At 37.0% G+C, this 288,358-nt stretch overlaps 1 protein-coding gene across 1 annotated transcript; it reads right to left on the bottom strand.

Moving 5' to 3' along the window:
• Positions 1 to 126,681: 126,681 nt before the first annotated feature.
• Positions 126,682 to 288,046, bottom strand: LOC107531617 (regulating synaptic membrane exocytosis protein 1). Its single transcript, XM_087817473.1, has 29 exons — positions 287,822 to 288,046; positions 268,638 to 268,705; positions 267,953 to 268,063; positions 266,270 to 266,369; positions 262,547 to 262,670; positions 258,443 to 258,489; positions 256,549 to 256,661; positions 254,480 to 254,610; positions 253,730 to 253,901; positions 253,448 to 253,601; positions 252,301 to 252,372; positions 247,479 to 247,632; positions 246,603 to 246,728; positions 244,869 to 244,931; positions 241,362 to 241,439; positions 240,927 to 241,040; positions 240,376 to 240,465; positions 233,126 to 233,209; positions 224,886 to 224,957; positions 216,985 to 217,097; positions 213,139 to 213,168; positions 202,292 to 202,404; positions 196,387 to 196,553; positions 180,783 to 181,018; positions 136,925 to 137,063; positions 134,514 to 134,626; positions 131,094 to 131,195; positions 130,389 to 130,528; positions 126,682 to 128,986 (listed from the first exon to the last, which is right to left on the bottom strand). The coding sequence occupies exons 1-29, from the start codon at positions 287,919 to 287,921 to the stop codon at positions 128,768 to 128,770; spliced, it is 3,345 nt and encodes a 1,114-aa protein (XP_087673599.1). The 5' UTR covers positions 287,922 to 288,046; the 3' UTR covers positions 126,682 to 128,767.
• Between the last annotated feature and the right edge of the window lie 312 nt (positions 288,047 to 288,358).

Genomic DNA, 288,358 nt, shown 5'->3' with positions numbered 1-288,358 from the left:
CATATTTAGGTAAAAAATTTGATTGCTAAGGATTAAATTATGTAATTTATCTCAGCAGAGCATGTTTCAGTGTGCTTGCTACAGCAAGTGTGAAAATCTATTTGAAATTTAGTACTTACTGAGCCCTTTGCAAGTGATCCAAAGAACGACCCACCAGGTGAGCTGAGATCTGGAAGAGCATCCATAAAATAATAGCCACTCTCGGCAGCATTCTTGCTTGAACTTTAAAGACATTCACAACTTTCAGAATTAGAACAAGACAACAAACTATAACCAGGATTGACACAAGAACTTGATCTTAACTGGTAGCCATCCTAACACTTACCAGGTCTTACAGTAATGAATTTTATATAAGAAAAAGACAACCTAAGTAAAAAAAAATAAAGTATCAAAGGAATATAGTTATATGATGTGCACCAGTCCTCGGAAGAGTCATAGACCATGTTTCCAAATGGTGTTGTTGGTTAAGGAGGCAGAGGGTTGAATACTTGGATGTAGCTTCATGTAATCACAAGCAGATTATTCTCTCCATTTAGGTAGTAGTTTAGCTACCAACATATATCTTTGGAATACTCTAAAATAATGGGCTTATCTAATTTTTAATGTCTTCCTATTTATTTTTCAGTCCAAAAACATAACCTTTATGAACAAAATGTGAATATCCCCCAATAAACATTATTAGCGTCATTAAATTATCTTTTGCTGTTTCCAGATACAATAGATTTGTTACTTTTCTCCAGAGCAGGTAGAAAGATAATGATAGTTTCACTTTAGAAGAGCTGAAGCTGATGCTACTGATAAGTGTCAGAGGGAATTATTACACATAGACTTTTTAAATAGAGGAAATAGAGTACACTAAGGAAACATTTTTAATGTAAGAATCACAAAGCTAATTTTTATTGTTAACTATTTCTAGGATAGTTTCCAAAGCATTTTTGATGTGAAAATGCTATTATAGGTTGTTTTCTTCCCACACATGGACTACACATCGATAAATAAGATGCCAGCTCTTTCTAGATTCATAACCTCAAATTAACTAGAGTAGTTCCCTTTACAGTAGCCGGAAGCATGCAGCAGATGGCACTAAGAACATTCAGCAGCGCAGCCAGGAAGAGGTCTTTATTAATTGCTTCTTCAGGGTCAGAAAATTCTCTGAAAAATGAGATACATTAACTAACTGAGCCCAGCCTTCTCAAGACAAGTTACACAATAGAAACTGCAAGTTCCATGTCCTCTTGAGTTACAAAGACTTACAATACTCAAAATAAACATAGAGATGATACTGTGTTGAGCCTCTTCAAGAATTAGAATATTGTGATATTTTCTGAAATGGGAGCCATCACAGTCATTACTTTTAAATTCTCAGATTAACACATTCATTTGTTCTAATTTTGGAAACATAAAATGCAATGCGTGTGATTTTTATATTACAGGAAAAGAGAAGATTTACACAATGGGTGGTAAAGTGTTTCCACAGTCTGCCGTGCATGCTTTGACTTTGCGCCTTCCTTCTCTGTGTTTCCACGGAAGCAGCCTTGAAGAATGGTTTTGTCCTAGTTCTGGTTACCCTCTACCGTGTGCTTTTCTTTAGCAAACTGATATTTGTTGCAGGATTGGATTGTTAAGTTACCAGATCTTTAGATATTCAATAATATATGACTAAGCCATAGATAAAAACTGAACTAGGCTAATGTCTATAATGGAAAATAAAAACCAAGCAAATTTTTGAGTCAATATTATGCTGTTTAAAATAACCTCAGTTGTAGATTAATTTCTTTTATATCCACAGTGCAAATTACATCAACATTTTTAGTCTACATTTTTTTGCATCAATTGCATATATTTCTATCAGAATTATAAGATACGATGAGTTTTGAATGCATTTATTATACAATGGGAAAGTAGCCTGTTATTCCTTCTCTTTCAATAATTGAACCTTTATTTAAAGATAATGAATTCATTAGGTGATATGGCTAGAACATTTTGGTGAACCTGCATCACACAATAATATTCTGTCTCCTTGAATGATTTGTGGTCACAATACTCTGTTATCCCACTTGGTCTCCATCACCTATACATTCTAAAACTAACAGTTATGGAATCTTTTTGTGATTTTTTTGCTGTTCCCGAGTTTTCTAATTAAATCAATTCTACATACACTACAGATGAAAATAAATAGTATGACACCTGCTGTAGAGATACAAAGTAGAGATATCAAGTATCATTCTTGTCTCATTTCTTTATGTGGAAAATATTCCCTCCAGGATAATAGTATAGAGGAAAAAGGGGAATCATGGGTTGATGATGTTAGGGATCCTGAGACCCCATATATCAAACTATAACACAAATAGAGTACTGACTTGTGAATTTAATGTTCATCATTTCTTGAAGGTTCTTCATCTTCAGCTTATAATAATTTCGGCCAACCCTAACATGCTCAGCATGCACATGTATATCAGGAGATCAGCAGCCTTTGAAAGGAATAAAGTATGTACGGTCTCCAGCAGTGTCTCTTAAAAGTAGAAATGACACTATGGCAAACTTCCATTGACATCCTGTCAGTGTTTGCCAGGGTGAAAGAGATAATAGCGGGTGATTTTGTTGTTGTTGTTGTTTTACTTAGGGTCTTACAACAGACTATTCTTCCTTTATTCTGAAGGGGCTTAGTCACCTAGTGCAGAATTTTCCAAATCCTGTTCTATAGAATACGAATGTTTCTAGAGATGTTAATGTGTTCTATAGAAATGCTAATATTTTTAGATGTATTTTTAAGTGTAAGAAAAACTTTAAGATATTTAAAGTTTTTTAAGATATTTGTTTTTACTATTATGCTGGAATCTACGTTTTAAGAAATTCCCAAGACTGTTAGGGAGTCAAAGAAAGAAGTCCCTGAGACAGGCTGTCTGATCAGCGTGCCTAAGCAGAGGCCCCGGTCGCCCACACTCAGGTGCGGGAAGACTGGCGCTGCCCATCTGCTCATGTTGCATCTTCTGGTTCTGTATCTTTAGCACACAATGGTGACATTTTCAATATTTAAGGTACATGAAACATTCATAGGTTAATGAGTTCTTACATACATCATAATTTAAAATACATCATAATTTAAAAATAATCTTGGGATCAAATTAAGTTTGAGATATGTCACTCTAGAGAGCAATTTTGTGGTTGTCAATAGTCCATGGATAATAATAAAGTCTGCTCATTATTTAGAGGAAGAGGAACAGAAAAAAATTTTCCGTCTTATATGGTAAGTAACTTTGTCTATGTATAGTAAAGTCATTATTTTCAATTTTGCCACAGTTGGTTTGATATTTCCAATTTTTAAGAACTAGTCTACAGAGACTAAATGACATGGTTACTTGAAGATTTTTTAAATTAATAAATTGTATTTTTTAGACCAGTTTTAGGGTATAGCAAAAAGTTCCCATAAACCTCTGTCCCCCCACCCCCCGCCCACACAGCCTCCCCACTTTTGACATTCTGAACCACAGTGGTACACTTGTTACAGTCAATGAACCTACATTAACACCTCATTATCACCCAAAGTCCACGGTATAGGTTAGGTTCACAGTTGGTGTGCATTCTGTGGGTTTTGACAAATGTGTAACAGCGTATGCTTGCCACTGTGGTATCATACAGAATTGTTTCACTGCCCTAAACTTCATCTGGGCTCTACCTATTCATTCCTCCTACCCCCTGTAACTCCTGGGAATCATTAATCTTTTTACTGTCTCAATAGTTTTCCCTTTTCCAGAGTGTCATATAGTTGGAATCATACAGTGTGTAGCCTATCTGGTTGACTTTTTTTACTTAGTTTCTTCCATGTCTTTTCATGGAGGTCTTGGTTTTTATTTGGCTTGAATTTTAATTAAGTCTACCTTATCAGTTCTTTTTCCCCTGGATTATGCTGTGGTGTTTTATCTAAATAGTCATCACCATACTCAAAGTCACTTAGATTTTCTCCTGTGGTATCTTCTAGGAGTTTTTTTTAATTTTTTGGTTTTTTTTAAATACATCTTTATTGATTTCAGAGATCGGAAAGGAGAGGGAGAGGGAGAGACAGAAACATCAATAATGAGAGAGTCATTGATCGAGCCCGCAACCCGGGCATGTGCCCTGACTGGGAATCGAACCCCGATTGCCTGGATCCTAGGTCGACGCTCAACCGCTGAGCCACGCCCGGCCGGGCCTTTTTTTTTTTTTTTTTTTTAATCTTCTAGGAGTTTTATTGCTTTGCATTTTACATTTAGATCTAGATTCATTCTGAGTTATTTTCTGTTCCATTGTTCTACTTATCTATTTTTTGCCATTTCACACTGTCTTGATTATTGTAGCTTTATAATAAATCTTCAAGTTGGGTATGTCAGTCCTCTGACTTTGTTCTTCAATTTTGAATTGGCTATTGTGTGTCTTTTGCCTCACCATATAAACTTTAGAACCAGTTTTTCAATATCTACAAAATAACTTGTTGGGACAAGTCACCCAATATAATACAATACTGCAAAACAACTGGCGATTTTTAGTGATCAAAATTGTGGATTTTGCATTTTGTATACTTTTCTCAATCAATAAAAAAGTTCTTTTAAAACGTTATATAATGTACATATAAAACAAGGTAGAAAAATACATTATAAACTTGTAAGAATGGCTGTAAATACATTATCTTACATCTTTCTCATAGGCAATAAGTTGGTTTTGGTACATACACAGCATGAAACTACTAAGATAATAAAGAATAGACAAAAATACATGTCAGCTGTACAGTAACATACAAGCAACACTCCCACCTACACACACTAAAACAGTACATAATACTGTCAAAAAATCTTAAAAATTACATATTTTTATAAGAAATAAATTCAGTAAAGAAAGATTATACCTAGAACCAAGGCACTCAGAGATTTCAAAAGTCATGCTTATTTTCGGTTAATCCAAAATTGTGTCAACTAAGTTTTCAAAAGTTTGTTTGGAGCCAACATTACTCATAAATGTCACATATTTATTTCATACATTTACTTTCTTCCCCAAAGAACACCTTTGATGAACATCTAAGATGAATGGTGAAGAACTTTTAGTTGCAAATTCCACTGTTTCACTGCTGGTATATAGGGAAGAGATTGACTTTTCTATGTTAACTTTATTTCCTTAAACCTTGCTGTAATTGCTTATGTGGTTCACGATTTTTGTTGTTGTTGGTTCAGATTTTCTACTGCATAATCATGTCATCTGAAAACACAAACAGTTTTATTTCTCCCTTCCCAATCTGTATACTTTTAATGTATTTTTCTTATTTTACTACACTAGATAAGACTTCAGGTATGATGTTGAAAAGCAATCATGAGAGAGGACATCCTTGCCTTAGTTCCTGATCTTAGTGGAAAAGCTATGATTTTCTTACTATTAACTATGATGTTAGCTGTAAGGCTTTTGTAGATAATCTTTATCAAGCTGAAAGACTTCCTCTCTATTCCTAATTTGCTGAGAGATTTTTTATTTTTTATTTTGAGTGGGTGTTGTTTTTGTCAATTTTTTTCCTGCACCTTTTAATATATAATATTTCTTCTTCAGCCTGTTGGCAATAGGTTACATTAATTGATTTTGAAATGTTGAATGAGACTTGAATACCTGGGATAGATCCCACTGGATTGTGGTGTATAATTATTTTTATATATGTTGGATTTGATTTTCTAATATTTTGTTGAAGATTTTTACATCTGTCATCATGAGAGAGATTGGTTGGTAGTTTTCCTTTTTTGTAATGTCTTTTCTGGTTTTGTTATTAAAGTAATGCTGGCCTTATGGAATGAGTTAAGAAGTATTCCCTCTAATTCTATCTTTTGGAAGACATTGTAGAAAATTGGTATAATTCCTTCCTGAAATGTTTGGTAGAATTTACCAGTGGAATTCAATCCATCTGGGTCAGGTGTTTTCTGTTTTGCAAGGTTATTATTCACTCAATTTATTTAACAGGTATGGGCTTATTCAGATTGCTTATTTTTTGGTGTGTGTTTTTAGAAGATTGTGTTATTTAAGGAATTGTTCCCCTAACTTTTACTTTTTCAACTATTAACCCGTTCTATTAGTCTGATTGTTTTGTTTATGTGTTGATAAGTAGCTGCATTTGAGAAAAGAGTGATATTTTCCTTCTAAATCTGAAGAGATGAGATATACCTTTTTTGTCATAGTTACTTGATTTGTTTTATTGGAACTTATTTTCTCAACATTCCTCCAAAAAAATCCCTTTTATGTAAACTAAGTGTTTATTTGATTAAGTGGCAAGATCACCACTAATTTTTAAATAACAAGTTTTACCAAAGGTAAAATTTGATGTTTTGACATGCTCAGTAAGTATAAATTAATACTGAAATTGCTACCACTAATGGCATTGACCTCACAAGACTATGATTACCATGAACTATTCAGTTTTCATCTTTCTTATATTTTAGAAATAAAAACTAAATTTTGAATTATATCTGTATCTTGAGAATTTTAGAAGTGAAACAAAACCACATTATCATTATTGTTGAAGTCTTGAGTAGTTAATAATCTTTAAAGACTAAAGATATGTTCTCTTTTTTTAGGGGATAAAAAAGAAAAATGCAAAGAATTAAAAGATCATTTACTGATATTTCATATTTTGCTGTGCATAGTCTTTGAATGACAAAATATCAAGAGTGGATATGGATCCTAAAACAGCACTCAAAGGCTTCTGTTTCAAAATGTGACACTCCAGGGGGCTCTCAAATGCCTAGTCACTTTTCACTGTGGCATTTACTATAGAAAATCGAACAGAATGTCTGGTTGTACTTTTCCATCCCTAGTGGCTCTCCAAATGCCAAATGACATTGCTGGCCGGAATGGTTCTCAGTATTTCTTTTTCTTAAGCATATATTTTAAAGCTGTTTTCACACCATTAAGTTCAATAAGGTCGAGTAAGTCATAGCCTCTGCCCTCAAGGAGCTTACATGCTATCAAGGAAGAGAGATACATAGAAAACTTACCAAAAAATACTCAAGTAAATATTATGCTCTTCGTGGGAACACAGGGGAGGAAGCTAGTAATTCTTCTAAAAAGATTAGAAAAAACTTTTACAGATGAGATGGGATTAGAGTTTGCCCTTGACCACTGAATTTATTCCACAGAAAACATGTCTGAGGAAAATCATAAGAGATTAAAGCAGCACACACTCACAAGTTTTTGAACATATAAGATTGTTTAATTGGCTATTAAAAATAACATCTAACATGGTTATTAGAAAATCAAGGAAGATGCTCAGCACTGGAAGAAATGGAACTATAATTTAGGACATTAAGGAAGGACCCATTTATTTTTTCTAGGCTTGATCACTTTCTAATGAATATAAAAAAATCAAAGAATATAAAAATGCTTGCAGTCTAGCTACCATTTGAGTATGTAGTATAGGCAAGGCATAGGGCTAATTTTTTTTTTTGCACAAGGTATCCCAATTGGTTCTGTTAATAACTCTCACAGGCATTATTATTTTGATTTTATAGCTGGCAAAAAATACAAAGGCTAGTAAAGGTTCAATAAACTTCCTGAGGTCACTTGCTACTAGGTGGTACAAGAGGTATTCAAATCCATGCTAATTCCAAAGTTCACTCATGTTCTTAGCCACTACACTGCACCATCTCCAGTGGGCAAGAGATATGCTGAGAAGAACATCAAGAAACTCAGATATATCTGGTCCCTAACTTCTGGAAGGAAGCACTCAGGTGGGGGCTTAGTCTGGAAGGTATCTGCAGAGACTGAGTTCAGGAGCACTCACCATGTCAGTTTTTAAATTGATGGGTGACTTTAGCAATCCAGGTATTTGGCTTCATAATTCAGGAGCATATCACTCCTTACATCTTATGGTTAGAGCAGAGGTTAGGTTGCTGACATTCTGTCTCCTTGGCACATGACTGCAAAATCCTAACTTATATGCATGGGAGCCAATACTTCTGGTCTCTACCCTTATAATTCCATTGACTTAGTTGGGATTTTTGTTTGTTTTTTCTGTTTCCTATAGAGCTAGGACTCTATATCAAACTAGGAATTCTCCATTGTTAATAAATTCGGATTGCACAGCTGGGGAAATGTGAGATGGGGAAGGGAGATGGGAGACTGTTAATTCTGGCTGAGTATTCCTAGATAGATGCCCAAAGAGAGAAGTTGTGCTGGTAGCATTTCTGTCTCAATTTGCATGTCTGTGGCCCACAGTCTGCAAGAAAATAAAGTGTCTGGCAGACTGCCTAGCAGTTGACGTAAATGTATGTGGGTCATAGAGGCCGGGTGGGTGTTGGTCAAATGCCTGACTTCTGAGATTAATCAAAGCTAGTCTATAACAGGCAATTCTTCCTAAAGTTACTAATAAGAAGTACATCAACCACTCACATTTCTCATCATGTTTTTTGTTTTACAGATTAGATAGTATTACCATGAAGTGAAAACCAACCTTAATTTCACCTACTTCATACCTAATTGAATACCATAAAGAACATTCCTGATGGTGAGTTACCCATGAAAATTGCTTGAGTTTCTCTTTCTACTAATTATCTATTAAAAATTTTGTATTGATAACAGCAATAGATTCCATCTCTTGATTCAAATTTTTCTATCACAAATAAGACTATAAACCATCTTAACTAAACTTTTCAGTTTAGAGATATGCTTGAAGTGGGAACTGAAAAATTAAAATGTCTTGGAGAATTTTTGTGTTCATAGGCAAGTTTCAGCAAGTTTTGGAGCACAGTGAAAATCATGTGTGTTTATGTGTGTTTTAAATATATTAAATTCATGAAGCAAAAAGGGAGAATCTTTTGAATGCTTTTGTATCCAGTATGCAGAGTATGCATATTATCTTGTAAGCAAAAAAGGAATTATTACAGAAATTGGTTTTAAGATTTAACACTGGGGAAATTATTTTAATATGACAAAGTAAATATATTCGGTAATGGAATTACTGTGTTTGCAAACCTCCTAATTGGATTTTTGTATTTATATAAATCACAAAGCACTTGTACCTTATTATAAATGAAATGGCACATCCAGCCAGATAATTATCATCTAATATTGAGCAAGCAGCTTTGAGCTTGCAACTCATATAAATTTGAACTTTGATTATTGAAACAGGTGCTTAATATATATCTTTAAGTTATTACTCATTTGTAACTCTAGTAAAATAATATTTTTCTGTTCTGATATATTAGAGATAAAAATTTAAGATGAACACTGTAATAGTAGCATTATAAATTATAAAAGATTTTTTTAGAGAAAATAACTTCCCTGTTATTATTACTAATATTGCCAGTATCATGACTGTTCAGGATAATGCTATAAAATTTAAAAATAACTAATAATAAAGTAATTTTTTTCAGAGTATTATTGCCTTACAGCAGGGAAATGTCCATCCCAAGGGCTGTATACGTCCTACAAAATCATTCAGACTGGCCTGCCAGGGCAACCGCAGGTGAGACTCGAAATTCAATAAATCTAGCTTTCTTCATAGCTAAATTTTAAGTTGATAATTTTGTATGGCCTGTGAATGGTGTTATAAATATCCAAATGGCCCTTGGCAGAATAAAAGGTTCCCCACCCCTGCTTTACAGGGTAAAATTAATGGACACTAATTTATCAAAAACTGATACATATAATTAACAATTCATTTTTATTGAGGGCAGCATGTTTTAACAAATGTGAGGTCAGAAATGAGAAAAAAGCAGGAAAATACATCAGCTGTATAGAATTAAATAAGTGGGAAATGAATTGTACTTCCTTACTTAAATATCTGAAGTGAAAAAAGGGATGAAAGCCTCAATATATTAGTTCTAGTTATAGAGAGAGTGGCACAAAGAGTGAGAGTAAAGAATCTGAGAAGCAGCCAAGCAGCCGTGAGCGAGCATTTTCTCCTGGCGTGCAGGTAGAATAACTGTATATAGGAGAACCTGGAAATGGGCAAAGGGCCTAGCAAAATAGGCTTCTCCTGAGTCCCGTTTCCTTAACACTGTATTAAAATACTGTTCTCAGTAAAGTTTGCCTTCCCATCATCCGTGCAATGCCCTCTGAGGCTAACGAGGTGGGCTTGGAAGGCCTGGTACGTGTCTTCCCCCTCAGGAGCTGCGGAGCGAGTGACCACCCTGCCCTCCACAATGGGGACAACAGCAGGCCCTGGGCCGGGACTCCCCAAGGTGCAGCGCCCTGTGTCTGCAAGAAACGGGTGGGGCATTCGGAATGCACAGGAGAGACTGGGCTAGAGGCAGAGACCGCTCGGTAGGATGGGCCATGGAGCTGCAGGGATGCCAACATGCTCACTGAGGAAGGTGGACAGTGAGGACGGAACCCGAGGAAATAACGGTATGGGGACGAGCCCCAGAAGAAAGCCCCCTGGGAACTGCAGAGCAGTTAGATGGATGGCATATTTTACAGCATGTGGGAGGGGCACAGTTTCAAGCATGGTGCTCTGAGCCTAGTGTCAAATGATGCTGGAAGATGGAGCGTTTAAAGGACTGTGGGTTTGTCGGGTAGAAGTTAATTGGGAGAGTTTGCGTGTGTAGACCGAGTGTGGGAGCCAGACTGCTGCTTTCGGAGGTGAGTTAGAGGTGAGGAGTGGTGGGAAGCCTGTCTGGGCTGGCATTGATTTATGCTATTATTTCTACTGCAGAAATGGTAGAAGAAGAAACAGAATAGCCTAGTGCCGCAAACTACAGTCACCTTGAGAAGAGTTTATTTAAGTTTATCTTTTTATACCAATTAAATCTGAATCTCTGGGGATTGCACCCAAATATTGAAATTTTAAAATAGCAATCCAGGGAATTCTGATGTTTAGCTAGAATTGAGGATCACTGGATTAATTAGATAAGAACATGGGTTCCAGAATCAGCCTTAGTTTAAATGTCAGCCTCATCATCTGCTGGCTGCACGACTTCTCCGAGCCTCAGTTTCTTTATCAAAGAAGTGGGAATAATAATAGTATCTTTGTCACTGGAAAGATGAAGTGACTTAAGTTATATCAAACACTTGGCATGGCACTGTTTGTTATTGGTTGTTGTTACGTATGTGTATGGAGAGAGAGAGAGAGCGAGAGAGAGAGAGAGCCCCTCATCCTCTTGATGACCATGTACTAATCAAGAGGGGAGGCAAGGTTTGTCAGTCTTTCCACCACTTATACCTCATGTCACCTGCTCAACAACTCTGCTCCTGCAAAGCCATAGTAATAGCTTGCCCAGAGTTTCTTGCTTTATTCTTGTTGTACAGTGTTGAACTTTAACAATTTCGTTTGTTGCCATGTCTTTCTCTTCTTTGGTTTAGATAGTCACTATTGCATAAATGATGTTAATTTAAAGCAACTCATTATCTTGGTTGTTTTCTTCAATTTTTTTAAGATGAGGTGCTCAGGAATAAGTGCAAATCTTCCTGAGTGGAGACGGACCTGTTCAGAATTGAGAGTGATCACCTCACTTCTTCTGTACAGTTTACCTCTATTAATGCAGACAGACATCAGATTCACCTGTAGCAACTTTTCTTTTCATATATACTGTCTTACTATATTTTAAAAAACTAAGTGTCAGACTTTACATATGCCCCTAATAAATATATTTGCTGAATTTGATCCACTATCCTAGCTTGTGAAGGATTTGGGGATATTGGTTATAGCCTACATTTTATTAGCTAACTTTCTCATTTTCATGTAATCTGCTACACAGATAAAGATGACTTCTACTTCACCACCTGAGGCTAAGAGCCTTGCCCACCACTCACCAATGAGTCAGCACTTTCAGGGCATGGTCACTTAACAGGTTGTAAATTTACCTCATTGTGCCCAATCTCCATTTATCTATATCCATATCCTCAGATACTCAAATGTACTGGTAAATCTTCTTTTTAACAAGTCTTTATTACTTTCTGATTGTTCTCATGAACTTAGCTTTTAAAAATCAAAAGATTTTTAAAAAATTATAGTAGATCCTTCAACCCTCTTGTGGCACATTTACTGAAACTAAAATATGTGTTACTCTAGCATTTAAGAAAACCATGTCATTTTGAAACCCATCCGGGCTTATCTGCAAATCTTATAATTTCTCTAGGAAACATTGGTTAGAATTATTTTTGGAAAAAAGCAAAGTTGTCATTCTTATCTTTATGAACAACCAAGAAACAGAAGGTCCAGGTACCCTTTGCTTCTCTGGCAGAGTGATATCTTCTCTGTTGCCAACTCAATTAGAAAATATCTCAAGGCGTAATCCTCCTTTAATCCCCACATAATTAGTCTTCAAAAATTAATTTTCATAATAACTCTTTTCCTTCTGAATTGGCATTCTGTGGTTTTGGCAGCATAATAATATTTTTAGATGATTTGCTTAATTTTTTTTTTCCCCCTTGACCTCTCCACCCTGCACCCACTCCCCACCCCAGGCCTGCACCACACTATTGTCTGTGTCCATGGGCTATGCATAAATGCATGTAAACCCTTTGGTTAATCTCTCCCCACCCACCCCCACCTTCCCTCTGAGATTTGTCAGTCTGAGCCATGCTTCTATGTCACTGAATCTATTTTGTTCACCAGTTTACTATGTTCTTTAGATTCCTCATATAAGTGAGATTATGTGATATTTGTCTTTCTCTGCCTGGCTTATTTCACTTAGCATAATATTCTCCAGGTCCATCCATACTGTCCCAAAGGGTACAAGATCCTTTTTTTTTAAGTTTCTTTATCTTTATTGTTGAAAATATTACAGATGTCCCTTTCTTATCCCCATTGATCCCCTCTACCCTGCATCCATCTCACACCCAGGCTTTCCCCATACCAATGTCTGTGTCCATGGGTTACACTTATAAACATATAAGTTCTGTGATTAATCTCTCCTCACCCACTCCCCCCTCCCTTCCTTCCCTCTGAGATCCATCAGTCTGCTCCATGCTACTATGTCTCTGGATCCATTTTGATCATCAGTTTATTTTGTTTATTATATTCCACATATGAGTGAGATCATGTGGTACTTGTCTTTCTCTGACTGGCTTATTTCACCTAGCATAATACTTTCTAGTTCCCTCCATACTGTGCCAAAGGATAAAAGATCCATCTTTTTTACAGCTGCATAGTATTCCACGGTGCAAAAATGCCATAGCTTTTTTATCCACTCATCTACTGATGGGCACTTGGGCTGTTTCCAGATCTTAGCTATTGTAAATTGTGCTGCTATGAATATAGGGGTGCATAAGTTCTTTGTGATTGGTGTTTCGGGTTCCTTAGGATATATTCCTAGAAGTGGGATCACTGGGTCAAATGGCAGGTCAATTTTTAATCTTTTGAGAAAATACCATACTGCTTTCCATAGTGGCTGCACTAGTCTGCATTCCCACCAGCATTGTATTAGGGTGCCCTTTTCTCCACACCCTCACCAGCACTTGTAGTTTGTTGATTTGTTGATGGTAGCCATTCTGACAGGTGTGAAGTGATAGCTCATTGTGGTTTCAATTTGCATCTCTCTGATGACTAGTGTCTTTGAGCATTTTTTCATATGTCTCTTAGCATTTGTATGTCCTCTTTGGAGAAGGATCTATTTAGGTCCTTTGCCCATTTTTTAATTGGATTGTTTGTCTTCCTTTTGTTAAGTTGTATGAGTTCCTTATATATTTTGGATATTAACCCTTTATCAGATGTGTCATTGGCAAATATGTGCTCCCATACAGTGGACTCACCTTTCATTATGTTGATGGTTTCTTTTGCTATACAGAAGCTTTTTATTTTGATGCATTTCCATTTGTTTATTTTCTCCTTAGTTTCCCTTGCCCCAGGAGATGTATCAGCAAACATATTGCTATGAGAGATGTCTGAGATTTTGCTGCCTATCTTTTCCTCTAGGATTTTTATGGTTTCATTCCTTACATTTAAGTTTTTTATCCATTTTGAATTTACTTTTTTTGTATGGTTTAAGTTGGTGGTATAGTTTCATTTTTTTGCATGTACCTGTCCAATTTTCCCAACACCATTTATTGAAGAGACTGTCTTTACTCCATTGTATGTTCTTGCCTCCTTTGTCAAATATGAATTGACCATAATGGCGTGGGTCAATTTCTGGGCTCTCTGTTCTGTTCCACTGATTTATATGTCTGTTCTTGTGCCAGTACCAGCCTGTTTTGATTACAGTGGCTTTGCAGTATAATTTGATATCCAGTACTGTGATCCATCCAACTTTGTTGTTCTTTCTCAAGATTGCTGTGGCTATTCAGGGTGTTTTTTGGTTCCATATAAATTTTCGAAGTGTTTGTTCTAGATCTGTGAAATATGCTATTGGTATTTTAATAGAGATTGCATTCAATTTATAGATTGCTTTGGGTAATATGGACATTTTAATGATGTTAATTCTTCTAATCCATGAACATGGGATATTTTTCCATTTGTTTATATCTTCCTCTATTTCTTTTATCAGTGTCCTGTAGTTTTCTGAGCAAAGGTATTTTACATCTTTGGTTAAGTTTATTCCTAGGTATCTTAGTGTTTTAGTTGAAGTGGTAAATGGAATTTTTTTTAAATTTTCTCTTTCTGAGAGTTCATTATTGGTGTATAAAAATGTCATCGATTTCTGGGTGTTAATTTAGTATCCTGCTACCTTGCTGAATTAATTTATTAAATCTAGTAGGTTTTTGGTGCAGTCTTTAGGATTCTCTTCATGTTATCTGCAAATAATGACAGTTTTGTCTCCTCCTTTCCAATTTGGATGTCTTTTATGTTTTCTTCTTGTCTGATCGCTGTGACTAAGACTTCCAGTACTATGTTGAATAAGAGTGGTGAAGTGGACACTCTTGTCTTGTTCCTGATCTTAAGGGAAATGCTTTTAGTTTTTGCCCATTGAGTATGATGGTGGCTGTAGGTCTGTCATATATGGCCTTTATTATGTTGAGGTATGATCCCTCTATTCCCACTTTGCTGAGAGTTTTTATCAAAAATTGGTATTGGATTTTATCAAATGCTTTTTCTGCACCTATTGATATGATCATGTGATTTTTGTCTTTCAACTTGTTTATGTAATGTATCACATTTATTGATTTGCAAATATTGTACCAGCCTTGCATCCCTAGAATAAATCCCACTTGGTCATGGTGTATGATCTTTTTAATATATTGCTGTATTCAATTTGCTAATATTTTGTTGAGGATTTTAGCATCTATGTTCATCAGGGATATTGGCCTGTAATTCTCTTTCTTTGTAGTGTCTATATCTGGTTTTGGAATTAGGCTAATGCTGGTCTAGTAAAAAGAGTTTGGAAGTGTTCCTTCCTCTTGGAATTTTTGAAATAGTTTGAGGAGGATAGATGTTAATTCTCCTTTGAATGTTTGGTAAATCTCCCCTGTAAAGCCATCCGGGCCAGGGCTTTTGTGTGCTGGGAGCCCTTTGATTACTGCTTCAACTTCATCAGCAGTTATCAGCCTATTTGGACTTTCTGACTCTTCCTGATTGAGTTTTGGCAGGTTGTATTTTTCTAGGAATTTATCCATTTCATTCAGATTGTCTAGCTTGGTGGCATATAGTTGTTCATAGTATTTTCTTACAATACTTTGTATTTCTGTTGGGTCAGTTATTTTATCTCTTTCATTTCTGATTTTGTTTATTTGGGTCCTCTCTCTTTGTTTCTTGATGAGTCTGGCTAAAGGTTCATCAATCTTGTTTAGCTTTTCAAAGAACCAGATCTTGGTTTCATTTATCTTTTGTATTGTTTTTTTTTTAGTCTCTGTTATTTATTTCTGTTGGGATCTTTATTATTTCTTTCCTTCTACTTACTCTGGGCTTTTCTTGTTGTTTTCTTTCTAAGTTTTCAGTTGTAGGGTTAGAGAGTCTATTAGAAGTTTTTCTTGTTTTTTGAGGTAGGCTTGTAGTGCTATGAACTTCCCTCTCAGGACTGCTTTCATTGTGTCCCGTAGATTTGGAGTTGTAGTGTGTTCATTTTCATTTGTTTCCAGGAAGCTTTTTATTTATTTCTTGATCTCTTTGTAACCTATTCATTGTTTAAAAACATGCTTTTCATCCTCCATGTGTTTAGATGTTTTTTAGTGTTTTTATTGTAGTTGATTTCTAATTTTATGCCACTGTGGTCCGAGAAGATGTTTGATATAATTTCAGTCTTCTTGAACTTGTAGAGACTTGTTTTGTCTCCTAAGATGTGGTCTATCTTTGAGAATACCCCATGTGCACTTGAGAAGAATGTATATTCTGCAGCTTTGGGGTAGAATGTTCTGTAAATGTCAATTAAATCCATCTGATCTAGTGTGTCATTTAGGGTCAGTGTTTCCTTGTTGATTTTTTGTCTGGAAGACCTATCCAGTGAAGTCAGTGGGGTGTTAAAGACCCCTAGTATGACTGTATTGCTGTCAATCTCTCCCTTAAAGTCCTCTAGAAGATTTTTTATAAATTTAGGTACTCCTATATTGGGTGCATATATGTTTATCAGGGTTATATCCTCTTGTTGGATTGATTCCTTTAGTATTATGTAATGACCTTTCTTGTCCCTTGTTATAGTCTTCATTTTGAAGTCTATTTTGTCCAATATGAGTATTGCTACCCCAGCTTTTTTTCATTTCCATTTGCATGGAAAATTTTTTTCCATCCCTTCACTCTCATCCTGTGTGAGTCTTTTGTTCTGAGGTGGGTCTCTTGTAGACAGCATATGTTTGGGTCATGTTTTCTTATCCATTCAGCCACCCTATATCTTTTCATTGGGTATTTAATCCATTTACATTTAAGGTTATTATTGAAAGATACTCATTTACTGCCATTTTGTTTCTTTATGCCTATGTTTCTCATTCTCTTTATTTCTACTTCTAATTATAGCAGTCCCTTTAACATTTCCTGTAATGCTGGTTTTGTAGTGATAAAGTCTTTTAGCCTTTTTTTGTCTGGGAAGCTCTTTATTTCACCATGTATCTTGACTGATAATCTGGCTGGACTGAGTAGTTTTGGTTTCAGATCTTTGTTTTGCATTACCTTGAATACTTCATGCCATTACCTTCTGGCCTATAGAGTTTCGGATGAGAAGTCAGCTAACAGCCTTATGGGGCCTCCTTTGTAGGTAAAAGGTTGCTTTTCTCTAGTGCCTTTAAGATTCTCTCTTTGTCTTGAGTTCTTGGCATTTTAATTATGATGTATCTGAGTGCGGGCCTCCTTGGATTCTTCTTGCTTGGGATTCTCTGTGCCTCCTGAACTTGTGTGACTTTTTCCTTGACCAGGTTAGGGAAGTTTTCTGCCATTATTTCATCAAACAGGTTCTCTGATCCCTGCATACGTTCAACCTCCTCTGGCACTCCTATAATATGAATATTGTTACATTTCATGCTGTCTCACAGCTCCCTTAGATTGTCCTCCTGTTTTTTAATTGTTTTTGTTTTTGGTCCTCTGATTGATTTTTTTTCTACCCTGTCTTCTAATTTGCTGATCCAATCCTTAGCTTCCTCTAATCTGCTGTTTATTCCTTCCAATGTATTCTTTATTTCTGCTATGTCATTCTTCATTTCTGACCGGTCAGTTTTCATAGTTTCCATATCTTTTTTCATGCTGTTGAGCATCCTTACAATCAGTATTCTGAACTCTGTATCTGAGAGATTGCTTATCTCCATTTCATTTGACTCTTTTTCTGGAGATTTCTCTTGTTCTTTCATTTGGAGCTTGGTTTTTGGTCTCCCCATTTTAGCAACTTTTTTGGGTTTGTTTTTAACTGTTAGGTAGATCTGTTAGGACTCTCAGTCTTTTTGGAGGGCCTCTGGTACAGGCCAATGTTAGACACAGTTTGTGACTGGCCCCAAGTATCCTATTTGGATCTATCAACAACCCTAGGCTTGAGGTCTCCACTGCTGGGGCTGGGTGCATTTGGATAGGACAAAGATGCACACCAAAAGCTGCTTTTATAAGGCTTGGGTCCCGAAGCAAATCAGGCAAAGACTCAAAGCACCCTGAGGTCTGCCTCTGCCTGCAGACTGATTAATCTGATTCTTTTAATGAGCCTCAGGCTGTAGAAGCCCCACAGTGTGGGGCGGCTGGTTGTTATCAGTCTCTTAACAAGCCTCAGGCTGCAGAAACTCCTCTGGGCAGGGTGAGAGGTTTTTCAGCAGGGTGGGGCAATTGCTTTCCCCTTAGGCAAAAGCCAAAAAATTGCCTCGGAGAAAGATGTCCTCCACAGTGCGGGGGGGAATGACTCGGCACAGGAATCCAGATGGGCGTCCCCTGATCTCACTCTTCAGAGCCCACAACCCTAGACTTCCCTCACACAGCTCCAGTCCACTCCACTCCCCCTCCGCTGGAGCCCAAGGTGAGTGACTGCACACAGAACGTTGTGCGTTGGCTAAGAGGGTGCCTGCATTTCCAGCCGCCTCTCCCTGGCAGACAGAAACCCTTTTCACAGCCAGATGTTATGTGGGTACCTTTCTCAGTCCTGGTGCTCTGGGCTGGGAGGCCCAGCCTGGGGTTTAGCCCCGGAGTCCTCAGTGGGAACCCCCCCAGCTGAGCTCTCCCTCTGGACCTTCAGCTGCTGCCTGTGGGAGCCCAGCCAGCCCTCTCGCATCTGCACTTCCTACCAGTCTCTGTGTGGCCTCCACTTTTCCTCCTTGGTTATGAGGGTGCTCCCCAGCTCATTTTCAGTTGGTTTTCAGGATGGTTTTTCTATGTTTTAGTTGTAAATACAGTTTGGTCCCGGGAGAGTGTCAGTGTGGCTTCCACTCAGTCTGCCACCATCTTGGATCTCCTTAATTTTTATTATGTAATATTTTATGCATATAAAGACATGTAACAAATAAAGTATGATGGCTAGTAATAAAATGAACATTCATTCCCCAATTTAAGAACTAGAAAAACAAGAATTAATTCATCACCAAACCATTGTTCTTTTCCTTATTGGATTTAACTGCCTTTCTTCTGGGAATTTTAAGAAATTCACGGCATTCCTTCTGAATTTTGTGCTTAGCATCTTTTTCCTTTAAAAACATTATCATGTAATCACTATATTTAGTTATGTTTGCCTGTATATTTTATTTTTTAAATATGAGGTAAACATCAAAATGTTTAGAACCATAAGGGCCAAAGTGGAGGTTTGCATGACGAGCTTTTCTTAGCAGACCAATTGGCTACACCCTTGAGAATCTGCTGCTGTTTGGATCCACCTTGATATTGGGAGATGCTTTGAAAATTATATTATAGACTATGTATCTTATACTGCTCACTTGCCAAAGTACGTCTTTACTTTTACTTTTTGAAAAGTTACATGCAGTACATGCAATAATTTTGCTGGTGTTAGTAGAATATTACAAAATAAAAACATTTTTAGCTCAAATTTTGATATATCAATGACTCTGCTTATTCCACCTGCAGGAATAGTCAAGTACATTGACAATTGAAGAGCAACTGTGCTATTTAATTTATATACTGGTTAATTTGGCTATAGATATAAGTACTAAATTTCAGATGCCCAAACAGTGATTATTCAAGAGTATTTCATCTAGACCTTGTGAAATCCTCTGGTCCTTTTTATAGGGTCTTTGTTCTCCTTGATTGGCTGTCTAGCTGCTTATGTATTTATTGATTCATTTCTTTTCTACTTGAATTTTGCCCCCCCCCAGACATTGGCCTTTTCTTTACCCTCTTGTTTGGCATCTGCCTTCATGGCATGTCTGTCTGTAGAAGTCTCTCATTTTTGCTTTGTCCAGGATGCAGAATGAGTTTAAATTTTGGGTTAAGAGTCCAGGTTGAAACCTTCTGAAGAAACTCTGGCCAGATCTAAAATAAGTTGTGTGATTATAAAGAGAGAGATGCAGAAAACTCAAAGATAGGGTAAGAGATACACAGATAAACAAGGAGGAAGTGAGATGTCGAGACAGGTGGGGGTAAATTTTAGCACAAGATGAAAAATAGGAAGAAAATTAATTTTAAAGTCAAAGGAAATCTACACAAACCGCTTTTGAAAACTGAGATTTTTAACTGATTTGCTTGCAATCTGCACTGAAGACCCCTGGTGCTAGAGGATTAAAATGCAAGTATAGTTTTCTTATTTACCATGGATGGTTTGCTGGGACTTGCTCATAAATAAGGCAATCCAGTTCTGTTTCAATAGAGGGTTCATCCAGCCGGTAACATAAATAATTGGTGATTTTGTTTGCAACTTCTTGTTGTGTTTGCTTTGTCCTTCTATAATTTATACACCCATGGCATCCCTTAGAGTAGACTATAAACCATTGTTTGGCATGATAAGACTGGCATTGGACACTTAATCAAAATTAATCTCTTGAATGTTAAATAAACACTGAGGGAAAGGTGGTTGCTGAGACAACCATCAATAAAGGGAAGGAATGGGAGGCGGGAGTGGTGTTTCTTTATCACAAATCTGTTCACTAAACTTTCACTGTTAGCTGCCATGATTTCCATCATCTTACATTGAACTGAATTCTATGTGGTTTTCAGTGTCAGTGTTGAGTGCTTCTATGTAGTGAAGCACAGCAAAGCCACGGAATCACTGAGAAATGTGACAGGGCTCACACCAAGGTGAAGCTTTTGTGCCACTGACTTCATTGGGAATCTGAGGAGAATTAGGGCTCCAAGAAAAACATGCAATTTACAGTTCTATGAAGAAGAGACACTTTCGAGTGTGGCTATAACTGTCATCAGCTATCTCCAACCAGGGAAATCTCTAGGCAGCTGAGAGTGGGTTAAGAGTCCAGGATGAAACCTTCTGAAGAAACTCTGGCCAGATCTAAAAATAAGTTGTGTGATCATAAGGAGAAAGATGCAGAAAATTCAAGGATAGGGTAACAGAGGCACAGATAGACAAGGAGGAAGTGAGATGTCGAGGGCTCCTAAAGACCCCCCTGATACACAGCCATGGATATTCTAAACATAAGGAAAAATGATGGCCGTAGGAAGTCCCCCAAGTTGATGTTTCTCCAACTTTAATGTGCTTCCAACTCACCTGGCGATCGTAATAAAATGCAGATTCCAAAGATACTGATATAGTATGTCTGGGGTGGGGCCTGAGAAGCTGCCTTTCTGGCAGGCTCCCAGGTGCTTCTGCTCTGCTATTTTAAGGACTGTACTTTGACAGGAACTGCCCTCAGCAGTCATTGCACTGTGGTTACTCCCATCAGGAATTTGGAAAGACCTCTATGAATATCCACAACCCAGGAATGGGCCTCTGGAGCGCTGTCCATAGACAGGAGAGGGAGAAGGGCACACCTGCCTAGCCACTTAGCTCAGCAGAGTCAACTCTAGAAGTCAGTGTCATGATACATGACACCATTGATCACCTTCCTAGCCAGGAACCACTACCATGAGTAAGAGGTGGGCCCTGGCTGTGACCCAGAACGGTGAACCTCCTCCACAACGCTAATTAATGGGGCCCACATTGGACGGTGCCTGCAGTGGTGAGTGACCATTTGTCTGGGCCTGCAGGAAACCCTGTGATATAGAGTAGTGATCAAGACCCAGGCTTTTGGGTGGGACAGTCTGCTGTAGAAACCTGCACTGTGCCTTACCTGTGTTTCTGACAGTTATTTAACCTTTCTGTGCTTCATTTTTTCCATATATAGAGATATTTAATATATTTTCTTCCAATGGTTGTGTAAGACATAAAAGCACTTACCACCATGTCTGATACTTTAAAAGTGCTCAGTAAAGATTAGTTACTGTGCTTCCACCAGCAAAATAAATTTTGCCTTTGATGTTATCTAATGATATCATCAAAATAAAGACTTTCTTATATATTTTAATGTGACAAATGCAAAATATTTACACAGGAGCTGGAGTTTGTTTTTTTTTTAAAGTTATTGGATCAGAGTATATAAATTTCCTTTTTAAGATTAGCTCAGTTACTGTTTTTGTGATAATAACTATGCCTGGCTAAAGGGTTCCCAGGCCATTTCCTCTAAATGTGAATTTTAACTTGGGGAAAATTTTATCTCACAAATTAGCAAATTCTAACAAAGAATGTCGGTTATTTCTGATATTGTGACAACTGGGTGTTTTTCTGGCACACCCCCTCAATCACCAGCCTAATCCTGAGTTCTTACTAAATATGTATTGTGCGTATTCATTATTCATTCATTTCTTTCCCCTCTTTATCACACACGGTCTATTCCTATTGCCATGGGGATAGCTTTAATGACAATCACTTTTTTAGTTCCTTTCAGTTATTTCCACGGTTACTGTTGAGTGAGGTTGATTCTGGCTTTGATGTTGATGAAAAGGAAAAAAGAAACTTATTTCATAAAGTGATTCTTTTCCACTTAATTTGCTTTTGCAACTCTTTATCTGTGCCTCAAATTTAGCAAGTGAAGCATTTGTTCCAAGGGATCTTTTGAAATACATTGTTGGCTGTCACGCGCATGATTGATTTTAAATGTACGCTTGAATCCTTCCCACCAGACTAAACCTCTAGGACAGCAAAACACACTGTAAAAAGGACTTTCCTGTCATTGTCAGGTACACCCGTCATCATCTTTGACTTAACCCTTGTATTGTAAACAAATAGTTGCTGGCAAGAGATAATAAATAAAACCCACCTCTGTATCTATTTTCCGCATGTCTCACCGGGAAGGGTATCTCTCTAAGACATCACCCGCTGCACCCCCCACCCCCCCGGCCCTTGACTCTAGCTGCGCCTCCCCTTGCATGCCATATTCACTTTCCCGGTGCCCATCTGAAATCAGTCTGCACGTCTCTGGTTTCTGTGGCTCAGCCGTGAGTCACGGAAACTACTCCAGACTTCTCTCTCTCTCCATTTATCCTACCAGCCGTATCCTGTTGTTTGTCTGCCTTTCAGCTGCCCTTGTGTGACAGATGCTTTTTCACTTGCCTTCTTCAGTGTTATTTCTCAGTTACGTTCTTTATCTTCTTTGAATTGCTAGCCCCATTTTCATTTTTAATTTTAAATATTTCTATTGATCTTTTTTTAAAAGTAGTAATTTGGTCAAATGATAGTGTCCGTCGCATTATGAACTAAGTAGTACTAGAATGTGCTGGTTTAATTCACTCTAATTAGTGTTCCAAACCCAAGGGGTCATTTTATTGTTCTTTCCTCCCTTAAATAGCAGAGGGATATAATACACATTTTCAGAGTATATGTCCAAAATTTGATTTGTTTCCCTTATAATCTTGCTATTTTTATGAATTTTTAGAGTATAGCTCTATCCAATTTTTATGATTTTTGAGATCCAGCTATATTCAATTGGACTGATTTCCCAATAAGTTAAATGTAATGTCACTGGAATACTGGCCATGTGCTAGTTCAATCGTGTGTTTTTTAAATTTAATTTTCTATTATTTACTCTGTGTAAGGTTTCACTGTACATTAAATGTTCCTCTACTCTTGCTTACACAGTAAACAAGTGTACACCAGCCCTTTGGCTCAGGTTCATAGGTCTTCCCTGGAGAAGGGTGTCAGGGCAGTTAAACTCTGGTGTCTTTCCCTGGTGCCTCCTCTAGGGAGCACTGGAAAGCTCCAGGCTCTAAGGGGCACAAGCCAGGTTAGCTGTATGGGTGCAAAGAACTCCATGCACAGAGCTCCTTGCCTTGGTGCTGAGCACCTATGCTCTCTGGGACAGCACAGAAGTTTGCCCAACTACTTAGGGCAAAATCATGCCCATGGGAAAGACTCATAGGCCTGAGACAGGACGTCTCAAAACACTAAGACTCCAGCTCCCAGGGTAGGACTGAAAAGTGATGTCACAGGGATGCTAGTTCAATTGTAACATGAGTTGGAAAACTACAGCCTGTGGGTCACATCTGGGCTGACACCTATTTTTGTAAATAAAGTTTTATTGGGATACACCCATACTCACTTATTTATGTAATACCTGTGTGTTTCACACTACAAAGGAAGAGTTGCAACAGAGATTGTATGGGCTGCAAAGCCTAAAATATTTGCTATCTGACCCTTTAAGGAAATGTTTGCCCACTTGTGAACTACCCAATACACCAAGTCTGGCAAATTTCTCTAGTTAGGACTTGAAGCAAATTTTATAAGATATTCACTCAGTAAATAGCTCTTTCTCCCAAATTTGTGAAAATAATATATTAACTTATAGGAAAGGGCAGGTTATCTTCAGAGATAGCTCAAAGGTATTTGCACACAAATAGGATTGCTAGATACAATATTACAAAACAGTTATATTTGAATTTCAGATGAGCTACAAAGAATTTTTTGCTATATGCATGTTCCAAATATTTCACAGGACATACTTATACTAAAAATCTATTTGTTTATCTGAAATCCAAATTTAATTGGACATACTGTGCTTTTATTTGCTAAATCTGGCAGCCCTCTGTGTAAATGGATGAAAAGGAGAAAAGCCAAAGAGACTTTGAAGCAACATCTACAGGGCACTGTGTGAAGTGTTTGGTTTATTAGCACCTTCTGGTATATTGTCTGGTAACATTCTAGAATTCTCCAATTTATATTCATGTTATGAATCAATAATGACAGGCTTCATTCTTTATGCTCAGGTGTTTGGTACACAGATGGTCTGCTTTCTGACCCAGGAATCCATGCTGTTTATTAGCAGTTTGGACATTTCAATTGTACATTAGATTGCAGGAGGAAGAGCACTTTCGAATATAAGATAAAGGGGAATTATGCAGCAGGACTTCATAGGTCTGATTTAGTCACAAAAGGAGAGCAAAAAATAGAAGGTTTATAAAATAAGTGATTGGGGAAATGGCAAGAGTCCGCTTGTTCTAATACTTCTCTCTCTGTGAGGAACAGTGTTAGGAATTTAGTTATAATTAGGAAGCACTGGGCAATGAAGGATATTAACTGAGAGAAAGCAAGGTTTGTTAGATAGAAAAATAATATATTTTAGAAATTCTTATTTGAGGCAAGCTTTTGCTTAGGCATACTTAGAATAGTGAATAAACTCCTGTGATGGCTTCCTTTCTCACACCCATTTTACTTTTCTAATTTGACTGCACATAAAAAAACACATTTATATATACTGATCAACACACTTGTCCCAACTTAAGTCATTGCTAATTTGCAGAGTGATTTTAAGTCAATAATTTCACCTTTGGTTCTTGATTTTTTCATCTGAAAGCAAGTGAATTACGAGATTTTGAAGGTTCTTACCAAGTCTAAAACTCTACTTCTATGACATGCCTACTATGCACATTATACTAGAATGTAATGTTATAATATGTCCAAAATATTAAAATGATCAAAATCTCAGTGTGAATGCTAGTCCCATATTTTGTAAACAGGACAGATTGAGAAGCCAGCCTCTATAGATGAGACTGATCCCACCATATAACAACAGACCTGTTTAAATTGGATGGAGCACTGGTTTAATATCTTAGGTTTGTCTATTTCTAGCGTGTTTTCATGAAATATTTGTATGTCTGAAATTCTATTTCTCTCTTTCTCTATAAGTATTTTGGCTACCTGGTAATTTGTATAATTTTCAGACCAAATTTTAATTGATAGTATCTTCTGTTACATGGTGGTTGGTTTGGTAGTAGGTACCATAGAAAGAAAATCTGTCTTTTGTGGGGTTTAAAATGCAATAGCATATCAATTAAATAGAAGAAATACACATTAGGTTATGGTAAAAATTTAAGGGGAAAGAGCTGACCCTTAAATAGATATTTGAAAAATTGCAACTAGAATTGGGGAGATGATAATATGTATCTCTGTCTTAAGCATTTTTAAAAATATGAATCTGAGCAAGCAAAAGAGTATGTAAATACACTAAGATTGACTTATATACTTACTAAAACACTAACTCTTTAGAAACACCATTTTTTAAATTGATTTTTTAATTTATACAAATAGTATATGAAGACATATACTGTTTGCCCCAAATTAAAACATTATAAATGAGGCTAAAATTGCCTTTGACCATCACACTAATTTTTGTTCCTTCGCCACTCCTTTGAGCTAAGTACTGTTGCTGGTTTTGATAACCTTCAGTGCATTTTCTCACAGAGATTTTACCCTTTGCTGTATTACATATATGCCAACAAGCTTAGCCTGCTGTGTCTGGTGATGTTAATGGGAAAAGCATAATGATGCTTCTGAAGGACCTTTTGCACTGGGATTGATTATCTAACTGTAAAATCTCCATTGATAGAGAACGAGTCACATCAGAGGCCAGGGGTGTGTGTGCGTGCGCACATATGTTATGTATATAAACACATACACAAAACTTGGTTCACAAGTCACTCTGTACCTCGATTTTCTTATCTGTAACCCAGAATACTGGGACCCAAAACATCACTAAGATGTTCAGCTCTTCGTTTCTTTTGGTCTGTTACTTGCAGTGCTAAGATAGCTGAAAAGATGGCTACGTGACAGGACTTCTGTTTTTGTATCCCCTTGCTATTCAGTTATAGTGTCTGTTTATGCACCTAATATTGTTTGCAAAAGCTGCATACATACTCCTTTGCTCAAGATAGATCCAACTCATTCCTGGTTCCTACAGACCAGAAGGGAAAATCCAGTAATGTTGGTCATCCTTCCACAGCATCTCAGGATCCTTCCTTAAGAGTTTTGTCCAACTCATTTGGAGTTGATCCCACTAAATGCACCTTCTCGCAATTATTCCAGGGATCATTGTCATCCCGCCATCACACCAAACTTGGTGGGCAATGCTGTTAAGTCATGCATGATCTTCTGCACCCTCTTATTTCAGAGCTGTAAATTCAGCTTAGCTTTAATACCCATTTCTCTGTCTTGCTTTCTCTTTTTCAAAATCACTGCTACCCATCCTAAAGCATCAAAAAGTAGGTTTTTCTTTGTTAAATCTTTTTTAAGTTTGTGAGTTCTACACATATGTGAAAGTGAATTTTAATTAGCTAACTTTCCTTCTCTATCAAATAGATGAATATGCTATGACCTGGGTGCCAGTGGTTATTATAGACTCTGTGTCCTGGCCCTGCGCTGACGGCATTAGGATTTTGTTAAAATGTTTTCTAACATCCTTTAAGTCTCCCTCATCAGCTAGATTCCCTATCACTCTCCACAGTAAATGAAGCCTGAGAAGGATGGGTGGTCAGGTGGAGTGAAGGATAGGATTCGAGTGCAGAGCTGAATGCAGGTGAGCAATGCGCCAAGAGTTCCTTGTTGTGTTGAAAGCTGTAGGACAAACGCAAAACCAACAAAAATTAACTTCATGAAGACATACACATCTGTAATTTCAGAGTCCATTGGAAAATACCTTTTGCGAATTTGTAACCTCTTTATAACTGGGTCTTCATTAACATTCCTGAGTAGTTCAATTGCCACTTACTCCGGGGTCTTCAAAATAGGCCCGAATAATACTCCACCATAAAAATAACATTCATATGTAACCACTGACAGTTTCCACTTGAAGGTATCTTGTTTCGGATTTTACAAGTGTCAGTATCTAGCTTGCTGCAGCCTGCTTCTTTGCCCGTCTTATCACCTGTGATTTCCAGTTAAAATTTGATCACACTTAGTGATTGAAAAGCAGTATAGACATGTGAGGAAGAGATTCGACTTCTGAGATACAAACCTCCTTTAATATTTATAGGCATGCCTTGTTTTATTGTACTTTGTTGTATCACACTTCACAGATATTGCGCATTTTACAAATGGAAGCTTTGTGGCAACCCTGTGTCATGCAAGTCTATTGGTGCTATTTTCCCAACAGCATTTGCTCACTTTATGTCTCCTTGTCACATTTTTGTAATTATTGCAATATTTCAGATGTTTCCATTATGATATTTGTCATGATGATCTGTGATCAGTGAGCTTAGATGTCATTAGTGTGATTGTAATGGGATGCCAAGAACCGTGCTCACTGTGTGTTGTGACTGCTCCATCGACCAGCAAAGCCTGGATGACAGCAAATCTGTTTATGACATGGTTTACCAAGGATTTTAAGCCCACTGGTGAGACTTCCTGATCAGAAAAAAGATTCCTTTCAAAATATCACTGCTCATTGACAATGTACCTGGTCAGCCAAGAGCTCTGATGGAGATGAACAATGAGGTTAATGTTGTTTTCATTTCTGCTAATAGAACATCCATTCTGCACGCCACTAATCACGGAGTAATTTTGACTCTGAAGTCTTATTATTTAAGAAATACATTTCATAAGGCCATGGCTGCCATAGACAGTGATTCCTCTAATGGGTCTGGGCAAAGTCCATTGAAAACTGTCTGGAAAGGATTCATCATTCTAGATGCCATAAGGACATTCATAATTCATGGGGAAAATGTCAAAATATCAGCATTAGTAGGAGTTTGGAAGAAACTGATTTCAAACCTCATGGATAACTGAGGGGTTCAAGATCTTTCAATAAGGGAAAGAATAGTATCTTTAACAAATGATTTTGTAAAAAATGGATATCCACGTGCAAAAGAATAAAGTTGATTCCCTTCTTCACATAACATAAAAATTAACTCAGAATGATTAAAAAAATATAACTGTAAGATTGAAAACTATAACGTTTAGAATAAGAAATAGAAGTAAATCGTGATGTTGGACTTGGCAATGGATGCTTAGATATGACACCAAAAGCATGAACAAAAAATGGATAAATTGGTCTTCATTAAAATTAAAACCTTTTGTGCATCAAAGAACACTATCAAAACAGTGAAAATCTAATTCACAGTGAGGGAGAAAATATTTTCAAGTCACCTATATGGTGTCTAGTACATACAAAAAGATAAACAACCCAATTTAAGAATGGCCAAGGACTCGAATACACATTCCTCCAAAGAGGATGTATCATTATGACCAACAAGCCTATGAAAAGATGTGCAACATTATTTGTCATTAGGGAAATGCAAATCCAAACCATAGTGGGATTTACATGTACTAAGTTTGCTATGATTAAAAAATGGAAATACAAAGTGTTGATGCATATATAGATTACTTAAAATCCTTGTGCACTGCTGGTAGGAATGTAAAATGGTGAAGCTACTGTGGAAAAAGTTTGGCAATTCCTCAATAACAAATATGGAATTCCTATATGACCTGGAACTTCCTAAAAGAATTTAAAACATGTGCATACATAGTCAAACAAACACGTGCTCAAGAACACTCATAGCAGCACTATTCACAATAGCCAAAAAGTAAAAACCCAAATCTTCATCAACTAATGAACTGATGAAAAATGAATTCTATCCATAGTATGGTATCTTAGTAAGTCATAAAAAGAATGAAATACTGGTACATTTTACAACATGGATGAAACTTGAAAACATTATGCTGGCAGAAAGAAGCCAAACATATCAGTCTACATATTGTGTACATATAATTTTATTCATATAAGACACTAAAAGAATTCATAAAGATAAAAAGCAGGTTAGTAGTAGCCAGTGGCTGGGGGAGGGGGGGAGAATGGGAAGTGACTCCTCAGTGGGGACCAGGTTTACTTTTGCGGTGACAAAAATATCTGGAACTATATAGTAGTAATGGTTGTACATTTTGAATGTACTAAATGTCATTGGATTGTACTTTTTAAAAATTTTTTTTATTTATTATTTTTATTTTTTAAATATATCTTTATTGATTTCAGAGAGAGGAAAGGAGAGGGAGAGAGAGAGATAGAAACATCAATAATGAGAGAGTCATTGATCGAGCCCGCAACCCGAGCATGTGCCCTGACCGGGAATCAAACCCCGATTGTCTGGATCCTAGGTCGATACTCAACCGCTGAGCCACACCCGGCCGGGCGGATTGTACTTTTAAAGTGGTTAAAATGGTAAATTTTATGTTATTTATATTTACTACCAAAAAGGATATGGTATAATTTAGAAAAATTATACACATATGCCTAGCAATTATAAAATTATATAATTCAACCTATGACTCTATTTCCACTTTAGTGCCATCTTAAACATCATGGTTTTGGGTGTCAGAAAACCTTTAGCTCATTGCTTTCAACATGAAGTAACATTACAAATGTATAAGTGAGCCTAGAATGAAAAGGTCTAACAACCTTAATCTATTTCAACTGGAATGTTTCCAGTCCAGGGCTGTGTGTGATGACTCGCTTTGAGATGAGTCTGAGGATCATAGTCTTGAAGAGATTTCAGAGAAAATCCACTGACATTATTAAAGGATCAGAAAATTACATTTGTGAGAAGAAATAAAAAGAATGGGGATTAACTTGACTAACAAAGAATAAACTCAAGTCTGATTTAATAGCTGGCATCAAGTGCTGTATTAAACAACTTAGGGAAATAAAAGAATGCTGTAGTATTTAAAAGCTAGAGAAAATGTTGGACTTTTATGAAAATGTCTAAAAGAGACAGTATAGTAAGCTTGCCTAAAATATGTGAAAGGCCAGGTGGGGCGGGTGTGGTGGATTTGCTGTAGTAACCTTTGTAAGAGTGGCAGATAGCAAAGGTATGTGCCTTATCTTGTGAAGTTACGGTGATTTTGATTGGTTAATGGTCAAATTTAGGAAAGGGAATTAATCTTACTTTTTCCTCAATATTTACAAATACCTTTTGCATTTATCTTCAGGCACATCTTAAGAAGACTTTGGAAACTAAGAGGTAATAGACAAGGGTAGGACAGATGGGACTGAGGCCATGATTGTAGAAGAAAGAAGCTTATTTAGAGTCAGATTAAAATACTACAACCACATTTTTAAAAGTGTGGTTTTCTTTGGATAATTTTAAATAAATTACATTCTACTCTATAAAAAGCTATTTCATTATCATTTTGCTTGAGTGGAATAAATGGATTAGAATTTCATTTAAGTGAAGTAGGAGAATCATGCTTTTAAAAAATATATATCTTTATTGATTTCAGAGAGAGGAAGGGAAAGGGAGAGAGAGAGATAGAAACATCAATGATGAGAGAGTCATTGACTGGCTGCCTCCTGCACGCCCCCCATTGGATCGAGCCCACAACCTGGGAATGTTCCCCCACCGGGAATTGAACCACCGTGTCCTGGATCATAGGTTGATGCTCAATTGCTGAGCCATGTCCAGCTAGGCTCATGCTTTTCCCGATCATAACTCTAAATTCATAAATTCTTAGAAACTGAAGTGCTCTTGAGACATAATTTAATTCTTTAACAATCTTACTTAATTTTATCCATTTTTGTAGGTAGGTAGTATTACTAACATAGTACCAACAAAGTCAATAGCATGACTATAGGTGCGATACGAACTTTATCAGATATAAACATAAAATCCAGCATCAGCCAGGGAAACTAGGGAGATATATCATTAATAGTGCAAAGTTTCTGCTATATGTAGTGTACAAACCACTAGACTGAAAAAAATGTCCCCAAAGGAACTTCCTGCTGAGCAGAATAAATTGTTCTTCCACAACCATGTCAACATTTGGATTAAATATAAAAGTAAGGGTGATGTCATCATCATGGAGTTGTTCCCTTAGTCTCTACCCTTTAAGTTACAACCAGTAGGACATCCATAGCCTGATAAAGGATCCCCTGCAGAACACACCAGGATGCTTGAGAGAGTCTTTCGTATCTGTACATCTGGGTATATTGGACCTCGTGGAGGAGGGGAATGAAGGAGCAGCAGAGCCAATGACCAGAGGCTCCAGGAACCACACCAACCCCTGAGACTGGAGGGTACAGGAACTGAAGCAGGGCCTGAAATCCAGCCCCACCCCACCCCCCCTTCTCCAGCAGTGATGATGGCTTCTGCAACCTAAACCTCCAGGAGCTGTGGCAGCAACCAAGACCAAAGATTCCAGGAACTGGCACTGAAGCCACGGCTGCTCTGAGTCTCTTTACTTTTCATTTAATATATTTTATTTTTTTGTGTATTTATTTATTATTGTTATTTGGGTGACACTGGTTAATAAAATTATATAAGTTTCAGGTGAACAATTCTATATACATCATTTGCATATTAATATTCAGTTACCTAAAAATAAACTCCACATATATGGTATTGGTGGTGGGAAAAGGGTGAATTCAAGAAATAATGTTTAGTGTCCATATTTAAAAATTGGATTAAAAATCCTATTATAGCGACAAAACCCTTAAAGTGAAACACCCATGTTTAAAGAGTGAACTACATAAATAAAGAAACTTGCTTCCCACAGGTCTGACTCTAGATGAATAGGCAGGAAAAATCCTCACGTGGGTTTGAAGCCAGAATTCTCACTACCTAGTTCTTCCCCCAAAAATAATTTAATTTGAAGTGATCCTGAATTGGAGGTTCCTTTTCCATGGCTAACAAAAATAAACAAACCAAAGCCCTAGCCGGTTGCTCAGTGGTTAGAGCGTCGGCCCACAGACTGAAGGGTCTCGAGTTCCATACCGATCAAGGGAATGTATCTCAGTTACAGGCAGGCTCTGTCCCCAGCCCCTGTGGAGGCAAGTGTGGGAGACAACCAGCCGATGTCTCTCTCTCTTTCTCTCTCTCTCTCTGCGTATCTCTCCCTTCCCCTCTCTTTAAAAAGCAATGGGAAAAATATCCTTGGGTGCAAATAAAAATAAATAAATAAACAAACAAACATAAACCAAAAACTGAAAGTGAAATAAAAGTAATGATACTTTTCAGGAAAGAAGAACATTAAATGCATACCTCACAGTATAAAAAGTACCAAGAAATATAAACCCATGATCTAAAAAAATTCACAAATAGATAAAGAACAAAAGTCAACATAAGAGAAAGAAGATACAATGGACCTGTAAAATACTCAAAAATTAGAATGATTAGATGCTAAATATAAAATGAGTTTGTTAAATATGTTTCAGGAAATAAAAAAGAAAAGGGTCCTTAAGAGATCATCAAAAATGCAGTCAGAAGTGCTGATTCCTGTAATGATGAGTTATCTTGATTTGAGCTGATCCTACTGCAGATCAGTTATAAACCCCATACAAATTACTACTTAAGCAATATTTGAAAGTATGCGAGTAGGATCAAATAGGATAAAAGCAGGCAGAAATTTAAGGAGAGTTATCTTTGAATAAAGAGAACTGAGAGATATTACCATTTATATGGATTTTTTTTTTTTCAGTCTACACTGAAGCAGAAAACTATCTGCTGACCGAAGGAGTGAACAGATGAAGTTACGTACTGCCATGATGACTGGAAGGTTAGTGAAACGTGCTGAAAAAGAGGGATCTATAGAGTGGAAGCACTAACATTCTATTAAAAAAACTATACCCAAACCCTAAATTATGCAAGCATTTAAGAGATTACAAGGAAACGAAAGACTTAGAGCTAAAAAGGTGAGAGAACTGAGTTGCAATTTTAGCTGCTGCCAAATGCAAGGGAACAGGTTGTAGTTTGTGTCCAGCTGAATGAACTCCCTCCTAAAACAAAGATCAACAGTCTTCAGAAGTTAGTGATATAATTCAGTCTCTACAATGGACTGTCCACAAAGTTCAGTATAAAATTTAAAAATTACTAAATATGTAAAGAAATAGTAAAAATGTGCCTGTAGTCAAGAGAGAAGGGAGTCAATAGAAACAGGCTCTAATATGATGCAGATGTTAGAATCAGCAGATGAGGACTTTAGTGAACTTATAAAAACATGTTAAAGAAACAAAGGGAAAATAAAGTCATAATGGATGAACAGATGGGGAATCTCTATAGGGAAGTGAAAAAACCCAAATGGAAATTTATTAACTTAAAAATTAATATCTGGAAAAAAAATTGGCTGTGGGCTTAACAACAAATTGGATATGGCAGAGGGTTAATAAATTTGGAAGTGAGAGCAATGGAAATGGTAATATGATCAATGGAGAGGAAATTATAGGGTGAAAAGTACCTTTGGAAAAATACCACGTAGTCTTAATGTACGCATAATTAGAGTCCCAAAAGAAGAGGGAGATAATAAAGCAGAAAATTTATTTGAGAAAAAAACAAAAATAGGGCTGCGAGCTCCAGGCTGTGTCCCTGACATGTCTTAGGTTTTCTCCTTGCCCGTTTCCCTGGTTCTCTCTCACTTGCCCATCTTCAGATATTTCAATGTGTGAATCTCTCAGATATGTTTGTGTGTTGAGCAGGGATCCCTCTGTTGAATTATAGCTGTTTAAATTATTGAAACCTCAAGGGGACACAGGCAACAGTGTGCTGATAGCCAGAGGGGAAAAGGGTGTGGGGGTAGGTGGAGGTGGGCAAAGGGGGGATAAATGGGTATGAAAAGGGACTTTGCTTTGGGTCATGGGCACACGATGCAGTGTGCAGATGATGTTTTGTTAAGTTGTACACTTGAAACAGGTATGGTTTTGTGAACCAATATCACCCCAATAAATTCAATAATAAAAAAATCTGTACATGCTGTTTTTGAGTGGAGTGTCCTGTAAATACGAATTGTATACTTTTGCTTCACAGATTTTTTGAAGCATCTAATTTATTCAGATTCCTTAGTTTGCCTAATGTCTTTTTGTTCCAGGATCCCACCCATGATGACATATTACATTTAGTCATTATGTTACCTTGCCTATGACAGTTTCTCAGACTTTCTTTGTTTTGGGTGACTTTGAAAGTTTTGAGGAATACTGATCAGGTATTTTGTAGAATATCCCTCAATTGGGAATTATCTGGTGTTTTCCTCATGATTAGACTGGATTTATTTTGATCATTAGATCCCACATATAAGTAAAATACTATTTCATCACATGATATCAAGGGTACATACTATCAACATGACTTCTTATTGTTGATGTTAAGCTTTATTGCTTGAAAATTTTTATCAAATTTTTCCCTCTTTGTTATCCTGTGCTCTTTGAAATAAAATTACTATGCATAGTTCTTATTTAAGAATTGGGAATGATGCTCCAGCTCTTTGAAAGTAGAGTACATTATTTGGAATTCTTCTGCGTGGGGTATTTGTCTCTTTTCTCCATATATTTATTTATTCAATCATTTATTTATGTCATTATAAACTTACGGGTATTTATTTTATATTTTGGGTTATAACCCAATGTTACTTTGTTTTGTTGTTAAATTCTTCCAGCTTTGGCAATTGAGACCACTTTCAGATATCTGTGCTTCTTTGACACACCTCCTGTGTTAGTTGCCTAGAGCTTCTGTAACAAAGTACCATGAACTTGGCAGCTGGAAACAACACAACAAAAACATAGTCTGGAAGCCAGAAGTTTGAAATTAAGGTGGCAGCATGGGCATTCTCCCTTTGAAGGCTTTTGGAAAAAAATCCTCTTTCCTCATTCAGCTTTTGATGGTTTCTGGCAATCCCTGGCATTCCTTGGCTTGTAGACTCATCAATACTGTCTTTGTTTTTGTCTTCACATGCACACACACATATACACAGCACACAATCAGTGGTATAGGTAATTGTATCACCATACAGATGCAAATCAGGGAAAAAATAGAGAAAAGTACCAAGATCATGCACTAGTCTGCACTCTAACCAACAACCCAAACAGTGAAAGTCCAATGCTGGATTTAGCTCACATAATGATGTCGAAAACCCATACAAGAAAATCTATCCATAGCTACAGTGAGAGAAATGTAATGGTTACTAAAGAAAGTATGCAAGCCCGTACTTTCAAAGACAGAGGTACTGTGGTGGGTTCCCATAGTTCTTAGTTCAGGGACCAAGAACCAAGGGGTCAGGATCCTTCTTTATACTCTCAGGTGGAAAGTGGAGAGCTAGGGGCTACACCTAGATCATCTATTAACATCATCCGCTCAGTTACATTAGCCCTCTGAGTAATCCTCAGTTTGTGTCTCTCTCTCACCACCTTTACCCATTCTGCACTATCTAACCTTGAAGAGACTTAAGGTAGGAAGATTGGTTGTCTTGTTAGAACAAAACCTTTGGATCCAGTCTTGCTTTTTCAATCCACCTACAAAAGGAAGTTTTGACTATGCCCATCAGTGACTCTCCATCCGCCAGTCTCTGAGAAATGCTTTTGGAAATGCCCAATGCCCTTAGGAATCATGTGATTTAAAAAAGGTGACAAGAAGAGGAAGGTAGAAGCAGAGATATAAGAAAGGCAGAGGGTTACAAAGATCAAGAGGTAGACCAGTCAGGGCTTGGAAAAGAGAAGTGAAGGAGAGGGATTTGGGGGGAATTTGGAGATACTGGGGCAATGAAGCAAGGTGTGAGGGAAGGGGGCAGGAGACCTGTGGGATCTAAATAAGCTATTTTTAACTCTGTGTATCTGGATCCTATTCATGGTTTTAGAATAATGCCAGCAAAAACTTTGAGTAAAAAAAGTAAAAAGTTAAATAAACATTTTGCTGGTTGTTTTGATTCTTCTTTGATCAAAACATTGCTCTGAGGTTGAACCATGTGGATCTCCATGTTCCTAAACTGGTACTGGAGACAGATAACAAAGACCTGAATTTAGTTAGTGGTTTGTGAAAGCAATTTAGTCCCACATCCAGATGTCTCATCAGTGTATCCCTATTTCCATTTCTGCTTTGTTTTCATCCTGCTTTGCTTAGTATAGTGCAAAGTCTTCCTTTAGTCTATCTTCTTGTCAGTCCATTTTCTTTATTATTCTATAGCATGGTCTTACTGACGACTGCAATTTAATATCCAGCTCTTCTTACTTAGTAAGAACTTCAATGGATGGACCTAAAGATAAGATGACAACACTATTTTAGCAGATCTCCTGGGTTATCTTTGGGTCTGCCCTTAGATCTGTTTTGGGAGACACTTTAGACTATGGTTTGGCTAAGTCATGAACAGCAGGGCTTTTAGGCTTTAGGCATGGGAATGTCAGCCTTCTCCTAAGAATGATCTTTAAATTTAAAAGGACATTTGGGGATTCTAACCAAAGAGGCAAAATAAAAAGTTGATAAAGTAGTAGAAAAAAATCAGTTAAAGTAGATAAAAACATTTTTATTGAAGTATTGTGTTGTTGAGTTCACGAAGGAGTATGAAGTTGCTTCTGCCAGAGCATAGGTAACTGAAAGCTGTGAAGGGCTACTCAGAGTCAAGAACCATCCTATCCAGGTCTGGTCCTGAGGAGAAGCTTCCCGGTGATTGTGCAGCTTTGCTCTGTCACCTGACAGAACCTCACATCTCACAGATCAGAAGCTGAACTCTTACCCCTGAGAGACAACCTATAGACTGGGAAGTGCAAGTTCACTTCCACTGCTGAAGCCAGTCTCATTTGCTCTCCCCTTCCACACACAAACATACATACTCAACTTCAGCGTTCATTTTAGAGTGGATACAAAGAATTTCAAACTACTAGAAAGGCAGACCTTTTCCCTCAAGTGTTTTTTTTTGGATGTGATTTTGACTGATCTCTCTTCATATAAAGGTCAAGAAAATAAAATGGGAGCTAAAACCCTGAAAGATTTTGAGTCAGTCATGCATCTGTTTAGTCACTCAACAAGTATTAATTGAGAGCCCACTAGGTGTCGGGGAGTTAGGCATTTTGCAGGGTGCTACAGATATGGCTCCGAATAGGACACAGGTAGGGATACCTGCCCTTACAGAGGATACATGCTAGTGAAGGGTAGGGTAATAGGTGAACACTGTAAAACCTTTACTTTAAGCCTTAGGTACTGAGGGAGCACAAATAAGAGACATGTGATGGAGCCAGGATGGGAGAACACAATGCTATTCAGGGACTGAGCAAACCAGGAGTGAAAGGTGACTCAGGAATGTGTTGGTGTTGGGGGAAGCATGACAATTTTATGTGTACTTTACTGTGTAATCAAACCTTAGTATAGTTCATTATGAAAGTATATTTTTATTATATTTTTACCTATCTTTCTTCACCTACACGCATTTTTTCATATAAATGTTTATATTCATTCATTTATTCATTCGATACTTATTAAGTGCCTCTTTTGTGCCAGGAACTATGGTAACATACTAGTGATTCTGCAGTGAAAAAGGCAACAGATTTCCATGGGACATTGTCCATGGGGGCCTAAAACTCAGATCATGCAAATAAGTGAAGCCAGCAAAGTGTATTGCAATAGGGAATAGTGAAGGCTTATTAAGCCTGACAAAACCTTCTGTCTATTGGCATTAAAATCTAGATTATTAAGCAACACTGAGTCACTCACAGGATGCCAGTTGGAGACTTCTGGAAGATCAAAAAAAATAGTTGCTTCCCAGTTAAAATACAGAGGGGGCTGTTCTGTAATACAGCTTCTGGAGGACATTTGAGTCATTAGAACACTATAGAGTAGAGGGAATACAGACATGGGATCTGGGGACCAAACAGATATGAGCCAGCACTTCTGTGGAAGGAAGTATCATTGTACCACCTCCTCATTTCTCACTCCTTTCTCCTTATTAGCTAATATTTATACCCAGAGAGTTGAATTAGCTTCATTTTTCTTTACAACTCTAGTTTAGGTTTTCAATAAAAGAAATACATGCATAAGAAAAACATAAAGAACAATTGGGATTATGATGCTGATGAGCTGCAGGAAGAAATCATATGGTAATGGGAAATAATCTCTAGATAAAAGCAAAAGGAGAACCAGTCACTTCCAATTTTAAGGTGATGTTGAAGGAGAGTTCCTAGCTCCTGTGAATAGAGGGGGCACGCCTCTAAGATGTGGGGGGAGAAATGATGTGTTACTCTCTGAAGGATCTGAATTCGCTTTGGAGCACTATCAGGGAGAAGCAGCCTCTTGGCGCAGCAGCCTCGGGGCAAGGCTCACGCTCTACCCCAGGGCAGTCACCCAACAGTGGGACACAAACAAGCTGGCAGTTACTTGAGGAAGAGAGCTTGGAAGCTATGTAGCCAGTTGTCAACACTGTGACATGTGGAGATGGGAGAGCCACAGGGGAGTGGCAGAGCCCTGGGCTAGGGGCATAGGATGGCTTTCCCAGTGCTACCCATCTTGGCCACTGTAAGAATTAGAGACAGTGCTGCTAGAGAGGAAAGAACCTGGGAGCAGATGCATGAGGCTTCCTAGCTGATGATTGTGCCAAGGGAGCCTAGCAGGGCCAACAGCAAGGTAGGGTACCACTAGGAGCCGCCGTGGGACTCTATAAGCGAGGGAGGGATGCCTGACAGTGATGTGTGCTGCTGTGTGGCACCACTGCCAGCCCTGTTTAAGGGCAGTAATATGGGCAGTATTGCTGACTTACATTCGCTGTCCTCTGTAAGATCAATATCAAAAAGATAAAACACATAGAGTGAGCATTTTTCTCCACTTTTAGAGAGTTTTCTGGAAACTTCTCTGATGTCAGTGTTACCCAGCCTGAGCATATATTCCCACTCCATCTGGTGGTGATATACTTCCAACTGCCTCGTACTTGTGAAGAGGAAAGAGCCAACAGAGGATTTAATGAGTAATTGGTTTAATAGAGCATCTTGAAATGTAGCCACACATTCTATTAGAATAATTACAATACATTTGCACAAGAGCAACATTTTGGGCGAACACATAAAGCTTAAAAGCAACTAAATAATCACTTCATACAGTGTTGGCAAAGGATGCCTTTTTTTCCTAAAAATATCTAGGCGTAAAATGAAACTTTCTATAGTAATGGTTTGGGAAGATGGGGTTGTTGCTGGTGTATGTTTATGTTTGTATTTGAAGACAAAATTCTTGGGTAGTTTTATAGTCCAAATTCAGACTTTCAAAGGAGGCACATTCCTCATGCCAGTTATAATATCAGCAGTCTGTTTAGTAATGTTGAAATTAAGTAAACACACGTCTACTTTTCCTTCCGCAAAAGCCTAAATGTCTCTTTAATTTGCTTCCATATCTCATTCATTCTGCCTCTAATGCACTTATGGTTCTTCCATTTCTTTGCAATAGTGATCACAGTGTAGGGGATATTTGGAGATTAGCATCAAAATTCATCAGGAAGCATTTTTCATAAGAAATGAGAACATCATCCATCCCTTAGGCTATTGTTGCAAATTCTTAAGTATTGACCGAAACAATTTATATCCATGATTTCTTCCAGGGTTGAACAAGGGCAACTGTAAACTGAGTTGGGAACATCTTTCTCTATACATTTTCATAGTTTCTATTATTGGTTCTAACTTGTTCTGTTTTACTGTACTCCTTCTCTTAGCAGATCCCTCAGATTTAACACTTACAAGTTGAGTAAATACCCAGCATATATATTGATAGATCAACAGTCTCAAGCAAGCAGTGAACAAACTTGCTACATATGTTCATCTCACCACAGATGCTTCCCCCTCCACTCTGGTTTTTTAAGTGCATCAAATATTAATAAATGCACTTGTGAACATTCTTACATATGTCTCTAAGATAATCTGATTTTGTACCAAAATCCATCTTTACTAGGCTTACAAAATCTTTATATAGGCAAATCTTTGGTAATCAAAATTTCCCTAAGGGTGTCATAGTACTGTAAACACAGATTGCTTAAGGCAGAGAAGAAAAAAGATTGATCAGTGTGGTTTAGACTCAACCAACTCTATTGAAAGGCACATGGCCAGAGTTACTATTTAGGAAATTCACATTTAGGCTCAAGATTGCTACTATGGGGTGCTCACTAAAATGACACTAGGACTGCATCTCTGGTAAATAATCAGCCAAATCCATTGTGATCAACAGTAAGGCCAATGTTAATAGAGTCAGTTTAGGACCTGCTAAAAACCCCATGGGTAGCATAAAAGTCAAAAGCCTCTCTCTCATTTGGAGTGGGGAAACGATTTCCAACCACTAGTGTTGTACAGTTGTGCCGGGGGCCTCTGAGGGACGTAATGAACCCGTTTCACCAAGTAGGGTCAACCCACTATGTGCACAATGATAAAAATAGTAAAGTGAGGCTTTAAACTAATAATTTATGGTAACAGGTAAGGATAATAAGTGGTTTTAGAAGTTCCAAGCTTGTAAGCCTGAAGCCTTACCTTGGGTCCCAGTTTCATATTTAGCAGCTCAGTGATCACAGCAAATGCTGATCTTCTCTGAACCTGCGCTCAGACATAGTGTTACCAGCCTGGTCTGATGCTCAGGTTATTGTGAAAGTCAGATATGAAGTCACATTATTAGAGATTTAAGGTTCTCCTATGTGGTTGACAAAATGATGGCTTGGAAACATTTGTACTAGAATCACTTATCTAGAGCATGCTGGACCTTGATACATGGCACTTTCCACTTACTAGTTCCTCAGCGATGCTTGATTTTTTTTATCTTCTGCCCTTTGCTTACGTACTTCAAGGTTATATGTAACGGAGACAGCACGGGACTTGGAAAATCTGGGGTTTAGTGTCAGTCTAGCTTAAACTTTTACAATACGATCCAGAGTAAGTTATTTAATTAAGCTACGAATATGATGATGATGATGAAGAATAAACCAACCTTTCTGAAGTGCTTACACAGGCTCAGGACTACGGCTCCTACATCTTGGTATTAATTCCTCACATCAACCTTATCATCACCCTCATTTTGTGAATGGGGAAACAGAAACTAAAAAAGTTAATATGACTTGCCAAATTAACCAGAATGGTAAACAGCTAATAATTTGAGCCCACACAATCTGATTCTATAATCCTGGCTATTTTACCTGCCATCCTCCCACAAAGAGGGATAGCAACCAACTTGCAGTGTGGAGAAAGTGAAGTCATCACTATCACTGTAAAACACAATCACTGGTTACCTTGAGACATACTGAGCCTCCACAAACAAAATTTAGGGAAGACAAAAGTTGTAAAAATGTCTTCTCTAACTTCCTCTGGGACCCCTACTTAATCTGAGCTTGAGAAAAAGACAGTTCAGGGTAACCTGAGAAGAGCTACATTATACATAATTCAAGTACATTGTGTATTAGGATAGAAAGAGTTATTCTTTCCCACTCTAGGAGGCTAGGGTGGCCACAAAGAAAAGGTTCAGAAAGGAAGGGTTGTTATGCCATCGGTCAGTGACCAGGATGTTATTTTAACAGGAATGATGACACACTAAGGACGATGCTCTTGGTTGTGAAACCTTTTTATAAGTTTCCATTAAAAACAAAACAAAACAAAAACTATGAGTTTAGCTTTGACTTAAATCTATAGAGTTAAATGTTTAAGATGACTTTTTAAAATCCCTTCTAAATCCTTGTGAAACTGTTATTTGTACATTTCAGTGATATATTTTTTAAACAAACCACTTAATGCAAACCTTTGAAAATAAGTCCTTTTGTTGGTAAGCTTGCTAGGATTGCCAGAGATAAGAGACTAATAAAGTTTTGACTGAAATTCCTTTTAAACAATCCAAACATGTGCATTTATGTTTCCATACATATGAACTAGTTTAATTTCAATTAAATCGAGTGGGTGATAAAAAAAGATCATAAAACACTCAAGATCTGGTAAATTGTTTTTTGGGGAACAGATGTTGTTATGACAGTTTTAAAATTTTGATTACATTTTAATGTGAAGATGGGATGCAGCTTTAGGGGTGGTGTCTGAGAGGTTTTATAATGAAAGCTGACATTCCAGGGCTGGTAGCTACAACGCCTTGGTGATATTGGTATTATGACTATTGTTTTTGTGGGTAATTGCCTTTTGAAATCTTTCTGACATTTTGTTCTCATTTAAGATGAGATTAAATATTAAAAACAATAATTAATATGTTGAATAAAGAAACAGGAGTCAAATATAGCTCTAAAAAGCTAGAATGTTCAGGTAAATATAATAAAGACATCCAAGGGGTCTAAATGTGAAGTAATATGTTTGGATTTAGAAGTTAAGTTGCATAATTCTAGGGATAGAGGATATTTGGGTTAGCCAGCTGTCAACTCAATGAACAAGGAGCAGATGTGTTCCCTAAGAAAGCTCCTGTGGTTTAGGCTGGGTTTGTAGAAAGTGTCTAAGTGGTCGTGCTGGGTTGTGTGCTGATTAGACCTCACCAGGAATCATCTGTTCAAGGGTAAAGAGATTCCTGGAGGCCATCCAGAGGGAGGTGTTTGGAATAGCTAGTGGTCTAGAAACCATATCCCATGGTTGTAGGAGAATGGCGTGTTTAATTTATAGGAATGAAAACTTGAGGAAGGGCACATGATGGGTGGTCTTTGAGTACAATGTTTTTACATAGAAGGTGGATTAGATTTCTTCTGTGTGGTATAAGAAGACAAAGCTAAAACCAATGGGTCCAACGTTTAGGAGTAAAAATATTGTCTTGCTCCGGGGAATGATTATAGATCATGAGGAAGCAGCTTCCTGGGTGGGGGCAGTAGCTATTTGACGTACTTGTACTTAAAGGCATGGAGTTATCCCAGGAAAGCCAGAAATCCAAGGAAAAAAGCAGTCTTTGGAAATGGTGATTTCCATTGCTAGTGGTGGTTAGAAATAGGCCCAAAGATCATTTTTCAGAGCTGTGGTTATATCAGGGGGCCATTAGAGCCCTCCTGTCCTGAACTTCTGTGAAGAGATCTTCTATAAAGAGATCCTTCAAGGGGAAATACTGAAAAAAAGTAATTGCTAAACTTCATTATAGGAGAAAGTGTAAATGTCCCTTCTGTGTCATTTGTTCATGTGATTATTCTTCTAATTTTGATCTAGTTAGTGACCATGATCCTTCTGTGTAAATAAACTTTCCTTGACATTTGCAATGCACACTTATATTTCTCTAAATACTTAGATATTTTAGCATTTGAAAACCTCCTGCAGTTTTCTGTGCCAGCATGTTGAGCACAGAAACTATCCAAACTATCCCCCCACTATCCAAATGTAATCTGCCTCTTTGCAGCTACGCCCAGATTGGAGCAGTTTTGAAAGGTGCATCATAAGAATAAAGTTGACTTTACAAATGAGGAGTCTGTAAACTATGTGCTTTGTGATGGTGGCTTAAGGTCTGTCAACAGCATTCATTAGAGGGTGAAAATACCTCACCACCTGGCACAAAAGCAATTTTAGAACTCTACTCTCGCAGAAAGAAAACACAACTGTGGGAGTGATGTTTCTTTCTGACGAGGGAAAAACACCCAAAGGAGGAAGAAGAAATAAAATGCTTCTTGGGAATTAACAGAACCAAATAAGTGAGAACTACTCAGTGAGGCACAAAATGAAATAATAGGAAATTGTTCCAGGAGCTGAGAAGCACTTAAGCCAGGAGACAAAGCTTTCTCGGCATATAGCCTTTCAGGGCTCCCTTCCAAGAGGGATATACTTTGAGTCCAAAGTTTGTCTGGTTTTTGTGCAGTATGACTTCTTAGGTGAATGAAGTGATCATAAGATCCCATATATGTATTTATATATAAAAATAGAATGGAAGAGAAGCATTGGTTTTAGGAATCTTTTCTGAAATGTACTGGACTTAAATGCTGTTAGGAAGCAATTCTTCTGAGAAGCTGTAATTCAGAATGTTCTTCTCTCAAATATCCTGGTTACTAATAGCTTCTTCTTAATAATTGACTTGATAACTTTTTCAAGAAGTTAAAGAAAGTGCAAGGCAAAGTATGTGGGAACTCTAGATTCTTCTTCTAAGAACAATATTTTCTAGCTGCTATTAATCATAGTCACGTCTTTCTAAATGCATAGCACCTCGTTCCAGGCTCAGCGTGTGCCAACACTCACAAAACGTTTTTGTTGACCAAGTCCTAGGAAGATAAAAGCCAATTGTTGGGACAACTTGTTCACATTCACAGTTTTGCCTCAAAATAAAGTCTTTGATTAAATTTACTGGAAAAAAACGTATGTAACAGACAGTCTAGCCAAAGGTAAAAGTAACTTATTACCTGCTATAGATTGAACATGGATTTTGTTTTTCACTGTGAGGGGAACCAGAGTTTGCCACCCCCAAATATAGTGTTTTGGATATTGACTTTAAGTTGCTTATTAAGAAACAAAAGACTCAGAAAGAACCTTTGACTCTCCTCTTTACCTGCCTGAAAGAACTCATCCTGCTTAAAGAAAGTGAGCTATTCACATTAGCTATTCACCTTTGCATGTATGAATGAAATGTGACAGAGTGAATTCTATCCAGCCCTTTTTATTGGACTCTGTCTTGTGTCCCATGGTTCTGGGCAGCCCAGCAAGAATGTGCTGACCACACATTCACTCTTTCTCATCTACCTGTGAATTCCCTACTTCCCCAATGAGATTCCAGACCCCTGCTTTCTTCTCCTTGGTCCAGAAGCATATAAACTTTACCTTGAGTGTTTCAAACCTTATGGTCACACAAAAGCTTGGAACCAAATGTTTATAGCAGCTTTATTTCTAATAGCCAAAAACTTAAAATAATTCATATTTTGTAACAAATGTTAAAATAGCTGTGACAACTCTATATTAAGGAAAACTACTATTCATTAATAAAAAAAGCAGCAAACTATTGATCTACACAATGACTTAGATGTATCTCAGGGAATTATGGTGAATATAAAAAGCCAATCTTAAAAGATTACATACTGTGTGTTTCCATTTATACAGCATCCTTGAAATGATAAAAGTATAGAGATAGAGTGCAGATTATTTGCTTGTCAGAGGTTAGGCCAGGCTAGTGAAGCGAGCAGGTGAGGTGACTACGAGGTAGTAAAATGGAATGTGGTGACAAGTCTGTATCTTGATTGCTGTGATTACACAAATCCATATATATGATAAAATTACATAGGACTACATATACAAACACATATATGCATACACACAAACACATGCATACAAACTAAGTGAAAACTGAATAAACTGTGGATTGAACCAGTATCAGTTTTCTGGATTGTATATTGCATTATAGTTAGGCAAGATAATATCATTTGGGGGATCTTGTTGATAGATACACAAACAAGCCCACCAAAATTAGAGTATAGAATATCTACTTCTGATTTGAAATGGTAAGCTACACATTATCTATTTAGGGGTAGATAATGCCAATTGGTGACAGTTATCAGGCACTCACTACATGCCAGATACTCTGTTATGATCTATATATGCAGTTTTTTATATAATCCTCAAATTTTTGAGATAGGTAGTATTTCAATTAATTTTCAGGTGACAAAAATGAAGATTAGAGATGTTAAATTAATTTTTCATGTTTTTACAATTAACATAGTGCCATATTCCACAGAGAAAGATGGAACCTGAAATGCTTTCAGGGGTAGTGGGAAAGCCTGTCTCTATAATCTCTTGCTCTTGTCACTGAAGCTTACACTTCCTATGTTAGGAGAAAGATCTTTCAATTTCTGATTAGAAGTGTGTCTGGTCCCATGAGTGAAAGAAAAGAGACATGATATAAAGAGAAAATGTGGAAGACACAGTTATGAGCTATCTGGGACATACTGGATCCACCTCATGACATTGGTCAAGAAAAGTTTTAGTCTTGCCTGGACGTTAGGAATTTCCTGAAGACTAACTTTGCACACTAGAAGAGTTCTCCTAAGATTGCCTTTGATCTTGATACTTGAAATTGAAGTGTGGCAAATTTGATCATAATCAGTGAACCCATTTGAAAGTTAGTGGGGAAAAAACATATGTAAAACACTAAAAGGTCCAACTGACTTCACTATGTTCAATCAATATTATTTTCATTTCCAATTCAGCAGGTAGCCTTCTTTTAAACACCCATGTAAGCCAAGAATGACTGAAAAAGTGTTTGATTTTTACCAAATACTGTTAACTGAAAATTAACCACAGGGAAGCAGAGGGCAGAATATTCAATAACCAATCTGTTTCTCTCTTCTACATGAAAAAAAATCTCTTCATGTAAAAAGACAAAAACGTAACTCTGCAATTTATATATCAAGAGCTTAACTACATTTTGTTTGCTTTTTACTGTCCCCTATTCCAATTAATTGTTCCTTTCTTGGGTTAGAGAGATTTTGTGATAGACTTTAAAACAATAGTATAGCTGCAATCATTAATTTAAACTTTAAAAAATTATTGATTTTTAGAGAGGAGAGAGAGTGAGAGAGACAGAGAGAAACATCAGTGTGAGAGAGAAACATTGCTTGGTTGCCTTCCCCACACACCTGACTGGGGATCGAAGCCACAACTTTTTGGTGTATGGGATAATACTCCAACCAACTGAGCCTCATAGGCCAGGGCTGGAATAATTAATTTAACATACTTTTCTGACTTAAATGATGACAGTTTAATTTCTAGTTTAAAAATACTAAATATTTGACCTTATTCTATAACAATGAAGGTTTTATTGTTTGATTCCTAAACTGTGCAGATAAATCTCAAACCCAGATGTCAAGTATAATTCCTCCCCCACCCAATATTGGAAAACCTATTCATTCTTTTAACAAAACATTATCTAACATTCATTAAATGCTAGATAGTATGGTAAGTGCTGGGATATATCAATATAAATTGCATGAAGTTGTTAATATATGACCTAAAACAATTTTATACTGTTCAATCTAATAAAAATGAAAAATGAAGTTTCTTCCATTAACACTTCACAATTTAATACAAAATAATTTAAAACAAGAATAAAAATTTTGAATTGGGGAGACTCTGGGATGCTTCCTTGAGGAATGGCTCAGGCTCATTGCAGAAGGATGAATAAGAGGATCCAGGTGAAGAAGGCATGAGGGAAAGAAGGCCGTTCCTGAGAGAGGTGTTCACCGAGCGCTCTAGAAGCTAGAAGGCAATGGGAAATACCATGAGTCTTTACTGGAGAGAAAAAAATCAAACTGAAAAAGCCTCTTATGTGATAAGATTTTTACTGAGAGTAACTGGGAAACGTTTAATAATTATAAGCAGGAGGATGGAAGGGGAGTTTTGCATTTTAGGAAGATCACTCCAACAGCAGTGTGCGCATTGTGGGGGGAGGCATAGAAGATGTTGGGTAGTGCTTGGGGCTGGGAGATGACTTAGAAGTTATTGCATCACCTTAGAGGAGATTTTAGCCATGAAAGGATCTATACAAGAGCAATCGGAGCAGAAGTGGTGTGGTAGGGCCAGCCCCAGGGAAGGGAGGAGTGCTAGGCTGACCTCACATAGAATGAATCAGAGAGAAATCAAGATAGTGATTTCTGGAGTGTGAAAATAATATGTAAAAACTTAGATGGAAAATACAGAAGAATCGGGTTTGCAGGGAGTCGAGGAGGAAGATAAGGCCAATCTTACACACCCAAGTGGATGCATTTGGTTGACAGCTTGGCATTAGGGTTTTGAGGCACTGAGAGAAATATGAACTGGAAATATAGATGGCAGAGCCAAGAGCATGGAGATAGTCATTGAACTCATGGGAATCTATAGGGTTGTCTCGACAAAGAATGGTGAGAACAACTGAAGGCCAAAGGCAGGGTGCTGGCAACACTGACACGGAAGGGGTGGGACAGGGGAGGAAGGCTCAGAAAGGAGATGGGCAAGGGCGCTGAGTGGCAGGAAGGGAGCTAGGAGCATGTGGAGGTAAGAAAGGCAAAAGAAGCGAGAATTTAAAGAGGAGAGTGATTAAGAACATTAAGACACATGGAAAGATTGAATAATAATGACAAAGGCATCCCCGGACCTTTGTTATGAGGAAGCCATTTGTTATCTTGGTGCAGAGTAACTTTTGTGAAGACTTGGGATAGAAGCCAGATGGCAGAGGGTTTAAGAGTGAATGACAAAAATAAGAAAGTAGAGACAGCGTGCTTATTTCCTTAAAGAATAACATAACAACGACCAAATGCTGTTTTATATTTTATCTTAAAAATAATATATATTCATTTAGGGGGGGAGTAAAATTTAGATGTTAAAAAAAAACCTGTAACTCCAGAGAAAAACACTATTAAAACTCATCTCTCAAAAAAGATACAACATCAGAAGTGAATCCTTTTGTATCTCTGGACTTTAGTTAATAATACTGATAATGTTGGCTCACTAGTTATAACAAGTGTATCACACTAATGCATGTAAATAATAAGGAAATTGAGGGGAGAAAGGAAAGAAGGTGTATGGGATCTCTGTAATTTCAACTAAATTTTTCTGTAAACCTAAAGCTGCCTTAAAACAATTTTAGAATAAAATTATTTTAAATTAAAAAATAATTTCTCTCATATATGTATTCATATGGGGTGGACAAAAGGAGTTTTACGGTTGTGAATACACAAAACAGAGTTTATTCTTAGATTATTTGTTAATTGTATTATTTTCCACAGTAACAACTGTAAACGTCCTTTCGCCAACCCCTGATATATATGTTTTCATATGGATGGCATATGTATGTCTACATCATTAGTAAGCTGCTCCCCAGCGACCTGCTTGTATTGCTTAGCATATAAGGAGCATGCCAAGAGCCTTGTGTGACGTGTACCTGATCAGGCTCTGGATGGCCCACGACAATTGCCCGGCTCCCTATGGCTGGACGTCTCACTGGCCTCCCTCCTGCCCCTGTTCGCACCGGTTCTTTCCTAAGCCTGAGCACAGCTGGTGCCCAGAGGCTTCCCTTCACCTGCCCGTTTGGGAAGGCGGTTCTTCTGATTCCTCACGTCTGAAATGTTTTTAAAGACATTCTGTTGACCCCTTTGGTAGGGTTCTAGGTTGGAATGATTCCCTCGAGGAGCTCCCATGACATGGCCTTATCACCTTGCGGGGCCCGCTGTGGCTGAGAAAACAGGGAATGACAGGAACCAAAACGCTCACGCTATGAGCCTCTCCCCCCGGCTGTTCCTCTCCGAGAGGTTCCAACACCTTGCCCGCGTATCTGATGCTCCAGCATTTCAGGCCTGAGGAACCCAGATGAGGCCTGTTAGAATTCACTGGTCCGGCTCGTCCGTGGCCGCCTTCAGTTTGGAGGCTTTGAATCTTTTCACTTGAGAGATTCATCTGCAACTTTTATTTCATCATTTTTCTTTTCTATTTTTATCTGCTCTTTATCTCTAGAGATTCTGTTGTATTAATCAGATGTTCTAACCTTCTGAAATGCTTCTATTTTCTCGAATCTTCAGACATCCTTTCCCGTCTGCTTGTTTTGGGGTTTTGCGCTGGGCCTACGTGTTCAGGGGGAGTCCCTCGTCTTCGTCAGCCCGCCCGCCTGTGGCACTTTGGCAGCGCTGTGCCCCACGCACAGGAGCTCTTTCTGATGCCCTGGCTGTTCCTTCCGTAGCTTCTTATTCCTGTTTCGGGAATGCAATGCTTCCCAAGTCTCTAGACTATGACTAGAAGGATGTTGTTATTGTGATAGTTGTGTGTTTGTTTGTTTGTTTTTGTCTTTTTATATTAGTTTATTTTGGTGACTCTTTCATATTGAAAGGTTTATTCAGGCTTCTGGTGCATTTGGGGCCTTTTAAAAAAATTTTAACATACGAACTTATAAAAAAGCAGCTTGGTAGCTCTATATAATATGTGGACAGCAAGAATTGACAGGTAAGCACTCTTTAGAGTAATGGCAGTGGGGGCAGGGGAGGTCCTGCTAAAGGAACCCTACATTTAAGTTTCCTGTGCTGGTGACACTTTAAATAAGTTATTTTGTCTAGGACTGCTCAACTTCTTTTTTTAAAATACATTTTGTTGGTTTCAGAGAGAGGAAGAAAGAGAGAGAGAGAAAGAAACATCAATGATGAGTCATTGATCGGCTGCCTCTTGCAAGCCCCCTGCTGGGGGATCGAGCCCACAACCTGGGCATGTGCCCTGATATGGAATCGATCCAGATCTCCTGGATCATAGGTCGATGCTCAACCGCTGAGCCATGCTGGCCGGGCTGCTCAACTTTTTTAGAAAAATACCCTGTTGCCTGGTAAATAGAAGCCTGCTTTTAAGCGTGCTTCACTTGGAGGTTGGGAAGATATATTTGTGTGGGGTAGTCTACTGTTCCACATACACACCTTTTATTATTGCTCCTGCTCTTAGCCTCGTACCTAACTTTGCCCTCAATTGAATGTAGCATTTTTCAGGCCCCAGCGTTGCCTGGATTCTGCGTTAGAGGTGAGTTCAGACTATAAGCCTCTCTGTGTATTCTACGTTGGAGATTTCCCCTGACCTACTTTACAGGTGATCACTTCTCCACCTCTTTAATGTATTCCATAATTTTTCTAAAATCTCTCATCTGTTTATAACTCTTCTTATCCTAATTAGTGAGTTTATAAAATTTTAATGGTGGTGCTTGATTGGAGATAAGTAAATCTTTAACCAAATATTTCCTTAAGTACTAGTTAATTCTCTCTGTTGCTCTAGTTAATAACCTCTGTGCAGGTAGAGATTATGAATGTTTTCGCTGCTGTATTCTTAGTGCTTCTTGTCATGTCTGATGCCTTAAAATATCATTGCTGAAAGAGCAAGTAGGACTTGTGAAAACATCATAAGAGAAAGTGCAAATACAAAAATAAAGCCATTAAATTTTAATCCAGTTGGATCAAATTTTAAAATGCTAAGGAGGGATACAATCTGTCTTACATAAAGTTAGCATAATAAATTATCTTATATTCATTGAGAACCTCCACCTTAGCTACTTGTTTTTGAAAATAGAAAGGGTGATTCTGGAGCAAGCAAACATGTCAAAGAATTTGGCTAATTCTGGGACTGGCTGCCCTTTAGAGTTTATATCTATGTGTGTGTGTGCATGCGCACACATGCATGATACGATTTTTATTATTTTTTCTCAGAATCCAATCCCCTTTACTCACTAGGCTTTGAATTTGTCAATTTTAATTTTGCAGCTTGAGTACTGAAGTAAAGCAACGCTTATAGTTGGTGAGGAGTAGCCCTGTTGAAGACACTCAGATATCATAGTTGTCTGCCTGGCTCCCAAGTATCCACCCCCTGTAAGGCAGATTAACAACTCAGTTAATTTAATAATAGCTTCCTGAGTGTTGGACATCTGCTTCCTAAAAGTGCATTCCCATTAGTTCATTCATCCATTAATCAAATAACTATGAAATACTTACTATTTAAAAAGCAAAAGAATTAGGATTTGTCTGTATTCAACCAGGTTTACAGTATGGCAAAGGGGCACACATAAGTTTTTAGCAGAGAACACAACCTCCACAGGCACCCAGTAATGCTGGTATAATAGAGATAAGCGTGAGGAAAGAGGAAGGGAGAAGTACTGTAGCTACACGATCACTTACACAGCATGTCAGGGGACCAGGGTTTGGACACGGACCAGCAATACAGACCTCCAGAAAAAGTGGCAGGTCTGGACAGAGTGAGTTAGTTGCATGCACCAATAAAGGGTACCAAGAGGATCCCAATACATTTTCTAACTAAGCCAGAATTAATTTTGAACTTGGCTTTCCCAGAAGTGACAGTATTGGTTTACCAAACTTCAAAAAATAAAAAAATAGGGAGACGAAAACAGAAAATAATATAGTGGCTGGCGGAGAAGGTTGCAAAATGTATTGAATAACAAAACTGGCCTTTTTGGTCTCTGTTCTAAGTAAAAAGGTTGTTTAAGCCTATTTTTTATTATTTCTGATACCTGGAACTCTCCCTCAGTAATGATGGGTTTTTGGATCTCTAGTGAAATGAACTGAAGACAAGTTCAAGCATGGCTTGAGGATTGCAGGATTATTAACTGTGGGGTTTCAGCTGCAATGGCAATGTGACCACTCAAGCTCAGGCTGAAAGGCTCAATTCGGACAAAGAAGCCTTCTGTAAGTTAAATGGTCTCTTCATTATGGGACCTAATGTAATCAAGTAGGATTACAAATGGGAAGCTCAGGTGCAAAATTTAAGGGGACGCTCACTCCTAAAGTCATGCAAATACTTTTGCAAGACCCTGAAAGTGAGTGCTTTCTTACATTTTCTGTCTTTGCCTCTCATCTGCCTTATACTAACCCTGGCTCTGCCACATAAAAATATATTTTATGGCATGTACCCGTTACAGGCCCCATTCCCTCGCCAGAGCAACCCATATCTCACAGTAAGCAGCGATTGGATTAGCAAGAGAAATAGGACACACGTGCCTGAACATGAGAACTTCACTCCCTATCTAAAGATATTTGGCTTTAGATGTCTCATTTGGTAATTTTTTTTTTTTAGCTCTTGGAATCCTGTAACAAAACAGCACATGTTATTAGCCATTTTTGGTGGCTTATGTGAAGATAGAGAACACACTTTAGCAAGTTACGTTTGACATGAAGTTGGCAGGGACAGTGACTATATTGCATGCCAAAACCAAGATGCTAAAAGATCCTGACAGGTTGAAATGATGGGCCAAATATAATAAGATGAAATTTAACAGGGATAAAAGTCTACATTTTGTCTTGCTGTCTTCAAATCAAGTCACTCTTTCATTGAGAGGAATGAGTAGCTCTTTTGTTTAAGAAAATCTATTAGTGGTCCTGTTGTGAATACAATACGTGGACTCATTGAGGAGAGAAAGTATGATACAGGGAAGCTAAAATTTCTGGCTAATAAAGTAATGAGAATTTTCTGGGAGAAAGATCTCTGTAGGTGAAGGTAGGTTGTAGCAATATAGTGGTAGAATGGAGATTAAGGAGAAAAAAACTAGTGAGAGCTTTCTTGTTTGGGAAAAGTCTGTGAGCTTTTGGAACTGCTATTTAATAGTAATAGATTGTCTTCTGTTTTGAATTATAATTTCCTCCTAAATCCCTAAATCTTCCTTACAAGTCAGTTACATACAACAGTTTCATCTTTGGTGGAATAAAGGATGGATGTTCTTTTGTGGGGGTATAATAGGCAACAGCCATAGGAAGAAAGACTGAGCATGAAGACATCACGGAGCTTGGGGAATGCATTTGGAGCAGAAGGTGACAGGTGGCCTCTGAAACTAACCAAACCCCAGTCATTCCCTGATGAATTCTTAGCAATATCAATAAGGGTTCTCAATTTCACTTGGATGGGTTCTTGAATTATTTTATATTACATGATTAAACTAGAGGATGATTCTGGATGTTTGGAGAATTTGGGAAAATTGAATCATATTTGCATACTTGGGGTCTTTCCTGGTGGATTATGAGTTTTTACTACTGAACTGTGTTTTTCTCACTTGGATCCATCACCCAGTGCCTTGGATATACAAATAACAAATATCTATTGAAGAATTAGTGAGTTTACTGCCTTTGATATACCAAGAATAATGTCACATAAATAGAGATTATTAAGGTAGAGTCTGTTCTCAAGGAGCCTGTAGTTTTATGGGGAGTCATTTATTCAACTAATTGTTTATTGAAGTGTTTTTCTGGGCATAGATATATGTAAAGAAAAAAGCAGACAAGGTCTGTGGTCTCATGGAGTTTGTCTTCTAGCTAGGGACACACCACTAAGGAATAAATGAATTAATAATTAAGAAAATAGTCAGCAGTGATGAGTGCTATGCAGAGAGCTGAAATGGTGTGAAGTGACAGAAATAAGCAAAGCTGTTGAAGGGTTTTAAGCTTGATTGTAGTTATGAGAGCGAAGACAGAAAACCATAATATAGTATAACAAATGCCCTGATAGATATAAGAAATAATGACAGGATTCTGAGGGAAATGCTGCTTACTGAGGGGCTGTCAGGGAAGGCTCCTTGGAAGACATGGTGCCTCTGAATTATGCCCAACAGTTAACCAGAGGAAGGAAGAGAAAGGAAATGGGGCATGAAGTTTGTTTCAGTTTGGAAGTTGGATAAAATATGACTTTGTCATAGAACTGTAAGTTCTAATAAAAGACAATAAAAGACAATGAGAAAAGAGGGAGCTGGAGAGGTGAGTGGTGACAGGGTTGAAAAGGATCTCACACATCTTACTAAGAAGTTTGCATTTGTGTCCAAGGGCAAAAGGAAGGCAACACAGAACTTCCATCAGAGGGTTTTTACCGTGAGATTTGTGCTTTAGTGTGCATGCCCTGGCATCACCATGAAAACGGATCAGAGAGGGGCAAAGCTTCTGTCCAGGACACTAACTATGAAGACATAATCCAGAGAAGAGAGCTGTGGCCTTAACTAAGACAGTGGAAGGGGAGAGAAAGAAATGTATGAATTTGATAGATAATAAGGAAGTTAAGTAATATCTTGTTGGCTGATTAGCCACTAGGTATTGTTGATATGATTTACTCAGGGAGGAATTAAAAAAAAAGTGCCAAGCCTCGTGGAGGTAATTTAAGGGCGAATGGGGTATGTATGGTGTTGAATTCCATTTGCACTTACTGACTTTGAGATACTCAAGGAATAGAAATGTGGATGTACTTTGTAGGCAGGACTATTCAGGTCCACACTCAGGAGTAATATCTGCCTACAGTAAAGATTTGGGCCCATCAATAAGCATATGGGCCCAAAGCATATCAACACTTTGAAGAAATGGCTAAGGGATTAGGGAATGAGATGTACATTAGGGGATAAGATTAGACATAAGAACAGAACCTGGAGGAGCATCAGTCTTTTAGGAACTAGGAGAGGGAAAAGAGTCTATGAATGCCACCATGAAAAAATTCCTGGGGAGGCAGGAGGAGTGTGAGGGACCTTGTCACAGAGTCAGGTGACTGGAGAGTTTCAAGGAAAGAGAGGCCAAGAGTATCAAATGTTTCAGAGACTTCAAGAAAGGATGGAAGAGTTCCTCAGAGTTTAATAGTGAAAAAAGACACAGGCGATAACAGTTATTAAAGCAGTTTCATTGAAGAGGCAAGGGGAGTTTACCTTATAGGGAAAATCTCTTTAAAAAAGAGAGAGATCCAAGGAGGAAATATGAGAATGTCCTCCTTATGACTAGATGTATCCAAGCACCACGACTTCATAAGGTTTTTGCATAATGAAAATCCAAACCCAAGGATTTGTTTAAGATTTAAAAAGCTATATTAGTAATTTATAAGATGAACGGTATAGTAATTACTGCCTTTACACACTCAAATACTGACACAATAGTTAAGGGACTATACCAAAAGAGCTGAATTCTTAAAAAAGCCAAGTGATATTTCAGATTGCTAATACAATACAATGTGTATAGATACATAAACACTTTCAAACATAGAGGAAAGTTGAAAGAGCAGAAAAGAAAACATTTTACCCTGAACTTGAGAGTTAGTTGATGCCATGATGTTCCATGACCCCCAAGAACTTAAAAGAATATTTCTTATAAATGAAGACATTACCTTTTATCACTACAAATCATCAGCATCAGAAAATTGACATAAACATATCACTCCTATATAATCTCAGACCCCATTTACATTTTATCAATTATTAAAATAATGCCTTTTATGGCAGAAGGATCCAGTTCAGCATCACACGATGCATTTCATTGCCACATCTCTTTATTCTCCAATTTGAAACAGATCCTCAGTCTTTTCTGACTGCATGACCTTGTCACTTCTGAAGATAAAGTTCAGCTCTTGTGGAATGTCCCTCAATTTGAGTTTGTCTCCTGTTTCCTCATAATTAGATTCAGAAGATGCATTTTGTTTCTTGCAGGAATACCACAAAAGTGATATTGCATTTGTCGCATTGCATCCTATCAGTCAGTACGTGATTTGATTTGATTTGCCCTGTTACTGTTAATGTCGAGCATTTGTTTAAAGTAGTATCTGTCAGGATTCCGCACTGAAATATTACTATTTTGCCTTTTGTAATTAATATTGAGTGGGTATGTACTTTGTGATTATGTACATATGGGAGATGGTTTCATCAAACTTTCAATTAATTAATATGAGTACGGGCTCATGGATTTTTATTTTATTTGTTGTTGTAGTTTGTTGCTATTATTATTAACTTTGATGCTCTTTGCCTGTTTTGGCAATGGGGGCCTTTTCAAGCTGGTTCCTGTGTCCTTTGACATGTCCTCCTCATACTTTTTGCACTCTTTTATGTCACAACAAGATGCCCTAGGATCACCTTGTATGTTTCCTGCTCAGTCTTGGATTTAGCCATTTCTCCAAGGAGCCCTTTTAAGGGAGAGTAGTCTTTAGCAACCAAGATCTGGGTACTAGGTATTTTAAACACAGACACACAAGCACTCATATTGTGATGGTTAATGTGTCAACCATATTGTGATGGTTAATTTTATGTGTCAACTTGACCGGGGTGCCTGGACATTTGGTCAAACATTATTCTGGGGGTGTGTGAGGGTGTGGGTGTTTCTGGATGAGATTAGCGTTTGGAACAGTAGGCTGGGCAAAGTGAGTAAAGGCTCACCCCAATGCTGGTGAACCTCATCCCATCTATTGAAGCCTGAATGAGATAACAGGGCTGATCTTCCCACAAGTAAGGGGAAACTCTTCCTGTGTGTGAATTAGGACATTAACTTTTTAAAAAATATGTTTTTATTGATTTCAGAGAGAGGAAGGGAGAAGGAGAGAGAGAAACATCAATGATGAGAGAAAGTCATTGATCAGCTGCCTCCTGCACGCCCCCAACTGGGGATCGAGCCAGAAACCTGGGCATGTGCCCTGATCGGGAATCAAACCTCATTCTCCTGGATCATAGGCAGGTGCTCAACCACTGAACTGTGCCAGCCAGGCATGGGACATTAATTTTTTCTTTCTGGCTTTGGACTTGGACCTAAACATTGATTCTTCCTGGGTCTTGAGCCTGCTGGCCTTTGGCTTTGTCCTAGAACTTGACTGTCAGCTCTCATGGGTCTCTAGCTTGCCAACTGCAGATCTTGAGACTTGTCAGTCTCCATAATCATGTGAACCAGTTCCTTCTTCTCTGAAGAACTCTAACATACACACAATTTCCTCTACATTTAATTCTCTGTCACCTAAACACAATGAAAAACATTTGTTCATACCGATACCTCTAATTTGGATGCAGCATTCACCCTAATGTTCTCCCTTTCCATAATTTGTACCCCCCTTTTCTGACCCTGAGAAACCTGACTCCCACCGTCCTTAATACACTTTCTTTTTTGACCTTATCCCCTCTATGTAAGCAATTATCAGTCGCTGTTTTCACTCCATGTCTCAATGCACTGATGCCTTCCTTCCTCTGTTTGGGCTCTGACACTATGCCAGGCCATTGTCACTACTGTCCTCTGAACAATCCCTTACATATCCCACTGTAGCTGTAACACAGCATGTCACCGTCATTTCAGATGTGCTCTCACCCCACTCAGGCACTGACACCTGCTCTGCAGATTCCTGCCTCCCCTCCCCTCCCCTGTGGTTGCCTTGCTCACCTGCTTGTTCCCTCACACCCTGTGTAGGGCTGTCCTATGCAAAAATACATCATCACCTGTTTTGTTTTTTTAGTCCACAAAAAATATGAAAATTTTTCAATAAATTGTTTTAATATTTCCTGGTGTCAACAATTTTTCATGCATCAAATACATTTAGAGAAATATATATAGCCTCTCTCCTCTGTACGCTACTCTCGCGTCGTCAATGTTAGTATCACCACCAAGAGCAGTAAGGAAACTCATGTTCCTGAAACATATCCAGAAAACCCCAAATTACATTTGAGAAATGGAATTCTATATCCCAGTTATAAAAATTGTGTATTCAAATTTAGGGTTCGTGGTAGTTGTGCTACTATATTTAGGAGGAAGGTAGGGATAAAAATTTAATTTTGACAAATTTCACAACAATGTTTAAATCTTGCTTTGAAATGCAAATTATTTAAAAGCAAAACACATTTATACGTGAACTTTTCAAAGTCTCAATTTAAAATATTCACAGCTTTAGTCATGAAAGCATATATATTGCATAATAAATAACTCCATTTTTGGTATAATTCCTGTAACAGAAATTTTTTTAAGAGAAGAATATTTACATAGTGAAATACTGGCAAAATCTCTTTATCTTTCTGAATATGTTTGCTCTTTCATTTAGAAAAACAATGAGTGCTCTCTCCTTTATTGGGCACTGAAGTGCTGACATCTGAAGTATAATATTCGTTACTTTTCACAAGGCAGCATAAAAATTGGCAGATATGTTCTCCTTAAGATTACAGAAGAAGCATTGCAAATTTCCTAGCCAAACACCATGGTGATAGAACTTATATGCAATGTATTCACAGTAATAGAATTGTCTAGAAATAGGAAAGAAAAGAAATAACATTCTGGAATGATTCTCCATATGTATGTTGAATCGATTCCTATCACTCTTTATTTCAAGAAAACTATCCCATAATTGTATTTAATACAAAATATTTTATTAAGAAAGAAAGAAAGAACACCTAATAGAAATGGAGCACCATCAGAGAGCTTTAACTGTCACAGCAGGAAATATGGATTCAATGTTTAGACTCAACATAAAGAACTGAAAATGGGAACTGGCCAATTCAGTGATTATAATTCCTGCTTCAGGTCACTCAGTTTGCTTCCAATGATTTCAGTGTATGAAATGAAAATGTACAAAAAATTCTCATAAGCTATTTGTTGTCATTAGAAAATAGTGGTGACATTGGCAGTGAGGATCACATATTTAGGAAAAATTGATGACTTTTGAATAACTCTAAAAATGAGAGAAATTATTTACATTTTACATACAGCCTTAATTATTTACAGAAGTTATGTGAATGAAAACCTAAATAAATGAAATATGGTAAAAACACTAAAGCAGTATTTTCCAAAATAAGTCATGAGATAAATTTAGTGATTTATAGGTGACAATTTAAAAAATAAAATAGTTACAGAAAAAACATCACATGTAGTAAAGGTATTGTTTTTGTAAAATTTTTGTTTCTATTATATATTATTGGATTTGTGAAATAAAATGCATTTTCACTCCCTGGTTCGTTGCGTAAAAAAATACTTGAAAGTCATTCTGTATGAGGAATCCCATAGTGAGGTTTTGTATTTACTTTTTCTCTCACTCAAGCTTTAATTTGGTTTCCTTAATGTGTGTGTGTGTGTGTGTGTGTGTGTGTGTGTGTGTGTGCGTGCGCGCATTTCTCCCAAACTTGCTAAAATGTTTAGCACATACTAAGCACTTAATTATTTTTAAGTATCGTTATAATTATCAGTACTAGTTCAGCAAATGTTTGTGGGTCACATTACATTTCATGTACTGTGGTAAATCCTATCTAAAAAGGTAATCTGTGCTCCAGAAGGTTGGGTTGAGTGGGAGAGAGTGCAACATGAAACAGATGATTAGAGTAAGCTGTGATCTGAGTGTCACGGTAAATAGTTGCACAAAGTAGAAGGCAAGGGCACATGTGGGCCTGATGCTGAAAATCCTGTGCAGAGAAGTATTATTAGAACTGAATCTTGAAGGGTAAGAGTGATAGTAGAGGAAGGCAGAAAGAAGAGCAAATACATAGACATGAAGATGTGTAAAACTACAGAACAAGAAATTGTTTGTGACCAGTGTTGTCTGCTTGGGGGGAGGAGTTGTTAGGATATAGCTAAAGGGTGAAAGAGCACATTCCTAATGGTTCTATTTGCTATACTACTGAGATGCTCGCATTTTGTCCTAAAGACAATGAGGAACTTCACCCCTGATATTTCCAGGCACAAAAGTGATCTGATTAGGTCAGTCTTTTTAAAAAAATTTTTAAATTTATCTTTATTGTTGAAAAGTTTTACAAATGTCTCCCTTTTCCTCCCATTGACTCCCTCCACCCTGCTCCAAACCCCTCCTCAGGCCTTCACTGCACTATTGTCTGTGTCCATGGGTTATGCATATATGTATATATATTCCTTGGTTAATCTCTAGATCAGTCTTTGTAATAGATGGCTTGGACTGGAAAGATTGTCACGGGGGCCCCAATAGGATGAAGGAAAACTCAGTGAATAATAAAGAAGGGGTAGATTTGAGGAGGTCTATGATTAATTTAATTTCAGATGTGGATTAGAGTTGTTGGAGGATCACCCCATGGAGATGTGTAACAGGGGCTGGGATAGAATAGCTCTCAAAAGTTTGTTAGCTGAATAAATATATGTGCAGTTGGACATGAAGGTTGAAACCTCAGGAGCAGCATCAATGATTTGGGAATCTCTGGTTTGGAATAAGAGAAGATGACTTACATTGAGATTCTGGGGTATACCAATTACGGTAGGAGCCAGGGAGGGCAAATTAAAATAGAGGCAAAATGGAAGGTTCGCAAAGCCTGTAATCATGCCAAGATCATTTTGGTCTAAGTGTGAATTTTTAATTTTAGGACATAGCATTTGTTTAAGGAAAAATAGCCATCTAGTGTGTTATGTCAGATTTCCTAATCTTTACTGACTTGTAAAGGCCTCCAGATCATGTTAGTGTATGGATTTAAGAATGGATATCTATAAACTAGGAAATTTCCAGGCACACAGGCACCCATTATTATCATATGTTTTACATTTCCAAGGTGTCTATGAGTTAGTTCAGCCAGAAGCAAAGAGACTTGAATTGATGAGGTCAGAAATTCAGGTGACTGTCGAAAGGCGTTTGCACTGACCAGAAAGCTATGGGTGTGGGGATCATTGTTCCTAGAGGTATTTTTATATCATGTTAGGCTAGCAGAATGCAGCTGTCCTAGAATGGTAGTCTTTATTGAATCTCATTGGGAAAATTGAGACAGGTTATCGGACCTCTCAGAAAGTACGCTGAATAAAACAACGTGCTGGCAGTCATAACTTGGTGAGAACCAGTATGTCTTTTTTAACTTTTTAAAAATTTATCTTTATTGTTGAAAGTATTACAGATATCTCCCTTTTTCCCCCATTGATCCCCACCACCCTGCATTCACCGCACCCCCAGGCCTTCCCCATACCAATGTCTGTGTCCATGGGTTATGCATATAAGCATATAAGTTCTTTGATTAATCTCTCCCCACCCACTCCCCCACCCCACCTTCCCTCTGAGATCCCTCAGTCTGTTCCATGCTTCTTGCAGCAATGTGGAAGTGTTAGGAGGGAAAGATGAGTTTCATTGTCCTCTCAAAATAAGAAATAAAGTCGCTATACGGTAACTGCCTAATCTAAAGGAAATTGTATCTTTCTGAAAGATGAACTCCTCTGGAGTGGTTACTACTAAGATTCAGGTCCAGCCTTACCCAAGGTGTCTGACTTCATAAATATCTCGTTTATTAGCAGATAAGGCTTGGAAGACCCTCTAACACTTCCACAAAGGCCACCCTCGCTCCAAACAGGGAGCATCAAACATGAGCTCCCATTGGCCAGATCTTTGCATGGCAATATTTTGCTTCCATATGGGAAGAGAAAAGTTTCCACTGAAGGGCAAAAGCAAGGATCTTAACTGTGTTAAAAGAGTAACAGATTTAAATGTTCTCAAATGGCTGTTCATCTGTATGTCTGCTACGGTATCTATATTTTCACATCTGTAAACACAGCAGATGCAAAGGACAAACTGTCCTACACATAATCTTTTGTGTGTCAACTCACACCAAAGAACTGCTCAGCTTAGCAAGGCTGCCAGGACCTATTGCAGGAGTTAGTTCTAATCTTACCTTTCCCTGGTGCCAAGACACTGTTTACACGAACTCTCTCAAGCATGTTATTTATTGAATAACCCATGGGGAAAAAATAACAAACAAGAGTAGGGACTTCATGGATCATCTAATTAAGTACATTTCCTTCACTTGGCTTTTTACTTTAACTCTCTCGCTTAAGCATCACTGGGGGAGAAGATGTAACCACATGTAGGACATTAGATGTTGACTGCTTTATAAATTTATAAAATCTGTTTTAGTGATCAACACATGTTTTATTCAGTCAAGCTCTCATCTCACATTTTTCCAGAGTATAAATATTTAGACATCAATATTTTCATTATTAACAGTAATGAAAATACTGTCATTTATACTTTGTTTTATACATGAAAACACTGTCAGGAGCCAGTGATTTTCCATAACAGTTCTCTGAGGGGTGTTAGCAAGAGAAATCCCTATGCTGAGTCTTGGCCATGTGAGGGTTCATTATTGATATTTTTATTTTCTTTGAAGGGTTCAATTACAAAATTGAGTTGTAAAGAGGGGCTGTCATTTTATGCTATTTTTAAAAAGATCAGTCTCTTCCATTCAAGGAAATTTTGCTCAAATGAAGAGAAAATAAATGTACCCACTTATATACTCAAGGCTGCTAATAATTATTCTCTTGTCTGGAAGAAATTCTGTGCTTTTGAGACAAACTGAATTGGCAAAATGAAAAGAAAATGAACCTTAACTTTTCAAAACCTGGACAATAAATAAGATATTTACTACTATTTAATTTTTGCTTCATACTTATTTTCTGATTCATAATTTAATCAACTTGCTTTTGGATCCTCTCCCTATTAAATATTTAGTGATTTAAAAATAATGTTTACAATGATACAACTAAAAGGGACCTCATGTTCTTTTTGTAATGTGAGAAATCTTGTTGAATTATGATGCTGTTTACAAATAAGATGTCCAAGTACAAATGTTATATATTCTGTTTAATAATTTAAAATGCTGTCTCAGAGAGCTAGAAGGAACATCTCTACAGAATTTTTTCTTAATTGCTCCCATCCTTCTGGTGGTGTGAATTTTTATAAAATATATCTAGGGATATGTATGGCTCTCTCTCTCTCTCTCTCTCTCTCTCTTTATATATAATGTTAGAGGTATAGATGTTTATTATACCGGAGTTGTTCCCAAATGTTTTTATATCAAAAATTTCTTTTCACTTCCATGGCAATAGCTGAAATTTACACATCCATTGATTAAGAGCATAAAAATTATTCATAGAATTAAGCTATGGCATTAAATACACGTGCCCTTTACTCATCACAGTGTTATCTACACACACTTGAGTAGCAGTGCCCCTAGTGTGTGAGGTGCACTGTGCCCCCTATTTAGCTCACTGGCAGTGCTGCTGTGCACAGGGAGTCACTGTCGCTGAACAGCTCCCAGTGCCCACTGAGGTCCGCGGCGTGCAGCTTGGAAATGAACTACTGCAGAGGGACACTCAGGCAAGTCTTTTTGAGAGCCTTTTGGAATGACTTCCAAGTGATTTCATAATGGAAAAAAAGTATAAACTCATAAAGCAAACACGACCTCTGTATTGTTTTTTTATTTCTAAGAACATGCCCCTTAAACTGTCAATTACCTAGACAATTCTGAGCTCGTCTCCCACTGCACTGTGACTGCAATGGAGTTTCACCAAGAGCCTGAAGGGAGTCATTCTAGAATTCACAATGACTGGACTGGAATGGGTGGTAATGGTCGGGGCGGAGTGGGGAGGAGGAACCATGAGGCGTGGGCGAGAAGGATAGGTGAGGCAGATTCTAAAGTCAATACAGATTCTTTATTTGGTGTTCCCAGTTTGTAAGCTTACATTCATTGATACAGAATTCACAGGAAGCTGGCTGTCTTCAGGGGACTAAAATAACATAAATATCTAATTATGAGTAGAAAAGAAATAAGACCTGCCCATCTTCTAAATTTCTTTTCTAGGAACAGAATCATCTTCTGTAGTCTTCATTTCTCCATGCCTATGCTGATTTTCTTATAGTTCTATGAACTGACAATTTCTTCTTATTTCAGAAGCTCAACTGAGGGTAATGCTTTGCTTGCTGTTTTAGTGGGCTTTACCAACCTCTCAGTTAAAGCCATTTAAGAAAAAGCACAGTATTATTTTATTATGTTTAATGTACAGCCAAGAAGCCAGATTTTAAAATTCAATAGAATTATGACTTCTTTTATGCTTCAAAATGTTAAATATTTATAATAGAGTCATTAATTTTTAAAAAATGACACATTATACCATATTAGCTGATTCGAGCTGAAATGTGCATCCCTAAGATTCAGCAATGCCTCTCCCATGTCTAAATGCTAAAGAAACTGTTGCATGTATATAACAAGAAAGAGATAAATGGATGTTCATAGTTTGTGATAGCAAAACCAAACCAAACCAAAAAGCAGAAATAAACTACAGCTCCATTACCAGTAGAATGGATAGAGAAAATTGTGGTATATTTAACACCATCAAATACCAAATCAGTGGCAAAGAGAAGACCAGCAGCTATGTACTCTACCTAGCTGAACCATAAAGAAATAATGGAGAATGAAAACAGCAAGTCATAGAAGAATGCATATGCATATAGTATGATTATTCCATTTATATAAAGTTCAAAATCAGGCAAAACGAAGCATTACATTGTTTATATAGACACAAATGGCAAAATTATAAAGAAAAGTAAGGGAATGGTCAACACAAAATTCAGGTTAGATGTTGCCTCAGGAGGATGGTTGGGGAGTGTAACCTGAGAGAGGCACATGGGAATTCTAAGGTGCTCCTACTAATCTAGTTCTTAGGGTGGCTGTCGTGTACACATTGCACTGCTATGTACGATACTCCTATGTATGTATAGCACAATTTTTATAAAATGAACGTACAAGAGGAAACATGCAAAAGAACAGTTTGTGATTTCTACTGCCAAACAACAACCTTGATGACTAACATAGGTGGAGACTTCTCTCCTTATCTAAATTTTTATATATGAGAAAAATTCTATGGGTTTGATGTAGTTTCTGCTTTTTTTACTTTGCTTTTTAAGAAGTAATAATTTTAAAATGTCCCTCTTCTAAAAATCATGATACTCTTTTATACTAATTTCTAAATGTGCCCAGGAGGACAACTTGTATAGAGTGAGTCAGGAATTCTATCAGTATTTGTTTCGCAGGCAAGGTACAACCAATGGCACTTCCCAAATAAAAACTTGACATGGGGCAAGTTCATAGATTGCAGGCCAAGTCCCTCCCTTCCTTCCTTCCTTCCTTCCTTCCTTCCTTCCTTCCTTCCTTCCTTCCTTCCTTCCTTCCTTCCTTCCTTCCTTCCTTCCTTCCTTCCTCCCTCCCTCCCTCCCTCCCTCCCTCCCTCCCTCCCTCCCTCCCTCCCTCTCTCTCTCTCTCTCTCTCTCTCTCTCTCTCCCTCTCTCTCTTTCTTTCTTTCTAGTTAAAAATAAAGCCAGCTAGAAGAAGTCTGGAGAGAGTGAGTCTTATACATTTGAGAATTCCCTCAGGTCATGGAAACTCATAATACATTGAAAAGAGAAAGAAATCCTTAAAATGTTCTCATTCCACCTCTTAATTTTACAGAGGAGTCCACCAAGGCCAAGAGAAGTTAAATTACATATGAGTTGCTCAGTGAGTTAGCAGAAGGCCAGCATAGAACCCAGCTCTCCTTTTAATCTAGTTCCTGATATTATAGTATCAAGCTTGGGTCTTTGAGTCAGGGAGAGCTGGGTTCAGATTCCACCTCTTCCACTTACTAACTGTCCACTTTGGGCAAATTAAATTACTTAACCTATCAAAATCTTAAAATGTAAATCTATGAAGTGGTGATAATTATAGCTTTTATTGCACAGGGTTCATATAAGTATTAAATTAGGTTATACACATATAGTATTTTATAAAATGCTTGGTTATCACTAAGTGCTTGGTAGCTCTTTATTTCTAGGAGTGAAAAAACTGATTTGTCATCCATCTTGAAGATAATATTGGTTCTTAAATATTCTATAAAACAAATAACAAACTGTTTACACTTTCACAGTTACAAAAAAGGACCTTTTAACATTTCCTTCTAAAATCTTATTATATGTTACATTCAATAAAGTCAGACACACCTAGAGTTTGATTGTGGCTCTACCATTTAATAGCCTGATATCTTTTCTGAGCTTCAATTTCATTATATAATAATATGTATAAAAGATTGTGTGAAAATTACATGAGATGATTGATAAGAGAATGCCTAGGACATTACACATGCACAGATATTTCTTCTTTTCATTTATTTCTTCATAAATCATCCTTCAATCACAGTCAAAAGACAGATTCTGATTCCAGAGATGAGAGAAACTCTCAGGGCACAGTTGTAACATTAACAGTAGAGAGAGAAACTTGAAATCTACAAAGCACAATAAAAATATTCACAATATGATGATTTCTAGTCTGATGTGTGACCATTTTAACCTCTTACTTACCAAAAGTATTCTTATCAATTTACTGAATGATATTTTTCTTGAGGCCAAATTCTTTATGTTAAAATGGAGGCCTATAGGAAAAGGGGATTTCTTTTCTAATCAATACTGTTTTATTACAATGTACATAACAATTACTTCTATCCATTCAAACAGTAGTTTTAATTTCACCCCAAAATGAAAGGTAGACTATAACAGAGTATTTGATCTACATATAGATATATAATTTTATATCTGGAAATGTATCTATATTATAATATTTGAGATACACAGTGATGATCCTTCAGAGGTACAAGTTGACAGAGTGTATGCTATATATTTTAAGGTGAAATATTAATACCAGGTCATATCTGCAAATACAAGGAGTTCTGTAGTTCTATAATTGTCACACAACCAAATTCATTTTGATGAAACATCTTTGACTGCAAAGATTAATGAAGTCATAGCATGTCAGTGATGGGAGAAATACTAGATATCATCGATTAAAACCCTGATTTTTTTCAACTGAGGAAGTTGAAATCCCAAAAAAAGAAAAATGGTTTCTGCAAGTTGCACAATAAGCTGGTTGAAGAGTCTAAACTGTACCTGGAACCTGACACTCAGCCCCATGGCTTTCATAGCCTTTGAGACCTGTGGCGGCACTTATCTATGAAAAATCTTTCCAGAGGTTTCTCTCTGCACCAGAACATTCTTTATCTTTTTGGATTATGAGCAAGGGATGGATGGAAAGAAGAGTAGGATAGGTATCAAACATCAAGTAGGCAGCAAATCATGGACTGGCCCTAGATATATGATTTTTGTCCCCTAATTTAATATCAGTAAACTAATATAGTAGTGAATTTGGTAGATCTACCATCTTAGGCCACAATTCCAGTCATGACTCTAAACATTTGTGGTTTGGGAAGATAGGGGAAAATGAAAGAAATGGGTCAATTGTTGGGTGGTAGAGCTTTGAGCTAAGAAAGAGACACTTAGCTACAGAAGGAGCTGTAAAATTAACCATACTTATTGTATTTGAGTATCTGTTATGTGCAGGCCAGGCACTACACCCAGTACTTAGAATAGAATAATGAATAAGAAAATAGTGTAGTAAATTATCATAATACTATATTTAAATAAAGGAATTTAATAGCTGTTGTGATGTAAGAAAAGAAGGGGAGCTGGCTTTAGGCATTAATCTCTTTCTCTGGAAACTTAGATGATGCATTTGATACTTCCCAGACGCTTTCTTTTTCCCTCCATCTCTTATCTCAGCTTCTCTTGGTAAGCTTGCCTCATTACCTCAGGATTTTCTAGATACAGGGACCATCAAAGTCACATCCTTATAACATCTGACCCAAGACTCTTATAGAAAAGTCTCAGCAAAGTATTTTGATTGGCTCTGATTGGGTCACACAGCCAATTTGTACCAATACAGAAGCCAAGAGAACAAGGTATTATGATCTCTGCATATCCAACAGCTGGCCCATGGACTGAAGGGCCCGGGTCCAATTCCAGTCAAGGGCATAACCCTCGATTGCAGGCTCGATCCCCCGCCATGGTCAGGGTGCATGGGGGAGGAAACCAACTGATGTGTCTCTCTCACATTGATGTCTCTCTCTTTCTCACTACCATTCTCTCTGAAAAGCAACAGAATAAAATATCCTCAGTTGAGGATTAAAAAACAAACAAACCAAGGAAACAAACAAAACCCCAAGAAGACCAGCCCTGTCAAGGCATCTAAATAGTACAACTAATAAGCAGATTTAAAAGATCTATCTTGAACTTATAAAGAGAATGCATATTATTTTCCTGTGTCTTCAGATCTTTAAAAATTCTTAATCCAGAAAGAAAGCTTAGTAAATTTCAAAACAGAATATGTACAGGTTGTATTTTTAGCAAGCTGAAGTAAAAATGAATTTTTTTAAGATTTAACTATGACAAAAGCAATGTGATTTTTTTAAAAAAAATAAAACAAAAACAGCTTAATTTAAAAAAGAGGCCATTCTCATTTATGAGCATAGTTATAGAAATTCATCATTTACAAAGTAAATTATATCAGGACAGAGTTACCTACTATTCAGAACAGGCATAGCACCTAGGTTCCAGCATACTCTTGAGTCCATGAAAATGTTTTCATTTCTTTTAAGATCAGAAGAAAAAATGAACTTTTAGGCCAAATAAAATGTTTCAATATATAATACTAATATATTAATCTTTACACTAACAGAATTATAAAATACAATTTATGTACATAAATATGTATATATATCTCATTATTATTATTTTTTCTTTACTGAGAAAGGGGCCACAGAGGGAAAGTGACTGGACTGTGAATGCCGTAGTGAGCCCTGCTTACTTCAATAGTGGTTCAACAGCAGCTGCAGCAATACTTAGGCTTAGCAAAACTGTGGCAAAAATTTTTCCTGTGATTTATCAATGTGAGAATAAAAGTGCCTGTTTGGGGATTCTTCTTCTCATTCACAAGCTTACTATTTTCCCCATATATTCATCGTGTCTCTTTGAAGACTGACAATGTATTATTCTTTGGGGGGAAAAACTCACAAGGGTTTTTATCTAAAGCACAATATGCTCTGCTTGGTTCCATAACAAAGCAGGGAGCATGAGGGGGGACTCAGGTGGGACCCCCTGAGCCGGTATCAAATCAGAGCCTGTGCGCCAAGGAGGGCCTGGGAGCTGTGGCAACTCAGCTCTGGCAACACAACAGTAGACGTGTCACTGCCTCTCATTCATTCACTCTATCCCTCCACTGTCATTCATCAAGACGTCTTTTTCATTTAGAAAATTACAGAATTAAGTATGCAAAGCATCTACGGAAGCACTTGCTCTCACAATTCTAAAACAAATAAAAAATACAATGGAAGAGATAAAATTTTAAGGGACAGTTTGTTTCCTTTTAACAAACAGCATCATTAACATCTTTCAGTCCCAGACCCACAATTTTTAAACTTATCTTTGATCTCTTTCTCCCAAATCACTGTTTTTATGTCATATATGTAAAATCAGATTTCTTTTCTCCCAACCTTCCCCAAAGTCATGATACATCTTACATTGTTTACCTGTGATATTGTCTAAACTCCTACAGAAGGTAAGAATTGCCACCAAAGAAGCAAAGAAGTGTAGCATGCAGGTGCAAGTGAGGCTGAAGCCAGTTTTTAAAAATATATTTTTAAAATATTTTTATTGATTTTTTTTAGAGAGAGGAAGGCAGAGGGAAACATCAATGTGAGAGAGGAACATGGATTTGGCTGCCTCTTGCACGCCCCCTGCTGGGGATCGAGCCCACAACCCGGGCATGTGCCCTGACCAGGGAATCGAACCGTCAATCTCTTGGTACATGGGATGATGGAACCAACTTACCACACTGGCCAGGGTTGAAGCCAGACTTTAAAGGATGAGAAGAGATAGTTCAGTGCTGAGGCCTTTATCTACAGTACGGCAGGTAAAGAAACTGTGCATGTGTAACAAATAGCTAAGTTCCTGGAAAATTAGTCCTATAGTCAGAGAAATAATAACAATATCTAACTTCTCAGGGTTGGTACAAAGAGTAGGGGAAGTGTGCTATGAGCCCTTAGCAGAGGGCCTATTATATAGCAGATGCTCAAGAAATCAAAATTATTACCATTAGAAAAGTCTGCCAAACCAAAATTACTTATTGGAGTTGCTCCCAAATGTATGAATTGATTTTATATAAATATCTTGCACATATTAATCTCATTTTCCTCAAACTCTGTTGAGGAACCAGTATTTCTAACCATGCTTTTATTTATTTTTTAAAATTTATCTTTATTGTTGAAAGCATTACAGATGTCCCCTTTTTTCCCGCCATTGATCCCCTCTATCCTGCATCCGCCCCACCCCCAGGCCTTCCCCATTCTAACCATGCTTTTAAAGCCAAGAAAACTATGATTTGGGAAATTTAAGTCACTTGTGCAAAATCATACAGGCCCTTTTATTCCAAATCCAGTGTGTGTATGTCTTTTTTCTTTCAATTTTATTTCGTATTGTTTTTGGGTGTACAGCTTAGTGGTTAGACAATCATATACTTTACATAGTGTTCCCCTAGATATTTCCAGTACCCACCTGGCACCATACATAGTTATCGCAACATAATTGACTATATTCCCTTTGTTTTATTTACATCCCTGTGACTATTCTGTAACTACCAATTTGTACTTAATCCCTTACCTCTTTCACCCAGTCCCCAAAACTCTCTACCCTCTGGCAACCATCAGTTTGCTCTCTGTGTCTATGAGCCTGTTTCAATTTTGTTTGTTTGTTTATTTTGTTCTTTAGACTTCACATATAAGTGAAATCATGCCCTTGCTTACAACAAGTTGGCTGTCATAATTTTCAGACCTGCTTAACATGCATTATGTATTGCTTCTCTATTTGTTAGAACAATCACCCATGCACACTGTCTGCCACTTTCAAATGATTAGTTGAAGAGATTTGGTAATGACTCCGAATATCTTATATTTTCTTTATCCACAAAGAAATAATTTAATTCTTAGCCATCAACACAGAATTGAACATTTTGCTAAAATGGTAGATTCTAGATAATTTGGGAGTTTCTAAAATAAAATTGACACACTTTCTAACAGTCTGTACTTTTACATTTGATATAATGCCCCCAATAGATACAGAATCTTCCTCTCTATTCACAGGACTTACCCTTCTGCAAGTGTTAGATACAAATGGTGTTCTCAGTACTTTCCATTGATTGCCAACCTCTAGCACTTACTTCATCTCCCATCATTGCTTTCTTTCCCATCTTCATTGCATTTTAGGTAGCAATTGCCAATTTTCTAACATTGCTAAAAATGTTACTGGTTCACATAATAAAATTCTGACTTTAAGTGAAGGCCCTAAGTAAGCATATGAGTGAGAAATGAAGACTTTGAGGGATTACACGTGGAGAAAGCTAACCCGCAGCTAAAAACCAATTGCTAAATTATAGTCTGTTGCTTGTTCAATTATTGGAAACGGCCACAAGAACTAGAGCCAGACCTCAGAATAATGGTGGAATCAACCCAGGGAAAGTGCAGATGTGAAATCAGATCTATCAGACTAAACTCACCCAGTTAGTTAGGAACAATTTACTTGTCTTAGCAAAGGAAAACGCTTTTCCAATGCTTGGGAGCTGTACGCAGGACGGATGATAGGAGGAAAAGGCTGAGTGAATTTCGGAGAAGCTGCTCAAATTCAATGAACCGAGGAAACAAATTAGGGCAATCAAATCAAAACCAGATAAAGCCACAAAGCTAAGGTAGTGACAGCCCACGGCTATGCCAAGGATGCAATAATGTGCTGCTGGCCCCAAAGCAACAGTTGTCCCTGAAAGTGGCACATTCTGATTCTCTGCTGCACCGAGGCATTGTTTAGACATCTGGGGGCTGAGTCCTGATGCACAGAACCGTCCTTTGACTTAAAAGGAAAAGATGAATCCTAGTGACGTATATTAAAATACGCTCAAGTTGGTACATCCTCGGGGCTCTGGAAGCCCACGAGAGACTCTGTGTCACGTAAGACGACTGCACAGGGCCCCCTCGGAGCTCTGGGGCTCTTTTCACAACAGTAGCAGTTTGATTTGCTCATTTGACTGGAGCTGGGATGCCGGTAAATACTGCAGGCTGCCATGGAAGCCTAAACCATTTAGACTGCTTCTGTCTTCTTGATCTGTAGGGAGCAGAGAATAAAAACAGATGCCTCCCAAGACTATTTCTTTGTCTTCTGTTTTATGTTGGCGGGGACTGTTAACGGAGCTGTGGTTGTTAATTGATCACTGTCTGAATGGAGCAATCTCACTCTGTCAGGCCAATGCCTTGAGCAGGGCACTGGAAACGCTCGTATTATGTGTTGGAGTGGATTGAAAGGACCACATTAGAGGACTGGGCCTGGAAACATCCCACGGCTGTGCCAGATGCACTCGGGAGGGACAGCGAGCTCCTCAGGATTGGTTAAAAGTAGATTTTTCAAGTTGGGGTGTTAGCCATGCCCTCTCGTGTTTTCAAATATGCATCACATTCTTCTTTTCTTTGGCTTTTTCTCTTCTGGTTCATTTAAGGTAGCTTTTCCTCCCCTTTCCTCTGTCCCCCAAAGAACTGCTCTCCTTAGTTTCTAAGGTAGCTCTTTAGCTAACATGCATTTAGCTGTTGCCGGACTCACTATAAATAGTTCAGTTTTACATGCCTGCCAGAAAGAAATGCAAACAGGCACACGTTCTGTAACTCACTTTATTTTCTCAAGCCCAGCAGGGATTTCAAGCCTACACTATGTCCTTTCATGTATTATTTTACTGGCTCAGCCACATTTTCCCTCAGAGTTTAAAATCACATACTTGCAGCTACCCAAGTGAGCATGCTGGCATTGCTGTCACACAAACCAAAACCTTGTAAAGAAAACTTTCGCTCTCTTGTTAGATAGCTATGATTTTTAAAAAAGCTTATTTTGGCTTATTAAAAAAAGACTCTTTGCTTGTTGTTCTAAGAATGCTGTAAACCAGAGTTTGGCTAACATTTTCTGTAAAGAGACAGATAGTAAGTACTTTTGCCTCTGAGGGTCATAGGGTCTCTGTTCCAGCACCTCAACTCTGCCGTTGCAGCTTAAAAGCAGTCATGTAAATGAATGGGCATGATTATGTTCCTATAATACTTCATTTATGGACACTGTAATTTGAATTTCATATTATTTTTACATGCCATGAAATACTCTTCTTCTTTCCCTTTTTTTTTTTTTTTTTACACCAACCATTTAGAAAACATAGAATCCATTCTGAGCTTGTGAGCCTTACATAAACAGGCAGTGGAGCAAATCTGGTCCATGGACTACAGTTTGCTGACTTTTGCTACATATATTTTTTCCAGCTAGAGAAAACCTGCGTTATACAAATGCATTAGTGACACAGCATTGTAGCTGTATCTGATTTTATTTATATGTGGAATCTAAAAAAAAAAAATAAATGAACAAACAGAACAGGAACAGACTCATAGATACAGAGAACAAATTGATGGTTACCAGATGAGAAAGGTGTTGGGAGAGATGAGTGAAAAAGGGAAGGGATTTGAAAGTACAAATTCCCAGCTATAAAAACAGTCATGGGAATATAAAATACAGCATAGTCAATAATATTGTAAAAACTATGTAGGGTGTCAGATGGGTACTAGACTTATTGGGGTGATCACTTTGTAAGTTATATAAATGTCTAATCACTATGTTGTACACCTGAAACATAATATTGTATGTCAACTGTAACTGAAAAGGCACACCCACACCCACACTCACACCCCCCCCCCCACACACACACAAACAGGTATTCATTTCCTGTGAAAAAGCTGTAAGAACACCAGTAAAACCCTGAGGGCTAACAGCAAATTATCAAGAGACTACATTTAATACTTTCAGCCTCTTGACTTATATGAATGCGTAGTGTACATTGCTTGGATTAATCATTAGGCAACATTTGTGGGTTGTAACCAGTGACTATTATGGTGAAGGGGCTTTAGAATTAAACTTTCTGAAGTTATATAGACCCCTGATAATTTTTTAAGGCAGTGAAACTTTCCCTGTCCATAAATGAACTACTCTACCTTCCTGCATGCATCCCCACTCTCAGTGGTTCTGATTTTAGAGGAAGGGAGTCCTCATTCTACTGATGGTATCTTCCTTCTGAGTTAGTTGTATTGTGAAGCCATCAGGGAGAGCAAGTAGCTCAACATAAGATTGATAGCTTGATTATAGCATGATGAGTCTAATAATTCCTGAGAATAATGATATGCATTTCATTTGTCTTTTTTTTTTTCCAGCTGGTCTCATAGTTCATGGCCAACAGGCATATTTCTAGATTCCAAGATATAACAATTTTGAAAACATTTCCGGAGTGTCACAGTATGCTTCAAGATAATAGTATTGAAAGACAAGTCCATACTGAATCATGCAAGCACAATTTATGATTATCAGTATTATATAAACAATGAGACCATTTGGGGAAAACAGACTCTTTAAAACAAGGCAGTTTGTTACTGAGTGGGTTTCATTTAACCTTATGTAGTTCAACACAAAATTCATCTTTCCTTTCTTCCTAAGAAACAAAAAAATTGATATTTGATCTTGAACGAAGCAGAGACCAGTATACATTTCCTATTAACAGTCATTATTGTTGGGTATCATGTGGCAATCGCAACAGGCTGTGCATCTTTGGTATGTATCTCTTGCTTTTAATATTGGAATAGACGGTTATAAATGTCTCCTCTTCCATTGTCTCTACTTTAAGTTTATCAATTACTTTTTAAGCTCATAGATTTCATATATATCTTAAAACCCAAATCTGATTATATTAATCTTCTGCTTCAAAAATTCAACATCCAATCACTTAAGTGAGACTAAAATTCAAACATCCTAGCCAGTTGTTCAAGTGTCTCAATAATTTGATTATTCCAATTAACTACCTTTAATTTTTCACAATATTCTTTTCTCACCATCATTTCACACTTCACTGTATCCATGCCTTTGTTTACATAGTTATCTCAGGGCTGCATGCAATGCCCTTCCACATCATAACTGCCTGTTAATGCATCATTCATCTTTCAATGCCTAAGTCAAAACTTGACTTTTCTAAGAATTCTCCTTAAAAACTCAAATATATGCTCTTCTTCCCTTAGACAACCATGGTTATTCACACATTACCCTGCAATTGAATTATCTATCATCTCTATCTCTATCTCTATCTCTATCTCTATCTCTATCTCTATCTCTATCTCTATCTCTATCTGTCTCTCTGTCTCTGCCTCTATCTCTCTCTCTCTCTATCTCTATCTTTATCTCTATCATCTCTATCATCTCTATCTCTATCTATCTCTATCTCATCTTTATCTCTATATCTCTGTCTCTATGTCTGTCTCTGTCTCTGTGTCTATGTCTATGTCTATGTCTATGTCTGTCTATGTCTATGTCTATGTCTATGTCTATGTCTATGTCTATGTCTATGTCTATGTCTATGTCTATGTTTATGTCTATGTCTATCTCTATCTCTATCTCTATCTCTATCTCTATCATCTATCTCCCTTTCCTTCCAGGCAATAAATCCGTGGAGAATAGGTATCTTTGAATGTTCCAAAGCATCTGGTATGATGCTTTGCATACATAAGGACCATGATTCCTAGAGAAGGATTTCTAGAGTAGAAGGATCCATCACTTGATATTCCACTGTCATCATTGCAGAATTTAGGTTTTCATTTAAGACCATGTATTATCAGAGACCGCTAGAAGTACATGGTACCTTGTAAGTAGCTTTAAAGAAACCAAGAATCTTGCTGGGGGTTGGGGAAGGTGAGTACAAAATAATAATAATAATAATAATAATAAACACACACAAAAAAACCCACCCCAGAACCTTGTCATTTCAAAACTCCCAGTTATACTTTATGTATAAGAGCTAGACAACTGGAAACCTCTTGCTTCAGACATTTTATTTTAGATAAAATATTGCAATTAGAATGCTTTGTTGTGAAGGGGTTGTGTTGCTTTGTTTTGTTTAGGCATAGGTATGGGAAAGCCTACAGCTGAAATAGAGAGTTCAGCGATTTCTGTGGCTCTAGGAAGAAAAACATTTTCTTTAGAGGGAAAATAATGGCATTGGGAGAAATATTTTGAGGGAACTAAGTCTGAGCTGATGGAAATACAGACAGTGCAAGAGACCATCATTCTCTACACTCTTCATAGAACCCAGATCACTCTGCAGCCCAAGGACTGGCAGCTTCGGAAACTTTGAGAAGCGACTTTGCCCATAATATTTATAATGGTGTTCTCACAAGAGGCACAGTCAACAATGTCTTTGGGTTTCCATGGAGATTCATGGCCAAAGATAATGGACAAGCGGGAGCTGGGGATAAAGAATAAGATGGGGGAACACTTTGTACAGTATATGATCGCCTAGCAACTGTGCTGCACACTTGGAACTAATACAATAAGATTGAATGTAGCTAAAAGTGAAAAATAAAATTTAAATTTAAAAAAAAAAGATGGAAGATATTTAACATGACTGCAGCTGACAGACTAGTTTTGGTTTCATGACCAGCCTCCTTTTGGAGATTCTAAGAATTAACTGTTGGTCCCTCTGAAGTGGCTGATATACTTTTGGATCTTGAAAATTCATGTGACATCACTTTGTAGACATAGGCTAGAACATAGTTATTTAATACATTTTATTTAATTAAATTTTGTAAATTTCTGTTTAAATTCTGGGTGATCAGAATTGCCATTCTGGTTTGTAATCGCCTCTTATAAGAAACTAACTCTCCAACAACTATCCTAACATAGACTATTGAGACATCCACTAGCCAGTGTTTTTTAGCCAAGTAGAAATATGCAGACCCATTTCAGAACACAAACTCTGGCAATTTTGACATTTTAAAATATTATACCCTACTTAATCATTTAATCTTAAAGTTCACACAAAGTGTCCGTGCTAGAAAGAGAAGTACTGTAGTGACTACTTATGATTTGTGAATTAACACTGTGCCCTCATTCCAACCACCAGCGTAACTGCTTTGTGTGTGCTTGAGTCTGTGAGTGAGTGTGTTTGGCCATGAGCACAGCTGCCTCTCATCTGCTCCCTCAAGGCCAGACCTGCCGTTCTGAGGAACAAAGCACCCATTTAGTTCACAGCATAGGTTAGGCTGGGTGGGCAGCACAGTGAACTGTTCCACCACTGAAACGCCCCAGAGTTGCCAAGGAGGTGACGCCAAAGCCTAGTTCCCCACCTTTAATACCATATATTTTTTTGATATTTTGGTCACATTAGATACATTAGAATTTTAATTCAATTTCAATTGTCTTAAAATTCTACATATATATATTTATACACACACATACAGCCCCTCAGACAAATATGATGGCAATACAAGGTTTTGTTCTATATGAAAAGAGACAATGAAGAAATATAGCTAAATCTCAAAGCTCCTAACTGCCTTTATTTCCATTTCCCTGCTACTAGGCATCTAATGATAAGAGAGAAAAAAAATCTCTTAGCTAGACCCATCAGTCTATTCCAATATTCTTTGATTTTCATTTTAATTAGAGTCAATGTATATATTTTTCCTCATTTTTTTCCTGTTTTTATTTTAACCATGCTTCTTAGGGAAATCATGTATATTTCTTATATTTTCAACAGAATATTCTCACACTATAAGTATTCTCTTCACACTTTAAGAACACATTTTAAATTCAGTTACATTGGTGTATTCCTGTTGGCCATTAAATGAAAAGACTACTTTTGGGGAATGTCAGGAAAGAAGCATAAGAACTATGCTGATATGTATGAATTTTCAGACTCTTCTATATGTTAAAAATAGCATTTTGCTTTAAGGTATATTTCCCCTAATGGTCTGCTTAATAAGTACTTTCTTCCAGCAAAGGAAAAAGCAGTTTTAGGGCTGCAGAGGTGGATCGGGGTGTTTAAATTACCTTCCGCAGAGGGCCCTGCACTGTTGGCCTGCTCTGGGAGGGGTGGAAGGGTTGCCTCCCTAAACAGCACACGGCACATTGCTAGTATTAGAACGGCCACATTTCTCTTTTCTGTGGCCAGATATTTCTGCATGAGGTCATTAAGTAAACAGAACTCACTGATTTGGTGTTGGGTCCAACCACTTTCCAAACGCTAATTGGGATGACAGGCTGTGATGAGCACAGTGGCATTTTCAGCATGGGTCACTTTCGTCCCCTAAGTCTCAAGCTGCTGTTAGAAATGTGCTCCCATGGAGTGCTGACACATGAGGATGGAGAGAAATGCCAGTGATTCCTTCGACTGTCTCCCTCAGGAGCACGAGTCACGGTGGTTCAAGGAGGAAAGACTTCAGTCTGCATTGTCACCGTCTTCTTGCGGCACCCCTGCTGCGCTCCCGGCCTTGACCAGCAGCTTCCAGAGATCTGCGCGCCTCAGCCACTCTTGGCTTGGCTCCCACAAGTCAGTTTGAATGCACAGCCAAGGCTGATACTAGAACTAGCAAAGAACAATGAATAACGATCGGGAAGACAAGCGAGGTTTCCCCGATGTCTCGTTAGGTGTCAGCGCGTGTGCTCGGAAGCAGAGCCATGCATACAAGCCGAGGCTTTCGCAGAAGATTTCCATCTACGATGCTGATTTGTATTCAGACATAGGTGTAAGCAGAACAAATACCTTAGTGGGGATTAGTTTGCTGCATAAAAGATGGGAGAAGGGCATGCTGATTTCGAGGTCAAAATGGGAGAGAGAAAATTGCGGGAGCGGAGAAAAATCACCTTGTTAACAGTGAGACAGAGAAATTCACTTGGCTGAGAGGAGAGAGCACTACTCCTAGGAGATGCAGGAACGTGTGAATTAAACTCTGAAGGTTGTAATTGATGGAGAAAGAGAAGATCTTCTCCATACTTACCCAGATATTTTACTCAGAGTGGCCATACCAAGTAATAAAAGATTACTGATGAGTGCATTAAAGACCACCGTTAACCACTGCTGTGGCCATTGGTTTGGATAGTTTTAGTGGCTGTTTTGCAGATTTGAGTTTCATGTTCATTTGTAAATCCACAGGGTTATTGCTGTGTTGTGAAAGTCCCACAGCCTAATAACTAGTTTCCCAAATGAGTTCCATGCTTTTGATGGAATCCAGATTTTCCATTTCATCATGTTACTACAGATTCCTGTTTGATAGAGAAAGATGTTATCAACAAGCCTAGTAAGGACACGTTGTCAGAACAGTGTTATTATTTTCATGGGAAAACTTCTGAAGCTTGAAAGACTATTCTAGGATAAAAGGAGAGAAAAATAATATGTGTAATTTAGATAAACTCTACTCCAAGTGGAAACGTAATCCTTTTATCTTATTTGTGAAGAGGGGGCCTGTGATAGGAATTGATTTCACGGTTTTCCATGGGGTTCAAAATAGAAAAATAAACTTGCACATTTATTAGGATAATTATCTGGTGATACTGGTAATGATGTTTATTTAGCAGATGAAAATAGAGTTTCAGACTTGCAAATGTAAGAGTTAGAATTCTAGAGCATTAGAATTAGAAGAGAACTTGCAGACAATTTAACCACAATGAAGCCCGGGAAGTCAACTGGCAATCGAGGTCACCTAGCAAGTAGAGAAAGAGCTCAGACTCACTGATGATATGATTAGAGGCAATAGTTCAAAGATAAGGTGTACAGGTTATGAATTAGCAAGATCTTTTCCACTGATTTCATCTAACTTAAAGGGAGGGGTCAGGAAACATTCAGATCAAATAAGTAAAGAGCTGTGCACACGGCTAGCTCTATTAGTGGCACCTGTGTATGGTTTGGTGTGAACAGAATGGAAATTAGTACTTAAACTGAAATCTTTAATTCTCTATCCATTTGCAAAAAACAAGTAGTTGATTATATAACTTCTTGTGGAAGATTGTATTTTCCAAAGACGGCAGGAACAATATCTTTCAGTCCACATGTTCTTGCCAGAGGTGAGTCGATTTCCCCACCGGCTCTACTCCTCACTCTCAACTCCCCTTCACCCCCTCACCTTGCACCTGGATGTCCCTTTGTGGCTGTTTGGTGAAATGCTGCTGTGTAACCTCACAGCCTAGGTCAAGCTGCTAGATCTCTGTTGGGTTACTTGCCTTGGCATCAAGCCACCACACTGTGAGGAAAGCTAGGCTACCTAGAGAGGGCATTTATAGGTGTTCCTGCTGGAAGCCCCAGCTAAGGTTCCAGCCAACAGCCACGTGCATGAGAAAGCCTTTAAGATGACCCCGGGGACTGTGACCATCTGATTTCAGCTCTGTAAGGGACCGGGAACAAGAATCGCCCAGCTGAGACCAGTTTCTCTGTCAAACAGAGAGAAATAAAAACAAATGACTGCTGTTATTTTAAATTATTAAGTTTTTCTGAGGTGACTTGTTTCAATAGATAAGAAGAGTGCTACTCCTGAAAAGGGGGAATGGAGGGGGGGGGATAAAATAAAATTATTATTATCCTTTAAATGGAAAACAAATTTGTAATCAGACTTATGTTTTACCACAAAGTACAAATTGATTTCAAGAAAAATGTGAACTAATAGCAGAGCTTATATGGTTCTAGCAAAACCCATAGTTAAGAAAATACATAAGAAGGGGGTCAACATTTTTCCAAGTTTAAAATGCTAAGTTATATAGACTCAGACATTATTATGCCACATCTTTGTATTTGCTAAAATAAAAAAAAAAATAGGCAAGGTGACCTTATCCATCTTTTTCACTTCTAGCTTCTGCCATCCTGTCTTTACTGTGTGAGCACTCAGTTTGCTGAAAAAGCCGTATTTCAGAACAGCTTTCTTTCAGAAATTATGTTTTTAAAGTTAAGGGGAAAAGCTTGCCACATCGTAGATGTGGCAGCTATAAAAATAGATATGAAAATAAATGGAAAATTCATAACAATTGTGCTGCAAACTGAACTGAATTACAAGGTAAAAATAAAGTGGGCTTTTGATTAAATGAGTCAGTCTAGCTACTTACAATATGATAACATGTTGGACGTGGCTACAGATATTGCAAAGTAAGTGAAGAAAACACTCTGTGTGCAGTGCTAAGGTTGAGCTAGCGTAAAATAAGAATTTCAGAAAGTATGATCTTACAGTATAAGGCCAGGGTCAGAGAGATGGGCTAATTCCTAGCTCAAACAGAAAGAACACTCCAAATTGTGTTTAGGATCTGCAGAGAAACGGAAGACAGAATATTTCCAAAGAAGTTTTGTGCTGGCAGAAAGATACTAAAGGTAGAAAAACCAAGAGATTTGGACCGAGTTGTACAAGATGAAAGTATGTTCCCTCCTCTCCTAGCATCCCACGCCTGCTGTCTTCAGACACATATCAACACCATCCGTTTTTAAAAAGTGAAAGTGACTCCATGTTACTCACTTACATCTGCACAGATGGCTGCAGTAACTCATCGGTTTCCTAACAATTCATCATCCCTTTCTACACAAAAGTTGGAGACCTCATTGGCCTGAAGTTCTATTAAGGCTAAGTATTTCACTGAAGTTCCTCGATTAACAAGTATTTTTTGCTCACTTAGCCTCTATTCAGCATGATGTTAAACACTTTGGAAGGATACAGAGGTCTAAAGTCTATGAGCTGCTATCTGTTACCTAACTGAGGAGACAGAATTAAATTTAAAAAGAACAATGAGTTCTGAAAAAGTCCAAACAGTGTTAATGAGAAGAGTGAAACAAGCAGGGTCTGAAGTATGGGTGAGAAATGAACAGAGAGGGCGTCATTTCTGACAAGCTCCCTGCTCTATGTCTGGTACCTAGTAAGTGCTCAAGAAATATTTATTGAAAAAAAAATGAAGTCAGGGATTAAGATGTATAAATTGCCAGTTATAAAAATAGTCACAGGGATATAAATACAGCATGGGGAAAATAGTCAGTAATATTGTAATAACTATGTAAGGTGTCAGATGGGCACTAGACTTATTGGGGTGATCACTTCATAAGTTATATAAATGTCTAACCACTATGCTGTACACCTGAAACTAAAATAATATTGTATGTCAACTGTAAGTGAACATATTAAAAATCTGCAAAAATTAAAAATAAACAAGCAAGGCAAAACATCTGAAAAGGGGGCCTAAAACTGTTCAGCAATTCTATCCTGATTACAGATGTGAGGTCAAGGTTGGGCATCGGAGCACAACTCGATCAGGGAGGCCTGGGAAGGAAGGTGATACGTTCATTTTCTGTGGTAGTAAAATGGAAATCAATAAAGCTGCCTGATCTCAAGAGAGATTACTCTACAGCAGAACGTGAGAGGAACAGAAAGAGAAGCTCCAGTGAGGCAGCGTTAATGTCAGTTCTTCCCTTCTTGGCAGGCTCGTCTGTGCTATGGCTCAGCTGAAGTCAACCTCGAGCAAGACGTGCGCTTTGGGGAGGGGAGGTCGCGACAAGATTATGAAGCATGGCAGCGACTAGCTTTGCGGAGATCTGAAGCACGGGGACGGGGCATGCTGAGATGTGGGCAAGTCCATCTGAACTAAGACTTTCAGAAAAAGAAGGTCTATGAGAAAGTACGAGAAATAAAGCCTTAGAACTCAAAGGATGATCCTCACAATGGAGCTAATGTTGAATAATTGTAGGAAGTATACCCTGTGTGTGCTGTGATGTTTACAAAGAACCAGGTTTTCTTGTCCCAAAAGTCATCATACACCTGACTTTAGCTAACGCCTTACTGAAAACAAACAAACTATAGTAAAGCAATCCCAACCCTGGAAAGTTTGCATCTCTGCTGATGTGCTAGATATTTGGTGTTGGAGATAAGAACTTATATCTGTCGTTTCACTGAAAAAGCAGCGAGATTCTGTGGCTTTGGGCAAGTTGTTTAATCTCTCTGAGCCTCTGTTTTCTCATCTGAAAATTAGGACACAATTAGAAGTTTCTATATAGGGTTATATAACAAGGATAAACATTATTAATTACATGTGAAGTGCCTGAAGTAGTACTTGGTAGTGATGAAATAAATATCAGCTACTATTGTCTGTATTGTCTTTTTTGTATCTTTTTGCCCAAAGAAGAAACAAATTCCTAGTACCCATTTTTTTTTTTTTTCCATGGTGAAATGTCAGAGAGAGACAACTTGGTGGCTTATCCGAAGTAACTCCATGAATTATTTGATAGCAACCAGCAAGTACTCTCCTCTCAAATCCTTCTGGTAAAAAGAACCATGTTTTTATTTTTCTGGAACAAAGCTCAAAAAAGAAAAAAAATACACTACTGAGTTGAACAAAAGAGAGTCATAAATAAATTAGTTGCGTTCTGCTTTTCCTGTTCGAGAAAAGCTGAAAAATTATTTTCCCTTTTATCTGAAAGGACATCTAAAAGGAACCAGACCACACAGTGACGCCGAGATATCAGTACCTGAGGTAAAACGCATCACAATGGAAAAGTATGATGTCTGGCTGGAGGCTCTGAATATTGTTTTCATTACCCAGTTATTTTCTGTGTAAAAGCCACTTGTGTCTTGGAGGGGACCTTGTCATCTGAAAAGCACTTCATCTTGTTGTATTGCCAAAGATTTAAATGGAAATTGTTGCTTTTGGGAAACAGCCATAAGGAGAGACTTGGCTACATTTAAAAGCCTCGATCCATTTGCCTTCTAATACCAGTAAGTCCCTTCCCCTGAGTTACAGGTTCTGCTTTCTCCAGATGCTAATACTAATCTAATCATAGAAATAATCAAATCTCCAAAGCTTTGTGGACACACAACATGAGTGTATACTGTGTAGTCACACATAGGACTACTCACATGTAACTTTCAACAGCAATCTTACATTGTTTATATGATTTTTCTAATTTCACAGATGAGAAAACTGAGGCTACAAAGGTTAAATCCCTCATTTGAGAAAACTGAGGCTACAAAGGTTAAGTCCCTTGTTCGAGGTCACAGAGCCACCAAGGGAAGGGGTAGGAATAGTCATTTTCATTCAGCGTCTTTGTTTTCACCTTTTGAATATTATTACTATTCAAAATAATAAAAAACGTAATAAAAAATAGAGCCAAAGCCTTCAGGGACTCCTACCTGAACTTGGACAACTTAAAGCAAGATTCAAAAGAAGACTCATTCTATCACTATGCTTTGTGCTATCTGGCCATCAATCAGTGTCACGTGCATTGGTCTTAGGCATTTCTAGTTACATAAACTCACTAGAAATTCGATATTTGGGTACTGGTGTGTTATTTTCTTGGCTTTTCTTTGATCTGGCACCCTCACTGTTTTGACACTCCTGTGTTCTAGGTATGCTATTAATACAAATTAAATTACTTTTCCTGTAAAAGATTCTTTAGAATGTTCCATGGAACAGGTGCAAAGTAGAACTGACTCCAAATGCAACAGTGTTAGGTTCAAAATGAATGCCCAGGTTTAAAAAACAGTAAAATCAAATATTACCCTTTGAAATTCCTTTCTAAGAAACAATATTGAATTTATAGTTATTCATTATAGATTAGCGGGTGTGTGTTACTAAGAGCAAACTTTTCTTTCCCAGATGCATTATTTATTTACTGACATTTGAAAATCTAAAAATATGCTGTCTCTTAGCTTATGGGAAAAACATATAATAAAAATTGGACATAACCACACTGCTATGGGCCTCTCAGCTGAGCAAAGTTGAAAAGCTCATATGCAGACACAGCTGGCCCTTTCCTATCTTATGAAGAGCTGCTTTAAAAAAACTCTAGGGCCCTGGCCATTGTTACTCGGTTGGGCATCGTCTTGTGCACTGAAGGGTTGCTGGTTCAATTCCCAGTCAGGGCACATGCCCAGGTTGTGGGCTGATCCCCTGTGGGGGTGTGCAGGAGGCAGCTGATCAATGTTCTCTCACATTGATGTTTCTCTTTTTCTCTCCTTCTCCCTTCCTTTCTCTCTAGAAATCAATAATATATATATAAAACTCCAAGAACACATAAAGCATAGAAAGAACAAGAGAGATTTTTAATCTTGTTCAGATAACTCGATTTTTTTTGCTTAGATAGTATTACATGGCATCAGGATATATTTGTTCTTTTTTTATTATTCATATAACTAATTGTAGAATTCGGAGTCTTTTCAAGCACATACTTTATTTAGAAAAATTGACCATATATTGGCCATAAATCATGGGTCAACACATTTAAAGGATTGAAACATTACAGACTTTGCTTTCTGATCATAAGGCAATTATGTTAGAAATGCAAAACAACCACAAAACTAAGAAAACCCATGTTTGGAAATTTAACAAATAATTATGTAAATAACATATGGTTCAAAGAAGAAATCATAATAGATTACATAATATTTCACACTAAGTGAAAATTAAAATATAAGATTTCATGATTTGTGAGATGTGGCTAAATCATTACCTAGAGGATACTTTTATTTAAAGTACATTGATCAGAAAAGAAGAAATGCTGATAATAGGTGAAGTAAGCAACCATCTCAAGAAGTTATAGAAAGAAGGGGAAATTAAACCTAGGAAAACAAAAAGAAGAAAAAAGTAAATAAAGATAAGAGCAGAACTTTTTGAAACAGAAACAGACCACACAATAAAGAGAATCAAAAGAGCCAAAAGTTAGTCCTACTCAAAGACAATTAAATTGATATAATTTGCCAGAACTGTCACAAGAAGCCAAACAAAATTCAAACCCTAAATAATTCATCTACAACTCTTAAAGAAATAAGAATTTAAAAAATGACCATAAAATAACCAAGTTCAAATGACTCTAATATTATCAAAACTCTTCCAAGTAGGAGAACAACAGGGTAGACTCCTCAAGTCATTTTATGAGGATGGCATAACATTGATACTAAAACCAGGGAAGCAAAATTATATAAGCCAATCTCACCAATAAACATGGGTGCAATATTCTGTTGAAATTAATAAACAATTATAGCAAATTATAAAAGGAGTAATATGTATGACAAGCTTGAGTTGATCCCTGAAACTCAAGACTGCTCTGACATTCAAAAACCAATCAGTATAATTTTCCATATTCATATATTAGAGGAAGAAAATTACAGTATCATTTCAATAGTTGCAGGAAAAGCATTTGAAAGAATTTAGTATCTCTTCATGATTAAAAACTTTAAAAACAGAAAAAAAGAATAGCTCCACAAGTTGGAAAGAGTAGCTAAAAAACATCCACCGGAAGCACTGTACTTGCTGGTATACTTTGAGCGCGAAACAAAAGATACCACTATCACCAATTTTATTGATCTGGATACTGAGGGCCTTGGCAACTGCAATAGGCAAGAAAAATAAGACAGCTCTAAGAATCAATAAAGGAATAATATTTTTTGTAAGTTATATAATTTTGAAAGAAAAATTTGAATGAATCTATAGATAAAATTTTAGTTTAAGAGAATTTAGCAGAGTTACTAAATACACATCACTGTGTATTTCTATATCAGCCATGAATACCAGAAAATGAAATGTATTGTCAGAGGCAGATTTACTATGGAACTTGCACTATCCCTTTTCAGGACCCTTGGAGGTGCCCTAACACTGTGTTCACATGATTATGTTTCAGTAAAGTGTATTGAGTAAAAGTTTAATCATAGCCAGTTAAGCCTGTTGTGTCTTTCCTCTCTGAGTTCATGTATCTATAGCCATTGTTGGCTTTGGAATGGCTGTGGGTGTGTGTGGGATTTAAATGAGGAGATTTGAATTGGGGATATATTTAATATTAGTTTTAATATTAGCTTATTGTGACATGTTTATGTAGATCTAAGTCATTTCCATATTTAGTAACTTTATTGCTAGTCTTCACTTGTAAGAATGGCTTCCAGGAATATGCCTAAATCCCAGGTGTTAACTCTTCCAGTGTGTGACCTGAAGATATGAGGCCAGAGGCTACAACGATGCATGAGTTTGTCTTATGATACCTGGAGACCGAAGTGTGTGGATGATGGAAGAGGAAACAGAAGTGAAAAGTGGTGCCAGAAGGTACTCTCTAGAAAAGTTTTCCAATCAGCAGACCTGTAAAATATTAAGTGGAAAATTCATTTCTCATTGATGCTTAAATCAGAATGTAAGTTCTCTCATTTCAGAATGTAGCAGAAGAAAAACAATTTCCCTTCTATGTTTCTAAATTCTCCTGGCTGGACTAATAATCAAATTAAAGTGAAACAGATTAACAGGGGAAAATAACCAAATTTATTATATATGTAGCGTTCCCTAAGAATTTGAGACTCTAGAACACATTGGTCAGTTGAGGATTATATGCCATGTTGGACTAAGGAGAGGGAAGCAGGAGTTTGCGACTTCAAAGGGAATGAGAAAGAACAATCATATGGTAAACAAAATCTTGCTGGCCCACCCAGAACCGTGGGACACAGATGGGAGTCCAACAAACAACCTTTGCTTGGTTTTGCTCTGCATTAGTTTGTATTATGATACTAAGGCGATAGCTCCCTTCCTTTAAGCAGGTTTTTCTATCTGAATTTGTTTGGGCAGGTAAGAGGGTGGGTCAAAGGCTATTTCTTAGTCTTTTACTTCTTAAAAATAAACAACTTAAAAAAATCAATAATCCAAAAGGTGTATTTTTGGTGTGGCAAACTCTGCTTCCCCTCAGGCACATACTTGACAATGCAGGGTACACAATCATAATTTCATCATACATTTTTTATGAAAACCATGCAAAGTAAAAATTATCAGAATTTTTCTATTTGTAGTGCACAAACTTGTATATATATATATATATATATAGTATTTCTATAGCTGAGAGAGATATAAACAATTTTGGTGGATGTTTTTCTAAATTTGACAAAAACTGTAAAATATTTACATCTTTAAACAATGAACTGAAAAGCTGAACAAAACTTTTCTAAACTCACAAAAATGAGATGTAAATTTTGATTAGCTGTGCTAGAGGAAAGACTGATTTTTGTTTTCATTTTTAATAGAAAATGGTATTATAAAATCATCTTTCTAGGAAAGGGTAATCAAATAATATTTAGCTATAAAATACAGAGAAAAAATTCTAAGTGGTATATTAAGTAATTAATAAAGTATGTTATTTTTCTGAATTTCATAATGTTTATGGTACTCGTCAACTTTTTAAAATATATAATTTGTTGTGGTTTATTTTCTCGTTCACTTTTGTATCTAATTTTAAATTCATTAATTTTTTTTTCTTGTATAAAAGTGAAAAATTGTGTAAGCCTCAGGCTCCCTAATGCTTAGCCTTTCTCCCAGTTATAACAATTAAGAACTAAGCAACTTATAACAAGAAAGTCTGGGATTGGCATAAGGAAAGATAAAAGAGCAAGACAATATAAAGAGAGCTTAGAAACAGACCTATTAAATATGTGGTCACCTAATTTATGATAAATGTGGCACTTAAGAACAGTTGAAAACAAAAACATTTTCAATAAGTAGTGTTGGAACAATAGGTTTACAGTATATGGGGGGAAAGTGGAACCTCAACCTCACATTATTCATGAAAATAAATTATAGATACATCATAGCCATAAATGTGAAAATCTAAACAATAAGGCTTTCACAAAATATAGAACAATATCTTCATGACTTTATGTGGCAGGCAGTTAGACATGAGCAGAGCAAGGATGATAGGCTAGGTACTGAAGGTCACCATGGCAGAAAGCCCCAGGTGCCTAGCAATGAGCAAAACTGGGGAAATAAGAACCTCCCCTCAGGGTGATCTTTCCTCCCCTAGCATATAGCTGGTCATGCTGTTTGGACCCACTGACCTTTCCTCCACCTTCTTGTTGCTAGTCATGTGGTAGACCCCCTTAGAGGAGGAGCAAGGTGCCAGAGAGTGGCCTCCTGTGACTCCCATGAAGGCCCTTGCATGACCACTCCCTTAAGCATTAACCCCTGGGGATAACATCTAAGCCTCAGTTGTGTTTCAGCTCCAGGCCCAGAAAAGCAGAAAAAGAAGACAAGCAATGTCACAGCTGACCTCAGAACCAGCTGCATTGACTAATGAACCCCTGCCCTGGCGCCTACCAATCAGTGGAGATCACAGCCCTGAAAGGACACACATGGAAAGCTGATGAATATTCTATTGAGATCCTCCCCTGGGACCACCCCTAAAATCTTCATCTTTAAAAGCCCTTAGAATGAAGGACCTAGTGCACTCTCCTTCCCTGGAGCAAGCCCGAGCCTTTCCCTTCCCCTTCCCTGGACCAGGCTTATTTGCCTTGCCTCTCTCTCTTGTAAGTTCCAAGAGCCCTTCTTTTACCTCTGTAACTTGTTTCCTGAGTCCATTTCTTCTACAGCTCACTTCTACCTCTGTGACTTTCCAAATAAAGTTTCTCTTATAGTTTGAGTCTTGACTCTGAATTCTTTCCTAGCCAGAGCTCAGAACTCGAGTACCGAGTTCTGAACTAAGTACTGAGGTTGCTGAACCAAGATCCAGTCTGACCCCAGGGGTCTAACACCCGTGCTTCTGCCAGCATTAAGAATAATGTCTTAAATATTTGTCGACAAAAGAACATCCAGTCTAAGAAAAAGTCTTATAAGAGTTTATTTGAGCCAAACTGACTATTTCTAGGAAGCCAAATCTCAATAAATTGAGAAAATGCTCCCGAGAATGGGAGTTTTACAGTTGAGGTTTACAGGAAATTCATTGGTGGCAGATGAGAGGTGGGAGAAAGCAAATCGGGAAAATCTCTGAAATTGGGTAAAGAGTAAAATGAAGAGACAAATACTTCTTTTATATTGGTGGGCTTATGAGAGCTAACAATTAACATTTATAGCACATATAGATGGTGTTTGGGAAACAAGATAACAATGAGAGGTTCCTGGTTCCTCTGATGAGAGATTGTGCCCTGAAGGATCTGGAAAAAAAGAGAATTATTCTGACATTCCAAAGGTATGCAAAAAGACAATAGACAACCTCAGACAAAAGACTGACTTTTGTCAAGGAAGATACAGGCCTAGGACATAACTCACTTTTAGTTAAGAAATTTTAATTTCAGGCCATCCTATGTGGTTACTTTCAGTCTCTTGAGTTTGTAAGGTCTACCATACAAGCCCCTGAGCTTCTCCGGTTTAGTATATGGCCCCTTTTTTTCCATAGTAGGATAAAAAAACACTATCCCTAAAAAATAGATAAATTTAACCTTGAATGGGAGCAGAATTTGTCAACCCAAAATATGCCTCTTTGGCACAAGCATTATTTTAGACTGGTTAATTTTAAGAAACTGCAGACACAGGAAAAGCTCTGAAAACCTAGTAAAAGTTATCGTTTTGTAAGAGACATTTACATTTATAAGGGAAATTTTCATTTGTAAAGTTGTCTCTCTGTACCAGAAAGAAGGATGGCTCTAAATCTCAAGAAATGCTTATCAATTGAAAAGACAAAGACTTAAATCTGTATAATGACCATACCCTTGTTTGCTGTGGTTTTCCTGGTAACTTCCCATAACTGGTTCCTCCACCCCCAACATCTTCTTTTGTCTTTAGCTGGAGATATTATTTAAGGTGCTGGCTTGGGCCATTTGGAAGAGTTACTCAGTTTTCCTAGGTATCCCCTATGTATACAGGATGTATACACGTTATTAAATTTCTGTTTGTCTTTCTCCTGTTAATCTGTCTTTTATTATCTCAGCCAAGAACCTAGAAGGGTAGAGGGAAAATTACTTTTTTCTCCATTACAACTTTATTAAAATTAAGAGTGTCTTTTCATTAAAAGACACCAGTGAAAGGCAACCTAAAGAGATAGAATTTATATGCAAACACATATAATTTTCTACAGGTGCACATCTAGAATATATTGATCGCAAATCAATTAAAAGCAAAAAAGTAAATGGGGCAAAGTCACCTCACAAAAGAGGAAATTCTAGTGTTCAATAAACATATAAAAAGGTGATCAACCTCTGTAGACATAAGAAGCATACAAACCTGTAGAGATTTTTATGAGTTTATTTGAGTTAAGATACACCTGAAAGCAAGATCTCAACAGACTGAGAAAAATGCTTCCAAGAAATGACAGTTTGCAGTTTCTTTTATTCATTTGGAATTAAGGAGGAAGTGTAAGGAAGACTACCTGAGAGAAAGAGGGTCAGATTACAGGATAGTTTAATGAGATCATGTTTCCTCTTGAGGGTGGTCATTCTTTAGATAGAGGGGTCTGAAAAGAGGCATTTTAAAGAGGCATTAACCTAGATGCGCAAAAACAATAAACAGGGCTTGCTTAGGGCAAAGATAAGCCTTTTATTAAATAAGTCATATGCCTGCGGGGTGGCTACCCACCATGACCTGCCAATTTAGGAAATTACGATCAGATCATCCTGTGAGATTCCTTCTACAGAACCCCTTTTTTCATCCATACTCAGCCATCAGGGAAATGCAAATAAAGACCACAAAGAGATGTCACTACACATCTAGTATAATAGCAAAATTAAAGAAGTCTCTAATCCTGTGGAGCAAATGAGAATATTTTTCCATTGATGGTAGAAGTATAAATTGGTACAATTTTGGACAAATGTTTAAGGGCACCTGCTAAAACTGATTATATTAATGCTCTATAATCAGCAACTTTATTACTGAATATACACCTTATGGAAGTTCGTGCGTATGTAAACTATGATACCAGTTCAAGAATATCCACTGCAGCATATTTGGTTATAGACCAAACTGGAAACACTTCAAATATTCATCAACAGTAGAATGCTGTATATTTTCCATTGTATAAGTTACAGATTCAGTTATGTATTTACACAAAAATATTAATAAATCTTAAAGGCATAATGTTAAGCAAAGAACATAAAAGATTATGCACTGCATCATTCCATTTACAAATGTTTAAAAACAGGCAAATTAAACTATGTGTTTTAGGGATATACAATTTGGTAGTAAAACTTGAATAAAAGATCAACAAAGTGGTTATAATAAAATTTGGGACTGGTTCTCAGTGGGGAGTGAAGGATAGAGAAGGGACAGAGGAACTTCTGGGAGATGCTAGTAATAGTATGTGTGTGTGTGTGTGTGTGTGTGTGTGTGTGTATTTTTTTGTTTGTTTGTTTGTTTGTTTTGTTTTTGTTTTGTTTTTACCTGAGTGGGGTTTACAGCGATTTTTTTTTTTTTGCCTTATTTTTAAATAAGCTGCTAATTTATTTTTTATGTATTCTTAGGTATGTTTATGCTGTTTCACTATGTTGACCTATAACAAATAGACAGCGAGATATATTCCAGCAAAATGAGTTTATTCAGGAAAAACAAAGAATTGCAATTTTAGACAGCTGGTCTAATAGTGAACTATGTGAAAGTCCAGGAAACAATGGAAAGGAATGATTCTTTTACAGAGGAGAAGGGCGTTCAAAGGGCTGTATAAAGAATCCAGTGGAAGCCACTGAAACTCCTGATGTGTAGTGGCTTTTTATTGGCTGAGTTGCAATGGTCTTTTATAGGATGAGTGGTTCCTGGTGAGAGGTCCTCTTTCTTCCTGCTGGATCAGTAGTGTAGAAAAACATCTTCCTGTTGGAGATGGAAAGTAAGTCTCTCTGTCTGGGGAAATTGATGAGTGGTAGGGCTTGAGGGCTTCCCCCTACAGGCCCTCCCAAGCCCAATTTAAAAGAGGTTCCTGGGTATTAATTTTCACAACTGTAAAATCATTTTTTAAATAGAATGCTTGGTGAACAAACTTAAATAAAATTAAACTTGATCCCAAATAAATATTGATTAAGGAAAGGATGTTCGTTACACCTGTCAAAATGGGAGTCAGAGGTTCTATCTGGCTATTTTTAATAGAACTTTTCATTTTGAAAAAAAAAGTTTAGTGTCCTGTGGAAAAAATTTATTGAACACTCACAACCTAGCTTTGCTGAATGTCTCCTTTTTGCTGATGGATTGTCTATCTTCGCAAAACACCTGAGTGGAATAAAATATTTGATTTAGATGAACTTATATTTTGGTATTAAAAATTCAGATCTCTCAGTTAGTACCAACACATAATTAGGGGGAAAAATCAACCAAAAGCAAAGAACTATCAAACACTTAAGAAAACAGAAGATATTTTTCCTAAAAAAATAATTTAAGTGCTTACTGGCATTTACTTCATAACTCAGAGTGCCATAACACCTGAGCCCCTTCCGCTGGCATTCTAACTCTTCCATATGATAAAGGCAAATTGGGGACAGCTCGCCGGTGGAATTGGCCAAGTTTATTTATTTGTTTATTCAAAAAGTCTTCATTGAGTAACTTCCATGTGCCCTGTACTGTTCCAAGTGCTCAGGTCATAGCAATGGGAAAAACAGTAAAAAAACCCATGCTCTCCTAGAATTTGCATTCTAATTCGGAAGACAAGTGATAAAAGGTTAAAACCCTGGCACACCAGGACAGGAGAGATAAGGAGAGAGAAGGCCCTGGTGGGGCGGGAGGGGGCGCAGACTCCGGGTGCGGAGCCTGGGCGCTGGCCTTCGCGGGGTGAGCTCGCTGGGCCTGGGGCGGGCGCATTTCACGGTGCTGGGGACGTCTCCAGTGCAGAAGACGGGGTGGGGTGTGCTTCAGGTGTGGGAAAGCCACAAGATCTGCGTATGGGGAATTTGTGGGATTCTCAGACAAACCTCATGAAATAGTGGACAAGAAAACCCCCTGCGATGTTCTAAATTAAAATTACAGAGGCCAGGGAGTGAGAGGAACAAAACAGCCTGTTAACAACTGCGGACCAGCTCTGACAAAAGACTGCTTGAATTTCTGTATGCCTGTTGGAATTTAGAATTAATTTCCAGGTGGCTGTTTCCGCAATCATTCAAAAGAGAGAACAGCCAGGCACCGCAGTACCCAGGAGCCTCTGGTTCTTTTTTACACATGAATTTTCCGATCTGCTGCCCACAGCTAATCCACAGGAGTGGGCACCCTTCCTTGCCCGCTGCTGTGCCTATCCCGGGACTAGCCCCACTTCGCCTCCCCCATCCCCTTTGTCGACAGCTACTGTAAATCCTTTCTGAGCGGCCTACATCTTTCTCTCCACACTTGATGTATAAAAACGCTCGCCGGACCCTGCGATGATGTCCTTCCTGCCGAGCCATGCTGCTGCTGGTTTAGACCCCATGCCCAAGCCCGGTCTTCTTTTCCCCTTCCCGCTTGCCACTTTCCAGTTCCCCCTCCCCTCCCCTCCCCTCCCCTCCCCTCCCCTCCCCTCCCCTCCCCTCCCCTCCCCTCCCCTCCCCTCCCCCTCCCCTCCCCTCCCCTCCCCTCCCCTCCCTCTTCTTCTTCTTCTTCTTTCTTTCTTTCTTTCTTTCTTTCTTTCTTTCTTTCTTTCTTTCTTTCTTTCTTTCTTTCTTTCTTTCTTTCTTTCTTTCTTTCTTTCTTTCTTTCTTTCTTTCTCTCTTTCTCTCTTTCTCTCTCTTCTCTCTCTTTCTCTCTTTCTCTCTTTCTCTCTTTCTCTCTCTCTCTCTCTCTCTCTCTCTCTCTCTCTCTCTCTCTCTCTCTCTCTCTTCTCTCTCTCTCTCTCTCTCTCTCTCTCTCTCTCTCTCTCTCTCTTTCTTTCTTTCTTTCTTTCTTTCCTTCTTTTTGCTAGCAATAAGCTAACAAATCCTTTCTTTTAATACAGCTGTGGAAGTTAGGAAGTTAAAATAGTTTCTTTAGCATAATTTAGTAGTGCACCCACCACCTTTTCCAATTCAGGCTTTCCATGAACTAGTTTCAAATCCGACGTTGTGGGTCTCATTTCTATATTCACCTAACATCATGAGATTTTCATTTTCTAAGGAAAGTAACTTAGAAGTAATAACTCAGAAGTCAGCTAAAACTTTTTTTTCTCTTACTATTGAGATTTGTTCTAAATCATGCACTTTTCTTATTCCTGCTTGAAAAAGAATAGTTGGTTAAATGGAGACAATTAAATGGTGTGTGAATGTGCTGTGATGTCATTGTTTTCAACTGCATTCAATCATCTCTGTCTTTTGATGTGATCGGGAAATAAACTGAATGTGTATCAACCCCTGAACCTCTGAAAAGTGTCAATATGATCTATTTGATATTGTGCCCCTTTCTCCTAAAACTGGAACATGCCAAATATAAATCGATAGATGATGATAGATGATAGATAGATGATAGATAGATAGATAGATGATAGATAGATAGATAGGTAGATAGATAGATAGATAGATAGATAGATAGATAGATAGATAGATAGATGATAGTGTTTTTGAGATCTGACTGAGCAAAGATTATTTCTAACCCAAGAGTTTAGCCATTTATGTGCAATCAGGAGTAATGCACGTAAAAGTTTAAAGACTGTTTAGATCACATTTGGTTTTGAAGGAAGAGTCAGACTAATATCTCTATATCTTTCTTGCTGACGTTTTCACAGCTTCACTGGAAATCTAAGCTAAACTAAATTCCACTAGATGAAATTAAAACCCATGCCTACTTCTTTAGTACTGAATAAATAAGAGTTATTTTAGACAACTATTTAAAAAATAATATGAGTGACAGAGACCAGTCTTGAGTTTATGTAAGCTGACTCATCTCTTTTCTTAGTTGTTTCCCAGAAATCACCATCACTGTTTTTTCTTAATGTCCTGCTTATCTGCTGAGTTCATCCTGGACTCGGGAAAGTAGTAGTTCAAAAGGAAGTGGTAACTCTTTTCAGTGAATAGTATCTGTTGCGTGGTTTTAAAGGACATCAGGCCCTGGCTGGTGGGCTCAGTTGGTCGGGTGTTGTCCTGTGCACCAAAGGCTTACTGGTTCGATTCCCAGTCAGGACACATGCCCAGGTTGTGGGCTCGATCCCCGGTGGGGAGCTGGACTGATCAAAGCTACAAGTGGGAACCAAAAAGAGTTCTGAGCTGATTATGAGAAGCACTCCATACCACAGCTGTGTACAGTTGTAAAGGTTGTGACTGCACATCTTTAGGGGACTATTAACCTTGGATGTGGCTGCTATGACTTGAGAAATCACCATAGTCCTGAGTCCAAAAGAAGACTTTTGAATTAGAAAGGAAACAAGTAGTTCCAGTCCCCAGCTAGAAAACATGTGCAATTACCTGCACTGGCTATGTCCCCTGTGGTCTAGAAGACTGGAAACTGCAGGCTTGGGGAACCTACAGGATCTGCTTATGCAAAGCAGTTCCAGTAGAGCCCAGGTGAGCAGGCGATTCTTGCTAATCGCTACAGTCTCTGGGCAGCTTGTCTACTCTGGCCTCCTATGGATGCCTCTATGGCACCATTTTCTCTCACTCTGATCTTTCAAAAAAGGTCCTTAATCCTCTGACGACGATGTCTACAGGGGAGAACACATCTTTACTCTTGGCTTCTGCCACCAGAAGGGAGTGGATTCATTTGTAACCAAGAACCTGAAAATGTATCAGCATGGAATTGGAGATTGTACTGTGAATTGGATTTAAGTCTTGCATTCTGCTCACACCTACAAATTAAAACTCTCCAAGCAAGGCATTTGAGGATAATAGAGAACAAAATCCATTTGAAATGAAATAGATGCTTTCTTAGCTACAGCATTTGGCATATTATAATATTTGGACAATGATTTTGGCTTCAAACTCTCTTATAGCCAGGAAATGCACTAGGGTTCTGGAGTTTTGGGTTTCTGACAATAGGAAATATACAAATTGATTTGTAGCAAAAAAATAATCCTAAATTGAAATGGCAACAAGAATCTTTCACATTACAGCAGCATCATAGGTCTTAAAGGGGTCTAAAAAATGTCTCATTCTACCTACATAAAAACTGGGGCTTAGAGAAATTAGTTGATAATGAATCACAATCTTACCACATATTCTTTGCTAGTTCTCTGTGTGTGGGGATTCTAAAGATGTTTGTGTCAAACATAGAAATGATCCCTGAAAGTAGAATCATACACTTGAAACCTATATAATTTTATCAACCAAAGTCATCCCAATAAATCTAATTTAAAAAAAGAATTACAAAATCAGTATAGCTACTAATAATAAATCTTCTAAATAAAGTTTAAAAAATAAAGATTATAACAAGGAAAAACTGCTGATTTATTAACAAAGTTACAAAAATTTTGGAATTCAAAGGGACATGATGAATTCTAAGGAGTCAAATATCCTTGGTTTCCCAAATTAAGAAACTGAGACTCATAGAAGCTAAAAAACAGAGGAAAACAAATAAAAACCAAAACAATAGAAGTAACAAGAATAATGAGATTGTGAAAAAGAATTTCCCCTTTAGCACAGAATGTTGGGATAGTAGCTTTTAAAAATATATATATTTTTTATTGATTTCAGAGAGAGGAAGGAAGAGGGAGCTAGAGATAGAAACATCAGTGATGAGAAAGTTGTTGATCAGCTGCCCCCTGCATGCCTCCTACATGCCCCCTGCTGGGGATGGAGCCTGCGACCTGGGCATGTGCCCTGACCAGGAATCAAACTTGGATCCTAGGTTGATGCTCAACCGCTGAGCCACACCGGCGGGGCTGGCATAATAACTTTTAAACCCAAATCTCATTTGATACATACCCCCAAACCCCCTAAAACTACACAACTAAAAATGGCTAGAATTTTTTTTTTAAACATGTATATAAGAAAGCAATCAATTATTAAGCATATAACCACTGCATTTAAGTGGTCAATAAGAGATTTGGTATAAGATCTAAACCTATTAAAACAGGTCATGGTACAGAGTCAAACATGTAAAGGACTAGACATCTGGGAAGATCACCCTTTGTAGGAGGAAAAAGAAATTCAGAATCAGTGTAATTTGCAATGAGATTGAGAGAAAATGACAAGTCTCCAGTTCAGGATTTCAGTAGAACAAACAAGTTTGATTTGCACATATGATCCACTGTGGCTGCAGGCCTGCAGAGTACCACTCAAAACCGAGAGGGAAGAGGTGACTGAGTAAATTGATTTAAGATCAGGCAGAGGAAAGAGAGAAGAGAAAGGACAGAGGGAGAGCAAGAGATGGGAATAAGATGGGAACCATACGAACAGGCTAAATTTTAGGGATTCATATAAATTCCACTGTGAAAATAAGAATCTCTTCCTCCTTGGCTGATGAGTATTTCCTGCTGTTACCAAAAAAAAAAAAAAAAAGAGTCACCTAGTGTAAGAACACGGAACAACCATGAACTTCATGATCTTGTTACATCATGAAAACGAATGAGCTTTTGGCTAAAGTAGACTGATTTTTCTGGATCTTACCTTATCTAGAAGGCTCTGATTTTCTGCAGTTTTTTTTTTTTAAATATATCTTTATTGATTTCAGAGAGAGGAAGGGAGAGAGAGAGAGAGAGAGAGAGACATCAATGATGAGAGAGTCATTGATCGGCTGCCTCCTGCACACCCCCAACTGGGGATCGAGCTCACAACCAGGGCATATGCCCTGACCAGGGATTGAACCCTGATCCCCTGGATCCTAGGTCAATGCTCAACTGCTGAGCCATGCCTGTCTGGGCTTTTCTGCAGTTTTTACCCTCAACTGGAGTTCTCTAGCAAAAGACACTTAAACACCATAATTTCTATGAATGGGGAGAAATGGGAAAATCTCAGGAGGATTAATATGAACTGAGCTCATCTTTTTATAATGCTGATTAAGAACTCTTTTTCTGATGAGCCTCTTTCCCAAACTCATACGTGAACACCTTGATCTCAGGCTAGGAACCAACAGAGTGTCCCGTCAAACCTGATGGGGCACTATCCTCAGAATTAACTGAGGTTCTGAACTCAGCCTGGTCCCACAGCTGCCAGCTCTATTCTCAGGGCCACTTGGGCCACAGTACAGCCTGCTGAAATTTCACAGTAGGAAGGCATCAAGGAGCTCAGCTGAGTGAAATACAGAAGAAATATTTTCACTGAAGGACTTTGTCTGTACTATAAGGTCATGAGCCTGATGTTCTTTTCAATCACTGGATGCATCTTTAGAGCAAGTATAAATGTATTTCCTATGAAACGACTTAGAAGGACTGTACTCATTTGGATAAGCAAGTAGACTAAAGAAAAATATTCTCAGTTCTTTTATGAATTGGTTCTGGACAATGACCGAATTAAAATTACTGCTCTTCGCACAATTGTGTTCCTTTGCAAATGTGAGCCCAAGAAGGATAAATGTTTGATGTTATGGTTTCAGGATCGAAACCAGTAATTTGAGCTTGGCTACCATTCAAGCAAATGCTTTGAGAACTTTTTACTGTACATCCACAATTGGTGAAGAGCCACAAGATGAAAAATCCTGTGTGGGTTAGACAAGCTCATGCATTTTGAAGTACCGTGTGTCTTGGAGAAAGTCAGGGTACAAGGTACCAGATAAGTCTAATAGTGCTCTATGAGATGAAAACATAAGAAAGCCAAAAATCTACATTTTTAAATTATTTATTTATTTTTAAATATGTTTTGATTTCAGAGAGAGGAAAGGAGAGGGAGAGAGAGAGAAACATCAGTGATGAGAGTCATTGATTGCCTCCTGCACACCCCCTATTGGGGATTAAGCCTGAAACTTGGGCATGCGCCCTGACTAGGAATAGAAACAGTGACCCCCTGGTTCATAGGTTAATGCTCAACCACTAGACCAAGCTGGCTGGGCTGAAAATCTACTTTTAAAAACAAATTATCAGTTGTTTTATGCCTCACACCTATTCTTGCAAGAGATGTCTTCATGAGGAAAACATAGAAGCAGACTCCTCTGCACTTATTGCTCAAAAAGTAGATCTAGGGGCCTTGAGCCAGGTCTACTTAAAGAAGTTGTAGACATCAGAGTTCTATGAGCCTAAGGGAGATTTTCCTTTACCCACTGATTTGCAGAAGCAAGAAATTTGGAAGGAACAAATGATAAACAGCTGTCCTAAGGCTGTTTGCAAATATCAGAAACATATTCAAACTAACTTATTAAACAAACAAAAGCGAAGGGGCAATTAATCATAAGGATCTAGGAGTCCAAGGAGACCTCAGGGGGACTGGAGCTGAAAACAGTGAAGACATCAGGTTTAGACACTACTTTCTCAGTGAATCTTGCTCTCCGGGGCCACATGATTTCTCACCTCCATTTCTATCATGAGTTACCTTTATTCTCTCCTTTTTGCCGGTTGACTTTTTGTCTCCATGACTACATGGCCAACACAGTGGCCCAACCCATCTCTATCATTTCCTGGTTAAGAGCCCAGCAGAGACTAAGTAGATTTTAGGACTTTAATTGGCCCAGGTTGTTCAGGTTCACCCCAGGCAATTGGCAAGAGTCTGGATGATGGAATTTAAGCATGGTTTCCAGGGTTCCTCTCCTTGGGTGGGTAAGCTATTTGTAGAGTAGTGTGGGGAGGCAACCAAAAAAATATATCTACCATAGTAATAGGTTACGTCATTGTATCACATTAAATTGATAGCTAGCTCCCAGTTACCTTGTTTTCCCAGATTAGCTGTACTTTAGAAAGTGTCATAATATTGATTGCCATTCATAGTTTGTTATGGAACATATTTAACTTACGTACATAAAAAGGTGTATTCAAAGTTAGTGGTCAGAATTATAACCCTCATTATATCTTGTGTATATGAGAAAAGCATATTTGATTTCTATTAGTTTGCCTTTCTGTACTGGAGCGAATAATATAGACTGCTGTGACAGAATTAGCCAAAAGATTCACTCTCTCCTTCCATGGTGCACCATCGTTGTTAGGAGGGAGATGTTCATTGCGGGACCGCATACCCAGGGCCATTTCCTTTATTCCCTGTCCATCACCTTCTTCTACTTCATCTCTTGTTCAAACCTACAAATGCTCACTGCCTTGATCTAGAAAAAGTCTACATGACAACTGTGAATCAATTCAACCAGCATCTTTCTCTGCTTTACAACTGGACTTCTCAGCACTGACAGAAAAGGTCCCTGAAGCAAATGGATTGTTTGGAGCATTAAAATTTTTCAAAAGGCAGCAAGACATTCAGCACTGCTTGACCATCTTGCACGTTTCCCTTGTGAATGCCCCTTCCTCACGCCACACTCCCGGCCTCTGCTCAAGTCTCTCACTCCAGGAAACCTCTTTCTGGCTACAGGGAGATCTCTCTTAAACATATACCACCAGCTCATAGCATTTCCCTTCCTTAAAAGCATCCAAGGACTCATATCTACATTGATCCACAAGGTCAAGATTCCTCAACAAGAGCCTTTATATAGTGGCTCCTGCTGACCTGCCGTTACTTCCCACACTCCTTATGCCCCACATTCCAGCCAAATCAGTTACTGAGGGATCGCAGGCTGCACCAGGCTCTCACACCACTGTCTCTGCGCATTCCATTCCATTCCATTCCATTCCATTCCATTCCATTCCATTCCATTCCATTCCATTCCATTCCATTCCATTCCATTCCACTCCGTAGGTCTGTTTGATGAGCTCCTCTCGCCCTCTCTGTTCAGTTCCGTTGTTACCTGCTCTGAGAAGCTTGCCTGCTCCCCCCCCCCCCCCCCGCGCCCATGCCAAGGCTTACTCTATGAGAGTTAGCTTCTTGCTCCTGGTTTCATCCAGCCTAGAACTCTGCACCTCAGAACAGAGACTCTGTGTCTCAAAACCTGAGATCTGCAGCTTCCCCACAATAAACATGCAATAAGAGTTTCTAGAACGGATGGACAGATGGGTTTCTCCTATGAAGAACAGGACATTCTGTTTAGTAACTGGGGGACTGGAAGAGGAGTGGGGGTGCATGTTACTCACTCTGTGAGCTTCTGCTCTCCTGTTTGGTAATATCACTAAAAGCAGTAACCTAAAACCGGCAACAAAACAGTCTCACTCTGCTTAAAAGAGAGGAACGTCTTTTCCTCAAGTTGATTACCTTCAACAATATTTTGTGAAAAACATTGTTTTTCATTTTTAGAACCTGTAGATGTCGAATGGGGTTGAAACTGTGGTGTCCTTACCTCCTGCTATCCAATAAGGAAATAAGAAAGATAGGATGACATTCTGATTGACTGGCAATTAATACCCATATATTCAGCATCGCCTCCAGAGACAGAGTTTTCCAGGTTGGTAGGCTTTACTGCAAACTCTGGAGGTAACAGGCCTAGAGAAGACTGTTGACCAGAGCAGTACTGGTCAGAATGCTAGGGAAGCAGAGGCAAAAACCAGATACAAAGCTGACCAGTGTTTCACAAGCATCTGGGACGCTTGTTAAAAATGCTGGTGACCAGGCCCCATCTCAGTCCCCCTAAATCAGAATCTCTGGGACAAAAGCCCATGAATTTGAATTTTAACAAGGTTTTCTGATGCTTCTTTGGTCGTTAACCTGTGAGAGCACTAATTCAGACATGACTCTCCCCAGAGCTGCCCAGGGCAGAGGGAAGGGTCCCGATATGGAAATGGGCATAGCAGGCTAAGTAAATCCAGATCCCCTTGACCCTGGCAGATTACAAGTCTATTGCCCAGTTTTGAATTCCTTGCTCACTGAGCATCTTCCTGTAGCTGTTTCCGTTTAGTTAACCGACTCAGGGAGACTGCAGGTGCAGCCAATACAATATGGATGTCAGTTCTTGTCACAATGGTGTTTCTCACTGCAAATTAGCAAGTAGTTATGGTTGTTCTGTTTAATAATCTCTTGGGAGCTCTGTTCCAGTGAATTAGAACCTTGAGTCTAATCAATTCTTTAATAATTCTTTAAAGTATATCAGCATGTGGTTATCTAAGGCTGGAGAAAGACCCTGGATTACCACTGTGTGCAAAGTCTTCCTTAGGGAACATCTCTGCCCTCCCCCCATCCCTTCTCCCTCACCTCAACTGTCTTATCTTTGGCAAATATTTATAATGAGTTTGTAGTGGTTTTATCTGAAGAGATTAAATACTTATAACACATCTAGCCAGGTTCTTCTGTTTCAGTCAAGCAGAGTTCAAATGATGCCTTTTAAACTTGAAGACACAATCTAGCTTCTGCTTTTTTTCCTGTAGGCCAAATCCAAAAGAGTAGTTTTCAATCAAAGATAAATTTGTCCACCAGGATACATTTGACAATGTCTAGTGACATTTTTGTTTGTTACAACTGGGGGATGCTACTGGCATGTGGAGGATAGAGGCCTGGGAATGCTGCTAAACATTTTACAATGCTCCCTACAAAAAAGACTGATGGCCAGCAAGGGGTATATGAGAACAGTCTGTACTTTCTACTCACTTTTGCTATGAATCTAAAACTGCTCTAAAAAATAAAGTCTATATTTTAAAAAGGAGAATTATCTAGCCCCAAGTGTCAATAATATCAAGTTTGAGAAAACTTGCCCCGAAGGAAGCCAGGAAAGTTCTTTCCTACTTCTGAACAAACATCCAGCTTTTGTGACAAGGCAGTTCAGAAGAACAGCTCTATCTCTTCTTCTGTTTGAATCAGAAGATGTAATCATTGAGTAACATATGCTCCACAATACCACCATTAAGATGAGGCCATTTAGCTATGCCACAAATATGAACCACGCTGAAGCGAGAATTGAATTGACTTTTAAAAGATACATAAGTCAACAGAGGTGAGCTAAATTAGAAGTATGAGATGCTAATGCAATGGAAATTTGGTCTTGGAATCTGGTTATGATGACCTACTTTGTGAGGGATCTTAATCTTTTATTTCTAGAATCCGTGTGTTTCCCTCAGCACGGGAGCCTTTTGTACCCATACATCTTGTGGGCCATATGGTGCTCTTTTGGGATGTCTCTCATTTAATTCCCTTCCTTCTTTAGAAATATATATATACATTTCATTTTCACTCTGTCAGGAAGTGCTGAGGTCTTTGAGGAAGGGTCTTTTGCCCAAATGTTCTTCTTGCTAGCAGTGGCCTTTGATAATTTCACTAGGACTCCTACAGAACAATATATCTTCTGGAAAAAAACAGAAGTGTAATTCTGTTGGCAAAGTTTAGAAAAGCATTTATACATAATTTATTTGGATGTAGAGAGATAAAAGAATCCATTCTTCGTTTAGGGTCAGGACATCAATAATTTTTTTAGGTGAAAAATTCAGATTTCTTTTGTGTGGTGGGGAAAATGGATGAGAGGGAAGTTAGGAGTTAGGGGTGAGGGACCCTAAGTGCCACTTCCTGGGAAGTTACTGTACTGCATGGAGTCATGACCTCAGGGCCACGGAGGAAGGACCTTTGATGATGACAGTTGTGACTTGAGATGTTCACTGATAAAGATGAGAGAAGATGGCCAACTACTTTTTACAAGGACAAAGCCAAACGAATGGTGGAAATTAACTATCTGTTAGTATTCAAAGATGCCAACAGGACAGCAGGAGAGAATCAGATGAATTAAACAGAGTTAAGGAGTAGAACTCGCTGTACCAAAACAGAACCTGGTGACTTCCCAGAAAGCCTGCACCTCCCCCTGTTTTCCATCCATCAGTCTTCTGCTTTGGATGTAGTTATTCAGCGCCAGTGTAACACTGCTGGGAAGAAGCACTCTGCTCTGTTTCCTTCTGCTCAGATGCCTCCACCTCTGTGTCATCTGTTACATATGCTTAGGACATTTCCACCATTGCATCTGACCCAGAAATCCACACGTGGGGAAACTCCTAGTTGGAAAATTACTTCCCAGCATCTCTGTCCAATAATCTCATTAGCCATACAAGCTGCTGGGAAATTTCTCTTCTCTATCCCCACAACACTGTTTCCAAACTCAATTCACGTTTGGCTGAGAATCCCCTACTTCCTTTGTTCTCTTAAACTGTCCATTAGATGCTCTTCTTTATAATCTAGATTAATCTGGACTTTCTGAGTGTTTTTCAATTCTATTTTCTATCCATTACACAGGTCAATAAAACCAAATGCCAAGCACCTACCAAACAATGAGGATGTGCTACTTTTTTTTTTTTTATTGTTTTGTATTGATTTTTTGGAGAAAGGGGAGGGGAAAGAGATAGAGAGATAGAAACATCGATGAGAGAAACATCCCTGATTGACTGCCTCCTGCATCAAGCCCCCAGCCTGGGCATGTGCCCTGACTGGGAATCAAACCGTGACCTCCTGGTTCCTGGGTTGACACACAAACACTGCACTACACCAGCTGGGCAAGGACATGCTACTTCTAAAAGTGGTTTTAAAAACAAAAGTTTAATCAACCCCTGATTTGCCTTTATAAAACACACATGCCTACAATAATAAGGCATTCTGTTCTTCTTGAAGGAAAAAAGACTGTCAATTCTTATGTCAAATTGTTAAAAGTGTGTCTATACAGGATAAGTATGTTGGTGGCCCAGGGCAAGGAAAAGCATTTTAGCAACCCCCTTCCCCCCCAAAAAAGTGATTCCATCCTATTAACAAGCTACTCTCCAAGCAAACTCTTAAAAAGTTCTGATTGGTGCTGACTGTTAAAGCCACAGAGTTTTCTCTTTCTTCCTGTCTTCGTGGCACTAATATCTATGAAGTTAGAGTGAGTGGTATGTCTTCAGGCTTCCCTCAAACAGGATCCTTTTTCCAGTTGTTCGGTGAGTTAACTCTGGTTGGCTGGCTCCTGGGAGAGCAGTGGTGGTGGTCTTCATTCACGTCTTTGGAGGGATCCAGACTGCAGGCCCTTTTCAACTCAGAGAGAGTCCTCAGCTGGTTAGAGCTCTGAAGACAACGGGAGCGCCCAGGGTGCTGATGCGAGAGACACCGTCTTGCCAATTAGCAAGATTGGAGGGCCTTGTTAGTGGTGTGCATCTCTGTGTATTTTTTAAAGGCAAATGTAGGTTTGTTATCACTTTACCTTTCAAATCACAAAATTATTAAGTGCTAAATTAAGGAATGCATTCAGTGCTGCAGGAGTTCAGGCAGCTGGGAGATGAGAGCAAGTCAGTCCTGGAGAGAGAAGGAGAGACAAGCTGGGGATTGACTAAGAGTCGGTGGGGACTAAAAACCTAACCATGAGCTCTTTTCACATGGGCTTTTTTCCCAATCTGAAGAAAAACCAAAAAATTAAAATTGTTGTCATTTCTGCATTTTCCCCAATTTTCTACCTATCAATCCAGGAATAATTTTCCATATAATTCATCTTTTACTTTTATTACTTGTTTTAGTAGGATTTAAAGCTTTATTCTGATTACAAAACAAATACTGAACATGTAGCATCAGAGATTGTCAATGATCAAAGAAGGAAGAAATGGCTTCCGTAAACTATTTCTAGATATATTACAGAGAATTTGAAAGCTAAGGAAAAGAGCATCTCTAATCCCACTGCTCAGACATAATCTCTGTTAACATTTTGGTGTTATTTTCTTAAATTTTTTTTTTAACTGACTCAATATGTTGGTAATTTATCAAGAGGTTCACTAATATTTTGAACATTTTAATTATGAAATATGACCATCCATAATATAAGCTTTAGTTAGTCATTCTCTGCTTGAAACATTTGCCAAAAGGGCTTTTTTTGTGGGCTGTGGGCACTCAGCTGTGGCCCCTAGTAACCTGGCATTTTAGTGCTTCCCACAGCCTGAGCTGCATCTTTCAAACTCTTCAAAGGGACTAACAAGTGAACTGGTGACTGGCTGAAGTCAAAAGCCACCTGTTCTTATGAAAAGTTTCTGGAAGTCATTTTATTACTTTTTTTTTAACAACCTCCTTCCCCAAGTCATTTGGAAAAACACAGTATTCTTAGGTGGCAACCCTTCCAGAGTTTTAAGGATGTGTTTCTATTGCTGACATAAAATGTTAGCAATAAATGAATAGATGCCTTTTCTGTCAACAAACAAAACGATTCCTTGATTTGGCACCAAATAGGTCTGTTTCTTTAGAAGGTAGTAAGCCTTCCATTAGACTCATATTTAAATGGAGGAACTTGTTTTATTTACTTATCATTTTATTTTCCACATGTTGGATGTACCTTAAAAAATAAAACATCTGAGTTATAAAAACTAGTGTATTTGAAAGTGTTATATTTATTAATAGGCCATTTGGACCTAACAACATTTTACTTGCCTCACTCCTAAATAATTAAAGGTATGTTGAAGATATTTATGCTCTTCTCTTCTCCACTGTCACTTTGGAATCCTTGTTTTCCTACATTTTTCTAAAATTCAAAGAGTTATTTCTATACTCATATTATGCAGCTCTACCACCCTCTGGCCATAAACAATGTAATTTTAGGAAGTTCTTCATGTCACGGGTTCACATACTTTGGGGATTTTAACACCTGGCTCAGTCATGACCTTCTCCCCAACTCTTGCCGTAATCTTGGAAGAATTCAATTCCATTGAGTATCTGTTTGTGGGTGTGTCATACCAACATCTCAAATTTAAAAGGTCCAGGGTGGAACCAGTCACCTCCCCTTTCAAATATTCTCTTTCTCCTTTGTTTCCTATATTGATGACCAGTAATGCTATTATTCCATCTTCTAAGCCAGAAGAGCCATTTTAGTTTAATCTTTTGTTTCTCATATCAAATTACTTACCAAATCTGTGTATTTTTATAACAAATATATGTAGGATATGTTCTATAGTTTTTCCTTTTAATCTCTACTGTCCCATTTGAGTATAGAACAATTGCTTTCTAACCCTCTTTGGTAGGTGGCTATTCAAGTCACAGCAAGTCACCAACGGCTCCAATAGACTGTACTCAGGGGCCATATCTCTGTTAGTCAACTCCATCTCCTGAACATGAATGATTGGTCCAGGTTGGGCTAATTGAATTCTTTCCTCTAGAAATGTGAATTATCTGCTCTTGAATAGAGGGACAGAGTGACTAAGAGTTAGTGGAACTGACATATATTAATAATGTCCCTTTAGGTAGACTGCCCATGACTCCTGTGGCTCCCCTGGTTCTGTTCATAGTCTCAGTCATTTAATAATTTCTTCAGTGAAGTGAGCTAACTCAACATTTTGCAATAATTTTTTTTTTTTGGTTAATTGTGGCCTATTTATTACTTGAAACCAAAGCATCCTAAAATTGTTCCCTGAGGCTTCTTTGGAGTCCTCTTTTTGAAACACAAGGTTGATCTTATTTATCTCCTTAAATTATTTCAGAGATACTCTATTGCTTAGCATGTAAAACTCAAATATCATAGTTAAATATGAAAGAACCTTCAAAATCTGGGTTCTTCTCCCTTCCTCGTGTTACCTTCTTATACCTCCCTGTATATAGGAGGAATTCCAGCCCCACCCCCTGTGGTTCTGGGACCTCTGTCCTGCATGCTGATGAGCCCCGCCCTCATCTCCGCCTGTTTAGTAGTGTGTGCTCCTCACCCTTTGATGAGTCCCCTCACTCTCCTCTTCTGACACCCTTGGGTGAATCGGTGCCTTCCTCCCCACTCCCATAGCCTATTGTATTCACTTCTGTTAGTGCTTTCATTGCTGCAAAGTATCGGTTTACACACCTATTATCCTATTAGACTGCAAGCTCCTTGATGGCTGAAATGTCCAAGAAGCCCAAGTGTCTCTGGAGGCACCATCATGGGAGGGTGGATGACAAAACACTGGAGGCCCTTAAAAAGTTTGGAGAAACATGGTAATCTCATAAGCCTCTCAGCAGCTTCAAGGATGAGACACCGCCTGACAGAAAGGGAGCATGATATCATAAACTGAAATAAAGTAGAAGGAAGGAGTTACAACACTAGAGGTGTCAGTAACCAAAAGTAGTGCTTCTCTAATTTGGAGCTACAGGTTTAAGACCACGGACGGGACAAAACCTTTGTCTATGTCACTGTGGAGACGGCAAGAATGCCAGAGCCTATGGCATGAACCTGGGGGATGTGAGAAGGCCTGGGATGACAGTTTAGGGACATATGACAGACATACTAGTGATGGCTGAATAAAAATGGGAAGGCTCTAGGTGCTTGGGCCCACTCATTTAGCTCCCAGACACCAGAAGATCTTTATTGTTCTTGGTCCCACATTATAGCTGCCTTGTTTGTAACCATCACTGAGGTGACTAAAGAGCGGACCCAAATGTCCCACAAATGATTTCTGAAAACAATGAAAACAGTTGTTTGGACTCCTGCCGTCATTTAAGAGTTGTGAGAGACCGTTCAAGGATATTGAACAGAGATGTGTGAGTCATTCTGAGCACAAATGAGTGTGAGGGTGTGACTAAGAAGCCAAGGAATAAAGTATGTTGAACAGAGGTTAATTAAGAACAAATTTGGCAAGCACTAGAATTTTGGACAGCCTGAAAACTTTTAAAATGTTGCCACTTTATTATGCCCTTAGGTTTTTACTTATTTCCTTAATTACCATCTGTTAAGTGAACAGTGATGATGAAGTTAAATAAAGTTTTTCCAAGGCTTTTGGTATTAAATATGTTTTAAAAACTCAATCATGTGTGAAAACTTATTTTGTTTTTCCGGTTATTGTCTGTTCTGTCCAGGCCAACCATCCTTCATTCGGTCTTGACCTAAACCAATATTCTCGGCTTTACTACGGTCACTACAACCACCATTTTAATGTTCCCCGTGAAGTTCCAAATGAAAACCTGAATGAGTCTTGTCTTGTGAAAATCGTGTGCTAGAGTTGATGATGAAAAAGAACAGGGTTTTTAAGAGCCCAGTATGGATGCACTCCTGTATTTTAGCATTTTAATATCTAGCAACTGTGAATTGGGTTTGGGCAGAACACGCTGGCACCTCTACGGATACTTCAGTAGAGGCTGGTGGTTACATGATTTGACATTATCTTTTCTAATGTTACATTTATTAAAAGTAAGTACATTAAAATGAAACAATGGCAATGTTTACCACCACTGTGTTATATGAAAGGTAAAAGGAGAGCTCTGATTACGTGTTTTTCCATAATCTGGGTAGTAAACAGAGTAATATGGGTACGTTTTGAAAGAGCAAATTCGCCAGAATGGTTTTCCAGTTCATCCTTTACCTGAACCTGACGGAGGTTAAAATGTTTACAGCTGATATATTAAGTGCATAGATTGTATTACGTGCATAGAAATCACAAGAAATAGCAATACTTTGGGGTACCAGTATAAAGTGAAAGAGATCAGACAGCTGCTGAGGAAATAAGATGTTAACCCCCTCAAGGCATGAGACGGTTCTTTAGAATATTGTCTGCCCTAAGGACTAGATTTAGATCAATTAGCTTGTTCTTAGTGCCTTCCACCAATCCTGCTGGCGTGATTCACACTGGGCACACTCGGTTTCCGCCCCAATTCCAATCCTCCGTGTGCTCTGAATATCCAAACTCTACCTGCTCCTGATGGTCCAACTCAGCTCTATCCCAACTGTGAATCACTGAGCCTCAGTGATTTCTCTCCCATCTGAATTAGTTTAGTAATTGGTGAGTTGTGTGTAACTGTCATCTAAGTATACACAGTGAAATATTGTTCGGTATCGTGGCATGTATCCCCATCTTTATTCCCCGTGTAGATTGTAAACTTTAGGGGGCAAGCACCAGGCTTTACACTTTGGCAGTGTCCACCCCAAGAAAACCCTGAGCCTATGTCCGGCACATACTTATTAGCTGAGCAACAGTTTCCTGCAGGCCTGCTAAAGAGAAGGGCAGAACTCGATAAGGAGATCACCTGGATTAACTAAGTGAAATTTCCCTGCAGAATGGGCGTTAACTACTCATGCAATTTATCTGCTGACACTTAAATTTGTACAAATTCTTAGGGAATGGAGAAGAAACAAAGTGGAAGTGGTGGTGGTGGTGCGAGGGAGTACCGACAGGGACTAGATCTGTGTAGACCCCATTAATTCTGGTTACTTTTCCTTATGAAAGTTCTCTCTGTCATAAACATGATTTATAAGTTGCTATATATCACCAATAAATGAAAGCACAGCTTCTGCCGACAGCTCACTACCATTGCATTGCATTTGCAGTTTATTTCCATTTTTCCTTTTTTTAGCCAAAGCAAATCTTTGTCATTGTCTCTGCTTCCTGTAACAGTTATTGCTACCATTAATCTCTCCAATAAACTTTACAGAGGCATAAATCTACCCCTGATACCAGATAAGGCAGATACTCGAAGAAATACAGAGATATTTAAATTAAAAGTGATATAATTTTAAATTGGGTTGGTTGTTGTGGTGTTTTTTTTTTTTTAATTGTATCTCAATTTATGTGACCACACATGACTCCATTTACACACTACTATACAGTAAGAAATAATTAATGATCTGCTCCATAAGGTAAGTGAATGAAATCTAGGACTTTCCACTTAATCTAGCATTTCAGTTTCAAAAGATGAGGGCTGCCAAAATTTGAAAGTAACCAAGATGTCCTTCAATAGGTAATGGATAAATAACCTGGTACATTTATACAATGGAATATGATTTAGCTATGGTGGGGGGCTGAGAGAGGAGAGAGGAAGTCACGAAAAGACACGGAGGGATCTTAAATGCATATTGCTAAGTAAAAGAAACCAGTCTGAAAAGGCTGCGCCCTGTGTGATTTCAGCTACATGGAATTCTGGAAAAGGGAAAACTTCGGAGGCAGTAGAAAGTCTCTGATGGCCAGGGCTTCACAGGGAAGAAGGGTGGGAGAGACGAGGAGATGGAACACAGGGCATTTTTAGGGCAGTGAAACTATTCTGTATGATACTGTGATGGTGGATACGTGGCATTATACTTTTGCCCAAATCCATAGAACACAAAGTGAACTGAAATGTAAACTATGGACTTTACTTAATAATAATGTACGGTTATTGCCTCATCAATTATAACCAACATACCAGGCAAGGTGCTACTAATAGATGAAGCTGGGAGATTCGGAGCAGGTGGGGAGGAGACATATGAGAACGCTCTGTACTTTCTGTTCAATTTTTCTGTAAACCTAAATCTGCTTAAACAATAAAGTCTATTAAAAACTATGGGAGTATTTTTTATGTGCAATGGGTTATCCTTGAGCTAAAGCTTTTTTTCCCCTTCACTTTTTTAAATCTCTAAGATAACTGAATATTATAAGGGGATAAAGTTGTTAGTGACTTGCTCAGAAAAATTTTAAAATTTAAATATACAAATAAATGTTACAATGAACTTGTTCAAAGGTCATGTCGTCAAAATAGATAAAGCAGTTGGCAGAGGCTGGTTGATGAATATTATTTGAGAATATCCTATAGCATGCCCAGAATCCGCACTCTGTCCCGTGTGGGTGTACCCACCCTTGTCTGCCAGTCTTAATCTGGTCTCTCCTCCTCTAGGTTGTCTAAACCGTGAATGCACTTTGCTTGTTTGAGGGGGAATAAATGTCTATCATTTTACCTGAAAGTGACTAATCAAATTTTCAAAAATGGGGTCTGGCATAACCTTTTGAGAGACTGGTGAGAACATGGAGAGGATTAAGAAAACAAAAGGATTAATAATGAGGGTAATTCTAGGCCATTGAAATTAATTTTATATTATCTAGCATTTATAAAGCACCTGGTTTACGCCATACATTGACAAAATGCTTTTGTAAACATTATGCAGCATTTAATTAACAAATATCTATTGGGTTCCCACTGTATGCCATGCATTATCTTAGTTATTTCTCATTATAGCTTCATAAAATAAGAGCTCTTAGTATCCGATGAGGAAACTGAGATTTTCCAGCTTAATGAAATTTCCCGTGGTCAGATAAATAGAAAGTGGCAGAGCCGGAATCCTGACTTCAGAGCCCAAGTGCTTATACTCAGATATCACTTTGCCTCATGTAATGCATCAAACCTGGAATTATGAAGCTATGTTGCAATGTATAAACTTTGTTCTCCTATATGGAACAAGCAAGGAGGTCAGTCAAGTGAGAACTAGGGAAAGAGAGATGAGAAGTCATTCCACTTTAAAAGTTATACATTTTCCCCCACATTTTGGTAAAATCTTCAAAAGCAGTATGGGAGGAAATAGTTAACAACTGGCTCTCTAATATAAAAAGCCCTGATTTATAGCATTTGCCAATTTCTGTGGTGTAAATACTCCCACATGGATGATTTCAAGCTACCAAGGTGACATCACAGAACAGAGTTAGGAAGAGACAGGCACCACTGGTTCTTGTAACCTGGCTCCAACTCTTTATATCCTGTCAAAATGGGCATTTAGTAGATGAGAAGTGATTGATTCTGGAAGGAAACTCTTTTGAGGAGTGAGGTTTAGGGTCTATAATGCTTCTGTTACACTGGGCTAATTCCTGATCGAATCTAGAGAGAAGAAACCATTTTCCCCAGTAGATTTTATGGTATTTTATTCAAAACTTTAGAGGACCTTGAGTAATTTCTCAAGTGATGAGCTGATCCTAAAGTTCTGGAATTAAAAACAAGGAGTATATCCAGCTACAGAAACCAGAGGTAGATCTTTGAATAGTTGCTGGGTGATTTGCTCAATTAATTCTCCTATGGGCCAATTAGGGTCTCTGGCATCTATTGGTAGGGAGAGACAACTAATGAAAATAGAAAATAAAGATATGGTTTCAGCCCTAGCTGGTTTGGCTCAGTGGTTACCACCTCTGTCTGCAGACAGAAGGATCCTGGGTTTGATTCCTGCCAAGGGCAGGTACCTTGGTTGCAGGCTCCAGCCCCCTGGCTGCATGCGGGAGGCAGCCAATGGATGTGTTTCTCTCACATCGATCTTTTTCTCTCTCCCTTCCACTCTCTCTGAAAAGCAATGGAAAAAATATCCTCATATGAGGATTAAAAAAATATGTATATATATGACTTCACTTATATGTGGAATCTACAAAAAAGAAAACAAATGAACAAACAAAATAAAGCAAAAACAGACTCAAAGAAACAGAGAAAAACTGATAGTTGCCAGAGGAGGTGGGATGGGGGGATGGGGGGAAAAGGTGAAGGGGAATATAGTTAATAATGTGATCAGTTTGCAGGGTGACCGATGGTTACTAGACTTCGTGCAGTGATCACATTGTAATAAATGTCGAATCGTTATATTATATACCTGAAATGAATATAATACTGTATACCAACTATACTTAAAAAATATTCCTAGAAACCTATCTATAAAGAGTCTATTTATGACAGATACTCAGCGTTCCCAGGGAGAGCTGTGGCTGGGAAAAGTGCCACCCCACCGAGGGCCTCCGTGTTCTGGCACAGCGCTGCTCAGCTGGAAGGAACTGCTCTCTGCAGCAACATCTCTCTCTCTCGGTTCACGGGCTGCCTCGGGACCCAGCCAGCCAGGGGAGGCCCGAGCACAGGATAGAGGGTGTCTGAGGTGATGCCTGGGGTGGGGGTGCTCTGTGAGCTGAGGAAACTCACCCAGGCCCTTGCCCCTAACTACAATAAAACCCCAAACCGCTCGTTCCCCCTGGACTCACTCATTCCAGAACAGTTTGGTTGCTTGCCTTGTTTTCCTCAGAAAGTCGCATTATATAGGTAATAAATTTCGTCATATCCTCTGGGTTCGTGTGTGTCAATCAGTCTTGATACCTAAACCAATGCTGAACGCGGGGCTGATCCCTCCTTTAATGGGGCAACCACAGAACACTGAGGCTGAGGCTACTTATTAATACCCACGAGAGACCAGGAGATCTGTAGGATCTGTGCTCTCACGTGTTCGTGTGGTTTGGACCAAGAGAGGGAGCACTGCGGGCTTTCTTACCTTCTCTGAGTGGACTATAAAGGGGTTGAGTGGGAGTAGGGTCTGAAAGCAGCCAGTGTCAAATGTCAAAACGAAATCATTACATTAAAATAGTCAAGCGCAATTTCACCCCAGCTCCCTACGCAGGAGGTGCGGAGCGGGCTAACTCTTGATTGCCACGTGTGCTGGGAGATGAGTGTGGAGTATGTGGAAGTTCATTGTATTACTTTTCTATTTTGCTAAGTTTTAAATTTTTCATAATTAAAAAAAAAGTGTAGTCCAGTCTCATATTAAAACTTCAACCTCTCATCCAATGTAAGCTTTTCGCTTTTCACTGATGCGGGCTCAGGAACCTGAGTGCGGAAGGAGGCACCATCAGTGCTTCTCCATTTCCCGGTTTCTCAGCTCTTCTCTCTTTGTTGCTTCTGGCTCCTCCAGAGCCGGCCTGAGAGCTGGGAAGAGAAGGAGGGGCCTGACAAGGTTATGATCTAGCACCGGTGCGCTCCAGTGCGTGGAAGGTGCCCAGATGCTGAGTTTTGGGTCCTTTGCTTTTCTGGGTTCACGGAGGCTTTCTGAATCCTTGCACTCGGGGCCTCCTGCAGCCCTGATTCCTAGGTGAGCGTGCAGTCTCTGGTGGGCCCACCTCCATGCCCTCTAGCCGTAGGCCTCTGGCCTCTTCCTGCCAGAATGCCTCACCTCTGGGCAGAAGCCCTCCAGAGAAGGGTCCTTATCAACATGATTCAAGACCAGTTACTTTTTATGCATCCGTCTGGCTCAAGAGAGACCCATGAGGGGAGTGCTGCTCACACTACTAAGCACTATGATCTCCGCCTGGAGGGAGTCTGCAGTCTGCCTTCATCTTTCAGACTTGCACAGGCAAGAGTCCCATTCGAGTCTTCATGGACGCTCATTCCAGATCATCAAAACAGTACCTGTAAGGACTGGGAGGCAGCGGGGCCTGCAGGTTTCTGCAGTTTACAAACACCCCTGGGGAGTGGGTCATCAGCCTCCCTCCTTGGCCAGCCCCTTCCCTGCCCCCTGCCATGAGCGGCTCTCTGGAAGCTCTCCTTGCCTAGCTAGTAATGGAGCAAAACCAGCTCTCTTTTCTTATCCTCAAAGGGTAGTAATTCTCTGCAGTCTGGCAACTCTCCCCAGAGAAAATCTTCACTCCTCACCTTCTCGCAACCCACTTCCCTGCTGCTCTAGAAGGGGAGTGTTGGATTAACGGCAGCCAAACTCTGTTTTGAACTACGACTTAACACATTTTGCCTAAATGCACTGGCACCTCCTTTTGAACGTGCAGATAGCACCCTTCCTTATCAGCCCTGGAGGCTCAGCCAAAACTCTAAAACAACAGGGAATTCACACTTAGTTGTCCCTCTTGCATTTGTGATCATTTTAAGGCAATGTTATTCATGAATATTTCAGAAAAATAAATATATTACAAAGTGTGTTTGGTGGTTGTTTTGTAAAACCTCTTAGGAATGAGTGAAAATCATATTTTGGGTGATACACATGATCGGTGCATGGCACTGAGAAAGATGTGGACGTTTACAGAAAAGGCTCACAACTTGCTTCTACGAATTACTGGGCTCAGGTGAGTGTAAAGATTGAGAGCTGAAGAACTCAGTGGGAGTTGGGGCAAGTCTACCTACTACTGCTCCACTGATTATGACTTAGGAAGTTCTTGGTTGCATTAAATCCTGACATAGAACCACACTTTTTTTTCACACCAGATACAGAAAAGAAGACAAAAATAAAAGGACTGGAGGGGGAAATGCCAGTGCCCAGCACTGACCAATGTACTTGTCCAAACAGAAAACACGGAACCTAGCAAAAGCCCAAGAACTCTTAAGGACAGGAGATGAAACTGCGAAATGTGCCCATTTGACATCACCCTTATTTAAAAAGGGTCTATCATGTCAATTTGCATTTAGCTCTTATATTGTATTCATTAAAAGAAATGTCTTTTTATCAAATGGTTGTTTAGAAATTTCAAGGAATTTTATACGTAACAAAAAAAAAAAATCTTAAATTCTACGTTTCATCCATCTGACTTAAACCTTTCAGTTGTGGGGTTGGGTGGGGGTGGGGGCGGGGGTTCTTGTCAGTGCCATCTGTATGGCAATATGCTCTTGGACTCTGGGGATCAGAGAATGAAGTGAGCCATCTGGATTCCCTCGCCTTCCTGGAGATGTGTGAGAGGGTGCTTGACACAGAGGGCAGATTTACATGGAAGCAAAAATAATAAGGTGAGAAATGAGAGACCCTTAGAGACTGGCTCTGCTTTCAGACTTGGCTCCACGGAGTGTGCAGGGGCTGCTCCAGGGAGCTGGGCGGGAGGGCCTGCAGTGCGAGTGTTTCCACACACCCAACCACCAACGCCCCTCCATTAAAAAGATTTTTTTTACAGATTAAGCTTTTGCTTTCCTCTGAAGAAAGCCTACTGCTGCTGCAAATAGCAATAAATATAATAGTTACAATAATAAGTAGTTTAAAAAACAGTGACACAGTTCAACTCTCACATGTTCCAGGAGAGGGTTCAAAGGGAGTGAATGACTTGCCCAAGCTTGTGGCAGGGCCAGGCAGAAATCCAAACTTCCAGGCCAATCCCCCCCTCCCCCAACTAATCCTTTCTGAGCACACTCAGAAAGGATTATCACGGGCAGGCAATGCAGGGATCCACAGGAACTGCATGCTCTGAGGTGAGCAGGCTTCTGAGTTAGTAATTTTCCTTTTATTGTCTTAATTCCTCTGAATGTCAGCAAAAGCCAGGAATGAGCAACAGAGACTCTTCCAAAACAAGTCTCCGTCCTGTGCTGTCTTTTGTGTCTTTGTCTCCTTTGTGTGTCTATCACCGAACAATTCTTCCTGAGCCTGCTCAGATCACCCTGAACCTCTAAGCCTGTATCGAGGAGAAAGGAGAGAGCAAAGCTAGCTCCATGCACGTGGGTAGGTGTGACTGCTGGCATTTCAGCATTTCCCAAAGGGATCCAAACGGAGATCTTTCCAGTTGAAGAATAAACTTGAGAAGCAGAGGAGGAGAAACTGAGAATCAGTTCAGGAAGCTTCGATCTTCACTTAATAGTCATTTAAGGGAATCAATACAACATGCATGCCAATCAAATGAGATGAGGTCTGGGAGCAGACTGACCTAGTTTTTAACTCTGTTGCACACACAAAAACAAGAGCCCATGAGACACTAGGGGTGGTCCTGGCTCAATGACAACTGGTTCTAGCCTTGCTCTGCCACCAGCAGGAGTGTGAGAGGATCACTAGTTATGACCTTTATAAAATGAGTAGTTCCTGCCAGCTTCAGCAACTTAGGATTCAGTCACGTTTAGGGAGTCCAGTGGGATTTCTGGCACTGCTGCTTTGTGAAGTTGATTTCGACCTAAGCGTATGCAATGCTAAATATAATGCTTTAACTACATTTCTATCTCCATTTCTGCCTTCTTTTCTTAAGCCAACATGAGTCCATTTGCTTCAAAGCTAGACCACCAGGGTATTGAGCACATTCAAACTGTACTGTATGTAACTGCAGCCTCTCTGGAATTGTCTATGGAAAATCAGCAAGAATCTCAAGCAGGGCTACAGTCCTAATAACCAGATAAACTGTGGAGACAAAGCTTGTTATTAAGTGAGAAAAATGAATGACTATTTGGGCTGTAATATTTCTATTTCAAGTTCTATTAACTGAACAGCAGGAAATCTAAATCTGCTATCCTGAGGCAAGGCTACTTAGGAACTGAATAGCCCTCTTCGGTCTCCTCTGCGCACTCAGAAAGGATTACCACGGGCAGAGGCCAGGGCAGGCCTGGGAAGAGAAGCTCCCTCCAACAGGCTCAGTTGGTTTCCTTAAATCCCTCTGTGCGGATGCTCAGCGGTAACCACCAACACCAACTGCATGTCCCAGTTTTCTGTGACCCACACAGCTCCTCACCAACAGAACAGGACCTGGGAGCGAGCGTCCCCACTGGTCAGCACTGCAGGGGACGCTGCAGGTTGGTGATAACTGAAGGGCTCAGGAGACGGATCTCGGCAGGGCTAGGGTGCAGGGAGTGATCTCTAGCTTTTGGTGGTTTTATTTTTAATTGCAGGTAAAAAACCTGCCCTTATATGACTTGCCCAGAGGTTTTTCAGGAGACCCTGGGCCACAGGTAATGAAGAAATGATGGAAATTTATTTGTGGATTATAATAAGTGGAGGGTTAAAATGTACAGTTTTTTAAAAGTGGAGAATTCCTGTTCTTACATCTGTTTGTAAAGAAAACCATGTCCTTATGTCACTCTTCTATAAATAGGTTGCCTTTCTGCAGTGTTAAAAAAACAAAAACAAAAAGAAACACCTAGGAGCCAAACAAGCCCAACAGCGTAAACACTGTGGGACGAGAGTCAGCACCTCGGGAACCCAGGCTGCCAAGGAGCTCTCAGGAGGCCACCCCTGGGCTGGAGAAGGTGAGGTGCATTCTGTGGATGTTACATTGACTGTGACATCCCCGGCACTGTGGTCTCATGACAGTGGGAAGAACACCAGTAATGGAGAGCTGTGGGTCAGCCACGGACACTTGTTATCTACTAAGGACCTAAGGGCCTAGGACGGGAGCAGCTCACCTGAAGAGGAGGCGGAGCCTGGGTGAGCAAATACCACAAGTGGGCAGTTCGAAGGCCCTGCTGCTGATCGACGTCTGGTGGTTGTGGAGTAGCCAGCAAGATGTGCCTGGGGGTTGTCAAATCACTGGTAGCTTCTCCAGGCCACACAATCTTCTGCCTGAGGGAGGGCTGGGGTATGGATTAATGTGTGGCAGTGAATTTACAGAAATAGAAAAGCCACCCCAAATTATAAAGCAAAGAGTGTATCCTTTAAAAAAGCTGTTAATTGATGAACTTTATGGAAAGGAAACATGTCTTTCTCCTCTCCTGGCCCCTGACAAGCTGGTGGGGGCAGTGGAAAGGTGAAGTGATCCAGAAGTTTTCCAACTTGAAACCAAAAATGTTTTTGTGAATTTTAGCTGGGAGCAGGGAATATGAGATCTGTGTGGTACTTCGTAGGTTTTCAAAGCACGACCACAAGTCATTCTTCACTTTTGCTACCTCCTTTCACAAATGTGGGGAAGACGTTGAATGGCTTATGCAGATCCCACAATGATTTGTGGGCAGGTTGTGATGAGAATGCCAACTGACTAGACGGAGTCGTTTCTCGTCTCTGGGGTAGAACCTTTTCGGCTTTCTAAAAGCTTTCAAAATAGAGTTGTGCCGGGACAAGGCAAAGGTGTTATTTGAGGCTGCCCTTGTGGTTGCATTCCCAGGATGGCCCACAAAAGGAGCAGTAACACTTCTGTTCCCAGTAACACAGTGCTTCCCCATAGAGCACCTAAGTCCAGATTTAGTTTTCTACGTCCCGTCTGTTGCCTCGGGAAGGCCGCGTCCCTCACTGTCCAGCGTTTCCATCAGCTGAGCTCTGCTGGAAGAGGCCACGGGCAGGATCCCTTCATTGGCCGTCACTGGCCTTGCCCTGGCCACTCAAAACACACGCCTTCCGTGTAAAACCTGCTCTCAGCTCCACAGATCAACCGAGAACCTGGGCGTCCCAATCATTCTTGCAGCAGCTTCCTTGGCAACCGGGACCCACCCAGAGAGGTCACCAAGCCACAGGGGGACCAAGTGGAACCCCGAAGGAGTGTCCGCACACTCCCTGCTTTTAAAAAGTAAGAGGCCACACCGGGAGGCTCTCCTGCGCAGATGCAGACCCCCTGCCATTCCTTTGTATCTGCAGAGCACCTTCATCCGGGCACCTCCAAGCAGGGATGTTCCCACCGCATGGGCCTTACCCTACTGAGTTGAGCGGCATTATTATTCACATTGTTCCTATAAGGAGTCAGGAGTGAGGAAATCTAAGGATTCTCCAGTGTACTCTTTTGTTCTTATTTTTAATTTTTGTTTAAAGCAATGTCTTTGGCATTCCTTCGCAGTTAGTTTTTCAGTTATCGGTGAAAATGCTGTACTAGAATGCTGGGGTGAAGATCACAGAATATTGCACGGTCCCCCAATCAGTACAGCCCAGTTGATCTTCCACAGTCATCAAAGCTGAACCCAACTGATGCCTAAGCTGGATGTTGCGACTATAATTCGTAACTGGCTGGGGATTGTCAGTGAAGAGGGTCCACACTGGGGTAAGAGGGACTTCTCTGCTCTCCTCTCGCCAACACTGGCCATTCCTGGGGTGTTCTTAGGTGCTCCTAAAAATGAGAAAAATATTAAGGATCCCCATTTCAGTATATAAAACTTACCAAACAGGGATCATTTAGGGCAAGCCTTCTCAGACCCCAGTGTCTGTGTGAATCACCCGGAGAGCAGTCAAGCAGCTGGTCTGATGCCCTGAGTCTGGGGTGAAGCCTGAGGTCCTGTCTTCCCAACAAGTTCTGGTGACGCTGATGCTGAGGGTCAGAGGACTGGACTTGCAGTAGGCAGAGTTCAGGCTCTATGTCCGTATTCATGTGAGCACATGTGTCCCTGTACATGCTGTGAAAGTAGAAGAGAAAGAAAATTTTATTCTTGTAGGATTTTCAAAATTTTAAAGCATTTTCATATCTATTCCTCTTAAGCAAGCAGGGTAGTCAGTATTATCATCCCAACTTTTCTGCTCAGTGACACACAGCCAGTGAGATTCCAGATCCTTTTATTTCTGTACGTGTTCACAAAAAGACTAATCTAAATAGACTACTTTTTATCACTTAGACCAGTATTTTTGTCATTATTATAGTATTTGTACATGAATTAGAAAAGTATTATGACTGTATTAAACATACACAATATTGACATGCTCTGAACACAAGTGGGCTTAGGCTACTAGGAGATTATCTCGTAGATCACACAAGGGTTCACAGAGACAGCTCTGGGGAAGGGGGTTTCTTTACCAAGGATGCATCTCCAGAAAGTCCCACATCCTCAGTCGAGTGAGCTTCACTACTTTGGCTTGATATCTACTGGCTGATCTCCAGATTGACTGAAAGTCCATACTTCTGGTGAGAACAATCAGAGCGATGTCAGAGAACAACCTGTCTCCCAGCTATAGTGGGTTGAATGGTGTCCCCCTACCCCAAGACGGAAGTCCACCTGGAACCTCAGAATGTGATCTGATTTGGAAGAAGGGTCTTCATAGATTCATCTGAGGTAAGATCTGGAGATGAGATTGATCCTGATTTAGAATGTGCCCTAGATCCAATGAGTGTCCTTCTAAGAGACAGAGAAAGAGAAGACACAGAGAGACACAGGGAGGACAGACGCATAGGGATGGAGGTAGAGAATAGAGCGGCTCTGCTAGAAGCCAAGGGACGCCAGAAGCTGGAAGAGACAAGGAAGGATTCCCCCAATTAGGCTTTGGAGAGAGTGCAGCCCTGCTGACACTGATTTCAGGTTTCTGGCCTCTAGAACTATAAAACAATACATTTTTGCTATTTTAAGCCATTATTTGTGGCAATTTGTTGTGGCAGCCCTAGAAAGCTAATATGCACCTCCTTATTAATCTGTCACAGTTACAAATGGCCCAGCCTGGGGCGGTTCCTCTCAGTGATGCCAGCACTCGGCCTCCGTGTGGCAGCTGTCTGTGGTGGCCGTGGGTGAGTGTGGTGGCATCAGCCCTGAGGATTTACTATTAGATAAATAGAAACAATAGAGATTCTCGGGCCAGACACATCCGTGGACTGAAAATGAACTTGCTGAACCCTCAAGGAAGGTGAGTCGCAGCTCAGAACTCATTCAATAAAATAAGACCTCTTGAATCATCCTTGATGGAGGTAAACATAGAAAATTGTGTGTCCCTTTATAACTGCAAAATATTTATACTCTTGGATATTTTTATACTTTGAAAACGGCTCTTGCCCCACCAGCTCTGACCTGAGCCTTGAGGTTTGGTCAGTCCTAGTGCCTCTCACTTGAGACTTGCACAGCGGCATTGGCCCCTCAGTCCTTCTGCCTTTGGCGGCTTCGGGAGCTGCGTGAGGCTCTACTGCCATCTGGTGGTGGACATGCGCCACACACCCACTCGTTTGACGAAGTTCCTGTTCTCACCAGCAGAGGGCGGGGATTGAGGCCCCGCCTGCAGACCGAAGCCCTTGTTTATAATTGGAGTTTTGGCTTTTAGTCAGTAGGGCAGGGTGAGGTTTGAAAGTGAATATTGAGAAGAACCATATAATACGGCTTCTGTTTGCGTGTTATTAAATCAGTGGAAATTTCACAAATATTGCACAGCCTCCCTGGAGGTGAAGACAGACTATTTGAATTTCCAATTCGTTTCTTAGATCCCACCCAGCCTACGCTGCAGCGGGAGCCGAGAGGGGTGGGTGATGAGGGTTGGAATTTCAGGGGTCTCGCTAAGACCCATTGTGCTGTAGGCTTCCCGTTCCATTTGGAACTGAGAGCCCACCTACCCCTCTTCTGGTGGAATTTTGTTAAATTGCTTGTTTGTTTAACTCTCTAACAACTAGGGTTTTATGGCCTAATTTCCTAGGAAACAGAATTTACATAGCTCAGAGTCATAGTTGGTGTGTAAAATAATTAGACTAAAAGAACCATTCTTTCTTTGTCTCCATCTAACGTTTCACAAAGATGGAACTTTCCTGACTGACCTGGAAAAAGGCATAGAAAGAAAGAAGACCTTAGCCTTGAGCTCTACCATGGTTGATACGGGAGGTAACTGTTGAGCAGTGCTCTGAATAGCCAGGGTAGATGGAGACCGTATCGTGTGTTATGCTATTCCTGTCCTGGTCCCAGGAAGAAATTTAGGAGGTTCATGAACTTGAATGAGAAGAAAAAGAAATGTCCCTTTACTTTTTTTTTTTCTTACCTTTAATTGAAAGTTGGGCATTTCTTTACACTGTCACTGTAGACAACAAACCACAATAGCATCACAGCGCTTGTGACGTTGTCAATAAAATTACAGGTGTGTTTATATCACATTAGAGCTGCTGCAGATATCTTGAGCTATCATTTTCGCTCATCACTACTTCAAAAATATAGTAGTTATTGGATCTTCCATTATTTCATTTAGTACTTCAGTAAATAAGTCACATATATGAGTACATCACAAATTTGTTTTTAAAATGTTTTAAATTCTTTTAATTTTTTTAACCCTATGTACTTTTAAAATGAGTTTAACATTATTCTGAGAAGGAGTCCAAAGGCTTTACCAGACACCATAAGGGTCCAATGTGTATAAAAGGTTAAGAACCCTGTGGTGGAAGAAAGCACAAATCTACAGAAGAAAAAACTTTCCCAGGCACTAAATGATAAATCATTGAACACGCAAACAAAAACATCATGTGCATCTATTTGAAAAGAGAAAGTTATTGAGTGATATATTGGAAAATACCTGACAAAAATATGTAGCCAATGTAAGAAGATATTTTTTATTAACACTCGATAAAAAACAAAGGCAAAACATTAAAGGAACACTGGGTGAATTTATGGTTGGGTGAATGTGTCGTCAGGAGCAAGCCAGTGTGGCTGGGTGTGTACCTTCTGGTGATTTTACTTTGTGCTGGTAGAACTTAGAAAATCGAGAGGAATGAAGAGATAACAAAACAGATACTAGTCCAAAAATCCATGACAGATTTCCTGCTATCATGGGGCTTATATTCCTGTGTGTGTGTGTGTGTGTGTGTGTAAGAAGGGAAATGCCCCTGTTTACACATAGGATATACCCATTTTCCCTACTAAGGCTCAGGAATTTTCTGCATTTCTCCTTTTCAGTCTTTGTCTTGCCCATTGACTTGCCATTGTAGAACGTGTACATATACTAAAGGCAGGGACTTCATTTTTGGCCATTCTGAGTGCTGTTTAGTTTTTATTTATTATTTATTTATTTAATTATTTAATTATTTATTTATTTCTATGCTGTGCCTCCTTCTTAGATGTAGGTCCTTTATGAAGTCACTGTGGTGGAGCAACATGTCATTCATGCACACACATTGGCCAGACCTCACTTGAGGGGTAGGGGCAAGGCCCAAGGGTATATGACCAATGTGAGCCAAGACCTGTGATCAATGTTTACAAGGAGGGATATGGCAATAAAGCCAGAGTGGAACACCAAATTCTTATGAAAAATAATGAGGTTCATGGACTTTAAATCTAAATGATGAGGTGATGTTGGAAATTAGAGGAGAAACAGCTGAGAGGATCAGCAGTGAGGAGATTCACTCAGTTTTTCACTTATTCACCCATTCATTCATTCATCCATCATCCAACAAATATTCACTAAGCACCTACTATGGGTCACACACTGCTCTAAGAGCTAGAGATCTATTGAATGCCAAGTTTCTTGTACTCAGACTGGAAGTACTATCTAGGGTGTAAGAGCCGTGAAAAGGACTGATGATTCTGAGCTCCTCTGAGAAGGGGCTCTTCACACAGGCATAGAGTCAGGGAATCTGTTTTGGAAGCAAACAACTGAGAGGCATGTAGACTGACTCAGGGTAGAATGAGAAACTCCACGGGGCTGGGAGACAAGGTGTATCAGTTCAACCCCAAGAAGCAGATTTTTGGAGGAGCACTGTTGCATTGGGACTGGGGACAGGAGTAGGGTAAAATGATCATTTTACCTTGGAACCAAAGGATAAGTCTGGGCTTGGCTAAAGAAAGCTTTGTCCTGTCTCCTTTATTCATACTCTTCCTGAGAGCTGCACATGATGTACTTGAGAGGTTTGCTAGGGCCAATAGTGACTGCAGCAGAGGAAGACACAGGGGACACAGAGGAGAGAGTTAGCAGAGAACAGTCTTAGACATTTTAGTGGATGGAGAAGAAGTTCACCTGCCTCCTTTCCCTATTCCTGCGCCTCCACTCCCCTTCCCCGGTAATAGCCCAGGTGCTTGAGAGACCACACAGGCCAGGAGCAGCCTTAAGGTGGGGAACGGTTGGGTTAGAGGCCTTTCCCATCTGGGGGGCTCTGTCCTTGAAGATCTAGCTCATCTGTCAGCACTTACTGGAAGATGCAGAGTATTTCACGGGGCAGGCTCTGCATTGTGACCCTTGGCCTCTTGCTTAGCTTCTCCAAGCTGCAGATACAGAGGTCATAAGAGTACTTAACGCATAGGACTATCATGAGAAATGTAATCCTGTAGCCCTTCGTATACTAATCAAAGATATGTTATTGCAGTTCTTTGAAATGTAATGATCTCTCTTAATAGAGCGCTCCTTTAAGACAGGGTAAGGTGTTTTTTTTCTTTTTTTCTTTTCATTTTTATATCCCAAGTACTTAATATCTAGTGCCCAACAAAGCCCTTAGCAATGGCTAAGTCAGAATACAGTGGCCTCCTATTTTAGTGGCAGACTCGCCCCCCCCCCCCCCCGTCCACCACCTAGTTACGAGCTATCTCACTCCATATGCATTTAACAGCTCTGCTCTGACAGTTGGCTATAAATTGAATTCATCAGTTATTTTAGTCTCTTGCTGAACCAGCCTAACAGACAATTTTATGTCCTGAAGACCAAACAACTGGTTGATTCAATAGGGTAAAATTCAGTCAACTGTTTAAAAAACTTTAAACAACTGATATAGTGACATGTTTCAAGTTGCTTTATTACCTCCCATTTGATACTAAGTTAGCTTATGTTTATAGTGCTTCACAAAGTTAAAGCCAGTGTGGTCTATAAAAATGTAAGGGCTCTTAGAAGGTGAAAAGTAGATTTCAACAGTTATTTTACCACCAAGCAACATGAAACCAGTCCTTACCAACCATTTGTGGAAATTATGAAGTCTATGAACACTCCATTGGAGAAGAAAAGTATCATGGAATTAAATTAAGAAAGCTAATAATTTCTCTTTTAACATGTCACTTTTAGAGACTCTACTATATTTGGAAATATATTTCCTAAGGTTCTGTTGAAGATGATTTAATGTACTACTTGGTTTGTTAAGTAAGCCTACTCTAAAATGAGGTTTTAAGAAAGATGGACAGAGGACCCAGATGCTTTGACGAGAGACGCAGGAATTGGTATTTCAATATGTACAAAACTTGAAATGATTTGGCAATTGGATGACAGAGTTGTCTCTTTTATTAGCACACTCAAACAGCAGCAGAAACACAACCTTCTCCATTGGATTCTCATGAGATTTATTGTTTTTTAATAATGCCACTTTTCAGAAGTATAGTCATGTGCTCACTTAGACAGGCTGACAAAGTGAAAACTTGTACGTGATGCAAAGTACCCTTTGGGCCATAGATTAAGACATAGATAGTGCAGTGACAAGTCAAGTCAAACGCCCGCAGCAGACAACAATCCCAACCTCCCCTTCCCGTGATCTGGCTCCCATTTTGCACCATAGAACCCACAGTGGATATCTGAGCAAAACATAGAACACAGATGGCTACCGACTGACATGAAAAGTAAATTTTATTAAACATGTTTACATACATGAGTTGGAAGTTCATTTAAAAGCACAGGGGAGTGTTAAGACAAGTGGTCAAAATAGAAAGATACTACCCAATTATAATTGATTGTTGGCCACTAAGACAGAACGGAATCTAGTAGAAGTGCACCAGTGCTTCAGTTCTTCCTGCTCAGCATGGTGAGTAGTGGTCAATCTGTGCCCTGTGATGATGGGCAGGTAATTCTGGCGTGTGTAAATAATGATAAAGAATTCACTTGGTGCAGGCAGTATGTCTATGGATTAAAACCTAGTGTGTACACAGTGTCTACATGTGTTACAGCCCCACAGTAGGAATCTACACCAAAATATTGATTAGAAGTAATTTGGTCCATACTACATCACGTTTTCCAGAGGGTAAAAAATAAAGCCCATCTATAGACATTTCACCCCAGGCTCACAGATCGAGTCTGGCGATAACCTGCAAAATGTCTATAACAAAAATGGATGGCTTAGATTTCTTGGTTATTTCAGTATAGTAATTAACGAGCAAACTGTACAAGTACATGCAACATACAAGCGGGCCTATGTGGAACTAACATACATTATTAAATAACCTTTTGTTTCTTTTCTTTTTCGTTTTTTATTTATTTTTATGTATTTTTTTACAAAACGTGCATGCAGCGTTGAACAGTTCCAAGTCATGCTGCTCTATTTGTGTAATCACAAAAGTTGAAAGACTCATAAAAGGAGAACATATCGATGCACCTGCAGGGTCTGCAGTATGGGACACACACACAGAATGTCACAAGGGAAGTTCAAGGCCAAGAAAAACTCAGATGAAGAAAATGCAAATTGAAATTTAACTTTGTTTTATCTCCCCCCCAAAGTAAGATACTTTGCTTTAAAAAAGTCGAGCTTTGTGCTTGCATCGATCTCAAAGAAATGTAAACTAAAATCGGATAAAAACATTAATTTAGTGCAGAATAGTTCGACTGGAATTTCCAGTGGAATACTGAACAGCTCATACCATGCTCTTTCTGGGGCGGATGGGTGTGTCTACACTGGGACATGGTCGAGAAGCCTGGGCATAGCTGGAAGTGTCTTAGGCTCACATCCATTTCTAGTCACCATTTTGGGAAGTCAAAAGTGTAGTTTATACACATGAGCATATACTTTTTTTTTTTTGAAAGTCAGCAAGAAAAAGGCATGGCAAGGAGTGTTTCCGAAGTACGATTGTGCAGTTAGTTTTAGTTCCCAGCATGAGTTGTAGATTGACTTCTTTAAAAGTCTTCCATGCAAAACAATAGAAAATGTAAACTAATTTTTTAGAACATGAACAGATATGCTCTCCATTAAAAATGGTGATTCTGGGATTGTTTGTTTTGGAAGATAACTTTTTGTTTTCTGGGTTTCCACATGTAAGACTTTGAGGGATTTTACAATGAAAGCTAGTGGAGCCCTTCATGGGCCTCATCTTATCGAGCTGTTGAACACTTTGGGGAGATGCTACAGAGACTGCTTCGGCCCTTTTTGTGGTGCTTTTGGAAAAAGAAAAGAAGGGTCTCTGTAAGCATCATGAGGCCTGTCATGACACAGCCGAAAACTAGTGTAAGTAACAAACAGTGAAAAACGAAACAAAACAAATCCAAAAGCAACAAATAACACACACAGAAACAAAACACAAAAGAACAAAACTTCTCAAACACCAGGGAAATAACACTGCTCGTGGTCTGTGTAGAAACGTGTAAAATACAACTTTTCACAGAGTGAGAGTTTCCAGTTTGTTTAATTTTGGGTGCGTGTGTGTGTGTGTGTGTGTGTGTAAATTTGAAGTTTCCTTTTTTGTTGTTTGTTAGAAGCATCAGTGGCTCTCACTAGCATATTGGCTCTTACTGTAATCTGATAGACTGCCTTGTTCTGTCATATGAAGCCAGGTTTGAAACAACAGTTGGGACACATCATTGAAAAACTACCACAGCAAAACACAGGTTGATTGTCTGTCTCCAACAATGCTTTTGATCATGACATATCTGGTTCAGATTATTATCCTGAAAGGCAGAGTTTTGTTGGAATGACTCAGGTATAAGTTCACTATGATCGAATGCAGGGAGGCCCAGTTGAACTTTCCAGAGATGATTGGGAAGCCCGACGGGTTAGGGGAGTGAGTGTGGGATCCACCAATGATGACGGTGGGAACAATTTGTACCATCCGATTACCATACTGGACAGATCAAGTTCTTCCAACAAGATTTGAGCCACACCCATAAAGCATTTATGGTCCATTCTTCCATAGTCTCCCCAGACAATCACCTGCAGAGACAGAGAAATGCAATAAACTTGAACTTCTCCCTCTTTTACATTAGAAGAGTTGAAAGCAACTGTCTGTAGCGGTGGGCTAGTCAGTGGAGAGGAGATGAATATAACTACCACCACAGGAGAGGAACTGGGTAAGAACATACCAACATTAAGGTGCTCAAAAAGACACTTTTCAATAATTTTTAGATTTTATGGAATGCAAGTAATGGAATGCAAGTCAATGAAAAGTATTCCATACATAAACCATGTTAAAGAAATAAATACACAAGTTTATTTATATATAAATGCAACACCTTCTTCAGTAACCACTATCTAATAAGCAATGTGGAGGACAACAGAGATATAAAAATTAAAATTTGTATAAGCTAGGAGGGCAAAACAGCCCAACTCAGTGTACAACGGAGTGCATGTATGATGGAATATGTATAAAGAAGGAGACTATGAACTACATTTCTTTTATGTTATGGACTTGTTAGTGAAGGGCAGGTTGAAAATAATTGTAAGCTGATGCCTTTCAAGGGCCTGCCTGACAGTTTTGATTTGATCAGATGACTGGTCAGTGAGCGCGCTCACAATCTGGGTCAGCACCTGCTGGCGTCGGTTAAGCATTCCATTACACTTACTCCCGGCTCCTATTTTCCAGTCCTTCAGTTGTCTGTAAATGTTCTCAACTGAACTTATTTATCTGCTTTATACAGGCAGGGGTGGTGAAGCTGGCCTTTTCAATTTACTGAGTATCTTTGCCAAATTATTTAATCTCTGTGGTCCTCAGACATCATCTTTAAAATGGAGATAAAGATAGTTGCTGCAAAGGGTAGTTAAAATGTTGAAAAGAGGTAATCTGGGTGAGCACTTGACAATGCCCCTGACAGTCAACCAGTCCTGAATATTAGCTGGTCCCTGAACACTTGTTTTCCCTTTCCCTTCTCCCTTGTTGTATCCCATGTCTGCATATAGCGATGCTGACAAAACTATTATGAACATCATTTGCCTTGATATCGATCATCTATCATCTATCTATCTATCTATCTATCTATCTATCTATCTATCTATCTATCTACCTATCATCTATCTATCATCTATCTATCCATCTATCATCATCATCTAGCTATCAACATGAGGCAAGGGGTGGCAAATGGGGCACAAGTAGAGGAGCAGATAGAGAGATGAAAGGAGGGAGAGAAAAATAACAATTTTATCCACCATTAAATCTGTATGTATTTTTAATACTATGCATTATCTGTAGAGTAAACAGCAGTTTGTTGTTTGTCCTACTGGAGGATGCCAGACCGCATTTCTCCCTACTGAACTTGACTGTCTTCCTGGTTGACCGCCTCTTCGGTGTCTACGTGGATATGTGGACTTTCAAAGTAAAGTCACCCCCACTACTACTGACCTGAAGAACTTTACCCTGTGGACTTTCGTCAAACACCAGGGACTGTTGATACAAAGGATCAAGGGTTTTGCGTGCAATTCTTGTCTTCTTCTTGGCTATACAGGCCCCGTTTTCCAAAAGATAGACTTTGACGTATGGAGCTAGACGAAGGTGATAGTAACATATAAGAAGTTAATCCTTTAAGTTACATTGATTTTATTAGAGAGTGCCTGACTAGACACTTAGAGATGCTTTCTGAACGTTTTCCACTGACTATTTAAATCATTTATACTTTCCAGTGCTTCATAAATTCTACTCCCTAACTCCCATGTTACCACTACTGCCATTTTCATTTCAAAAGCATGTATACAAATTATCTCAAGACTTTGACTTACTTGGGGTTTACCTGGAATTACAATTCAGGTTTATATCTTAAAACTCTTTGTGTCCTCATATCAAAACCAAACATTTTTTCCTTTTGCATTTGTAAATGTATCAAAAAGAAAACACCCCTAACTGACACAAGCTAAGAAACAATTATAACTCAAGTTTCCTTAATATGACTATATTATTCTTAATACTTTCTGACAGAATAATTGTGCAAAGGTTCTTTTTCATAGACTCAAAGAACACAGAAGAGCTGCCTCTTTAATCAATCAGACGATAACCTCGGAGGTAGAAGGCTCCAGAGCAGCGAGGGTTTGGGTTGGCCCGAGCCCCCCTTACCAGGTGTGGATTTGGAGCCGGGTTTCTGCGTGAGGCTTCGCGCCCTGATCACCTCCACCTCCAGCTGGCCCTTCTTATCCTCCATCCCGATTTGTATGTCACCTGCAAGGGCCGGGGAAGCAAAGCGTTTCAGCTCCTTGGCGGTCACGTGTGGTTAAAAGGACAGACGTCCATGGAGGCTTCAAATGAGGATCTTTACGATCTCGATAAAAACTAAGATTTAGAAATTGCCAGCCCCGTTCTTCTCTCCCCGCCTCCAAATCCAGTCTTGAAATGTTTCTCTTTATCTTTCTGGTACTAATCCATCTTATGGGAGTACCGATTAGTTTATAAATTGCTTAATGACAACAATACTGAAGTATTTAAGTGATTTTTTAAAAAAATTTATCTTTATTGTTCAAAGTATTACAGATGTCCCCCTTTTTTCCCCGTTGATCCCCTCCACCCCGCACCTGCCCCGCCCCCCCCGCCCCCAGGCCTTCCCCACACTATGGTCTGTGTCCCTGGGTTGTGCATATGTGCATATAAGTTCTTCGATTAATCCCTCCCCACCCACTGACCCACCCCCGCCTTCCCATTGAGATTCATTAGTCTGTTCCGTGCTTCTGGATCGATTTTGTTCCTGTCTATTTTGCTTATTGGATTCCACATTGAGTGAGATCATGTAAAACTGAAGCAGGAAGAATCAGAAAACCTGAACAGGCCAATAACAACTGATGAAATCGAAGCAGCAATAAAAAAATCTCCCAGCAAACAGGAGCCCTGGTCTGGACAGCTTCACAGGGGCACTTAGTAATTCTTTAAGTTGTAGGGTTAGATAATTTATTAAAATTTTTTCTTGCTTTTTGAGGTAGGCCTGTAGTGCCATGAATTTTCCTCTCAGGACTGCTTTCGCTGTGCCCCATAGATTTTGGGTTGTTGTGTGCTCATTTTCATGATTCTTGTACTCTAATAAGATGTCCTATCCTTTATGTCATTTATTATATGATACTTCTTAATAAAAAGCATCACTTATCTATATTTCCATTATCTAGAGAAACCACTAGCTAGTGTTTTGGTGACTATCCTGACAATCTCGTAAGTACTTTCCTCCCTCCTTCCCATCCTTTCTTTTTTCCTTCTTACCTATCTATCCAGCTGTTATGACCACACATCCTTAACTTATTGACTGTACTGACCACTTAACAGGCATGCCATTACCTATTTAACCAAATATAGATTATCTATTATAAACAGCATTATAATGAATAGCTTTATAAATAATTTTTGCACACTTCATCAATGATTTCTTAAGCATAAATCCCCAGATTTTTAATTATTGGGTCTAATTGAATAGGCATTCAAAAACTCCATACTGTCAAACATCCTTCAGAGAGGATGTGCCAGTTTGCACTATCATCAGAAGTATTACAGCCCACTAATAGTGGTATTAACGAAATGTCTAATTTTTGCCAAACTCCTGGTTAAAAACTTGTAATTTGCATTTCCTTGATTATTAGGAAGGCTGGACATGGTGTTTTCAATTTGTGTTCCTTCTCAATTTGTCTTGCCTGTCATGTCCTTTACCCATTTTTAATAATATGTTCTTTTTCTGATGGAGATGATACTTTATCTCTGAAAATGTTAAATGTAATTATTTATAAGTTATTTTTAGTTTGTTGAGTCATCTCCATTTTTCAGTTGTGAACTCTATTTGCAGAGCCAGTTGATCGACTTTGTGGTTCTGGATTGCTCATTAGTTTTATAATTCTGTTTTAGATCTCAGCTCCTGGAGGTCTCATGGTCCTTTTTGTTTTGATCACATACACACCTTAAATGAGTCAAACTGTTCTATAAGACTTTTTTTTTTTATTAGTAGAAAAGATTCCCATTTTCTCTGTCAACTGCTTGCCTCCCAAGGGTCACTGCTTTCATAAGTTTCAATATTTTTATCTGATCTATTTTTTACTTTTTGGCATTTGCCTCCCTATCTCTAAATGCTATACTTATAAGATAGCATCCTATTTTTTTCAGTTTTAGATATTATTGACTTCTAATTTTGATCTCTCTGACTTCTTTCCTATTCTCACCACATACTAAACAATTTCTGTCATCCCATTCTCCCAGTATTAATGTTTGTATTATGATCACGTGACGTTATTTATAGCCGAGTGGACTGCAATACTATGGTTACTACTTCTCATTTCTTGGACAGCTCTTCCTTTTTCCCCACACTTAATAAGTGTCTTTTTAGAAAGCATTTGCTTACATTTTTACGTGCATATCACTAATTCAACTCCTTGCACTCCCCTGGTTGTTTACTTGTTCCATAAAATCAAATGCATGAGGTGTTCTATAGGTTTTAATCTTATGAAATCTGACATGCTACAGTTTGAACAGACTGCTTTGAAAGCTTGCTACGGCTGCTATCTTTCCATCTTCCGTCACTACCAACCATTTCTCTCTGTGTTGAAGCATCTGTTTACTGGATCTCATCTTCTCATTTTCTACTCACCAATAGCTTTCTGAGCGATGTTGGGTATGAGGCGAATATTTTGAGACCTTTCCTGTCTGAGTATTTATTTATTCTAGCCTTAAACTTACGTGAGAATCTCGCTGGCTATTGTACTCGATGCTGGAAATCAACTGTTACTCAGAATTTTGAAGGTAATGCTGAGTAGTCCTCTACCTTCCAGGGTCATTTTTAAAGAGTCAAATGGAAATCTGATTTTGATAGTTTTGTATAGAATTATCCTCTTAAGGAAACCTGGAGGATTTTCTATTAATTCCATGGTGATGTGCCTCTCTATTGCCCTATTTTCATGCATTTTACTGAGTACTACGTGGGTCCTTTCAAGCTGGAATCTGATGTCCTTCAGGAAACAGCTGTTGCACATGTTACACATAATTTTCTCCATTCATTATCTTTAACTTCATTTAGGGTGTATTCTGCTAGTAGACAATTTCTCTGGCTTTGGTTTGATCCTTTGGAAATTCTTCCCACACCAAGAATATAGAAACATTACCTTAATGTTTTTCAGTATTTTCTAGTACCTTTCTCCACCCCTTGTTTATCTTCACAATTGAGTCTAAAATATTGTTTTTTTTAAAGTTTTGAAGTAGGAAAGCAATTTCATTTTAAAAACAGAATTAAATATTTATGCCAAGATCCTTTACTGAATAATCCTTCGTTTTTCCCATGTGGTGAAATGCTACCCTTTACCCTACATTTGGATGAATTGTAGACTAACCTGACAGGGGTTTTCTGATAATTCAAAGATGTAGGACTAACTTTCTTCATTTTGCATAATGTCTCAAGTTGAAAAATGCATTAGAAATGAGAGTAGTCATTCGAAACCAGCAACACCGTGGCTGAAATGTTACTTTTCACTTGCAGTACTATTATGCTACTTTAAGTGACCTTAAAAAAATGATTCTTACCCATTGCAGGGGTGGCGAGGGTTTGGCGGCCAACAAGCTGGGCTGGTCCCAGCCCATCAAGAAAATCACTAAATTGACTGTCTGCTCCTAGTCGCACTCCAGGAAATATTAAGCTATTAGCAAAAGAACAAAAAATCAAAACATTAGCTCTGCTAGAATTCTTTTCATTGGTTTCCATTAGACTACTAATTCTGATCATGAATCATAACCACTGCTTAGACAATCGGTTTACTTATTCATTGCATTGCCTCTGTGCCAAACAAGTATATGAGTGCAGTTCTGCACTGATTGAGAAAAGATCTAAACTCTCGAAAGATCTAAATTAAGAGCTGATGTTCCATTCAGGAGAGCTCTGTTATAGTTTCTAATACGTTACAGTTTCTGGACACTTACAAATAAAATTCCCTACATAAATATATCACTGACATAAAATATAAGATGCCAATTTTTACATCATGAACTTTACATAAATAATTGCTCATAAACACTGAGTAACATTAATGCTACACTTAAAAAATGGTTAGTAATTGCTTAAATATTAGCACAGCACACATTCTTTCTTACAAATAAAAATGTTTAATTTATTCATTTGTGAAAGTATTAAGTTTTTATATTCTCTGAGATTTTTACTAAGTTCAAATGGCAATGAATTGATGAAAATATGTCTATGTCTTATTACAGAACGACTGCCTGCGTTCCCTGGGCTGTATGCTCCACCAGAGCACTGACTATGCCCTTCTTTATGGATGTGCCCTGGGCAACGAGAATCAGGCTTGTTAGGTCCCTGGATTACAATGAGCATTTTTGGAATAAACAGATGTCCATAGGAATTTACTGTTTCCAGTGTGCTTCTACACGTTATTTCTTCACAATCAAGGGAATTAGACAGGGTACATATTGTTATCCCATCCAGAGACTGTGAAAATCAATCTTTGAGAGGTTGAGGGGCTTATCCATGATGGAGGTAAACATTATTTGATGTTAGTTTTTATATAAAAAATGTCTCCAGTCTTGCATTTGCACATTGCTTTATAATACATCATCGCATATTGTTTTGTCAGCAAATTTATCTCCATAACGTTGACTCCTGCTGACTTTTGTTCTTAGCTATGTCTTGCTGGGAGCATGCATCCCAATCATTTGATCAAACAAATGAACTTACTAGTTTTAGGAATGGGAAAGCATATCATAAATATTCACTTGGCATAATTTTGTTTCATTTTCTGAACAAAATAGAAAAATTCCAGTAAAATAAAATATTAATATTAGATTGGTAAATGAGATATTTAAATGGCAATAAATAAGTAATTATAAAAATTTTGTACATGGTTGACTCCCAAGTAACCCACTGGAGAATAATAATTACTAATTTGTAAGATCTATCACCTCAGTAAAAACTCAGTTTTATCAGAAAAATTCTCAAGCACAAGAAAATGCAGGATTTCTGTAGGAATCTACATGAAATAGTAAAAAACAAACCAGGTAAGAAAAAAAAAAGTAGTTATGTTTTTTTCAAAATTAATTAATTTCAGAATTAACTAAAACTTTTTAATTAAAAAAAATGAGAAAAGTAGGTCCCGAGCTTTTATCTTAAGGGAAAAAATGAGTTAGTGATGTTTTGAAAACAAGAATATTTACGTTGCTATTATGAGTGTTAGACTTACAGCTTAGAACCCCAAATAGTTTGGAGAAATGTAGGAATATGAAAAATTAGTCCTTCACTTCTTTTTTATTTTTATTTCCTGATTTTTCTTTTTCTTTTTTATTGAATTTATTGAGGTGACATTGGTTAATAAAATTATATAGGCTTCGGGTGGACAGCTCTATCATCTGCATATTGTACTCTGTGTTCCCCACCCCAGGTCAGTCTCCTTCCATCACCGTTTCTGCGCCTTACTGCCTTCTGCCTCCCTGCCTCCCCTTCCCTCTGGTAATCACCATACCGTTGTGTCTATGTTTGTTTGTTTGTTTTTGTTCAATGCCCTCACCTTTTACACCCAGCCCCACAACCTCCCTCCTCTCCGACAGACGTCGGCCTGTTCCTCACGTCTACATTTCAATTCAGACTTTGGTAACCGTGCCAGACAATGAGTTTCCTATATGAAAGAATCCATTGAAGGGGACATTTCTACAATAAACATTCCTTCACGGACTATTCTGAACTTTTCAGGGCGCTAGAAATCGGTGTATTTATGTTAACCCAACGTTTCGCCATCCCTCGACGTTCTGAATGGCCAGGCGGTGCAGAGGTGTGTCCGGGTGCGTGCACACAGGCCAGGCTGTTTCCAGGTGGGCGAGTGGCCGGCTAGCTAGCGAAGGAGCCGCACAGCAACCCCAGGTGGCTGCGTTATTTTTCTTGTGACGGCACATCCACGGTTCTGCAGCCGTTCAGATGTGCCAGCACCACTTACTTCCCCTCGGAGCTGTAGCTGTTGATGCTGCCGTCGGTGGACTCCCGGCTTGGCTGCCGCACCATCTTCCTCATTTCGGCCGCCATCCCCGTTTCTGTGCTTCTCTGAATGGTGCTTTTTAACTTCTTGTGGCCCGACTCTGGCAGGAGAGAGGAAAGGAAACTCTTAAGTTCTGTGTAGGCAGTTCCCTGAATACTGACTCTACCAATACGATAGTTCATTATACACACAATTAAATGTTTATTCGGAAAAATAGCATCTAAGAGAATAATCTGATTAATTAAATCTCTTTGCCAAGGTGTGCTCTGGCCAAGAGGGGCCGCGGCAGGCGGCAGACCACCGCTCCAGTTCCAGAGGCTGCCTGCATCTCAGGGAGCCCAAATGAACTCACTGCATCAAGGCTGCTGACGTCGTGAGCTTCAGTGAAAAGTTGAATTTGGCACTGAACCGCTGTGTGGGAAGAGAATGCTGACCAGCCTCATCTGAAATGCTCCCGATGTGTGGGAACAGACCTAAATGAGTGGGCCACGTCCTTTAAAAGAGGAGGCGCTCGGGACCAGGCATGGGAAATGCCACAGTTCCAGAACTGCCACACATCTGCGGCCCTCATGAAGAGAAGCCTCAGTATTTCATTTAATAATTTCTGCAGCACTTTAATGTACATGATCTCATTTAGGATGGCTTGTTACCTATGTAGGTAGAATAGGTATTATCTTAATTCCAAGGCTTCAAAGTTATCTCAAGGCCTTTGGACTTCAGAGCAACTTCCTTGAGCGCCTTTGAAATGCATTAACCAGCATTCTATTCCCAGCATGGAAATGAAATTCTAAAACATTTGTCTGATTAGAGCAATATCAAAAGGTTAGACAAACTATTAGACTTTTAATATCTGCCATGGGGCTTGCCCCTACCCTTTTTTTTATCTATACACTCTATAAGCATTTCTGGTTTTATTTCAATTTTTCATAAAGTATTAATATCCTTTAATAATATATGAAAAATGGACTATGTACATAACTACATACATAAGCTACATATACATGAATATAAACGTAAACTTTTCAATTTTCATAAAACCTCTGTGAGGCAGGTGCCTAAAACACTGTTAAATAAACCATATGAAAGAATGCATGTTTTCCTCTGATTTTTGGTCATTGCGACCCTTTTGTAAATTGTCTAATAAAAGATATAATTGGTTATGTGATATGGACTCAATACTGAATATTCTCCACAGAAGAGCTATGGTGATTCCTTAAATACACAAGTCTGATTATGATATTTCCTTACTCAAGATCTTGTGATGGTTTATCATCAAAATTAAAAGAAAATCCAAAATTGTTATCATGGCCCATAAAATGCCATCTAAGACGGGGGCTGCCTCTCAGACCTCACCTCTACCCCGTCCCACATCCCACGTGACCACTGCCGTCCAGTCTCACTGTTTCCCTTGACTTTTCTGGTCCACTCCAAGCATGTGCTTCAGGCCCAGTTTCCTTACTGGCTGTCCCTGAGGATTTTCTTGCCTTCCTCCCTCATTTTATTTGGGTTTCTTTCAATCCCCACCAATCTCTCTCCCTTGCCATGCTTTGTATTTCTTCACAGCACTGCTCCTTGATTGTCTGTTGTCTGTTCCCCAATTAGAACTTATTTCTGAGGAGAGAGACGTGTGAATATTGCTGACTGCTATCTCTAGTATGCAGATCAGTGGTATAAACTCAGTAACAGGATCACATCACAACTACTAATGTGCAATTTTCTCATTCCACTTGATATAATTATTATATAATACAAATAAATTCATGCTTATTCTTTTTAGTGATTGTACTGTTCCATTGCATAGTTATGTGGTGTCATACGTAAACCATCTCCTTATTGATGAGCATCTGGGATGTCTTCCGTTGTTAGAGTTTTCATAGAATAAATTTCTAGAAGCTGAAATGCTAATAAAAGGGTAAGGATCTGTTTAACTTAATAGCTATTTCTAAACTGTCCTTTAGAAACATTATAGAAACTTGCACTCCTACCAACATTTATAAGGATGTATCCATTTACCCACTGAAGGCACAGGCATGTTCTACCTTTCCTCTTTCCAGTCTTTGTCTTGCCCATTGACTTGTCATTGTAGAATGGTTACACATACCAAAGGCAGGGTCTTCATTTACTGTTTAGTTTTGGTATATATATTTATATACTGTGCCTCCTTCTTAGACGTAGGTCCTTTATGAAGTCGCTGTGGTGGAGCAACATGTCATTCATGCACACACATTGGCCAAATCCCACTTGAGGGGTAGGGGCAAGCCCCACGGGTACATGACCAATGTGAGCCAAGAAGAATTGTGACAAATGTTTACAAGGCAGGATGAGGCAATCCAGCCAGGGTGGGATACCAAATTCTTTGAGGATCATGGCTAGAAGAAATGTGGGCAAACTTTAAATCTAAATGATGAGGTGATGTTGGAAACTGGAGGAGAAACAGTTGAATCAGCAGTGAGGAGATTCAGGTTAGAGTATACATTCCTTCAGTTTTTCACTTTTCCATCCATCCATCCATCCCACAAATATTTATTAAGTCCCTAATGCGCGCCACACACTGTTCCAGGTGATGGGGATATACTGATAAATGACAAATCTCCTGCAATCCTGGAGCTTGCATTCCAGCATGTGTGTATACAAGAAAGGCAGTGAACAAATAAACAAATAATACATGACTGGTAATACATGTTCCATAAAAGAAAAAGTTAGGCAGGATATGGGGGATAGAGAGTGACAGGGTAAGAGCAGCAATGGGTTTATTAAAAAGGGGTCAGGGTCTCGTTAAACACTGGTATGGAGTCAGCACACAAGCCATAGGGGGTAGGAAAGTGACCCCCCCCAGAAGCATCAATCCTGGTGGTTGTGGTGGGGAGGCTGTAAGGTGGTCAGGAGGGGGCAGCTAATCAGTAGCACACAGTTCTCGAGGTTTCTTCAGCAGGCTTTTCAGTGTTGATGTTGACTCTGGCCAAGCGGCTCTGTAGCCATTGATCTTGGGGCTCTGTGTGCGGCTGGCAGTCCAGGGGATGTGGAGGTGGGCGGTCAAGACCTGATTTCTGCGCATTTCCCAGCACAGGTTTCCCATGGTTGGCATTCATTACACATTTGTTCAATAATGAAAAGAAAAAAAAACTTTAAAAGTGAAGAGTCTATTAGTTAGTTTGTTGTTTTTTAAATTGGAATATCAACTTTTCTTAAAGAATGGTGTATCTACCGGGTGTCCCAAAATTCTTAAAGCAGTTTTAAACCTTCGTAGCTTCCAAAACATAAATGAAAAAACATCATTTGAGAGGTTGGTTATTGAACTTCCTTTTGTACTTAATTTTGTGAATCTGAATTATACATATTTAATTTTAAAGTTTTTTTAGTCCTTCCGAAGATGGCAAATGTGAATCAATTTAGCTCTTGCCTTATTTATGTTAATATTCAATGCAAAAAGCTTGGATGGACTGAACAATTTTATAAAGGCCCAGGTAAAAGCTGAATAAATAGTTCCAGCTATGAATCTGTCTCATTTAAATTCATAAAGGCTCTAAAATAATTTAGAATAAAAGGATTAGAAGGAAAACTGTTTTGTCGGTGTGGGAACTGTAAATTTGGCGAAGCATAATTCATGCAACAAATATTTGTTCAGCGCTTACACTGGGCCCAGCCTTTTCTAGAGGCTGGTGATAGAGCAATGAACACAGCAGACAAACATCCCTGCCCAAAGGGAGCTTACACTCTGGTGACTATAATGACCTGCTCAACATCGCACTAGTTAGCAGAAGCTGCATTAGAAACCTGATTGTCAGAATCTTGGCCTTGTGATCACTCCAACATATCACAGTTTGGAAAACACAGAATCTGATCTTATTTATTTTACAAATAGAACAACAATTTAGTTCCACAGATATATTCATGAGTACGCTGTCATACGGGCTTAGAAGTTCACTTGAAAACTTTGTTAAAAATCACATATATTCTATACAGGTACAAATGTGTAGAATTACTGTAACTACCTCTTTTCATATGCTGTAATTATAGCATAAACATGTTATATACAAGTATGATTTTTGCTATCAATATAATGCATGAAACCATTAAATATTAGCAAACATTATGCTAATTAACAATACCATTGATATTATTTATTTATTTATTTAATCTTCACCTGAGGATATTTTTTCCATTGCTTTTTCAGAACGAGTGGAAGGGAGAGAGGGAGAGAAAGAGCAATGTGAGAGAGACAAGTTGATTGGTTGCCTCCCACATGCACCTCGACCGGGGCCTGGGATCCAGCCTGCAACCGAGGTACCTGTCCTTGGCTGGAATCGAACCCGGGACCCTTCATTCCGAGGGCCAACACACTAATCACTGAGCCAAACTGGCTAGGGCAATGCCACCATTATTTAATAATTATTTGTATCCATTGAAGAATCATTAACCTGATAAAGACATGAATTCTGCTATCAAATTATGACATGAAACCTTTGACTTAAACCGGCTGTCCCAAGCATTATACGAAGAACCAAAGGATTAGAAAACTAGTATATTTTAATATTCTATGTTCACAAACACATAAAATTTAGTAAAATGTATAACATTTGGGGGCAGTATTTTTATCTAGACTTTGGAAGAACAAACTTCCTCTCACAGAATATCCCAAAGTGTCACATTTACATATGCACTTATACTCTTTTCATCTTTGGAGATGTGAGTTATACTTAGAAACACCTTGCTGACTTATTCATTCATTCTGTAAATACTTATTAAGCACCGAGTACCTATAATCCAACAGGCGTCATTCTAGGTATTGGAGCTGCAACAGTAATAAGACAGGATAGCGCATATAATAAACAACTAGAACAAATAGGTTAATATGATATTTTAGATTTTGGTAATCATCATGAAGAAAAATTAAAGCACAAGATACAGATGAGAGTATCTCAGTAGAAGGAGTTACTTTTGATCAGCCGGGCAGGGAATGTAAACAAGGAGCCAGCCATGCAAACACCTGCAGGAAGGATGTTCCAGCAAGTGCACGACCCTGAGGGGCGACTGTCCTTCCTTGGCTCTCCTGGGAAAGCTACGAGAGGGCGATGTGGGTGGGCAAGGAGGAGATGGAGTGGAACAGGCTGAAGGACCTGGTGCTGCAGAACCCGCACCGCCAGAAAGAAGCCTGGATTTTGCACTGAGAGTGGTGGGGAGCCAAGGCGGGGTCATGATCCGACCTACGTGTTTGAAGGATCGCTCTAGTTACTGTGTGGAGAATAAATGTTAGGAACTAGAAGTGAAAGCAGGGGGAAGGTGTGCAAAGTTACTTTCCTACCTAAGAGACGAATAGTGGCTCAGGTTAGGGAAGTAGCAGAGGAGAGAAGGGAGGCGGGTGGGCACTGATTAGACATTGAAGAGGAGCTTACGGTACCCGCTTTATTAGATGTAAGTGGTTCCAAAAAATAAAGGCGTCAGTACTTTTTAGGGTTTTAGTTAGGGTAACTAGTTGAATGATAGTGTCAGCCACTGAAAAGGGAACCGACTGTGGGTGGTGGAAATGATGAGTTCTCTTTTTGACGTCTGAGGGGCTTCCTAAACAGCCACATGAAGAGTAAAGTAGAAAGAATAGGCAGGATTCAGAACCATGCGGACAGTGCTGGAAACAGGCAGACAGACAGACAGACAGGAGATATTGGGATCCAGATGAAATTAAAAACTGTGGTACTAAATATAATAGAGAAGTGGATACAGATAAAAAGAGGAAACAGAATGAAGCGTAGGATTTAGAGGTCCAGAAGGAAATCCGGACTGTCAAGAAGTCTACAAAGACCTTTTAAGGTACAGGGAAGGACAGGGAAGTGTCATGGTGCAGAATAAAGTATTTCAAGAAGTAAAAAAAAAAAAAATCTTTGAATTTAGTAGGGAATAGACACAAAAATGATGACAGTGCTTAGCTCCATGGAGATCACTGCTTTCAAGAGAAACAGACTCAGAGTGAAGTAGGGCTGGGAGCCTGAAAGGAATGTCCACTCAGAAGACAGCATGAGAGGTCGGCGAGTAGAGACAACTCCTATGACTCTTTTGAAAAGGTTTATTGTGATGGAGAGGTAGTATTTGTAAATTCACATAGGATTAAGGGAGGTTGTTAATTTTTTTAAGATGTGTGATATTAGAGCTTGCTTCCATGCAGACACGAATGATTAAATGCACAGGGAAAAGCACCACAATTTCAGGTTGGAGAGGTTGATAATGTCTAATAAATCATCTTTCAATCAAAGCGGTCTCTAATGCCAAATGAAGTCAATTCCAACTAATTGGGGGGGAAAAATCAGTAAAAAAAATCACTTAATTGATTGAAAAATTTGGGTCCAAAAGATAAATGCAGTAATGTTCTATTAACTCACGAAGAAAGAATACAGAGTAAATGTAACCTTTTGGTCACCCTGAGAGTAACAACTGAGATCGGTGATATACGTACAGTGACAAAATTCAGTTATTTTTACATAGGAAAGTTGTGTTTAATATATCTTGTTCACAGAAAAGTTGTGTTTAATATATTTTGTTCAGTCATTCCTTCATTTACCTGTTAAGCAAAGTGTCTAGAGTGCTTTGGGCCCTGGCCTGTATATGTAAGTGTGGAAAGGAAAGGCCCGGAGCCAACCATGTCAGGGTCTAGTAGGAGAGACTAAGTGAAGGTTTGACTGTGATTCAGTGTAGCTCAACACAGAGGATTTATTTTATATGTATTTAGCTTTAGGTATTCACTGTATGTAAATGCAATAATATGGGGAGAGGAAGAGAGAGGGCTATTTAAACAGCGAGCGTGAGTCTTGCTGCGCCACTAAATGAGCATGTACGTGGTGAGATCAGGAGGTGCTAAATGCAAATCTTCTCTTCCTTTACTTTGTTTCAGTTCCTCCTAAAGATAAATCTGGTGCTCATGATGATTTCTAAAATAGGATGCGTAAAAAACAAACCAACTACTTTATCTGTTGTTCCAACAAAGCAGCAGCAACACAAACTGGTAATATTAGACTTAATGAGACTGGGTTGGTATCCAAGGGACTTTCAAAGGAAATTTGAACTCCATGCAGATGGTGAAGGGGCGATTTGTGTTTCAGACCAAGAGAGCAGCGTGCTTAAAGGTCCTGAGATGGTGAACAGCACGGTCCCTTGAGAGACTACATTTCCAGAACGACCAGAGTTCAGTAAAGACAGTGAGCCTGGGCAGCTAGAGAAGTAAGCAAGGGGAGGAACCACACAGGGGTTTTCATCCAGCGCTCTCAAGGTGCACGACTACGTATCATTTGGGTGGCTTTTGTATTATTAACCTATTTTTAATGATCTCATTGTCCCAGTCTGCCCAGTACCAAAATGATCCAAAGAGTTGGCTGCACTTTGTACTACATACAATGATACAGCAATGTTGTCATAGATCTTTAATAATCATTTTTTAAGAGAAATTATCCGGCTGTTCAAATGCCTCGAGTGTTGTGGTAACCACACAGTTGGGCATTTTTATTAGGAGTCTGTTCTAATAGTGCTACAATTTTTTAAAAAAAACAAACAAAAATGCCCCGTTTTGCATTGTGCCAAGGTTTTTGAATAGATTTAACGCCAAGCCAGGAAAGTACAACTTGTAAACATTTCACAGGTCTAAAGGTTATTTTTAGAAAACGGAATGGTGGTACTTTGACTTTTATGGTTTTCCTTCATTTATTCTCCAGGTTAATCCCACAAGCCGTTAGGTCTACAATGGTTCTTTCCTCTTTCTGTTTGTCAGAGATTTATAATGAAAGAAACACAGTGGTCAAGAAGCTAAAATAGTATCATTTAGAATATCTTTGTGAGATGGGGAGAATAAACCCCCGGGATGATATTTTCAGAACACTGTATTTTCCAGCGATGCAGTTATCCTCACCCACACCCCCAAGGAGGTAACGTGGTTTCTTTTGCTGCCATGAGCTTTCAGTTCTCCACAGACGCAGCTTCAGAAAAGGGATTCATCCATGCTGAACACTGACCTTTATTTTTCCGCCCTTCTGTGACTAATAGTTATTCTCTGGGAAGAAGCCTGGTACGGTTACGAGTGACAGCAATACCTGCCCATCACATCTGCTCAGTTCACTCAATCCCAGTTGATCTTTTCAGAAAAGCATTTGCTAATGTGACATCGAGTTTTCCTCTTGCCCATCTGATGAAAATGTAAGCAATAGCAAGGTCAAGATGGTCTTTTAAATAATTTGCATGTTAAACTCAACAAGGCTGCCAAAAAATTTAAGTAAAGAGGCTTACGGTCACTGAAACATACCACTTATATTGCATCCTGTTTTGGCCAAAGTAGTAAGGAAGGGGGAACCTTTACATGCTGAACTTCTCACTGCTGCAAACTGTTTGATTTCATGGCCTCAACGCTTCCAAGTATGTCCATGTTATGGACTGAATTTTGTCTCCCCCAAATTCACAGGATGAAGTCCTAACCACCAGCACCTCAGAATATAAATGTTTGGAGATAGCGCCTTTAAAGGGGTGGTTAAGTTAAAATAAGGCTGCTAAGGGAGGCTCTGATCATATCTGACTGGTGTCCTTACAGGAAGACAGTAGGACACACAGAGAGACCACCAGGTGAAAGGCGGCAAGGGGGTGGCCAGGTGCAAGCCAAGGAGGCGGCCTCGGCGGAAACCAAACCTGTCCGTGCCCTGATCTTGGACTCCCAGCCTCCAGAGCTGTGAGAATCTAAATTTCTGTTGTCCAAACCATCCAGTCTGTGGTATTTTTTTATCATAGCCCTAGCAAATTAATACATCTAAGGAGTAGATACTGCTATTTTAACACTTTAAAGTCATCTTCTTATTTAATAAACGTGATGATTTAAAAACAATTGATATGGCCTGAGGATGAGAATAAGCCCCGAACACTAGGATGGACTGGTTTCAGGTCACCGTTACTAAAAAATAGTCTGAAGTATTACATAAGTATAGCTAAGTAACTTATTAATAACTCTTGATGTTCAAAAAATAAGGCTTCCAATTTATTTGCTAAATAATAAATATATCACATTTAGATCAAATCTGTTTTCTTTACTCTTTTAATTTGGCTTAAATCAATACTTGAGATGAAACTGGATTTCATTTATTAAGTATAAACCTGGACTATCTCCTTACAATTTTCCATTCTGACTGTACAAATAAAACAATATTTCAGGCTGAAACCTAGAAAGAAGCAAATGTTTTATTGTATGTTTCATGTTTTCTTTGTAAAATTTTTGTTTAAACTCAAGATATTTGCTATTTAGGGGATCTTTCCTCCTATCCAATTTCAAAAGGCAGCCTCATACTCCACGGGGTGGATGGTTAGAAAGTGGTTTGAGGGGCAACTCTGGGATCAGAATGTCTGGACTCGAGCACCGGCTCTGAGTGCTACTTACTGGTTCTGTGCCTGTGGGCAGCTTACTTAGCCCCTTCGGCCTCACCTTCCTCCTCCATGAAATGAAATGAGGAAGGGGGGTGATGATACTCCGCTCTTAAGACTGAGTAGTAAATGAGACAGTCCACGGAACGCACCCAGCACAGTGTCTGGCACCTGCATAAGGTCACCTATTCTCATATAACAAGACCTCAAAGTATTTTGCACAGGTTACATCTCCAAGTTGAATGGTGCCAATTCCCCTTGCTCTACTCAAAGCACATCTTTCTGTGCCTCATACTGAACTCAAACTACTATTCAGAATGGAGCAGGATTAAGTTGCCACGTCGTGAGACTGCTCATGCCCCCAGTATCCATTCTTACCCTTTCTCTTAGAGACAGGACTTCCACCATCCTTCCAGTGAAGCACGGACCACATCCCCTTGTCTTCTCCCCTCTCGATGGCATGGGATCCCAAGAGCAGGAGCTACAGCAGCTACTCTGGGCCTCAGGACGGGAGCACTTGTTAATGCTGGCAGAGCCTGGGTCCCTGACATCATGAAGCCACCACACCAGCCGCAGGCTGAACTGTCCACCTGGGCTACTATAGGATGGTCTTGATTAAGCCACTAGACCCAGGGGTGTCTTATTACAGCAGCCTATCCGATGTCATAGTGATGAGTATTCTAAATAAAACCCAGTGTGGATTTAAAAAATAAAAGAGTAGTTTTGTGAAGAGTACTCTCTATTCTTTATCTTTAGAGAGAGACTTGGGTTATTAAGCAGGGTCTCTAGAGTAGTCTCATATTTAAAAGAATAGGCTCCTCTTCTAACAACAGTTGATGGAGATGTTTCTTCCCTGTGAAGTCTCCGAGAATGTGGGGTTAGAGGGGGAGAATCTAGCAATAGATAATGTTCATTAAATATCGTTGTCGTATAAGGCACCCTGCAGGGTACAATAAACAGAGGTGTCCTTCCCGAGTTTAACGTTCTGAAACAAACATGCATGTGTGAAGTGCCCTATGGTGTGACGATGACTACACTGCACTGGTTGTTATGCACAGAAATGAGAGTTTGAGATCACACAAAAAATGAGTAGGATTTTTTTCTATATTCTGTAAAACAAAACAGGTTTCTTGTGCTTCTCACCACACTTGCTGAAACAAATTAGATGGATTTTAATAAAAACTGAAATGATCTGATTTGAAATATGAACTATGTGGCAATATGAAATTCTCCTGAGGAGACTCAACAGGACAACTTAAGAGACAGGCAGGGGTTCTTGAGAGAAACTGAAACAGGCTTAGGACTGATATGGGAGAGACCTGTCATATATAGGTAGTCATCACTGACAGTCCACATTGAAATGCAAAGCCACTGCCTCAGGCTCTCGGAACAGTGGGTGCTGAGGGGCAGCTGGGTAGCTTCTGATTTGGGGGACTCAGTGTAGCTTTACCCAGCAGCAGAGCAGGAATTTATTTATTGTTTTCAGGCTTAGATTTTCCCCAGTCCACAGTGGAGAGGCAGAGGGCATGTGTGCATGTGTGTGTGTGTCTGTATGGAGGGAGGGAAGGAAGTATAAACTTAGAAAAACTCACAAGGCAACTACTGAAAAGCAGGAATACATACTGTCCATGTAAATGCTACAGGGACAGAATACAACGTGCTTGACTCGCTCTGAAAGGCAAACATCACATAAAGAGGAATTTCTGATTCCCTTCAGCATTGGTCATGACTTCCTAACCCACTGGATGGGTATAAAGGGTTTGCATATAAAGTAAAAATTGACAAATATCAAATTACAAAATGTGTTGATAAATACAGACAGTTAATAAGAACATTTTATATACAAGGTGCTGTGAGAAGATCATCAGCAAGCCCTTAAACCCTCTGCTTGTGCTTTAAAGGGCCCTGTCCTGGCCCTCTTATGGCCTCACCTCCTTAACACAGCACATAGCCTTCCCCTCCCCCTGGATCAAGAGGATGTACCCACCCAAATCTCACCCCACCTGGAGCCCATGTCTGCCCTTCTGAACTAAGCCTCCAGATCCTAGAACTTCCTGCCCAGATGGCCCCAAGTCCACATGCAGAGTTAGCCTATGTGTCTTTCTGAGACCTAGCCACTGAGGATGGATAGCAACACCGATGTGCACACCTTGAAGCCCAAGTGGGTACAGGCAAACTTAGACATACGTGCAAGGCCCCTCGAGGTGCAAGACAGAGCCAAGGGGTGGGAACAGAAAGGGCTGAATAGCAAATCTTACGAGATGGGGTAAGTCAAGTTCAAGCACAGAACTCGAAATCTAAATCAAAACCTGAACTCCTTGGCCATTACTTTGACAAAAAGATACTTTGTCAAAGTAGGAAACTAAGAACTTTTTATTTAGCATTTTGTTAGCTCAGCTTATAACTTTTAAATGACAGATAGTGGGTGGGCTTTCATTTCTTGGTCAGGGACTTGGAAAGCCTGATTTATAAAACTGTCTCATGCTTCATAATACAACAAATTCCGTACTTTGATCCTTTTGAGGAATTATCATTAGAAGAAATCTGTTGGGTATTTTTGTATGGAGTTTTGGTCAAGCTCTAAACACTTGTGAAATATTTTGATGATAAAAACCCAAGGAAATCCTATGTGAGTCACAAAATCCTATTTTCTTTCCTAGAGTTCTTCCTCCCATCGACTCAGGAAACTTCAAGAAGAACCGAGGGGCTGTGTAGGAGTACAGCTCTACTGGGCGTGCACATCTCTGAAGACTCGGTCCTCACTTGTCTGTCCCTCAGGCTGATGATCTGTACGCTGGCACTGGCACTGTGGGGACTGTTTAGCCTAAGGACCCAGAAAGAATATTCCACAGGAAAACTGAGTGGGGTAAAGTAGGGCAGCAGAGAAACAGGAGCAGCACAGCAGACCTAACACTTCAAGGAATCAGACAGGGTGTGCTAGCACACATTGTACTGTCTGGTTTACGATCCTCACATAACTGGGTTTTTAACAGAGAGTGAAAACATTATTTACTAAGATTTGATTTAAGCAAAGACTCCAAAGAAAACTGCAGCACAGGGATCAGCCTTTTTAAAACTATAAAATTGAAAATACTTTTTTCTTAACTCCAGAATTTTCAGGAGAATGGAAAAGCAAATTCAGAGGCATTAGCAGCTGTCTCTTTTCTCTTGCATTTATAAAATTAAAAAGGTAAGAGATATTGGTGGTCATAGAGGTATCTTTAGTATCGGTAGTAGTAAAATAAAATAACCTAGTTTCCATGTTATCAATAAGGACACTCAGAATTTTATTGGCAGATGGGATACTTTAATTCCATGGGCAAAGATTACAAACATGTGCTCCAGCAAACTCTAGGCAGTCAGCGGCAGGAAAGCACTGCAGAGATCCCATGAAGTGGTGTCTCCGTTACAGAACAGCCATGCTCATTGCCTGGCCTGCCCTGTCGCCTCTAGAAACCTGCGCACAACCCTGGGAGAGTCTGTGTCACAGAGGAAGCAGAACCAACTGTGAAAAAAATAAGAGCTACTCAAGGTGGCTGTACTCTCCCAAGATATCACCGTCTGGAAGTGTTTCATATCAGTTTGTTATATCATAATTAGAGGTTTATTTGGATTTCTGCTTACCAACCACATCTGGTTGGTACAAGTTAGGTCATCAGTTTAATTTCTTTCTAATAACATACCTATTCTACAGGATTGGAATTAAAATTTTTAAAAAGTTAAATCTATTTACTGAGTGATCAGAAAGGTGATTTATGGTTTAAGAGAGGGATTCGGTATTGGGATTAGCTAGTAGGCATAGAAGGAGTTAGGTTAGTGAATTCAGGAGAAATTTTGCAGATTCGGAGAGCAGAGAGGAGAAGGAATTAATAAGTAGGGAGTGGGGAGAGGAAGAGAGAGAAGAGACCAATTTTCTTGCTGCAAAAAAAGACACAAGAGTGAGGGTGGCCACCAGCACTACGTGATTCTGACCAGCTGGTCTCTGTGAAGCAAGATGCTCTGGCTACTTCATTTCAGGCTGGCTCTGAGATCAAACCGCACCTCCAAGCGTGAGCACAGCAAGCGCAGCATGGGCCAGTGCCGTGAACAGCGGCAATTCGAGGCGCGGCCCCACAGGTCTAGGGACTAACGGGGGTTGGCTGCGTGTGGCAAACAATCAGTGATTCCATGATTGGCACAAGGATCATATATGTACAAAAGGGTTAATCTGATCCCGCCTGTGAGCTTGAGAGATTTGAGAAACGATTGGCCGGTTGCTTTCTACTGCTGCGGTTAGAATTCGTATTAAATAACAAAACATGAAGTTGTACATCCAAAGAGCAAAAGGAAAAAACCCTTAGGGTATAAAGAGAAAATGTCTGGTGGTGAAAACTGGTGAAACAGAATATTAAAAATTTGGAGTCATTAATTTTCACGCTTCCATCTTTAGAAACTTAGGTAGATAAGAGCTTGAAATATATAACACAGTAACAGCCTAAAACCTATGCCGGGGAAGGGAAATCTGCGGACCAAGGTTTACCAACCTCCATAACTGCATTCCCTGGATTTCGAGGAATATAAGGAATGGGCTAAACTATGTCAAGCACAGCATTTAAAGATTCTGTAGGCAGACGATGAACGTGCCTAAGCAGGTGTCTATGCTGGAGTGGGGTGAGTGTGTCACCAACAGACAGGAATGATGCGCTTCTCACAGATAATTTGACATCCTTAGCAAAGTCCATTACTATCTGCCTCTCATTTTTCAGATGTTGCTTATTACTCTCAAGGCACTGTCCTGACTAAACTGACTGTAGAACAATGACAGTCCTGATAGTCTGAGGGGTTAAGAGAAGCATGTGGCGTTAACCACGCAAAACTGCTGGATTCCGATTTAGCCACAGGCCATAGACCGAATGTTCGTGCCCTCCCCCCAGGCCCTGCATTCATGTTTGAAACCTAAGGCTCAATGTGATGGCATTTGGAAGTGGGGTTTGGGGGAGATGATTAAGTCACGAGGTTTGTGAAGCCTTCGAGGATGGGATCAGTCTCTTATCAAAGAGATCCCGAGGAGCCTGCTCGCTTCTTCCTCTGTGTGAGGTTGCAGCAGAGAGACGGTCACACCTGAACCAGGAGGCAGATCCTCGCCACAGCCTGACCACGCTGCCCCTTGGTCTTGGCTTCCCAGGCCCAACCGAGAGAAATACATTTCTGTCGTTTATAAGCCAACTTGTCTATGCTATTTTTGTGATAGCAGCCTGGAGAGACTAAGATATTACACTTCGACAAGTGGGAACAAATGAACATGGCCCAAACTGTAGAGTTTAAACTCTTTTCCATGAGGAAAACTCTGGTATAAGCTATACAAACCTGAATTTTTTTTTGTTAGAGCAGAAGTAAATTTGTAAGAATATTAAAGGCTTTATTTAAGATATTTTGAGGCTTATGCAATGTTAAAGTAGTAAACTAACCTTATATTGGCAACATTTATCCCCAATCCACATCAAGTAAGGATTGGAAGAATACAGAAATTAACATTGAGCTGAAATCCTGAAATGTATATGATAGGTGGGTTAAACGGATCCATTTTAGAATAGAATAAATCTGAAACTTAGCACCAGGACTTTAAAAATAAAGTGATCTCATCCTTTGTCTAAAGAACCCAGGTGGAGTAAGGTTGGACACTTACCCTGTGATCACACAAGCTCCTTAATGCCACACTGGAGATTAAAGCCTGAATCGTTCTGCTCCAAAAGCTCTGTCTGCCCTTCACTGGAGATGAAACTTCAATTCCATTGTGTAAAAGAATATAATAATAATAATAAAGTCTCATCATGAAAACAGAGCAGCAGTGAGTGGACAGTGTCCTTTATTCCTAAGATCGTTTCGGAAAGAACAAGCATTTCCACACTCCATTTGTTTGCACTTTAACAGGCCAAATCTCCAACCACCTGTGACATGAGCATCTCTCTGCTGCAATAAACTGTTATGTAACAGGTGGAGGAATGTGGATGCAGCTATATATAGTGTCCTTGAAATGAATGGGGACCCAATCACTGCAGATTGGACACAGTTCAGAGAAATCACTCTTAGTCCTGGTGTTCTCCTTAGAGACAGGAAGATTTGTTTGCAAATCTAATTCTGAAGTTCTATAGTAAAAGTCTCTCACAAATGCTTCTTGACATTTCCCCTAAAAAAGTACAATAGGAGAGCAGCACTGTATGACCCTATATTCTTGGTAAATTCACCTAAGCTGTATGTCTCCACAAAATAAGTTCCTATTTTTTGAAAGATAATAAGGAGCTAAATTCTAAATCAATAAGAAAACAACATTTTTTATGGATCTGAAATTTCCATCTACTATTTGCTAAGTTAAAAGCAAAAAACATTTAAAAATTAAAAAGATGTAATACCAGAAGGCATAGGTGAAAAATTTTTTCTCAGGAATACATTAAACAATTCTCCTGTGAGATGGTGCCGAATTCTGTAAAAGTTAAACACCATGAAATACATACCAGCAATTTCAATTGTGGAATGAAATATTTCTCTTTACCCTTTCTATTTTCCTCTCAAGGGCATTACAATGCAATGTCAATAATATTCTGGCTTTTTTGCAACCCATGGTTATAATAATTATATTAATAAATTCCACTATTGCAAATATTTCCAACGTCTTGATGAAGGAACCGTATTTTGAACTTACCAGAATTTGTAATCAACACTAGGCTAGCTTATGGCTGGAGGAAACACAGAGGTGAAATGTCAATTAAATGAAGTAGCATAAGAACTACCCATAATAGACCCTCAGTCACACACACATACACACATAGAAAAAGGTAATTGTGTTTTCACTGTTACAGTGCTTTAAATGCTTCAGACTGAAGTTAAATTGATATAGTTTTAAAATTTCAGGATTTTCACATCAAGAAATATTTCCTCTTCTTAGGAGAAGGCACATTTTAATTTACCTCACATCCATTAGCCTTTCATTCTCCTGGGAAGACAGATTTCTCCCACCCTTCCTCCCAACTCAGTCCTGTACACAAGCCTCTCCTCCTCCCTGTATTAGGATGATGGTATCTGTCTCCTCCTCTGCAGAATTCCTACCATGAATGCCCCCTTCTCTTCTTTTTCACCTTACTCTCTTAAATCCTACTTTTAAAACCCCAGAACTTCAAAAATTTCTCCTTACACGAACTGTTCATAAACATATATTGGTCTGCCTTCTACACATTGTTTTCTCATATACACATACCTACCCACCCTTCATTTCCCTAAACTATATTAAACACTTAAATAGGGTCGTTATAGGCACCAGTGAATTAAAAATTGAAAGGAGCTTCCTGTCTGGTGGGGGAGGGGACCTGTAAGCAATTCTATTTCAGCAGGGTATGAAGTGTAAAACGTGCCTGGGCGAGGATGAAATTAACGTCTTGAGTGAGGGGACATAAGATGAAGCTAACATCTCTCTTGGGTGAGTTAAGGCACCACCCACAGAGGAGGAGATACTAGAGATGTACCTAGAAGGTTAAATAAAATTTGCTGGACAGACGAGGAAGGGAAAGAGCTTTCAAGACTGTGGGGCAGAGGTCCCCAGAAGGCCTCTCCATTCAGTAATCAGAAGAGCTGTGCCTCTAATATCTTACTATCTGCAATATATATCTCATATCTCTGAAGTATCTACAATCTTATTTAAACTATACTTTCAAAGTTCACAGTAGAAACCACTGGCTTTTGCACAGTGCAAATTCTATTGGGATCTCTGGGTCCAGGAGGAAAGTGGGGGACCCACAGCCATGTTCCTGCCCCCTTGGAAATCTCTGGAAACCAGTAAAAAAGTATTGCAAAGAAAAGGACAAGCAAGGGTCCTCTTAGCTCTTTAATCCCTTTATCTTCTAGTTAACTCTTCTTCTTTTTAAAATTCTTACCCAAGGACATTTTTTCCATTGCTTTTAAGAGAGAGCGGAAGGGGGAGAGAGAGAGAAACATCAGTGTGAGAGAGACACATCGATTGGTTGCCTCCCGCACGCACCCCTCCTGGGCCAGGGATTGAGCCTGCGACCGAGGTACAAGCCCTTGGCCAGAATCAAGCCCAGGACCCTTCAGTCCGCGGGCTGACGCTCTAACCACTGAGCCAAACCGGCCAGGGCTAGTTAACTCTTCTTTATTCGGCCTCTTAAAAATGGTTTCTCCCCAGAATTCATTTTTGACCTAGAAGTTTGCAGCCTGCTCTGAGAATCTCCCTAACTCTCCTGACTGATATGGATGTCACCTCCTTGTGGAAACTTCCACCAGGGTATCTCCCATATCAATACTTTACTGGGTTTCAGTTCTGAATTTCTAATATACTTCTGGCCATTTTCGTGTAAGAAATCCTACCAAGCACCCTGGAGTTTATAGCACTTTGGAGGTTTTTGATGGTTTTATGAGGTATTAGCTTGACTAGGCTGCAGTCCCCAGTTATTCAATCAGCACAAATCTAGGTGCTATGAGAGTATTCTGTAGGTGTGATTCGAGTTCATAACATGTTGACTTTAAATACGAGAGACTATTTCACACGATCTGGATGGGCCGGGTTCAATCCGTTGAAAGGCCCTAAGAGCGGAAGGGGGGTTTCCCTGCTGCAGTGGTTCTATCCACGGTCTGCAGCTTGCTTGAACCCTGACTGGGAGAGGTTCACGTCGGCCTTCCCCGCCAATTTCCCATTTCTGTTCAAGGAACTTCCCTTTTCCGTACGGCCACCTCTGTTCCACTTGCTGCCTCATCGCCTCTTCCTAGTCCTTCCTTCTTGTTTCAGTTGGTCTGTCCATGCTGAGATTCTTACCGTTCGAACTGGGCTTGTACAGCCACAACAGATTAATTTTCATACAGGTGCTGGTCTCCTGCTCCTTCCCCACTGGCTCTCCCACAGCCTCGTGCTCCTATAATCTACTCCCACTGACTCTGCCGTGTTTACCTCGCTCTACTCCAGAGCAACCTCCTGCTCCAGCCACGCTGGTTCCATCCTGTGCCCTCTTTATGGGCTGGCACTCTGCCTCCAAGCTTTTCCTTCTACCATCCCACCCACTTCAGATGCGCTTCCCGTCTTTCCCCTCCCAGTCCTTTAAGCATCTCCACTGACAACATAGTCTGACCAGTCCAAGTGGCAGTGATTTTGCTCCCTAAGCCCCTATGTTGATTATTTTGCTATAAACAAATTGGTAATTGACTATGAACTGCTCTATGAAATCACTTAGAGTGACAGACCTTCAATAAAATCTTTCACTTACATGTAACTTTTCATTTGAATACACGTTTTTGTATCTCTCCTGTTGAGGAATTTGGGAAAGAGTGGGGCTCAGCAAATGTTCATCGAGGAAGTTGCTGACTGACTCAGGAACTAAAGCTTAGAGTATTACACACACACACACACACACACACACACACACACTCATGCAAGACCAAAGTGGTTTCTGTTAATTGGTCAATCGGGTAAAAAAATATCCCAGACCACACTGATTCTGTACTGTTGGTCTTATACCAACTTTAAAGTGGGAGAAAAATAAACCAACTTTTTTACTTTGGTAGAAAAATAATTTCTTGCTGCCCATTAATAATAAGCACAGATACGTAACAAGAGGACATTTCACTCAGTTGGTTCACATGATGGCATAAAACCAAGCAGATGTTGAGATTCCTTTCAAGACAAATGACTTAAACTAAGTAAGGAACTAGGGGAGGGACAGATATAAATCACAAATGTATTGCAGCCATTCTAAGTGTATTTATGCCTTCTTTCCATGGATAAGCCCTGCTTCTGAAGTTTAGTGTTAAGTGTTAATTGAAACTAAATGAGAAATTAATTCCATGCAAGTATTACTCAGAATATAAACTGAAAATGTAAAATAAAACCCATAAGCAATAAGTGGAAGACTCTTCTTTGACAACATATACAGTGCTTCAAATGTCCTCCATCAGATTTTGATTTAGATTATTTTTGTTTTGTTGTTTTTTTTAAGAAAGGAAGAAAGGAAGTTAGTGATAAATCTTGTTTTTATCTGAGCATATAGGTTATATGCTTAGTATTTGGAGAACTGCACTGTTTTTGAATATACATAAGACTGTCCTTTTCCAAAGCATCCGCAGAACGGCTCTGCCATAAACTCCAGTGATGACAAACAATACTTGCAATTTCAGCCAGACTGTTTGTGTCTGACATCAGCACGAGTGAATCAGAAAAAAAATTAAGAAAAAAAATTACCAGATTGCACTTCTCCTCATAATTTATCTGAAAGCATAAAATAAAGTCTATTTTTGAAATTTCTTTACATTCTTAACATGTATAGATTTTTTTCTGATCTAAAGATAATTAAGACATAGTTCTTACTTGAGAATTTTAATTGTTTTATCTGAAATACTGCCAGGCAAGGTGTTCATAAACAGGTAGTCTTAGGGCAAAAGTATAAACTATCTTAAATAGCACAGTTGATATGAGTCATCATAAGTTATTTACACAAAAATGTTACCCTTTCGTGGTCCTTGACATAACAGAAAGAAAGGAAAATATTTGGAGCCTCAAATAGGAAACATGATTTATAATTCCAAAATCAATGTCCATATAAAATATTTGCATTTATTTGAGCATGAATGGTCTATATGATATGCAACACAGTTGACACAATTTTAAATAGAAATGAAATTGCTTTCAAGGAAAATATAACTTTGTGATGTGTGTTTTGGCACTAGTGAGTTGCAGCACTGCTCAATTTTAAATTCAACATTAAAATCCTGTAAGTATGGGTTTAAAGTTAATCATATTTAGACACTGTAATTTTATAAATATACCTAGAATAGCAACATCCTTCTATAATACCACATAACAATTTTTACATCTTTATTTTTCCTTCGGTTATTAGTAATCTCAAGCATAACACGACCTTTGTTTGAAAACTGTTAAGACATCACTGAGAGCTTCAGACAAACACAGAAATTAGGCTTTTGGTTTTAGTTTTATGAAAAGTTCTAAATTAACTAACAGACTCCTGTTAGGACTTAGTAAATTCAGACAGGTAACACAGACTTACCTTGTTTATCTTGAACAAATTAAGAATCAGCATTAAGTTGTTCTCAGGGCAAGACTGAAAGCCGAAGGAGATTTGACCTGGTTTAAGTAACTTGTGCTGTGTCTCTGAGAGGAATATCGGAGGGAGCCCTCTGCGAGCCTCCCCTCCCTCCTTCCCTCCCTCTTTCTTTCTTTCTCCCTCCCCCCCACCTCTCCCTCTCCCTCACCACTCTCTCTCTCACACATACACACTATGATTAAATCGCTTCTGTCAAGAGTGTTTTTTTCTGTAGCTTATTATAAGACCACAAAGTGAAAAAAAATCACATGGTAATTTGCTATGTATCATCTCACAAATTTGAAAACTGCTAAACAGCCATAATTTTAAAACTGCTACACAGTGACACAATTTTAAATAAACTACAATATGAAGCCATTTAAATGAAATCAAATAAAAATGTGTTGCTTACTTTCTTAAATTCTACGTGGCTTCCCTAGTTATGTAAGAAATATTAGAGAAGTAAAGCTCAGGGCTAATACATGATTTCCAGGGCAAACTTATCAAAGGGTTTTCTCATGAGCAAGAGGAAGGTCCCACAGCGATTTCTTGCATGTTACCCACTTGGCACTTGCAAGGCGCGTGTGATACACACCAGCTGCCAAGGTTATCGCTTTGGGGGTGCGCCGATCAAGCGCTCACTGCCGTCAGCCGCTTTCCCCGCACCTTTCCCACCCCACCCTCCTGCCTGCCTAGGAAAAGAAAGAGTCCAGCTTTTGTCGAGCACTTTTACCTGCCAAGCCCTATGCTCAGTGCTTTACACACATTTCCATTAACCCTCATCATATTTTACTGGTATTGACGCTGCTGTATTTTATAAGTACAAGAACTGGAGCTCAAGAGTTAAGCAGCAGTTGGTACGCAGTAAAACTGTCGGCACCAGAAAAAACACCCCCCCCAAACAAAAACAAATTCCAACTAAGATCCAAGTCCTCTGAAACCTTCGTACTCTTTCAGCTCTTTGAATGACACACCGCTTTAGCGGGGGAACATGGCAGCAACAGAGCCATTTGCCACGAACGACAGTGTTATTTCCTGGGGTTCCTCCTTACTTCCAGAGCGGCACCGAGGACTGAGCCCGGTGTCCTGCTTTTCCCTGTTCTTCCCTCCAGTGCTGTGTCAAGAGCACGGGGAGGTAAAAGGCAGTAGGGTGAGTGTACTTCTTGGCTAACTCAGGACAATCCTGGTTTATGCCTGTTATTTGAACATATTATTAATAGTGTCTCCTTTTCGCTCTCAAAGATATTCCAGTTTGGATGATACATTGTATAGTCAGCATATATATAAGGCGTAGAGCAAGTTAAATACAAGTTAAATTAAACTAAACCTGCCTTAAAGCAGCCACAAGTGATATTTTGGAGTTCTAATTAGACTGTCATTAAAATTGAAATGGCAAGGAATGGAAGCCCGTGTAACTCAAAAGCTTTGCCTAGTGGTACCTTGTTAATGTATCTGCCTCTAGAACTTGAGGTATTTATCTGGGTTTCTTGCATCAGGAGATATTTGCGCATTATGGAGGCACCTTTGTTGGCACAATTGAAGCAAGTTAATTTGGGGTTAGAGTAATGAAAAGGGACAATAATAAAACTTTCAAATGTAAAATGGTATGTGGTCAGTCTTTCATTACCAGCATTTTTTTTTTTCCTTTGGATGTCCTTAAGAGGGGTGGTGGGGTGACATCCCACTTGTGACACCTGAAATCCCACCATGAGAACTCTATCCCTTGAATAACATGCAATTGCCCTCAAAGGGAGATATGTATAAAGTCATCTGAACTTTGTTAACAACGTAATGCACCAGATTAGAGAATCTCTTTAATAAGATGTGTTCTATGTAACAGACCAAAGTTAAGAGTATACAGAAAACTAATTAATTGGGTTTGGAAACTGATGGGCACTAACATTACTGAAAACTGACTATGCATCATGGAGTGTATGTGCAGGGTACTGACAGAGAAGGGCAGCCATATGCCTGTGGAATGCCCTGGACAAGATGGAATATTGGTAACAGTGAAGTCCTGCCAGAGGGCCCCAATGGGAAACAGAAGGCACAGAGAGAGGAGGCAAATGCTGCTCATTTGGACAAATTAGGAAAGTGGAAAAAACTCACAGCTGCCTCTCTTTAACTGTGGTGGTGCTATAGAGACCCCCTCTAGCTGGGCGCCTCTGTGCAAAGCCTAATCTGCACAACTCTAAGTGGAAGCCCTGGGTAGAAGGCCACAGTAGCAGATGCTGTTGGCACCCTGTCCATATCTCCTTGGCACTCACTAGTTTTGTTTGCAAGGATGGTGTCTCACTGTAGCCACTTGCAACTAATTGTCTGCTGAGGGCTTTTTCCAATTGCTGTCACCAGCTGGGCCTACAAGGAAAAGAGGCATGAAGTGCCAGGAAGTTAAGGACCCTGGAAGAAGTCCTCAGGCAATGACACATGGGAGCTATAGCCTCTTCCCCTTACGGGGAAACACCTCTATACTGTCTCCTACAGAATCCCAAAGGGATTAAGTCCCAATTGCCCAGAGTACTGCACTATTAAATAACACACCTTATATTAACTTCCTTTCCCTGTCTCATTTCCCTACAATCCTGCAATACTGGTGCTTCCCTGGGGTTAGCTCTCAAAGATTGTAATGAAATCTTTGTCTCAGGGTCTGCTTTTAGGGAAGCCCAACCAACACAGTTGCCAAAAGACAAGCTTACTCTATTCTACAAGGCTGGAGAGCTACATGGTTTAGCCAATATTTGGGAAATGTGGAAAAATTTTTCTTAGTCATACGATTAGTATTTCATAAAGATTAGAATGACACAAGTTTTACTTGATGTAAATTATGAACTTTCCACAGATAGCATGTGGGGAGTGCACACTCAGTAGAGCTTCCTTCAGATACACATTTTCTACTGTGTGCAAACTCCTATATGGCTATCCATCTTCACTGCTTTTAAAGGTATAATTATACCTCAATCAGCAGAGAAGCGTATCCCAATGACATGCTTCCTGTCATAATGTAGCACAGACAGAAACTATATCAGAAGGGGCACTGGGGTGTGACAAAGTTACTGATAACGTACAACTATTATATAGAAAACAGAAACTATGCCACTGCCAATCTTAAGGCAGAAAACTAGGGGATCCGGAATAGAGTTACATCAATAGGAGTAGGGGCGGGGGCTTGGGCTATGGCCAGGCTTGAATGTGCAGAAGTTAATATCAGCAGAGTGGACAAAAGACGAGGTATGTCCCCTGGAAGCTGGTAAGGAAGGCACCGAGTACCTCCATGATCAGGAAAAGTGGTAGAATGAGTTAAGCCCACAAGAATGGGAGGCTGCATGTGGTGAGGCTGCCCCTCCTCCCCCACCCAACACAAGTGCTGAATCAGAGAACCTCTACGTTCAGCTAAAGAAGGCCTGGAATGACTTCAGAAGGAAATTTCTAACTTTCCAATTATCCCCTTCCTCAGTTTGTTGATGCCTGAAATGCCCGTATTTAGGGAAACTATGTTCATTATACAATTAGAAATAAAATGCAAGCACCTGGTCCAAGAAACAGAGTATAAATGTATCACTCAGCATAAAAGTAGCCAATCAGGTGTGCTTGCTACTTTTTTTTTGTATGTCTTAAATGATGCTTAATGAACAACATTTTTAAAAAAAGAGTCATCGTCAAGGAAAAAGCATACACACTGGAATCCTTCTGAAGGGGGAAAAGGTGGTTAATAACACAAGTCTTTGTGCTTCAACTCCAAATACTTCTCATTCTCATTTCCTTGCCTCTACCCTTCCCCCTCCCCCTCCCCTTTCCCTGTTCCATGTTCCAAAACAGACAGGAAATGCTTCAAGTCTGCTAATCAGATCTTTGCACATTCTTGTTGAAAACTCTTCAGTGGTGTTCTACTGCAGTTAAGATGAAACCAAAACCCTAGGCATTGTCATAAGGCCCTGCTGCACTTGGTCCCAACTCTTAAGGATGGCCTTACACGACTCTCTCCCTTTCTGCATTCACTACAGCATTCTTTTACCTCTCAAAATTAGTAGCAGCTTTCCCATTACAGGTCTTTGTTCATAATATTTCTTTTGCCTGGAATCGTCTCCTTTTCCCTGCACTGCTGCCCTCTGCCTAGATCCCTGCCTCCTCTCTCAGATCCCGGAGTAAACCTCACTGCCACCAGTCCGTGCGGGACCTTCACAGGGCCCTTCGCCTCTTCAGACCACTTAGTGTGCTTCAGATGGCCTTCCTGGGTCTGTATTTTTGTGACAGTGTATGATCCATGAGGGCAAGGACTACGTCTACCCTGCTTATTAGTGTACCCTCTGAGTCCAGCACAGTGCCTGGCACATACTAGATCCTTAATAAGTAAGGGAGGACTTTAGTACAGGCCTCGGGACCCAAATTCCATATTTCTTGCATCATGTCTTACAGAACACAAGGAATTGGGCAACTGAACCAGTGGAAAAACTGACATAAATAAAAACGAATAAAGAGTTGGTTAGAAACCAAACTGTGAAGACATAATTTTGGTAAGTGCTCTACCTATTTATTTTTAATTTAGCCAAAACAAATGGAAATTTTGAATACGGCATTTTTATCACACAGCTGTTTTGTTTGCTTGACGGGCATATTAGACAGTTGAGGATACATAAAATTAGTTTGGGTTAAATGAAATATATTTATGCAGTTTGCCTTTTTAAAAGTCTGTGTTTTATATCATATTTTCCTCATTATATATAAGTATGTGCTTTAGTGTCTAATTTTATATTTGTAATTTTCTTTGTTCATATTCTTAAAGAAGGCTTTCCATGAACTTCAGACCTTACAAAATCTAAATCTGCCTGTTGTAAGTAGAATAATTGCCAACCCCCACCCCTAATGTTCACGTCCTAAGGTCTAGAACTTGTACGCTCTGTTACATGGCAAGGAAAGGATTATGGTTGCAGGTAGAATTAAGTTTGCTATAATCGACTGATTTTAAAACATGAAGGTTATTCTGTATTATCAGGGGTAGGGGGCATGCAGTATGATCTCAAGGCTCCTCATAAGAGGAAGAGAGAGATACAGAGTCCGAGTCAGAGAGATGTCACATGAGAAAGCTGTTGCTGGCTTTGGGGTGGAAGAGGGCTGGGAGCCAAGAGGTAAATACAGCCCCCCAGCTACTGGGAAGGCAGGGAAGTGGGTTCTCCCCCAGGGTGGCCAGAAGGAACACAGTCCCACCAGCATCTTGGCCCATTTTCTACTTCTGACCTCCAGAACTGTAAGATAATAAAATTTCTGTTGTTTTAAGCCACTAAATTTTTGGTAATTTGATAAAGCAGCAATAAGCAACTGACACGCTGCCCCATACTGGATTACTGAAAAAGTTGTTATTCTACAAAAGAGAACTCCCTAAAATGTTCCTTTATTCATTAGAGTCATGATCCAATTCCTGAGAATAATTATAAGAGGTTTCCAAATAGTTTTGAAAGAGAATTTCTAAGCCAGGAAAAATAATCTACTATTAAAATTTTTTTTTAATCCTCACCTGAGGATACTTTTTTCATTGCTTTTTAGAGAGTGGAAGGGGGGGGGGGACATCAACTCCAGGGATCTAACCTGTAACCCAACTATGTGCCCTTGACAGGAAATGGAACCCACAACCCTTCGGTGCTCAGGTCAACACTCTAACTGCTGAGCCACACTGGCCAGGGCAAAAATAATCTACTATTAATGCTACTATGTTCACACCTATAGGAAATAAAATCATTTTTAATTAGAATCCATTTAGCCAAATATTTATTAAGTAGCTAAAGGAGCTATAAACCAAAGTAAAACACTGTTTTTCCCCCAATTTTAGATACTTTTACAGACACACACAATTTTCCCCTTATTAAGACTCTGTACAAACCTACATTTAAATCCAAACACTACCACTGATACAATTTTTGGTAAGTTGTTTATCTTAAGTTTCCTTTTATGTGGACACTGCTTAGTTTTCTGGTAGGAATAGAAATGATACATGTAAACTATCCAGGGCAGGGTCTGATACCTCGCAGGCTAGCAGCTATTACATTAATATATAATAACTTGGTATTTATAGACTTATACAATGCATAACATGATACTGCAAATCCTCTGCATCTCCTCACACAGAAGGAATCTGACTAATAACATTTCCATATATGCTTGAAAGCAGTTGCTAATAGTTTATTTTATAAATAAGACTACTTTATAAGTAAGATAAAGACCATTTTGTAAGTAAGATATGTTTCATAAGATTATTTTATAACTAAGATAAAGACACGGTTCTCTGGTTAGAAGCTGGGTGATAAAATGCAACACAAATTAACCTTATGTAAATGGGAACTTCAGCATTAAGATGATTATTAAAAGAGTGTTTAAAAACCCATCATTGGACAAAAATTAAGATATTAGGAAAGCTAGATGCTACTTATTGCTTTTAAGGTTGCCTTTTAATGGTGATGGGAGAGATGAAATGTAGGAAAGCAGCTCAATGAGTCAGTAAGAACTAAAATCCTCTGCTGGGGAATTTGGGATGGCTATACCATTTGAATTAGGAGGGCAAACAAAACTCTGACTTGTAAATTGTTCTGCTTTAGCCCAGTCACCCTAATTAAGGCAAACACACCTATGTGATAAATTTTATACAACTTGTGTTCAAAATCTATAAAAACCATTCATTGCCCATTAAAAATCTCTTATATAGAGGTTGACATAGAAGGATACAGGATGCTTCCAGAAAGTTGAGTAAAACAAATATTTTATATGTTGGGTCATTTTCACGATTTTAACAATATTTTTCAGATACATACTCAGGGGGAAAAAAGTTACTTTAATACACAATAACATATTTGAAACACAACCTTGCGAAGTACTTTGCCTTTGTGATTTATGTTTTATGAGCATTATTTATTTCACAAGACCCTTGAAAAATTCTTGTCTTCTGGACAGGCAGCCTTTGCTATTTTACACATTAATTAAAGAAATGCATGTCAAAATAATAGTGAATTAATTTCTTGTCCTGGAGAGGTATTTTGGTGACTGCATGGGTGCCAAATGTTAATTTAACAAGCTTTGCCAGTTATGCCACTGCTTGAAATACTCACTAGGAGAATCTTTGGAGATATTCCTAATTGGCTGTGTGCTATTTGGGAAAGAAGGTCAATTGCTTTCTTATATGTAACTTAAAGTGGAGACAAAGCTCAGACAACACAGTTGAATGGGAAGGGCCCTTATGTGGCTTCTTAGATGTCTTAGTTGACACCTTAGGTTTAAGATGTCTCATCTGATCTGAGAGTAATGGCTGGGGCTCTGTCATGCACCCTGGGGGCAGTTAACATTTTTGAAAACCTATCCTGGGGTTCAGGTGGCACCAGGCGGTTAGCTGGAGCCTGATGCACCAGATCACAGGGCCCCTGAACTTCCACGCCTGTCCTTTCCCTACTTCTCTCCTGTCACAGTGCACAAGGTCTCTCCCTCTTCTCTGGATCAGATCCTTCTCCCTGCTGCCTTCTCAAGGACCAAGCTCTATTAATTACATTCTCCTCTGATCTTTCTACCTTAAAATCTTCCTTTCATTAGAATGTAAGAATTTCAAAGCCTATTCTCCCTGACGAACTTAATGGGCTCCCTCCCGTGTTCACATCTCAGAGAACTATGTTCAAATGAATTTCTTCATCTGCTCCTCCATAATCTCTAGTTAAGTTTAATATTTTGCAAACAAGAATTTGTCTTGAATTTGTTATCAAAGCAGTCTTTGTTAATCAGAAATTCTGGAATCTCAGCTGCCACTTCTAAATATTTCTTCCAGTTTCTCATGCAAACTTACAGCATCACTTTGACTAGCAAAAGACTCACTGGACTGTTTCTGAGATTGTGACTCTCACAGCAGATCCTCACCTTGTCTATCGGACACAGTCTTTATATTTTGTTGAAATGATGCCTATATCTTAATGATCAGTATTAGCACCTTTCCCCCCCTATTCTTCACTCACTTCTAGGTGGATAAAAGAGAAGAACATATTCATATAATTGCACGAACACGGGGAATTTTTTGGTACTTTACTGTGCTTTACAGCCGAGGTGGTCACACTGCTGAAAATGAACTGTTCTCTGACAGGCAGCAGCCGTGGTTTTGGGAATGCGATGTAGGATGCGTGCAAGTCAGGGCTGCATACAAGTGAAACAACAGAGGTGAGCACCCTTAAATCAAAAGTATTTAAGGTAATGGTTAATCTCTATCTGAGTTTCCTCACTGGGAAAATGGAAAAATGATAAGAGAATCTGCCTCACAGCCTTGTTTTATATATTAAATTAATATTGCTAAAGAGACTTGGAAGAGTGATATATAAATGTATATGTTTGCTATTTATAGATATTGGCAGCATCTAAGGGAAATAATTGAGGAGCAGAGGTGAGATAGAAGAGAGAGAGAAAAAAGGCAAAATGCTACTACGTGCCTAGTGATATGACCACTTCCCAGACACCTCTTTTCCTCCAATCCCCGTTCCCAATAAAATTTTTACCAAAGTAGGTTAACTCATAAATGCTGGGTGTGAGCGAAGTTTTAATTTTGTTTTGTTATAAAAATAAAAAAATGGCTGAGTCTCACATACTGGTCTATGGGTATGGAACGGAGGAGGATGCTGCACTCTAAGTGTCAGAAGAAGCCTGGAAAATTTAAGACTGAGCAATGAACAGAAGTCCTGGGGCCAGTGTTAGAACCTGACAGGCTGAGAAGCTGGGATAAAAGAGGCCCCCAGATTACACCGGCAATGTACGAGTCCTAGAATAACATAAGAAAGCACCTTTACATATTTTAGGGTCAGTTTTTGTAACAGCTAGAATTATTTTAATAATATATCACCATCTAATGGCTAAGAACACAGATGCCAGCATACCAATACCGTATCTACCAGCTGTTGGCTACATGACCCAGGGCAAATTACCAAATCTTCCTGAACTTGAGTTTCCTTACCTAAAAAATGGTGATAATAATAGTACCTGTTTTATAATACTAGAATTGTGCCAGTTTGGCCCATAAGTACCTACTAAACTCTGCCTTTATTAATATCTATAATTAAGCTTATCCTTATGGATAAATAAATCAGTTAAACAGAGCAAATGAGTCCCGTTTCCTTATAAGTTTGTAGAGGCATTCCTCGGGATATAAATGACATCCTTATAGCATTTTCCTATTTGTTCCCCAACCACCAGCTTGTGGAGGTGACTTCTGTCGATAACTGCCTGAGGCTTTCATTACACCTGTATCACCTTCCCCCAAAGGACCACTGTTCCCCGCCCCTGCTGCCGTAATACACACAGTCAGGCAACACGGACCAAAGGGAATCTCTCACGCATCTGTACACAAGAGGGGCTCCACCAGCAAATGCTGCTCATTTGGACAAATTAGGAAAGTGGGGAAAAACCTCACAGTTGCTTTTCTTTAACTGTGGTGGTGCCGTAGGGACCCCCTCCAGCTGGGCGCCTCTGTGCAAAGCCCCACCTGCACAGACCCCGGGGGGGTGACAGACAGTAGCAGGTGCTGTTGGTACCCTGCCCAGATCTCCCTCCCAGCCATCCCCAGAAAATCTTTTCTTCTTTTGATAACCCCCTCCCCCCATGCTCCGAGGGCCATGACGTGGTGCAGAGAAAAACCAGCACCGTTCTGAATATGACTTACTACTTTGACAGGAGGCAGGATGATCTGAGGTGTGATCCCTTCTTCCTGTACGCCCTCCCCCAGAGGAAAACCTAGCAGAATGTACTAAGCTCGCAGGTGCTCAACAAACCCGTTTTTGTTGAAGGAACAAGTAGTAAAATGTTATTGTGTTTGAGCCTTTGCACATTTTGAGAGAGCATTAGCTCAGGTAGTTTGTCAAACGGTTGGGGTGTTGGCGCAGTATCACGGCCCTACAGCCAGATGCTGGCTGACGGTGAACTTCACAGGCCCACTTCAAGGACACGCTCCACTGACGAGCACAGCTGGTGCAGCCAAACTGCAGGGTTCAAATTCCAGCTCTGCCCTTATGAGGAGTTTGAACTTAAGCAAGTTAGTTAAGTTCTCTCTGTTTCCCTCCCCTGACCGGTAAAATAAGACTAATAATAAAGCATATCACTGAAGCAGAAAAGCAATGGTGTGCTTTAGCTCAATCTTAGTGTGTGAAATTATACAGGGAAACAAAATTTAAATACTGTTCTAGTTATATAAACATCTATAGAAATGACAACATGCTAACCACTGACACTAGATATTCTGGATATTCATAGATAATTATGCACTTACTTAACAATTAACAGCACTTTAAACCTACCCATACCATATAGTACAGTAGTTAATGACCAACTTAGTCTATTCAGGCTGCTATAACAAAAATACCATAAACTAGGTGCCTTATAAACAACACATTTGTTTCTCACAGTTCTGGAGGCTGAGAAGTCCAAGATCACAGCGCTGGAAGACTCGGTGTCTGGTGAGGGCCCACTTCCTCGCAGGTGACTGTCTTTTCACAGTAACGTCACTTGAAAAAAGGGGCAGTTAGCTCTCTGGGGTCTGTTTTATAAGGATACTAATCTCCTTCCTGCGGGCTCTACCCTCATGACCTAGTCACCTCCCAAAGGCCTCACATCTCAATACCATCACACTGGGCATTAAGTTTCAACATATGAATTTTAGGGTGACACACATTCAGTCCACAACACAAAGATTCAAAGGTTCAAATTTACTCTGCACTTACTAGCTGTGTGACTTTGAACAAGTGACTTAACTTCTCTCAGCCTTTGTTTTTCTTTTGCAAATCCAGAGATAATCACCAGACTGTATAATAAACTCTCATAGCCACCTCACGGGGTTGCTGAGGATTAAACGTGATAATGCACATCAGTGCTATACACAGGACCAGCCACGCTCTACAGGTGAACACATTTTGGACATTCATATTGGCTACTCGTAGCCACTTGATAAGAATCTGCGGATGAACGAAATATTTGGCATTGCATAAACACTACTGCCAGTGCTGAGTGGGGATTAAAAGCAGTAGCCCCTTAAATTCAGAGGCAAAGAGCTGCTGGTTTCAGAAGCTACCAATCTAAAGGTTTAAAGGTGGAAAAAAGGCCAAGCTTAAAACAAGAATAATGGTTTCTTTTTACCTTGGGGAAGTGAGCAGGACATAACTGAGAATGAACAAGAAAATGTTCATATGGTATGCGACAAAAAGTAGATTCTTTTGAAAATAAAAATTTCAGGTGATATATATGTAAAATTCAAAATATTTATGGTCCTTTAAATTGAATTTAATTCTTGAAATGATTTTTCAGATGAAAAGAAAAATTAATAAGAACATATTAAATTTTAAAGAAACTTTGAGGATAAAGAACATTATTTATACTCTATTTCTTCAGGGATCCTTCCTCCGTCAATGCATTCCTAATCTTTCCTAATCTAATCAGGCTCTTACTTTAAAAGCTTTCAGAAAGTTTGCACTGAGGAGATGGTGAGCATGGAAGGCTTTGTAAATGGTAAAGTTCTATAAAATTAGGATAGCCCTTTGGCTGCACATACACTGCTTAGTAAATGAACTTGTAAACAACTGGAGGGCAAGGAAAATGCTTTCTGTTTCCTGTGTCCCAGGAAGAAAGCTCAGTGTAGAGTTCTAAAGGACATCGGCTTCTCGCTCTCAAAGGCCTAGCTAGCGGTTATGCAACAGTGAAAACTATAAGAATAAAAAAGCAGAACAAAAGAATAGAGAACCAGCATTACTCTGAGTAATACCACTAAGCCATTTAGAGAGTAAAAAGATGCGCACCAAATTATCAAGATGTGCTCTCTGGGCCAGAGAATCTAGGACGAGCCGAATGAATTGAAAACACTGGCAGGGGTCTTGAGGAGCCGGCTCCTGCCTCCAGCACCATCGGCAGAAGGGAGTCGACAGGTTTCAGCGATTACAGAGCCACCCTGATGCGGGCGCTCTCACCGAGGGACCCACAGGCAGGCCACACACCCCCTGGAAGTTAAAGTCAATACCTGCAATGGCACTGAGACCGAATTCAAGCATTTCTGGGGAAAAATGCTTTATCAATCTGGTCAATGCGTTTACTGCAACATAAAAGCATCTGAATCCAGCCTTTGTCCTTCTTGTTACTATATACAGAATATGAACAGAATGTCAAAATTCATTACATAATTTATTAAGGTGTATAGTTTTTCTTCACAAAAATATAATGCTGTTGAGTCTTTACTTTAAAAGAGACACTAAAGAATGAGCTGTGAGAAGACAGAATTGTTATTAAGCATTATAGAAAGGCAAAGACTAAACCAGAAGTATATTCTCATTTTGAAAGTAAAATTTTCCTGTTCAGGTCAGTCTCCTTGGCAATTTGCTGATGTGTATGTCATTGGCATTTTTTCATCAATGATATGCTGAAGATCACATAATCTCCATGAAATGTCATATAATGTTTCTTAAAGTGACATCTGCTTCATTCTTTTTCTTTTCCTTTTTAAAAAACAATTGAATAATTGTTTGGATAAATTTCCTGAGGTAGAAGTTTTAATAGAAATTGGCATGTTTTAGCAGCAGGCTGAATCACCTATATTCAATTAACTATCTTTTGAATTTATTTTCCTGTGAAATTCTAATCAACAGGCTTTCCTCTCAAGACCCTCCCTCTATGTTCAGTTTCTATAAAGCAGGTAGACAGATCAAAGGTGTTTTCTTACACTTTCAAATTCAAAGTGACCAAAATATTAAATTAAGATGCTAATTAAGACGCTAATATTTCCCAATTAATATACTTCTACTTCATTAGACAATAGCATAGTGTTTCAATGCAACTATATGTTTATTACAAATAAATTTATTTAGTTATTACCTATAATTTATAACCCTTTTTCACTTTAAACTTTCCTAAGTATATGATTACTTACTATTTGATAAGTTTTCAGGAGTTTTATAGTTTCAAATCAATAGCTAAAGAAATGGTATTTCCATGGACAAAAACACCCTAGAGTACTGAGCTTGAGTCTGAAATTCTGACTGCTAGCTCTCCTGTCGTCTGAGAATAGAAGTCTGTTAAAGCCTTGCTAAAACCATGACTAATCATGTGTGCACATTCTTTAGTCATAAGAAAAGAATCCTTATAATGTAAATGATTTTGTAATAAGTATCACAATGTACTGGCCTGACTTCAGGAGTTTATTTTCAATTTAAGAATTCACGAGCTGACTTACAAAGTGGTTATGTTAGATCCATGACGCACAGGGATCCTGTCTCTATCCCCAGCAAAAGATGGGTTTCCAAAAATACCTGGATATTTTTGTGTTTCTTACCTATGTATTTCCATAAGGTTAACAGGCAGTCCTTTATTAAATGAAAGGATATATGCAAGAGTGTGGAAACTATAACATCTTAATCATTATCAATGCAAATATTTACCTTTCAGTAATTTTCTAATAAAAAGTTACTTTAATTATTTCTGTAATGGTAAAGAAGTTACTACCACACCAATTCATTTACTGTCTCAAAACCTTAAAATGATAATAATCTATTGCTTATAGATGGGAAAAAAATTAAAAGCAAAAAAGTGAAATTATCCAGGAAAATGTATCCAGATCAGTGTTTGCGTGTTTTTGAAGCGATATATTAGCAAAAAAGAGAAAGGAAAATGGAGGTAGAAAAGTAATCAAAAAATACCTTCTACTTGTTAAGAATTTAAAAAACAGATGTGTTGGATTTCCTAAGAATAACAAAACTCCGAAGAAAACTTTAAACTTTACCCACTAAAACAGCATGCCACAATGCTCAATGAAAAACCGCACTATATTCAATAAACTATCATCTGAGCCTGGTATTCTGACTGAGCAAGCATCCGACTCGACTCACCCATCCAATCGGCTTCTATCAGGATCCTTCCGCAATGAAGGCCCTACGCTGTCTAAGCCTGAGAAATCCCTGCTGCATGATTACTGCGCCTGAGTAACTTTGAAGTTTGTCTTGTGATAAGAACTCTACAGATATTTTTGGGGCAGAGAAATAGTTAAACGGCACTGCATGACAACCAAAAAAAGTCCTTCAGGAGCTCAGAGAGGCACTGTTTGTTAGCCCTGATAGGATCTGGAATCTGGACAGGGCTTAAGCAAAGAGAAGGATTTCGACAGGCAAGATGACAGGCTAAGGACTTGCCAGGTGGAGGGTTTGGCACCTGTGAAGGTGCAAGAAGGAGGCTTCAAGGGGTGTTCTGTGAACTCAAGGACAGTGCGTCCAGCTGGAGCACTGCCAGAAATGAAGTCGCACATGTGAGAGATGGGAAATAAACAAGAATCTTTTACTCATGTCAAACAAAACAGCCATTTTTAACCAACATTTTTTCTGTCGTACACATCTTATTGGTTTCACATCTGTACGATACATGTGACCTAAAGCACAACTTAAATTTTATCCAAATTAAGTTCATGTCCGTAGACTTTCTGTGACCTTAGCAAGAACAATTTGGGAGAACTGGATGGACAAAATTCAGACTGAAGTGTGAGGAGGACTGAGTGAGTGGTTTGTAAAAACAGAGACAAAATACAGAAAATCTTTCAAAATGTTTCATTCATTCAGGAAAATCTTTGTGTGCCTAGCACAGGCATTGTGCTAAGTAATTACTGTGGAAATAACAGACACAGTCCCTGAGCTCCCAACTGGGAAAATTAGGGTTGAGGAAAGTGCTAAGTCAGGGGTCAATTTTTAGGGCAATGTTGAAGGTCTGAGGTATCTTATCTTTGGGGGGATAAGCCTTCATTTTAGAAAATTATTAGGTCTAATGAGATATATCAACAGGTGCATGGTGTAAATGTAAACACTGCAACAAAAAGGGGGGAAATGGAAAGTCATGGTAGTAGTGTAATTTAACTCCTGTCTCTGAGGAGCAGAGAATGTGTTTAGGGAAGCACAGAAGTGCCCACTGTTCGCTCACGTCTCTATCTGCATTCTGCACTGCAGGCACAGTGTACTTGGCCTAGACACAAAGTCATGAAAGTTTCTCTTTCAAGGTCCAGACAGTGAATATTTTTGGCTTTGTGGACCATAAGGTCTCTATCTTTGTAGCATGAAAGCAGGAAAATACATAAATAAGTGAGCATGGCTGTATTTCAATAAATCTGTATTATGGACACAGAAACTGAATGCTATGTAATTTTCATGTTTCACAAAATATTATTCTTATTGTGATTTTTTTCAACAATTTTGAAAATGCATAGAAATTATCCTTAGCTCATGACCATAAAAAAAGGCTTTGAAACAGAGTTTGATGGTCCAGTGACTTAGTATAGAAAAGGCTGGGTAACAGGGCAGAGAGAGTGAGAAAACCTTGGTCACTCTCTTGCAGATTACTCCTAACTTGGAGTGAACATACTTTGAGTCCATAAGCTTCCTTCAGGTTGTGTCCAGCATGGTACATGTGAGGAAGTGCAATGTCCTGAGGCCAGGGCTGATGTGGTCACTTGATCCTCAAAGGGGGACTTGACAAGGGGAACTATGAGAACCATGGATTTAGAAGAAGTCAACAGTAAGATCTTAAGAATTTGTATTCTATTAACTACTTTACATCTAACGAGCAGATACAAATATTGGCTGGATTAACCTGCCCCTCACTGCTATTCATTATGTCAGCAATATCTATTCTTTACCTACTACTCTGTTTTGGTTCCTCAGAAGTATTAAGATTGCTAATAATTATTATTGCCGAGCCCTTTCTATATGCCAGGTAATTGCTAACATGTTAACATAAGCTTACATTTAATCTCCACAACAGTCTTCTGATAGGCATCCTTTATTTTTCCATTTTAGAGTTGGGAACACTGAGGCCCAAAATGGTCTTTAACTTTTTGTTTCCTTCAGGAATCTTCTAGGTCTTCTTTCCTCATACCTTACACTTCCTTCTTAAGCAAATTCCTTGACCCCAGTTGCCAACTGTATGCTATTATCTTAGGGTTTTAACAATATTAATAAAACAAATGCATAAAATATTAGCTAATTATACAGTAATATTTTCACTGTGAATTTTTAATTAGTGGTGGTATTGCAGGAGTTTTATATGTCTTCTTTTTGCTTTTCTGGGTTTAAGTTCTGAAAAATATTAGTAAAATAAATCAGCGATTTTCAACCAGTGTGCCACAAGAATTTTAAAATATACAATACCTGACTATTTAGTCAGGGGTACTGACCTCTTTTCCCTTAGACTCTCAAATTAAAAAAATGACAGTAGCCAACGCCCTGTCTTGAACCATAAACTATATGGGTCATATAACAAAGCTGCATCTTATTGCTCATGCTGCATAAAAATGATGCTTCTGACTGGCTAATTCTTGGTACCAGAAATCCTTATATACAAGTATAGACACCTGATTTTTTAAAAAGTCACAAAGGGTAGCAAAAAGGGGAGCAAAAAGGGTAGGTAATTACTCTTATTATTATTTTTGTAAATCAATCAAAATTATACCTATATTTTTTGTTAGATCGGCAAAAAATATATTTTTTGGTGTGCCGCAAAATTTTAGTAATTAGTTGTGTGCCATGAGATGAAAAAGGTTAAAAATCGCTGAAATAAATCAACAAAAATATCTCTATATAAAACCACTCTGCCTGAAATGATGATGCACTGAAACTGGTCATCTGCTGTAAAAATAATCAGAGAAGTTTCCTGTTACATTTGAGTGAGCCTGAATATTTTATAACACCCATTCTGAAACTGATCTCATGTTTAAAATTGTCTTGGTACAGGTGACGATAATTATCACCACATATAATTATTAGAGTACTTATTGCATTGTGCTTTGAAGGTACATAACTATTATTAGCTCCCTTTCCTCATCCAAAACTTAAAATACGAATTAATTATAAAAATCAATTCCACTCAAATAAATATTTTTCCTGCCAAAGCAACCTGAAAGTCTATCTGCATGTTCGCCAAACTAAAAATTTATAGTTCAGAGCAAGAAAAAGAACAAAAATAGAGCGGCTGGTGTACGTTTGGAAATACTCCTCCTTATTAGGGCATCTCTTCGGAAGATGAGGTGCCGGGGCCGCGGATCTCCACCAACAGTAGTGGATTCCTCGCCGGACAGCGACCGTAAATAAAGGGGCCCAGCCTGCGTTCCCTTCATGGCTCCGCAGGCTTGGGAATCATTTCTGGCACCACGATTTCGTGCTCAGGAAAACAAAGAACATGAAACATTGCGTTCCCCAGAATGTTTCCCTTGTGCTATTAAGTGAATCGAATAAATGAGGCACAGGCAAGGGATTTAGATTTCTGCAAGGCTTTGATTCACAGTAGCTTTCAGTTTCTGAAACACGTGGGGGGTGCTCAGCCTTTGTAAGGTTTTTTGCTTCCATTATAATCAGCAGAGCCAAGAATACTTTTCGGAGGATGCTCAGAGACCACCCTGGCTTTCCTTCCCTGCAGCAGCTACAACTTACTTTTGTAAAGGAAAAGACAGAGTCTCTTCACAAAGCAGCACTAGACTGAAATACAGAGAATGTCCTGGTAACCTGAATTGCTTGTAAGGAGAAAAAAAAAAAAAAGTCCTGGGGCAAATGTAAGACGCTCATTTTCCCAAGGTAAAAAGTGCAAGGTCCAAGCTGGTACTCATTTGATTTATTTTCTGACTTGCTTTATCTGTGAGACTTTGGGGAAGAAAACTGAAATAAAAGATTAGCGGAAGGACATTTAACATCTTGGAAATTTTCTTGGCGAGATTATTGTCTGAGGAAAATGTGAATTTTAAAACAATGCCTCGAACTCATGGGGAAATTAGCTTATTCGAGCACTCTCTCTTTAGGTGTTAGTGGGTTACAGTTATAGTTTTATCAGTGTGTATATTCTGTTCTTGACAGTGGAACAAGGGCAATTTTGTTAGTTTCTACTTATGATTTCACCTTGAGAAGTTAGTGATTTGCTTTGGAAATTTATCGACTCTTATTAAGCAATTTTGAAGTCAAATATCCATAAATTTCCCCAAAACTTTTTAGAATACTTACATTTTTTGCCTATAGTATAATCTTGTAGGATAAGGAACTACATGTAGTTTTTAATTCTATTATGGACCTTCTGAAATGTTCCATTCATGTGATTATAATGACAGAATTGTTCAATTATAGAGATAAATTGCCAAGGAAAAAAGGAAAAGTTTTTTAGATTCATATTCTGAGTGCAAATAAGAAGAAGATCTGTTCATTGCCACGGCAAGAGGTAACATCAGTAGGTAAGAGAGAGAGGTAGAGAGCAGGGTGACAAGTGTCAGGGTGAGGGGTTAGAGGGATTGAGCAAAAAACCCCCAAACAACAAAAAGGAGAAAAAACTCATGGATACTGACAACAGCTTGGTGACTGCCGGGGGCAGAGGCGTGGGGGCGGTGGAGGAGGGTATGGGGGTAAATGGTGATGGACGGAGACCTGACTGGGGTGGTGAACACACAACACAGTGTACACCATGATGTGTTGTGGAATTGTACACCTGAAACCTGTATAATTTTGTTAACCAGTGTCACCCCAATAAAGTCCATAAAAAGGAAAGAAACATAGGTAAGAGAGAGAGGGCAGAGCTTCAGTTTTCTCCAACGAGACTAATATGTACACTGGTAAGAGTCACATTCAGTAATAAACGGCAGCCCAAGTCTGGTGAATTTCCAAAATGAGTACACAGATCTAGATCTAACCAAATTCTATATCAGAATCTTCAAGACTGGCAACACGATCTCAAAGAATCCTAGGATAATCTCAGAAATTCTGGGAGGACACCGGAGATGCACAAAGGCAGGCGATGACAGTCTTGAAAGACAAAAGAATAGTTAAAATGAACTAGATACCCACAAGGGCAACACTGATCCCTGGCAAATGTTTGTTAAAGTTACTTTTCAGAGACTGTGCATTATCCAAACTCCGCTGGAGCTTCAGTACTCCTCGGGAGCACCTTTATTCTTACCACTTAATTTCTTACAACATTCCTCCCCGGTAGCCTCACTCTCTCCATTTGCTTTTGTCTCTAAGAAGGTCAAAGTCCTGTGATCCAAACTCCTTTAGCTTTCAATCTTCCCACTGCCATAGTCATCTGCATTTCCTTTCAAAAATCAAACTCAGCCTGGCCAGCGTGGCTCCCTGGTTGAGTATCAACGCATGAGCCAGGAGGTCACGGTTCCATTCCCAGTCAGGGCACAGGCCCGGGCTCCGGGCTTGATCCCCGGCGGGGGGCGTGCAGGAGGCAGCCGATCAATGACTCTCTCTCATCACTGATGTTTCTCTCTCTCTCTCTCTCTCTCTCTCTCCCTCCCTCCCTCTTCCTTCCTCTCTCTGAAATCAATAAAGACATATTTTTAAAAAGTCTCAATGACTAGTCATGTTAAAGGGAGCAGGGCACCTATGGTGCACTAACAAATAGCTGTGCAGTAAATGTTTGTTGAACCTTACACTCCTCCTTTTAGCACAGTGGTTAAGAGTGTGGGCTCTGGCACCAGGAAGCCTGGGTTTAAATTTTGGCCAAATCATTTGCAATGGGATCTTGGTCAAGTAACCTAATCCCTCTATGCCTCAGTTTCTTCAACTTCAAAATGGGAAGAATAATAATGGTACTTCACGCATTTGTTGTGACTGAGGAGTGATATCACACACGCACACACACAACTTAACAGTGCATGGAAAAAGCTCTTGAAATGTAAATCTATTATTACTTTTAATCAATTAAACAAATTGAATAAATTGAATACTCACCATTCTATAATACTTATCATAATTACCTTACACTTGTAAGTAATTACAGGGGAGTATTTAGGGATGATGTGTCATAGATTTGCGTACCCTTCTCAATAATGCCCTCATTTGTCAGTGAGGAGACTACTGCTGCTGGAATAGCACATGGTCAATCAGTGTGTGAGTGAGGGACCACAGCCTCACAGTACATCAGCGGGGCCTTCAAACCTACATAAGCTACGATCTCCTTCACGTTCTAAAGCCCAGCTCGAAGTTTACCCAGAGCTTCACCATATTCTCGGATCAGGAACCTTTTCTTCAATTCCTCTTTCCTTCACTTTTCAATCTAATCAATCCAGCTACTGTGCACCGAACAGGTTTCTAGCCATGTACTTGACTGCTCGAGGCATTTACCAGGAGTAGCACCAGAGTCACTGTTTGGAAACTTCTCCATTTATGCCAGTCTCATAGTTAAAAAAAAGTTATTTCTGCTTTCATTATGGATAAAAAGTGTGGTAAAAGTAATTTTAAAATATTCATATTATTTATAAATGAAATATTCTATAAGTGTGTGTGTGTGTATATATATATATAATTAAAGAGCCTAGCAAATTATATAATTGAAGAGCATGTTAAATGCTCTTCATAGTAAATATATATATGTGTGTGTGTGTGTGTGTATGTATAAAATTTAGATTGCTCTTCAGTTTGTTAAAATAAATTTTACTTGATTTCACACAAAGACTCAAATATACTCCTTTGAGCAAACTTATGGCTATAAAAACAAAGACAGAACAACTATGTGCTTAAAATTTCTCATTCTAAAAAGAGTTGGCTACCAAAGGCTTCGCTTTTTCCTGGTATGGTAGAGGAGAGTGAATCTGTAACCCAGAATGATAGAGGTGGATCCCAGAGAGAATCCTATAACACAAGCCCTTAAATGAGGTCTTTCTTTTACATTAAACATAATTAAACATTTAAATTAAACCTGATATGTACATTCTATTTCATAGAATACACAGCTTGTATTAATATATAAGTAATGCTGTTTTCCTCCTCCAAATCTCTAATCAATTGACATTGTTAGAAAATATGTCCTATGTATGCTCTTGAAGGAGGGCCTCCTGAAAAGGCTCACCAGTTTGGAATTAATAATTTTATTTCATAAAAAGGACATTTAAATCAACTAGTCTAATGTTTCTTAAAATTGAATCAATACTAGATAGTTTGCTTTTCTGGGATGAGGGGCCTGAGGAAGACAGAGCTTAGGAAAAATTGAACAAAAATGATTCTAAGGGTTTGTGACCATTGAGACTGTGGCGTTACTGAAAGGAAGGGCTGAGCATTCAGATGTGTGGAAATACTGAGCATGTTTATAGTGGGGCATCCAAGAGGAGCTTTCCTATGGGACATTTAGACTATAGAGTACTTCTTGGGTGAGGAGGACTCCAAAAGTACAGGTTTGATGGTCATTTGCAAGAGCTGAAGCAATAAAAATACGATTTCTTAGAATGAGAAATTCTGAACATCATGAATCTTCAGAGGAAAGACAATCACTGATAGAGGAAAAAGTCACTTGTAGAAGACAGAAGAGGGAGAAAACCAGGCCAAGCACTAAAACAAAGAGCAATGACAGAGGTTTGCCACCACTCGTCACTGACTTTATAAAGATCAAGAAGAATAAGAACAGGTTATCCAACAAAGGGTAAAATTACAATGTAGAAAGAGAACCATAAAATTTTATATGTGGAAAGTTCACGTGAGGACATCAAGCCAACCCATCTATTATATGAGCAAAGTCATATAATAATAAAAAGGAAGAGTCCTAGAAAGACAAAGTCAAAGTTCATTCATGGAGTCACTTTGGAACAGACTGTTTTGTTTTCTTGAATTTGTAACTTAATGTCCTCTCTGCTCCTGTACATAGCAGCCTAGTCTCCTAAGGTAGGCTCTTCCATGTAAGTTACTAACAATACAACATTTGGGAAGGAAGATATTTGCAATTCAACAATGAACGTAACTGGAATAAAATTTAAATTCATAAAGCAAAGGGACTGAGTGTTTCAATGACAATCCTTTGAACTTACTACTTACAATGCAGTGCCACAAGTACAGTTCCTATCTAAAATTATTGTTGTGCTCTATTCTAAGAAAACATAATTCTACTCCACTAGTGCATGATAGAGGAGGAACTAATTATAGAAGAAAAATTTAAAAAAGAGAGACTGTGGAAGGTTGGAGGAAGAAGATAAGCCATCTCCTAAACCTGTAGCTTCTCACACAGGAAACATGGTTTCTTTCCGAAAATGACCAAAGAACATTTCCATTTCATATATGTGCTGGAGGATTTTGAAGTCTGGTGGTAAAAGGCTTATCCACACCCCACACTGTAAAGCAACATTACATCAACACCCAAGGAGCACCAGCATCAAAAATAAAGCAACGAAAACAAAACAAGGAAAAATGCCTCCTACTCCTAAGGAGGCAACCTGACCTTAAGGAAGACGAACGATTTTCCTTCATAATCAACAGCTCATCTTAGTGGGATGGCACAGAGGCAGATCTATCAGAGATGCTTTGTTCTAAACCTATGATTTTCAGAAAGACAAACCTTGGTTTAGACAAAAAGCTGTATGTACTAGTTCAATTTTTGAGTGGCTCAGAATTTCCTAACTCTAATTTATTGGTAATTTGTCCTGCAGCATGTGTACTTTTAAGTAGGTACTTTCCAGGATGCCAAGTCAACTATAATATAAGAAGGACTTCAGGAATTTTTTTTTTTGTTTGTTTAAGTAAATTTTGCAGTAAGACTTTTGCTGTTAAGGAACAAAAAATAGTACCAATGGTTATAACAGGAGAAACAGGTGCTGACAACTGAAATCAGTTCAATATTTCTCTTACCTTTTGTTTTCCATAGTACTGAGCATAGTAATGGATTGCTAATATGTCTGACCAAATGTTATATAATCATAGGCAATTTTTTTTTATGTTTTATAGTACAGAAATAACCATCCTCTTGTTTGCTTTTTTTCTATATACCTTGAGGACATAAAGCTTTTAAGATTTGTAAGCAGTATAAAAATATTTGAAACTCAAGCTTGTATTCAAACATTATTCTTTGCACAAATCCACTGACCCATTTTTCTAAAGTAAAAATAACTGCAGGGTTTTTACGTGCATTGAACATTTAACAATTACGGTTCAATTTTTATGTTCACACAGCGCTATAAAAACTATATTTCAAGTTGCACAACTGACCTTCTTTTCTATAAAAATATAGACAGAACCTAAATGATGAGTAATTGTATTGTGGAACATTTTGAAAAGGAGAATCCTGTTGCTTTTCTTGCACATAAATCAATTTGGATCCTTAATACTTCTTTGCATTTCCTTGCATATTTATAAATATGACTTATTTTTTTTTAACTTAAAGGAAAATAGCTGACCACATGACAGGTTGACAATGATCCCTTGTTAGACAGCTGTATAGAAAAAAACAAACTCATACATGTAACAGATTTCCAGAGACAGAAAAAGAACTTTGCTTTGCAAAGAAGAATCTACAGGCTCTACAATTCCATCACAATCCACAGCACGAAGATCCACTGTCGTCTCTCCAGCAAGCCCTTGTGCTGTTTACGTAGAATTCGCTTCACTCACCTGTTTGGCTTAGTTGGGATGTGCTTCTACTCCGTCGCGACACGATGGCCACCACTTTGGCGCTGAGGCTGGACCTCCGTTTCTTCCCGCCGGCTCCCACTGTCCCCACGGCCGTGTCCGACTGGCTGCCGTCATTATGCTCCAGTGTGTACATCTCTCCACTCACACTGGTGCTCTTCGTGATGGCTCTTCCTGAAGTCCCCATCCGTCTGCCTTGCATTTTAGGGGTAAATGAACTATATTTACAAAGTAAAAACATATATGCATCCATAAATTACAGGTCAATATAATGGAAACTCTAAATCTAACTTATTTTGAAATAATCCAGGCAAATTTTTAGGGGGGCAAAGCCAGTTGAGTAGGAGTCCTGCAGCTAGGCATACTTTAAGATGACATCACCCCCCCAAATATTTACTAGATGTAGCTTAAAACAGTATAACAGAGGAAGCTGTAAACTTTTTAAAAGATAGTACACAAAGAAACGCAACCAGTGCTGTCTACGCTAGGTAAATGCTACTGACCAGTTTTGTAAATAGTTACTATGCTACTTTCAGAAACGCTAAAATATTTACATCAATGAGACATGTTTTTATACATTCCTGAGGAAAAAATTTTGCTAAAAATGGATACTCTGAATTTGCCACATGACGAGATTTAAAAAATGAAAACAGTGTCTGTTCTAGTTTTCCATTGGGATGCCAACGAACAGGGGTATCTTTGTGATCTGCGGTTTAACGAGCCTCGGAAAGACGGCTAACAGGCCCCCCCAAAAATGCGTTTCCCTTTTCTTTCCTTGCCCCCGATGCTCCATCTCCTCCACACGAACTTCATCTCATTTTCCAATCTCAGCCCTTCAAATTCACTTAGACTTTCCTTTTATTGTTCTTTTCTATCGAAACTTAATTGTCTATGTTCCCAGTTTGTACCAGTTTATCTGAATTATACTGTTGTTCTTTTCTCCCAGATGAATAAATTATGGTTGAGAATTTCAGGAACCATGGAAGGTGGGTGGGAAAAACAAACAAATTAAAAAATCCTCTTTCCTTGCCAAAGTTACTGTATGTCTGTGAGTTGGAGAGAGGTAAGGCAGGGAAGTGGGGAGCCGTGGATGCTAGGATACTTCGAGCCTTTAAAATTAACGCTGCATATGCTGCCATATTATACATCTAGCTTGGCCTTTTTTTGGTTCAGTAGACATGGCTTGATATATCTGAAATGATCCTCTTAATTTTATGTTTCCTCAAAATATTTGCAAAAATTGGCTTACCTGACCCTTGCCATCATATCAGTGTTCCATTTCTTGAGTTGATGTACAAAATACATGATCTAATGTAGCATATTTTAACAGTGAGGCCATTCAATACGGTAAGTCAAAATAAATACTAATATGATTAGAAATGATAAAAACAAAGTTTTATCTTGGAGTCAGGTTACGTATTTGTGGTCACAGACAATGAGTGTTTAAATGGAAAGGGAAATTGGTGTGGGCTGAGTTCAGAATGGTGGGAGGGCGATACTACTGTGGAATTTTGCACTCTGTTCTTTAGGTTATAGAGAAGTTTAAAAGAATTGAAAAATATCTCCTATAATATTTCTATCATGAAAATTTATTCAAGGTGAGGTAGGAAGATTTAAAAAATTTCGTATGGATATTTAATCACAGCAATGAAATGTTCTGCAATGTTGACAAGTAAGAATTCTGAACAAAGTAAGGAAAATCTCTGTATAGTAAGGGATTGCCATTTGGGGGGTGCTGAATTAAAAAGTTATGTTAAAAATGACTTTGTGAATAAACATGATACACTTTTTCCTCAAAAAAAAAATTGTTTAAAAGCATTCTTATATGACCTGAGGATGGGGTGTGGCTTCCTAAGTAACCTAGAATACCATGTGTTCAATGGGAATATGCAAAGTCATTTTCAGTTCTTCTGTCTACCTAATCGAGGACAGGTATTTGGGGGGTCCAATTAGTCAGATTAGTATAATCAACAAGAAGGTCATTCTTTTAGCACAAGTGTGCTTTCTCGTCCCCTATTTCTTAGCCTTCCACTGCCTGGAGAATTATTCCTGTCGTTTAGGTGTGTCTGAATCCTTCAAGATGCTTCATAAACCTCTTCAGAGTCTCTCCAGCATCATGACTGTTGTCTCCCAGCCCTTTGTTTTCCATTCTGAACTGGTTATATCAAGATTCTGATACTTTATATCAGTAAGCATGTTATGCATCCCTAAATTTATTACAGCACCCTTACCATTGCTGAGTGAACTGATGATTTACGATTATGAAATAAAAAAAAGTGGTCTATCAATATACAAACAGGCTGTGAAAATACCCACATTTAAAAATCAAACAAATATCCCATCTTTTTTCTTTGATACCTCCTCTCCTTCTAGCTGCTGACTTTTTGAAGAATCTCCTCAAGGAGTTGTCTGTAAGTTGTCTCTTCCAATCCTCCTCTGAACTGATGTGAATCAGGCTTTTTCCTACCATGTCACCAAAACTTATCCAAGTCGAGAGTCCATGGGCATTGTTTTTAAAACCTCCACCCTGATAAAGCTGAATTCCTCAAAGCCAACACTTAAATTCATCCAGCTCGTCATAAATCTCAATTAAGTGGAAAAGTTAAATATTATTAATCCAAATCCAAATTCTGAAAGGTGTTATATCATACTATATGGTAATCATCTGGCCTGCACAACATGTAAAGATGACTTTTAAAAGTATAAAGTGACTCATTTAATACTTCATATCATGTACGCAGGAGCTGAGTTATACTTATATAGCATCACTCTACGCTTTTGAAGCATCTGATAGACACTATTTCATATTTTTCTTACACAGTCCTGTGAGACAGGATTGGCAGGTATGATTCTCATTTCTCAGGTGAATATATACATACTATTATTATTACATATATTTTAAGATACACATATAACTATAGAGCTAGGAATCATGGTCTGTTTGTTTTGTACCATGTAGTTTTTATCAAGTAGAGAACTTGCCCATAATAGGCACCAATAAATGATCGGTGAATAAGTGAACCAGTGACCAAACAGAAAAAGAAATCAAACTCTCTATATATACACATACACATACACATACACATACACATACACATACACATACACATACACATACAAATATGTAGAGTGAATGAATATAGTTTCAGTTCTTTATTTACTACTACACAATATTTATTCACTGCTGTTTCCTACTATATAATCACATTACTTCTCCCTTTTCCACACCTTTCGATACCCCTCACCTTTCCCACACTCGCTCTGCCCTCCAATGTCCTTCTTCATATTTAAAGTTAAGACTTTGCCACTTCTTGAAACTAGGATCTGTGTTATTAGATAAAATTATGATAAAAGTAACTGTAGACTGAAGTAACAGTATAGGCTTGATAAAAAAAACTAGGCAATTTTGGTTATTAATATATAGGTAGCACCTCGCCAAAATTAAACATTATATATTATACCAATAAAATAAATATTACAGTGAATCTTTTATAGCTTTATCTTTCATGTGTTTTGATGCCTTCAAATAAAGAATTCATGCACAGATACATAAATATATTTTGGGCATAAAAATAAAATATAAAAATATTTCAAATAAAAAAAATATTTAGTTGAAAATTTTAGAAGAAAATAATTCTTGACAGTGTTTTAAAAATAACGGTGAACCTGTCTGCAGTGATTTGATCAGTAATTATAGTTTCATAATTACATGGTAGGTTCCAAAGGGTACATCTGCATCAACTCTGAGTAGTGCCAACTACTAGAATTTCAGTCAACCATGTACCACTCGTAAGGATGCCAAAGAGAGGATGCGGAATGCAAGCAGCAACCAAAGACTACGGAGAACTTTGCCCATAAGACTGACCTTTCCTGCGGTACTTTCATCACACCTCTTCGGAGAATTCTTGAGCCTGCATGCTGTCTCCCCCTCACTACCGTTTTCAGTTGTAATACAAAAAATCTCTTTATAAGTGCTCACTCCAGTCATAAATTTATAGATCTGTCTTGACCTGCCACTCCCATCAGCTTCCGGTCTCCCTTTCCAAGTTTCCCTCCACACCACAAGGTCCCACTTAGGACTGAGTATCAGTTGCTTCTGTCTTTACTGCGGCACTACACTGGATACACCCCACAACTGGCTTTGGGCAGCCTAGACTTCGCCAGGCTTTGGTTCCACGTCTGGGTGACCTCCCACACCAGTCAGGAACTTTGAGGGACAGGCTTTCTTTGGTACTTCCTTGAACATATAGAAAACAACTGGGTACCACAACAAACTCACTTATATTCAGAAATTTCTCTGCATCACTCACTGCAGAGTTAGGGCTTCAAAGCAATGAGTACTATGTCCCACAGGAATAGCTTAGAGAGGGTGCAGGACTTATTATTAGGGTTTATTCCTGATGTGGTTGACCACGCATCAGAGAGGAAGTACAGGGCTTTACCCCCTGGAAGAAAGACCCGCTGGGACATAGCCCATAATAAAAATTATATTTAGTAATTAATAAAAGTTGACAGTACAGCAACCTCATGAAAAGCCAAAACTCTAGGATAAAGCATGCATTTCTTTTAAGTCAATATGAGTTCTGGGATGGGAAACTGTCAGAATACATTCTGTAGAGAACTTGTACTGATTGCTGATGGGTACTTGCCTAAGCTCTAAATCTTTTTCATGGACGTGTATCTACCTCTGTCTCCACAATACACTCACATCCCTGCTCTGAAAAGTCCACCATCTCCCTATGGAGACACCTCAGAGAGTGGAGTGATAAAAGTTATCACTGATTATATAATCTGTGCTAAACATTTGCTGAAGACTTTCCCCTCCCCAGAGCCCATCTCCTCATCTGCCCTCAGAACTTGAGAAGTGACATACAGAGGAAGGAAGTCCCAAAGTACCATATAGGTTAAACTGATGCTCCAAACTTATGACCTGGGAGTTCGGCCCTAAGTCTAGGAGTTTTGGTACCACTGTAGAAAATTCCTGCGGCAGTGGCCACCTACGTAAAATTAAGCATCAGGTTAGATTCCTAGCTAGAAAGCTATATGAATATTTTTTTTTTGTTCCAGTAATTAAGTGTTACAGCTGTGGCATAGGGCACAGCTGGGATCTGAGTGAGTGGCACAGCCTGTAGTGAGTATTATGTGGCTGCAGTGTCCATGAATCCTGACTATACCAGGGGAAAGGGCTTCCTTGAATTTTGCGGAGATTTCTAGTATTAACATTATCTTCCATCATGTTCCAAAAATAGTCAAGTGGGTTATGTCCCATCTCCCATTGTTGTACCTTCAGAAAGGGTAAAATATAAAAGTCAAGAATACTGTCCATTGAAGAGTCTGAATTTAGATTCATACCAAGTAATACAAATAGGAACAGGACAACAGAGTAAGATAGATGAGTTCACTAACATGACAAAGAGTAACTAAAAATATAATCCATGGAAAACCTGTGAATATGTAGGTTTGTCACAGTAGAAAGGGATTAATCTTACAGCTAGGAAATAAAATATATATAAATAATTTGTAGGTATTGGAAATATTTTATATATATTTTGCAGGTGGTAAGATTTCAAATTTAAATTTCATACTCATAAAAATGTAAAACATCAGTAAGAAAGCTGATGCTTTGGATTTGATCTTTAAATAGCTATCTTAGTATTTCACAATTATCCACTGTAGAGGTGAAAGATTATAGTTCATCAGATACATATTAAGGTAGTAATAATGTAACATTTTCTTTCATTTGCTAGATTGAATTGATAAATTGATAGAATTGATGTACTTCAAGAAAATGGTAGAAACATAATTAGTTGCAAAAATAAGTTTTATTGTTTGATGTAAAACTAGTTGCTTTAATTATTATAATCATTACTTAAATTATAATATTTATTGAGCACTAACTGTATGTCCAGCAGGGTGCTAAATATTTTTGGATGTACAATTTTAAAAGTTAAAAAACAAGAAAATATAACATGGAATTACAAAATATAAACAAGAAAAATAATTACTCTAAACATAGTAAGAGAGATTTTTGAAAATCTGAAAAATGATCTCAAGCCATGTTTTGATAGGAAGGCAAGAGTTTTATGATAACAGTTGATGTGGAATCAGTCAAACTCCCACAGAGAAAAACATGATTACATCAGTGGGACTATTTCACAAACTCTCTCTGGAGCCAGGTTTAGCATCTAACAGTTTGTCTTATTTTTTTCTTATTGATTTGGCTGAGGGGCAACACAAGGAAAACTATGCCTACTGTCTTCTCTCTGTACTTCCCTGGGTCCACACAACTAAGTTTCAGATGGGGGGAGATTACTTAAAATCGCTTGGGAAACTGGGCCTCACAGGTTTTAACATTTAAACTATTTTCAATGTCAAAATTACTTTTTCTATTTTGTTCTTTACTACATTACTAGTTTTAAAAAACAGGCAGCTTTGCAGAGTCAAAAACAAAAATAATAACCAACCTATGAGCTTTAAGATTTGTTATCGAGACTTAGATTCAAGTGACAGCATCATCAATTGATATTTGTGGCCCCAGACATTTGTAAAATCCCATATATCTCATCTTTATAATAGAGAGAAACTCCTACTTGAATTGGAAATAATATTTGTAAAACATATTCAATTGTAAAATCAATAGTAACTATTAGTATTATTTTTGTAGCCTCAGCACCATATTGCCCATAAAATTTCTAATTGTGGTGCAGTCATAATTCTTCTAGGGTATCACAATTATCTGTACAATCGGTGAAATGTGAAGGCTTTTTCATAAAGGGTTTTTTGGTTTGTTTTTTGTTTGCTTTGTCTTGTTCTTTTGCTAGTGAGCAACCTGTATTGCCCATGCCTCTGTTACACTGCTCCCACCTGACTAAAAAGGGCCATAGGCACTTGCTTGTGTTCAGCTTGACGTAGTGTCCTGTGGCTGGGCCACAGCTGGCCGAACCACGACTGGCATCTGCGTCAAAAGCAGGCTGGCAGCCTACCCAGTGCCCTGGCAGGGGCGCTCTGATCACAGGATGCTCTTTCTCTGATGGGCACTAACCACTCCCTTAGCCTTGGGCCTTCCCATTCTCCCTCTTTAGAGTCCAACATCCTGCGTTCCCAGGATCCCTCCCTCCCTCTTGGCTGTAATCTGCCTTTACCTCTCACATTATTTTTCCATTCTCCAGCTCCCATTCCTCCTCACAACACACACTGTCCTTTCTCTGCTAGAGCACCTTTCTCTCCTGATTTTCCAGTCCCGAGCTCCCTTGACCTGCTCCCTGGTTGCTATTTTCTCACTGCTACTTCAAGATCCAGTGCTCTTTGCCCTGCCCTGGCATTTGCCCTCTAACTTGGGATAAAGTCCCCAGGGCCACAGTTCTTGCTTTTTACGTCTATAATATTTTCTTATGTATTATTTTCATTGTAAATATTACCCTTTACGTGAGGAAATTTTAAGATGTCAAGAAAATAGCAACACATTATAAACTATTTCTAGCAACGTGATAGATGATATATTCTGAAAATACGTTCGCTCTCAAGTGCCTAGAAACGATGGGAAAATTACAAGAAATACACATTAAAATACAAACCTAAGTTCATGAGAAAGGCAAATCCTCTTAGCCAAAAGACCAAGAGGGAACAGAAAACAAATTGTTAAGTGTATGATGGATGTCTCTGGAGGTTTTGCAGATGAGAAATTTAGAGCAGGCCCAATGAGGAGTTAGAATTGAACCTCTCATGAACCAAGACTCTTAAAAACAAAACAAAAAACTGAGGCTCTCAGTCTAAGCCCTAGTGGACCCTCACCAGTGGCATTTCTAATTCACATATTTCAGGAAGACAGGGAATGCTCCCAAAATGAAGTTCTAAGACACACAAAGCACCTAGAAAATATATGAGTCAATCTAAAGAGTTAAAAAAATAACATTGAATAATGGGAGAAAGAAAACAACACATAATTAAAACACTAGAAATATATGTAACAGATGAGGGATGGTAGCTGAGCTAAAGTTTACCATAGCAATTTTTCCCCTAGCAGAGGGTAGAGGTAATTATTAACTTTAAATTTGTTATTTAACTAAACATATGTACATACACTAAATTAGGCACTAAAATCACAGAAATAGTATAATTTCGAGAATAGAGGAAAAAAATGAAATAAAAATAACTGAATTAAAGAAAATCAGAAAAGAGAAAAAATACAATAAAAAAGATGGAAAATATTTTAAGATACTAGAAATCATTTCAAATACATAAAAAATTAAACAGTGCAAATTGACTAGATAGCCAATTAAGTAATAGAGACTGTCAGGATAAAAGAAACAAAACAAAAAACCTAAGTCTATCTATATGCTGTTTATAAGACATAACTAACACATATGGCCACACAAAGGTTGAAAGTGAAAGAATGTGAACAGTTAGAATGAACATTAAAGAAAACACAACACTTATGTTCTCATATAAGGCAAAATAGACTTTAAATCAAAAATATTTTTTTAGAGATAAAGAGATTCACTACATCATGATAAAAGGGCTCTCAATTCTAGCTCTGCTGCTTACTGGTCATGTGAATCCAACATGTTACTTCACTTTTGTTTTTATTTGTAAAATGAGATTGGTAATAATTACACCACAGGGTTGATATTGCATTTAAACCACCTATCATAATACCTGATACACAAAAAAAGGTGCTTAATAAATCAGAACAATGATTAAAACAATGAGCTACCAATAGACATAATACTAAGTTTAAAATCTGCAGTTCTCCAATGTGCAGATATAAACATATAAACACAGTATCATAAACAGAAACTTAAGAATCTGTTAGAAATTTTCCATTATATATATTTTGGTATAAAAATCTAGTCACTATTTGAGGTGTTCTCCAAACAGTCATCCTCTTATCTGACAGCTAATACGGCACTGAGCATCCTTAATATAGCTGGTCTGTGTGGTAATTACCACACATCAAAGACAACAGGGTCACGTAACTGGCCCTTGAGGAAGCCCTCACGTGCTGCAGAAATTTTAAAGCATTGGAGCAAAGTTAGCCAACATCTCAGCAACAGGAGTGGTCTCCTATTCCTGGACCTGATCTCTTACGGAAGCAGCGCACTCCCATGCCTGGTGTGAATCCAAAAGGTGGTTCTGCTGGACACCAGCCATAACCCCGGGGTGAATATACTGTTCCTGCCTCTGTGCCTAGTAAAAACACAATTGCAAACATATCCTGTACAGTGAAGAGGAATTTGAACTTTGGGGACAGATCTTTCTCTCTTTGAAAACTTCCCAGGGAATAAATTGGCTGTATTTGAAAGTTGCTTCAATATTGTCAATTCGCCTTAGGAGTCATCACCTATTTTATTTTCCCTGTACTTAAAAGATGCACATACTTTATACATCTTTAAAAATGTATTACACTGAAGATATGCCGTTAGCAGTAGGTAACTTAATTTCTTGTATGTTGTGGGGAAAATAATAATTAAGCAAGGAGAATTAAATTCTTATTTTATTTAACAACAGAATATCAAATTAAATTCATAATTTCTTTTAGGATAATTAAATGAAATTGTAAAATTATAGTCACACATATTCAAAATGTAATTTCAAGAATATCATAAACTGTGTATTACAAGGAAAGTTATTAACACAGCTTGTTTTTGAATTTCCAAAAATTTTATTTTGCTTGAATAAATTTTCCATACCCTCTTCTATAGACAGTTATTTTTCTAATTTTAAAATTTTCTAATTATCATCATCAATGAATTCCACTAAATGCTTTTTAAAATATTATAAATGTAAAAAAATAATTTAATTCCATTCTAACAGAAGAAATAAAGCTATAGGAAAGTAGATTTCTACAAATACTCAAATGTTAAGATGTACTTTTAAAATTCCATGAACGTGCATAGTTATTTTTCCCTTATAGGTAGAAGTTGTCTGTAAGATCTAATTACAATCTCTAAGATCATTGACACAAATAACCCATCTTTGTAAGATATTCTCGGTTTCAAATTAAATTTTGAACATTTTATTCATTAAAACTGACCATTTTCATTGTCTTATATAGTAGGCATTTATCTAATATTCTATTGACCTCCCTGGAATTTAACTAAACAGATTTTAGTAAATCTATAATGAATTGGCAGAGTAGAAAGGTGAAAACAAAGCAGGTTGGAGCTGTTCCAAACAGGACCCGTGCTGCTTCACTTCAAACTGTATTTTAAACGGTTTGCAAGGAAGAACCTCATCAGGAAAAGCTCTTGTCCCAAGAGCTCTGTAACTGGCTATTATCAAGACTGTCATGTTACTTATATTCATAGGTCAAGCAGTATTCCGTGTATATTCTGAATATGGCATGGTATAAAAATTTAGATATATGGCACATTGAGTCATATGGTATATTAATAAATACAGTAATTTTACTATAAAAGTGGTCTTTTTAAAGGGCACATGGCACATTCTTTCCATCTCTTACAGCTTTAATCTAGTCACAGGGAAGTAGTAGTGGCAATGGCTCATTAATCTCCGACTACTAAATCTAATAAGATGCTATTTAAAAAGCCACCAAAAAATCACTAAAATATATTTTCTCTCTCAGATAGTAAATATCCACTACCTTTCACTGTGCTCTGGTTCATTCTCTCCGGTATCATCCAATTTTCATGTTACTTTCCTCTTCCTTTTTAGTACTTTTATAACCTCGATGGACTTTGTTTTCCCATAGGACAACAGGCAAGCACACAAAATTAAGTGAAGAAAAACTCCCGCTTTATCACTCAATCATATGAAATGTCAGTAGGCATAATAACGAATAAGTATATGAAATGAAAGTTTCATTAGTTATTCTGAGCTATTAATATAGCAAATGATTTTTGGTATTTTTCAAATGCCAAGTCACAAAAAATTCAAAGATCATTTTAAATGTCCTGCTGAACTGAAGAAACCATTCTGAAATAAGTGGCATCTAAAATTTGCTGTAATATTTTTCAAATATAATTGCCGTATCAAGATTAATTTTCCAGAAGATGTGCATTTATTCTCTACCACAATTTAAATTATCAAATAATTTTACTTATACTATTTTAAATCCCCAAATAAATACAAACATACATCCTTCAGTATCTGCTTACTAATTATGCATACTGACATCAAATGCCAACTTTCAGTAAATTTATGACTGCAAGATGACTAGTTGTGTATAGGAGATAAGTTCTTAAAAATGCTTTCATATCTTTCAAACTAAGAATGTAGAAAACAAAGATAATTGCTTTTGAAACTATTCTTTCAAAGGGGGATGATAGAAAGACCCAAACTGTTTGCATCAAACTTGCTCGTGAAGTTTCTTTATTAAAACCCACCTAGCTACAGACAGGCAACCTTGTAGGTCCTGGAGAACATATATTACAAATGTCAATGCTGTTGGAAAATTGTTGGTTTTGACAAGCTACTAAAATTGTGCAACTTCTGAGAGAAATTATGGGATTGTGCTTGCAATTTTTTACTTTTAAAGCTTGATTTTGTATAAATAATCTAAAATTTGTCTGCCTGGAAAGAAATCGATATATGATAAAGATGAAAAAATAGTTTTCAGAGCTAAACCATGGTAATTCAGCTTCTTTTGGATGAGCACCTTCTTTAGATATAAAAGTAAACATAGAGAATTCAGAAACTCAACATATTCTATCTGGATTCTAGTATATGTGTATTTTTGTTATAAATGATGTCATCCTTCCTTATATACTGTGCATATTTTATAGACGGATGGGAAAATATTCTCTGAGGAATATTTAAGCCAACACTAGCTTAAAATTGTAAGGCACATACAGCACAAATCTGAAAAACAAAGAACATGAAAATTTTACTGATGCTTATTTTGAAGTATTGTGCTGATTTTACACTGTAAGAATCATCCTATCAATTACTTAAGTTTTAAATAGTCTTAGTTCATAACTATTTTTTAGAATAACTTTTAATTCCTTATATCTACAAAAGATTATTTACCTTAATACAAACGTTATGGTCTATTTTTCTACTATAGTTCGCCTGCGTATATACACTTTGAAAACATGAGATATGTTTTGGGCTTTTTTGAACTATTCAGAATGTATCTGGAGGGACAGATGTCCTTTTTCAATTCACACAGTACCTTATGGTGTAGTTAGTGACATCACTAAATGGACAAGATATTTGTTGCATAATCATCTCAAACGCAGAAGATTTAGGATCTGACCCAAGAGTCCCTAATACTCTCTAAAAATGATCTTTTAGAGTTTGATCATCCAAACATATTTATATTTTCCAACCTATAAACACCTTATAAGTGCTTAATTTTATTTGTGCCCAAACAGGCCTTTTGAAGCTAACTTCATGTTCTCAGATCTTTTAGGAAGAAGGATGATGATTATCGAAAACAAATTTTCTGAAACTGCAGTCAAGAGTATTATATAGATGTCCCTATGAAAAAGGCATTCCAGAATGAAATAACTTCAGTATATATTGAAATAAACAAAGATAAACCTTAAAAACAATAATGTGTACTGACTCATTAACAGAAAAATGCAGTAAGTGGCGTTTGGAAAACATTACATACATTACACAGGTCTATACATTGTACAGAAGGCCGCACACTGCTCACTTCAGATGTGCTTATCTGGACATTTTCTTGGTTCATAATGTACTTGGATAGAGGAAATTAAAACCATGCATGGTATTTTAAGGTCCTACATACTACGGTTTTGTGTAACGAATAAAATCATGTCATACAGCTTCTTTCTGTAGTTATTTATGAGAGTGCAAGGTACTTAGCTGACTTTTAAGGTACTGAACATTGTCTTCGGTGAATTCTATAACGTCTTCTAAATCTTTTTACTGATGTCCAGGGTAAAATTCACCCAAGGCAATGTACAACAAAACATTTCTTGTGTCATAGGATGGTTTGAGCAAAGACATTCAGGGAACCAGAATATAAAAATATGTTTTAAACTCTTAAATAGGTTATAATCTCCCTGAGTATGTGGCCTAGATATACTTTAATATACTCTTGGCAAATAATGAAGTCCTTACATATTACAGGAACTCTAAAGTTTCCTGCTACTTACGATGACATGTAAATATATTCTATCATAATTGATCAGATTTGTTCATCTTTCAACCATGAACAGAATTTTAAAACCTACGTAGGTGTTAGTTACTATAAAGACAAAAGAAGTGCTGAGAAGCAGTAACATGTTGAGCACCATCATTCCTCACAGTGTCAGCTGTGAGAGCAGGAGATACCGGAGGCTGCCGGGCCTGCCGCCCTCGCTGCGCCTCAGTGACACAGCATTTTTATAGTGATGTCACTTTGTTCTTTTTTTTCCCCTTTTTATCCCAAACCCTCCTCTCAGGTTTTTAACCACAGGGTTGATGGCAGATATAAAATCACTCTGTGTGTGTGTGTGTGTGTGTGTGTGTGTGTGCGCCTGTGAAGCTATTTTAAGGAGAAGACTGTATGTGAAAAGGTAACTCGATGCTGATTTCAGGAGAAAGATCTGCTTCTTTCCATAATTCCTTCCTTCCTCTCTATTCCTCCTGAGTATTCTAAGAAATCAAATGGTTACCACAAATGGAAAATCACTGACCTAAAGTAATAAGAAAGTTCCTAAAGTAACAAAGAAAATATCTTGTTAGCTTAAGGAGAAACTTGTTTAGCAATTAGTTTTAGTGCCTAACTTACACAATCCATTTACATAAAAACTTTAGTTCATATATGTTCTGAAAACACTGAAATGCCCTGAGAAAATGAATTTTTCATTAAGAAACTTACTTGTATCATTTTTAGGTCTACCCTTCTCCCCACCACCTTCACTATATAAGAAAAGGCCTATGAATCAAGGAAACAAAGAATCCTCTCTTTTGCATCTTGTCATGGTATAATTATAACTAGTGCTGATTTGTTCAATGGCATTTTCCCACAAAGTAACATTGGCTGCAATGCGCTAACACTTTGTTTCTTCTGATCCCCTTTGTATAAAGTCATAATCAATGGTTGTTGAGCTGCCTAATGCTTCTGATTTTTCCCCTCAAAAATCACATGGCTAAATTTTTCCCTAATATAAAAATCTGAAGAATCCTCTTCTCTTGAAATTTCAAGAGAATGACAATGGGCCCACAAATTACTCTTGCAATTGGTTAATAATATGAATTCTATGAACTAGTAATACTTTACAGCATAGGACTCAAGGTACTTGACTGTATTGTGAACAAAAAGAAAATTACCTCAAGATGTATTGTTTTATAATTATTTTAGTAAATTGTTTTTAGTAATTAAAAGTGAAAAAGTCTTGTTTAAGCCCTATTTATTGATATTCTTCTAAATTGAATGGGTTTTGAAATATAATAACTTATAGGTATTTCAGTAAAAAGGAATCTATTAGAATAATGTTCACTCTTGATCCTAAGCAACTCAGTATGGCTAAGTTCCTTAGCTTTTCTAATTTTCTTAAATTTTAGAGACTTTATTCTGTTAGGACCAGATGCTTAAAACATCGGAAGTAAAGATAAACATGTCCTATTACTACTGTTTTCAGCTGAAATTGCTAATGTAGATTATCAAAGTATGACATTGTTAATTAACAGTAAGATAATTACTCTCAATTTTCTTCAACAGATGAGCTTGGTGCAGGGAAACCCAAGGGAGAAGGAACGCTTTAGGGTACATTTCATTGCACATCATGAAAATGTGTGATAATATCAGACTTTCAGAGCATTAGGAAAGCAATTGTTTCCATTTTGAACATTTATATTTCTTGAGCTTTTCATTAAATCCAAAATTCTACCAATGAAACTTCTATTTCTGTAAACTAGTTAAGAACAAATACATGATATGGGTTGTCCATACTGAGCCTGCTTTACTGAATTAAAGAGGCACTTAGATTCCTGAGGTCTTTTCCCTTTCAGCAGGGTACTTGGCCTTGTAAAAACACAAGAGCACTACTGGTGATCTAAACATGTTAAGTTTCTTACAGCTCATAATGTAAACTAGGCTGAGCATTTTTTTATTGTATCCACTCAATCCTACCCTGAAAGCGGACCAACTGCAAACTACATCCCAAGGGGAAAATGCAGCCAGCTTCCTGTTGTTGTTTTTTCCCTTGGTAAATAAAATTTTTTGGAACACAGCCGTGCTCATTTTTTTAACATAGCTTTCACACTATAGTATAATGACATTGTTGAGTATATGTGACAGACAGGGCCCTGCATAGCCTGAAATATTTATTCTCTCTTTCTTTAAGAGCTTTCTGACACTGGAAGAAAGGATGCTCTGTGGATTTTATCCTATCACAAGGAAATTCCTGCAAATGTGACTGCGCGATCTCTAAGATTATGACTATAGTTATCAGTTCTATCTTACAGCAGACAGCACCAAACTGACTATTGGTGACACCATGCAATAGTTAATAGATACTCTCCCCGCCCCAGCCCCAGTTATCTGAATGGAATGTTAGTGTTTCTGCTCTTTGTTACTTGGCCTAGACTGTACTGAGCAAGCACATCCAGCGAGCCGGCTGCACTTCTCTACCGGGCAGGGCCCGGCTCACACGCGGTCTCCCCGACTCACCTGATGCCCCCCCGGGGGCGCTCCGACTGCTCCGACAGAAAGCTGGTGCTGCTGAGGCGCGAGGCACTGCTGGTTCTGGAAATGGCGGACACATCACTGACATCACTATCTGATGATTTGGCAGAGACGTTATCACAGCTTCTGTACTGATCTTTATGTATGTTATACTAAAGATTAAAAACAAGAAAGCGTGAGCTCCAGCATCAGGTGGCGGCGGAAAGACACAGACACGGGGAGGATACTGACGACTCGGCCAACAGCAGGCCAAAGGGCACCTCGTGGAGGCAGGTGGGATCTAAAGCACCCACACACTAAGGACACATGGCCTCCAGAGGGACATTCCTACGTCCTCTGGGTGGTAAGGGGCGCTTCTGGAGGCGGGATTACAAATGGAACACAAATTAAACGCTGGATGGAAAATTCACAGCAGCAAAGGGTGGACTTCGGTTTTAAACTTTGTATTTTAATTAGACATTTTCAGATTTAAACTATGGACTCAGTACTAAAAGTAAAAAATGGGATTCCCATTAAAATTTCAATATACACTATAGCTTATATTTAAATGTTTAAATTTGTCTTTGGTATTAATTACCTAAGATTCCAGACTCATTAGGAAAAAGGTTACAACATGAGAATCTGCCAAAGCAGTTAATCTACTCTTCTGTCTACGTCACTTTCTCACTGTAACTGATCACACAGTGAAAAGCTTTACATATTATTTTAATATGTTTTAATTATAAAGCATATATAACTTCACAATACCTAATATATAAGTGATTCTCTTAACTTAGGTACTGGAAGTAAGATAACTTCTTATATGAAATAAAAGAACATATAGGTAAAATAAACACATGACTAAACATTGAGTATTTGTTTCCTATCAAGCGACTGAATTTTAGGTTTATGTGTTAAGGAGTGAAAATATGAAATGTTTATTAAACCTGTAGAAAATATCACCCATCTTCTGATGCTCCATATTAGATGACTTTTAATGAGTCTAAAATAATCCAAACACTCTATTTTTAAAAATTTGTATAAACAACTGTCTTGCTAAAACATATAAAATAAACTGATGATACAATGTGGATCTGACTATACAAAAAGAACTATAATACAATAGTGAAAAAAAATCCTACCGAAGGGAATTATGTTTATTTAACATGATTTAGTATTAGATGAGAATAGTTTAGGGCTAAGGTATTTAAATGCTAGTCTTAATTCTTCATCTCTCATGTTTTTAAGGGGCATAAAAACAATTACAAATTTATAGAATATCCCATAAATTATCTTTCCAAAGATTTTTTCATAACTGTGTGATTTTTTGAAAGCCACATGCATAATACAAAAGGAAATTCATATATATTATGCCCAGAACTGAGGTATTTCTACTTCATGAATGATCTGAAAGTAGTATGACTTAAGATAATGCATTCAAAGTAATGTGATAATGTTCATCACCAAATTCTGTCCTATCTGATAGCATGATCCTGACTGACATGATTCATCTCAGTCAGAACTGTTTGTTTATTTATAGAGTAGATGAGCTAAAACCTTAATATGCTCACATAGTAGAACCCGAATTTAATACTGTTACTGGAGTACATCTATAACTCATTTGTTTCTGAAATTATTTTGCTAAGTAGATATATTATGCAATTATTATAATGTTTCCAAACATACTGAAATAATAGCTTATCCATGACAGCATATAAGAAGAACTGGGTTTTAGGACCATAAAAATCAACCCAGCAGTAGCAAATTTTCTGGCATTGTGTTGACATCCAGAACAAATGCTACCCTTGCCTGACAAATGTCAATAATAGGTATATGTGTGTGTGCATGGAACCATTTATCCAACTAAAGAACTTCTTCTTTGCCATAAGCCATCTCTTCCTTAACTTTTTGTATATAACTTTTGATATTCCAGCAAAGAGCGAAAACAAGGGATTTTTAAGAGGCTGTAGGTCATATTAAATTTTCTATACCGGGGTACAGAAGAATCTATCATTCTGATACAAGATCACAGTTTTCTTTACATTGGTTATATGAAGAAAATGATACACTTTTACATTCACTTTTTACTACTATATCTACTTATTTTAAAATCCTGTTAAAAGTTTAAATAACTTTGTCTTTTTATCAAGCATAATTTGTTAAATTTCCTATTTAAAATTAAATATTTTAATGGAATTACATTATGTTTTAAGAAATATAATGTCCTCAGGAGGAATGTATGCCGATCATACAGCAGGGAAATAAGTTCTTGCTATAGGGGAGCCTCTAATTGTGGGGCTGCTATTTTTATAAGTAAGTAATAATAACCATTCAGCAGCTACCTACAATACCCATCACATGAGTCTTGGTCGCTGTTCCCGGTTTACATAAACATAAGCACTTTTTAAAACTGTGAGTTCCTAAATGCAAATTCACCCTTCAATTATGAATTTCACCCCATCACTGAGGCACACAACTCTGTATAACATCAATGAAAAAATAGCATGGGGTCACATTTCAGGGATACCAAAGTCGTTTTGTGTTTTTCTCAAAAGCAAGGTTAATGCTAATTCCTTACTCAGGATGGATGTCAGGGTCAGTCGGCCTTTTAAAGGAGGTGCCAGGTTTGAAACATCTATGGAATATCTGTCTGGTAATTCTTGGCCCTGAAAAGAATTTAGTTCTACTGGTGTGTAGTTATAAATATTTTGAGAATGATGAAGTAATTTCTAATTTGGCAGAATTTCAACTAAGGTGTACTGCTTCATCCAAAATGTCAAATAGTTTAAGATGCTAAAAAAAGAATAAAGGGTTAAGGTTCAAAGCTAAATGTATATTAAATTTACAACAATGTTAGCTCTTATTTATAAGAATAAACATATTTTTGTAGAGTAAATTATAAAAAGGTTGGGGTAAGTGGATAAAAAATGAAAAATATAATTTCTCAAGCGTATGAGAGAGATTTGAGGGCTGGAAACTAAACATTTTATTGTAAGCATTAGGCCATAATATGAATATTAGAATCGTGAAGAGTATTTATCTTTTACTTGACATGTAAAGAGCTAATCATTTGTCAGTTTATCTTATGTATTTTACTAACTTACATTCTTATAAGTTTTTTAAAGATATAATATCTTTGATCTCACATTTGTTCATATAATTTATACTCATTCTATTTATGTAACAGTGTAATATCAATTTATGCAGTAAGAGCAACGGTAATATATTTAAAAGTAATGTTTTTTAAAACATTCAAATGAGAGAAAAAGAAAAAAGATGCCTGTGTCAAAAAGGGGGGAAAAAGAGAATATGAGAATTAAATTTATGCAAACTGAAAGCTGTAGAAGAGCCTCTGAATCAAACTGGAGCATAGCGCCCATTTCAATGGCGTAGAAGCCGAACAAAGTGGGACCTAAGTTCGAATCGAATAGGGAGTTCTAGGGTTTACTGACATTGGTATCACCTCCTTTCTTCTGAGCCTCCATTTTCATAGATTTGCTAAACAAAAGAGCTGAGATGGAAAATTACTTTGAAGTATTTTTAAGGTCTACATTTCTACGACCCAGAGAACTTGGAATCTCCCAAGCAAGACAAACCTACTTTTGATTTGTTATGAATATAATATTAGTGGTTGTTTGGACATCTAGAGTAATTCGCTTTGCAGATTCTTTTTGATCATCTGATTAATATTAGAGTCCTCGTTCAGAATGATTCAGAAAGGCTTTTAATATTTTACCCTGGTTCTCGATTTACCCCTTTCTTGCGGCCTATACTGGCCCTACCTCCCGTAGGCTATTGTATTTGACCTTACCCTTTGACACAATGCTAAGAAACTGGGAAAACATTTCTAGATTTAATGAGGCATTTCCAGTTTAAAGAGCATTTCCAAAAAACTGCTTCTGACTGTGGAGGAAGAAAGCCTAAATTACCCTGTCTCTTAATTCTTCCTGAATTTGTAGTACAAGAAAACAAAAATGATGATATCCATAAAGCAGACAGACAAATAAGCCGATTTAGTGATAATACCACATAGAATAAACCTCCAAGAAGATATGTGGAGCTGGAATCAGCAACTCTATGGAAGGTCAAGATGCTTTCCTTACTAATTGGTTTTGCTTTACAAGTTTTACTTTGTAAAATGTTGTTTCAGAGTCCCAGGGCATTGGGCCACACCAAATCAGTGACCATAAGCGCTGTCTCAGCTGGAAGCCCTTTCGCAGCTAACCTGTAATGTAAAGTGATACCCTGCATCTAACACACGTGGCTCCATGGTAGGCTGGTGACACATCATATTTGGCAGTCACTTTTATTGTTTGCATTAGTCTCTGAGTATCTGGCTATATACTGAGCAGCCTCCATTATTTAAAAATAAGTAGGTTTTTTAGCCCTTCCTCCCATCCCTTTTCTCTCTGGCAAGTGTCGGTTTATAACTGTGAATCTGTTTCTGTTTTGTTTGTTCATTTGTTTGGTTTTCACATATAAAGGAAATCAAATGGCACTCTTCCTTCTATGTCTGACTTATTTCAGTTAGCACAAGACCCTCTAGGTCCATCCATGTTGTTGTGAATGACAGGATTTCATTCTTTTTTATGGTTAAGTAATATTCTACTACACATATATGTACTGCATTCTTCTTTATCTATTTGTCTATCAATGGACACCTAGGCGGCGTCCATATCTTGGCTATTGTAAATAATGCTGCAATGATAATAGGGGTACATACATATTTTGGGGTTATATAGTCAATAATATCCTAATAACTTTGTATTATGTCAAATGGTTACTAAACTTATTGTGGTGATCACTTCGTTAGATATTTAAATGTTGAATAACTATGCTGCACACCCGAAAGTACTATAATATTGTATGCTAACAATGTTTTAATAAATATAAGTAGATTTTTCTAGGTTCATATTTCAAGCTAAAAATATTGATTTAGTATAGTTTTATTTAATTTTGAATTTCTAAAAGGCTATTACTTCCAAAAGAACTTTTTGATATCAAATTATAACAAGTTTTCCTGTAATGGCTGCTGCCACTTTTGCAGTATTCTAAAAACAAGATTTTTAAGTAAGCCAGATAATATATATACAAATTATATCATGAAGCATACAATTCTATGCATATATTATTAGATGATGGTTGGTAGTTTATAAATTCAATGTATTCTTACAAAATAATATTGAAGTATAAGTCAAATGTTTATTGGCATGGGGAATTGTGTGGATTTCTGTTTCTAAGAGTTTAAAATCAGTTACTTATCTTACTGAAGAGAGATCAATAAGATCTCTCATATCACACAATTTTAATCATTGGGTAACAAATCTCAATAGTAAATATTAACCAAAAATGGTATTTAAGACTATAAATCTGTAACTTAATATTTAAATGCAATATTAAATGATACTGAAGCAATAAAATGGTTTTATCTATCTTGCTTATTTATGTGATTCTGTCTATGGAAAATCGATCATTAAGTGACTTTGTTTTTTAAAATTTTTTATTGAATTTATTGTGATGACACTGGTTAATAAAATTATATAGGTTTCAAGGGTACAATTCTATGATAAATCATCTGTATATTGTATTGTGTGTTCATCACCCAAAGTCTAGTATCCTTGTCACCATTTATCCCCCATACCCTCTTCTCCCTGCCCCCACCCTCCCTTTCCCTCTAGTAATCACCACACTGTTGCCTGTAACTTTAATATCAAGTGTTTACATTTTCTTTTTAGAAAAATCATTAAATCCAAGTTAATAAAGTTATATCTCGTGGAACTAGGAAAGAGGTTATGATGCAAGACTAGCATTTGAAAAACTCTCATATATCTTGGTGCTTGCTAGTCCTACCTGGTACACACACTGTACATTTATAAAAGGGAGGCTATTGGTTGGGTACTACTAGTTTTACCTTGGAATATTGCTCGCGATCAAGTTCTTGACTAGAACCAGACCCTGTTGTCTGCTTAAATCGGTGCACTTTCATTTTCATCTGTCTTGTTCGCTCCTCCACTACTAAGCTTGCTGCAAAAACACACAATGGAAGCCTATTAAAACATGTGAAGCACCTTTAAGAAACTGAATGGTTTAAGATTTTAATGCTTTTGATATGACTTCAATTAAATGAAGTTTAGAAATAACACGATTAGCAAATTAAACAAAATGCAGAATATACAATGCTAGCAACTGTTAATCTAAAGATGAACATGACAGCTCACACAGAATGGGGAACAAAAATATTAGTAACAAAATACCCTATTTCTACATCTGATATGAAATAGTTTCAATTCCGTTCATAAATGATTATGTAAAACCAAATCTAATTGTGAAAATATGTTTCATCTTTAATCAACTGGTTGTTGTATATACATACATAGGGAAAACAAATATGCATACTGAACACATCACACATATATGCACATGCTTACATGCATGCACACACCCTTTAACATCCTCAGCTAAGTCACCTAAAAACTTGTTAATGGATAAGAATCTCCTTTTATGAGGCTTTCTTATTAAATGATTAATTTCTACCAGTAGCTTTTCATGAATATTTGCCAGACTAAAAGTTTAGTTGATAGCTATGTCTGACCACATATATAAAATTTGTAAATCTAAAAAAAAAAAAAAGTGGTATAAAAATTTTAGCTCTGAAATTTAAAACATGTAAAGAAATATATTCTATTTAACACTTTATTAATCTCTTAAGTAGCAGGTGTGACTGTTTAGATGGGAAAAATTATAGCTTTCAATAAAATATATGTCAGAATCCAGCATAAGTGGTTAATTTTTTCCTTTGATTACAAATAAAGGAGAAATAAGAGCTAAGGGTACAGCTATGTGAAGAGTGAGCTCCTAAAACATACACCTGTGCTGTATGAGACCTACGTTTACTTTTTTACAATTTATCTCTTTCCAATTTCCCAGACTATTCAACCTCTTCAAGTGCTAAGTTCTGTATATACATATATACATAAAAAAACTGTGATTAATGTATCAAGCCTTCTGCCAAGAGGCCCTAATGATTGAAGGGTAATGGAAGTGTTGATATATCTAACTGACTTGGCTGTTGATTTCACCTCCTGCAAGTTTATGTGATACCTGCTGACAAATTTTCCCCTTGCGATGATCAAACATGGCCTATTATCCTTGATAAAAGACACTGAGACCCACTTTAAAAATTAAGTAAATATATAGCTTTTATTGTGTGTTTAAGTACAAACTAATAGTTCAAGAGATAAATACACAGTTTGAAATCTGTGGTCAAATGTTTAATCATACTTTTAGCACCAATTATTAGATGTTTAGCTTTGTTTAAATTCAGTAAATTAGATAGAAAATATCAACCCCTAACATCACAGTTATGTAACTTAAGCAATGATGCATATTTGCTTTGAAAATGTTGACTTCAGAGACAGTAAATGATAACTATTAATGATTAAAAGATGGTTCAATGAGATCTTGGGAAAAGCTGTTCAGAAATGTATTAATTACTTGATAACATATAAGAAGTCAGAATGAATATTATAAAGCAAAATGTTAATTGGGAGTAATAAGGAACTGATACAAAGTTACTGAAAAGTGGGTTATATTTATAGGAAGCCATATGCAATATAAGAAAATGTACAAATATCTATTCTCTGCCTTCTGCCTATGGCGTGGGTACCTCTGGGTACTTGCTCAGTCTTTGAGCTTTGACAAAATCAAATGAACAGTGATAATTGTTGTACTTTATAATTAAAGTTTAAAGCAATCTCTACTTGGATTACAAACAGATTTAAATGACATTAACTTAATTTTCTCACCAAATGATATTTATTTTACTTTAAGAATTATCTGACATTTATTAGCCCATAGCTTTGTAACCTTCACTTTAATCCTTAGGGAAGATGGTAACTTGAGACTGAAAAGATTATTTCCCAAGAGCTACTGACCCGAAGCAGTCTGAAACAGTTCTGGGGAGTTAATGGTGCTGGGACACTACCCTGTCTCTCTGAATAGGACTACTCAGCTTATGAGATGGCTGCATTTAAGTCTTTATTTTGCAAAACTCAGAACTAAATCATAAGAAGAAAGTGGAAGCCTAACTAAAATAAATCTTAAAATGGTTTTAAATGGGTTCAATTTTACTTTTCAAAAATGATATATGTGTATATATAGTATTTTTATTCTTAGAGAAGTGAAAGTTGACATCTTTTAATCCGTCAAAGAAAGAAAATCTCCAAATTAATATTGACACAAAGTCATTTTGACTCTCCAGCAAAAAGGTAGTTGCTATGCTATCCTCATTACTTATTTTACATTTTATTTAAACTCTATATTGTGAAATAAAATGACATTATTTCTGAATCATTGGTGTGCCAATCTCAGTAGTAAGACAAACTTATAAATAGAATATTTATCACAAATTTGGAACTGAAGACATGATTCCATGATTTATAAAGAGAATAACACTTAGCGATGATTAAAAGTGAACTGAATTCTTGGAATATGACTATCTGTCAAGTATCTCACTGTAAGTAAAATTAACCACAGCACCAAGAGCTCAAATATCTTACTGTAAAAAGAATGATTACTGATCATCACTTTAACATTTTATACTATTTTATCAATTTAATGCCAATAGAAAAAACTGAAATATAGAATAAAATATTTTCAAATTTCCCCACAAATTTTTACAATGCATTTACATTTTAGGAATGTTCTGAATGTTGGCTGCATTTTAAATTAACAAAATCACTAAAATACCAGTTGCTATTTCTTCACAAAAAATTAAGGAATTTTTTAAAATTTGAAAACTCACATACTAGAGTGTTAAAAACCCTTCTTATATTCTACAACAAATATAATTATCATGTAATTTAATTTAATCTTTTAATGAAAATAGAGCTTACATACATAATACAGTCAAAAGGTAAGGATGTGTGCTGTGCTAAAGACTGTATTTCACCATAATTGCCCGTAAGGTGTGATTAACATGGCAAATTATTTATTTATGTATTTTTTTAATCCTCACCTGAGGATATTTTTTTCCATGACTTTTCTTTTTTCCAGACAGTGGAATGGGGGGGGGGGTGGAGAGAGAGAGAGAGAGACATCGATGGGCTGCCTCCTGCACGTTCCCCAACTGGGGCTGGGGATGGAGCTGGCAACCGGGGTACCTGCCCTTGGCCGGAATCGAACCGGAGACCCTTTGGTCTGCAGGCTGATGCTCTAACCACTGAGCAAAACCAGTTAGGGTGGCAATTTTATTTTTAAAAAGAGTGTTTTGTATGTTAGAATTTTTCATTACACTTTCTACAAGAAGGATGATGTGTCTGACGCTGAATAAATTGTGCTTTTAAAAAGCAGATATTTACCTAAACAATATTTATTGAACATGCCTCATTTCTTTTAGATCAATTTTTCTCTATATACGTTGTTATTTCTAAACTCTGGCATCTGTATCAGATAAATCTATATATGTCAAAACTCATCTCACCATTACAATTAAGTATAAAACTGGAACTTATTTTTAGGTGTTAAATTAATATCATACTTATGAAGTCATTTTTTGTCTTCAAACTCAACAAGAGTAACTCAGACACTGCAGGTGAGAAAAGTAAATAAAAATTTTAAAGTCCGTAATTAATTACAATTTTCTAATAAAAAGTATTAGATATTATTACAAATAAAGATAGATTACAATAATTCTTTTTTCATGTCACATGGTTTGCTATAAATTCCTAATCTATTGATATGGTTGATCTTAGATGAGTCTACCAATAAGCAGAGATCATTTACAAATGTTGTTTGTGCCTGTAACAATTTTTCTGTATCTATTCTTTTCATAAGATTACTAAAGAATCCTGTGAGTTAAAAAAAAAAAGCTTAAGGATCTTTAATAAATCTTCCCCAACGCATCAAAGAGAAATTCCCATAGAATCACCTTTTCTAAAGAGAATATAATTTTCTGGTAAACACTTTTGACTTACCAGACATTTGTAATTTGCTTTAAAATACTATCAATATTATAGATATGGGTACTTTCAGAACATTATAATTTAAAACTCAAATTCTCATAAATATATTTAAAATATTATCCATGACTTTACAATTATATAAAGATGAAGCTGTTCTGATCTTCAAATTCCTTAAATATTTCACAATTTTCTCTTTGCGTCTAGAAATTAACATGAATCTGAAACTTCAAGTGTCTGTGTTTATAACCAAAATAATCCATACATTATGTTGTTAAACTTTACAATACTTTCAAGTATTTTAGATTAAATATGACTGTAACATAAAAATTTATGTATTATTAAATATATTAAGGTAAAATTTTAAGAGTATTTTATAACAAGGTTAGCTAGTGCATGTGTCAAAAGTGATACATGATAATATATGGACAGAATAATTAAGCTTGTCTAGTTAACTACTATATGCTACCATGCTGTAAGAAGAGAAAAACCAGTGCCTCTGCTTCCTCGCTGTAGAGCAATACAATGAGAGTTCCGTGATAGTGGAGCCCATCTTTGCTCCAATGCATGACTCAGAAAGAGCAATGATAGATAACATATCTGGAAATTGTGAGGTAGAATAAAGTATAGGAATGAAATACCTGCAATGACTTAGTTATTGAAAGCATTGAAAAAGAATTCCCTCTCTGAAGCATTTTATTTTAAAAAATCACAGATAGTGGGAACTCAAATATAAGAAACAATATAATATGAAAAACATAAAGATTAAGGAGTAATAGAAGATGATAAAAAAAATTGCTAATTGAGTCTTTAACTAGCATAAAAAAATCCAAAGCCTGGATAGAAAAAATAGTTTGATTCTTGAAAATTCGAAATGGAATACTAGTCTGTACTCACAGTTTTCTAGACTTTAGAGGAATATACATTAAGATGGACATTCTCCATACGCCTGGAAGCAATGGGGCAACATGGTAACAACCCAAGACTGGGAATAACTAAGCAGAGATTCAGCACTAGACCCATCACCATCATCAATGCTGCCTTGATCAATTATTGATATCTCTCTCCACTATGGAGGTTTTACTTGTAAACTGAAGAGACTGCTTAGAGTAACCTCCTGCTGTTTGTTTATGATTCTAATATTAGTTCAATAGGGTATCGGTATTGGTGAAGTATTTTAAAAATTTTTTCACATTTTCAAAAAATGGAAAACTACAAATTTATCTTTGCTCTGTTATCTAATATCTAGCATTTTTAAATTTGCCAATTTACCAAGACTTTATATAATTAAGGGGAAAAATTGACCAGTTGTATTTTACGTTAATATGTTCTATTACTTAATTTCCAGTTAAAAAATAATATACTCCTTGCATGTTTATCCGTATTTTTAGTCATAGAAGTGAAGTAAGCAACTTTGATATAATACTTATATACTTTGTATCCCTCCAAACACATATGCAATATATGTACATAAAGATTGAATGTTTAAAATATACAGAAATGCCCAAGTTCTGGGTAATTTTCCTAGAATAAAATGCATTTCAATCTGTATTGGTAGAAATATGCCAAATTGTTTCTCTTGTGCCCTTACATGATTCTTTTGGATGTTAAGGATTATACTATAATAATATAAACAACAAAACAAAGATAACATCTATCGAGCGCGAGAAACATAAAACACAATAACACAAATTAATTAAAAATATAACCTGTGTTGTGGTAGACAGTTGAAATGGAATGCTCGCACTGGTGAAATAGGTAATCTGTGTATGTAATTGCTCAAATCTCACTGTACCACAGGCTGTCCTTGTTTCAGCATGCTGATTTTCACTGTCTGAAACAAAACTCAGGACCTCCCACCACAGACATCACTTTCAGTGTCAAAACTGCCAAGCCCCAGAGTGACACTGAAAATACTAAGCAGATCCTTGACATAAGAAAACCAGGCTCTTGACGAAAGAACCTGTCATTTAACCTCATTTTTTCGTGTTACACAGGGTTAAATAGCTTTTTAAAACGTATTTCAGTTTTTAGAGGGAGCACTGTCTCCTTGCGAGGCACATCTTCTAACACGACCTCCTCGAAGAGCAGCCTGTACAACGAAGACCTCTCTGGGAAATAACAAAATCATCCCTGAGGGGTCTTGCTGTTTATCCCACATGATCTCTAATATGTTTATCCGTAATTTTTCTTCATTTCAGTCACACTGGTGTTAACTGAATCTAGCTTGAATGGCTTGATGTGGCATAAATGTTAAATCCAACTTCAATTTTTTGACAGTCTCTTTTTTATCCCCCCTGTACAAAGTGTTCACACATTTTAAAATTTCTAAATCAAAATGCAGTATTTAGGAGACATATACATCTATATAGGAAAAATGTCAAAGGCCAACCTATGGCTAGGCGCGTGCCTGCCGTCTACGTTCCTCAGCACTTCCCTCAACAGGGCCTTTCTCGTAAGTTGAGGTTTGGTTGATATAAGTGTTAAATACCTTGAAGTTTTAAAAGCCTGTAGTACTACTATAAATAACCATATTTGAATCAGCAGGATGGGAAATAGGGTGAAAACCAGGAGTTCTGAATCATTTTATATGGGCTGCTTCACCCTCTGTGTCTCTAAAGGTTAAAGAGAAGGCCAGAATGACAGCTACACTTCTCAGTTGGTGGACAAAAGAGATAAATTAGACACTTTTACTAACAGAGCTCTAAGTATTTCTGAGTAAACATTCATAAATATTCATAATGAGTGTTAAGGAAAAGCATTGCCCTGGAAAATTAAAAAACTCAAACCTTCAAAATCTTCACATACAATAACAGGAAATGAATCACCTGGCCTAATATCCACTATAGATGCATCTCATAAAGATGTAAATAAAATCAAAATCCTTTTCTACTTGATGACAGTTAAAATAATTCTGATTCCTAAGAATACCCAAATTATTTATTTTTAGCTAAAAGTCAAGTAACATATTTGTTCCTATAATGTGTTTCACAACCATGGTACACTATCAAAATACAATAACTAATGTAATAGAAAATTATTAAAGTGATTTTATATGATTTGCGCCTAAATAAGGTTCATGTTAATAGTTCCATATCAATTAATTTTGTATGACTTAGCATTCAAACTGTTCTTGCCAATATTTAAAGAAAGAAAGTACAGGTAATTTATTTGAACATTTTAAATAAAAACCTGTACTTTAAAATATTCTTTACTGGAGACAATCCTTAAGTGCCCCCTATTACCATGTTGCAATAGTAAGTTTTATTAGTGAAACAGGAAAACAAAAAAACAACAAATGCTAATACCTTTTTGTTCCTTTTCAAATTATTTAGTCACTTGAAATCTCATTACCTTTTATTCTGTGTGTAAAAGTACACATTTTTCATGATAAAGGAAATTCATGTTTATAGAAAAGATAGTATGATGTGTTTTGTTATTATTCAAAATTGCTTCCAAAGGCCAAATGTTAATGCACTTAAGAAATACTATCTAAAGGCATATAAATAGAAATTTATTATAATAACATTTTTTCTCACCTTGAAGTCATTTAATTTCTGGATCTGTTTTGATCTTCTTATATCATTATTTCGATGCCCCCAAACTACATTCATGGGCTCTTTAAAACTGTCCAAGAAATGTAGCAGAGAGGGAAAAATTGGCTTACTTTTAGAATGAATAATTTAAAATATGCCTACAAAGCAGTTTGTGAAGCCTAAAATGATATGGTCTCTCAGCTTTTAACATAAAAGAGGGAGGTAAAAGGTAAATAACATAGAATGAACATTTATAGTTGTTACTTATCAACCCCAAGAACGTATTATGTTTATTCAAATACACTGGCTTCATTTTCTCAAGTTGCACGGTAACTTGAGGGGCAAGCCAGGTATTAGAAAATTTACCTGAGTGGTGAAAAGTCAGGTCATCAGAGGGGACGCAGGAGCCCTGACTGGGTGTCTCTAAGATCCTGGTGTTGGGAGTGGCGGATGTCACAGCAACATGGGACAGTGGACAGAACCTGGGCTGTGGAGTCAAAACCTGGTTCTGCCCCACAACAGCTTTCTTACTTAGGCATTCCACTTAACCCCTTAGGTTCTATTTCTAATGCAACAGGTTACAGTTGTGTGCATGCTGTATATAGTTACGAAGTATTGCAGGCACAGTACTCAGCAAATGCTGTTTGAATGTTGGAGAACCTGTTAGAGCAAAGTGGTTGAGAACAAGGTCTGTGGAGCGAGGCTGGAGGCTAGTTCCCTGTTCTACCACTTACCAAATTTATGACTAATAAAGAGTCAAGTTTTAAATTTTTCTAAGCTTTAGCTTTCTGTTAGAAAATGAGGATATTAATACTTATATCTATGGCTGTTGTAAAAATATTATGAAATAAATATATAACACTCAGTAGAGCCACTGACACAGAGTAAATGCACATTAAATTCTGTGCATTACCATTAAAAATGTCAACTTCTGTGTCTTACAAATAAATATGCAGGAAAATTATATACCAGTCCCCTACAGTTAGGATAACTAACTGCCAAATTTGCCCAGAGCCATCCTGGTTTTAGCACTGAAAGTCTTTCTCTCGGGAACTGGCTCAGTCCTCCACAAACTGGGACCATTGGTTGTCCTACAAGCTCAGCTACCATTAATCAAAACCAAGCCCTCACTAGGGGCTCTGTAGCCTGCACTGTCAGCTAGCATGGCATGTCCCTGTCCCTGTCTATCCGGGGAGCCCTCAAGGGAAGTGAATTCTCCAATATGGTTGATCCCAGTAACAGATCAGCTCACAGCAGCAGGGTTTCTATGCAAAACAAGTGTGGGGTTTTTCTTTCTTTCTTTCTTATGGGGTATGTTAGCCTAAAATTTGACATTCTTGAACTTGCTTCTATCCTTTTTGGTTTTTCAGACTTTTCCTGACTAAGCCTATCCTTGAGAGGGCAGCAGCCTCTGCTTTACCTGGATGCATTCTGGCACGTGCCTCGTTGGTTGTTTTCAGCCATATGGTCTATTCTGTGAAGTAGAGCCGTATCTTGTGTCCAAGGAAGACTTGGCAGAGTTAGGACACATCTCAGCCAGGACACAATGACCTTATAAAAATGCAACTATCTGACATGCTCTCTAGTGAGCCTTTCAATGTGCACACTTCCAACAGACTTTAGATTGTACCACTTAGGGATTTTGTTTTGCTCTGATTAGCTAATTATAGCTTTTGCCTAGTATTAATATGTATGGAAAGGCTCTAAATGAATAATTATTATATGTTTCTTTCTTTTGGCTAAAAGAATTAGGTCATGACTCATGTCCAATGTAAAAATTTAATGCTTTTATTACACTAAAATTTATCCTGCAAACACAAATAAATGCTTCTGAGCCTAGGTACAATTGTACTGGCCATTTTTGTACTACAGGACCGAAAATTGTGCTTCTGGTATCTGAATTAAAAATGAATGATGGCGAGAAATCTATAAAAAATCTAGGGACCAAAAACATCTTAGTCAAATTGAATAATATTTTATTTTTTATTAATATATATTTATTGACTAGTATGTAAGAATTATGCCAGAATGTATATTATGTGCCAGAATATAAATATATTTTTGTAAATTCAATCTAAAATAAGTAACTGAATATTATCTTGCCTTTTCACACTGTAACACTGAGATACATAATATGTACCTCAATATATTAGGAGTCAGGGATATTATATTCAGGATTTGTACCTATTAAGATAGAATCCACTAAACTATAGTGGAAAGGGGTTAAAAGTGAGACACCTGGGGCTATAGTCTACTTATCAAACCTAAGAACATATTATGTTTATTCAAATACACTGGCTTCATTTTCTCAAGTTGCATGGTAACTTGAGGGGCAAGCCAGGTATTAGAAACTTACACTCATCAGCAGTGTAAATGGGTAAATCTCTGAACCTGAGTTTATCATTCATTATATGGATGATGCTACTTGCAAGACTTTTAGGGTTACTATGGACAATAAATGGATTCAATCATTGATCCAAAAATATTAAAGAAATGTATTTTTATTAAACTATAAAGCATTATGTAATTTTTAAGTATTATTAGAATTATTTCATGAAGCAAAAACTCATGCTCAAATATAACACTGACAAAAATAACACTGAATAAGAAATGGTGTGAGTGGCACATGAGAGTGGGATGAGGTGTGCATCTACTTGAAACTCAAGTCCAAAGACCAAAACTCAAACGTGATCCTAAAGACGATAGGTAAGACAGGGTGTCAGTACAGTAGGCCGAATGGTTTTCCTCTTCTGTCCCTTGGGGAGATAGAATTGATGGGCATTATAACAATATTGAGGTCATGAGGGGTAATATTTTGGCAGCTACTTCCTAGATGCATGACTGCAGTGGGGGCCAAACATTCGATAAGGTTACTGGCATCTGAAAGGGGAAATGCAGGGATTTTCTATTCCTTTGTATAAGATATTACCCTGAAAGGAATGTAGGAATTAAATCTTATCCATGAGAGCAGGGGAACGCAAACAAACAAACAAAAATGTATTTAAAAAGAACTGTTTTCTAGTTGTCAGTGTGGATAAATAAATTTTGAAGCAAAAATATTCTTAATTTTAATAGTTTCTTCTTTGATGCCAACTGCTCACAGAACAAACTAATACCAAATGCCCTACAAAATCATTGCAGGGGTAAAAAGAACTACTGTTAAATAATTTTATCATCATTTAAATAAAGAGGTATATAATTTCTCATGTATTATGAAAGGAAAAGAACAATATTAAATGGTTAAAAAGTTACATGATATTTACCTTTTGTGGAAGAGTTACATTTTTCTTGTTCTTCAATGAATTAAATGCACATAATGATGGAAACAAAAGAAAGAAATCAGCAAATTTATAGTTAGACATGAAAATGTGAATCAACACAATGGTATGAATAATAAAATGCATATCATGTACGGTGATAAATTACAATGACAAACATGAGGAGGTCTCAAATATGCTTCTAAATTAATCAAAGAAAGAATGAATACAAGTCAGAGATTTAAAATAAAAACAGAAACATTGGGAAATTAATACATTTGAAAAGTATATTTTGTGGTATTTTTTTCTTGCTTTTTAAGAACTAAAAAACATTTCAGCACCAATTTTACATTTTAAAACATTTTAATTTTAATTCGCTCTTTTTTGTAAAACTATTTAAAAGTATATTTAATATTTATAACTAACCTTTTTACTTAAAAAATGATAGCATTTCAGATAATTTGAAATTTAATATAATCAATGAAAAATAAATTCCATTTTTTACTAGAAGTCAGCATTTTCTTTTCATCATGAAAAATATTCTGTAGCATTTTCCACATGGAAAAAATACAGTCTAATTTAAGTAATCCTTTCTTCCTTCTCAAATCAACGATATTAAAATATGTCATGGTGAAATTGTTCTTTGGAGACTATATTTCTTAGACATTTCATAAAGCTTTATATTAACCTCCGTGTTGCTATACTATTTACTGAGAAATAATGGCCTATCTAGATATTTCTGAAGAGGAGTAGCATTAGAGTTAAGGGTAGCAGATATAATAACAGAACACATAAAAGATAAGTGGCACAGCATAAATAATCTTTAAATACGTCTTCTATAAAAGACATCCAGCTGAGAACAAAAAAACATCGTTTGGTTTTGGGAAACCTACAACATTTTTATGCGACCAACATGTTGCTTTCAGTCCTCATTCTATGTAGGGGCTACACTGGAATACAACACTGAAATATAACCAGGTAAATTTCTTGGAAGTCTTTGTTAGCAATTATCACAATACTGTTTGAGTTGCCTAAATTTTAAGGACATTTTTTCAGCTCCTGTATCTCAAAATTTGTATTCATCCCTCTTCTTTTCCCTAACAAAATTTTAACATGATCAAATTCCATATAACATTCCTAATTTAAAAATCAAACTGTGAAATACTTTTTAAAAAATTAAGAAACATGTCTTTTTAAATGATATGGTAGCCTTTAAAATAATACATATTGCTTTTATGGTACAAAGAGAGAGTAGTAAAACAGAATTACAGAAAAATAAAAAATAAAACCCCCAAACAATCTAATCATCTCAGCATCCTAAACACAACAATGTGGACAGCTGTATCCAGAAACTGCATATGAATACAATTATGTTGTAAGTTTAACAAGAAGTTGTATCACTATCCAGGAATCTAAACCATTTGAAACATTTGCTCTTACCAATCCAATGCTTATCAACTCAATTATTTTTTTTAAACGGGAAATTACCCTCTGTTAAAAATAAAAAACAGACAAACAAACAAGAAGAAGACCAGAAGGAAGGAAGTCAAGTGCCATAGAGCCTTAATCAATTGCAAATAAACTGCATTAATCTTCATAGAAGATAGAACCAAAATTTAAAAATATCAAAACAAAAAAAGATAATTCTGTAGCTCTAAGAACAACAATGCAATTAATGTTAAACAGAACATGCTAAATTCTGTCTAGCCCATGGATCAATTAGAAGTGTACTTTTAAAAACATATTTTAGGACACACAAGACATCATTTAAACTGTTCAGTTTGAAATAAATCAATAATAAGATGATGGTGGATAGTGTCATTTATCAAAAGTCTCAAAGCACATATTAACATCATAATGTAAACCAAATCTACTTCAGTTACAGAAGAACACTGAGATAATAATGTGTGTTGTCATATTCTTAAAATTCCAGGAACCTCAAATAAGTGTTTACTAGCATATTTGTGATATTAAATAGCAAAATAACTCCATCAATTTCATCCTCAGTCACTCCTTTCTTCCCACCTCAATTCAATTCTTACAAATTGATGGATTATCTGGAAGACAACTGTGAATATGAATATAACAGTAATCTTGATATTAAATAGAACATGAGCTTTTTAAAAAAACAAAATCCAGCATACAATCCAACTGATTTCATAGATGCAATTCTTATTTCTATGGAAATAATATAACTATAATCTCACTATATGAGAGTTATATGCAGCACCCTTCTATGATTTGAACCTGAAGTGTTTCAGCAACTGGAGGAAATGCAAAGAATTTTAGGAACACATGATTTTTCAGATTTCAATCTTTAGCAAAATATGGCTGGTAACACTGAGTCTCTAGGTAAACACCAGAATTTGCAGTTTGTTTAGTTGTGCAACAGGAAGTCATGAATGGATAATTTAAATAAACACCAAATTTCATAATTTAAAAGTAAATATTAAAGCAATTTCATGTAAAATATTGCTATTACAGTCTTAATAATATAAATTATGAATTATCTTCTCAAAATGTTCCCAGAAAAAGAGAAGGCTTGTTAAACACGTGAGTTGAGAATTCCAATGAATTCCTATTTTAGAAGAGAAAGTCAGATTTTCACATAGCCTCATATTTTCCTGATGAACTAAACGAATACCCATATAAGAAGCCTGAATAGTAAAACATAAAATACCCAAGGGACATATGATTTTAAAAAATAATACAACTCCAGAGTTTACTATAGCAGCATTCCTTATTGAAGTATCAATAAGCTGATGCTCCTTAAAATCTACACTGATTTTTCTATCACCAAGTATTCTGCTTACAAACTCTGCCATATCAGTCTTGGAAACAATGTATTTATCTTCTTAGGTCTTTAATATGTCTGTGATACATTTAGTAGACCACTTCAATTGAGTAAAGCGGGTACTCAGGACCCTCGACACAGAATGAAGTGCAAGTAAACATCAGTAACAATCAACACTGTTGAAAAAAATATTCAAGATGTTAACCTTTCAGTTGTTTCATAAAAATAAAGATTTACAATACACATTTTAAATGTAAGTCCACTGCATTTACATTACAACCCCAAATTAAAAATTATTCCAAGTAAACTGCTTAACAAAGCCCTAGTATGACTTATGTGATAACATATACTGATAACAAGTCATTTCACCTACTGAGAAATGGAATAGCACCTTGGGTCACATGAAGGAAACAGTGACTATTTTAACCCAGTATTTAAATCATCTAGCCCAGGTGGTTTAGGGAATTTAATTTCCATTATCAAAACACCCCCCCACCCCGGGAAAACAAAACACAGTGTGTATATGCTTAAAATAAGAAAATTTTACGTAACATGAACTGTTAACAAACCACTAAACTGTGTACTCTAAATATTTTTTATCAAATTTATATAAAACACAAGAAGACACTGAAAATAATTTAAAATAAAGAATACTAGTAAAGCCTTCTACGTGATCAAGTAGTTAATCAAGAGTATATTTGAAAAACAAGGTCAAGTAAGTCTTCTTTTCACACAATATACCATATTGCACTGAGGTTTCAAAATTCGTATTTTCTTTCTTTGTCCTTTGTAAAAAGCTATCTGCAGGGCTCAACCTGTTCTTTCAATAGACTATCTAAAATGCATTCGTTCACTCACTCAGCAGAAACACAGTTTATGCCATGAACACAGTCTATGCCATTATAACTTGGTGCTGGGAATAAAATTCTAAGAAACTTAAATTCTTAGGACTCAGCAAACTACATGTAATCAAAATCCTATTTGTTTACTAAGACGTATCAAAAGAAGTGGTTCTCAGATCGGAGGTTTTTGGACAATGAGCTCTCGTTAGCGGATACCTTGTTCGATACTGCCACCTCGCACTGGCACTTGCGGGAGCTGCCTTCCCCGCCGGCTGCCGAAGGCCGCGTCCGCGGGAGGAGAGTGGCCTGGGCTGGCTTGTCGGTGCGTTCTGTGAGCAGAGACAAAGGGGGAAAATGAAACGATGAAATCCCAAGAGGGCCTCACAAAAATCTTTTCCTTCTTCCTGTTGCTATTAATACAGATATAAAACACCTAACTAGGCCTTTGGAAAGAAAATAAATTACTTTTTATGATATGTGTAAAAAAAAATTACAAAAAGGGGCTAAAAGAGATAGGGCAGGGTCTGTCACACACAGTTCTGCATAATAAACTCCTGAACTGAGCAGAATTGGACTCATTTCTTTCCATTAACTTTCCATGAAGTTGTGGATTTCTGCTAGGTTATCAATTTTTGGTAGCACTGAACCAAATACATCTAATCCCAGCCTCTAACTCTTCACAGCACGGGTAAATTAGTTAAGAAAGGCTGTTACCTACATTGCTACTATTAAATCCATATTTATGCCTACAATTATTTATACATGATAAGAATAGTGATAGCTGCTGACTTTTTATAAATTATCATTTACTTGTACTTAATTTTTAAATAGGAAAAATCTTGAAAAATATTTAAAAAATAACCTTGGGCACATGCTATGAAGTATACTGGTGCAAGAATCGAAATTACAAATGAAAACGATAGAAGTGTGCAGATACGTTACTACTGGACGGGAGTAAGCTGACCTCCATCTGCTGGCATTGAAACATACTTTCTTTTTAACTAAAGATCTTTAAAACTAGTCTTTTACTGAGCACATATAAAATGTTTTTTTCAAATTCTTATATTTTTTAAAGCAAATAGACATTGAATTCCACATACTTTCTTATAAAGAATTCCATATAATTAAAAATATATGTATCTATGTGAATATGCCACACACAGATGGAAGGACACCACACAGCCAGATTTACTGGTCAATGACAGCCACGTGGCGGGAGCTACAGCGTACCACCAGCACAGTGGAGAGAGATGCAAGTAGTAGAGGATGTGAGGGAGGTTTAAGTGTCACAAAGAAAGGATTAAAAGTCATGGTGTCATAATGAGTGAAAGCTTCGAGTGCTCAGGAAGGTACAACACCACACCAACGCCCGGAGGCGGGACACGAATGCTGGGCTGGACACTGAGTAGCGACCTGGTCAGAAGCGGAGAAGGTGGCGCCGACCCTCCGGGGCCGAGGCGGCGGGCGGGGCACAGTGTCCTGACACTAGAGTGCTCGCTCGACCTCGAGCGGGCGGGGTGCTTTCCCCTAAGGACTGGCTGATCAGTTGCTCTTGGGGCTGCGTATCCCCTTCTAGAAAGACATGGTGGGAGAACCCTAAAACATTAGGGTCAAAAAAGATCTCCAGTCAGCATCCGGTTCACATTAACTTTGATACCAACACATCTGTCCAAGGAAAACCTGGTTACTCTCACAAGACAGCGATTTTAAAAATCAGAAGGAAACCCATCACACAACGACTGAAACGCAATTCAATTCCAGCTGGCAAGTTGCTGCAAATGCGCACGCCTGCGAGGTTCCGAGGGCTAGCCTCGGTTCCTTCAAGGTGGTAATTCCTTATAAGTTCCGTAAGAGCAGAGACTTCTCTTTTTTTTTTTTTCTGAGCTGTATCTCTAGTGCCTTTTTTTTTTTTAACAGCTGCACAGAGGGCAAAAGCTCATAAAGATCCTAATTAAATGAGTATGATTAGGGTCATGAACACAGGGACACTTCAAGCACTTGTCTTCAAGGAGAAATAATGCACTTAGAACTTTGTGTATATTTTGACAGTGTTCATGCACAATTTTACCCTGCAGTAATAAAATCTGTACCAAATAGCAAAAAGGAAGATGTCTTCTGAGGTTAATTTGAACAGTCCAACAAATTAAAACGACAAAATAAGATGGAGAGGCTTCATTATTGAACTGACTAAACGCAAAAGCCTGATGTATGGATATCATGTCCTTTCATATTTAAAAAATATCTAAAAAGATACTTGTCCAAATACTAACAGTAACCTAAATATGGTACTCAAAATTATTATGAAGCCAATTTATGAATTAAGGATTAAAAATTAAAAACTGATGTTTATATATACAGTAGTCCCTCATTATCTGCAGTTTTGCTTTCCAGGGTTTCAGTTACCCAGTCAACTGTTGACCCAAAAATATTAAATGGAAAATTGCAGAAATAAATAATTTGTAAGTTTTAAACTGCATGCCCTCTGAGTAGCGCATGAGATCCCATGCTGTGCCCACTCCGTCCCACCCGGGACAAGAATCATCCCTTTGCCCAGCGTATCCACACTGAATATGTTACCAGCCTGTTAATCACTCAGTAGCCACCTCAGTTATCAAATCAGTTAGAGAGAGAGAGAGAGAGACAACACATTCACATAACTTTTACTACAGTATATTGTTTTTATTGTTCTATTTTATTATTTATCGTTAATTTCTTACTGTGTCTATAAATAAAGTTTACAAATTTAACTTTATCATAAGTACGTATGTATAGGTAAAAACATAGTATACATAGGGTTCCATACTACCTGCGGTTTCAGGTATCCACTGGGGGTCTTGGAAGGTATCCCTAGTGGCTAAGGGAGGACTACTGTACAGGGTGGGGAAATGGTAGCTTTACAGTTGTTCACATAGAAAATAATACAAAAAATTCATAAATAATAATACAAGAATAAACTCTGTGTCTCACATACTCACAACTGTAAACCTACGTTTGCCCCACCCTGTATATATGCTTCTTTAAAACAGACATGTGTTTTTGTCTTTTTTATCATTTTCAGTATGTATCTTAAATAAAATGCACATTTAAGATACCTGATATGAATTATTTTTCACAGTGACAGAAGCAATGGAATAACATCTTATCTTTTTTAAAACAATGCTATAAAATTCAATTAATTTAAAGTGTGTGATAGAAAATACATATTGATCACAGGAAGCATGTTAATTATTGAGTGCTTTACTCAACTTGTTTCAGGTTGACAACTTTTTCAAGTAAAATGATTTTTTCACGGCTATAATTTTGATTCAGGGTATCTCCTTTATTTCAGAACAATAAAATGGGAAAATGTCAGGTTTTAGAAAATAAGAAGGTACAGCTTAGGTCTTTCATTTTATCTTCTTGAGATCTGGATTAACGCTTTATCAGACCCTAATGCAAATCCCCAAACCTGGACTGTCACCTCGATTTCCAAAGGAAAAGGAAAAGAAGTGACGGTACTCTACATATTAAAACTGTTCATTCATTCTGAAAGGATTCCTGACTTAACTCTACTGAATTTATTTATATGGGAAGGATTGTGTGATCAAATCCTTTCCAGTGATGAAGAATATGAGTTTTTTCTACTACTCTTTAAAAGCCATTATCATGAAAATAAATTCCAAGCACTCTTTGTTCAAAATACACTTTCTAAATGTAGTCTGAAAGTTGATTATTACAGTTTTCACCCTAGTACTGAGAAATTTCACAGATCCTGCAATTTCCCTAAAATCTTGCTTCATTCCTTAATGCAATTCATAAGCTCCAAAGTACTACTTAAATGTGGCTTGAAGGGTGAATAATTTAGATGTGGCACCAAACTAAATGGCAAAAATATGAAAAGCAATTTTGGGGTAAATGGATGATTTTCTCGGTGAGTGTTATACAGATCAAGGTGAGGTGACTTAATGTTCTCAGCTCCCTCGCCACGGGCTTGCGGTGTCTGAAAACAGCTTGTACTGTTTCAGGTTAAAAAATTCACACCAGATCTATTTTTTATGTGACATGAACTAAAAGTCCCCTAGTAACAAAACAGTTCTTGCCACCAACCAAACTATAACAAATATGAAAGCATGGACCAAAGGGGAGGCACAGGAAGCCACTGTGCCTGAGGAAGAGAGAGGAGGGTGGCAGGAAGGCTGAATCACAGGCAGAGAAACTGAGGACAGAGAAAATGCAGAAGGTGAAGAGAGAAGAGCAAGGTTTGGAAGATGAGAGATGACGGCCCCAAGTCCAGTGCGTTTTAGACAAGGGGAAAAGGAGACTTAAGAAATTCTGAGGTACTGGAGTGAAATGTTGAGAGAATCCAGGGTGCAGAGCCTTGATCTTTTAAATGAAATGGTATGTGCTAAGAATGTAAGAATGAAAGAGATCAAGAACCACCATATTAGAGAATAGAACAGAGTGCATGGGGGATACAGAGAATGATAGTCACTACTGTTCTTCAATGAGCATCCAAATGAAGCCGTCGACACAAGCCAGGCGATAAGGGCATGTTTGTACATTTGTATGTATGTTTGCATGCCTTTGTTGTATGTTATGTGTGTGCATATATGCACACATACACCCATATGTATGCTCTTTGTTTGTATTCTCACAACATCTCTGAGAAGTGTTATTATCCCTATTTTATAGATGGAAAAACTGAGGATCACAGAGCAACTTACAAAAAGACAAGGAACCAACAGGTGGCAAAGGCAAGATCCATACAGGCCTACGGAGCTTCAACATTTCTCCCTTTTCTGCCTATTGAGGTAGAATGTATTTCTATATCATGAGATAAAAAAACGGTAATTTCACATCTCTGGATATATTGTTATCTTGTAAGACAAAATATAAATATATGTCCAAGTATCACATTTTTTAGCAAGATTTCATAGTATTGCCTTCTGAGAGTTTGTAGGAATAAAACATACGGGAAATGGCATTTAGTGAATAATTAATCTGCTACATATGTTTACATATATCTCATATTTTTAATACAAAAACAATTAACCTTCTAGAGAAAAATTCCAAACCTCAGTATGTCTCACTCTACTGCACCATCTGCAAATCCATATCTAGCATTGAGTTTAATTCATGCCTACTCTCTTCATCTAAGACTAGTGTTTAAGACATGAACTTAAGTAAAACACATTTTTCACCAAAACCTTAGGTTGTTAGTCACACATGTCTGTTGCTGTAAATGGACTTGGAATAAATTGCTTCTATTGCAATTTAACAATATAGCTGTGTGCTGTTTTTTTTAAATGACTGTTCAATAGCTTGTGCTACTTAAGGTCAAATCTTCAAAATGGTTCCTCCTGTAATGGCCATTTTAGGCCTACACAGGCTCTTTCCAGGAGCATCAGAACAAAAATGCATACTCAAGCAATTCTAAATATTAGTCCTGACAAAACATGCTCCAGGTAGCATAAAGAGTGTAGGTTCCACAAGAAGAAAAGTTACTAGCACAGAATGCAGAAGTGGTGCTTGTAGTTCACTGGGCGTAATTCACATAAAGGAGAAAAGTCAGACTTTTAACTAAGGACTTTCCTCAAAGAATCTGAAGCACCGCTTTAAATAGCTAGGCACAAAAGTCAGGAATCCGTTTTGCCTGGGTTCTATCTGCAAATGATCACCAAATCTTTCAAGATATTTTCTTACAAGGCTGTTCCTCATAAGGCCAAATTTGTTTAGGCAACAAAGGACCTTCAAAATTATAATACTTACACAACAAATTTTGCCAGAAGCCAAGGCGTGACTGTGTGGTTTGTCTCCTTTGGGGAAGTTAACTCCCAAAGGCTAAAAATCTGCATCCAGAGCATTCATACTGTGACCTCAATTCATCAGTAGTTAAATGTCAACTCAAGGTATCTTCCAATGAAATGAGCACAAACACAAGCTTAGAAAATCCAGACCAATACTTCTTTCGTAACTAGCTATTCAACAATTCACTTAAAAACTAGGTAATTTATACTCTAATAAAAATCAATAAAGAGCCCTAATTACAATCAAACAAATCTATACACCTAAAAGGTTCGTGTTTTCTTTATTAAAACCTACAAAGTAAAGGCAGGAGTAATATGAATATGGCCCTTAAGCAGCAAACAATTGAAACTGGAAGTCAATTAAATCCTTGCTATTCTCACTGAAGAGAGGATTTGTGTTTATCTAAAGATATTTTCAGTGTTGCAGAAAAAGGTGCCCAACTATCACTCAACTGGAGTTAAGCACCTTCAGTTGATCTAGAATCATCTAACATTTTGTAAGCAGTGTATTATTGTCAAAAAATCTTGTTCACTGATACATTCTAAATGCAAAATTAAATATGCATAAATGGAATAAAAAGATACATTGAGGAAGAATTTTCAATCACGTCAAAATAATTGAAATTTTGTGTGCATGAGACAGCGAGGTTATGAATGATGGTTGAAGATTAAAACTTAAGAAACTTAAGTTGTTTGCAGTGCTAGTAAAGAGGCTGCGGTTAACTGAGTTGACAATAAACAATACACAAACAAACATAATCCCTATTGTTTCATTTATCTACTATCTGTCTGTCTGTCTATCTGATCTATTTAAAATGCTAGAACTATGTGCTTCACTCCCTTGCTCAAAGTCCAGCTCTTTCGTGAAACTGAATTCCAACTCAACACTTTTTTGAGTTTCCCATAACCTTTTTCCATTCTAAGTTAAGTTTGCTAAAGAGTCGCTATGCCCAAAGACCGTTAGCCAGGAATAAATTCCATCTCCTCTTCCCACATCCCCTGCTGTGACTAATACCTACTCATTTTTCTGACCCCAATTCAGAGGTAATGTTCTCTGGGAAGCCTTCCTTTTTGACTGCTCACTATTTTACTCCATACTTAGCACATAGTTTAGCACAGGTCTGTTCACTGAGTCAGTGCACTGTACAGATTCTATCTCGAGCAAAGCTACTGTGACAGCCTTACTGGTGTCTTGCATCTACCCTTGAAACTTTCAGTCTGCCTTCTAAAATGCTGTCAAAGTGATCTATAATTTTGCAACTGAAAACCAATCATGAACCTCCATGTTGAAAGCCCACCCATTAATGGATCATGGAATAAAGCAGAAAGTAAACATCTGTAGCACGACCCACAAGGGCATTTGTAACAACCTCTAAGGATTTCTCCAGCTTTATTTTCAGCCCTCTTCCCCATCTCCTGTACCCTATTCTCCCTCCCCACATGGGTGTGGTTTCCCCAAACTCAAGAGGATATTTCCAGCCTCAGTGTTTTCTCATATTATTCCCTTCTCATGCAATACTCCACTCTTCACATCTGCTTTTATGTATCTGGATTTAGCACAAGTGACACTTGTTTATAAAATATTTCCTAACTCATCAGTGCTCCACTTTTTCCCGTGTTCTCACTGTATCTTGTGCACATCTCTGTAACTGTTTGACACTTGAATATACTCATTCACTTACATCTATGTCAGCCTTTATGCTTTCAATAATTGTTGAATTAATAAATATACATTAATAGGATTTTTGGTGTTACTTACAACTATGTAAAAAATGTAAACAAATACCTTGCACTCAAATATTCAAAAAATTTGCAGAATTAGATGAATTACTACAAATGAAAGACCAGCAATCTTTATAATTTCTATGTTAACTCAGCAAATAACTTTGGTTGTAACATACAAGTAAAATTTTAAATTATCCATTTGTAGGAAATAAATTTTTAAAAAGATGGCATTATTTAGATATAAGGTACTCAAATAAAAAATATTTGCATATTTTAGGTACTGTATTCATTGTAAACATTTAAATAATCTCAGAAACAAAGTATGATTGTCTTAATATGTTCACAGAAATAGGTATAGATTTAATTTTCTTTAATAAACAGAATGATCGCTAAAATAAACACATGAGATTTTTCTTGAGCCCTAAGATTTAAGGGCTGCCTTCAAATCACTGTTGTTTATTGAATGACACTATTCCCACATAGGAGATTTATTTACATGAATGTCTTTCAACATCATGATTCTGTGTTATGTAAAATCCAAGTGAAGGCACCCCTGAATATATCAGTAAAACAGAAGATGGCCGCACAGCACAACACCAAGCCTACCTTTCTGCATCAGAGGCAATGCCTTTCCTAGTCTGTTTTTGGATGCTAGATCTTTCAGACTTTCTGGAGTGCCTGTGGAATGAAGTGTTAAAGAAATACAAAATATATGATGAATAAAGCTACGGTAATATCATACAATGATAAAAGCAACAGACATGAAAAATGGCAACTATATTACCTAATGGTTTTGTCAGTCAGTACTTTTAAAAATAAAATCAAAATCAAAATCAGGACTGGTGCTGTGTGGAAGACACAAATTGGCCAACAGGAGACAACAAGCTGACATTCCACTGGTCTAGGTGGGCAAGTCAACAGTAATGATTTAACAGGGACTCCTGCTGAGCAACTGTGCCTTTCCTAATGAGTAAACAAATTCAACTTGGTGATGACAAATGTGATGATAGAAATGGTTTATTTGCTAAAAGACCACAAAGGGGTGAAGTGACTTCACTTTCAAAAGCTGAAACTTGGTGCTATAAAGGTTTTCCCTTTGTTTTTTTTCTACCACAAAATTATGAAGAGAAGAAAAATGCTATAGGGAAATGTTTGACATAAGTAAGAGTATTTTAAATTAACTACTAAAATTATCATAAAGATGCCTTTGCAATCTTATAGCATTTAAAAAAGGCAATCATGTCACAAATCAAAGAACTAATAATGTTCCCAATTTGTGTCCCCAAAGTACATATGTACACTGAACATTTGGGACTTGAAATGCATTTTCCCATAGAAACAATGTTTATATATAAAGATTATCTCCCCAAGGCAGCTTACATATGCTTACTTAACCTAAAATGTGTCTGACTACAACATATTTGAAATGAATATAAAACATTGTGGTCAAGAAACTCATGTATAAAAAAAAAATATAGAAACCATAAAACAAATGTGTATTTTTATCTCAATAATTTCTAAAATATATGCTTATTTTTCTTTCCCAATATCCCTTCTTTCCAACAATGTTAAAGAGGCAACTGTTTTCCTTTTTTAAAGATAAAATTGACATATAGTGCTATATTAGCTTAGGTGTACATCATAATGATTTGATATTATATATGGTAAAATGATCACCACAGTAAGTCTAGTCAACATCTATCACCACATATGCTTATAGTTTTATTTTTTTCCTGTAAAGAGAACTTTTAAGATCTATTCTCTTCTCTTTACTCTGTTTACTTATTAATACTAGATATCCTTAGTGTCCAAAATGTGCCATGTCAAGCCCTGTTAGGCACCAGGGACACATATCAAAGTACAAAGTCTGCCTTCACAGGGTGTAGACACTTCTGGGCCTGCTCATCTCTTTCAATTGGCATTTTATTGGTAGAAGACAAATAATCAACAACAAAAGCCCTCAAACAAGTAAACTATATAGTATGTTCGAAGATGATAAATGCTAACAACAAAAAGTAAACCAGAACAAGAAGGGTCAGAAATGTGTGTGGGGGGAGTGGTTGGGGGCAGCTGGAGATTACAATTTTAAATAGGGTGCTCAGGGAAGGACTCACTGAGTTGGTCACATTTTAACAAAAGACATAAGGGAAATAGTTAACCATATATATATATCCAGAGAAAACATGTTCCAGGCAAAGGTAACATCAAGTGCATAGGCCTGAAGTTAGTTGTGTGCCTGGTATGTTCAAGCAATAGTAAGGAGACGGGAAAGGAAAGTGTTAAAAGAGGAGAGTCAGATGACAAGAGTCTGGGGTGGGGGAGCTCGGGATTTAAAAAACCTGGTAGCCTTTGTACAAACTTTCTACCTTTGCCCAACGAAATGGTTATAGGCATCTTTTAGAACATGTCTGCTTTTCCTCCTACCCCATGTCATTTCTATGAATCTTTCTAGACTCAAGTGAGTCTACTTTCTCTGTAAACGCGTAACTCTTCCCCTTCTCATCTCCTAAAACTTAATGATTCATATATTAGATTGATAATTACAGTAACTGATGATGCTGATGACAAAGACAACGATGACGATATAATATCTAACACTAAGAATTTGCTGAATGCTGGCATAATCACTGTATCTGCATCATCTCACCTAATCTCACCAATCCAGCCAGGCAGGTACTATTTTTTTTCATTCCTTTTTAATAGGAGATTGAGGTTGAGAGGTTAAATAATTTGCTCTAACTCACATAGTTATTACATGTCAAACCATGAAATGAACTGAGTCCATAATATTACCAGTTAACACACGGAATCTGTGGCATAAATGACCCTGGAACACAGTAGCTAAAATCTTGGATGCTGGGGTCAGACTGTCTCAGTTTAATCTCAGAGCTGGTTCTGTCTAGCTGGGTGATTTTCATCAAGTCACTTAGACTTATCTGTGCCTGTTTTTTACACCTGCAAAGTGGCAATAATAATACTGCTGCCTCACAGGTTCGCTAATTTTAAATATATCAATATTACTTGGTATTGGTATGGTAGTATTTGTAGTTTTGTAGTAAACATAGAACAAGGATTTGTAGTAGTTTTTGCACTGCTTAGAACAGCAAGAGGTAAGTGCTATAACAGTATTATTAAGTGAGAGTCCAGGCTTCGTAACTGGACTACAAATATTCATACAAAAGTTCACAGATCAAACTTTTTAATTGTTTTTGTTTTTAACCTTCTTGTTAAAAATGCTCTTTTTTTGTCTTCAAAAGCCACGTAACTTATTTTATTGAAGATTCTTCTAAAGATTTCTACAAAGGATATGTCTTTATAATTCTTCTAACTACTTGAAAGAATCCTCAAATTGAGCTAAAATGATATACACTCAATTGTAATAATTCAGTAAAAAGAATAGAGAAAAAAATAAAGAATTCTAATGTCTTTTCTACCCTGAGCCCTAAGTTATTGCTGTGAATATACTGTATGTTTTAAACACAGCTCTTTCTTGGAGTAAATAGAAGCTTGTGCTATGTAAGAGGAAAGGTTAGAACAACCAACCTATCTGCATGCGTTATAGCACTGAAACTATTAATCATGTATCATAAAATACATCAAGTGCAATAAACTACCTGCTACCTTAAACTAGTCCTTTTCAGTTCCTTGTGGTCAGGAACTGTGTCTGGTTATTAGTGTAACATCAATGTCCAGCACATAGTAGCTGTTCAACAACTATTTGTTGAGTGGATGGTTAAAAAAGTAGTATTTTGAGTATTATACTGGAATTTGAGAGTCTAAAAAATTACAATAAGTAAAAAAACTAGGGCTATAAAAGTCACTTTACATCAAATAAATTTAGAAATAAAACTTTGCTCTGTTTACTGAGCTTCAGTCTATTATGAAACACCATAAATAAGAAATGCCCTCTGGTTATTGCCTTATGCATAATGAAGTGTCATTATTGCTGGCCCAATGTATGTTTATCATGATGCAACAGGCAGCACAGAATCAATTTTAGTGTCTAATTCCAGTCTCAATTAGATTTCAGAGAGTCCATCTATAAGTACATAAGTTTACAGATGAGAAAACTAAGTCCTAGAAAATTTAAATGACTTATTCAAGGTAATCAGTTGCTGAGGATACCACCATCACGTCCCCATGTCCTTAGGTTCTCTGCTCACTCTGCCATCTAGTGACTTTGAATTATTTAATGTTTATTGAAGGAATCCCTGGACAGAAGTGAGTGTTTCCATCATGTTTTCTTATTTTGGGTTTTAACATGCTTTTTGTTCTATTAACATTTTTTATCACTTTATTATTCATAAGCAATGTTTCTTTGGGTTAGTATTCAAGAATCAGAAATCTTGAGTTTTTATTAACTTCACAACTTAATACTTGTATGATTTTAGCCTTATGCTTCTTAGTTCACAGGGCACAAATGAAATTCTTTAAAAGCTATAAAGTTACATTCAAATGTAAGGTAGAGCAATTATTATTTTGTCACTAAATCAAAGCAAGAGTAATAATCAGAAAAGTGAAGGTGTTCCTAATTAAATCTAAACTTTTTGAAGTCCCATTTTCAATTATTATTCTCTATTAATTTAAATGTGAAGATTCATAAAATATATAAATGAAAAAAAAGGTAATAGTGAAAACCTATTTTTGTGCTACTTTCCTTTCCTCTTCAATAACTAAGTTCAACTAGAGCAAGTCCCTGAAGACACTGGTAAATACAGCTTTTCTGAAGATATTACAACTCAATTAAAGTATAAAATTAATCCTAAAATCAGTATTATTTAAGACTGTTTTTATAATAAAATGAAAATATAATATGTCCTGCTTTGGGAAAAAGGAATAAGAATCTACTATATAATGTTTTAATTTAATTATAATTATCACTGTTATCATAAGACTGTATCAATATATATTCTGGCTGACTACCTTGATGGCTTAATGTGGAATACAAATCTCTATCATCTTGTTTACTCATAAGTTTGGGAATAAAATAACTAAATCTGAAGAGACTCTACCTAAATAAAAAATGCTCATATGTAGAGAAGATGGATACATGCAATTAAGGTGCATTTACTCCTTTGTATATTATTGATATTTCTGTATATGACTATAGCCATTAAACAGACTCCCTAACTCACTAACTATAGTACATATAGGTACACTTCATTCATTCAAATAAAGGACATTTTTAAAAGCACAGATAATACAGGAAATCATGAAGCACTCAGAAACGACTGAATTTATAAGTGTTTCTACATTATCTTGTCATCTATGTGGGTTCAGTTCTGGACTTTTGGGGTCAAAAAATCTTCTAGGCAAGTGGATACTACAAAGTGACAAGTGTGGGAAACTACACAAATTTGGTTATTTGCAAAAAAAAAAAAAAAAGATTAGGCCTACTTTAGCAGAGCAAAACAGGAATTAATCTTAAACACAGTGGGTACTTTACTTGTTCCAATAATTTAAAGTCCTAAAGATCAGGTTTTTTTATCAAATATTTTCAGTATTTATTTAAGTCACCCACCAATAAATTGCATCCTTAAAAAAAACCTCGTGTACATTGATGTAAAATCATTCCCAATCAAAACACTGAAGTCAGCAACTTCAAGCTAATAAAGTGCTGAAACACATCTCAAAATGTACCAAATGAGATTATATTCTATATCCTCACATCCATTAGAATGATCAGTATAAAAAAATGTCAAAAGGGCATATTGCCTTTCTTGAAAAAGCGTTTACCAGAAATGGTTTAAAGTTGATTTAGATGATGTTAGCCTTTCACACATGTGAGTGAGTGATTCAACTGTGAGAAGTAATCAGAACCTTGATGTTTCAGGGGCACATTAAAATACATTTTTTTCTAACTTGCTACTCACAAATCCTAGTTAATGTGAAGCCACAAGTTGATCTAACTTTTATTCTGATTCATAAACAGTTATGTATACACAAGTTGATAGAAGTTATTATTTACATATTAAAATAACGCCACTTATAAAGATATACTTTGTTTTTGGAATGATGATTCTTAAAAGTTTCACCATTTTTTAAAGTGCTTTTTCACTTGTACAATGGGTAGATGTACTGTGTGTAGAATCATACACTTGTTACTATTTGGTAATATTTATGTTTACCAAATAACCAGCTATTCATGGTTATATCCATAATCATTATTAAAAGGATTATATTTGATATTGTGAAAGAAAGCCTCAACATTTTTAGTAATAAAGCTGCAAGAAAATTTTCCCTACACTTTTAAAGTCAGAAACATTTCCTGGAGTTATAAATTTATGTATTTTTCTTCATTATTATTTTAAATATCCTACAACTTTAAGAAAATATTCCTATATTTAAATAAAAATACATCTATGTTAGTTCAAAACAAATCTACGAACCACTTCAGATGACATCAAGACTGGTTACTGGTGAAATTAAATTATGGAGAAATGATACATTAAAAACTGTGTGTATGTGCACACATACAATGAGAAATAAGAGGTCAATTAAATGCTTTCCAATTTACTAGAAAATTCTCTTAAGCATAAGTTTACTTTTTTTTATTACTTGTTATTTTCCAAATTATCAATAATGCCCCTGATTAAGGACATCCAGAGGCTGATTATATAAATTGTCACTGATTTTAGAATATTTTCCTAGCTAACAGTACCTAGGGCAAAAGTCACCTTATCTTTACTTACTATCCCCAAATATGATGCCATGTTCACTTCATTTGCAAGTTGGCTGAAACTTTTGAATGAGTAAATAAAGTTGATAAGAGGTGAAATGCAAGTGTTAAGTTTTGCCAAGTGATTGACATAGTTACCTAAGAATTTAGCATCTGTTGATGTAGTAATTGCTCTCCTGTTTTTATGGCCACATGATTTCTATAATAAAAGCTTATTGCAAATAATTTCCTGTTCCCTACAGTAATAAATCATAGTATTAAGACATTTAAAGCATGTTTTTGGGTTGAACATGTAACTTATTTACAAATAAGTCATAATAAAAAAGTAAAATATATATTCAGAATTACATATTAGTAAGAATCTCCTTTAAAACCTTATCTAAAAGGAGTATTTCTGATCTTATAATCTATCCTTAAAGTTATGTATGCAATCTCTGAAATCAAATAACATAATTCATATGTCTTTAAACGACAACTAATTTTCAATTAATTTTCATTTCGAGTATGTAAGAACTAAAAACTATTTTTGGATTTCTATTTTGCTCAAAAAAAAAAAAAAAGCCCAGATAAACTTTTATTTATGCACATTACAAAAACCATCATATTTAATTCCCTGTACTCAAACAGTGATTATTTAAGATGAAATCTATTGACTCACTTATTTTGGAATAAATCCAAAGGACTTCCAGAATTGCTTTTTATAAAATGAAATTATAAGCTCCTTGATGGCCAGGACCTTGGCTTTTCTAAACGATATTGTGACTTTTAGTCATTAGAATAGTGCACACAGTAGGGGCACAATAAGTATTTGTTAATGAATAAGTAGTAATGTGGATGTAAATTTTTATTTGATTTATACAATTATTTTATGTTCTTATTTGAAAATATTTTAGATTTATATAATATTTTTAGATTAAAGATTTCACTAATTTTTCTAGTCCTAGAAATTCTATCTTAGGATAGAAAACAGATAGCACCAGTAAAAATTACTTTTAAATCCAAAATATATACATATAAGCAATATTAAGAGGTAAATGTCTTAAAGATGAAAACATGATAAAAGATCCCAAAGTCTTCATAAAATAACAGTTTGTGATCTTTTCCAATATTTGTAAAATGACTTATTAATTTGTTCTGACAGTGTTTAGTGTTTCTTTCAAATTGAAATCCTGAAGATATCTTGACTATGGATGTAGAAAATAAATGATACTACTCTTAACTAAGGTACAATTATTCTGCTCTATACACACATACTTTTTTTTTTTTAAAAAAAGAACCTGTGTGCTTGCATGGCTAGTTGTTCTATTTCTGAGATACCATATATGCTAACTACTTAATAAATATCACCAATATGTTGACGGAATTTCTGCTTACACCAAAAGATAAGCATTCAAAACACCCAATAACCCTTTGTGACCAGCTGGGAAAAGATATTTATAGATAAGAACTATATTAAAATACAACAAGCACCATAAAACAGGAGAACTGAGTTCGCTACAACTGAGAAGGAAACCAAGCAATGAAATATCTATACTGTGGTCCTTTGGGTACATCACAGTGAAATGAATTCAAGGCAAGGAAACTACTTTTAAAAACCTATTTTGTGGACTGACTCTAGCCCTTGAGAGTATTTGGCTTAAAAACACAATTCATAAAATATATAAGAATGAGGCAGTCTATTCTAAATCAGGCATTTTTAAATAAATATACCCCAAAGCTTATATACTTCATTAACAACAAGCTTATGTATAACAAAACAAGACCATCAACTAACATAACGAAGAACAGGCTCTGGAAAGATTCGAACATATTTTAAAGCACCTGAGAATTTTTACTTATTTACACGGAAACAAAATAATAGTTAAATATGTTTTTAGAAATCCAAAACTCTAAAATAAATGCTCGTTCTTAAAACAGAACTCTTCCACTGAAATCACCTTTCTTGTGTTTAAACTCTGCCATTCGTTTCCGGGCATGCTACCCCCATTTCACTAATTCTGAGGTGCTTTATTAAAGGCGGGTACACCTATTGATGGAATCACAGCACATCTGGCTCTGGCTCCTGAAAGGAAGCATGTCACAACCAACATTTCTCTCGCATATCCTTCACTCGGTGGCCTACTAGCCTCTTGAAGCCACTTGTCTGTGAGGAGGAGTTGACTAGTACCTGTCATTCTCCGGAGATGCATGCTGGATTTGAATCCTGGGGCTAGGAGGTCGTCTCCTATCTAGGGAGGGGGACCATCTACCCCTGTTTGCCCAATGAACAAGACAGGAAAAAACAGGACATTTAGTAACTCCTAAAATAAAAGAATATATGGAACAATAGGACTGGAAAAGTACCCCAAAAAGGCAAAGTGTAAATTCTTTGCTCATAATTTATTCTTCGCTTTTACAAGCACTGGAAAAACAAATTGTACTATAATATTGTAAGAAAATACGATCTGAAAACTTTTAAGTGAATTAAAAAAACTATTTGTGAAGGTGTTTGAAATATATTGAATGTAATTCTGTTCTTCTAAAATGTACTTGTGTTTTTATACTTATCTATACACTTTAAGTTTAAAAAGATGCATCCTTAAGAATATGCCTTATGTTTGAATGAAATAGGTTTAATAAGCCACTGGTGCTTATTTGATACTAGGCCTTGAAATTACTGGATCAAGTGGCAAAGATGAGGTGCGTAGATTTAATACAAAGTAGAAACAGTTTAAGTGGAAAAAATGAAAATGTTCTTTAGTGTATAAACAATGACATAAATAATTTGTGGGAATGCTAGCAGTTAAGTCTTAACAAGTTTTCTTGGAGAAAACTGCAGGACTAATTACTGAGATTTTAAAATCATGAGTAAAAACCACTGGTAAGTAAAAATGAGAAATATAGATAAGTGCCATACTAAAATAGCATTACCTTTTTTAAAAAGTATAATCTTTACTTGCAAAAGTAGTTCTCAATTGGTTAATCAGTTGGGTTTTATTTTGGCATTTACAATAATACACTTTTTTGTGATTAGCAGTTAAATAAGTGTTTGAAACTTGGTTCATTTCCTTGTTAAACTATCTTGAGATTCTATCTGTGTATAACCACAAATTAGAAGCAACTAGTCAAAAACTTAGAAGTGGCAATAAGGGACTGAACAGGCCAGATTTGGAAAATTCACAAATCAGATATGAACATTCTGAACAGGGTAATTTCTCTGGATACTGGCTTCCTCATAAGCAACAAGGGAAAACTGAATGGTCTTTAAGGACTTGTCTAGCTGCAAGATTTTATAATTATCCAAAGTGGACCAGTCCTAATGTTTCAAAAAGAAATCCAGCTGTTTTTTTATACCATTATAACTTGGCTTATTGGATGTATTAGACAATTTGGAGAAAGCAGCAAAGTGCTGCCAGGATATCTGAGGTCAGCTGGTACTCAATTCTGAAAGGCCCTTGGAAGCCTGTGTCTAATCCATCAGCAGGAGGTAGACAAGCTCGGCATGATTCAAGCAGGACTCTGAGGAAGCTGTAGAGCAAATAAAGCTATTCAACAGCAGAATTTGGACAGAAGAAAAAACTGTGTGGCAAGTCCTCTTAAATGTGTTACATGTTTGTAAAATTAAAAACACTTTCCATTAATTTTAAATTATTTAAACAGTTGATTAATCCAATATGAATGTTTTATAATGTATCTCTTCACTTTACTGCTCCAAATACAATAAAGAAAAATATTTCTGAAATAAGTGAAATAAGTGAAAATAATTACAACTACAGTGCTTTCTACATTGCTATATTCAGTCGTGTTAAAACTTATGTTGTTATTTGAAAACACAAAAATAGATGTGTTTTTGTAAAGTAATGAGTACTATTAACTCAACAGGATTCTGAATAACCTTGCTTCCTGAGGCAAAATTCCAGTCCTTGTGTTGTTTTTAAACACAAAAGTAAAGAAAAAAATTACAGAAAAAATGCTACAATTATTGAACATGCAGTGCAAGCTGCAAAAGAGAAAGGTGTACACTTAGAAACAAGCACATGTGAATGCAAGCTATTAACAGGCAATTTTCGAAGAAATATTTAGCATAATACATGTACACCTGCACACTCAAAGTCCTTCTGAATATGCTGATAGGCAGTACCAATATAAGAAATCTCTTTGCTTTCCCCTCACATATTTGATATCATGGGAGTTGGATCAATTTATACCCAATTTTTCCCCCAAATAATAGGTATTACATACATTTTAATATCATACATTTGTGAGCTGCAAATAGACTAGAATGTTTTATATATTTTTTAAATGTATGCAACTTCCTTATCTTTTCCTTCTATCACACCAAAGGACTAAAATCAAAACTTTGCCCCTGTAATTGAGCGACACACACAGCTTCAACTGTCATTTTTGTCTCAGACGCTCACATGGCAGGCGACACTACAGTTATGCATCCTGAGGCTGAACTAAACAGTCCCTTCTCGATTTCTCTTTCCAAACCAGCTTGCCTGTAAGTTACATCATATCAGGTATTCTAAATTCATTAATTCAGGAACATCTACTCCTTGGGAGTCCTTTTCATCTGGCTCAGAATAGGAAAGGAAAAGTTACCTTGAGGTCTGAGGGGCTGAATTAACAGGCTGTGCGCTCCTTGCATGAGGGAACTACAGGGTTGTGTTGTGTTTTGACGGGCACATCAATTATGCATAGTACAGAATAAGTAATAAATATTTGTAAAAATTTAAGTAGACAGTGAGATAAGACTGTAGGTTTTGTGGCAATACAGGTAAGAAATAATGAAAACCTTAACTAAGAAATAAATAATAGTGAAGGGACCCACTGATGAGCTATAAAAGAATTAGAACTGACAGGCCTCGGTAAGCAATTAAACGGTATTTGTCTTGTGGCTTTCCTCCCTAGCACTGATATACCTTAAAACAAATGTGTATGTGTTTAAGTGTGTAATTAATATACACACTTTCATATGTGCACATCTTTCAAGAGTGCATATCTATGGCAGAACATGACTAAGTAGTTCCATTATCTAAGAGAAATTATGTGGAAATATGAATCATTAGTTCCATAAATAGCACAAATGAAAATATTTGTGAACTATTATGATATTAGAAACCAAATTCAAACAAATGAAATAACTGATTATACAACATGTATTTTTATTTCCCATATATAATAATTTCCCATTATTCATTTTAGTCCTGGGGGGGAGTTAAGCGAGGTTTTAGAAAAGGTATGGTGATTTCATTTGCATTTTTGAAGAATAGGTAGAATTTTTAAGTGGATAACAAAGGAAATGGGACATTTTCATTTTAATGGAAAGAAAACTGGGGAGACAAAAAGTAATAAAAACTTGAGCTTAGGAGAAAAATTAGTGACACTGAAACCAGAGATGGGCTGTAATGTGATTAAGGTGAGGTCTGGCTGAGGGATTCTCAAGAGACTTGATAGGGTTTACTGACTCACTGAACATGAAGGAGGGGCAGGAGAAGTATTTCCAGGTTCTGTGGCTGGTTACATGCCAAGACCATCATATATGTGAGAAAAATTTAGAAAGTGTTAACATTTTGCCATAAAAATGTGTAAGGGGGAAAATAAGGAATTTGACTTAAACTCTGACGTACACAGGGTCTGGCAACTATAAATTTAGGCCTGATACTCAGGGGAAAGGGCTGGCCTGGCCAGTTACGGTGGAGTGTCGTCTTCGTATGTACTGGAGTGGAAACCTTCAACAGAAATATAATTTCAGGGATAGAATGGCTGGGGCAAAAGTGAGAAACTGAGGACAGTGCTAACAAAATACTTAACTTTATGAGACAGGAGAGGAAGAGATGCTTGCAAAAGCAGACTGTGTTGTAACAGGGGCATAAGAAAATCTGTAGAGGGTGCTTAAGAGAGGAGAGGTTCAAATGACAGGGTGGTTAATGTAAAACATTGCAAGATGCTGTCGGACAACTAAGGATCCAATGTAATCTAGAGAGGAGTTTCAGCACAGGGGCAGGTGGGAGGGAGCAGGAGTCGGACTGCAGGGTTACCTGGAGGTAAAAACCCGAGGTGTAAGTAATGACTGTCCTTTGTTGCGCGTCAGTAAAGCTACGATTTTTATGGAAAATCAAGGAAGAAAATAAAACCATCTGAGAGAAGAAACTATTCTCCAGTGGCTCTAGAAATCAGTGTCTCTGAATATTTAAGTGATAATTTGTTTTAAAAGCTGAGGAAGGTCAGTGTCAGACCTGTAACTTCCTCCCTCCTCGTCAGGGAGCAAGGGGGAGGGAACAACCTCCGACAGACAGACCCTGATAGAGACAAATGGAAAGAACAGGCCCAGGCCTCCCTGTAAACACGCAGGGATATTTGCTCGTGAAAAGACGGAGGAGTGTCCTTATTTATTAGACGTCTTTAGTAGGACGTAACTAGTCTTTCTAGATCTTTCATTGTAAATAAATTCATTATTTCTTGATTTATGGGTCATGACTGAATGGGGGTGGGGTAATCAGTAGTAATTGTGCTATTTGTGCAATAAACAAAATATAAACCGAAGGTGCACAAAGACTTAAATGGCTTCCTTTGCAAACGGCGCTTCTACATGCATTACTCAGACCGCATCTGCTAACCTGGGTCAGACCATCCTCAGAGGGAGAAAAGGTGCATGTGATGGCTTTCTACTCTGTCAGAAAAAGTGTGCCAACTGTGCTTGGTGCTCCTTCACTGAAATCCTTAGCGAAGTATGATGATGGGTTTTAAGTCCGATTTGACAATTTCATCATTGACATTAAACTTCATTTGTTTTAAAAGTTAGTGAAGACACTTCGGAAAGGGCATTGAGTTGGTATAACAGCATATAAATATTCATCAAAATGGCTTAAAATCAGCACATTGTTTAAACTTAATAGCTCACAAGGCTGTGGAAATATGTTATTAAGAATATGAGATTAGGTTTTAAACATATTTTCTCTAACATTTTATCTGCTATGTGTTTATTAGGCATTGACATAAGCAGCTCTCAGTTCGATCAGAGAAATTAGGTAACCTGGAAAAACCCTCTAAGCTCCCCTCTGCATACTCTCTGCACATCCTGTCTGGGGGGTTTTAGGTGCATTTTCCAAAGAGAAAAAGGTCACCACTGTTGATACTATTATGTTCTGCTTCAGAGCTGCTTATAGCTGTGTGCACAAAAGGGTATTTGAGGACCTTATCCACCAAGCCAATAAGCATCTACAACTTCTGTAATTTTCTTGATGAAAACTTATCTCACTTTATATCCTTTTTGGCATCAAAGTGACACCAAAAAATTAAAAATCATTGATAATACCAATTCCTGCCCCTTTCACTTTTTAATAAAACATTTCTTTTTAGTCAATGTATGGAATGAATATAGGTTTTCAATCACATTTTTCTTTTTCTATCAAATGTAAGTATAGTCACTTAGGCTTCATGATGGCCTGACCTATATGTTAACTGGGGCCAGGTTATTTTTCTACAGGTTGGCTGTTTTGAGGGTATTATCTGAGATTAAATTTACCAACCCATGGATTTGTGAACTCTGTGGCTTCAGTGTCACGAGGGAACAAATGCTAGGTAGTCTTCAGCATGCTAACGCACTTGTGCTGTCCAAAACAGCAAGCCACAAGCCACATGTGGCTATTGAAAAAAAAAAAGAATGCAAAATATCTCACTAATAGTTGTTAATTGATTACATGTTAAAATGATAATATTTCAGACCTATGGGTTAAGTAAAGTATTAGATTAATTTAATTTTAATTAATCTCAATAGGACAATTAGAAAATTTTAAATTGCACATGTGGCTTGCATTTTGTTTTTATTAGATAGCACTGATATAGATGGTATTAAAAATGTTAGAGTGGCCCTGCCAGCATGGCTCAGTGGTTGAGCATTGACCTATGATACAGGAGATTGAGGTTCGATTCCCAGTAAGGGTACATGCCTGGGATGTAGGCTCCATCCCCAGTAGGGGGCATGGAGGAGGCAGCAGATCAATAACTCTCATCATTGATGTTTCTATCTCTCTCTTGCCCTCTCCTTTCCTTTCTCGGAAATCAATAAAGATATATTTTTTTAAAATGTTGGAGTGGTGTTATAGTCAGAAGAGTCCACTGACTTAAGTTATTATACCGTTGTTTTAGTACTAACCAGAAATATAAGGCAATAATAACTGATTTTTTTTTTCTTGCTACTACTGTATTTATTTTTGGAGCTAACCTGTAACAAAAGAAAATAGAACAATTTCTATTGTGATTTTAGAAGAGCCAGTGTATAGTTACTTCAACTAAAATTCTATTACATATGTAAAAAATTACAAAATATAGTTAGATTGTATTTTTTCTATTACAAATTTTACAAGTATAAAAGAATACAAAGTAAAGTGATTTTTTAGTGGAATCTGACTAAGACACTAAAAATGGGTAGGTGTACTTGCACCTATTAGTCCACTGTATAAACATTTTGTAAATAAATGAATAGAATCAGACCAGAAACATTGCTAAAGAAAAGCTTTAAGCAGCCTCTGAAGAAGTGGGTTACAGCAACATGACTAAATATTTTTCTTTACTTGGTACACTTAGTATGCAAATTCCCACTGGAGTACTTCTAATTGAAAAGAGGTAACAATCATAACCAAGAGTATCAGTTATAACCAAGTTTACTGGAACACAAAGTTCCATCATAATGGAAGAATTAGCTGCTCACAATTAGAACACAGTGTAAAGATCACTGAAAATATTTAATTTAAAATTATAATTATTTACTAATCAATTAAATATTTTAAGGAAAATTATATGTGTATACATATGCATACATATATTTTTATTTATTATTTTTTATGCATTTTTTTTTAAGATATCAGGAAATCTATGGCAAACATACAATTTTTGTTGTTGTTAAAATATCATTCAATGTAAAGCTTCTATATCAAAGAGTAGTTTGGCTAAAAAGTGAATATAAATTCACAAGGGAAGTAGTCTACCTAAGTAGAATTCTTGTTTTTGGTTTATGGAAGATTGTTGTTAAACTTATAAATACTGTTTATCAGTGGGACTAACAGAAAAACGATCCTCCCCTTCAGATAACTCACTGGACCATAAAACATTATCAGCATACTGAAGGCTCCTTAGTATATAAACAAAACAACTAAACAGCAACAGAAGGGGAAAAGCAGCAGCCAGAAGCAACTACAAATTACATCACACCACTTGCAACAACATTCATGGAAATATGTGTATACGGGCCCTTAGGCTGATCCACATACACATATCTCTCCATAGACGTGTATCATAAGGCGAAGATGTGACAATTAGCAAAGTGAACATGAATGAATAAACCTGTGAGACTCACATGAAACAAAACCAAGTGACTGAAAAAAAAATCACTAGTACAAATGATAGAAAATTAAGAAAGTCTTCATTTTATACCTTTCTCGTTCTGGTGAATGCAAACTAGTATCTGGTCTCAAGCAGTTGGTACTAGCACTCCTAGCCCTGTCAAGGGAGGGCTGCAGTTCACTAGTGCCAGTGCATTGCATCCAGTGGTAGAAGAGAAAGACAAAGAAAACAAAGAAAGGAAGACCGTGTTAGAGAGTAAAGCATAAAATAATGTCCCCTTTACATAAAATGTAGAATCACCGTGATTCAGTTCATAAGGATGTGAAAGCTGACAGGATGACAAGTGCAAAATTTTGTTTAGAAAATGAAACTAAACAAAGATTATGCTTGAATTGCTTTGCATAATTTTTTTTTAAAAAAAGGCTTTCAGACTGAAAAATGAAACTAAATCACACCTGCTTATGGAAAAAAAAACGGTACAGAAAGCACTGAAACAAAATGCCTAAAACTTCATTACCAAGAACAGATGCCACACCAAAACAAAATGAAGGACATTGGAGGAGAAAAATTTACAACTCAACTCTTTTGGTTCACAACATGAGACAAGGGAAGTGGAAGGTAAGGCTTCCACGTGTTCTTACCTAACCAATATCTCATCAATAAGTCTCGATACTTTTGAGTTAAAGCAGTTATGATGAAGGGGAAAGTCCTGTCTAGTCACTGATTTGGTTTCAGTATGCGCAGGCAGAACTGAGCTTTGCAAATTAAAATCACCCAAAAATAAAATAATATGAAATTAATTATCATAATTAAAATCAACAGGTAAAACAAGAAATAAATGACAAAGACGACAGCTAGAATTCTGACATTTGAGTAAGATTTCATGTAGGGAAATCTTCTAGAATTCAGGTTTTATCATTGGAACTATTTTTAGATACCATTAATTGAATGTTTCTCTGTGTATAGTTAATTTCAAGGGAAATGCTAATGCTTTATTAGAATGTAAATTTGATATTTTTAATAGGCAAAGGATTAGGGATTAGTTTGTAAATGGAACTCACTGTTATGACTCTTACCTGTAAATATTCCAGTGAGAACCGTTCTCTAACAAAGGCATCTTGGGAGGTAATGTTTTATAGTGACTAACAAGATGTCTGGAACATGGCCACACAAACACTCAGGAAATAGAAAAATATATATGAAGCAAATTTTACTAGAATATGAAAAAGTGGGAGACCTATAAAGCTACAAACATTGATGGTTCTTTTGTTTTATTTCTCAAAATAACCACAGTAATTATTTGAAGGTAGGATTAGAATTATTAAAATATGGAATCATAGACATCTGTCTTCATAATTAAATTACTCAAAATTACAATTTAATTGCTTTAATTTGAAAAGTATCTGCTAACCACACTATATGAATTACCAATATTTAAATTTACTATGTAATTCCTGATTTAATATTATACCTGCTTTCATGGGAAGTAAACAACTTGTAGTTCAAAGTACTAGTACAAATTTATGTCATTTGGAAATTAAAATATGAATAGGAGTTAATACTCTAATAAGTCAATAGCTGACCAGCATTACAGGGATGAGGCTGATCCTGGCACTCAACTGGGTAAAGAAAGAAAATAGCAAAAGATTAAGGAGTGATTCTAGTGAAGCAAGTTTTTTCATTTATAATCTTCTAGATCCAAATCCAACCATAAGTATAATCTATCATTGGAACTTGGGTGAGATGGCATTAGATGCAAACCAAAATAGGAATTCTGATGTGGGAGATAACGGCCACAACAAAGCCAAACTTTATCTGAATTCCTTTAAAATCAGTGAGGGTTTCTGAACTATCTATACCACCAAGAACAAACTAGGTCCAGTTAATCAATTACTTTTTTGATAATTTAATAATTTCTATAAACTGCTCACTGCGAAATTCCACTGTCCATTTTGGCCTACATTATAGCATGACAAATAGAGAAGGGAATAGCATTTGCTGAGGACATACTAAACATCAAACACCCTACTGGTTTACTCATGTTTATGCTAATGGTGGAATCCAAGGAAAACTCTCAAAGCTGAAGTTTAAAAATGTATTAGATTACCATATTCAAGCACAGACTGGTGACAAATCTTTCTGAAAGTAAGGATTCTGTATGCTTTACAGACAACAGTCTTCAACTCCTAACCTTAGGCAGCTATCTTTAGTAACAGGTTGCTGTATAACTTTTCTAAGCAATTGATTCAAAAGTGATTTTTTTTTTCAGGAACACTGCAACAGGGATCAGCATAGAATGGGACTATGAACGGAAAATAGCATTCAATTTACAGTATGAAGGCCTAAGTTCCCGCCATGGCTTTGCCACTTATTGGCTGTTAACCTGGGTAATTGAGGTCAAGTGGTTAAGCCTTTTTCTACCGGATGCTGTGAGAATTAAAGGAGATACCAGGTGTAAAGTATCTAGGGCACAGTCAGGCAGCCACAATATTTTCTGTACAGCACTACTTTCTTAGGACATATTTTATGAAAAAGAGAGTTTGATGGTTAAACAATGTAAGAAAAAATGGCTTAAAGCATATGAGATTTCTTTAGTACGTGACTTCAATATGCTGTGCGTATTAAATCTCCAGGGAAGGGCTTTAATTAGCAATGTTTCCACAATCGCTTTGACTCACAGACTTTTACTGGTGGAACATCACGCAGGAACAACTCCTCAGAACATATTTTTTGAAAAACTAGTTTAGTGGAAAAAATCAAATAAACCTGATTTTTGATTCTCGCTCTGTTCCTTATCAAATTAAACTTTATCATCATTCCTTATCTTTAAAATGAGAATAATAAGAATAATATTAACATATAGTTATTGTCAGGAAATTGAGATAAAGTAAACTAAATACTTAGCACTGTGCTGAGTACTCAATAAAAGTTATTTTCCTTGTATTCTGGGAAAGACTAAATCCTCAAACTTTATTCTGAAAATTCATAAGTGAATATGATATAATGTATTTTGAAGATAAGATTATACAAAATGATGAAACTACTGGTATATCATATTGTATAAATCCTGATATTTCATCTTTAGAAGTAGAAAACAAGAAAACTAAGACATCATATTTAGTTATTCTGTGTAGACTATTGGTGTGAACATGTTAGAAACGCCCACATATTGGGTGCCAGGCCACACTAGATGCTTAATAAATATAAAGTTTTTAGTTTTGTTTTTGTTTTTTTTACAGTTACTCAGATCAACAGGACTATGAGAAAACTTTCTGAATTTCTAAACAAATCATTCCTAATAACAAACTATTGATCAGGAAGAACCACTAACAGTAAGCCTGGGCAGTTGAGCATTATAAAGAATGAGCTAATTTTTTACAATATTTATGATTTTATATATTTTCCCTTATTCCACAAACAGAACTAATATTTCCTCATTTTTTCCTGTGGTACTACAAGCAAACATGGCAGTAGTTGTCAATGGGATTATTTTACACATATAAAATGTTAAAACAACTCTTATAAGCAAAATCATGTTTGCATTACTAAGCAGAACCATGTGTTCTATGTAGACACAGTAAATTCTGTATCTGTTCTTGCATTGCAGGGATTCCAGTTAGAGCTCTTTCCTACTCACTTTTTATTGCCCATAATATTTAGAAGAGTTTGTCTCTGTGTTAGCTATTTCACTTCCTTATCTTCTGTTAACTCTCAATGGACAACAAATATTTACAGGCTGAGTTCTATGAGTAGTCTGTAAGAGGATTTATTTTGGATGTGAAATCCAAGATGTGATGACATGAAAATATGGTATCAGGTTCTAAGCTCCAATTTAGCGGAGAATATCACATCCCTTTTCCTTCTCACCTTTGAAAAGACATCATATTATTCCATAACTCTATGAAAAAGTTTGCACTGCAGCACTTCTGAACTGGTGTGATGAAGGAAGGGAAGGTTTATAGGTTAGCAAGTCAGATATCCTTTTTTTTTTTTTTATCATGAAGGAAGTTGAAGCTCAGTAATTAAAACCGGGTAAGCAATCAACAGAATCAATTTTTCTGAAAGCATATCAATCACAAAAATAGAAAATGACTAACACACACACACACACACAAAAATGAACTGATAAAGATTTTATTAAAGGCAAACAAAATATAAACAACAGTGGATTCCAAAAGGAAACTTAAAAAAGGCTAAAAGAAAAGGCAAACTTATAATTATAAAAACAAGGACACTGCCATGCACAGCAGATCAGACCCCTTGTGACTAGACAGGTGTATGTGCTGGGCGGGGCTGCTCACAGGGAGCACCTAGAACTTTAACTGCAGAAGCTGGGTCCTCAGGTTTAGAGGCCCGCCAGCCTCTGCATTTTTTGGTAGACACCTAGAAGAGTCGTCTGCCTGGATCAGAATTAAAATATATTTGGAAGCTTTTCCACAAAAGCTCCATATAAAACGAAACACATTTTGAATGCTTGGGAAGGTAATTTGACTTCTTTGTGATGACAGCACTCGGGGAGAGACGGAGGAGCAGCAGAATGGAGCGCACCACACACAGGCACCGAGAGCGACCCCTGTATTTACCTGGTCGTATGCAGGCACTCTGCACTTCGTCCTCGTTTTGCTCTGGGCAGCATGAGAAGCTCACTGCACGGACAGGATGGGGGTGAGTGAAACAGATAAATCATGAGGCATTAAATGACGCGGGGTGTGCCAATGGTATGCCGGTGAAGACATGAAAAGGGAAGAAACCAGATTGTCTGCACTAGCATACTTGCTTGAGAAGTTAAACAAAAAACATGACAGCATTTTAAAAAATTTAAACAATAAAGTACAAACATTATGATCAAAGTCCGAGCTGTTGCTGATTGGCAACTGCATTTTAAAGGGATTGCACAGAATATTGAAACAAAAGAAAACCAAGCCTTCTCAAAATAAGATGTAGAAATCGATTTCCAATTCTAGACACCTGGGTTATTTTAATAACTTTTGAAAGGCCTATAAAACCTGGCGTTTCTGATACTAATGGGAACCCTAAAATTTTACTACTTATTTTAAGAAACTTAAATTATGATAGTTTTCTTGGCTTTTACAGCCACTGAAAATACAGTATCACATATTATGTTTCTCTAGCAACCCAAGAGTATATTTGACTAAGATTATTTTAGTCTAAAATTGATACTTTTTATACATTCAAATTAATTCCACTCTCTTGAATGCCCTGGTCAAGAAGTCCATTTTCTTCCTCCTCACCTAAATTCATGGTGACTCCAGTGAACGTTGACAAAGTGGCCCTCATTCAACTCAACTCAACTCAACTCAACTCAACTCAACTCAACTCAACTCAACTCAACTCAACAACTCAACTCAACTCAACTCAACTCAACTCAACTCAACTCAACTCAACTCAACTCAGGCTGAGCAGGGTGGAATACTATTCCTCAGAGCAGTTCCTGTGTTTGTACCCAACATAACTTCTCCCTCTGAAGGTCATCACGCCCCTTCCCACCATAGGATGACAATTAGGAAGGTAAGAAGCTTTATTTGACTTCTGTATCTTTAATGACATGGCAAAAAATCAATCATTTAGCACCGCTATCATTCTCCTACTCCTCCCTGAAAGTTTCTTTACTTCAAACAGAGAAGAGAACATTCAATACGGAGGGTATTATGAAGTCTTAAATCATATCCTGAGCTTGTGGTCAGGCATATTATTGCAGATATGTGGTTAATTTGAAAAGAAAGTCTGTGGGCATGCAAAATAACAGAGTCACAATGTAGATTTTTAGTAATTGTGTCCAGGGAGTATTTTTTCATAAGAAAAAATCCATCTCAATATTTTCTACTTTATAGACATTTTATGGAAATATATTTTATAAAAAGTAGGTATATAAAAATCTTGTTATTGATGTTCTCACAGAAACTCTGCAATGTTGTCTGTCTTTCAGATGATCTGCATCCAAAATCTTTAATAACATAAAATACATAATTTCATAATTACATAAATAACAATCCAAATACTACAATCGAAAAAATATAAAATATTTGAAAACTGCTTATGTATGTAGGCTCACTTCTATAATATAGACTAAATCAATAGTAATCTGTACATTTGAAACTAGCTAAACATACGTTTGGATTTTTTTTTAAATAGTCTATATTATGACAGTGTAATATTGTCCAAGTTGTTCCATAAGAGAAGTTCAGCTTTGAGTGATGAATTACTTTTACTCTCTAATGTGTTATGCCAAGATATCTATCATACATTAAAACAGGTCAAAGAATGTGTAATGTTGAGATCATAATTTAAACAAATACCTGTCTTGTTCAGATAAATACTGACTATCCACATCTCTGGATCTGTGATCAACTGGACTTCTAGAGGCATCATGGTGTCTGGTTGGAGAACGTGACCTTCTTGTTGGATGAATTTCATCTAAACTCCTGAAATGATTACAAAAAAATCCATATGCATCAAAGAGGATCATCTTCTTAAATCAGGCAGGCAGACTTATAGGGAAGAATTAACAGTAACTGGCAAACAACTGACGCAGCTAGAAAAGTACTGGCATCATAATCAAATAACTACTTTATCAATGGCTTTTAAAGGTATTTCTTCTCAATGAATGCTCTGGCTGGCTGCACTTTTCTAACCTTCTTTTGCATTTCTATCAAAAAAGGACCAGTTTTTATCTGCTTATTGAATTAAAATTTTAGTCAGGGTCAGAGGAAATAGAGTGCTACATTACTTATATTTTATACACTTTTCCAAGCATTTAAAGTTACTTCACAGAGACAATCCTGAATTTCTAAAGAATATGTCCCATGGCTTAATCTCATTTTCTTTGCCACTTTTCTCCACAGGCCTGATTCATTATCATACAATTTCTCATAACAGGAGAGAAAAATAGCAAACAGAATACAACAGTTATTCAAAAACAGGGCTTGGGACATAAACTTCTTTCACTCCTTGGGAAATTTCTTGAGATTAATGAACAGAATGTTGCACAGAACAGAATGTTGAGATTAAAGAACAGAACATTGGGTCATGAATAAAAAGGCATTTTGCCTACAAATGATTCTGAAAAAAATAACTTGATTGCCCAAACCATGATTTCATTTCAGACAGAAGCCTGTGGTAGTGTTATAATAAATAAGTACTGCCCGGAACACTGAGCCCGTTTCCAAGCCTACCTCTGTAATGGCACATTTGGTAAACGTGAGCGCGGCCTTCCCTGATCATCGCCGCGGTGAGGAGACACTGAGCGTGAGCGGTGATGAGTTGTTCTTTGCTGTTCTGGCACAGTTAATGTTGTAGATTTACTTTCTCTAGCACTAGACCTATAACCTACTGGTAAGAGTACACACAAAAAAATCAGTCAGTATTCTATAATGTAAACGTTAATGTGGATATAGCAAATTATATCTAAAACAGCCCCTGACCTATGAAGATACATGACATGCAATCAGTATTATTAGCTTTATCTTCAAAACTATTAAGTGTACATACACAAAGTGTAACATATACATGCATAAGAACAGGTTACAGTTTGGCTCAAAGGTTCCATGAAGATACTGAGTACAAACAGGACAGTTGATGCCTCAGATATTATAATGAGTTGGGATACTATTTTAGTTTAAAGAATGAATGAATGAGTGACTTTACAACAACACAAATCAAGCACTTGACAGTGAACTATAGTTAATTTACAAGTCAATGCTTAGAAATTTAGTGTCTCTTTAAATGTTATTGAATTTTCTTCCAAAGAATAAATTATTGTAGTTGAATTTCAGATGGCTTTCCTAATAAGAAAATGAAAATGTCACTCTGATTTTAATTAACAAAGAAGAGTAGCAGATCTTCACTATCACAAATACTGATCGTTAATTCTGCAAACCACAGACAAAACTGCAAATTTCAAATGAAAATAGTGTATTGGTGGAGATGACTATGACAATAACTCAGAGCGAATTAACTTTCCCAAAGAAACAATCATCAAATTTACCCCAGACTTCTCAAATTATCCCACAAATGTGTTAGTAGTAACATTAATCAATACAGTTAACATAATATCAATTAAAAATAAACTTTAAAAGTCATTTTCTGTTTATACTATCTCTGATTTTAAGATAAAACAGTAATCTGATATCCATAGTTCCAGTTTAATTGAATTTTTTAACAGGGTTATTGTTTCCTATTATTAAAAGTAAAGTAAAATATTCTCTTGCCAAAGAAAAATAATTATATTTACAACTACATAAAATGTCCATGAACCATGAAAACACTAAATTTAATTGGGCAGCCTGAACTGTTGTTCATTTATTTATTGATAAGTTCCACATTATTTTTAAAATATGCCATGAAACATCCTTATTAAAGACAAGCTAAAAATCTTCAACAGTTTATTTTTTGTGGTTGTATCATCTTTTAAACTAAGCTTAACTGAGAAGCAAGGTCTTTAAACATTTCATAAAGTGCAATTTGACAATACTGAGACCTTAGAAGCTCAACCATGTTGTCACTCTCTAAAAATATAAAAACCAAATAATATAACCATAAATGCTATAATTTCATATATTTTCATTTTAAAATAAAAATAATAGCTATTATTTTCAGTTTCATGCATAAAAGTTTCTTTGTTGTTGTTCAGATGTATAAATTGTAATATTAAGCCTAGAAAAGAGACCAGCTAAATTTATAGCTAATGAATTTATTTTGCAGCTTACTATAAAAAATAATGACTATTTCCAAAGATATTTAATCCAAAGTCTAAATTACTTAAACATTTTAAATTAACATTTGGTATATTTTGATAACATTTGGTATTAATTATACAATAATTATAGAAGGTCAATGTTGAGTTGAGAGCACCATTTCAAAAGTTCAATGAATGTTCAAGGTATATCAGTAGAATTTTCCAATTTGGTATAGTTATTATCAAATAACTCAGAGAATTTAGATGTCTTGCTGTTGTTAAAGGGTATAATTCATTTTTGTTGGATTCTTTGCATTATATAGAAATTAATGTCTTTTTTAATCCTACCTTAATATACATACATAGTTCTTTGTCTGCTTTTTACAAAATAATTTGGTTTTCTTCATGTTATGTTTAATTTATTGTTGACATGTACTCTATCTTCAGAAAAAGGTGGGAGAGAACTGCTATTTTATGCATATTTCTTAAAATATGAAATTGGCTGAAAGTTAGAGGCTTTTTCCACTTTCTGAATTTGCATAATGCTCTGAAAAGTTGAGATGGCTAGATGTCTTGTCTCAGGTGAGGGCACTGTGTTATGGTTATTTTTCTTTTTCTTAAGCAGCTAAAATTGTTTATTTTAAATAACAATAAGGCTATGATAACTATAAAGTTAATAAGATGTAGTTCTGTAGGCCTCAACTGCTTTCAGAACCTTAGATTTGATTAGAGAAAGGAAGCAAAGCATCAAACAAGAGCACTGAACCCTGGTTCTAAGAAAAACCAAGGTAGTAGACAGTTTAAGGGAAGGTCGAGATAGAACTTTTAACTGAAGCTTCAGAACTTCCATAGAACATATACAACCAGAAACTTGCCTAAATGCATTTTTTAAAACATATGTAGAATTGGTATTTACATCTAAACAGATTTCTCTTTATAAAGGATGCTAGGAAATGTATTGGTAATCAACCTCTAAAAGTATACGAGAATGTGTCAACGTGCTTGTTCATTAACTTATCCCTTGACTTTATTTTAGCTTCTTGCCCTTATTTTACCAACGCTCGTCTTTCCGCTTATTTAAAATGTACATTTAACACTGAGTGGCTTGCTATATTATATTAGCCACACATCTTTAGAAGGTACCATATGCTCACTTTGGATCAATAAAGAATATACTTGAAAATACAAATAAATTACATCATCTCCTTTATTAATATATAAAGAGACCTCTGGGTCATAAAATATTAATTATTGTTTATGTAATTTATTAGTTATATTTTATTAAAAGTTTGTCTCATTACATTTTAAATGCTAAATAAAAATGAATATTTAAAATGATAATTTAGACCCTGCTTCTATATGATAAAAGAAGTTATGTAGTTTGCAAACACCATGACATAGTATATCTCAGTATGGAATATAAATACATTTAGAATCCAGTGTTCTTTTGTGGTATCTAAGCACTATTCCATCTTTAGTGGGTGCCGTAACTCCCATTTTGGTTGCTGCCCACAGAATCTTCCAGGGAAAGAAGAAGAAACTCACCACCTTAGTATTTATTGAATTGGCCTTTTATTAATTCATTCATTCACTATCCTGCCTCAGCATAAAACATGAAATTTTAAGTGAATACATGTTAGAACCACCCACAGAAATAAATTCTATTTAGGTGAATTGGTAACAACATTAAAGCTGATTAATAGTCAATATTTTTGTTAGAAAGGTTTGATGGCTTCCTACAAGTAATCACCTGATTCTTACTTAAATGTGCCAATGGACTTGACATATAATCACTTTTCTCTTTTCAATTTCATTAAAAAAGCACAAACAACAGTCTGTTAAACTTTGTGTTAAAGTTTCTGTGGGGAATGTGCCTAATTATTATGATATTTTTAGAAATAAACAAACACAAAGAAAAAAGAAAATAAAATACTAAGTGTTATATCCACTATTATCCAAGATTATTTAACACTCTCACTGATGGTCTGATATCCAAGAGTAACATCTAAGTATGCAGATATGTACACCACCAGCTTTATTGTTCTTAGAAATGTTTTCACTTTAATACAGTGATTAAATACTATGTTCTCTCTGAATTATGGAAGCAAATGAAACCTAATTCTAGAGAACTCTATAATTCTCTCCTAGTTTTAATGAAGTTGTATGCATTTCTCCAGACTGTGAATTTAGTCACTAGTGTGGAATCTGTTAAGTTTGCCAAACCCCTACCCTCAAATTAAGTGCACCCGTATTTGAGAAATTACAAAAATTAAGGGAACATATGTCAACACTGTCCTAAAGAAATGCCTTTAATAACTCTTTATATGTCCCAAGATTTTCTCTTTAATTTCTTCTTATTTTGATATTTCCTTACTTTTTATTAGTGAATCAAGGAAATAGTAAAGGATTAGTGCCAAGAAAATAAGCCTTTACTACTTAGTTTTATTCACTTTCTGTCAAAAGAGTCAGATGAAAAACTGACTTGAACTCACAATGCCACAAAAAATTTTACTGACTTATGACAAAAAAGATGTTGACTTAAAATGAATCTTTCTAAAGCATTTCCTTATTTTAAAACATATATACAGCCCAGCCAGGCGTGGCTCAGCGGTTGAGCACTGACCTAGGATCCAGGTAATTGGGGTTCAATTCCCAGTCAGGGCACATGCCCGGGCTGCGGGCTCGATCCCCGGTAGGGGGTGTGCAGGAGGCAGCTGATCAATGACTCTCTCATCATTGATGTTTCTATTTCTCTCTCTCCCTCTCCTTTCCTCTCTCTGAAATCAATAAAGATATATTTAAAAAAATAAAACATACACACACTCTAGTATAATTAGTGGTAAACACATCACAAAAGCATTGGAAGTTAAGCCATGCACATACATGCAGTTTTAAACCCTGCCATGCACCTTTCTCAGTATATTCCATGGAAGGCTAAATAATTTTCAGAAACCGAGGAAGGAAAGTCATAGATATACAATATAAAACATGAGAATGAATTTTTTATTTTAGAAAATTAACCATATCCTTTCACAATGAAATCCGTATTTTCACTTATGCTCGCAGCATTGTGAAATACTGATTTTAACCTGGCTAGCCATGCTTCTAAGAAAGAGCCTGTCTAGGTTAAATAAGTGGGGATATTAATGAATATCAGCTAGGCAATTTTACAGGTTCATAGTAATTTGGGACACAAGTCACCATTGACTAATATAATACTGATTTATCTGTGTCAGTTCAGTATCCCAAAGTAGTCTGGAAATGCCAGTGAAAACAAGCATAGAAACAGTGAAGCAGGGCCATGCCAATCACCCACGCACCTGGAGGAACTACTCCAATACCATCGTCAACCTCATAATCTGAGATGTCACTGTCACTGATTCGCTGAGATCCTGCACAACAGGAAGGCAAACAGATACTCTGTATCTTGTTGGTTTGTGAAATGTAAATGACAGGGTAACAGTTCTTTAAAAAAATCCAGCTAATGACATTACTACTAAATATTTTTGAAAAAGAATCATACAAAGTAAACAAACAGCAGATTTATACAGTACTGTTTCTTCTCCAAGGATAACATTTTCTAGGTATTTCCACAATAAAATCACTGAAGACATATAGAAGGACTTCATGGAGTAAGGTCGGATTTTCCAAATTATTCTTTAATTGTGGCCTTATTGCACAAGCCTATTGCAAAATGTATAGACTGTTTTCTACCCAGTGAAGTGCCCTCCTCTGCAGTTTAGGGAGGACAGGGCTGAGTGGAAAGGTTCAAAGAGACCTTTCCTGGCTGGAACTCCACTGAGCTCATATTATTGAAAGGACACCAGGGCCCTTTATAAAATATGCATGGTTAGCCATTACACTTCATTAAATATTAATATCTAGGAAATGCTTGATCAAAGAAGCACTAACATGAAATATTTAATTATATGAAGCAAACAATTCAGCTCTACATTACCAAAGTGAAGCTTCTAAGTTTCACTTATTGAATTAGAGATTTAGTCATAACTCAAAATTTAACGGATATGTACAGAAAAAAATAAGTTTTCCCCAATCACTAGATGAAAAACAACAAACATCGTTTATGTGGGTTTTAAAAAATTTTTAGTGAATAATAATACTAAAAATACCCAGCAACTATAAAGTTATTAAGAGGTTGCCGATTATATGTAGCAACCCAGCAATAATGACAAAAAATTACTCTATCGGTTAATCAGTCAACAGCTGAATCAGTAGAGGACAAAGAATTGTAAGTCAGAGTGCTTCAACTTTCAGCTCTGGAATTACTCATTACGTATACACTACATCCTGTGGGAAAACGTAGAAAATAGTTTTGCCAGGTGTCTTTATATAAATGAATGATTTTCCAATATTCTGGTCTCTAACAAGCATCTGAGAAAATATTTTGAAAGTTAATCTCATTACAAAATTAATGAAATCTGGTAACTAAAAAGACCTTTAACCTACTCTGCAGTTTTTTGCTGGAGCTTTCTCCGTGAACGTGTCGCCTTGGCATGAAAGGTGATGGCTGAGGCAGAGGTAGTGAAGACTCATCATGTGTCTGCAGTTTATACCAATGCGGTTCATCATCTAGAAGTGCTGTCTCCAGTTCTATGAGGATCTGAAAGCGCAGTTCTCAAGTTAGACCAGCCACATTTACCGAAGCGTTACACAAAAGGCAACCACAAGTAACACATGTGACAGAAACTTCAGTAAGCATTGCAGTTGAATCCTTATCAAGTACATCACCTCTCCGAGAAATTCGCTCTCTTCTTCCTGCACTCTGGGTTGATCCCACACAGTGATTTCTAGCATCCGTTCTCTAAAATCTCTACGATGTACGTGGGAATAGACGAAAGTTTGATTCCATTTTGGTTCTAGTACTTTCTTTACGGTTTTGGTCCTTCTCTTACTTTTATCGCTGAAAAATAAGTTTTCTTTGGTAAGTGAAAGAGCAAAAGCAAGCATATGCTGCCACCTACTGTAGTTACGTGTGATATTGCTATTGGGATTTTTACTATTTTTAATTCATATCTTTTCATATAAAAGTCTAAAAAAACTGTAGAGTTTAATGCTATTATAGTTTTAACTATAATGAAAGCAGTAGTTATGATTATAGGTACACATATACAAAGGCATATTCTAAATGATGTGTAGCTATCAAAGGCTGATAGGTATATAATGAGGGTAATGAAAGTTTTAAAATTGGGAGATTGTTTTTTTGTTTTAAATACAAGGCTTGAGGGCTTTGTTTTTCAGGGATAATGTAGTTTATTCCCTCAGATAATTATCTATTAAATTTTAAGACTATATCACAGGTGTAAGCATATGTCCACACTCATCAAAATGCACACATTAAATATGGGCAATTTTTGGAATAACAATTTTACCTCAATACAGCTTAACAAAATAAGTAAAAGTATACCCCAGAAAGGAAATTCTATCTTTTCTATTAGTAAAGATTTTTTTTGCATATTTTTTTCTAAAATTATTCACTACCTTCTATCTGGAAGAAAATACATTTTTACATAGGGATTCCTGGGACGCCCGTCTACTCTAGAAGGTAGATCTGTGGCTTGTAGAACATTTACAATCAGCTGGTGTCCCACTTTATCATACCACATTTTCACCTAGGAGCAATGAAGAAAGAAACTATTTGTAAAAATCATGAGGTAAAACTTTACAAAAATACTAAAATTATTTTTGAAGAAAAACTTTTTCAAGTGAAATACAATTGCATTATGGACATTGTTTTTTAAAAAGAATACCAATTTGAAAGCATAACTACTCAGAACTTGACTTTTCATGCATTTTAAACATAACTTACAACTGGTAGACCAGCAGTGTTATATTCTCTTATACGATACCATCCTATTAAAATAAAACTAATGATAAAAATTTTATAAAAAACTAAGGGAAGTAGGGGACACTAATTACCCTTGTTGTTGTTTTTTAACCTTCACCTGAGGATATGTTTTTTTTTCTTATTTTATTGATTGTTTAGAGAGAGAGGAAGGAGGGGAGAGAGAAAGAGACATCAATGTGAGAGAGAAGCATTGATCGTTTGCCTCCCATAAGCACCCCAACTGGGGATAGAACTGCAACCTAGGTATGGGCTCAAACCCACAACCTACTGGTGTAGGAGACAATGTTCCAACCGAGTCACTAGCCAGGGCTATCCTTGCTTTTCAAAGCTAAATGCAAGTGCTTGGTGATTATCAGCGCTTAATGATTATAGTATGGCTAAATGCATTTTATAGTACCATATGTAGATGAAATAAAATGAAATATATACAAATGAGTTGGAGGAGACCAGGAAACACATTTACTGTGGCTCTACTGTACACCAGGTACAGTTGTTTTCTGTTTGTGTTCCTTATTTAATTTTTATAATTAACCTGTTATAGGTTAAAATTCATGAGAGACTAGGAAAAGAACATAGGGATATGCAATACATAAATGATGCCTTCAAACTACGTGAAGGCCCAATAATGATATTTCTCCTAAGGTTTCATGATAGTTTGAATAAAGAAAAATGGGAAAATGACACACTGAGTCTATTGTTAGGCTTCTAAGAACCAGAACTTTGGCAGCCAATTTAGTATTTGTGTTGGCCATGGACAATGTTAACTTTAACTTTGCTTTAAAAATGTAGAAGTCAGTTTTGGTTTTATGGTTAAATAAGAGCACAGCTGTTTAATGGGTATATACTGGAACATATTTAAGAGTCATTATAAGCAGATAAGCTAATTTTCCGTGGAATTGTTTTTTCACAGTAAAGCACAGATTGATGATTCAAACACGGATCTGTATGAATCCGTATCTCTGTTCCCAGTTACCAAGAAAGGTTTTAAAACTACAGCAAGCTTACAGTTATCTTCTTTAATTAAAACCAAGAGAAGAGCAGCAAAAACAGACTATAGAAATCCATATTTTACTAACAAAGAAAAAGATCAACTAATATTTATAGAATAATTTAAAGCAAGGTTTTCTTCTAGTTATTTATACAAATGTGCAGTATTCTACAATAATCTACAAAGATTTGCATTTTCCTAAGTTAGTCGTAGTTTCTTTATCCAGCTTTTCCCAGATCATAGATAAGGCAACAGTGAGGGAAACTAAAGCTTGTTCAGAGTGATATCACCATAAAGAGTTTCAACAGATATCTTAAGAAGTTAAAAAGAATATTTTAAATTTAAATGTTTCAGTCTCCAGGCTCATAAGTTTGTTAAGTAAATAAAACAACTTTTTAAGTTGATTATGTCTAATCAACTACTTACCTCAGAAACTTTTGTATAACAGACAAAATATAATGGATATTTTATTTATTTATGTTATCATTTAATTTCAGGACATCTGGCAAATTACAAGCACCCAATAAATATTTCCAAATGAAGATAGAAACAAAGGAATAATCTTTAAAAATACATAAAAAATTGATGTAGACAATGGTGTTAAGTGACTATGAATATATCATGAGCTTCAAAGAAAGCCATACATTTTTTTAAGATACACTCAGAACAGTGAGCAAGTACTAATGATCTTTACCATGTACAAAAATTACGTACAGAAAGTTGTCCTGGTAAGACTTGCGGGGCATCTTTTAGAGCTCCAGGACTTGTTGGAGAAATAACAGAAATGGAAGGCCTTTCCATCTTCTGAGATTCAAAAGAACTTGAACCTAAAATGAGAAAAAAAATTTAAGTAATTTTCAGTAACATATTTATAACAGATGTGTGGGGAATAGATTTTTTTTTATAAAATGTTAAATGCATGTTATTTGTATAAAACCATAATTAAATACCAACAATAACAGCAGAGCCTGCTTTCAATTGGATAGTTGTAGAAAGTTATCATCTTTGATTGTAGAAAGTTGTCTTCTTTGATTACCTGCCTATTTTAAAAGTAATTAAAATGACATAATCAAATATTTTATTTATTTGTTTTAACTTGTAAGTGTTGATTTTCTGCATTTTTGGAGGGTATTTTACAGTTTAGGCTCTTGTATAACCTCCCATATAGGTAAGAGGCTTCAGGCCTTTAAGGGTAAGAAAGATGGTACCTGTTACTCTCTTGACTAAATGATCATCTATTTTGAACTATCCGTAATCAAATTAAAATGAATCCATATATAATAAAGTGTATGAGTAGATCTAAGCCTGGAATTCATCCCTGTTCTAAAATAAGATTTATCATTTATCTCAGTTTAGCTCTTACAAAGGAATCTCCTGAAAGTCTGAGAATGCTGTCTCTGTGACGCACCACAAGTGACTTGCTTCGCCTGGTGTGGAGGAGGCTGGCTCTCCACTCAGTCATTCAGTGAAGCCCTTTCCTCCCACTTTTCAAAGTCCTCTCTTCCCAAATCACTGCTTAAATATACCCTGGCCGAATCGGCAGTACAGAATGTCTGTATAATGCTGTTACTCCAGTAAGTATAACCTTGAACAAACAGCCATTCAAAGCTTTTATTAGCTTTATTGATAAAACACTACTTATGGAGCATTGCTTGAGAATATGCTATCTACACAATTTTTCACACATGTAAATAAAGTGTAAATTAAACCACATAACATCATTCTGTACCCTCCAAAACTTTTAACTATAAGAGAGTGCTATAAAATTCTTTGTTACTATGTCTCTTGTTAAGTTCCCTTAGGATAAACTTTTTCTTGGGTCTCTGTACAAGAACACTGTTGCTTCTAATAATCAGTTTGTTTAAATCACTGTGTATTTTATATGTCTATAAGCTGGGTTACATAATAACACTTGGTAATCAAGACCATGCATTATTAATTTAATGCCGATCTATGGCAAAGTAAATATTTGGGTCCCTTTCACATTCACATTGGAAACAGCATTACTTGCCCACACTCGGCATACAATGTCTCATCTGGAGTGTCTTTAACGCTCATGTAGATAACTCAACCCTCTAGACTCACTGTCCAATGACCCACTCATAACCACTGAATTTTACCTCTACTCCACCTACTCACTTCCATGATGATACACAACACTGTTGTGGTGTAGGAAAATTACTTGTTAATGTGCCTGTTTCCTTCACTAGGCAGCTCATGAGACTGAGTCAATTGCCAATCAAACTGAATAATCCAGATCACAGTAAATTTTTATGTACAGCAAATAAAACTACTGCTGGTATAATAACTGAGCTCTGTGAAGGTCCTGACTTTTTTGATTCAGAAGGGTATTGTCAATAAAGATTTTTGTATAGGTACACACACACACACACACACACACACACACACACACACAGGAGACAAAGAAAAATCTTAAAGAATTTCTTCGAATTTCCAATGACTGTCATGGTTGCAAACTTCTGATATCATTGGAGATAACCTTAGTATAGCGATACCAATTCATTCACATCAAATCATTAAATCAAACAATGTCTTTACTCTTCATTCAACACATATATTAATAACAAGAAATCTTTCTTATACTCACTGGACTCCAGGGGAGGATGGGAGCTCTCAGGAATCCGTGGAATGTCACTAAAAGAAACAGTGCAGGGTGAACTTCCCCTTAGCTCTACTACCCTGCCTGAGGCAATCACAGCCACACTTTACTCAGGGGTGTGATAAATCCTTTTAGGTCTTTACAGGTGTGGAAATGGACAGGAGTTACTATTAAGGCAGTTACTAATGTGCATGAATGTCAAACACCACACAAAAATAAAAACTGCAGTAAAAATAAGTTTTTATATATTTAAGAGCAAAACACTTTTAACATGACGACAATCAGACTAATATTGTGGCTAAAATCACCACAATATTTTTACTACCAAAACAGCAGGTTTTGGAAATAAAAAATGTTAAAGGTAATAGTTTACTTCAATTCTAGAAAATTAAAATGACACATATTTTACAAATCAGTAATATGTTTTACAAACACATCTGAAAGAGTTTACTGAATGGAAGGGATGAAAATATCTCTTGATACTAAAATAATATGGTGAACATCATGGGCAAAGTTAATCAAATGAAAAGAATGGATTGCACTGAAAATTAAAAATGATACAAGCTTGCAACAAAAAAGCCAAAATATTTTATATATGTGAATATATAATTCATATACACATATATAACCCTATATAGAGATTCATATCTCTGTACTGAAGTTAGCTAAATAGATGGTCATTTAGATATGATTAGAAAGTGACTTGTGAGAACACCCATTTCCTGTCACACTCACAAATTAACTCTGGATAAATATTTAATAGCCCTCAGCTTAATCCATTATCCACTGTGACCCTAGGAACCCTGGGCCATCTGTTTGGAAATTGTGCTGCACAGAACTTCTTTACCTCTGGTATTCCACAGATATTTTAGTATCAATGTAAAGACCTGATTAACAGTATGTAAGTATTAACATGACATATTAAAGCAGACTGGAGTAAGCTAGTATCAACAGAATTATTAAAATATTATTTAAGAATTTCTAACCACTTACCTTGTTATTTAACTTCAGTTTGATTTTCTTTGCACTTTTGGGGGGGGGGGGGGGCGGTAGATAGAAACAAAGAGTTTTCTCTGTTTGCTTATTTCCTGCCTCTCATTGTCACATTTTTGTACAAACTAATTCTCATAACCACCTATAATTTATACTGCTTGCAACTGGCACTATGCCCTGTATTATGTATTTTATAAATACATGTTATCATATATTTTTGTAAAAGTAATAATTTGTATAAAATAAATATTTTATATGATAATTAAGAGACTAGTTTGCAGTACCTAAGCTGCAAGAGCTCAACTATTTATCTTCTGCTACTTCTAAATTTAATTAGGGAAATAAAAGTAAATTTTTAAAAATCTAGAAACAATTTTTTATATAGTCTAACGTCTTTGAAAAATCAATCCCAAAGTCAATCGTGAAAGTTAGAATACCGAACTCTGAAACCAGGTACATGCTCTGGATTTTATGTGTTTGTGAAAGAAGAATTGTGACAAAGTTGTAAAAAATTTTTAAGTGATTTTCAATCAAAATCTATTTAATGTTAAATGCTTCAGTATTATTTTCTGGCATAAATTTCCACTTGACATTTACACAAACCTTCTTAATTAGTTCTACACACAAGTGACATAGAATAGTTCTAACAACAATTTCAAGCATAAATGTTAAGAATACTGTATTTGGTAGGTTGGCAAAAATGGCCAATACAGCGAGATGACTGACATCTCTTAGACATCACATGGGTTTTTGTTTTCTTTTTTAAATTACTATTTTACATCTCTTTTTAAAAATTCATTTTCAATTACACTGGACATACAGTATTATATTAGTTTCAGATATACAACGTAGTGATTAGACATTTCTATACTTTATGAAGTGATCACCCCAGTAGGTCTAGTATCCATCTCACACCATACAGTTATCACAATATTATTGATTATATTCTCTACTTTATATCCACATGGCTATTTTTATAACTGGCAATTTATATTTATTAATCCCTTTCACATTTTTCACCCATTCCCCATAATCTCCCTCCCACCTAGCAACCATCAATTTGTTCTATCAGTTTGTTTCTGTTTTGTTTGGTCATTTATTGTGTTCTTTAGATTCCACATGTAAGTGAAATCATATGGTATGTGTCTTTCTCTGTCTGACTTATTTCATGTACCATAAGACCCTCTAGGACCACCCATTTTGTCAGAAAAGTAAGAGTTCATTGTTTTTTATGGCTGAGTAATATTCCATTGTATATCTGTACCATATCTTCTTTTCCTACTCATATATCAAAGGACACCTAGGTTGTTTCCACATCTTGACTATTGTAAATAATGCCGCAGTTAACACAGGAATGCTTGTATCTTTTCAAATTACTGTTTTGGAATTCTTTGGGTAAACACTCAGAAGTGGAATTGCTAGGTCATATGGTGACTCTATTTTTAATTTTTTGGGAACCTCCCTACTGTTTTGCATAGTGGTTAGACCATGTTGACCAAATGTGCATGTAAGTTATACTGGGAATAATTTTTTAAATCACTATGCCACAAAACTATGAATAAATATTTGCTTTCTGCTTTAAATTATAGAACTACATTAAACAGAGTTATTAAATACAGCTAGAATTATTTTTGTAGGAGTCTAATGATTTCTCCATTAACTGGGAAATAGGTACCAGATTTAATTTTCATTTAAATATATCTTTTGTATTCCATATTCTTTTTAATTCCATAATCTGTGACAGATTAGCTATGCAGATTATTACCTTTTAAATTATTATCATAAAAAAGTAAAAATAATAAAAATGTTATTCCAGTCCACTTTAATTGTCTGTTATTTTTTAAAGTCACCACAAATCAATGGTATTTTAGCTGATTACATTGAAACCACTATTATCTGAAAGTATTTTGCAATGTGCACATGCTTGATTTTAAATTTTATTTTTTATACTTTTGACTCATTTTCCAATTACTTACCTCTTTTCCAGCCCCATATTTACCTCAGCACTAGAACACATTATGTAAAACTAGCATAAATTATAGTGTTGCTATTTTTTTAAAATCTGCATGGAACTGTAAATACTTTTGCAAATGTTTACTCTTAAAAATCACCACTTAAAACTGGTTATAAGCGTGCCTTTACTTTAGAGTTTTATATATATTAATATTATTCTTCGGAATATATGCTCATATATTATCAGTCTTTTGAGAATTAGAATTATATTTCCTTGTATGTTTTGCACTGACATATTCATGAGGACAACAGAATTTAAGGCTAGCATTTGTTCAACATAAAATATCTTTAATTAATGGCTTTATAATATTTTAGAAAAGAGGGGGAAAAAGAAAATAATTTCCAAAAATATATTCAAACATTAAGCCAATTATAAAAAGACAATTAAACATGCCTTCCAATAAATTATAAACTGGCAGAATGAATATTCTGGACATTGTGAGTTTGCCAGAAAAAGCTCACACTTTGGGGAATTCTATACAAAAATATAGAAAATATCCTCCTAGTTGTAGATAATTAAATTATGGCAAAAACTGAAGTTTTACAAATGTCATATTAATTATTATGATCAATTAAAATGTTAAAATACTTCACACTTGCTTGATTTTTAAATAAAATTTAGAACTATCCATGGGTAAAAAGATAAAAAAAAATTATATTCTTAGTAGAATAAATAGTTCATGTAGACATATGAAATCATTACTATTTTAAATATCACCAGAAGATGAGTTTGTTAGTGACTCCCTCTAAGGAAATATTTACTCATTAAATGAGAATTACTAAAAATAAATCGTTCTACCATTAAAAGAAAAATATTTTTTTTACTTTATGTTTTATTTCTAAAAATGCATATCAATACTTTTTGATATTACAGTTGTTAAATTGTGAAGCTTCTAAAATGTAGTGAGAAAAACTCAGTATTCCGGTTTAAAAATTAAGAAATTTTAAAAGTCTAAAATGTAAGCCCATCATTGAAGAAAAGCTGTTCATGTTAACATGTACTGTATGACTGCATAAACTTCTTTTTAAAACCCTGCTAATACATGTAATTTACTAAACTTAAGAAGTAAGTTTTTTTAGCCTTACCCAATAGGCCTTGAAACAATAATTTCAACTTGAGGTTCTGATTTTGATTCTAAAATAATGTTGTAAACTTCTTCATTTGTAGCTCCCGGCAGGGGTTTACCATTCCATTCTAGAACTTCATCCCCTTGAATTTAAAGAAAAGGGTATTTTTTTACCTTATATAGTCTGTGTATTTTTCTTATCTTTTCTCTTTTTCTTACAAAGAAATGCAAAACATATACAAATAGTTTAATTTTCTAGGCTCTGCTCTAAAAAAAAATTTGATTTCCATATAAGTTCAGCTTCATGGTTCTTCTAGACACTTTTCTTTCTTTTTTTTTTCTTTTTCTTTCCCCCAATGAATCCTACTGGTCACTAAAAACAGTACAATACAGAACTACCTTTACCTTTTGAAATATACCACAAATAACATAAAAATAATCTCATGCTATGGGATGGAATTAGCACAGCTTATTTGGAAACATTAAAAAATAATAATTAGCAGCATGCCCTCCACATAATAAATGTAGGCATCTCTAAATGTAAAAAATTCTTATTAAACTCTGCATAAATCCTGCTTTATTTTTGGTAGAAATTGCAATTAACATTTGTTAGCATGAATTCCCCAGTTATAAGTCATGCTTCATTGTCTTCACCAGATGCACAACAGAATAAAAATGCATGAAAGGACTTGAATTCATACCCATAGGGCAACGCAGGTAGCTATGGCAAAGTTACAAAGCAAGCAGATGTAAAACTGTTGCATGACAGTTAACCCACTTCCAGATGTTCATAACACACACATTCTATACATAATATATATTGTGAGCATTAAAGTAAAGAAAATATTTTTAAAATAATAAAAAATTAAGAGTACTCATTAGTTTGTTAAATATTCTGAGATTAATCAAGGAGAGTACATGATACCATGTTACAATACATGGTTAACAACTTGATATTTTTAACTAGAGTTGCACCACAGATCATTTGGGAAATAGTGTTTTTTTTTCATAAATATTTAGTGAAGTTTTAGGTCCCAAATGGTTCTCTGTCCAGTACATTTCCATACACTATGTAAGGCTTAGCTAAACTATCCCAGCCTCAATGATACCTTGAGGCATCTTAATTTTTTTGTTCCTACTTATTTTGTTGTTCTCAGTGTCTAGAACATTTTAATAGTTACATAAATATTTTCTGAACTAGTGAATCAGTATCATCATAACCACAAACATGAAATCTTTTCTTTTTTAGCTAGCTTTTTTTTAAGTAGAAAACTTTGTTTGATAGGACTATATTAAAGTAATTTTTTTTCAGCCAAATGTTTGCTGAGAAAGAAAGAGTAAATATCGGAAAAGCACATGCTGCTGCTTTGGTCTGGGGCTCAATGGGGGGAAAAAGGGCATCTGTATCCAACAAAAATGATAAAGTAGAAAAAAGATTACAGTTACTACCAATTGTTAAATGACTTCTAATAGTTTGACCTAAGAAGTTCCCTAGCCAGGTTTATGAAGTAGGCAATAAGTATACTTTACATAAAAAAGAAATAAAATAATTAAAAATTTAAATATAAATTAAGTCAAAAAATAAATGTTTTGGCCAAGAAAATAAAGTTTACATCATGTGAATGTATATATGTATATGTGTGTGTATATGTATGAAAAAATATTTTCTGGAACAATACTTACCTTGATATTTTCTATTCTACTATGCTCTATTTCACTTTTTTAAAATGATGTATGCAAACCATTAAATCAATTTTACTACCCAGTAATGTGCTACAATCAACATTTTGCAAAAGCACAGCATTATAAAATTCTCCTCTTTATAAATGCAACCTGGAAGTATAACTTCTAATATCAAATTAACTTAATACATGTATTTATTTGTTTACAAATCAATACATCCTAAACCATAAGGTAGTCTCTTTAACAATATTTATTTATATATGAATAATCTCTTCAGGCAGGGATGTAGAGTCTGATGATACAAAGATAAAAAAGAGAGTGTATCTGTCCTTAAATTTGATGGGGAGAAATATGGAAAAAAGTACTCTTCATAATATGACAGGAGTTCACCTGAGGAAAAGAAATAGAGCGAGAAAGTGCCAAGGGGGTAGCAATTAGTTACTGCTTCGGGTGAGATATCAAGAAATACTTTAGAACTAAGACATCTTTAGGTGAGTTTTGAAGGATGGAAAGGACTTCAACAGGCAGAGCATGAGAGCAGATAAGAAACCAGGTGAACTAGAGAAAGTGACTGGGTTTTATAGGCAGAAGCAGCTGCCAGGGACCGACAAGTAGACTGCCATGGCTGGAGGGTAAAGTGAATGGCAATCGAAGTGGCTGGAATTGTTCACAGGCGACAAAGCTACAGAGCTTTGACTTGAGCTGATCACAACTGGGAGGCACTGAAGAGTCTACAAGGAGAGTGTCAGTGTCATTTTGGATTTCTGATGATTCTATAAAGTAGCAGTACAGTGCATGAACTTAAGGGGGGCATCTGAAGTAGAGAAAGCAATGCAAGATTAAAGAAGATTGCAAATCTCAGGATCTAGGCACACAAGCGTTTTAAATAAATAAAATTTTTAAAACACCTTTTGCAGACTATCTTAAGTAATCTTCTATTTAAAAACAAAGACAAAATCAATCTGAAAATTTGGGTTTGTGGAGTTAAAGTTTACCTTATACTGGAGTAGTCAACAAGAGCCTTATACTTCCTAAGGCTTATTTTTGAGTCATCAAATAGGCAAAGACTCAATTTACTGACATAGTTGCTCTTGATTGAGTTATTGAGTGATAACCAGTCCCTGATAAGAAATAATAGGGTATTCTGCCTCTGCACATCTTCAAAGCTGTATGTATAGTAGATAAAATAAACAACCCCAATATGAATTTTCTCTCTATACAACATCTGCATAGCATGTTCCTATCAAACAAAAACCTAAATGATGTTGAGCTGTTATCCTAGTAATGAGTTATAACAAAATGTCTTTAACAGTCATAGACTATTTTTCTATAAAATTCAGCAATTACAATCTGAAGGTATAAAAAGTGAAAACATAGCCTAGAAATGCTCTCCTCTTCATCTGTAGCTCCCAGCAGGGATTTACCATTCTATTTGAAAGTTCATCCCCCTCAATAAAAAAAGTATATTGTTTTATCTTATATAGTCTGCTTATTTTTCTTATCTTTTCTCATTTTTACAAATAAATGCAAAACACATACAAACAGTTTAATTGTCTAGGCTCCGTTCTCAAAAGAAAATCTGTTGCTCATGAGTACAATATATGTCACATTTAAATTAACCAGTATTTTACTACATAGTATGTATAAGAAATGTGATTGGGATTATATTTTATTAAAAACACTGCTACCGTGTTTTGGAATCACTGTGAAAAACTGTACAAATTATTATAGCTTAAATATAAACTAAAGAAATAAATAATGATATTATTTTTTCCAAAAGCTAAATCGTTTATATATTTGTAGCAACATTATAAAGCCATCTATGAAAATTAGCAATCCTTCAGCATTTTGCATCTATTTATTTTTACATAAATAAAAAAGGATTCTTACCTATACTTACTCTCTCGAAACTGCTAGTGATGATATCAAGGAAAAACTATTTATTCATGCATTAAAATTAGGTATTTACTTAATTGACTTATTTATAACTTACCCAAATTTGAAAACCACCAACTCATGCATAGCGTACACATTGTTCAGATGTTAAAAGAAACTTTACCTGCTCTTAAATGTCCAACTACATCTGCAAGGCTACCCTTCTTTACTTTGGTGATGAAGGCACCAAGGCGTCCTAAGTCAGTCATTTTTCCTCCAACAACCTGGATAATCATAAATTTATAAGTGTCCAAGACTGAAATATAAGTTCATTGGTTTGAGGAATTAATCACACAGTATTTTATAATGTATTTAGGACTGAGCGTGGGGACATTAATGAAGTGAAATACATTTTTGATTAAAGGAGCTGGTAGTATAGTTTTAAAAAGAAATCATCATCTCACTATCTTTACGATGACCATGTATCGTAAGGAAGCTTATGTACTAATTCCTTTTCTTGGCCTAACAATACAAAGGTGCATGAATAGTGCATAACCTTAGAAGGCAAATGCCAGGTCTTCCTTCCTTACCATCAAACAGGAAGTGTCTGACACTAGTTACACTAGAGTTCACTCTTCTTTGTCGTCTTAATTCATGCCCACCATTGGAATTATATTTCTAAACACGGATAATGCCCCACTGGCACAGCAGATCTTGGTCTCTTTTTTATATTTTTGTGCAAAGTAAGTCTAAGACATAAAGACTAGGAATTCAAACCAACAACAAGCCACTTTTGGGAAGTAGTTTACCATGGTCAAGGGGTAATAGCCTAAGTTTATCTCTGCTACTGGCCGTCTGAATGAGCTTCTCGCCTGACATCTACATGTGATTCAATCTAACTCTCAAAGTCTGAGTTATATTACTGAATATTTAATATTCAATTTTCCACTGTAATTAAAAATAAATACACCTGAAAGTTTCTAAGTTTATTTTTTTTCCAAAGCAGGGGCTACATATTTATAATTAGAAGTCAGAGAGAGAGTCTCGAAAGTTGCGATTGATCCATAATTCGTACGGACATGTCCATTAGTGGAGGTGACCAGAATTATTTCATAGCAAGAGAAATTAATGATAATAATAAAGTGATACCATTAAGTACATTAACTTAAAATTTTTAGTTGGATTAATACTTAATGGTATGGAAGAAGTCAAACTATCACAAAACTATAATATAATCTCTTGGTAAATAATTTTAAAGCCACATCTTGAATGTTTCTCTAAGTTGTCGAAAGCAAATAAAACCATGAGATTTAACACACATGTACACACTTAACAAAACAAAATGTATGTATATATTTTTCCTACAATACAACATAATCTTTTGTAATTTATTTAATTTTATATGTTTAAGTCAATTATTATTTTTAAAGGAAACATTTTACTCTTTTGATATAAATTCTATTGCATGTAGAAAACAGTTATCTTTAATGATGTTTTATGTTGCTTGTGAACATGTAATAAAATCATGCAGTTCCACATTATCTAACTTTACTGTCGCCCATTAAAACCTTTTTTGATATAAAAATTGTTCTTGAATTTTATATTCAGAGAAATATTCTTTAGTTTTCCTATATTTTATTGCAGTTTTCTAACATATCATTAAGTCATATTAATAAAGTATTTCAAAAATATTAACCTAGATAAAATACTAAATCTACCATAAGACACCAATATATTAATGAGACATATTCACTAGAAGGACTTTATTTGGAGAAGAAAATATTTAAAAATCACTGTCAGAAACTCTGTTGAATACATTCCACACGGTAATCACCCTGTAAGAAACATTTTAAACCATCATACTTACTTTCAGACCCAGTAATGCACCCGGTTCTTTGGGCATGGTTGTTCTCTTGTTAAGAATAACACGTCCGATCAATCGGTCCCCCTCTTTAGATGGTTGCCACGTTACAGGATGCTATGAAAATGTGAATAAAGTTAAAGAAAAGTTGTTTCTTTTCCTATAGACACATAATTATTGGTTGTCATAAGATATGATTTTCTCAGTTAAAAGACATTGCCGAGGGAATTCTTGATTCTGGTGGGCTCTATCCTTGTAACGATTTTCATTTTTAGCTATATTTTATTTGCAGTAGACACTATTATCCTAAATAGTTCTAAAAGTAGTCAGCAGTTAAGTACATCCCTAAAAATAGTTCTGAAATAAAATGACTTACAATTTAAAAATATATCTGCTTATATAAGAAAACTGATTCTGTATTTTGAGTTGTTAATGTTGATATATTTAACCAAATAATATCTAATTTCTATATAGTCATCATTTGATAATTTCTTTTTATTTAAAAGTTGTTATAATCATTCAGTGGTAACTTTTTTATTCAAAACTGTCCTGTCTTAAATGAAATCAATATTTGCTCTCATAAAATGTATAACGGGGCAGAATGCTATACTTATCTATCACATCTCAGACAAAGGACAATAAACGACACACATTACCCCGAAATTCCAAACTCACTTCCCAGAAAGCTTACCGAACTAATCGGTGATGTTTCCCGGCTATGCCACGTGGCAGGATCCAACCAGTAATAATCCAAGTCACCTGCACATACGAAAAAAAATGAAAGTGTAATGCTTTAAAGTAGAGAATGCTTTAGTCCTTTTAACTACGACTTCTTCAATCTATAAACGATTATGACTATCATAATCTTGAGTGTGTCCATCCCAGGATGATACACACCTGCAATGCAAAGGCTATGACCTGAATCCTTGGAATGAATACATGTTACGAGTGCACTTCAGACTATAAGAGAGCTTCCTTTTACTGTCATTACCAGGCTAGGAACACACCCAAAAATTATGGGAGGTTCTGGGTTAATCCACCCCATTTCCTCTCCAGTGACTATCCACGCCAGGCACAGCCTGCCATCTAGTGATGCTGCCTACAATTGTATTCATCGATTTGAGATAAGTATTAAAATGTAGTGTCTCCCTTTCTATGGTTCTGAACTATATCCTATCTTTCAAAATTATTCCCTGGCCTCTGTCCTCTCCATCATCAGCTGTAAAGCAGGACAAATACTCTTTGGACATGATGTTGAGTAATTAAATATCAAGAATAACTTTTAGGAAAAGAGTACATACACATGACAGAGTATTAATTTCATTAAAGCCATAAAAAAAGACTTACAATCCTAACTCTGTAAACATGAACTTATGAACCTTGCATTTTTATTTTTTTTGTCTAAAAAGCATAACGTTAAAGAAAGCATCTAAGAAAAAGGAAAAACATAATGGAATGCATCCATGCTTTCAGTAATTGCACAGAAAGAAAGGAGAGTGGGTAGCCCATGTGAGAAAAATGACCTGTTACATTTCATATATCAGATTAAGTCAATTAAAATTTTTCTCCTTGTGGTTGAAAGAGAAAAATAATAAGAGAGTGAATAAAGCATGCCAGCTAGCAATGAGATGTCTAGCTGAGTACTGGTGACATATGTTGGGCTGATATGTGTGAAAGTCCTAAGTAAAAAAAATTTTTTTTTTTTTTTATGTAGACAACAGGCATGGCAGATACAGGCTTTATAAAAGAATGAAAACAGAACATAAACATTTCAAATATACAAGCATATAAAATCCATACACTTCACAATTTCTTGGTGGCTGTTTCCCTTTCTTTTTATATAATATCTTAGAAAGGTTGATGAAGAATGTTATATGTACTATAATAAACACAAAAATCTTCTTCAAATATGTCATATAGATAAAATATATTCTATAAAGGAGTGAATATTAAAAATTACATTAGCAGAAACTATATTCTGTTAAAAGTTACTCCACAGGGAGTCTATACCCCTCTCTAAATCATACACTTTAAAATGTATACATGACTTGGTGTCAATAATTATATATTTTTAATATTTTACTGGGCCACCTCGTTAATGAAACATAAAAAAAATTATAAAAGGAAATTTTTCTTCTTTATTTTTGTTGGTTTTAAAATTCATATGCTTATTTTTATAGTTGCTATGTCTTTAGTATCATGATACTAAAGTTTTTTTCTCTTGAAAGAAAAAAGTATTTATAATAATCAAATTAAAATTAACTACAAATATCATTCAAAAGATTATTGCAATTCATAAAGCTTTCTCCCTAAAATTCCATATACCTAGAAATAAGGTCTGATGAGTTCTTAAGCGCTCATTCATTTTGAAATACTATGACTAAAATAAAACCACTTAAATAAAATTAGTAATTACTTTCAAAGCTGCTTTGAGAAATCTTTGAGGTTAAAAAGAAATGATGAAAATCCATCCTATTTAAAAGACTTCAAGAAAACAAAGTTTGCTGTATGGTTCAATAACCTTAGATCTTAAAATCTCTATGCTTTGGGATCCTTCTCTAACTTATGGCCCAATTTCTCATATAGTGGTTCAACCCTGCGTTTCACCCAATTTTTCGTAAGTAAATCTTAAACTGTCTCCTGAATGTTTGCTTATATGGAAATAACCAAAAGATGATTTTTCTGCTATATTTTAGTGATGATACCGAGCATCCTTTACTATGGAAACACTGCTTTCAAGCAGTTTATTCTATCATCTGTAAGCTTTGTAGGATAACGATCTTGATGGAGAGTTTCTTTTCATGGTTTGAGATGGGACACATACAGTTTGCCAGGTGATGTCCGTGTGCAGCCACAACTATTCCTACCACATCCTGGCAGTGGTAATGTGGATGCTACAGATTTTGCAGCTTAAAAAGAAACATTTTCCCTCAACTTTAGCCATGGATAGTATTATAGATATTTACAAAAATCATACAATAATATTTTATATATTTTAGTATACAATTACACTTCCTTCATATTCTCAACAGATTCTAAAAGTTTTATCACTGATTTCCATTATCACTCATTAAAGTATAAAATTTTTGTTTAAAGACAAAAAATAAATTTTAAAATCTAAATATAGAGTTTTAAACTATATTTGTTTCTTTTTTCCCTGTAATTACTAAATTTGAAGATATATTGATTTTAAGTGCTCTATTTTGTCTATGTAAGTCACATCTTTTTATTAATGGACTAAGCAACACTCAACAAAACTTTCTCCTAAAATGTTCAGACTCTGGTATTTCATTAATATAAAACATTTTCCTTGATTATTTTTCTAATACATGGTTAAAGATATCAATTTCAAGTGGCATGCCTACAAAATGATAAATTCACAGTACAAGGAATTAGTACCAAAGCTCTAATGTTCAATATAACTATAAAGGAATGAATTGACTACTACCATTAACTTCGATCCAGGAAATGTCTGAGTCTACTGAAATGGCTCAAGTTCATAAATTGCTAAGTTCAATGAAGTGCTATAATTTTAAGTATTATTTTTTGTGAAGACTTTAAAAATAGACTTTTATTTTATCCCTTTGGAAAAAAACTAGGTTAAACAATACATAAGCACACAGCTTTTTTCCCACAAATAAAAGTCAGTTAAATGCAATGTGAGCCTTCTGCAGAGGATAGAACTGTCTCTAAACTCAGGTCATCATGCTTAGAGTATATAATAATGCATGAACTTGCATCTCTGATTTCAAATTGTGTGTTTTTTGTCTACTGTGAAGCACAACATATTCCAATAATACCAATCAAAGTCTAACAAAAGTATTCTAAATAACATAGATGTATGATTGTGTATGAGTATGTGAAGTCTGTAAGGAGCAAACCATAACTCTGATTTCATTCATCACATATCTATTTAATAATTTTCATGGCATTTAATCAAGTAGAATGTTCATCTGATGCGCAGGTCATAAAGGAAAGCTTATCTGCACTAACAAACACTTTGCAGTATTAGAAAATCTGGAATTCTTCTTCATCGCCAGTAGAAATACACAGCATCTTTTTAAAACATCACTATAATGAATGGTAATTAAAGATGGGACTCAAACTGATTACAAGATTGACTCATAGCAACTCTTCGCAATTTCAAATACATATCATAATTGTGCTACTTGTCATGCTCCCCCCAAAATTTGTTCTTCCTATATAATACAGATTGTTGACATTCAAAAAAATTATAAAATTCATAGACCAAAAATCAGAAGCATCATCTTTCCCAGAGATTTCCTACACTTCTTAACATGTTTTCCTCTTTTTTTTGTTTATTCTCTACAGCAGGATGTGTGCTGACACTAAATAAAGTTAAATAAATACTAATCTACCTTATTATAGCATAGTACACAAACAAATTAAAATAATGGGCAAAATATATAGGTAGTAAATGTTTTATGTAGTGCATACACAAAAACCAACTGAATTCCAAGAATGGGCTTTTAATTTGAGACAAATTAAAACACCAAGTACCATGGCCAGCACACATGAGCTAATAAATACTGCTTTGGTTATAATGTGGTAAAAACATTTATGCATTTTAGCTCATTTTAATATTTTACAAGGACATTCTTTTCATTGACAGGAATTAAAGTCCAAGTCTAAGAACTGAGATAAAATCTTACCTTCTGGTTAATATAGTGAAAATAACATTTTGAAATATTTTTTTCCTATTTTAGAAAACTATTTCAGATAATTTTATGTCTACAAAAGGTGTGTCCACTCCTACCCCTAAATTATAAACAATAGTGGAGCTACCTTTGGAATAAATCAGCAATAATGTGCTATGCAGCAAAGTCTTAGAAGGCCTAATTTCACCTAAATTAAATTAGCAGTCAGGGACAGAAACACTATTATTTAATAGGACTTACTTTCTATGCAATAAAATTAAATGGGAAGATATACTTGTTAAATTTAATTATTAATCATATGATCTATGAAGTATTAAAACCTGTAAATAAATACTAATATGTGTACTGAGGCAAAATCATGAATGAATTACTGTCAGTCTAAGTTCCTAGTAGAGTAAAAATATTGGTCCTCAAATACTTTCTGGTGACTTTATTCAAAATCCACATCAGTGTTCACCCCACAATTTGATGTAAGACTAGAGGCATCTCCAAACCACTGGTCTTCAGCAAGAACCTCCTGAATAATTCTAAGTAACTTAAAATCCAATTTCTGGCTTGGGCCCACGACACACGCACACACAGTGTTATTCCTTGGAAGAACTACATTATCTCCAGTCCTTAAGGATTCATTAGAGTGGCAGTTCTTTAAATGCATGCTAGAAATTTCACTTTGAAAATGTCCCTTTGTTCACAATGTGTTGTTTGTTCCTGTCATAGAATCAACAATATTGCTCTCTCCTCCCTCTCTTCGGTATATAAATTTGATGGTCAAGTAAATGCATAAACTATTTTTTATTAAGTTAATGCAGTGTAAAAAATGGTTATATTCAGAAATTATTTATGCTCAACAGAACCTCCAGAGTTGAACTACCTCTGAGGTGCCATCTCGGTGTTTTATAAGTAGCTTATCTACAAAAGGGGAATTTCTTATTTAGTAGAGGTGGTACTTTTCTGGTTACATGTATTTTTTAGTTAAGTTGAGAACTAATTCTTGGAATGCCAACTCTACCGCCACAGAATTCTACAAAGCAGTTATATGGAGCTCAGAGGCAACATTTCTGGTTGAGCTTTGAGCTCACCCATTAAGGTAAGACCTCAACTTGGGAGCTAATAACTTCTATTGCATTCCATTGTTCTTTCAAAGGTAGGATGAGAGAACGTGCATGAAATTGCTTCATCAATTATACAAAGCATTGCCGAAACACAAGTTGTCATTAAATTACAAAAATATATATTAAAAAGTATTTCCTATAATAATATTGATAAGCATTCTGTCAATTCTAATGCTTTGTAAAAATTAAGAAAAGATTCTTCTTCTGCCCCGCAGTTCACTTATTTGAAACCTTGAATAATCAGAGAACCACATAGTATTTTAATTTCTCTTACTTAACATTATTTCTTACTTGATATTTATAATTATGTTGTTTTTTATAAAAATAAAAACCAGCTACTGTGTGAAAAAGAGCATTGTATTAGAAGTTGGAGACTTGTGATTCTATTCTAACTCTGCCATATTAGGTGCAATTTCTTGATAACAGTCCTTCGTTTCTATGAACCTTACCCTCCTCTGTAAAATGGGGAGAATGACACTAGCTCACAAAGCTTCTATGAGGATTAAATAAGTTTTGAAAGATTTGTAAACTATGAAGAACTTAAGAAATAGATTTTATTATATAATTACATAATTGAGATTACAAATATAAAAGCATGGTGTTATAGTTGAAAAGCTATCATAACTAACATAGTTAAAATCTGTAATCTTTGCAAAATATATATGCTTTGAAAATAGGCTTAGAAAAATATTAGAGTAATTTTGTTTATAAAAATTATTAATTGGCTTGGCAAAAACCAGATGCTCAAGTGTTCAGATTAAATGAGTATTTTTTTAAATTCCAATTGTTGAATAAGAAGTAACATATATAAAACTGGTAACAAATTCTCCTGTTAATTTCCACAAAGCCAATGGAAGCCTAAGGGATTAAGAATATGGTTACTTTTATAATTAAGCAACCTATACATTAAAATGTATACGGATGAATTCCTAACCAAAAATATCTAGACTGTGAAGTAATTAATTTGATGGGCTTGCACAAAGTATCCTTAACCTAAAAATAAGCATTTGTCATTTCTTCTTCATATAATATTTTTAAGTGGGAGAACAAATTACATGTGGTATATAAACTAAATATTTCAGACTGAATTTCTTCAAATCATGAAACAGGTAGGCTACTTTAACCCTTTATATTTTTTTCTGATGATTCAGGATGCCCTTGAAAATGTTTCCTTGCAACCACTTGTATTACACCTTAAAAATTATTTGGTGTAGACATTAGTTATGGAATACATTTTAATATTTATATTCTAATGGGTTATAAACATCTTAACTTCCTCAGATAAGTTTTTATTAGTTTATATTCCTAACAAAATAATCTAAATAATAACAAGATTGATGGTCTTAAAAAATAATAACTGTAAGTTTAAATATGTAATGAGGTCACCCTGGATGATGGGGCTTTGAGAAAGCACAGAAAATTTTGCGACTGCACCTTAAATCAGCTAAAAGACATTCAGAAATAAAAAGCTGTTTGAGATGGTAAACATTAGTAGTAAGTTTAATTTTTCCTGGTTTTGAAAGTAACATAATTTAGATATCTGAGACTGCGTGAGGCTCTAGGGTTCAGAAACACTGCCGTAACACCGTGCTGCACAGTGACCTCCTCACTCTGCCTCTGCATCGACCTCATGCTACAGGACCCAGAAGTGGTTGATCCATGAAAGTTACTGAAAATTTCAAACAATAACAACAAAAACCACACACACATACACAGACACATACACACCTTTGAGCTTCGGAATATTAAAATAAGGGTATTCACGGTCTTCAGGAAATCTAGACCAGACTGTAGTTATCACGTATTTGTATTACATGATAAAATGTAGCTGAAGAAAAGTCTAAGGTGACTGATAGGGCAAAAAGATTTCCACAAATAATAGTTTAGTGAGGAATACATTTCATGTATAAATATGGCTTGAGGCCTAATGACTGAAAAATTTATTCCCTGGAGCATAAACACAGAATAGTGAAGTACCCTGAAGAGCAAACCACAAAGTCAACCATCTTAGGGAAACTGTTTTGTTTCTTCTAACACAGTGGCTCTCCACCAGTAGGAATTTGGGAATGCACGCAGGAGGGAAACATTTTACTGCAACTTTCCAACTGACCAGGCTTCCACATTGACACTGAGTATTCCATTCACGTGGGAGAACAGGTTGTCACGTGCAAAGCCTCGGAATAACCAGCCAGGAAACCCTGTGGAAAAAACCGGGGTTTATTTGTTTTCATTGTTTGGGGACTGGATGCTAACCACAGGTTTAAGAAACCGTAGAGCTGGGCAAGTCCACAGCACATAAGAAAGCACTCTAGATGCAAATATCTTTCATAAAGGAAATGTTAGTGTGTATCCAGACCTCACATCCAGGCAATGCAGGCAAAATAATATTAATTTGCAATCATAATTCTGAATGTCAAATCAATTTCTACCTGCCTCTACATCCAAAGACATAAAAATGAAAAACGTGGAGATCAATACATTATCATGATTTTGGTGAGAGGGAGAATAAGGATAATAGTCAGATGATGATAAAGATGAATTGAAGGGCATATAGAACAAAACGGAAGTACTTATGAAGAGCTGGTACTGCTTAAACTTTAAAATATGATTAAGCTATAAAATACTAGAAAACAAATTTATTCTAGCAGAACATTTTTGGCAGTATAAACAGATGTTTTAAAACCAGAGCCCCATCAAAGCAAGTTACTCTAAATGTTGCTTTTTTCCTTTCTTTTTTGTTTCTTTTTCTGTTTGTTTGTCTTTGTTTTTATTTTGGCTACACAAACAAATAATTTATAGACATATTAAAGGACTTTTTTAAAGTTGGGTATTCCTTGATTGGCAATGGGAAATCGCCAGGCATAGAAATTTGGAGAGGATTTTATGCCTCAACATTGTTCTAGAGAAAAATGCTAAGTATCCACATTCGTAAACCATCAAAATCAGAGCCACGGGAAACTAGGTTGCAGACACTGCAAGGTCGCCAGTCTAAACCTCTGCCGCAGTGTGAAAGAGGTCAAGAGGGATGAAAGCATGTCCCTTCAAATGTGCTCCAGCTCCATTTGATGGAAGAAAATTCAAGTAAGAGAGAGCACAAAGAGCAGTGGAGGAGAAAAAGTAATATTCACAAATGCAAATAGATAGCAAATATACTTCTTATTATAAAACAAATTAAGTTAAGGTTGGTCAAAGATGAACCTACTGACTCAAGAAAAGATTTCACTTCCAGAGTTCCTACATATTTAAGGCTTGGATTCATCTGTCTAAAATGATCTTTCCATTGTAATACATAATTTCAAAATATCTTCATCTTAAATTTTCATAGCAAAACATATCATTTTAAAAAATCAGGGCATCTCACTGGCCTGGACTTAAAATGCTCAACATGGTTTCTCGGCTTGGTCACAGGGGCTCTCTTAAGAATGGGATGGTCTTCTACTCAGAAACGCCAGGTAAACCCAATGCCCAGTGTGTCCGCCTCATTAGATTAATGACTCCACAATTACCCAGCTGTACTGAACTACTCCCAAGCTCACTTCAGAGAGCACATATTTTTTAATACAATGTACTTCAATATTTTTGAAATATTTAATTTAAAGCAATAATATCCAGAGGTCTTTGTGAGGGATATGCAGTGAATCTATTAAGATATTATAAAATCTAACTCGGAATTAATCCAGACCATTAAGACAACCATGCATCTGTAGTTACACTGCATTGCCATAAAATCCCTTTGCCTTCGCTGCTCCCAATATTCCTTTTACATATTGTCCTTTAACATTTCACTATATGGATCACGGGGATGGTGTTACTCATATAAGGATCATGCTGCTGCTGGCTATCTTCTCTGTGAAACTACACAGAAGAAACTTGTGTATTTAAACAACTGGCTTATTTTGATGTTACAGAAGCTGACGATGTTGTAACCGATTAACGATTAACGGATGTAACTCTCCATATGTGTTAGAATGTTTACGGTTAAATCTGCAACCAAATATTCTAACCTATTCTTACCAATGTTTTCTACATGTTTTTAACTTATTTCAAGTGGCTCTATTTTTACATTTGGTGGCTAGCTTAAGTTGCTTTTGGTATTAAGGTAGATTTTAAAGTGGGAATTAAAATAAAAATTATTAAATATTTATACACAAAACATTTGAATATATTTATTATAACTGTTCCATTAAAATTTAGATTTTTTTCATTCATCAAACTCAAACTATCTTTGACACAATGAGAAACAACTTAAAAATACAATTGAGGTACAGGTGTTAGCTTATCCATAGCTTAAACAGCAGAATTCAGTAAACAGCAAATTATCTTAGCCGATTTGTGAATCTTGCCAAAGAATTGAAAGGAAGAGAAAGAGGGTTCTCATCTAGCAAAAACCAGTATCACAAATCTGAGCTCCTAGACTTTATTCCTTCAAAAATCCAGTAGGTTTTCTACTCACACTTTTTCCATCACAATCCTAAGAGTTTGTTATTCAACCCCACAGGATCAGTGAAGATGCACATTGCTAAACAGCAAAGGTGCCAGTAAAGACAAGCACACTCACAGCAATAAGAATTCACAAGAAAGGGCACAGGGAAATTCAAAACAAATCAAACAAACCAGTTAAGGGTCTATCTGCCCTTAACACTGGGATACTGTGAGTAGCTCATAACTGCACTAACAGGCAACATAATAACCGATGTTAAAACAAAACCCATTATTTAACAACTAAAAATATTACAGAAATTTTTATGAAAGTAGGATGAAATCCCTTTTACAGAATTCCTGGTTAAAAACAAACAAACAAAAGTAGTATACAATTCTGATAAGGAAGATTTTAATTAAAACAATGCAAATGAAATCAATAACAGCAAACTGGCTGGCAATTATTTAGCGTATTGGAAAACTCAGCTGTCTCGAATGAGGGATTTGAAGCTAAGATTTTATAATTCCAAAATTAAATCATTACTCATCAAAGCAACAAAACCCAAAAACATGTAACTGTTTATCAAATACTGCTTTAGATTTATGGTGTATTAAAATTAAGGAGTCAATGCACTTTAAACATCAATTCTTATTTTCTCCCTTGGAATATTCTATTTCTGGATACTTTGTGAATGCATACTAAAAATGGGAAATAAAGGGTTTCTTGCTCTTTGCATAATATCCTACACACAGGGTGGCTGAATTGTCTTCTAAAGATACTTACTAAAATTAATGTCTCTTAAAGTAAAAGCAAAGTGAACAAAACTATCATTTCTGGGAGAATGATTATGTAGCAAAATTAAATTGTGAAATTAAGAGATATTTGGTGAAAAAAGTGAAACTGAATATTGTTAGCACTAATATCTAAAATTTTCAGTGACGTTAAAACTGAAATTTGAAATTATTCTTTGAACAATTTGTGAAAAAATTGAATGTTATATCAATAATGTTAATAATTTTTCTTGTGTTCTCTAATGCAAATTTTATAAATCCATACCACTTAAGATACAGAGTGATGTCACTCACAAAGATAGTAAATATTGTTAAGTAATATCTCTCAATAAATATGAGCACATTTTAGATTGACAGAATTCCAATGATCTCAGAATGTAAGATCATATACTGTCCGAGATTTCCATATAAACCAACCCATATTGTAGCTAAATGGCTTACTGATCACAGCAAGAATGAACGGAAGAAATGGACTGACTCATGAGAAATATCAAATTATAATAGTGATTATAATAGTTCCAACATTATGAAAAAGTCATAATTTACCTTAACCTTTCCCAAAATATAAAGACACATATATTTTACTTGGAATCGAATTAAAGGCTTATCTCCATTTTAAAATACAAGAGTCAGTCAATAGCATCTCCTGAACTCAATCCCATTTTCTTCCTATGTGGCAAACTGTAAGTAGCATTTACCTTTAGGTATAAAATGCTTATTATTTGTATTTAAAATACATCTTTAAAGAACTTGGATTAAAATAATTATTGCAACTGTATTCTAATAGCTAAATACCAATTTTTCAAATGAGAAACTCTATCTTACTCTAGCCTGGCTATTTTGCTTTCTTTCTTTTTCTTTTGTTTGTAACTACTGAAAGGGATAAAAAAATCAAAAGGAAACATCTTGCTAGGCTTTATAATTTCACTTATCAAAATTTCTATAATTTTGTTTTCCAAAGTGATGCAAAAACTGATGACAAAAATCACACACACACACACACACACACACACACACACACACACAGATCTTTGGGCCTGCTACAGTATTTGTTTGATGTAATTATTACTGCATTATATTTTATATCAAACATCCAGGTGTGCAGCTAGTTCACAAGCAGGAAAACTGTACCCACTGCAGTTCAGCTTTGTACAACTAGCTGGCAAATGTGCAGCCCAAAGGGAGTATGTTCAAAGATTCTGGATGGCAAACTCAAGGCACAACAAGAGAAAACTCCAAAAACAGATCCTCCTCATTATAAAGCATGGATTTCTCAACAATATTCTAAAGGGTCTTTCAGATTAAACAGATATTTGGGGGGCTCCTATTCCGTGCTCAATTTTCCCATCACTTCTATGCCTTCGTTGAATAGTTCCGATGACAGGAGAACCTCGCAGACTAAAACAAACCCTGCCTGAAGACCTCTGTAACTAAACATCTGATCAAGAACAAGGCTAGCATACGAAGTCAGGGAATCACAACATATTTGTCAAAGAAGCCTATCAGAGAAAATTCAAAAACAAAACCAGTCTGTTAGGCATTCTGAACAGAAACAAGCCCTGGCCAGCCCTTCAGGTACAAATGAAATGGGGGTCCACATAAAGCGCAGCCTCCTACTCATCTAAATGAAAGCGGGCTGTGCTGTGTTTGAATTTTCAGTCATCCCTATCCCCTTTACTTACATCAGTATATTTAATCATTTACTTACATTTTGGGAGAGTTACACTTGGGGTGGATTTTTTCACTGTGATGTAGAATGATAACACAGCCATGAAAATATCAAATGGTAATTAAGTTTTTTGTAAGCAAGAGAATTTTGAAGCAGGTCTTGAGTTCTACCATTATCCATAGGAGAAAAATGACTTACCTTCACGTAGGCAAGACTTTTTCTGCCACCAAATGCGTTAAGCAATTTGGTTTTGTAATCTTTACAGCAAGGTTATAACCTGGGTTATGTGACCCCTTTTATATGGTGCATAGGTTTAAGGGATGCATACATCCTTTAAAATTGTACATAAAGTGGTGTGTGCATAAAGTGTTTCTCTGTGGAGAGCTTGTTGCTTCCTTTATTTCTCTGAAGGTCCCATGATCTCTCTCAAAATTAAGAACAGCCCTAGCCAGTTTGCTAAGTGGTTAGAGCATTGGTGGGCAGACTGAAGGGTCTCGGGTTCGATTCTGATCAAGGGCATGTACCTCAGTTGCAGGCTCGATCCCCAGACCCAGTTGGGGTGCATTCGGGAGGCAACCAACCCATGTGTCTCACATCAATGTCTCTCTCTCTCTCTCTCCCTGCCCTCCACTCTCTCTAAAAAGCAACGGAAAAAAGATTCTCTGGTGAGGTTTAAAAAAAAAAAATTAGGAACAAATAGTTGAAGAGTTGGAGGAAGGAGTGACTCAGGCTGGGGACATCGCTACCTTGCCTTTATGCTTTACCTTTAGCTTCCAGAATTATCCTTTCATGCAGGTCCTTAGCCTCGGCAGTACGCTAGACTTAAGAAATCAAGCAACCATACTCAGACAAAATGAGCTTTGTGATTACATATAGAGGACAAGGGAATTCACCTCAGAAAGCACTTTTGTGAACTATCAAGAGTCTAATCATAATTTTAAAAAGCCTTTAATATCAATAGGCAAGAGAACTTACTATATACAGATGGGCTAATATTTCTTCCCAGATAAGTGCTTTAACCAATTTTAAAGGCATTTACTAAAAAGAAAAATATAGAAAAATAATAACTTCATAAATCTAAATAAATTAGAAAACATAATCTTGAAACAAAAGTAAAAATTCAAAGTGGGTAAAAAATTGTTCTAGTTTTGACCTGCCAAGATTTGAGGGCTAAGTGTTCTCTAGAGGAAAACAAAACAAACAGAACAGGACAAAATACTGCAGTACGACCAGCTTCTTGTTACCAAACAAACCTTCGAAAGCTATGAATGAGTCTAAAATATCTCACAGATGTTATACAATTAAAAACATGTTTGTGAGAATCCATTTACTACAATCAATGTGCCCCCTTTTCTGCATTGGCTTTGAAATCTGTTCAATATTTACAGTTTATCAAAATGAGAATTTATCTCCCAGGTCTTTAAAACTCATACGACTCATATAAAAGCTTCTTTGAAACAATGGATTTAAATTAACGAGACATTCAAAATTTTTGGTTGCATTTCTGCAAAGAATTAACCAACTCATTATATAATTATGACAACTACCTTCTTAAAGATAAAAATTGGTTTACTTAAGCCCATTTCATTAACCTACAATTTAAGGTCATAAAAATAAGTATTATAAAAGTCTTCTTAATTATTAATATTATTATAATTATTAATTCTGTCATTGATTTCTCTATTTTATAGTTTGATATGCTTATTCCTAATCCATCTGGCTTTAGAAACTTGAGGACAGAAAATATTTATTTCATTCATTAAAAGTGCCTCTGGATTACCTGCAGAAATATAGGGAAGGATATATACTTGCTGTTCACAGAGATTAATTTTGTCTTTGTTGTTCAAATGACTTCCATCACTCCCTTAACAGAACTCTTCTTAGGAACAGTCACAGGGACTACTTCAAAAGGAAAACACCTCCATCTCCTGAAGAGCTTTCCGATCAGCCATGCACTGATAACTAACAGCACCAAATAAAATCAGGAAGTTGGAATAGACTTGAGCAGACGATCTTTTGTAGGATGGAAAATCAATTTACTAGTAAAGTTAATGCCCTCGTATCTATATGTGTTGAGACCGCCAATCGAGCAAACTGGTTCCTTAGAACTAGATAGAGAAATCAATCATTGTTTTTCTTTCATCTCCTGTGCATCTGTGTGGGAGTGAACCATCACTGTCTCAGCCTTTCATCACGATGAGTGATGAAAAGACCCAGTCAGTACGGGCATGAACACAAGATTCATAATCCTCATCAACCAGCAGCAATTAGCCACTCCGCAAGCACATGGTTCAATTTACAATAACATCTTTCTGTTCTCCCAAAGAACATATTTAATTAGTCTAGACTCATGAATGGTAACTAGCATTTGACAGGCGGCAATCTGACTCAGACTTTTGGAAGTGAGAGGTTGCTGGCAGCTTCTTTCCTAGTTGCCTCTGACCTTTTGGGTTCTGAGTTTGCCCTCAGCAGACAGTGGACCTCTTGGAAGTCATCGGCCAAGGAGGGGAGGAAGGAGCTTCTCCAGCTGCCCTCAGCAGTACACCCTGTCCCTGAGAGGGCGTGCGGGAACAGCGAGGAGTGCCCACGTCCCTGGCAGGCTTTCAGGCAGCACAGCGGCTCTGCGTCCAGGACCTTATCTGCCTGCAGCATAACGCATGATGCCTCTTTCCCCTCCTGAGGAGCACAGTCTGACAGCAGGTGCCCTCAAGACACCTCAAACTTGCTCAATGCCTATTTGGCAAAATTGTTACAATGGAGCCAAGAGAGTTTCTAGTTTAATTTACAAGAGCCATAATCTCTCTTCAAAAAAAAAAGCAAAGGAAAGAAAAAAACTAAAATACTTCTGTTTCTCTCCTGTATTGAGGAAACTGCATACCTTTAAAAATTGAACAGTACTGTTTCTTTCTCTACACAAAAATGATCGTCAGATGATTTTGAGCACCTGATCTTGAGCCATTGCCACAGAGAATAACATTAGAGTCTTTTTTCAGACTGGCTTAATGGAAACAAGGACCAGAAGGGGTTAGTTAGTCTGTCGCCCAAGGTCACACGCCCAACTCTGGCCCAAAGGCGTGCATTTCCCTTTTCTTCTTTCTGTCTGGGCTCTAAGCCCTCCTTATCTGAACAGTTCTCCCTCTAGTTCAAAGCTTAGCATCATACAAAAACACAGGCATTTCCATGACATGCTCTAATATAACTGTCGACTAGGAGGAACAAGGCCTTGCAGCCTTTGTTTAAATACTTCAAAATAACAGCCTAGATACAGACTGATATCTATATATTTTAAAGAAGATTAAGCTCTGAAGCCTCTAATTTTAGTGAAATCAGTAAACAGAGAGAACAACTTTCCTTGACCAATCACAAAAGGAAAATATATGCTTCTGAATTAATTGTGTAATATACATACATCAAGGTAAGAGTTAAATACTAACTTATAGACAATTTAACATACACTTCGCATAGTCATTTAAAACATGAAACATAAAAATAACTTCATATAATTCAACTAGACAATCACCATGTATTCTAAAATGATAATATATTTGTGTAATTTCCATGTTTAAAGTAAAATAGTCCTCATTCTCTACTGACAGAATCCACTGATAATTAACCAATATATTGCATTATTTTTACATTTATGCATAAGGTTAATATTATGGCTTAGTTTACCTGTTCCTGAGAGCAACGTATGAAGTAGTAGGAACTGAAGAAACCAGCAAACATAACAGCAGCATCAGAGTGGTTAAATAAATGCTACTGGCATCAGATCACTAGATTCTAGCTAGCAATGGCAGCAAATCCACACCACTATTAAAAATCCACCAGAACGCAAAAGAAATTAAACACAAAAACAAAAACTCTGTGGTCCTTGCATTCTGAATCAAAACCAAAAAAAGGCTGCAGTGTCTATCATTATACAACAGTGACACTAAACAAGGCCGTAAGTGCTGCTGTCATCAAAACGGATCTCTGCAGTGTACAGATTCTCATTGATTACTGCACTAATCTATAGTGCTCTGTGCTGTACTAAAGAGGTTCCCACTGTAGCAAACACCAAAGCTCTGGCAGGTCCATAATTAACCATTTCCTGAAACAAGGCACGGAAGATGCTGCCTTCCTGTAGTCAGAGACACAAAACGCTGGGGGGTCCCTGAAAGCCAGCACAGGAGAAAAACTCAGGCAGATGCCTGAAGAGCTCCTCTTATGATCCCCCCAGTGACTGCACTGAGATACCCGTGGGCTCAGATGACAAAATCAAGCAGACCCCTGCTGGCTGCTGGACCACAGAAAACTCACCTGAAATGATTGCGTCCCATTATCAATTCCTGGCGATGATCCTGCCAAGCCCCGTGTAACAGATCATTTCCTCTGCAGTCTCCCTATCTGAGGGATCTCAGCCCAGGGACAACAACGGGCACAAGGAAGCAGAAGCCCGGAGCGCAGGAGTGCACGTTGGGAACAGGGACCAAGGTGCTTGCTCAGGCGCTTCCGGTCCGGCCAGCCCCATGTTTCTAGCTCCTCTCCAGGGGGCAGGACAGCCCCAAACAGGTTTTGCCAGGGAGTTAGGGGGGTTCATATTTCCAATATTTTAAAGATGCAGGTCTTTGATGATGGCAGAGTCACAATTCATAATCTAATAAATTTTTCACTGAGATACAGAATCATTACCCTCTATTAAGTCACTACATTTCTTTTATTCACCCCACATCAGGTATAACACAGAACAACAGCAACAATAACAAAATTAGTTGATTTTAAATCATGTAACTCCCTCAATTTCATTTTTATCATGGTATATAATTCAGTTTCCAGAAACAATAATGAACAGTGATATACTTCTCTAATCCACTAGGGGATGTTATTGAAAAGTAGAGGCAGGCTGCTTTTAGTTTGCTTTAGAAAATGAAATGATCAAATGATAATAGAGGAAAATCAAAGAACCATCTTTCATTTATTTAAACCAAATTCACTCTGTTTACTTAAATTACATATACTTGTAAAAATAATTATCTGATAAGGAAAAAATACTGAAACATGGATCATCTCATTGTCACCAATCCACTGCAAAATAGCCTCAAACAAATTGAATAATTTCCCTCTCTCCAAAGAACATGATTTTCTCTCTATTTATAACTGCTTTCCCCCAGCCCCCCAACTTCCAAGTATGCTTAAACTCTCTTGGGTCAAAACTGGCCATATTGTTGCTGGGAAACAGAAAGGGAAATAAACATTAATTGAATCACAGTTATGTGCCAAATATTGTGTTGTGTTAATTTTAATTCCTTTATTTCTCACAAGTGTGTGGCAAAATCAGTATTACCTGCCCCATACTACAAATGAGGCTCAGAAAAGCTAATTAATTCACTCAAGGTCACATGATTTATAAGTAGTAGAGAAGGGATTTGGACTTGAATTTGACTTAAAGGCCCGTGTAGGAGCTTTTCACTACACTGTGGTAAGTAGGAGCTATTGTAATTATTTTGGTAGATGACTTCAGAGTTGTGCCAGTTTTGTTAAAATGCCAGTGACTTGGTGTCAAAGACTATAATGATGCAGATGGACCTATGGTCTTCTACCTCAGCTTTGCACATTTGGAGCCAGCCAGGATTCTCCAGGCCACTTCACAGGGCTGAAGTCTTATACCTGCTGAAGCTAAACTCTTTTTACTATGGCTCTGTCAGAAACAAAACATACATTTACCATGGTCTACAGACAGAACCACTGACCCAGAAAGTAGGCCAAAGAGTAATGATGAAAGGAAAGTCAAAACTTTCAACAACCAATTTCCCCAAAATAGCACCATGTACTTTTATTTGATTGAAAGTTAAGAATCTATGGATCTTATAAGCCTATGTAGGCTAAGACTATGAATTAAAACATTTTAATACACTGTATGTGGCTAATATTGTGCCTGAATTTGGAGATAATCTCTCTTTTGTATGTCTTTTTTTCTTATTTCTTTTTTCTCCTTTATCACCTGGAATGGAGTTATTTCAAATTATAAAATCATTTAGAATGCTATTAACCTAATATCTATCCCTCATTTCATCTCATGAATTTATTTCAATTTTGTATAATTATCTTGAGTTCCCTAAAATGCCTCCGTATGAGAAAATTTGTCAAATGGTAACAAATTGTATTTCTAACAGAAAATACTTGAGAAACCTAGCAAGGTCTCTGAAATGGTATATAAAGATTTCATAATTATAGAATCAAAACAGAGAACCAATATTAGAAGGGGCCGATGTTAAATTTCTCTTAAAACGTCCTATCTTTTTATTTCTGGGCACCACATACTGAGATCCCATGCATGGTAACAAGTACCATCCACTGACGTCACTGTCCACAGATAAGTAGGGACAAAATCCTTCTATTTTCATCTCTTAATTCACAAGTGTATATTAACAGTATTTACTTATTTAAAATATTCCTAGCATTCTGTCCATTTCAAGCCACACGTATCCCTCCTTGGGCTTTTGTATTTCATAGCCTCCCTCTCAGCTGTGATTTCACAGCCACTTCAAAGACCAGCAGACTGATTTCCCTGAGGAAAGAACAAGTAAAACCTAACATCCAATGCAATTTGGAGCTTGCTTCACATATACCATTTGACCTTGAGTTATTGTGATCTCAGCCAAGGCCTGTTTGTGGAAAGGGTTCAGCTCTTTCACAAGAACCCGGGATCCATTACTTTGAAAAAGTAACACAAACTTCCTATGTGGGGACTGATTTTCCACTAGTGATGATTCCAATTTGTCATTTATTTCTCATTCTTTGTGTCAGCATGAGTAAGCAAAGCATGTCATACACTGACTATAAATGAAACTCATGCACAATTCAGCAACTTGCTACTGTTTTTCCTTATTTTCAGGGAACACAAACATTCTAATCTTTAAATCTTTTTTTGACTTGGCTACTACACAAGAAAATAAATCACAAATGTGATTAATTGTCTTACAATCTTTAGGGGTATATGGCAAATCTAATATCTCTCAGAGAAAAAGGCTGCAGATAAAATTGGTAGCAGGAAACTTTGTGCTGTTGAGAAAATGGGACAAGATCACTCCACACCTGACACACACAGAATGTGAATATATGCACTGGAAAAACAGATACAGAGGGAGTGTTAAATATAGACTTGTGACTAACTGGAAAAAATAATGAAGCGGGATTCTCGTACCCCAAACTCATTGTTGCTTACCAGCGCCTGCTCGTCGGGCCTGGATTGTTTCCTCTTCGGGATCAATAGACCTCACTTCTTCCCACCCTTCTGAAGAGACAGGTATCCCAGGTGCACACATGACAGCAACCGTGTAAAGAAATCCAGCCTGGGGATTCTAAGCCTTGCTTTCAAACAAATTCAAGATCTTAACTGAAAAGACTGCAAAGTGCCACCTCCACCATCACAACAATAGTCGTAACCCGTGGGTTAGGAGCAGCAGAAAATGAAAACTGAAAGAAAATATTGGTGTAAGCATAAGAAAGTCTCTTTGCATGACTGACTTAGGTCATTGCAGGCGCTGGGCAGTTATGCAAAGGATTGCTTGGATAAAACACCTTGCTCAAGCCTCACTGGGCCTGGTGGTGTGGAGACTGGTAGCATTTACTGAGGAGAAGCATATTGGCATCTCTGTTGGGTTTTCACCAGATCCACAGGGTTCAGGAAATAAGCTCTCTGCCAGATGACACTATGCTCCTAGCCATTCCTTCTGTTTACGTATCCCCCAAATTACTCTAA

The sequence above is a fragment of the Miniopterus natalensis genome, chromosome 5, assembly GCF_054644295.1.
Source record: "Miniopterus natalensis isolate mMinNat1 chromosome 5, mMinNat1.hap1, whole genome shotgun sequence".
Classification (NCBI taxonomy): Eukaryota; Metazoa; Chordata; class Mammalia; order Chiroptera; family Miniopteridae; genus Miniopterus; species Miniopterus natalensis.
This window is presented reverse-complemented; position numbering and strand designations above follow the sequence as displayed.

Coding starts and splice junctions, on each gene's coding strand:
- LOC107531617 (XM_087817473.1), bottom strand. CDS start 287,921: ATGTGTGCACCTGGGATACCTGTCTCTTCAGAAGGGTGGGAAGAAGTG. Junction 262,671..266,269: donor AGTTGGACATTTAAGAGCAG/GTAAAGTTTCTT, acceptor TTTAAATTCAAG/GGGATGAAGTTCTAGAATGG. Junction 196,554..202,291: donor ATCGCGAGCAATATTCCAAG/GTAAAACTAGTA, acceptor TTTAATCTTTAG/TATAACATACATAAAGATCA.